This window comes from Staurois parvus, unplaced genomic scaffold (assembly GCF_062004578.1).
Source record: "Staurois parvus isolate SC_StPar_1 unplaced genomic scaffold, SC_StPar_1.0 ptg000101l, whole genome shotgun sequence".
NCBI classification, from domain to species: domain Eukaryota; kingdom Metazoa; phylum Chordata; class Amphibia; order Anura; family Ranidae; genus Staurois; species Staurois parvus.
In genome coordinates this window covers 364295-609021 of record NW_028317897.1, presented here as the reverse complement: position 1 = coordinate 609021, position 244727 = coordinate 364295, and the positions used below count along the sequence as shown (strand labels likewise).

The following is a 244727-nucleotide window of genomic DNA, read 5'->3' as shown; positions in this document are numbered from 1 at the left end:
ACGTCTGGACGCTCCTCGTAGACTGTCTGCTGTGATATCACGGTGAGCGAGGCTCGTCCCTGTTTTCTTGAGGCTGTCATTGCTGGTGTCGGCTAGACACCCTGTTTGTGAGTGCATTTCTGACGTTTTAATAAATCATTTTGGTTTTAAATGTACTGCACCATGATTTCCTTTTTTGATTCCCCAAACATGATCTATGGTATGGAGACGTGATGACTACCTGCTGTTAAAGGCTATTCCATATTGTGCTGACTGGCTGCTTGCAGTATATTGCTCCCAGTTTGGATTACTTCTGCTGATCATCGTTCCCAGAGCAAACGCTATCTTTGCTGACTTATAATCTGGTCAGCATGGAGCTCTGGTGAGTGTACCCATTTCATTCGGTGGTGGATTTTTTTTTTGCACGGTGTTTGATTTATACAAGATTTCAGAACTGTTTAATTACTTTGTTATGGTGGATGGACTTTTATACAAAATTTTTTCTATCATTATTTTAAACTAATAATTTTTTTATTTACTTATATTTAGCGCACTCTTTGATTTATTTTCATTTTCCATGAATATCACGCCTGTGTCTATTACAGCTGGATTAATATACAAATGCAGCCGTCATATCCAAAGACTGGTAAGCTGCAATGTATTACACTTTGGTTTTTCAGTTTAGATACACTTTAATGCAACATGTGTCAATGCACATATAGGTGTGACTTGGCCCCTTAGAGAGAAAGGTATATTGACCCCACCCACAAGAACAGTATGGCCGTTAATTTGAAAAGAAAAAACTTTCCAGAGACTAGTAATTTCTGACTTTTAATTTTTCCAGTTGTCTGGCTGTAATTGCTGACCCTCTTGCTTCAGTATTTCGAGTGACACTAACCTATACAGATTAGGACTTCTGATTTTACTGATATGCATACATGTTCCCAGTTAGTGACTCAAAGTATTAAAGCCAGAGTAACTAGAATTTTAGAAGTAGGTAAGTAATGGGATCCCCCATATCACCATAGGAAAGGTTTACATGAAGAGAAGAAACACATAGTGCATCATGATTCCATCACACAGCACCCGCATTATGTCACTAGCTCAGAGTCTGACACATCACTGGATGTACTCTAGGACTATTATACTATATTCTAAGGAAAGGACAGGTTTGAGAACCAGAACTATATAAAATGAGGTTTTTCTCCACTTCAGTAATGCAGCTCTTTTGCTTTCAGTCGCACACAGTGACAAGACTTCAATATACCCAAGGCATACGTTTATATGATGTACAATCGATGGAATAAGTCCCTGCTGTGCTCTCTTTTCTTCTGTGCTACCGATCTGTATGAGATTCTCATTAAATTAATGAGGATGTACAGCTTCCCAGGAAGAAATCAATTTGTTGGAAGCATACAGTAGCTGGCGTGACTGTAATATCTGGGAACACAATCACATGGACTTTTTGTATTGTGTCTATTTTGTGTCACTTTTTGTTTTGAGAGAGTCTGTGTTGAGCATGGAGGTTTAATCCAAATCCAAGGCGATTAATGAAAGCAATATAACAAGGAGCTCCAGCTGACATACAAAGATCATTGTACAGTCAATCACTTGTCTCCTGCTTTTATCATCTAATGCTTTTATAAACAGACTAAACTAATAAATACCATTTGATTGTAATGTAAAACTTTTGTTGGAGTCAGACACACTGCATATCAATGAAATAGTAACCTGAAGGGATGAGAAATTATTCTTAATTCCAGTGGCACAGGCAACAATAAAAACCTAACAGGGGTTCTAATTTCTTACCACTATATCCAGAAGTAAGAAAAAGAATTTACCTTCAATTATACTTTATTTGTACAGTACGCAACACAGGAAAATTATTCATAGACCCTGGGACATCCCAAGAAATGAAACAGAAGAGTGGGCAATATTCAGGCAAATGTCTTTGTTTAGCATGAGGAACTGCTCCTTACAGGAGAGAGCCACCAACTCAGACACGTCTGACAGACGTGATAGTAACCACAAAGGCTTCTTTGCAGGAGTGGTCATCTAAGAACATATCCCTGACGGTAGAAAGGATGGTTTCTGCAGGGCAGAGAGAACCAAGTTGAGATTGCAAGGAAGTACAGAAGAAAAGCTTTTCCAAGAGAGCATGAAGCCATAGGTATTTGGAAGTAAATGAACAAAGCAGAGATCTGTCCTTTCAGTGTACTTAAGGCCAAGTTCTGATCAAGACCTGATTGTAGGAAGGCCAGAATGTGAGGCACAGAGTAATCCCTGAGATTGAAGTTCCTGTGGTCAAACCAGGCAAAGGATTTCCAGGTACGATAGTAGATCTTCCTAGAAGTGGCTTTTCTTGCTTTTATCAAGACAGGAATAACAGACTCAGAGAGCCCTCTATCTTTTAAGACCTGGGCTGCAACAACCATGCTGTTAGAGCCAGAGACTGAAAAGCAGGATGGAATAGAAGTCCCAAAAATAGCAGATCTGGCCTGTTGGGAAGTGGCCTGGAGACATCTGCTAGATGTCTGAGTATATATGTGTACCGGGATCTTCTGGGCCAGTTTGGTGCAATGAGAATCACTGGGAATATCTTGCTCTAACTTTTTCAAGCAGAATTTGTGCTGGACAGAAAGCACACTACATTGAGACCAGGAAATTATTAAGGCATTTGAGGCTAACACTAGAGATTCCTTGGCCATCGCTACAAACAGAGATGGTTTGCTGTTAAATCTAGAGGCTAAGATATCTACTACTGGAGTACCCAGTTTCTGACATATCAGATTGAAGATGTCTAAATGAAGGGCTCATTCCTCTTGATCCAAGAGATGGTGGATGAGGTAATCGACTTCCCAGTTTTCCACTCCTGGGATGTGAACCACAGAGATCACTAGACAATGAGTTTCCTTCCTTGAAATTATCTGGTTTACTTCATTCAAGACTGCATGACTCTTGGTGCCCCCTTGGAGCAAAGTATATGTAGGCGAAAGGGAAATACAACAAACTAAGTGATTGTCTGCCACTGCGAATTGCAGAAAGTGCTGATGAAGTGGATAAATTGGAAAATTCAGATAGGTATCTTGGATGTCATCAGATGCTTATTATCAGATGCCATGTATTCCCCTTGTCTCAGAGAGGCAATTACCAACCTTGCAGATTCCATGTGAAATTTTGGAATTTGAAGGTATTTGTTGAGGGAATTTAAGTCCAGAATAGGATGAATACCCCCCATTTGAATAAAATCTTTTGTATTCGTCTGTTTGGGATACTGGCACAACTACTTCTTGGAACAAGGGATAATGGAAAATAGATATCCTCCCACTCTTAGAAGTGTGAGGTCACCCCTTCAATGGCCAGAGGTCTTTAAGAAAGACTTGCTGGGCTTTGTGGCCAAAGTGTTGCGCCAAATGAGAGGGCTGAGTGTAGGTTTGAACATTGAAGCCAGGGTAGAGAGATTAGGTGCCCTGTGCTTTGCAGAAGTAAAGGTTCCTGGAGGGGGGGGGATTGGGATCTTCCGCTGTGGAAATAAAACTGTCCCTCCTGTGACATATTTTGGTAATTGGTCAAGTGCCTGTCTAAACAGATGTCTTCCTTAAAAAGGCATATGTGTAAGCCACTTTTTACAGGCAGCTTCAGCTGTCCAGGCTTTTAGCCAAAATATTCTGTGCATATGATGGAGATAAGGGCCATTCTAGAAATTAGTATCATGACATGTTCTAGGGCATCCACAAAAAAAGCAGAGCAGAAGGTAATTGCTGTAATTACCAAGTTAAAGCACAATCATGAAAAATAGGCTCATGCTGTTTGTTCATTGCCCTAGTCCAGTTAGCTGCAGTTTGACATACTGAAATTGCAGTGAGAGCTGGTTGCAGGGCTAGGTCTGCAGGAATAAAGAGAGTCTTTAACATGGGCATAGCAGGGATCACAATGGTGACCCCACCCATACTCCAGGGGGCCAGTGCAACCTCCTTGTCACTTGGGTTTCCATCTACTCAGCAGGTGTCACTAACAGGAGTGTCCCACTTACCTCCATTACCGCCCACCTCATTCGGCAAGTGGTATTGTGGACAGCTGGATCTAGGGGGTGGTGTTCTTTCCCCCCTATGGATGCTGTGCCTAGGTTGGTAAGGTTCACCCCTCATCAATGGACTGCACTTACACAGGACATACAGCAGAGCTGCTCCTACACACAACGTGCACTCAACTCAGACTGGATACTTGTATAGACAATCTGCAGTGCTTAGCTGGCTGTTGCAGTTCTGACCTATGAAAACTTCAGACCAGAAAGGCAGCAAAGCTGCAACAGCCAGCCATATACTGTGCATTGAGGCTGAGTTTGTAAAAGAATCCAACCTCAGTTGTGTGCAGTAATAGCACTGCTGAGAGCCCTGCCAGCAGTGACCCCATCCTATACCCTGCCGACCCCATCCTCTGCCTTGCTGATCCCATCCTATACACTGCTGACCCCATCTTCTGTCCTGTTGATCCCATTCTCTGCCCTACTGACCCCATCCTCAGCTCCGCTGACCCCTGTCCTATGCCCTGCTGACCCCTGTCCTATGCCCTGCTGACCCCATCCTATGCCCCATTGACTCCTGTATTATGCCCTGCTGATGCCAACCTATGCCCTGCTGACCCCTGTCCTCGTCCCTGCTGACGCCATCCTATGTCCTGCTGACCCCTGCCCTCTTCCCTGCTGACCTCATCCTATGCCCTGCTGACCCATCTTCTTCCCTACTGACCCCATCCCATGCCCCATTGACTCCATTATATGCCCTGCTGACCCTGTCCTTGTCCTATGCCCCACTGACCCCATCCTATGCCCTCTGATCCATATCCTATGCCATGCCGATGCAGTCCTATGCCCTGCTGACCCTTGTACACTGCCCTGCTGACCCCATGCTCTGCACTGCTAACGCCTATACACTGCCCTTCTGACCCTTGTACACTGCCCTGCTGACCTCTGTCCTCTTCAATGCTTGCCCCTGTTGACCACTCTGCTGAATCCTGTTCTCCACCTTATTGACCCCTGTCCTCTACTTTGCTGACCCCTGTACACTCCCATGCTAACCTCCCATTCTCTACCCTGCTTGCTTCTGTACACTACCCTGAAAACTGCCGACCCTACCCTAGGAGCAGAGAAGCAGAAAGGTATTGAATAAAGACTGTATTTTCTTCAGACATATATTGATGAGAGCTCTACTTTATATTCTAGCTTGTATCAGTGCAGTGCCTCAGTATGAAAGCCTTCTCATACCTACAACACACCTGGCACACCTTCTTTAATCTGGAAGGAGCATGTCTTTATTTAATATGGAAAAATACATTTTAGGTTTCTAAGACATTTTTTGAGTGTCCCAAAACTAGTAACTTGATACCATGTTCTCAAAAATTAACTCTGATATGTTTAATAGGCAGTTGATCCAAGAAATCAGAGTGGATGAATCATTGTATGTGACATGGCAGCAACAATGTTCAGGTGAGGAGTTCTAACCCTCACCCAAGTGTCTTTGCTATGATTGCCTCCATGCACAGTATGAATGTACTGTATGTAAATACTCCTTCATATGTCTATGTGTCTGTCCCAGAAGCCAAATGCTGCCTCTACCATGTGATGTACTATATCCATAACTGCATTTCTCTGGTTCTCTCCAATGTTAAAGAACAGTATAGAGCCCACATCACATTTCACCTCACTCCCTATCTACCTGGAAGATGCAGAGTGGGCTAAGGAGATTTACCCCTGCCATCCTCCTATTACTGTCTGTCTGCACAGCACATTCAGTGGATGGCAGTGATGAACATTCTGCGCAGGAAACAGGATGATTCCCACCAAGATGTTTCCATTGAGCATATGCCAGGCAGGTTCAGGTGACCTGACCCATATGTTATAGGAAAATGTGATCACCCATACAGACCCCTCAACCCTCATCGAGCAGCTCATTCCACTTCCCTCCTGAACAACAGCAGAGCCCTCAAACTTGCCTCTGAATGACAGTCCCCCTTCCCACTACTCCTTCCGACTAACAGCAGAGTAGTTTGTGTCCGGGTTTCAGGCAGATTGAAAACTGGACACGTTTTAGATCCCCTTACAGGTGGCAACCCTAGCCTGCCCTCACCTTGTGTGCATGTGCAGTTGGCAGCAATTTGGAAGATCTTGGCACGTGGTGGAAGCAGCAAGTGGCATTGGGAGGGCCCCAGGTCAAGTTTTGCAATTGGGCCCCCAAGCTTAAAGTTTCATCCCTGGTCTTTAAGAGTATCTAAACCTTCTATCTTCTGAATCTTTGAAAGAAGGAACATCTTCAATAGGTACAGATGTTTGTTTAAGACTGAGATGGCAGCATCAACCACAGAAATAGATCACTTTTGGAACACATTAAAATCCTTTCTGAAGTGAACCAATCGTCATAGATTGCACATATTATCTGTTCATAAACAGGTAATGTCTTTAAGGATTTTGCAGGTTTCTTTGTACCCAAAGGGGCTCGGTGAGATGGAAGAGAATTAAACTGCTCAACACCAAGGTTTCTGTGTACAAGTATGTTCCATGAAGCTCCCTTTCCAATAAAACAACAATGAGGGGGAAGAACAATCTTTTGCAGCTTTCTCCAGTACTGCCTTAATGTCCTCTTCATTCCCTTTTGTGTCAGCCTCATCTTGGGCAGGCATTTCGGGATTCAACTCAGGTAGTAAGGAGTAGAGGCATGGTATTTTGAGTATATGGTATTTGAGCCCTGGACAAAGATGCCTGTATTAGTGGTGTTAAACCCAACAGCAATCCAAATTAGACACTTTCTCTGCTCCAAAGCCCACTACAACAAATGGACTCAGCCTCTCACCCCCTTCGAATCCCTTTGCTTCAAAAAGGAACCCCAACGACACCTGATTTCCACCACGTATCTTCTCCTTTTGGAGACCAAACCCCTCTCACACTCCCGGCTTGCAGGGCTTGGATGAGAGACTTGGGGATAGATCTGTCTTCCTCGGATTGGAACCAAACCTTCACTTACACACATAAAGGTTCGTTGAATGTTTCAACCCAAGAAAATGGATATAAATTGGCCTACCATTGGTATAGGACCCCCTCTAGGCTCCATCGCTTTAATCCTACCATACCCAAATCTTGTTGGAGATGTGATTCAGAGGATGGCTCACTTTTTCATATTTGGTGGTCCTGCCCTGTCATTCAACCTTTCTGGAAGGAGGTCCACTGCATAACCTCATCGGTCTCTTCACTGCCTCTAGAATTTTTCCCAGCCAAATGTCTCCACCATACCTCCATCCCCAAGCGCCTCTATTTCAAATCGTTAGCTATGCACAAGCTAAATGCTGCCAAATTGAGCTTGCCAGCACTATGGAGATCTTCCCGACCCCGTCAATCCGAGATATGCTGACACAAGTCATCACGCAACAACCCAACTAAATTTTCTCACACTTGGACCTGCTGGCTCCACTTCCAATCAACCTCCGAATACCGCTCAATTATGGGCTCTCCCCCTTGACAGCTCTCGACCTTGAAACTCCTATCCACTTTGACTTGCCTACTTTACTTTCCCCCTTGGTACTGAGTGCCCTTCCCTTTATTATTGGATAAAGGAAATGTTACTTGACCACTTACCTGGCTCCTGTTGACCTGATTACAGCCTCAATCCCTTTGAATTATCCCTACGCCCTGCCCCCCCCTTTTTTTCCTCTCCCTCCTTACCCCTTCTTTCTGCCCCTATCCCCCTCTTAGTCACCTCTTGCCTACGACTATTCCCACCTCTCCCTCTTTCTGCTATCTTCCTATTTCTCTTCCTTCCCCATTAACTCACACTATCATCTGCACTTTTTCACTCACGCTCTCTTGACCATTTTTTTTTCCCGGATGATCCTGACAGACACACATATCATTATGGTAAACAAGACACATACTCCTTGACTTATTATAAGGCCATTATAGATCCTGATCCGCAGTCCCCTCCTACGTAGATTTATCTGGTTCTGGGTCACGCTCCATCTCTCACTGACCTTTTACCGACTCCAGGATATATTGCTTCTAGATCAGTTAGAGATCCTTGCCTTCTCGAGTGCCCCTCACCCAAAACCGCAACTGGTAATAGCCTTTCATTTATGATATCCTGGAGGTAATCCCCTGCAGCCCCCATTCACCTGTGATGGATTTGGTAAAATGCCTATTCTGTTTTCTGTTTAAAATATACATTTTATACATATTTACTTTTATACTTTTTTATATTTCTAAATATATGTGTTGTATATATATATATATATTTTGTCTGCTGGGCTTTGCAGTCCTCCTTAACTTGTTTTGCTCAGAGCGATGCTCTCAACCCCTCCCTTCGCAGAGGACTTCACTTAGACTTTGGGAATGTGAAGGGGAGTGAAAAGATAACGGGATGAGAAGCAAGCATCAAGTTTCTACATTTCTCCTATATTTCAACCAAGCAAAATGTGCCTTTGAGAATGTGACTGTATATACGTAATAGTGACGTGTACTCTATTGTTTTCTATGTATAAAAGGTTAAGCACCGCCCTGCAATAAACAGAGATGAGATGATGTAAAAGTGGTTGTACTGGACAGTTGTCCATGTAATTATTTTCCGGCGTGCACGCAATCCATATCTCAAAATTAGGAACAGCAGCAGAAATCCTACCCTGAGCCCGATTGTGGTTCTCCCAACCTTTTTACACCCATCTTGTTATTCATTTTTGTGAATTTTGGACAAATTGTATCATCTAAAACATGATGTCTTTCTATCTAACTTGGTCATTGCAATTCTATTGCTATCTCCTTCATGTTGTATTTTTGATTTGTTTTGTCTTTTTGATTATTTTTGGTCAAAAGGTGAATGTATCCTTTAAGACCCTGCCTTGCAATACTGGGTTTCTTTCTTGGTTTTCTTCTCAACCACTTTCCTGCCTTTCTATAGCAGAAGTACTGCTACAGGACGGCAGGGCTGTGCAAAATCACGTCTATACCCCCCTAGTAAAACACAGCACACAGTAAAACACACACAGCACAGTTAACCCTTTGATCTCCCCAGATGTTAACCCCTTCCTGCCCAGTGTCAGTTCTTTTTATTAGCACTGATCACTGTATTAGTATCACTGAGGATGTCAGTGGCAGTTACACACTGGTCACATTGGGTGCGACTTGGCATGTGATTTAAATGCAATGCAACTTGCAAATCGTATGCCAAGTCACATCCTATTGTCCGCAATTACAGCAGTCAAATCGGTGCGGTTCCGACTTGGTCAGAGCCGCACCGATTTCTAAAGTAGTACATGTACTACGTTTGGTGTGATTTGCATAGACATCTGTGTCAGATATCTTACAAATCGCACCTGAAATCAGCATGTCCCCCGACTTTGAAAAAGTGCGACTTAACTGTAAGTCGTACGATTTCAAAGTCGGGCTTGATGTGACAGTGTCCCAGTGTCAGAATGCCAGCAGCAGTCCCAATATAGGTCGCTGGTCACCGCCATTACTAGTATTAAAAAAAAGTAAATTCTAGTATATATACCTCCATTTGTAGACACTATAACGTTCACGTAAACCAATTAATTTACACATATTGGGATTTTATTTAGCAAATACATGTAGCAGAATACATTTTGGCCTAAAGTTATGAAGAAATTAGATTTTTAAAAAATTTTTTACTAGATGTTTTATAGCAAAAGTAAAAAAAAAAAATATATATATATATATATATATATATATATATATATATACACACATTTTCTTTTTTTAAAATTGTCGGTCTTTTTTTGTTTATAGCGCAAAAAATAAAAAAGCACGGGTGATCAAATACCACCAAAAGAAAGCTCTATTTAAGAAAAAAATTAATTTATGTATAGCGTTGCATGACCACGCAATTGTCAGTTAAAGTAACGCAGCACTGTATTGCAGAAAATGGCCTGGTCAGGAAGGGGGTAAATCCTCTGGAGGATATGGTTAATCTTGGTCAGAATGCTTTCTGCATGGAGTTTGCATGTTCATTAGACATTAGATGGCAAGCTGAATGTATAGTATGTAATTATTGACTGTAAGGTAATAAAAATAGGGAGATCTGCAAAAAGCTGTTCAACCCCCACTTATTTTACATTGCTCACTGTTTTGTAATTAACCTAGTTAGAAAATGCAGTAAAACTGGTTGAGTGATGCTTGTGCTGACACCTGAAAGTGATTTTTAAAGACATTTGGCAGGTGGGCAGATGAGTCCTATTACAAAAGGCTAAACCTGCCACACACAAAATTAAAAGTGAATTTGCAACAATGATTTACTTTCTTGGCAATAGAATCATATTTGCTAATGTTGGCTGTGCTGTTCCAGAGATTCGGGGTCCATGTGATTATTCCAAGTAACTTTAAAAAATATAAAGGATACAAGTAACTGAAAATGAATGGTCAATGAAATTTCCCTACATCCTGAAGAATCTCTCCAACCAATTGTATCACAAGAAAAAAAGACAATTCCTCTATTGTCAAAGGTGCATAGAGACATGATTGCTCCCTGACTGAGGCTGTTTAAGGTCGGATTAAAGGCTAAATCCACCTTTGGAACATGTAATATATTCCAGCTCTTGCATCCTCTCCTTTCAGTCCTCCCTCCCTGTGACAGTGGGAAGATCTCCCCACACTCATTGTCACAATATAAAAACAGCGGTGCAGTGCAGTGCTCCGTCCACACAGCCACATCATTCATTTAGTGTTCTGTGAATGAATGAACTACAAGTACTGTCGGCCACCAGCTTATGGTTCTCAATTAGAAAACAGGTGGCGCACACACCTAGTGCATTATCCAAGGTTTATTGTAGGAGTGAAAGAATAATAAAAACATACTCACAGATGAAGCATGTATCTAAAAAGCATAGAAAAATGACAATGGCCACAACGGCAGGCAAGGAGTTCTCACTGTCAGTGCGGTCAAAAGACTGACGCATTTCGGGGACGAATCCCTTTCCTCAGAGCTGATGACCAACCTCTGATGCTGATGTATGATGAATGGAAAGTAAGAGCCTTGCTGTTGATGCCTGAGTAGGATGGTGTGGGAGTGTGCTTTATGCCTGTGGGGAAATGGCTGCTGGAATGCAAACCATGAGACAGGACAACGAGTAAACAGGAGTTTACTTCCTGTCTCGTGGTTTACATTCCAGCACCATTACATTTGGTTGTCGCTGTCCTGATACCCTTGGCTTCCCTTTTGGCTGTGCATATCCTGAGGCGCTGGAGAGTACATACGATATGGTTCTCAATTAACCACTTTTCAGCTTTCAGTGCTGTCTCACTTTGAATGACAATTGCGCAGTCATGCAACACTGTACCCATATTAATTTTTTTTCACACAAATAGAACTTTTGGTGGTATTTAATCACCACTGGGTGTTTTATTTTTTGAGCTATAAACAAAAAAATAGCAAAAAAAAAATAGCAAAAAATTTGAAGAAAAAAATGTTTTCTTTGTTTCTATTATAAAATTTTGCAAACAGGTAATTTTTCTCCTTCGCTGATGTGTGTTGATGAGGCTGCACTTATGAGGTGGCACAGATAAGCAGCACTGATGGGCGCGGCACTGCTGGGAACTGATCATCAGTACCCCGATGATCATTGCCGATCACTTCTCTAACAATTGCCGGTTATTGGCAGTACTTTCCTCACGCTGCGACTGTATTTACCCAGTGATCTGCTGTGTCATTGGACACAGCTGATCACTGGTAAAAGGCTGCTGTGATTGGCCGTTTACCATATCATGTGATCATCTGTGTCTGTAGGACACAGCGATCACCGGTGGCGTTGGGGGCATGTTCTGGAATGACGTCCATGGACGTCATCCCCGAACTAGACAAACGTGCTGCAGCATTCTTTTGGCTATAGTATGGTAGGGAAGAGGTTAACTGCAGGGGAGCTGGTGAGCGCTCTTGTAGTTCATTGATTCTTCCTGCAATTCAGTAACTGCCAGTGTACCAAGAGTCTGCAGGATCTTGGCATTGCCCCTGTGATCTGCTGATAACAGGAGCAATACTTTACAAGCTCCAGTATAAAAAAAATAATAAATGCACATTTTTTTTACCTGCAAAAAGATGCAATTATTATTTTTTTTTTCATAAAAAATGAACTTATCCTTTAAAGAATGTTCTGATATAATTAGAATTGCTACTATGCCTCCCGCCTGAGCCGGGTAAGTGAAGCAACAAGTGACTAGGCTGGATTTTGGTTTTCCTTGTCATAACTCACACCCTCTACGTAGGCATAAACATGTCAGTATACCCAATGGAAACTTGTTTGACTACCAAATCATCCGAGCATGGCCATTTCCTCACTGAAAAATTTCATATAGTGTAGCTCACCAGTCTTTAGATATGGTGACTACATTAGTTTTCTTTTTTCAGGTTTGCAACTACAGAACAAATCCAGTTGATCTTCCATAAATCGTGTTCTTGTAGCTTCCTGTGCACTGAACCAATATCTCAAACAATCTTCTATAAATTTCAAAATAGCTCCCCCACTATAAAATGGAGTTTATAGTCCAAATCAGTAGAGAAGCCTTTGCTCCTCCACAGGTGGAGTGCAGGGAGTAAGCAGTGTCACACTTTGTGTGCATCCAGCTGTGATCACTGCAAGTAATTGCTGGCTGTGTGGACAGCCACGAATATCTGCAGCTTCTGGCAATCTTTGGGCTTATCCTTTATCCCTTTTGCTGCCAGAGCTGTTTTGCGTTTTTGCACACATTTAAAAAAAATCATTCTAGACCTGAAGATTAGACAAAACCCCCAACCATTATATATTTTCTGAAATCAGAGACCCTAGAGAATAAAATAGCAATAGTACCAATATTTTTATGTCATACGATATTACCACAAAAAGCAATACATTATCCAATTTTTTGGTAAAATATAAAAGATGAGGTTGCATGGAGTAAATAGATATCCAACATGTCAAACCTTAAATTTGTGTGCGCTCATGAAATTGCAACAAGCTTTAGTACTGTATATTTCTATAGGCGACGCTTTTAGAGCCCCTTATCAGTTTAGCATTTCAGATGAGGTCTGGAGCTAGAATTACTACTCTCCTTCTGGTGTGCGTGGCGATATGTAACGTGTATTGCAACTGTCATTTTCATGGGTAGGCGCCCCAGCGTGTAAAATTACATTTGTACGTGCGTACATATGTGGGGGCCCTCGAAACTTTTTTATGGGGGGGTTATATGCTTGCGTGTAACAATAAGAAAAAAAAATACTTTTTTGTTTTCATCACATAGGGGACAAAGTCAGGACAAGAAGGGAAGGGGAGCGGATGTGTCCTATACCTGCCGGCACCCACTGAACTGGTCCCGGGCCCGCAGATGGGCAAGCAGAGCCCGTAAGACAGTGGGTGGAGGCTGGCACCATTGTGGGCTGTGTGGAAGCAATCGGGCAGCAGCGCAGTTGCCCAAATGCTTTCACCTAACAGGCGAGCCCTGCTGCTTGCCCACAGCAGGGCTAAAGGTTAAAAAAAAAACTACCTGCCCAGTGCCTGGAACTACATGTCCCGGGCGTCGGGCGATATGAATTGAACATCCCTGTTGAGTTATTTTCTGAGAGGGATATATACCATTTGCTGTTTATGTGTACCCTTCTATGTGTTATTTGGATGACAGTATAGCCTATACTGCTAGATTCACAGTTGTGTGTTTAGCAATGCATGGTAATGTGCAGGTTTATGTTCATTATGGTATGTTGTCATTCATTCAGAATGGCAATCCAGTGCATTTATAAAGAAAAAACATAATCCTGTGTTAGAACGTATCATAGCACACTCTCTGTGTTGTGATGCACTGGGCTGTCAATCATTGTGCAGACGTGTTGAAAGCACATGCAAAGTAAATGAGCTGCCTTACTACAGTTCCCTACAAAATTTGTAGTTCTGTGAATTCAGTTCTGATATTTACACAGCAAAGCGCAGTCTACCAAGGCAGGAGACCTGCAGGTAATTAACAGTCTTGTCCTTCCCCTAGGCTGTGACTGGACACTGAAAGGAGAAGCAGCATCTCTCTGTCACTCTGCTCTCCCCTTCTATCAGAGGGTTTGTTAGCATTGGATTGGCTATTGCATTCTTTATGAATGTGTTCACGTTTGCTTTATAAATAAAATTATTCTTACCAATGGTTGTGCATTTTGATAAATTGATCCTGTGTTCCTGGCATCTTCTGTACAAGTATTTGAATTAGGGGGTTGGTTTCAGGCAGGAGAAATTTTAATCATGATGTAGTATAGATATTTTGGTAGAGATTTTGTATATAAAAGTAAGGTGACACATGTAAATAGCGAGCTTTACATACACTGTCATCAAATACATAAGAATCGATAATTCTATCCTTCTTGATCTGTGGGCTTATAAGGCTCCATGCACACTGGGCATTTTAATAACGCTGCTAACATTAGCTGTGTAAAGTCACGTTAAAAATGTGAGTTTTTCAGTGTTTTATTTTTAGTTTTTTGGCATTAGCGTTTAGCTGCATTTTTTCACATTTCCGTTTTTTAGTGGTCTTGGTTTTTTTTTTTGCTAAAAAAAAACAGCCAAAACCACCGGTTTGCCGCGATTTACTGCGGTTTTCAGAGTCAGTCCTCATGCACACTGGACGTTTTTACAGCGGCTGTTTTTGGCTTTTGACATTTTTTTCTACAGCCAGTAAACTCCCCAGCATGTTATCCTATGTGTCCATGTACACATAGGCTGTAATCAACATTTTTTGGCAGGGGCATCTTTTGGCTAGAAAAACTAGTGGGTTTCTAGAGGAGTTTTTTTAGCTGCAAAAAGGCTCTAATGCTGAAAAATGCGGCAAAACGCAGTAGACCAGCATTTTTGGACCTCTTTTATGAAAAAAAAAAATGCTAAACACCACTGAAAAACTCAAGTTTTTAACGTGACTATACACAGCTAACATTAACAGCGTTATTAAAACGTCCCGTGTGCATAGAGCCTTAGAGCATTTTTACAGCTAGAAACTCCTCTAGGCTGGCCATAGACGGGTCGTTTATCAGCCAAATTTTTGGCCGATAAACGAAAAATCGGTCGTTGCTGCCACCAATGTCCACGAAGAAAGGCCGTTTTTCATGGATTTTCCAGCATGACCAATAAAAGTAAACGAGAAGATCCACGAAAAACGGCCAATGGGCTGGCCCCACTAACGGCGTGAATATTGGCCGATTTTTCATGCAGACGAAAATTCAGCTGATAAACGACCCGTCTATGGCCTGCACTAGAAACCCACTAGTTCTGGGGTTATTTCCAGCCATAAAACATTGATTAAAATCTATGTGTGCATGGACACATAGGATAACATGCTGGGGAGTTTACTGGCTGTAGAAAAATATGTCAAAAGCCAAAAACAGCTGCTGTAAAAATGTCCAGTGTGCATGAGGACTAACTGATAACTTTTTCTAGGTTGGCAATGTTCAATGTATTCATAAGATAACCCAGTAAACAACCAGTGATAACCTTATCCCAGGTTTTGATCACAGCTTTTAGCTAGATAGCATTGTGGTTAAAACTACAAAGCACATACAATGCAGTCAGAAAGTATTCAGACCCCCTTTATTTCAATTCTATTATATTGGAGCCTGATACCAGTTGTTTAAATTTATTTTTTTTCTCCTTAATCTACACTCAGTACTCCATAATGATAAAGTGAAAATAGAATTTTAGAAATGTTTGCAAATGTATAAAATGGAAAAACTGAAATATCAAACAAGTATTCAGACCCTTTGCAACAACACTTGAAATTTCTCTTGATCAATGCTGAGAAGTTTCTACACCTTGATTGGAGTCCACCTGTGGTAAATTAGACTGATTGGACATAACTTGAAAACGCACATACCGCTCTATAAAAGGTCTCACAGCTGACAATGCATACTGTATCAGAGCAAAAGCCATGAGGTCAAAGGAACTGCCTGTAGATCTCAAAGACAGGATTATTGCAAGGCACAGATCTGGGATACAAAAAATTCTTCTGCACTGGTTTCCAAGGTTACAGTGGCCTCCACAATTCTCAAATGGAAGATGATTAGCACAACCAGGACTATTCCAAGAGCTGGTCGCCTGACCAAACTGAATAGTCAGGGAAATAGGGCTTTAGTATAGAGAAGTGACCAAGAACCCAATTGACAGATCTCCAGAGATCCTGTGTTGAGATGCGCCAAAGTTCCAGAAGGACAACCATCACGGCAGCACTCCACCAATCTAGGCTTTATGACAGAGTGGCTAGATGGAAACCTCTCCTCAATGCAAAACACATTAAAGTCTGTGCCTTTGCAATAATCCTGTCTCTGAGATCAGCAATACAGTTCCTTTGACCGCATTGCTTTTGTTCTGCTACAGTATGCATTGTCAGATGTGAAGTCTTTTATGACCAGTTCACAACCAGTGGTTGTCAATGTCATAGTTCACATCAGTGCTTGCAGTTCCAGTGTGTTCCGGTTTCAGAGCAAAAAAAAAAAAAAAAAAGTAGGACAGGCTGCATTTGCTCTTGCACAGATCTGTACTGGAATGCAGTAAAAATCACCAAAAAACACACTGGAACGCACACGTCCATATTTAAATTAAAGAAAAAGAGATGGAAAAAAATGAAACGAAATGCATCAAAAACTCACCAGAATGCGCCAAAAACATGGATGAAAAAACACATCCGGAACACATCTGGACTGGGTTTCTATGGTGTGAAACGTCCCTTAGAAAGGTGTGTGCCTTTCCAAATCATCTCCAATCAATATAATTTACCACAGGTGGATGCCATTCAAGGTATAGAAACATCTCAGTGATGATCAAGAGAAATGGGAGGCACCTGAGCTAAATATGATGAAAAGGGTCTGAATACTTATGCCAATGTGATATTTCAGTTTTTCCATTTTCATATATTTGCAAACATTTCTAAAAATCTGTTCTTACTTTGTCATTATGGGGTACCGAGTGTGGATTAATAAGGAAAAAAATATTTTAAAGAACTATAGTATCAGGGTGCAACATAAAATAGGAAATAGTGAATGGGGGTCTGATTATTTTAAGACTGCATATATATGTACAGTAAATATTTTTTGCTTCGGTACTTACAATCCAGCAGTTATTGTGTGGAAATTTTATAAATATTTAATAACTTACCAAAAATTGTTTATGGGCAGTTTTAAAACAGTCATCAATTAAACATTTTAGCACTCCATGAATTCCCAGTAAAATATTTAAAAGAAGGAAATGCAACCCCAATAAAAAAACAATACAGAAAAACATATTTTAATGAGAACAAGTTAAGAACTAGACTTGGAAAATCCTACGTTTTTCTTCTTTACAAAGCAGAAACAGCTATACGTTTTCTTGTATCTGTTCAAATTTTACTTGCAGTTTATCTGTACTTTCTTTAAGGTCTTCTACAGACTCTTTTATAGATTCCAAATCTTTGTCATGGGTTTCTATTTTCACAGAATATGCTATCAAACTATCTACTGCTTCCCTCAACCTCTTCAAGTCAGATTCGAGTTTTGTAATAGAAGTTTTCAAGCCATCCTCATGTAATTGGTCAGATGGTCCAGAATTTCCAAGGTTACTCTTCCACTGCTCATAGTCATACTTTAGATCTTCTATCTGTTGCTTATGACCTTCAAGAGCACTTGTGATCTCCACTTGTAATTTCGGAATATCAGGAGTAGCATTTGGAAGGTCGGCAAAGGCAGATCTCAACTCTTGGACCTGTTGGGACAAAGCTTCTTGAACCCCCTTTAGCGCTGACAAGGTCTCAGTTGCTTCAGGGCTTTCAGGAGTTAAGTGTTTCAAACCAGCAAAAGCTTCTTCAACAGCATTCAACCTCCTGTTGTATTCTTCAAAACTGGTTGCCAAAGATTCCAAAGAAGACTTTTCAGAATTCAAAGCCTCAATTGAACTTTCAAGAGGTGTCAGCCTCAACTCAACACTATCTTTATTAGTTTTGATTTCCTTAAGCAAATCATTGTTTGTAGATACATAATTGTTTTCTATTTCTGTAACAGAAGATGAAAGTTGTTCAAAGTCTTTAAGAACTCTGTCTAGGTTAGCTTTCAGGCTGGACTTTTCTGCGACGATTTCTTCCTTGAGATCCACTACTGTGGCTAAGTGCTTCTCAACATCTGTTTTTAGAAGGTCATGCTGACTTTTGAGCACTGAAATCTCATTGCTATTGGTGGTAACAGTATCAATATTGATGGCATTGCTCATCAGCCAGTCAACTGACTCTTCCTTGGACTTAAATGAAGCTTTTAACTCAGAGAAGAGTTCTTTTAACCTCTTGAGTTCATCAGTGATTGAATTGACATCTCCTAAAGAAGCTATTGTAGCCTTCACATGGTTTATCTCATCCTGGCTTGACTTCTGTACTTCAGTAAGGTCAACTATGTCGTCATTTATTGATTTATTTAATTCTGTGAATTTTTCCTTCATGGTTTTGTCAAAGATGTCCAGATCTCTTGCCCCTTGGTCCTTCACATCTTGAATGACATTTGACAGGTCTTTCTGAAGTTTCTTAAGAATAACACCAACTACATCAAGCTCCTTTTCGCTGTTTTTGATGGAATTATCATGACTCTGTTGCTTTTCCTGGATATCTTTAGAGATAAATTCAACTCTTCCGACTGTTTTTTGAAGTATATCCACCTAAGCAAAACAGAGAACATGAAAAAAGTTACAACCAACAGCCCAAGTTTATATACACTATATTGCCAAAAGTATTGGGACACCCCTCCAAATCATTGGATTCAGGTGTTCCAATCACCTCCATGGCCACAGGTGTACAAAGTCAAGCACCTAGGCATGCAGACTGCTTCTACAAACATTTGTGAAAGAATGGGTCGCTCTCAGGAGCTCAGTAAATTCAAGCGTGGTACCGTGATAAGTTGCCACCTGTGTAATAAGTCCATCCGTGAAATTTCCTTGCTACTAAATATTCCACGGTCAACTGTTAGTGGTATAATAACAAAGTGGAAGCATCTGGGAACAACAGCAGCTCAGCCATGAAGTGGTAAACCACGTAAAATGACAGAGCGGGGTCAGTGCATCCTGAAGCGCACAATGTGCAGATGTCACCAACTGTCTGCAGGGTTAATAGCTAAAGACCTCCAAACTTCAAGTGGCCTTCAGATTAGCACAACAGTGTGTAGAGAGCTTCACGGAATGGGTTTCCATGGCCGAGCAGCTGCATCCAAGCATTATATCACCAAGTGTGATGCAAAGTGCTGGAAGCGAAGGTGTAAAGCATGCCACCACTGGACTCTAGAGCAGTGGAGACGTGTTCTCTGGCGTTACAAATAATGCTTCTTTGTCTGGCAATCTGATGGACGTGTCTGGGTTTGGCAGTTGTCAGGAGAACGGTGCTTGCCTGACTGCATTGTGCCAAGTGTAAAGTTTGGTGGAGGGGGGATTATGGTGTGGGGTTGTTTTTCAGGGGTTGGGCTTGGCCCCTTAGTTCCAGGGAAGGGAACTCTTAAGGAGTTTTAGACAATTTCATGCTCCCAACTTTGAGGGAATAGTTTAGGGATGGCCTTTTCCTGTTCCAATATGACTGCACACCAGTGCACAAAGCAAGGTCCATAAAGAAATGGATGAGTGAGTTTGGGGTTGAGGAACTCCCGCATGGACCGCCAGACTAGAATGACAGATCTGCCGCTCAGCAAGGCAGTCGTCCCGGCAACCGATAACATCACGCATGCGCCTTTGCCGGCTCCCGCTCCCTGCCTGTCCACAAGTGCACACCCCGCCCACTTCAGCAAGAATCTCAGCTGCCTTCAAGGTAGGGCGTGTTCTTTCAGGGGCACTCTGATGGGCACATTTAATGTTAAAGGGTAATACTGATGGGCACATTTAATGTTAAGGGGCACTCTGAAGGGCACAACATAAAATGTGTACATTAGAGTGCCCCTTAATATAAATTTGCCCATCAAAGTGCCCCTTAACATAAAATTTGCCCATCAGCATGCCGCTTATTTTATGTTAAGGGACACATTTTATGTAAGGGGGCACAATGGTGGGCACATTTTATGTTAGGTTGGCGCATACTGTGGAAAGGGGAATTCTGATGGGCACATGATGGAACGGGGTACTTTTGAGTGCACTCTTGACGGGAACACCTGATGTAAGGTGGCACTGTGATGGGGATACCTGATGTAAAGAAGCACTCTGATGGGCACAACTGATGTGATGGGGATACATGATGTAAAGTTGCAGTCTGATGGTGACACGTAATGTAAGGGGGCACCATGATGGGCACACCCTATGTAAGGTGTCACCATAAGGGGAACCTTATATAATGGGGCACTCTAATGAGGACAACTGATGTTAAGGGGGAACACTGATGGGAGACACCAAATGTAATGGGGCCTTCTGATGCATAAAGCTGATGTAAGGGGGTACTCTGATGAGAATGCCTGATGTAAGGGGGCACTCTGATGGGAACACATTAATTAAGGGGGCGCTCTGATGGGGACACTTGATATAGGGGGGTACTCTGACGATGGCAACTTATTTATGGGGAAGTCTGATGGTGGCACCCAATGTAATAAATTACTCTAGAGGGGGAACCTGATGTAAAGAGGAACACTAATGGGGACATTTATTTTTGGACCTCGGCCAGAAGAAGATTTTACGGGAGCCAATGACTGTATGGCTGGGTGGGCAGGAGTGCACCCCCTACCTGGAAAAGCAGCATCACATACATATATATATACACAATTCTGTGCAGCCAGCCCGCACTGTAGCAGTAAAACTACAGTGCCTGGTCAGCAAGTTCTTAAGAACAAATTATACACAAGGCCCATTTTATGAAATCTCAAACAGATTCAATTTTCAATTCAAAACCTACTGTTTGGTAAACAGAGGGGCTTTGTTCTCATCAACATTTCTTCTGACCACATAAAGGATGCAAGAGGCATGTTAACTAGCAGTCAGCTGTGTTTCTAGCAATGTGCTTGAACATCAAAAGCCAGAAACTATTTTTAACCAGTCCCATACCATGTCCACGCATAATTAGTTTTTTGTTGTGTCACTTTGTTACATATTCTGTTCCCTGCAAAATTACACACACACTTCACCACAGCCATTGTTCTAGCTCCACAAAGATGACCTCAGGCAAACAGCTTAAATACACATATGTGAACTAAACTGCCAACAGATTAATAATGTTATCCAGCCACTACACTTTCCATGCTGTAAATACACTGAGGATACATTCCAGGTGCACAAAACAAAAAGGTATGCAAAGTCTGAGGTTTTTATATTCAGAAAGCATGAGCACAAAAGACTGTCCCCTACCAGAAAGGATCCTTGCTCTCTGTTGAAGCAGCAGTCTCTCTGCAGAGACACACCCCTGCCAGAAACCTATAACTGCAATTTGCAAATTTCACATTTGCTGCTGATTGGAAAGCTCTAACTCTGGCTCAGCAGGCATGTGTTAGACCTCTGCAGAGAGACATCTGCTTCCAAACAGTGCGCAGGAATACGTCTCTATAGCACGCTGGCAGAGGACAGACGTTTCTACTTAAATGGTGGGTGTTGGAAACAATCTGTAAGAGTTTGCAGACCATAAAGCGCTGTACACATGAGCCAAATATTGGACAAAATTAGCCGGTGCAGTAGAAACCAGTTGACATTTGGTATGTACAGGTCCTCGGCTGACAGAAGCCAATCTCTTGCCCGGCTTTTGTCAAACAAGCATGTTGGAAAACCAGCAGCCAATCGGCATCCGCTGTGCTCTGGTAGGGGGGCAGTCCCCCTGTCAGAACACAACAGTACAGCGGGGAGATTGCTGTACCAACATTGCATAGTTAGTATAGAGACCTCCTCAGTGTTTTTTTTTTGTTCAGTATGCTGGGTTGAAAGGAAAAAAACAACTTACTGTGAGTGCCAGGCATTTGTTTTCATGTACCAGAATGTTTGATATTTTAACCACTTCCCACCCATAGGATGTACCCATACGTCCTTGGATTTCAGTGGCTATAATGGGACCATGGCTGCAGTCGTGACCATGTGCTGAGCCGTGCTAGGAGAGGTGATCAGGGCAGAGTATAGAGGAGGAAGCTCACCCTGCACATGTGTCTACAGTCTGTGAGCTGGGATCTGTCACTGGTATCTGGATGGCGGATATGGCGGAGACTGGTCTGAAACACTAGTGTGGATGGATCCACATGGTGCTATGAGGTTAAAGTGAAATTTGAGGATACTGGCAGAAAAAAACTCATCCCATCATACAGTCTTCTTGATGATTGTTACTAAGGCAAAAGTTATTTTAAATCTTGGTAAGGGTATTTACTCCTTACTTTAGTAGAAGTGTACTCTGTGGTGTGTGTTTTGAGCACAAAAAGAGTGATTCACTTGCACGGCTTTTCACTACACATTGTGTATTTGCACATGTGTTTGTATATTTTTATGTTTACACTTTTTTCACTTGGGTGAAATATCACTGGGTGATCTTTATGCAATTTCTATTTATTAAGGATAATGCACTATGTGGTTCTTATGTTTTTGTTTTTGAGGTAAATCAAGTTGCTGCAAGAGGCTGAGGATTTGAACCAATTTGTGGACACTTGGATTGATTTATTTATTTATTTTTTAAAGGGATATATGATTTTTGCAAGATTTTTTGATTTATCTTTGGGACTTTATTTTATTCACAGATTAGAGGAAAGGTTTAATCTTATAATTATTTTTATCACTGAGCATATTATTGTTTAAAATATATAATGTTTTGGGATTTTATGTATTTTTCTAGCAATAAAAAAAAAATGCTGATTTCTATATGTAGGAGAGGAACGTCAGAGATTTCAAAGGATGAATCTTTCCAATCATCCTCCACAAGAGGTGTTGCTATGAAATGAGCAAATGCCACTGATGATCCAGATACAGTACTATACAGTGGAATAGACTGCAAAAAGCCCACTTTACTATTGGTACAAACCCAATAATTCCTTATAGGGTACATATCGTGCTTGTTCTGCTGTTAGACCAACGAGTAGACGCTTTAATGCTCTGCAGAATTCTGGCTCTGAACGCTAAGAAAGGATCAGCAGTGACAACGGCAATGACTGCAGAAAAAACAGCATTCCTGCATTGTATTGACAGCTCCAGCACTAAGATTGGACAGCTCATGAATGATGTCACAGGTTCCATTAATCAACGCAACCATAGATTTGAAGTCTGTCTCTGTCTGTATGCTTAATCACTGCAACACCAGGTATTCTGACACTTCTCACATATATGTAAAAATGTAAATTCTACTTCGAACCCCCAAACATTACATATACTGTATAATAAAATGGTGGGTGTTGCAATTTATGTCACATGGTATTTGCTCAGTGATTTTTTTAAACTTATTTTTTGGGGATAAAATACACTTTCATGAGTTTTATTGCACAGAAACCCTATACAATATACAATTTTTGGTAAAATATTAAAGATGATGTTATCCTGAGTAAATAGATACCCAACGAGTCATGCTTTAAAATTGCGTACGCCCATGGAATGGCGTCCAACGACACTACTTAAAAATCTCCATAGGCGATGCTTTTAACTCATTTACAGGTTACCAGTTTAGAGTTACACAGGAGGTCTGGAGCTAAATTATTAAACTCACTCTGGCATTCATGATCATACCTCACATGTGTAGTGCGATCACAGTTTACATATGCATGAGGGACATACGTATATGTTCACATGTGGGGACTGGGGCGATATACATTTTTAAATTATTATTTTAAAACGTTTTTCTACACTGTCCCTTTCATTTTTTTTTATCTTTTTTATTGCTATCAGAAGTGATGAACAACATCCTTGGGGTTGCATGGGCCATGACAGGTCTCTACTCTAAGGCTCCATGTACATGGGATGTTTGGAAAACACTTCTGAACGAACGATGGAAACTGAATGCTGGAAAATGTAGGTTAAAAAAAGTCTGTTTAGCCACGTTTGCATACCACATTTATGTGTGTTTGCATTTAGAAGCGTTTTTTAAAGATAACCTCTGGAGACCTTCCAAAATGCCCAGAATGCACTGAAAAACAGTAAAAATTAACTATTTCAGACATTTTGAGAGAAATAGAGAGAGCAGAAGCAGAGAGAGCAGTATATGTTGAGATTAGCGGGTTTTTTTTTGTGGTGTGTTCCAGCTTATTTCTGTGCAGAAATTATTGCAGCAGTGTAACATATTTTCTTTCATTCGAAATCTCAAAGTATAGTGTACCAGGTCCATTTGAGTACTGGGAAACCACTTTGCATGCATATTTCATGATGAAAAAAGGCTCTGGACAGCATCTGGAATGTAAGAGTTAAAAAAATTTTCCCAAACGCAAATAAACGCGTTTAGCTGCTTTTAAAATGTTAATAAAATCTACTCCTGAACGCATGTTTGGTTCAAAGAAATTCAAGTGCATGTAAACGACATAGTGTACATGGACACATAGGAAAAGATTAGGCAAAGTTCAGGGGCTGTTGAAAAAAATGCAGAAAAGCTCCTAAACATGAGTTTATCAGCTGCAGTGTACATAGAGCCTTAGACCCCAGATCTCTCCTCTGGCCTCCAATGCAGCTGCAGGCACAGATCAGTCTGATCGGATGCTTTCCTGGCTCTTAATGGCAAGATAAACAAAGAACTGAAACTGGAAGCGACAAAATCTTCAGTTCCTCTCTCTGTGTAGAGCAGCCGATAAAGCAATGTTCACAGGGAATCACAGGCTGTACATTTTGATACCAGGATGACACCTGTAGGTGCAGGCATCATCCCGATATAACCACTTCACCTGGGTGGACACTATGGGACTGAAGGGGTTAAATAAATGTATTTTCTAATGCCCATTAGCTCTTTATCATCAGTGGACTTGTCAACATCAGGAAGCTGGCCCCAAGCATAGATATGCAGCTGACATTAGAAGGAGTGCATGTAGACAGGAAGCAGCTGAATAAGGCTGGAGGAGATCAGCAGCACTAAGATGCAAAAAAGGATGAGATAAAAGAAAAAAAAACAAACAGCATTTTGTGAAAATACTTATTATATTTTTTTAAATACATGGGATTGTCTATGATACACAGCACTGTAGTAAATTAAAGTGCCAATAAACAACATCCTTGTTCTCCAATAAAAGTATACACACCCACTACTTAATAATGGCCCTTTAGTCTATTTTTCATGAGATTGTTTCCTACTATGTTTTTCAGCCTCCCAGTAACACTCTCTGTGAGCTCTTGAACCTCTCCTGTTCCCCCCTCACTTCTGTTTGTTTGGAGTGAGCAGTGTGGTCATGTGCACTGTTCTATGCAAATTACAAATCCCATATCCTAGAGTTCCTACTCCAAATGGGAGCAAGCAAGACAGGGTGGCTAAGTTCCTACATACAGTGGGACCATGGGGAACCAAAGAGACCACAGGCTCTGTCACCAACTGCAGGTAAAAACTGTCACAATTTCAGGTAAAGCATGGAAAAAAATCTATTTGTTTAGATGCTTGCCTGGTAGTATTTTTCCTTTCTGTATATTTTCATTTATTTGCAAAGTAAACATTTACATACTGCAGGAAGAGATCATTTCCTAGCACAGACCCCCCCCCCCCACCTTCTTGCATGTAATGGCCTGCTACTGTTCACGGATTGTTTAACTGTTGTCTGTGCTGGCCCAGCTGCTCTGCACCTCCCCTAACCTCCCTAAAAAGCCTTTTATGCAGCTGCTGGGGGAGGAGTGAAGTGAAACACTATAGAGTGTTCCTTAAGTGACAGCTCTGGGTCTGCTGTCTGCACATCCAAGATGGCAGCACCCAGCAGGCTTAGGGCTTCTGGATGTCTACACAAGGGGGGCAGGTCCAGGTAAATAACATGGATAATATACAATCAAGGCTCATATAATCTTCTAGGAAGAATTTTGTTGAAATTAATGAAGTGTACCAAGGCCTCTTTATGCAATGTGAAGGAGACATTTGCAGGATATACAACAGATTTTTTTTCTGTTGCAGATGCATTAAAAATGAATGCATATTTCATTCATTCAATGGATCTGCCTATCCTGTGTAAATGCGCAAAACGGAATATTTTAAAAAAATATATTGAACTGGAGAACATGGATGTGAGGTAGCATGTAGCAGTGACCAAACTTGCATGATCGCACCTAGCTCCATGTGATTTATCAGTACAAGATTCTACTGGTGTAGCAGAGGATAGGAAGAGAAATGGAGTTTAGCTTTGAAGGATAAGTTCACCTTTGAGAACATATTACATGTTCCACCTGTTTTTATGTAGCATGTTCCAGCTCCTGCAGCCTCTCCCTGATTCCCCCCCCCCCCCGTGACAGCAGCCAGGGACCTTCTTACTGCAACCGCTGTCACCAAAGCAACATGGGTCATGGCGGGGCTCCACTCACATGGCCACATCATTCATTCACAGAGTTCTGTGAATGAATGAACTACAAGTACCAACATCCTTTGCAGTTGACGGCTTGCAGTTCTCAATGAACCAGCGCACTCTTGAGCACTCCAGTAGTCCATTGATTCTTTCTGGCAGTGTGTAACTGATTGCCTGTATGAGGTACGGGCAGGAGCCTTGCACTGCACCTGTGATCTGCTGATCACGGATACAATGTTTTACAAAGGGCCAGTTTACTCTCCTTCAGGCTTTAGGGGGGCCGGACTGTGGCCAGTGAGTAGAAAATGGCTCTGCAAAAGTGGGAGTAAACCCTGCCCCATCATTGGTTTTACCAGGAGGAATAGTGCCCCATCATTAGTTTTACCAGGAGGAATAGTGCCCCATCATTGGTTTTACTAGGAGGAATAGCGCCCCAGCGATGGTGTCAGTGGGAGAAATAGTGCCCTAGCGATGGTGTCAGTGGGAAGCATAGTACCTCAGCGATGGTGTCAGTGGGAAGAACAGTACCCCAGTGATGGTGTCAGTGGAAGGAATAGTGCCTCACCATTGGTATCAGTGGGAGGAATAGTACCCCATCATTGGTATCAGTGGGAGGAATAGTGTCCCATCATTGGTATCAGTGGGAGGAATAGTGTCCCATCATTGGTATCAGTGGGAGGAATAGTGCCCCATCACTGGTGTCAGTGGGAGGAATGGGGCCTCATCACTGGTGTCAGTTGGAGGAATAGTGTCCCAAGGGCCGCACAGAGGCAAGCAAAGGGCCACAGTTTGGGGACCACTGCTTTACAGGCTCCTAAAAAAAATTAATAAATGCACTTTTTTTACCTGCAAAAAAATCTGCATTTTTAGAAAGGTGAACATAGCCTTTATTACAGAACTCCACTCAATATGGAGCAGGGCCCTCCTTACCCCCTTGTATTGTTGCTGTGTTGTCTCCTGTTATATTGTAAAGTGCTGAGCAAACTGTTGGCGCTATATAAATCCTGTATAATAATAATAAATAATAACAAAATAAGAAAGAGAAAGTAACAAAAAGTAGCCTTTTCTTCAATATTTAGTCCAGATTTTTTTTCTGCCACTAGATGTCCTGAAATCCAGCACTATGTAGAGCTTATCTCTCTGCTCTCTCCTACCAGCACACTTCTTGAAAACACGTGAACAGATTTGCTCTTTGTGCTGCTTCTTTCTCCCACACTCCAGCCCTGCTGTACAGGCCACTGACAGGTCATCTTCGGGTACCTAGACTGTTTAATGATGCATTAATGGATTACATAGCTGCATTCCTCTGTGTCTTTTATATCTGCCTGGCATTCAGTTATAAACCTCCCAGTAGCAAGAGATTAAAAATTGTCTTTGTAACCATGTAGCTCAGTCCAGGCCCTCCCACCATTTCTATACATCTACATTTCTAGACATCGTTTGTTGTATCTTTTCCCACAAGGAAGCAGACACTTCCCACCCAAACTTCCTGCATGACAGGTTTAAGTAGCAGGGAGTCAACCTATATATGCATAACTGAGTATGTTTGCACATAACCAGCAAGCACTGGCTTCAATGACACTGTGTGGCCTCATTTAAATATATAAGGTACATAAACATTCCCTGCGATCCTGGAGGTGGGTGGAAGTATGTATGTTCCCCTCCCGTAAGTGACACAGACATCTGCTGCACTAATGTCAGCTGCACTCACGGCGGTTCAGCCTTTACATTCATTCCAAGCATTGGTGCATGTACAGAAATACCTTACCCATCCTGCCTTCCACTTAACTTATTTACGTAGGATCCAAAAATACACCTGAAAAAAACGTCTTTGCTAAAAGGTTATGTCAAGCGTTGTCATTGAATAGGACAGAAGCTAGAGGTATAGAAGGGACAACCTGTTGTCTGTATGGGGGGGGGGGGGCAGCAGCAGCATCTTTGGGCAGGAGGAGTAAAAAAAAAAAAAAAAAAAGAACTTGGCATATTTTTCTGGTGCTTATAAGGATACTGATGACCTCTAGTAGGGGTCACTGCGCTCCCCAGGTGAAGCCATATGTGGTCTACATAAACCAGGGGTGGACAAGCGAAGATGGAATTCAAGAGCCAGTCTGTCCAATCCAAGAGCCAGCCTGATTTGTTTTTAATTTTTAGGGGCCAGCTCTATTTACAGAGAAACTTTCAAATGTTATGTGCCAGCTGTCATTTTTAGTGAGCATTGGCTACCTGGCCCCTGGGATTTGCTGAGTCCCAGCAACCAGGGTTTCCTCTTCAAATCCCAACCACGACACTACCTGCCTGGAGTTTGCATGTTCTCCCTGTGCCTGCATGGGTTTCCTCCAGTTAGGCTAGGTTCACATCTGTGCAGGTGGTGCTGCTGCGGGACCCACACAAATACTGGCAGCCGCAACCACCCACACAGAGAAATGGGGGACCCATGGGCAGGTGCCAATAATCACGCACTGCAAATCACAACCGTACTGGGAACCTCAGTTCACCTGCAGGCTGCAATTTCAAAAATAGTGCAGGGACTTCTTTCCTGCATGGCCCAGCCCAAATGAATGGGCTCTGGTGTCCGCGAACATCGCGGCCCATGTGGCCACACAAGTGTGAACCTAGCTGGTAGGTTAATTGGCTCCTGTCTAAATTGGCCCTAGTATGTGTATGTATGAATGTGAGTTAGGGACCTTAGATTGTACACTCCTTGAGGGCAGGGACTGATGTGAATGTACAATATATATGTGATGTGCTGCGTAAATTGGCGGCGCAATATAAGTACCTGTAATCATGGTGGATTTGATTTAAATCAAACTGATTTAAATCACGATTTAAATCACTAGTCAGTAAGGCTTGATTTAAATCCTAGTTTTCTACAGAAAGACTAATTCTTGCTGGTATAACTTTAATATGCAAGTAGATGAAGATTTTTAGAATAACAACTTTTCATATTAGTTTTTTTATCGCCAGTTTAATAGGTTAATCATTCATATTTGGACAACTTTTCTGTTGTACTTAGGAAGGAGAAAAATAATCATTACCTTAATAATAACAATTTAAATAGGTTTATTCAACTGAAACAATAACATTCCAGCATATGGTATTTGCTTAAACATCCATGTTTGGTAACTAATTTGGCTAAACAAAATATATATATTTTAAGAAACTTAGACTGCCAGCCCCTTCCTCCTCACACTTAGTTTCACTTTCTTCTTGTGCAGATCTATTCCACTCCAAACAATCAGAAAAATATTGTTTCTATTCTATTCACTGAACTTCTTGAAACTTAGCACTGAAGGGGTTGATTCTGTATTCATAGGTTTGTAGAAGTTAGGATTAAGGTCTTTTTCTTAACTCTGTTCATGTTATAACATTTTTGCTGTGAAGAAGAGGCATGTGATCTCCGCTGAGTCAAATTCAGTTTTGAGAACTGCAAAAGTAAACCGAGCATCTGTGATAATATCTTGTAGGCAGAGAAACTGCCCAATAATCTTACAAAAACCTCTGGAAGAGCATGACATTGTGAATGGATTCATGGAATTTATTTACCAAAAAAATTAAAGATATACAACCTTATTCTACATAATTAAAAAACTAATCTTTATTTCATGATGGAATATCCTTTGGATGGTAATATATTTTCCTCAAAAATTCGATTTAAATAAAAAAAATCCGATTTAAATAAAAAATTCCAATTTAAATTTAAAAAAATCCGATTTTTTTTATTTTTTTTAAAAAATCATTGATTTTTATCCACCCTGCCTGTAATAATAAATAAATAAGCCATCACGAAGTGTCATGATGCTGCACTTAGGCTGCTTTCAGAATGATGTGGTGCAGTTGGACTGAATGGCGGGAGCAGCGCTGAATGCCTGAGCGTTTGATGCGAGTTAACGCCGCTTTCCCATAGGTCCTGCCGTTTTGGTGCTCTTTCAGAAAGAATAATAGAACTCTATGGGAAGATGCAGCTAACCCACGGGCACACTGCGCTGCTCCCGTGGTCAGAAGGCATTGCATCAGTCTGAAAGCAGCCTTAGCAGTCAGGACCAATGAAACAAGGGTGTGTTATGGATGCTGTGTTGTATAATCAGGTGGATGTGTGTATTCTATAAATGTAAGGGTACATTCACTGTTGTACTGGATGCATGAGAGCAGCCACCCAGCACCCACATCATTTAGTCTTTGGGGAGCCATATTTCTTGGACTGTCAATGTAGGAGTGACCTGTCACCCAGCTAACCAGCACTATATACTGAGATGCTCAGCTCTGTACACCCTTTCAAGTGGGGCGGGGGGGGGGGGGGTCACTTAGCAGGTACTAAACAGATATCTTTTCTACATCCAATCGCCAAGTCAAGGTGAAGCTTGCCACAGGGCACAGGGCACTCCAACTTAAAGCTGAACTTCACTCTCTCAAACATGGACTACTTGTAGTCTTTATGCTGCTAGTATTAGTAAATAGATAGGAAAGTAGATCATATTTACTTGTTTTAAACCTTTTTTTTTTTTAAATTTCTTCAGTTATTTCCTGGCTTCCATACCTAGGCAAATGATGTCATACATACCAGGAGTCATCGGGAGGGGTTTTCTCAGCTAAGCACACCCTCCTGCATGCATGCCTAAGCTAAGGGCAGATGGATTCCAGGAAGTAAATGCAACATGAATCATCTGCCCAAACACAAGATGGCCACTGCCAGAAAAGCTAGGGGGTGTTTTTTCAAAGTCATTTCTCAGCAAAATAAAGTATGGAGACATGGATGGATGGGGGAGCTTGTTTTGACCATTAAAAATGAATTAAATAGTGTTTTTGGTTTATGGTGCTCAGATGCGGTGTAGTTCCACTTTAGGCTGGCCACAGATGAATCGAACCCTGGCTGGTTTAGCAGGGACTGACCAAGATTCGATCCATGTATGGGCAGGCTGGTTATACTGAAATCGGAGTTACACTCACCTGTCAAAAAAATAAAAGTCAGCAGCTACAAAAACTCTAGCTGCTGACTTTTAAAAAAACAGCCACTTACCTGTCCCTCAGTCCTGTGGTGTTTCACCGGCCGTCCTGTATTCCAGGAGGCCGGCATCTTCAGTGTGGGCACCCGACTGTGACAGCTTGCGGCTTCACAGCCGGGTACCCACTGCGCATGCGCGAGTAGCGCTACACTTCATGAATGGTCCTGTAGTCTTCTGGGACCTGTCACGTGTCCCAAAAGACTACAGGGAGGGAGGGAGGACACCTTCCGCTTCCGATCGCCTAGGCCAGGGGTAGGCAACCTGCAGCTCTCTAGCTGTTGTGGAACTACATTTCCCATGAGACATTGCAAAATTGACAGTTACAGCTATGACTTGCAGAGGCATGATGGAACTTGTAGTCCTGCAACAGCTGGAGAGCCGCAGGTTGCCTACCCCTGGCCTAGGAGATCGGACCGGAAGTGGGAGCGGGTACCTGTAAAATGCAGGTACCTGCTCTTTGCCCCCAAAAGGTGCCAATCCTTAATGGGGAATGGGGAAGCAGTGCTTAAAGCGGAACGTCCCCTTTCGGGTGGAGCTCCGCTTGAACTTGATCCATCAATCAACTTCAGTACAACCAGCGTGTCAGACTTTTTGTATGCAATTACTGCCGATGACTATAGAAGCCAGCAGTAATCATTGCGTTCTGTTGGCCGGGAAGGCTCCCCACTGGCACAACACCATATTGCTGCAGGAGGGATTCCCCCATCAAAACTGATTGTCTTTGTCAAGTGATTTTCTTTCCTTCCACCGGTGTTTGTAGGAAAGAAAATCAAATCATTCATGACTTGCCTTAGGTAAAGACAAATAGATCCCTACAGAGTTCTCAATATAAATCATCACTACCATTAGTGTACATGGTCACTGCCAACCAATTCTACTGCCCCCAAGTTCCCCATGTCTGACTTAGTTGCTGTATTTATAAATATGACCAAGAGCAGAAATTTCTGATCAGTACAAGTCATATCTCAGACCATGGTAAGTTCAGTCATGCAATGGACGGACTTCAAGCTGACCACAAATTACAGTCTAACCATTCAATCTCCTTTGTAATTCCTCAAACTATACATAGTATGGATAGGTAGATGTGACTCATCCAGTCAGAGATTGCCTTGTATTCATTAAAGAATACAAGGAGTTTTGTGAATAAGGGCAGTGCCACCAAGTGACCCCCTGTGGTTACTATGCAGAAGAGCAGCCGCTTGGCACTGGACCCAGTAGTACTGTCCAATATTACAGAGATTTCCAGGAGCCCCTTGTTGGGAGTGAACATGTTATATTATATGTCCCATGGAAATATGCAATAAAGGTAATACTTACACTTCAGCTTTAAAGTGACACTAAAGCTTCATTTTGCACAGAGCAACCCCAATCCTCTTCTTTTCGGGTCCCTGCCAGAGCTTCTGGCCCTCCCCCCTAAGCAGAGCCCCCAGGGAACACTGCTTTCCCTAGGGGCACCACTGCTCTATGTGGCCATAAGACACATACAGCCCTGCCCCCCAGGGTTTCTCCTCATTGGCTCACTGGCTGTGATTGATAAGGTCTCAGCCAATGAGGAGGAAGAGTCCCCAGACAGCAGAAGCTGTCAAGAACGTTGCTGGATTGAAGGGGGCTCAGGTAAGAATGGGGGGGAACTGCACACAGAAGGTTTTCGTACCTTCATGCATAGAGTACATGAAGGTAAAAAACCTTGAGCGTTTACAACCACTTTAAGATCGGTGTTGCAGAGAACACACATCGGCCACATACATTTCTGTATGCTGAAGGAATGCTTGTGGTTTTGCACACAGACGTGAAGGGGGACTGATGCACATGTTTTGTACACTGAGGCAGCCCGCTCATTGTGAACAGGATATCAATGGAGTAAAACACTGACCTGTCTGATAAAAACATAAAGCAAGGCACACAGCATCCGGGTACAACAAAGAATGAATTGCACCACAATGCACACATACAGCGTGTTACTACGCAATGGTGAAATGAGCATTACCCAATGCTGGTGAACACAAGCCCCATATTCTCAGGCTCACTCAATACATTGGACCAATGATAATCTACAAAGTGCCATCAGCTAATCAGCAAGTTATTCCTCATCAGTACAAGGGACTGAAGCTGCCGCCCCTATTTGAAATATAGGCGGTCCAGCAAAGATTGGACAAAGGTTAATCAGTGTGTGGCCACCTCTGCTAGACAGACGTCCATCAGAATACGTCCCAGTGGGGGGTGGATTCCTCTAGTCACCTCATTCTGTGGATTCTTGGAGGGACAAAAAAACTAACTGAATGGTCAGCTTGACACTCAGCAGTACAGGAAACTGCCACTGACCTTCAGTCCAATGTACTCACCTACAGTCCAATATACTGCCACTGACCTTCAGTCCAATGTACTCACCTACAGTCCAATATACTGCCACTGACCTTCAGTCCAATGTACTCACCTACAGTCCAATATACTGCCACTGACCTTCAGTCCAATGTACTCACCTACAGTCCAATATACTGCCACTGACCTTCAGTCCAATGTACTCACCTACAGTCCAATATACTGGTACCCGGTACTCCGGCATACTGGCACCCAACACTCCTTCAGTCCAACGTACTCACCTACAGCCCAATATACTGCCACTGACCTTCAGTCCAATGTACTCACCTACAGCCCAATATACTGCCACTGACCTTCAGTCCAATGTACTCACCTACAGCCCAATATACTGTCACTTGGCAATGCAAAACACTGCTCCTTGGTACTCCGGCATACTGGCAATCGGCACTCCAATACACTGTCCTGACCTGCAGCGAGCCCACCCCAGCCCCATAGAGCAGTGAGGTAGGTGCCCTCCCCTCATAGAGCAGTGAGGTAGGTGTTCTCCCCCTCATAGAGCAGTGAGCTAGGTGCCCTCCCCTCATAGAGCAGTGAGCTAGGTGCCCTCCCCTCATAGAGCAGTGAGCTAGGTGCCCTCCCCCTCACAGAGCTGTGAGCTAGGTGCCCTCCCCCTCATAGAGCAGTGAGCTAGGTGCCCTCCCCCTCATAGAGCTGTGAGGTAGGTGTCCTCCCCCTCATAGAGCTGTGAGGTAGGTGTCCTCCCCCTCATAGAGCTGTGAGGTAGTTCTCTTCTTCCTATAGAATAGTGAGGTAGGTGTCCTCCCCCTCATAGAGCAGTGAGCTAGGTGCCCTCCCCTCATAGAGCAGTGAGCTAGGTGCCCTCCCCCTCATAGAGCAGTGAGCTAGGTGCCCTCCCCTCATAGAGCAGTGAGCTAGGTGCCCTCCCCCTCATAGAGCTGTGAGCTAGGTGCCCTCCCCCTCATAGAGCAGTGAGCTAGGTGCCCTCCCCCTCATAGAGCTGTGAGGTAGGTGTCCTCCCCCTCATAGAGCTGTGAGGTAGGTGTCCTCCCCCTCATAGAGCTGTGAGGTAGTTCTCTTCTTCCTATAGAATAGTGAGGTAGGTGTCCTCCCCCTCATAGAGCAGTGAGCTAGGTGCCCTCCCCCTCATAGAGCAGTGAGCTAGGTGCCCTCCCCCTCATAGAGCTGTGAGCTAGGTGCCCTCCCCCTCATAGAGCTGTGAGCTAGGTGCCCTCCCCTCATAGAGCAGTGAGGTAGTTCTCTTCTCCCTATAGAATAGTGAGGTAGGTGCACCCCCCCCTTCCTATAGAGCAGTGAGGTAGGTGTCCTCCCCCTCGTAGAGCAGTGAGGTAGGTGTCCTCCCCTCACAGAGCTGTGAGGTAGGTGTCCTCCCCTCACAGAGCAGTGAGGTAGGTGTCCTCCCCCTCATAGCACTTACCTGCTTGTTGAGGTTGTGGACGGTCTCGGCCAGCTCCCCCTTCTGCTCTGACAGGTGGATGAGTTTAGTATTGATGGTGGAGACCTCGTCCAGCAGGGAGTAGAGCGCCCATCCTATACAGGCGGCCATGGCCAGTAGCAGCCCATAGCGGACAATGGAGAGCAGAGTGTGGAGGAGCCCGGAGCTCCCCGGAGCGGAGCCCGCCTTCCCGGGTTTGGGGTTCTTCTTGGGCACTTGGTCATTGACCACAGCCGGCGGATGGCTGTCCGGAGAATTGGCCTTCCTGTGCCGGGCACCCGTCATGGTGAGCGGAGGGCAGAGCTCTGGGTTCCCCGCCGGGCGAGGAGCCGAGTCCAGAAAGAGTTAGTAAAGTTACGGGGAGTGAAGGAAACGTGTCCTCCCTCCTCCTCCCCCTCCCATCACACCCAGGCCGGCCCCTCTGTACGGGGAGCGGGGGGAGACTGCCACGCACACACTCCCTCCCCGAGCCGTCCTAGGTGTGAGGTGAGGGGGCATCCCCAATCCGACACCACGTCACGGGAACGTGTCCTAGTCTACTACAGTTACTACCGCGACCACTGCTAACACTACTGTCACTATCAGGGGCGGACTGACCATTTGGAAACTCGGGCACTGCCCGAGGGCCCGGGGTCAGTAGGGGGCCCCATGAGATGCCTCTGGTACCTTTTTCATAGGCTTTTTTGAGTTTGGGCAAGGACACAGGGGCCCCATGATCCCTTATTGCCCGGGGGCCCCATGAGTTGTCAGTCCGCCCCTGGTCACTATTACTACCGCGACCACGAACACTGCTACTATCACTACTATTATCACTATCATTATACTACCACTACTATCACTATACTATCCCTACCATTACTACTACTATCCCTACCATTACTACTACTATCACTATACTATCCCTACTATCACCACTACTATCACTATACTATCCCTACTATTACTACTACTATCACTATACTATCCCTACTATCACCACTACTATCACTATACTATCCCTACCATTACTACTACTATCACTATACTATCCCTACTATCACCACTACTATCACTATACTATCCCTACCATTACTACTACTATCACTATACTATCCCTACTATCACCACTACTATCACTATACTATCCCTACCATTACTACTACTATCACTATACTATCCCTACTATCACTACTACTATCACTATACTATCCCTACCATTACTACTACTATCACTATACTATCCCTACTATCACTACTACTATCACTATACTATCCCTACCATTACTACTACTATCACTATACTATCCCTACTATCACTACTACTATCACTATACTATCCCTACCATTACTACTACTATCACTATACTATCCCTACTATCACTACTACTATCACTATACTATCCCTACTATTACTACTACTATCACTATACTATCCCTACTATTACTACTACTATCACTATACTATCCCTACCATTACTACTACTATCACTATACTATCCCTACTATTACTACTACTATCACTATACTATCCCTACTATCACCACTACTATCACTATACTATCCCTACCATTACTACTACTATCACTATACTATCCCTACTATCACTACTACTATCACTATACTATCCCTACCATTACTACTACTATCACTATACTATCCCTACTATCACTACTACTATCACTATACTATCCCTACTATCACTACTACTATCACTATACTATCCCTACTATCACTACTACTATCACTATACTATCCCTACTATCACTACTACTATCACTATACTATCCCTACTATCACTATACTATCCCTACCATTACTACTACTATCACTATACTATCCCTACTATCACTACTACTATCACTATACTATCCCTACTATCACTACTACTATCACTATACTATCCCTACCATTACTACTACTATCACTATACTATCCCTACTATCACTACTACTATCACTATACTATCCCTACCATTACTACTACTATCACTATACTATCCCTACCATTACTACTACTATCACTATACTATCCCTACCATTACTACTACTATCACTATACTATCCCTACTATCACTACTACTATCACTATACTATCCCTACTATCACTACTACTATCACTATACTATCCCTACTATCACTACTACTATCACTATACTATCCCTACCATTACTACTACTATCACTATACTATCCCTACCATTACTACTACTATCACTATACTATCCCTACTATCACTACTACTATCACTATACTATCCCTACTATCACTACTACTATCACTATACTATCCCTACTATCACTACTACTATCACTATACTATCCCTACCATTACTACTACTATCACTATACTATCCCTACTATCACTACTACTATCACTATACTATCACTACTACTATCACTATACTATCCCTACCATTACTACTACTATCACTATACTATCCCTACTATCACTACTACTATCACTATACTATCACTACTACTATCACTATACTATCCCTACTATCACTACTACTATCACTATACTATCCCTACCATTACTACTACTATCACTATACTATCCCTACTATCACTACTACTATCACTATACTATCCCTACCATTACTACTACTATCACTATACTATCCCTACCATTACTACTACTATCACTATACTATCCCTACTATCACTACTACTATCACTATACTATCCCTATTATCACTACTATCATCACTATACTATCCCTACCATTACTACTACTATCACTATACTATCCCTACCATTACTACTACTATCACTATACTATCCCTACTATCACTACTACTATCACTATACTATCCCTACCATTACTACTACTATCACTATACTATCCCTACCATTACTACTACTATCACTATACTATCCCTACTATCACTACTACTATCACTATACTATCCCTACTATCACTACTACTATCACTATACTATCCCTACTATCACTACTACTATCACTCATTATACTACCACTACTATCACTATACTATCACTACCATTACTACTACTATCACTACTAACACTATCATTACTGACATTGTCACTATTACTACTGTGACCATGAACACTATATTATCACTAACATTATCACTACTATTATCACTACCATTACTACTACTAACACTATCACTATACTACCACTACTATCACTACTAACATTATCACTACTGTTACTACCATCACTACTACTACCACTGCTATTACCACTATCACTATACTACTATCATTACAACTACTATCACTCCTACTACCACTATGACGACTGTTACTACCATTACTACTACTACTACCATTACTACTACTATTATCACTATCACTATACTACCACTACTATCACTACTGACATTATCACTACTAATACTATTACTATCACTATACCACTATCACTACTGTTACTACCATCACTACTACTACCACTACTAATAACACTATCACTACTTTTACCACTTTCACTACTGTTATAACTACTACTGCCACTACTATTACTACTATTATTATCACTATTACTACAATCACTATTACTACCATTACTACTATCACTACTATTACTACTATTGTCACTACTATTACTACGATCAATACTGTTACTACCATTGCTACTACCATTGCTGCTACTACTACCACTATCACTACTACTAACACTACTACTTATACTACAATTACTGCTACTACTATTCTCAGGATGGCTCTGCACGGGGCTCCTGCGTGCCTCTACAACTGTGCCACCATAGGACTGACATTACTGTCTGTGGGGCCCCTCACACCTGTGTGTCTTGGGAAAAAGTACAGCAGATAGTTTTTGGCCCTACAGAATTCAATGGGAACCCAAGGCAGTGCATGAAAACAGAGGCCCTTTACTCCCATTGCAGGATTCTTTATTACAGTCTTGCAACGTGATGCTTTCACATGTTCAGCAAGGGAGAATGTTCTGGAGTCTCACAGGACCCCTTGATCAGGCATGTGACCTGATGAAAGGATCCTGCAAGACTCTGAAATGTTACCTTGCTGTAACTATGTGATCGTTCATTAAAACGTTTGGACCCATATAGGTGATCCTCTGTGTGCTGGTGACATTCTCCCTTGCCGATTCTGTGCAGTTCCAGCCGACGGTCGCTGCAGCACCCACTTATACACACAGCCATTTTTAACGTAGGAACGTTTGGATTGTACACTTCCTTTCATATGTTCTTCACTAGGCCCCCTTTCTGTGGTCTTGGGGCCCCCCCTTCCCCCCATGGTGCCAGAACACCAGGGCCCAGTCACAAATGCATCCTTTGTGACCCTGGTAGTTCCTCCACTGGTGGCAGTTTTTTTATTTTTGTTAATTTTATTTTTTTTTAATTTTATTTTATTTTTTTCAGTTTTATTTTTTTTTTTATTATTGTTAATCTTTTAAAGTTTTTTAGGAGCCCTGTTGGGGGGCTTTGGTGAAATATGAAATAAACAGGCCACTGATGTTTCACCTTTCAGACAGAGAAAGGGGATTGAGGACACAGTACTCAATCTCCTCCTCTGCAGCTTCAGCTGCGCTGAATGAATGGAGAAGAATAGCTCTGTACAGTTTCCCATTCATTCACAAAGCATAGTAAACAGTTTACTGTGTTTCATTTATGAATCGGTACAGATCACTAACTTTGTTCATTCAGAAAAGGAAAAGGCCAGTAAATGACATATTTCCCAACCCCTTCCCCGCTATCTATCCTAACACGTTATTACGTTGTTATTACCTGTCCCCTCGGTAATTCAATTGTCACACTTCGTACCTGCAAGAAACGGAAAGAAGTCCCAAGCCTTTTTTTTTTTTTTTTTAAATGTTGAGGCACAATGCATATTTGCAAGAATTATTGGCACCCCCTCGTATTTGCTAAAGAGAAACACATTTCTGTGCTGCTTAGGAAAACATACATTTATGCACACATTCCCAACCCGCACATATGTAAACCAAGCCTTAATATCCACACCCCACACATATGTGTCAGTGGGCTGCAGTGGTTCCTATGCTTTGACCCCTTCCTTTCCTGAATGCACACAATGAGCAATTGATACCGATCATGCACTGTGTCCATTACTCAGTTTATGAATGAACAGGAAGCCTCAGAGCACATCCTATTCATTCACCGTCCAGTGCAGCTGAGGCTGCAGTGAAAGGGACTGATGAATCGATGTCCTCAATCCATTTGTCTGTCTTAAACGTGAGACATCAGGGGTCTGTTTAGATTCCTGGTGGTTCACCATAGCCCCCCCCCCCCCAACAGCATTGTGCAAAAAAAAAAGAATAATTACAAGATTGTGAAAAATAATTTAAAAAAATTGTAAAAAAAAAAAAAAATGAAGGACTCATTCATAACCTCACCCCCTCATTATATGCTGCCCTTTAGAGGCACAACTCAAATTTTCAAAATGCATCTTGCCTGTGTAGACAGAAATCCTTGCACAGTCCCTACTCCCACCATCCTTAACCTCCCTGGCGGTATTCCCGAGTGTAGCTCGGGGTAAAGTTTCAGTACCACAAGCGGTAACCCTGAGCTACACTCGGGCTTTCCATGCGGCACTGCTCCGGGATCAGTTCTTCTCTTACCTTGTCCTGCGCTCCCGCAATGTCCCCCCTGCAGTGTCCCCGGCAATGTCCTCCGACCGATGCCAGCATCTGTCTTCTGGGTTCTGTCCCCTGCGACGTCAGGACGTATGTGGGACGGAACGGCAGGAAATTTGAAAATGCCAAAAAGTGACATTCACTAAATACACTAAAATAACATAGTAAAATATTACTGTATCAAACCATTTCACATACATTTGGTCCCTAGTGCTTTGTCCTGTGTCCTGCCTACATCTTTACTGTTCTTTCTGCCTGGAAACTGAGAAACGTCCATGGTATCCAAAAAGCATCCCTTTTAGGTCAAAAGCAGTTTTAGACCAGCTAGAGAACAGCGATAGTAAATCGGAACCACTTGCAGAATTGAGTGATAATGATTCGTGGGGAAATTCGTCATTCGGCACAGAAATATGGACATAATCAGACCGCTAGGGAGGTTAATACATCAGAAATTACTAACCATCCTCCTTAAATAGGAAAAGGGACCAGTGTTCTGTTCCCAAAAAACAAGAAGAAGATATACTACACTTGATCTCAGCCAAAAGGCCATCAACTTTATGTAATGAGTTTAAGATCCTTGTGCAAGGCTGCAATTATGTAATATTACTTGCAGCGACAATGACTTGATACTATGTATCTTACAGATATTAAGTATCTTACATTATAGGGATCCTGTTGTTCCATCCATGTTTTTGGGTGGATGCTTGAATACCAAATGAGTCTTTGTTTGGAAGCAAAAGCCTGATTAGTACTCAATAACCATAGAGCCTTTAGAAAGTAGGTGTGTTGCTGTTCTGGCAAACTATGACTAGTTTTATGTAAAAAAAAAAAATAATAATTTCTGGCTAATTACATCCATTTAAAAAAATGTTTTCTTCTCCACCTGTCATGATTATACAGAGCTGAAGTAATTTACCAAATGTTGGAAGATATAACACAATTCTTTATAGCCAGATGCTTGGCTAAGAATGGGGAGTGAGAGAAACACTGGCTGCAGCTGCTTTTACTGCCCTGTGGTGCTGAACTGATTAACAGGTATATCAGCCAGAAGAGGGAGATGAGGGGCAAAAAGAGTTCAATAGACTGAGTCAGGCTGCAATGCACTGTGGGAACTGTAGTCCAAAGGAAAGCGACTCTACTGTAATCTAGAACTTTTGTACTACATTTCCAAGTGGGAGATTGCCAGAAGGAGAGGAAAGAGCTGCATTTTCAAAGGCTGTACAGGACACAGCTTCCTCTTGCTGTGAGGGAGACCGGAGAACACACATCGCTGTCCAATGTGCATCGTCACTGCTGCACAATGGTGGCCTGAGCTGGATCCAGAGTGCTGAGTATAGGTGTGCCAACAACCGGAGTCATCTGAGTGCAGAGAGTGGATTAATTGCTGTGTGTGACCAGATGGTGAGCTGAAATATCATTGGAACCAGTGAGCTGCTGCTGTGGGGATTTACTATCTGCTGCTAGAGAGAGAGACTGAGTCCGTTAGGAACTGACCATACAGCCACTTAGTAGACCTATTGTTGAACCCAGGCTTGACTGGAACTCTTCTCGTGCACTGGGCACAATACTAGCTGGCTGAAGAGTTAGGAGTAAAGACCACCCCTTTACAGCTGCTACACAGAGGCCTTCACCTATTGCTGAGAGGTACCTCTCAGGGGACATTGCGCCAGATCCTAGCCATTCTCCTGGAGTGCACTCCTAGACTAGTTATGGAATTATTATTCACATTGCAGTTAGTGCTGATATGCGCTGTTTATTGCATGAGTTTATTCCAGTCCAGTAGTACAGAACCTTGTCATAGTGATTTACCTGTCTAGTGGACTGTGTCTAAACCTACCTTCTGTGCGTTATTCTATGCTCAAACCACCATTTATTCTAAGCAGTACCAATACTTTGAGTTAATTTACCACTAAACATTCTTGTGACTATTTCCTGGTAGTAATTACAACCAAGTTAAAGGTACAGTCAGTGGCGTCCCGAGGCGGGTGCGGTCCGCACAGGGTGACACCGACTGTACGGGGTGACACCGGACCCGCTCCACAAAAAGGTAAGTTATAAAGCAAGCCAACGATCCCCGCAGGATGGATCCGATCCATCCTGTGGGGATCGTCAGCTTTCTTTACAACTTACCTTTTCTTGGAGCGGGTCCGGTGTCACCCCGTATAGGTTGCATGCCGACGATCCCCGCAGGATGGATCAGATCTGCGGATTGAGCATAATGGATCGGAGTCCGATCCATTACGCTCAATCCGCAGATCCGATGCAATCTGTGGGGATCGTCGGCATGCAACCTATACGGGGTGACACACGGGCGTCACCAAGTGTTACCGCACCGGGTGACACCAACCCTAGGGACATCACTGGGTACAGTGCATATAAAAAGTCTACACACCCCTGTTAAAATGTCAGGTTTTTGTGATGTAAAAAAATGAGACCAAGATCACTTCAGAACTTTTTCCACCTTTAATGTAACCTATAAACTGTACAACTCAGTTGAACAACAAACTGAGATCTTTTACGTGAAGGGAAGTAAAAATATAAAAACTAAAATAATATGGTTGCATAAGTGTGCACACCCTTAAACTAATACTTTGTTGAAGCACCTTTTGATTTTATTACACCATTCAGTCTTTTTGGGTATGAGTTTCTAACATGGCACATCTTGACTTTGCAATATTTGCCCACTCTTCCTTGCAAAAACACTCCAAATCTGTCAGATTGCGAGGGCATCTTCTGTGTACAGCCCTCTTCAGATCACCCCACAGATTTTCAATCAGTTTCAGGTCTGGGCTCTGGCTAGGCTATTGCAAAACTTTAATCTTCGTCTGGTGAAGCCATTCCTTTGTTGATTTGGATGTATGCTTTGGGTCGTCATGCTGAAAGATGAAGTTCCTCTTCATGTTCAGCTTTGTAGCAGAAGCTTGAAGGTTTTGTGCCAATATTGACTGGTATTTGGAACTGTTCATAATTCCCTCTAGCTTGACTAATGCCCCAGTTCCAGCTGAAGAAAAACAGCCCCAATGCATGATGCTGCCACCACCATGCTTCACTGTGGGTATGGTGTTCTTTATGTGATGTGCAGTGTTGTTTTTGCACCAAACATATCTTTTGGAATTATGGCCAAAAAGTTCAACCTTAGTTTCATCTGACCATAACACATTTTCCCACATGCTTTTGGGAGACTTCAGATGTGTTTTTTGCAAAATTTAGCCGAGCTTGGATGTTTTTCTTCATAAGAAAAGGCTTCGGTCTTGCCAGTCTACCCCATAGTTCAGACATATGAAGAATACAGAAGATTGTTGTCACATGTACCACACAGCCAGTACTTGCCAGATATTCCTGCAGCTTCTCTAATGTTGCTGTAAGCCTCTTGGCAGCCTCCCAGACAAGTTTTCTGCTTGTCTTTTCATCAAATTTGGAGGGATGACCAGTTCTTGGTAATGTCACTGTTGCGTCATATTTTCTCCACTTGATGATGACGGTCTTCACTGTGTTCCATGGTATATCTAATGCCTTGGAAACTTTTTTGTACCTTTCTCCTGACTGATACCTTTTACCAATGAGATCCCTCTGATGCTTTGGAAGCTCTGTGCGGACCATGGCTTTTGCTGTAGGATGTGACTAATAAAATGTCAGGAAAGACCTACTAGAACAGCTGAACTTTATTTGGGGTTAATCAGAGGCACTTTAAATGCTGGCAGGTGTGTACTGACTCCTATTTAACATGATTTTGAATGTGCTTGCGTAATTCTGAACACAACTAGCTACATCCCCAGTTATAAGAGGGTGTGCACACTTATGCAACCACATTATTTTGTTTTTTTAGGTTTACTCCCCCCCCCCTCCCCCATAAAAAAAATTCAGTTTGTTTTTCAATTGAGTTGTACAGTTTATAGGTCACATTAAAGGGGGAGAAAGTTCTGAAATTATTTATCTTTGTCTCATTTTTTTACACCACAGAAACCTAACATTTTAACAGGGGTGTGTAGACTTTTTATATCCAATGTAGTTACCATTGTGTTCCTTTTTAATAATTTAGAGTGTGTTTTTTTTTCATTTGTCAAGACAATATAACCAAACAGGTAAAGATGAAAAGGGACTAAGGGCTCGTTCAGATGTGTGGCTATTACTGCTATTTCTCTGAAAAGCAATATGTGGTAGTTTGCTTTTGAGAGGGTGGTTAAAAGATGGTGAGGAGGTGATATGTCATTTTAACCTTAAAGGATAAGTTCACTTTTCATAACATGTTATGTGGTTAACCCATATTCAGGGTGTAACATATAACATGTTATGAATGCACTGGCCCCCGCTCCACTGCTTTGACATCTAGTGGGGGATCTTCTCCCCCCTTGCTACTGTGAAATTTAAAAAAAAAGTGTTCTGTGAATGAGAAACTACAAATCCCTTGTAGTTCTCAATGAACTACCAGGGCCCTGTGGAGCGCCGTGGTAGTTAATTGAATCTTCCTGTCAGTATACCTGTTTGCTCGTACATCCCATACGGCAAGCAGATATACTGGCAGGTCTGCAGGAGATGCAATGCTTTACAGGCTCCTGCAACAAAAAATTAGTAAATGCACATTTTTTTTACCTGCGAAAAAATGTGCACTAATTATTTGTATAAAGGTGAACGTGTCCTTTAAAAATGCTTGCAATGCGTGCGGTTGCAGTGCAGTTGCATAAAGGCCCTATTCACTTGAAGGAGTTGTGTTCGGTGGCAGTACCAGCCGCCAAATGTGACATGCCATTAACTTTCTGCCGTAAAGCAAATCATTGAGGTATGTGTACAACCCTGAGCAGCTGCAAACCCTAGTGTAGGTGGACACTAGGGTTTTGTAGATGAACCCTTAACCTCTTGCTGTCTGCACTATAGCCGAATGCCAGCTACAGCGTGGTGGTCCAGTTCCCCATCGGCGTGCATCCAGTGATCTCTGTGATCACTGTGTCCTACGGACACAGCTGTTCACGTGGTGAGGTATAAGGCCAATCACAACAGCCTTTTACCACGTAATCAGCTGTGTCAATGACACAGCAGATCACAAAGTAAATACAGTTGCTGTCATAGCATGAGGAAAGTACTGCCGATAACCGTCAATTCTTATAGAACAGATCGGCACTGATCATCAGTATCCTGATGATCAGTGCCTAGCCGTGCCACCCATCAGTGCCCCACATCAGTGCCACTCAGTGCTGCCCACCAGTGCTGCTTATCAGTTCCCAATATTGCTGCATATCAGTGAAGCATCATCAGTGCTGCCTATCCGTGCCACCTCATCAGTGCCGCCTATCAGTGCAGCCTCATCAACGCACATTGGTGAAGGAGAAAAATTACCTGTTTGCTAAATTTTATAATAGAAACAAAGAAAAAAAATTTTTCACATTTTTTGCTCTTTTTTTGTTTATAGTGCAAAAAATAAATCACCCAGTGGCAATTAAATACCACCAAAAGAAAGCTCAATTTGTGTGGAAAAAAATTATAAAAATTTCATATGGGTACAGTGTTGCATGACTGCGCAGTTATCATTTAAAGTGCGACAATGCTAAAAGATGAAAATTAGCCTGGCCACGAAGAGGGTAAAAGTGCCTGGTAAGCAAGTGGTTAAAGAATCAAAAAATCAAAAAACCCTCTAAATGAGTCAGTGCATGGCATAGTAAAGCCTTCCTAGAACAAAAGGTAGTCATGTCTCATTTTATCACATATACCAAAAATAAGAAGATTATCCTTCATTTTAGGACAGTGTGTTTGCCATGCAAATCACTCTTTTATGCCCCATCAACCAAATGCATATCCAAAACTGCTGGTGTATAGTGCAAATATAATCTAATATTATAGAGCCATTTATTACAAACTGCATCCTGCTGTGTCGGGCTTGTTGGCCATCATCAGTGCAGTTTATGGAAATCATGGCTTGTATAGAATAGGGGTTTGCGTTGAACCAGACAGTATAACCATGGTGAGAAGGGACTAAAGCAATCAAAAAAGCCCTCCAACTGAACTGATGTACCCTTCTTTGTGCTGGCACATAACGGGAGAGGTCTGCAGACCAGTCAACTGAATCTGTACAAGTAGTAGAGAAAAGTTGGAGGACCTTGAAATTTAGTTTGGATAGGAAATCCCCACCTGCCTTGGGTCAAAGAGTGCTGATAGTTGATGGACCAATGCCCACCCCAGCTGAAATAGGAAAGACCTGGCAATGAGGATCCGTTAGAGTGGACCTAGAATCAGATATATTTTTTCTTATTAAAGTATAACTGTTGGTGGCTCACAGATGTCAAATCACAAATCCTGGTGCTCATGCAAATCTTAGCTATGTTCATGAATGTTGGATTAGTCCCTGTCCCAGCCTCTCATCTAGTGATTTGCCACAAAGCTACAATGTTGCATTTCAGTCACTGGGGAAAAAGAGACTGTGAAAATGTTTCTTCATGCCTGCAGCAGACTGACAGTATCATCTCGGCCCTGGAAAGTCATTTGGCTGGAGCTAAGATTCAGTTCACACTGCCGCGACTTGGGATCCAACTTGTGAGGCCGCAAGTCGCATGATATATGAAATTCCAAGTTTTTCAATGAGAGCTGTCTTAATTGGCACTACTGAAATCACTCCAATTTTAGAAAAGGTTCCTGTACTACTTAAAGGCGACTTCTATCTGACTTGTGCCCATAGATTTTGATGGAAGTTGCCTCCAAGTCGGATCCTCATCTATATTGATGTGATTTAAATCTGACATTACAGGAAGATTACCCAGGCAAAGTCGCATGACATGAAAGTCTTGCATCAAGTCTCATCAAAGTCGTACTCAAGTTGCATCAAGCCGCCAGCAAATCACCAGGAAGTCACCCGGCAAAGTCGAGCCGTAAGTGGCGCAACTTTCAGGTTGCAGTAGTGTGAACTGAGCCCATATGACAGCATTTTAATGGTAAGCAGTAGGGCTTTTTCAAAGTTATACTGCAGCTGTATATTGTAAAATGTCGAGAATTTATTCATGCACAGTTTAAAAGTTACTGAAAGGTCCACTTTAATATCTGTTAGAGAGTCTTCTGCTTTTTCTAGACACACATTAGCTAAACTATTTTTTTCAACAAGTAAATAAATGTAACAATGAAGTCTTCTTCACTCACTAATTAAAGTTTACTTAATATTCAGCATGAACAGAACTGTTGCTGTAACTGCCTATATAGAGCTAGATGGAGTTTGGCTTCTATTTGTTTAGTGTATATAAATCTGCTAGTACAACTAGCACTCCCCTCCCCTCAGATTAACAAAGCTGCTGTCCAAAGGTGTCTGTATTGCTCCTTCATCCAGATACAATACGAGTCTGTTACTGGACAGATTACCAGGTGAAAACAGAGGGGGGGAAAGCCTAGAAAAATGAAGGCATCCAACACATCTAAGGATTAGTAAGCTGCAATATACACTATATTGCCAAAAGTATTGGGACGCCGACCTTTACATGCACATGAATTTTAATGGCATTCCAGTCTTAGTCCGTAGGGTTCAATATTGAGTTGGCCCACCCTTTGCAGCTATAACAGCTTCAACTCTTCTGGGAAGGCTGTCCACAAGGTTTAGGAGTGTGTCTATGGGAATGTTTGACCATTTTCCAGAAGCGCATTTGAGAGGTCAGGCACTGATGTCGGGCGAGAAGGCCTGTCTCGCAGTCTCCGCTTTGTGCACTGGTGTGTAGTCATGTTGGTGGAGGGGAGATTATGGTGTGGGGTTGTTTTTCAGGGGTTTGGCTTGGTTCCTTAGTTCCAGCGAAGGGAACTCTTAAGGTGTCAGCATAGCAAGACATTTTGGACAATTTCATGCTCCCAACTTTGTGGGAACAGTTTGCGGATGGCCCCTTCCTGTTCTAACATATCTTCGCACCAGTGCACAAAGCAAGGTCCATAAAGACATGGATGAGCGAGTTTGGGGTGGAGGAACTTGACTGGCCTGCACAGAGTCCTAACCTCAACCCGATAGAACACCTTTGGGATGAATTAGAGCAGAGACTGCGAGCCAGGCCTTCTTGTCCGACATCAGTGCTGGACCTCACAAATGTGCTTCTGGAAGAATGGTCAACTCAATATTGAACTTTATGGACTAAGACTGGGATGCCATTAAAGTTCATGTAAAGGCGGGCATCCCAATACTTTTGGCAATATAGTGTATATATACTGTATATATATTTGTTTTTTGGGTTTAATACGTTTTTGATGCTAGCCATAGATGTCTCCCCATAAACAATGACTGGAAGGTAGCTGCCCATGGTATATAACTCTGAGACCAACCTCTGCTGTCAAAAAGTTGCATCAGGAACCTCCCCCTCCTCCTTCCTCTTCCATTGTGAAAAGTTCTTTTTTTGCTGAATGGAAGAGAGAATTGTGTGACTCATCAGGCTTTTTCTATGTCTCAGATTGTGGTACAGGCAGTGAAATTAATGAAAAAAAAATTCTCAGCAGAGTAGGGAGGCGAATCCTCTTCAAGAGATTTTTCACAGCCTTTTCACATAAGACGCAAAGCTTCTAATCTCTGCAGCACCAGACATTCAGCAGCAGGAAGAGGACGGGGCATCCCTGCAGTGAAGATTTCTGCAGGGTCTGGCTGACTGAACAACATGAGACATTATTATTATTATACAGGATTTATATAGCGCCAACAGTTTGCTCTGCACTTTACAATATAAAGGAAGACAATACAACAACAATACAGTTCAATACAAGAAGCTTACAATCTAAGAGGGAGGGGCTGGTGGTACAAAAGGTAATAACTGTGGGGGATGGATTGGTAGGAGGAAGAGAAGATTCTGTTATTAGCTGAAGGCGGGATAGGCTTCCCTGGAGTGATAGGTTTTCAGAGATCGCCTAAAAGTGGGCAGAGTAGGTGATAGTTGGATAGATTGGAGTAGAGAGTTCCAGGGGATGGGGGAGTTATAAATGGTTTTATATGTTATTGTTAATGTTTTAAGTTTTATTTGTTGGGCAATGGAAAGCCAGTGGAGGGATTGTCAGAGATTGATGGCAGATATGGAATGGTTAGTAAGGTGGATGAGTCGGGCAGCAGCATTCATGATAGACTGAAGAGGGGATAGCCTGCGATGAGGTAGGCCAATGAGGAGGGAGTTACAATAGTCAAGGCGAGATATAACAAGGGAGTGAATAAGTTGCTTTGTGGTTTCAGAGGTTAAGAACGGACGTATCTTGGAGATGTTGCAGAGGTGAAGTCTACAAGATTTGGACAGCGATTGGATTTGAGGCTAACAGGACAGATGGGAGTCTAGGATTACACCTAGTACCCTGGCATGAGGGAAGGGACTGATGATTGTGTTATTGATCTTGATGGAAAATTCAGGGGAGGGGGCACGGGCTGGAGGGAATAGTATGAGCTCTGTTTTGGAAAGATTGAGTTTGAGGAAGTGGAGTGACATCCATGCCGATATGTCACTTAGTAGGTTAGTAATGTGAGAGGAGACTGAAGGGGTGAGGAGAGGAGTAGAAAGATAGCTTTGTGTGTCATCAGCATAGAGATGGTACTTAAAGCCATGAGAATTTAATGAATGAATGAATTTAAAGCCAAAGGTTTTAATGAACGATCACATAGCTACAGCCTTGCTGTAACTATGTGATCGTTCATTAAAACCTTTGGACCCATATAGGTAATCCTAGGTGTGCTGGTGACATTCTCCCTTGCTGTACACAGATGGTGTACGGATCACCCCAAGAAATTTAATTTCCCATATGATTGACTTACTGATATTGGTGATCCTCGGTGTGCTGGTGACATTCTCCCTTGCTCATTCTGTTTGGTTCCAGCCGACGGTTGCTGCAGCACCCACTTATACACAGCCATTTTTAACGCAGGAACGTGTGCATTTGGATTGTACACTCCCATCCGTGTACAGAACACCTCCAAGTAGGGCTGCAAATTAAAAATGAAAGGTAATTTTTAATAACATTCAATTGCAATATGATTTGTGTCACAATTTCATATGCTATATTATTTTTTTATTTGCTATTTTTTTCCCATGAAAATGGAGTTACCCTTTAACTTCAAAAAACTTATATGAAATTTGGCTGTCAGGTTTAGATCCGTAAGGATGAGCCCTGGGCCATCCGAAAGGATATTTAAGAATCCAAATTTTGCATTTAAAAGTCAGAATTCTATGTTTAAAGTCAGAATTTTGCGTTTAAAAAACAGAATTTTGTGATTCAAAATCAAAAGTTTGACCTTGAATGTTCGAATTCTGCGTCTAAAACTTTCTGAATTCTGACTTTATCTCAGAATTCTGACCTAATTAAAACTCAGAACTCTGTGATTAAAGTTCTTAGATTAAAAGGTCTTAAAATAAAATTCTTAGATCAAAGGTCACAATTCTGAGTTTGAAAGATTGAATTCTAACATTAAATGTCAGGATTTTTACTTTATTATCTCATAATTCTGATTTAATGAAATGTCAGAATTTTGTGATTAGGTCACAATTCTGAGATTTAAATTCTGAAAATAAAAGCCAGAATTCTGTGATTTTAATTTAAAAATCTGAGTTTAAAAGTCAGACTTTTGACATTAATAGTCAGCATTCTGAGTTTCAAAGCTAGAATTTTGAGATTGAAAGGGAGTATACACGCCACACTTACTGTCACAGCAGTTTGCTTCCTTACACGAAGACACCCACAGTGTTATGACAGGACATACAATGGAAACATTTTGTGGTTTATATATTATAAGCTCGAACTGGAATGTTGGTGTTCTGTAAGTGGAACTAAGACACCAGACACGTCTGTTTACATTCCCGAAGTGTCAGAGGTTCATCAAAGCCAGCAGGTGGCAGCAAATGTTTAATGTTTCATGTAGCGGGTTAGTAAATCACAAGTATGAATTATCAGTAGAATGCAGTTACAATTCACGTATTCATGTAAGTTGCCTGAATGCTGACAAGATTTATTTTTTCTTTTTTTTTTTTTTTTTAAACATTTTTTCTTCAGTTTTATGAAGGACAGTTAATACAGGTTCATATCATTTGTTGTTTTAGAGCCGATGCGCACTATAGAAATGCAGTCCAGATGCATTCCGGATGTGTTTCTGCATGCACGTTTTTGGCGCATTCTGGTGCTTTTTGATGCGTTCCAGTAGATTTTTCCCCTCTCCTTTTCTTCAATTTAAATAGGGTCATATGCGGTCCAGTGCAGCATGTTCTACTTTTTTTTCTGCATCTGGAACACACTGGAACTGCAAACACTGATGTGAACTATGACACTGACAACTATATAACCTACTTTCTGTGCATTTTGGATGCAGAAAAAAGCACACTGAAATGCATCTAGTGTGAAATGGCCCTAAATTTGATCTCCAACTACAGTCAAGTTTTACTGCTACTTTGGGCTCTTTCAAAGAGATTTCCCCTCACTTCCCGTCCTGGTGACACTTTTTTTTTTTTTTTACCAGACAGGAAATGAAGGAAAATCAGCAACAAACAACAATAGAAAGCTAATATTTTATAACATTGCCCTACTTAACCTCTTCCATACCGGGCACTTTTACCCCCTTCCTGCCCAGGCCATTTTTCAGGTTTCAGCGCTCTCACACTTTGAATGACAATTGCGCGGTCATACAACATTGTACCCAAACTAAAATTTTATCATTTTCTTCACACAACCAGAGCTTTCTTTTGGTGGTATTTAATCACCGCTGGGGGTTTTATTTTTTGCTAAATTAACAAAAAAAGACTGAAAATTAAAAAAAAACACGTTTTTCTTTGTTTCTGTTATAAAAGTTTGCAAATAAATAATTTTTCTTCATAAATTTAGGCCAAGATGTATTCTGCTACATGTCTTTGGTGAAAATAACCCAAATTAGTATTTTTTAGTTTGTAGGAAAGTTATAGAGTTCACAAATTATGGAATATATCTGAATATTGATCAATCCTGAAGTACTGACAGCCAATCTAATTTCTTGAGGTCCAAGAATGTCAGAACAGTACAGATATCCTCCAAATGACCCCTTTTTGCAAAGTAGACAGTCCGACGTACTTCATAAGAAGCATGACGAGTTTTTTGAAGTTGTATTTTTTTTTGTCATAATTTTTTGGAAAATGAAAAAATGTAAAAAATGATTTTCACTATTTTTTTTTTACATGCTGTCACCAGTACAGTACAGCGTCATCATATAACTGGCATGGCGGTTATCAGGGACACTGATGTTGACAGTATGAAAAAAAAATATGTATAATTTTTTTTATTTCATTATTTTAAATCTTTTATTATTTTTAATTTTTTATTACATTTTTTTTCTTATTTTTAAGATTTTTTTTTCATATTTCACTATGACCAAAGTAGTACAATGTTACCTTAGTAACATTGTACTACTTTGGGGAATTGATCAGTATTTGTTTTTTTTTTTTACACAATTTGCTTATGGCAAAGAATTACTTTGCTATAAGCAAGCATTTACCTGAATGACATTGATTCATTCAGGGTTTTTTTTTTTGCTTAGCTGTGATTTGGCCACGGCTAATCACATGACACAGCTGGGCTGTGATTGGCCCAGCTTGTGCATGTGATCTCTGTGACCATTCACAGCTAGACACACTAGTATACAATGGATGGCATGAATGAAGCCATCCATTGTATACAACTGTCATGTGACCTGATGTGATTGGTCACAGCAGGTCACATGGTACTGGCATCGGGGCCGGTACTCAGATCTGTCATCGGCCATGTCCGAGGTACATGGCCGATGACAGATCGCGCCGCTGCGTGGCTCTGCAGGATCGCAAACTGCGCATGCCCGAAAGGACGTCATATGGCATCCACCCGGAAAGGTGAGGGTTTTTGCCGGCCGGCCTCAGATATGAAATATGAACAAAGCATATCCCTCTATAGTGTGTACTTGTCTCAATTAAGAGTACTAAGTATCATTTCTGCCTGCTGCTTCGTTCCTCTGCTATCAGCATGAATAACTTCTGAAACGTTTTCCTGTCACTAAGAGAAAAAATGTTAATGGGCAGAGAGCTCCAGCACACAGCCTGTGATTGACAGTCTCTACTTTGTTCCTGTGTACTGCGTAAAGGAGGGTGTGCCCCTTCCCTCCAATCAGCTCTCAGAGCTCTCCTCACTGAGCTCTGCAATGTGTAATTTCAGCTCTCTGTCCCCTGTTTTCTGAACTCTTAGACAAGCTTTATAAACTCAGCACTTTCAACAAATGTAGACAAGTAAGGACTGTAGATAAACAGGTACAAGCTATATGGGAGGATTTGTTTCATCTCTGTGTATCACCTGAGGTCAGTCACTTCACTGAGTATATGGAAGGGTTTACAACCACTTTGACCTGAAAGAAGAGTTTTTACCTCTGTCTGTGTTGCTGTTGGAGTGTTTCCCTCACATCCTGTCTGTTAAAACTATTACCAGATCAGGAAGTAAGGGGAAATCTCTCAGAGCCTGGGCTAACAGTAAAAATTTGACAGGGGCTGTGTTTTTACCACCCTCAACTGCCCCCTAAGCTGCAAAGGCAAACATTATCCCTGTCACATTCAGTAGGCATTGTGGCACAGTAGTGCAGGCTTTTCAGGGTTGAAATAGGAGGTGAGGAGGAGATATAGTGCCTCCACACCGCCTGTCAAACACCCTCTGAAAAGCAGTCCACTGCAGATGGGCAAAATATGCGGAAACATAAATATACGTGCACATCTACATGTGAAACAAAAGAGTTGCACATCTGGCACACATAAAAATATAAATTCTCAGGAAAAGTAATCATAGGTGACAACAAGACCTGAGAAAGTTAAAGTGGTTGTAAAGGCCGATGGTTTTATACGCATGAAGATAAAAAAAACATTCTGTGTGCTGCTCCCACCACAGCCCCTCCCAATACTTAACTGAGCCTGATCTTGATCCTGCTCTGTGCATGGGAGCAGCAGCTCTTCCAGGTCTCTCTCTCCTCATTGGCTGAGACACAGCAGTGGGAGGCATTGGTGGGGAGGGGCCAGGAGTGCTGGCAAGGGACCCGAGAAGGGGAGGATCGGGCCTGCTCTGTGCTGAATCATTACACAGAGCAGGTGAGTATGACATGTATGCTATCAGTGGTGTATGAAGGTTTTGTGCTGCCCTAGGCAACACAAAAATTGGCCACCCCGTGGAGAGAGCCTGACACCGACCAACGCCACCCCCCCAACCCTGTGGAGGAAAGAGCCAGAGACATTGACCAACAATACCCCTGCACCACCTGAAAGAGCCCTTCACTACCATTGCCCCCCATACACCACCTCCCCTACCCGGTGAGAGAGAGAAAGACACTCACCTTCACAGCTCCGGACATCCTCGGAAATGAGAGTTGGGCTCTGCATATACCGTCAAGCAGCCCGCAACCTCTCTCAGATCCCATCTGATCCCCATGCCGCTTGTGTCCATTCTTCAGTCTCTTCTTCCAGGAGGCAGTGCTGCCCCCCTGAAAAATCCTGCCTTAGGTAAATGCCTTGTGGTAAATACACTCCTGTATGTTATTGAAAAATCTGAGCATTTATTATCACTTTAATATTTAATGAAGATAAAATAACAGGAGGTGAATAATAGAGAAAAAAAGAAATATGGGTGGTGAAACTGTAGGAAAATTATAGTAAAATCGTTAAACAAGTAAAAACATTTGTGTCAGAGGCTACAAATTTTTTAAATGTGCAGTTGTGCGTTACTTCACTTAATATCCATAGACTTATAACATGAGAACAAATGTACTAATGACCATTGTCTCAAAGGTTTATACCTATATAACACACATAATGCTGATGCTATATTTGACAGGTTTATTTGTAGAGATACAGTATATAAGACTGCCACACTTTTTTTGAAGTTTATGTGCTATATACAGTAGGTATAAGCCTTTGAGTATTATGTAAAGCCACAAGATTTTTGTACTTTTTTGATACTTTTTTTGTACTACTTTATGGTCATTTGTACATTTGTTCTCATTTTATAAGTTTATAGATATCAAGTGAAGGAAAGCACACCTGCACATTTAAATAGGTATTTGCAGAGGGCGCATGCGCGGCCGGCTCTGATGGACGCGGCTTAAGATCCGCTCCATCCACCCGCCAGCTGAAAACCGGCACTCACCGGCCCCGGGGGAAATAAATCACCCCACGTCACTGCCAACACCTGCCCGCACCTCAGCAGCCATGCCCCGCAGGCGCAGAGCCGGGATCACCCCGGGAAACTTACCAAATTCTTCCCTGCTCTGGGAAGCCAAGATGGCGGCCGCAACAGCACAGTGGAGGGAGATGGCAGGCACGAGGAGGAGGACTACAGAGCCCAGCACAGGGACCCGAGGCTCCAGGCATCGCTGTATCCAGGGGACCCTGGTGAGTTATCACCCCCCCTGTCCCCCACTACCAGCAGCCCTGCCAAATCCAGACCTCGTCTGGACCATGACCCGGACCCTCCATACCAAGCCATAACTCTCCTGCCTCCACCCCCTAATGCAGACCTCCCTGACATAGCCGCACTCCCTGCAGCCGATCAACCGCTCACAGAGGTGACGATGAAACACATGCTGACGTCCCTGCGCCAATTCCTGCTAAATGATGTATTCACATCCTTAAACCAAATATCTAATGTGGTACAACACCAAGAACGCAGAATAAACCATATCGAAAACAGCTTGGGTGACATAATAACAACGCACAATGATTTGATTGACGCGCACGCGGATCATGCGTCCGACATCGAACAAATCAACCTAAAACTGGCCGACTTAGAGGACCGCTCGCGACACAATAACATCAAAATTAGAGGGATCCCTGAATCTGTAACGAATGAGAATCTGCTTCCCTACATACAACAATACGTCAAAATACTTCTCCCAGCACTTCCGGACATAGAGCTTGCGATTGACCGGGCCCACCGCTTGCCCAAGCCAACATTTTTGTCAGCTTCAATCCCAAGAGATGTACTAATTAGAGTACACTTTTACCACGTAAAGGAAAAAATTATGACGGCGGTCAGAAACATGCCACCTCTCCCGCCATCACACGCAAATCTCCGCCTTTATGCGGACCTTTCCAAAGCTACGCTCCTCAATAGGAAGAAAATGATTTCCATCACAAAGGCCCTCAGAAATCATGGTATAGCCTACCAATGGGGCTTTCCAACTAAACTAATAGTGCGGCGACAAGGCAGTATATTTACTGTTAAGAACCTGGAAGCAGGCATTGATCTGCTTAAAACCTGGAACATCATCTCTGCAGATACACAAGACACTACTCCTAACTCAGCCCAACATATAGAAGCAACATGAGCGGTTGCATGAAGCATTCCAGGTGCAGACATATGTCCTGCCCCCCTAGGGGCCTATTCTAAATGTCCAAATGTCTGGCGATCGGTCCTTATTTGAAGATGTTTGTTCTACATGTTTTTTGTTGGCATGACCCTCCCCGGGGTCAAAGCCCATCTATACCCCTCAGTTCTAAAGTAGCGAAGTTGGCTAATTGGCCTACCTGCTTTTTCTGCGGGAATATTTTTACTACCCTGTTTGTCTCCACCCCCCTTCTTCTAAGGCACTATCGAATACTCCTTTACTTCTACTCCTGCATTCCTACAGTCCACATGGCACAATAACTCTACAACCTCCATCCGAGCCACACTGGTACCACAAGTACACAACCATTCCCTATTTCTAGGAGATTACCGAGCCTTGTCTCTCTTAAACAGCAACCCGACACTGTACTATCAACGAATATTTCATTACCAATGATTAATATATCATCTCTCAACGTTAGAGGCCTAAACTCCCCATTTAAGAGATCACTACTCTTTAAAGAAACCAGGAAATCCCAAGCCGACATTTTTTTCATACAGGAATCCCATTTTGCCACTGGAAAAGAGCCCAAGCTACACCTCCACCACTTTTCACAAATTTTTATGTCTACCAACCCCAAGAAGAAAAATGGAGTCATCACAGCCATCAGCGATTCTCTCCCTTTCCGCCTCATCTCAAAAATAGCCGATCCACTTGGACTCTTTCACATCCTTATTTGTCAGATCAATGACATAACCCATACATTGGTGAATGTATATGCCCCGAATAACAACCAATTGCAATTTTATCGGAAACTCTACAAGACCATCTCTACCCATAAACAAGGCAGACTTATAATTGGCGGAGACCTCAACGTTATGAGCAACCCACTCTTGGATTCATCATCCAAGAAGAAAACTAATAAATACACCTTTAATCGATTTCTACACGACCATGACCTATATGACATATGGAGATGCCACCATGGCTCCGAGAGAGACTACACTTACTACTGCCCCGCACATCTTTCCTACTCGAGGATAGATATGTTTATTACAGATAAATGGACATTGCAACAAGCGACCTCATCGAACATTGGCACTATATCCTGGTCAGATCACGCACCAATCAGTTTATCCTTAGATGATGATCGACGTTCGGCGCTCCCGCCGATTTGGAGACTCAATTCCTCACTCCTTTCATTCCCGGACAATCAGAAGCATATCTTGGAAGCACATAATTTATTTTTTGCTACTAACACCACACTGGATATCTCAATCACCACACTCTGGCAAACATACAAAGCATACATGAGAGGTATCCTCATACAATTAAATTTGCGTATAAAAAGACAGAGGTCCCAACAAATCGACCAACTCCTAACCTCCATTAACCTAAATGAAGAACTCAACAAAAAAAACCCTAACCCCTCCACTTCCGCGACCCTAAATCAAGAAAGAAATAAGTTACGTACCCTATTACTCCATTCATATGACACCAATCTCTAAAAAACGAAGACCAAATTTTATGCACTAGGTAATAAAGCAAGTTCTCTTCTCGCTAAGATCATTAAACATAAACGACTTAAGACCAAAATATCTATGATACAACACCCAACCACGCGTTCGCCTCTTTCGAACCCGCAAGATATAGCCAATGCTTTTGCAACATATTATCAAAAGCTATATAATATAAAAGATGACCCAAATACAACCCAACCTACGACTCCTACCATTGAAAGCTTCCTGCATAACTCCAAGCTCTCCCACATCTCCCCCTCTCAACTTGAATCTCTATCGGCGCCAATCTCATCAATAGAAATTGAAAAAGTTATCTCTACTCTACCCTTAAATAAATCCCCAGGGAACGATGGATTCGCTAATGAATTCTATAAAACGTTTGCATCCGACCTTAAATCACACTTATCTGCCCTTTATAACCACGCAGCTTCTACCGGTAAATTCCCTTCCGACATGTTGCAGTCGATAATCACTACTATTCCAAAACCGGGTAAAGACCCACAATCTACTCAAAATTAAAGACCAATCTCGTTAATCAATACGGACATAAAAATATACTCCAAAGTGATTGCCCAAAGATTACTCCCTTATCTACCTGCGTTGATACATCCGGATCAAGTGGGTTTCATACATGGTAGACAGGCCCCAGATGCTACTAGGCGAATAATATTTCTTCTGCACCACCTAGAAACTGATAAACGTCCTTCTCTCCTCTTATCATTAGATGCGGAAAAGGCTTTCGACAGAATTCATTGGCAATTCATGGCACTTACACTACAAAAATTTGGCATTACTGGCTGGCTACTATCGGCGATTTTTGCTCTTTACTCTCAACCCTCTGCTAGAGTATTAACTAATGGCACGCTCTCACAACCCTTCTCCATATCAAATGGAACCAGACAAGGGTGCCCCCTATCCCCCTTAATCTTCGCCTTACTAATAGAACCACTAGCGACTAAGCTCAGAAATGACCCAGAGTTCACGGGAGTCAAATATCATAGTACCGAACATAAAATCAGTCTCTTTGCAGACGACATCATACTCATAGTCACAAACCCACATAAATCTCTTAAGACGATACGTGCACATATTAGTGATTACGCAGAGGTTTCGTACTATAAACTTAATGAACCCAAATCATCAATATTAAACCTGTACACACCGCCCATAACCCAGGACTTACTTTCTAAGCAGTTCCCTTTTACCTGGGAAAAACACAGCATCCCATATTTGGGAATTAAACTCACCGCTAATACTAGCCAATTCTACACATCTAATTATAGACCGCTTCTTGAAACTATCCCACAGGATCTCAAAAGCCTTCGTACTGCTACTCTATCGACACTAGGTAGAATAGCAACCCTAAAAATGTGTATACTTCCTAAAATATTATACATTTTTCGAACACTACCTATTCCTGTCCCCTACTCTTTTTTCACCAAACTCCAGGCGATATTAAACAAGTTCTTATGGAATTCAAAAAAATCCAGATGCGCCACAAATCTACTAATACGCCCTACCCTCAGAGGAGGAGCAGGTCTCCCACACATGAAATCCTACTACCAAGCCGTTCTACTAGACCAGCTCTTCTTCTGGTGGCATCCCTCCCCTGAAAAAATATGGTCTACCATGGAAACATCTTTATACCATCCACACGCTTTAACGGACATGATGTTTCTACCTCGCATGGCTCAAAATCGAATACCCCACAAACATCCATGTATCTGCGCCTCCTTAACAGCCTGGTACGACTTTATAGACTATAACAAATCGGGGAACCACAACGTACAAGTTCCTACCCCACTATCATCCCTCCATCACATCATTCCCCACTTAAACCTAATGACATGGACGACCTCTGGCATACTTCATATTCAAGACATATATACCTCAGACACATTAGACTCCTTCTACATCACCCAAAGTAAATTCCACCTCCCTGACACCGAACAATTTACCTACATGCGCATAGTCCCTGCACTCTACAAAACCAAACTTTCACATAACATAGAAATCCCTGCAACGGCTCATCATTTCTTACATAGAACTACCTACCCAAAGAAAGGAATTTCCACATTCTACACTCTTATACTCGAAAAGCAATTTGCAACGTATACGTCTTCCTTGACTAATTGGGAGAAAAATTTGCACCGATCCGTTTCCCCAACTGTGTGGGAAAAAACATTCACTATTACTTACAAGGCCTCAAAATGTTCTTCCCACTGGGAAACATACTTAAAAATCCTACACGAATGGTATATGACTCCTGTTAAGTTATCTGTATTTTATCCACAACACTCGCGAGCTTGCTGGAGACAATGTGGAGAGTCTGGTTCACTCCTCCATATACTTTGGAACTGTAAGTCAATTAAGTCTTACTGGAACAAAGTTTTTCAGATATTATCCTCCATTACAGATACGCTAATTACTCCAAACCCTGCTTTGGCTCTCCTACACATTGGCATAGATAAATTCCCTATAAACTCAAGGACCATCATTCTACATACTTTAGCACCTGCAAAAAACAATATTACCAGATTATGGCTCTCTAACACTACTCCCCCTCTGTCTCGCCTCTTTCAAGACCTTAATCTCCATTGTGAAATGGAAAAAAGAATAGTCTTACACAACTCAGCTTTCCACAAATTTACAGCCCAATGGTCTCGATGGCTGAAACATCCAAACTGTTCCGTAAACTGATTACTAATACGGCCCGTTCAAATTTAAGAATAGAGTATTCCCATGTGCCTTCCCTTCTTGTTTCCTTCCCCTTTCCCAATTTCCATCTCTTCCCTAATTATCATTTTTTATGACCGTGAGAATGGTTCACTGAACATTGAGCATACCTCTCATGTAAACATCTGAAACCTAAATATCCCCGGCCTATTGGTGGGGATCCTTCACACCTGTTTATTCTCTGTATGTATTATAATTACCCAAGTGAATTCTTTATTCTCACATTCAAGATTTACCATGTTTTTCTCTTCTGTATGTCTGAAAATTTTTTCAATAAATAATATTTGAATATAAATAGGTATTTGCTAGTTTGTATTCCAACTTCCGTGTGCTGTTTCCAATTTTGCACTAAGCACAAAATACTTTAATTTTTTACAACTTTTTATTACATTTTCTGAGTGCGACTACTATAAAAAGAAACCTTTTGACTAAAATCCTTTTAGATGTAGTATTTTTTGTGACCATTCAGTGTTCTGTTCTCAATGTCCTACACCCCTCTCTTCTATTTACAGAGATCCCTATATTTGGTGGATAAAATACCCTTTTTTACTTCTCTTCTATTATTTCCTAAATTCAGGTGGCGTCTTATTAGTTTTTCTCACGCTGGTATAGGACCTCACTGAAGTTGTCAAACATCTTCTCAGGTAAAGGTTCTTCATCTTGTTGGGGTTGCTTGCAGGAGGGCTCTTTAGTGCATCTCTGGTGGTCATCTCTTGCCCTAAGATACAGACGTTCTAAATGGCAATATCACCACGGATTAAAAAAAATACCCTCAGACCTATACAATGTACACCATCACATAATATATTTCAATATATTCCCTCATCTTTAAAGGCCTACAGAAACAGTGTCACCCTACACCTAAATGCAACAAACAGCCTGATACCCCAGTTTTGGAAGTCAAAGAATTGTCCTATGATCTAGGACTGGAAGAGAGAAGTACACAGGATAATGGAATCCGAAAGATGGGTCTACACCAGGGGTGTCCAACCTTTTGACTTTCCTGGGCCACATTGGTAGAAGAGGAATTGTCTTGTACCGCACATAAAAAACATTAACAATAAGGCTAGCTGATGAGTAGAAAAAGTTGGGCAGATGATCGGGCTGCTGTTTGTTCAGGCTGTATGTGTACAGTGCAGGGATGGGAGACTGTTTGGAGGAGGGAGGGGGTGTAGCTGAAATCTGGAGGGGCTGGTGCCAGCTAGAGATAGTCCATGCATGTGCCACCAGGGCTATTGCAAACACAGCATCCCTGGTATCCTTCCAGACATGCCTTGGCCACATTTATAACCACAAGTGTACAATTTTGTTTTTTGCGACATACATAACCCTCTTGAGCTGTGGATTGGACACCCCTGGTCTACACAATTAGAGACATCTGTTCTGGCTGGATATGATGTTCCCTTATAATAGAAAAGCCTATGGGAGAGGCCTTGGTTTTCTAATTGCCCTGTTAAAAAGCCCTGCAAACCTGGAGTACAATTTAATGTTAATAGACAGGGATATAACATCACTCCCATGCATGCATGGGAGTGCATTCAGATTCAGCATTGCCAAATGTCTACAGTGAGCTGCGCGTGCGCTGCTCACTGTATAGGGGCGAACAAGTAGATGAGTGATTTTAATGCTGAAGATACAAAGCATGTTTCTTCTACATTAAAAATCCTGCCAGTATGCCCATGTTTTGACCAAAAAATTCAACTTTAAGGCACTGTGCGTTTCTTGGGGCTATTTCAATTAAGCTACAGCCTTTGATGTATTTACTCACTCATTCTATCTACTGTCGATGGCGCTACAATGCATCTGTGTGTACTGCTTGCTCTTTCTCCTCATACTGTGCAATCATCGTGTACAACACTGGAATAATTGACACATTACTTTGTACTGTAAAAGTTTCTTTATTCTGTATGTATAAGGTACAAATATAATAAAAGCAGATTATGCAAAAAAAATGCTTTTTTACTGCTTTGCATCTGAGAGCTGGTGACAAGCCAGTAAAAACAGTTTGGGTATGGGTGGGAGGGAGGTCTGGGAGTAGGCAAGTAGTGGCTTGGGGGTATATTGAGGGTATGAAGGGGAGGGCATCCAGGAGCAATGAAGACAGAAATGTAAAGAATAAGAGAAAAGAGGGTAAGGTGTGAGAGCCCCTGGAGTCACCCAGTAATATGGCTTGGCAATTGGTAGGACTTGAGTAAGATTTCCAGGGTTGCCAAAATTTCAAAAAGCATTTGTGTTTGTCATTTAGCTTAGATGGCAGCTTCTTATTGACCATTGATTCAACCTATGAGCTCAACAAAGCTCAGAGTCAGGGTCCAAATGAACAAACAAAACCAGCGCTCAAATCTTCATGCATACTAAGATAACTGAAACTGTCATTTGTAGAGGATCAGGAAATCTTGATACTGATGAACAAAAGCAAAACAGAGTGCACTCTCTTCGTGCATTAACATAGTAAACCAAGAATTTATTATAAAGCATAAAAATGCATACTCACAAACCAAAGGGGGATAAAAACAGACAAGAAGAGTCCATAATAGCAGTCCAAAGTGACGATAGACCCTTAGTAAGGTAAGCTAATGCGTTTCAGGAAACAAACTCCCTTCAGAGCTCTAAGCTAACGCATTTCAGGAGACAAACTCCCTTCATCAGAGCTCAGATGAAGGGAGTTTGTCTCCCGAAACGTGTTAGCTTACCTTACTAAGGGTCTATCGTCACTTTGGGCTGTTATTATGGACTCTTCTTGTCTGCTTTTATCCCCCTTTGGTTTGTGAGTATGCATTTGTATGCTTTATATGCTTTCTAATAAATTCTTGGTTTACTACATTAATGCACAAAGAGAGTGCACCCTGTTTTGCTTTTGTTCATCAGAGTCAGGGTGTTCCATTTGGTAGCTGTAAAAATCTGAGTGACAAAAACTTTTTTCCATCCAGAAATAGTGCTGGATAGATTTGTTGAGGAGGTTATTTCATTTTCAAGAGGTTGAAGAGAGAATTGAATGATTCTGTAGATAAACAGATCCCCCTTTAGGTGTTGCTTTGAGTGGCAGAAAAGATCAGAAGAGTCCTATGTGGCTTTAACACTGTACCTGAGACTTTGGGAGTGGAGGACTTGTGTCCTGTTGAGGAGATTTAAACACAAAGGAAGTCTCTGAAATCTCTCCCAAAAAATCCTGTTAGACAGTTATCATCAAAATAACTGTTCTGATTGGAAGATTTCAGTTTCTGTTCTGGTAACTGTAGCAATTGTATGTACAGAGATGGACGCGGTTATCCATCTTGCTAAGGATCCTCCATCTTGTATCATTCTCTCTCTCCCTCCAATCTCCCTCCCTCAGGAATGTGGTCTGTATGTATGCTGAGATCACAGGTATCAGGCACAGCGGGATAGCTTCATGGTTATAAACCCCAATTAGCCTGGGCCCAGTATGTCTGTGAGATTCTTGCTTGGAGGTGACCGTAAAGCCATAAACCAGTCCATAACTGGACTTCAAACGCATTCCGAGATAGCCGTAAAACAGACATCACATTTAAAACCCATTTTTCCATATAATTTCATATCTTAAGCTAGGAAATAATTACAATGAAGCAAAGCATATATTCGGATAGCTCAGTTTAATGCGAGTCGCCTGATATCTTACACCCCTAGTTGAAGTCTACAGGAGAGCAGAGAGCCATATAGTTCTAGCTGAAATAGTGAATATGGCCTATTTGATGTCGGGACGTTCAGGATATCATTCTGCATATTAATCTACTAGTGGCTAGGCTGCTACATGTCCCTAGGGAAGGTTATTGACCATGATATAAACTGTGAGGGATTTGGTCATAGCCTGAGTTCCCCCGCCTAAACACCCCTCCCCAAATGAGGCGATTGGTTCTCTGCTGTAAGGAGACACCCTGCTGGGTTCCTAGAAAAAGGCTGTTATGCTTGGAGCAGTAAGATGAAGAATTCTCCCTTTTTAACATCAGGAACCAACTTTGGAAGAAAAGGCACCCTTTTGCTCTGACCCTTGAAGCTGTTATTGCTAATATTGGTGAGTTTCCTCCTTTTCTGTACAAAAAGGCGGTGGTGGCAGTGTGAAGGGTTAATTGCGTAATTAACCTGACCCAGTAACAATCGCTCTCAGGCTGCAGGTACATAGATTGTGGTCCATTACCTGGAAAATCTTTCTGCAGGGTGCAGCTGAGCGTGGTATTGTTACGCAAGTGGCAGCGCGGTTTTAGATTGGCTAGTCATTCAGGCACGAGTTGGTGAGAAGGGCTGGGGTTCTGAGAATTTTTGATTTTCTACTTTAGTCAATGCCATTAGTCACCAGGACAAAAAGAGAAAGAAATATATCCTAAGCAGTGACATAGACAGCAATAAAACCTTTATTGAGATTCTAAAATCTATGGCTGGCATTGTCTCTGTTCACATGCAACCACTAATCCAAGCACGGGATGAGGTTCTAAACAGCTCACCATTCAATCCAAAATTTAAAAATGTTTTGGTTTTAGATACCTTTAACTCTTTCTCTGACAGGTCCGTACGCCATATGGCCTGACAATGAGGGTTTTATACACAATCCAATGGCTGCAGCCAACAGGATTATGTATAAAACTGCCAGGCAGAGTTCTGCCTATCAGGTGGAAGCAATCAGGTGGCTCTGCTGCCACTGATTGCTTCCACAGAAACCGGTTCTGGAGCAGCCTCCCCATGGGCATGCTCCCGCCATGTAACCGGGCTCCCCTTGGCCATCTACGAGCATGGGGAGAGCCATGGAGGGTGTGCTCCCATACCCTTCTTTGTGTGACCTGGAAGGCGACATCCATGACATCACTTCCGGGTCACGGCTGTCACTTTACCAGCCAGGTCCTTTAGACCCTGCATGTCTCAATAAAAAGAGCCTGTCACCAAAAAATCATCACATAGGGGACTTTGTGATTTAAAAAAAAAATGTTATGTAAAAATAATTTTTTTTTGTAAAAAAAATAGTTACCTCTAAGCAGATAACATCCCCCCCCCCCCGAAAAATTTTTTGAGGCCCCCTCATAAACGCACACGTTTACGCGTGAAAACATTGATTGTGAAACATATATTACATATCGCCACGCACGCCAGAGTGAGAGCAATATTTCTAGCACAAGACTTTCTCTGTTACACTAAACTGATGACCTATAGAAGCTTTTGAATTTTCGTCTATAGAAAATATAGGGTACTGAAACTTGTCTCCATTTCATAGGCACACACAAATTTAAGGTTTGTCATGTTGGGTATCTATTTATTCGGCACAACCTCCAACCTCGTCTTATATATTTATATATTTTACCAAAATGTTGGTAATTTATTGCGTTTGTTTGCCCTACAATTGACTTTAATGTGATTTGTACTGAAATTTTGCATTTCATAGACCTTTGAAATAATATCATGTGACATGCTACTGCTGGCCACAACTATTCGCACACAGAGTGTGCAAGGAGGTAGTAGGAAAACTGACCCAAAATAGTTACTTTTTTTTTTCAATTTAGCTGTATATTTCTTGCCATTACAATGACCTACAACCAAAGACAACCCAAAACAAATTCTCCTACTCCTGGCGATTGCAGCAATACCACATATATTTATACTCGTATTAGGGTCAATATACAATGTGCATTTTACATTTTTTTATTTATCCTACTTCAAATTATTCTGACATTGACTCTAACTGACACTGATACATAATAAAATCCTACCTAAAACACACTTACCTTGATCATTGGCCCTGACCACAACCATTGCCACTAACCTTGACCCTAACCCTGACAGTGACCTAGGTGAAACTCTGACCTAGCGACTTTATCTTTATTTTGCTTATTTACTTTTTTTTATGAATCTTCTCCTCTATCAAGGAGAAAAAGATACATTATATATTTTTCTCTATTCAAAGGAGAAAGAGTACAGGGGTAGACTGTACAGTGCCTGATCACTGATAGCCAACCTCAGGCAATCAAAGTGATCATGTGATTGAGAACCAGATCTTCTGGCTCCTTAATGTTAATAATGTTAATGTTAATAAGAGACTTGGAGCTGATGGTGAAAGCTCGTTCACTGTGCTGGGAACACATACTACTAGGACAAACACAGGTATGCACATAAGTGATCCTATGGAAGAAAACCCACTTTACTGAGGCTGCGTATTTGCATATGCTTGACAGGTTTAAAGTCCTGATATTCTTACTCTCCAAGCATAACCCATACACATCCACCACTTAATGACCCTGCAATCTCTTTTTCATTAAACCACTTTCTGCCTTTTTGAAACATCATCCATGAGTTCCGAGTCTTTCATTTTATTCCTCACTTATGCATAACTCCCAACTGTCCCTGATTTCGAGGGAGTGTCTCTCATTTGGAACAAAGTCCCTATGTCCCTCCTTCCCCATCATTTGTCCCTCATTTTGGTCTGACCTATATTGTTGTACATAAAATGCATAATTTATCTATTAAAAAATGTTTTACAGTGCTAAATCTTTTAATCTAATTTCTACATTGCTGCATTTGTAATTTTAAAAGCCTATAAAAATGAATAGTGGTAAAAAAAAAAGCACTTGTGGGTTTAATCAATCATTTTTTTGTATAATTCTCCTTTAAGGGGGGAGTGGCAGGGGGTGTGTGCTATACCTACATACGTTTGCTAATAGGTGCCCCTCATTCCCATCTTAGAAAGTTGGGAAGTGTGACTTATGTTTGGAAGTGCACATTAGCTGTGGTCATGTGCACTGCTCTCTGCACACTACAAATCCCATAGTCCATGGTCCCTAGTCCATCTCAGGAGCAAGCAAGAAAAGGTGGTTACTTTCCTGCACACAGTGGGACCATGGAGAATTAATGTAGTCACCCCCTAACAGGAAGTCAGTAGCAAAAAAAAAAGGAATTTGGAGATTCGAAGAAGTCTGAAAGCAATAGAAGGTACTTTTTTGATTTACAAATATATCCTTGAGAAATATATATATATATATATATATATAAATAATTTTTTTTTGTAACCAGAGTTTAGTGTCACTATAGTGAATACAGAGGTACATTAACTTGTGTCTTTTCTATCTGCGCTCTTACATTAGCCCTGTGATGCTGTTATTAGAAAGTGTTTAGTTATACCGTGGGACCTTGTGAACAAAATATCTGCCAACATGTGCTGCTCCTGTATAAATGGCCACCATGTTCAATTCACATGTTCAATTCTTAATTGAAACCGTCACTTCTAATTAAAGCAAATGTAAAATTGTGGAATTTCATGAGTCACACCATGTCATTCTCTAATATCATTTTCTGAATATTATTCAACATGAACTGGCCTGTGCATCATTATTAAGTGCTGAGAATGTTGGAAAGTTATTCATAGTACGTCATTGTCTCATTATGCTTCCTAATGTCTCAGCCAACCTACTTTGAGTATCTAGTACTCGTTTATATTAGTGCATGTACCAAGAACTTGTTTAGGGTTCATGCTGACGGTTGTTTTCAATTCCAACGCATGAAGCTGCATTCAAATGGAAAAGTAGCTCTGCACAAGAAAAGGCTGCAGAAAAAAATGATCCTTAATAAATATTATTATTATAATACAGGATTTATGGAGGTGGAGGGCGGTATTTTATGAGTTCAGTTTTGGAAAGACTGAGTTTGGGGAAGTTGGGTGACATCCATACTAATAAATAAGTGATGTGCGAGGAAACTGACGGGGTGAGTAGATGAGTAGAGAGAGAGATTTGGGTGCCATCAGTATAGAAATGGTATTGGAGACTGTCACAAGAAGTCACAAGCAAGTCGCCAAAATAACATAATGACATAATGAATGATTCCAAATCTTCTGAAATAACTTCTGAAAAAACGAATTGATTCAGAACAACAAATATATGAAATGGATTCCAAAAACAAATACTTCTAACATAACAAATATAACTAAATGAATTGATTGACTTAATGAATTAATCCTTAACAAAAAATTATTTTGTTGTGCACATCTCTTGGGGTGACCATAGTAGCTGTAACTGAGGGAACGGGGTCCAGCGGTTAGGTGACATTAAAAAAAATGGCAACCTTTATGGCAAAAGGGTTATAAAAGGGAAGTACTGAATGTGGTGGCAGACATGATATGTTAGTTGGGGGAGATACCTGGACAGTGGATATCTCATCAACAGTTTCTTCAGTCTTATTTTTTGAAATGAGGTCAGATTTGTACAGGATGAAGTCCTGCTGGAATTTAATTTTACACCAAAGTTACTCAAAAATATGGATATGTCTTTGGAGACTTCCGTGTTATCTGTTTGGCAAGGTTGTAACAGTTGGGGCCTTGTTCTGTATATAGTGAGGGAAGCGAGTGTGTCTAGAGGAGGATGGGAGTGAGTTGTTGTAGACACAAGTGACCAGGCTGGGTCATGACAGGGTTGAGATTATGTCATAGAGTTAGTATGTTGAGGATAGAGAAGAGAAAGCTTTGTTTGTTGGTTGGAGAAATAGGCGGTTGAAAGCAAGGACAGAGTGAAGCTAAGGTTGTGATCAGAAAGAGGTAAAGGAGTGTTGGAGTGGTTGCAAGGAGTTCAGAGATGGGAGAATACAAGAGGGTGTTGCAAGAGGAAGTTAGTAGAAGTGTGTGTCCATTGCCTTGTGTCAAAAGAGGAGATTAGGCTGAGGAGTTGAGAGGTAGCTGGCGTGTTGACATTAGAATGGAACTTATCTCTCAAAAGGGAGTTTACTCTCCTTAACCACTTGCCATTCGCCCACAGTACATTTACTGCAAGCGGATGGCACAGGCAGGCTAGATCAAGAACATGTACGTCATGCAGCGTGCTGTTCCCGGGACCGGATTGCGGCTCTTGCTACCCGGCCAGTTTGAGTGGCCCGGTGATCATGTGATCGCTATGCGATCACATGATCACAATGTCAACAAAGCTGTATTGACCATCATTATAACAGCAATCAAACTGTAAGAAAAAAATCCCTGATCGCCCCTCCCCGAGAGTAGTACAGTGCTAATATGGTGACACTGAACTACTCTGATAAAAGTATGTAAAAAAAAAAAGTTTAAAAAATCTTCAAAATAAAGTTGAATAAAAAATTATTTATTTATTTATCTATTGTTATTTATTAGTGTCTCTGATCACTGCCACACCAGTCATATGATGATGCTGTACTGCACTGGTGACAGAATGTGGAAAAAAATCTTTATTTAATTTCTTTATTTTCCATAAAATTTTGACAAAAAATTACAACTTCAAAAAAACTCACCATGCCTCTTACTAAATACCACAGACTGTCTACTTTCCAAAAAGGAGTCATTTGAGGGCATTTGTACTGTCCTGGCATTTTAGGGCCTCATGAAATTAGGATGGATCAATGGTTCTTCAAAAAGTTTCCCTACTTTTTAAAACTTTTTTATACATATAAAAGAGCAGAAACCTTTTGAAGACCCCGCGTATATACCATAGTTTGTAGACGATATAACTTTCACACAAACCAATTAATATACACTTATTGGGATTTTTTTTTTTACCAGAGACATGTAGTAGGATATATTTTGGCCTAAATTTATGAAAAAATTTGATTTGTTAATTTTTTTTTTGATATGTTTTAAAACAGAAAGTAGAAAATATTGGGGGGTTTTCCCCCAAAATTTTCAGTCTTCTTTCATTTATATAATAAAAAAATTAAAAACCCAATGGTGATCAAATACCAAAAGAAAGCTCTATTAGTGTGAAAAACTGCACAACTGCCAGTTAAAGTAGCGCAGTGCTGAAGAGCAAAAAAATGGACTGGTCATGAAGGGGGTTAAACCTGGAGCTTAAGTGATTAAACCCTTACCCCTCCCAATTACTACAATGTTTTTTGTCTTGTGTTTATTTTTTCCTTCAGCTTCACCCCCACCAGCATTCTGGCCTAAGCCAGAAGGACATGGTCCTGTAGCCTCCTGGCATATTCTCGTCATGTCTATCAGGGAGCTGTAAGACCAGGCACACAGAACATCTGAAGGGTACAGGTAATAGTGGAAAAAATATATGTGGGAAGGTAAGTTTTGCTTTACCAGGGATGTTAAAGTTGACAAGATTAATCGTGGGTATTTCAGAGGAAAGAAAGTAGGGTAGTCAGGCAATGAAATCATAAAGGAAGCTTAGCACCAGTCCAGAAGGCCAATAGAGCACACCAATACTCAGAGAAATAGGAGAAAATAGACAAATACTGTACAATGAGCTTCAAAAAAGGGAGAGGGATAAACCATGGTTTTTGGTCATCAACTTGTCATGCACTTCTAGCAAATTACTAATAACAAGTTCAATATTAATTGTGATGTCCTTTGTTAACTGTATCACTTTACACAACTATGTTCACAGTGGACGTTTTTCCTACGTTTGACTTGAATTTTCTCATTCTTTACTTGATTGCCAAATGTTGCTACATCTTGTTACAACCTGTGAACATTTTCTAATAAAAATACATTTAAACACAAAAGAGGAGAGGAACAGTGAGGAAGGTGAGGGAAGAACTTGAAGATGCTTTCTGGGGATAGAAGAATTCCAACTTCACCTCTTTTTCAAGCATTGGGTCTGTGTCGAAAGAAACACCAAACAATGCAAAAAAGGTCAAATGCAGCCTTTGACGTGCCATACCTCTCAATGAAAGTGGGATTTTGCTGATCTGCGCAAATCATGAAAACTACGCCTATCAACATGAACCCAACTGGCTTAGTGGAAAGCTTGTATCCTGTGTCAGTGAATGATCCTAGTCAAGTTTTTATTGCTGTCTGTGTCTTTATTACTTTCCTTTTAATACCGATAACAATTGTCGCCAGGACAGGAAGCAAGTGAATTAGAATTGTCCCCACAACAACAGGTGGTGAGAAATCTTCCATTCGGGACACCTATTTAAGAGACGGCTGTCTGACAGGGGTATTCATTTCTCACTTTGGGAGAGTTCCTTTATCTTCCATATTTTGTGTCTCAGGGTCAGGAAGTGAAGGAAAAATTCCCAAACAGTACACAGACAGCATATAATAGCCCAATGTGGTTTGAACCCTTTTCTACTTTATCTAAAATGAAAATAAAAGTTTTGGCTAAACATACACTCTAAAGTAGAACTTTGCCTATGAAAAAAAATAATTATGAGCAAGCAGCAATGTTTTATATTGCAGAATCAACACTCCGTCTCCTCTGCAGTAAAAGCTTTTTGTCTTTCTGTTTGCAAACATCTTTAGAATGTACACTGAGCTGTGCATGTGCAGCTCAGTGTACACTTTTGGCAAGGCTCAGTGAGTTATGTCATCTTGGGCCCACCAATCAAGAAGGCTAAAGATTGCAACACTGGTGAGTACTGCTGCATTTAGGTCAACTTCTTAATACCAGCTGAGCAATTCGTTTTAGTTTCTTGTACAAAGCCATACTGCTCCTCAGCCTAACATTCTAGCCCTGCCATTGGGAGGCTAAATCATGCAACACGAAAACAAAAATGTAGTCTATTGCAGATTACTAGGCCTTAGATGAGGTGGTTTCACTATGTAGCCCTACCCCCCAAAAAGCCGCTGGAATAAAACTGGTTCTTTTCCAAGATTAGTGCAGAGGCAGCCAGGCACACAGCAGCAGTTTATTCATTCTGGCTCAGTAATCAGTCTAGGGGATGCCTTTTTTTAGGATTGTATATTGCTGAGGAACTTGGATGGGGTGTAGGGTGATAATGGATACTCCAGATTCACTGAATATTTGCAGAAGGAAACTCCACTTTGCTAAGCCCCCCACCCCACCTGAACAGTCTCTATGCAGGAGCAAGAATATATGGCAGAACTGGATCTTTTTTAAAAAACTATCTCATTAAGGACTACCACTGGCTCTTCCACCCAAAGAAAACTGTTCACAGTCACTAGGACCCTGAGCTCAGGTCAGTACTCACAATGTCACAGGTTAACCAGATGCCTCCTTCTATTATCCTTTTTATGTGTTCTTCAGCCACCTACTGGGCACACCTCCCCAGGGATTGGCTGGAGTGCCATAAATATTCATACTGCTTATTTGACTTTCCGGTCCACTTTGATTCTAGATTCCTATAGAATAAAGAGGGAAACAATCAAACATACAGCCTATGAAACACAGCAGTCCAAAGCAATCAACAACTGCTCCTCTAATTAAAGAGTGACCAAAAAGAACTAAACATGTCTAACATCCTAGCAACCTAACTAGGGGGTTGCCGCAATAATTTTTTCAATTTTTTTTTCCTTTTTCCTCCTTTCACCTGGTAATCCTGCCAGTAACACACTTCCTATCCTAAGGAGACAATGCTCACTGACTGTATTATATCTATAGAGAAGCAGCTTGTTACCTTAGGACAGGACTATACAACACATCCCCCTCTCCTTTTCTCCATTACAAATAGTTTTTTTTAATAAACTTTGTATCCATAAATTATTTGTGATTTTAAAATGTTCTGTTTTTGGTAGTTTGGCTCTTTGATGAGTGCTGCCCTTTAAAGTCACACGTCTAAGAGGAAACACTTTTCTTTTCTGATGTAAGGAGGAGGGCTCTGGGAACCCTGATGTAAAGTGGGGGTGACTCTGGGGATCCTGATATAAAGAAGGGGGTGTCATGGATCGCACGATCGCCACCACCAACATGCGACAATCGCATGACCGCGACCAACAATACGTCACGCCCGCGGCGTCAGACCCCAGACCTTCTCACCAAACTCGTGACCGAAGGACCGGCCGATCTAAAACCGCGATGTGACGTGCGTAACAAGGCCACACTCAGCAGCACCCTACACAGCGATTTTCCAGCTAATGGACTACAATCGGTGCCTGCAGTCTGAATGTGCTTGTTACTGGGTCGGGTTAATTACGTAACTAAACCTTTTACACTGCCACCACCTACTTTTGTACAGAGAAAAAGGAAACTCTCTTTATCCAATATACACTGTAATGGTTGAAAAGTCGCCTGTCCAATACGGTCACTGCAGGCCGATTGGGCAGAGGATTAAACAAACACAGTAGCGTCTCTTCAAAAGGCAGGAATTCGTAAATTGCAATTAAGCGCTTTAGAAACAGTTTAACACTTTCAGAAAGAAAGATTTATTACTAAAAGAGTCAACCAGGTGCAATAAAATATTTACAAAGAAAATGTAACTAAGATTTATATTTATATATAAAAAAAACAGCACAGCACAGAGATAACAGGGAGAAGTTAAAAGGTTAAGTTACTTGCCATGTTCAGCCTTAAGGTAAGCAGATCCAAGTTACAAAGCGAAAAGGGTCTTTGATCTCCACCTGTTACGATGCTAAATGATGTTAAATCTCTTTAGCTTAACTCAGGCCTACAGTCTGTGTTTTTTAAAGTCCCCCAACAAGGGGGGTGGCTCTGAGTAACTGGCCAATACCCTGTTTAGGGAGGGATGTCGGGCAGACTCTGAATTAAAACCAACAGCTTCATAATCCATGATATGAACCATAGGTGACAACTGGATTTTTTAAAAATGTTATCCGCTTTGTGCTTCTGGGGAATGCCTTGAACTCTTGAGAAGGCCCTGTTATCTTTTCCCGAGGTACGAAGTTACACAGGTTTTGGGACAGAGAGTCTGCCTGTCTCTATGGGGGGACTTTGTAGTTCTGGGCCCCCTGCTGTTCCAGCTTGCCAGCAACTTTTAACACTTACACATCTGTCCCTGTGCCTCTCAGGAAGGGAGGGGGTAGGGGATGAAGGATTGAGGGAGAAATGTATGCTCTTATCAAATTGGATGTGCCTTGACAAAATGGTTGCACTGCGTCCATATCTGAGCGCAAGATTGCTACAGGGGGTTCTGTGGACCCTGATGTAAAGGGGGTGTCTCTGGGGAGCCTGATGTAAAGAAAGGGGCTCCGGGGACCCTTATATAAAGAGGGGGGCACTGGGGGCCCTGATGTAAAGTGGGGGGTGACTCCGGGGAGCCTGATGAAAAGAAAGAGTCTCTGGGGACCATAATATAAGGAGGGGGCTCTGGGGACCCTGATGTAAAGTGGGGGGTGACTCTGGGGAGCCTTATGTAAATAAAGGGGCTCTGGGGCTCCTAATATAAGGAGGGGGGCTCTGGGGATCCTGATGTAAAGTGAAGGTGACTCTGGGGACCCTGGTGTAAGGAGGGGAAGCTCTGGGGGCCCTGATGTAAGGGGTTGGCTCTGGGGACCCTGACTAAGAGGATGACTCTGAGAACTCTGATTTAACCACTTCAACACTGGGCACTTTTATCCCTTCCTGCCCTGAACAATTTTCAGCTTTCAGTGCTCTCACACTTTGAATGACAATTACTCAGTCATGTTACCCTGTACCTCAACAAAACTTTTACAATTTTTTTCACAGAGATAGAGCTTTATTTTGGTGGTAGTTAATCACCACTGGGTTTTTTAATTTTTTTTTGAAATAATTAATAATTAATAATTTTTGCAAATAAGTAAATGTTCTTCATAAATTTAGGCCAAAATGTTTACTGCTACATTTCTTGGGTAAAAATTACCCAAATCAGGGTATATTATTTAGTCTGTGTGAAAGTTATAGAGCCTACAAGCTATGGTACCAATCATTGAAAATTGATCACAATTGATGTACTGGCATGGTCAGTCAAGGCAGCAGGCAAATGATCAGCACAGATTTTAGAAACTGAAATTAATATTTTAGTGACGCGTGATCATGTTGGAAGCAGTCTCCGATACATAGGCCTGGTTGGGAGGGACATTGTGGACAATGAACACTGGTGTCTTTCCTAACTCCTCTTCTGCTGCATACCCAACATTTTTTTGGGCGTCTTCTTCCTGATTCTGTGGATGGAATGTTTTCTGGAAAATGTTGCTTGTGAAGTCTGCTCACACAATCAGAGCGAATGTTTTCTTGGGGGATCCTTGCTGGCAGATCAGGGCAGTGATAATTTCTTCTATATATTTGAGGAAGGTGGTGGGTCTTTCTGTTGACTTTTGATAGATGACAAACACATTGTAAATGGCCAAATGGAAAAAATAAATTGCAACTTTTTTATACCAGAAGAGGGACTGTCTTGGTGACAAATAGGGCTGTAGCATCTGGTCATTTAAATCCACCCCCCTCCCTCCATGAGCCGATTATAATCGTGGATACATTTAGGTTTTTGGATGGGACTGTGTCTTCCATGAATTTCCACCGAGGTGTCATTGTGAAAAGTGGACAGGACGTAAACATCTCTCTTATCCCTCCACTTCATGGCCAACACTTCATTTTTTCTCAGACTTGCAGATTCCCTCCTTTGTATCCTTGTGGTTACTAAACGTTGTGGGAAGCCCTTTCTATTTTTTCGGGTTGTGCCACAGGCTAAGGTTGTCTCACAGTACAGATGCTGGAAAAGGGGCACACTGGTATAATAGTTATCAAGGTAGGTATGATAAACTTTTTGGAACAGTGGGAATGCCAGGTCGCAGACAATTTTGCCACTTGTGCCGATGCAGGTTGGGCACTCAGAGGGCTGGAGCTGGGAGTCTTCGCCTTCGTACATGCGGAAGGCATGCACATATTCTGTAGATCTTTTGCTGAGCTTGTTCAGCTTCAATCCATATCTGGCCCTTTTACTGGGAATGTATTGCTTGAATCCCAGCCAGCCAGTGAAGTGGACAAGGGATACATCCACACAAATTTGTTGCTCACGGACATAAAGTCCAGCAAATCTCTAAGCAAAAGAATTTATTAGGGGGCGGATTTTGTAGAGCTTGTCATAGTTGGGATGATCCCGGGGAGGGCACTGTGAGTTGTCATTGAAATGCAAGAATCGCATGATCAGATCATAGCGTGACCGGGACCTTACAGCAGAATAGATGGGCATATGATGGATGGGTTTGGTGGACCAGTAGGCATGCAATTCGGTTTTTTTTGTAAGCCCCATGTTAAACGTAAGACCCAAAAACAATTTTAACTTTTTCACTGTGAGACGTCTCCATATAAAAGGACGGCATAGGATGTACTGGGATTGTTATCAATATACTGCTGAGCAAAAAGGTCTGGTCCACAATGTATTGCAGTAAATCGGCAGGGAAAAACAAATAAAAAAAATCAATTTGAGAAACTTTTTCAGTATTGGTCTGCACACCTGGCTGTGCAGTGAAAGGGGGAATTGAAGCTGATCCTGAGCTGAAAGGCAGCCATAAAGGCTTTGCCAGGGCATCAGGAAGATATGTTTGGGCCCTAATTCTTGGGGTCTGGTGGGATGCTCCAGTGCTGGTACTGGGCCTTATATCCTGGGGTCGCCATTGGTGTCTGCTGATTGACCATTGAGATGTATGGAGCTGCTCGCTGTTGCCTGCTCTTCAGAGTGCCGTATCCTTTTAGGAGGGACTGCTTCCTCCTCCAGTTCGGTCACTGACCCACTACTTTCTACTGGCTCATATTCCGAATCGGAATTGGATGGTGAGAGCTCCCCGCTGCTGAGGATTTTGAGCACCTCCTCACTAGTAAAATATTTTTTGGACATTGCGGCTCTGGTGATTGTGGTGCACTGATGGTTGTGGTGACAGGTACACCGATGGGCTGCAATGATGAATGCACTGACAGGTACACTGATGGATACACTGATGGGCTGCACTGACAGGTACACTGACAAGTATAGTAATGGGCTGCACTGACAGATCCACTGATGGGCTGTGCACTGTTGGGCTGCACTGACAGATTCACTTTTGGAGATGCACTGATAAATTCACTGATGGCGGCACTGACAGATCCACTGATGGGCTGTGTACTGATGGGCTGCACTGACAGATCCACTGATGGCGGTACTGACAGATCCACTGATGGCGGCACTGACAGATCCACTGATGGGTCCACTAATGGCTGCACTGACAGATCCACTGATGGGCTGATCTGAGAGATCCACTAACAGATCCACTGATGGGCTGATCTGATATATCCACTGGTGGCACTGACAGGGACTCTTTTTTATTAGGGGCAGTGTGGGGCACAATAGAGAAAGGGTTTGAAAAACTCACTGTTCCTAGTTCTCCTCCTCACACAAGATCAGTGTGAGGAGGTGAAGATAACAACAGTGAGTGACCGCTGTGTGTTTATATTTATGATTGGCTGTGACAGGTCACAGCAGATGACGTGGTAAAAAAGCCAATTTCATTGGCTATTTACCTTCAGCAGGGAAGCGGTGTGTCCGAGGGACACAGCCTGAGAGCAACGGCCACGCAGCGCAGCCTGGGGGCGGGCATACACGGCACGATGCACAGGACGTTATATGACTTCCAGTTACAGGGAGAAGAGGACCCAGCCGTCAATCTGTTATAGTGGGAACATGCTAAGGTAAGGGGAACTCTGATGGGGATTCATTATGTAAGAAGAGAATCTGATGTGAACAGGTGGGCTCGTCCTGGCTGCTGCAATCTATATGCTGTTTTTTATGTTACCTATCTTGGCCCCTGCACTCTATACATTATGTTGTACGTTGCATAGTCCTGACCAAAGTATTCATTTTCTCAACAGTTGCTGATTTAAATAAAGATCTCTAAAGTAGGCTCGCACAGACAAAGTGATCCCTTTCTGTGTGTAGAAAAGCACTTCTAATGGAAATGTTTAATTCTTTTAAAAAATGATCCTCGTTCTGAGGTATATGTGTATCCCTGAGATTGTCACTTGTGACAAATTAAGTAGGAGCATTTTGTGGGTTCAAGGTCTGTGGTATATGTGTGCAAAGTATACAGTGACTAGGCACAGGTTCTATTTAATGGTCCCTGTGACGGGCGTGGCTTCAGACCCCAGTCCTTCTCACCAACTTGTGACCGAAGCACTAGCCAATCTAAAACCGCACTGCCACTTGCGTAACAATGCCACTCTCAGCTGCACCCTGCACAAAGATTTTCCAGCTCACTGGAACCCAATCTAGGTGCCAACAGCCTGAGAGCGATTGTTACTGGGTCAGGTTAATTACATAATTAACCCTTCACACTGCCACCACCACCTTTTTACAGAGAAGGAGGAAACTCACAAATCTTAGCAGTAACACTATGATGTTTGAATAATCGTCTATATACACACTGTCACTGCACGCAGATGTATCCAGAGGTTTTAAAACACACAGTAGCACTCTTCAGAGACAGTGATTCTTAGTTTGCATTAAAGAGCTCTATAAACCATTCAACACGTTTCAGAAATTTCCTCATTTGGGGAGGGGGGGGGGGGTTAGGCGGAGATCCAGGCTGTGACCCAAATCCCTCCCAAGTTTATACCATGATCAATAACCTTCCATAGGTGCATGCAGCAGCCTAGCCACTGGCAGGTTAATATGTAGAATGATATTCTGAATGTCCAGACACCAAATATGACATATCCGGCTGTGACGGATAACAAGATATCGCTTTCTACTCTCTGGTAGACGTTATCTAGGGGTGTAAGGTATCAGGTGACTCACATAAAACTGACCTATCTGAATATATGCTTTGTTTTATTGTACCTTGTTCCTGCCGGGATTTATGAAATTGTATGAAAAAGTGGTTTCAAGTGGGGTGTATCTTTTACTGCCACTCTGGAATGCTTTCAAGTCCAGTGACTGACGGATTTATAGCTTCACAACCAGGCCAAGGCAAGGGTCTGACAGACATCATGGAACCAGCTAATTGGGTTTACAACCATGAAGCGCATCCAGCTGTGCCCGATGTCCTTGTGACCCCAGCATACACACACATCACATGCCATTCAAAAAAAAGGGAGGGGGAAGACTGATTTGGTGTGAGAACGACATTTACAGACTATGATCCAAATTATGGTTGTCATTGTCCATATCTGTACGCACAATTATCACAGTTCCCCTTTAAGCCCCTCCCACCAGTAGGCTAAATCTGTCCTCTGCCTCACTTACTACTGACCCCTGAACTCTGTATCCTTTAAGGCTAGGTTCACATATGTGCGGGTGGTGCCGCTGCAGATCCGCACAAAACTCCGTGCAGCCGCACCACCCGCACAGAAGAATACGGACCCGTGGGTGGGTGCCTTTAATTCTAATGGCTCGCCACCCACACTGGAAATTGAAACCATACTGGGAACCGAGGTTCCCGTGCAGGCTGCGTTTTCAGAAGAAGTGCAGGGACTTCTTCCCTGCGTGTCCCAGGGCGCAGGAGTCCATTCAAATTAATGGGCTCTCGTGTTCGCGCAAAACGCGGACCACAGGAACGCACACATGTGAACCAGGGCTTAAGCCACAGTCAATATTGAGGGTAATGAGAACCACACCCAAACTTTGCCACAGCAAAGACTTATGAATTTGTACACAGGCCCACTGTGTGAAAACAACTCCATAGCCAACCTTACTGAGCAGGTGCAAGAGGCGCCACCTTTTGTCACTCTTACAGTTTGAGATCTGACCCCCCCCAGGAAATAAATTATCTACCCCAGGAAATAAATGATCTACAACCCTGTCAGTACTGATGGAATAAAGGAATGTAAAACAACATTTATAGGTTCAATCATCGTGTTTTGTCCATCTTTTTTTTTACATTTTTACAAATTTGAAGTTATTTTTTGTCTCAGCTTGATATGTTCATCTGCCTGTATTTATCTAGAATGTGAAAAAAGGATACAGTTAGGGGAAAGGATACATAGAAAAATAAGTCTTTGTGTCAGCTAGTATCCTCTTCAGTACTTCCAGGCCTCTCTTGCAACTTCTGTCCTACTTTGCAGATTCTTGGCTATAGCTCCCAATGGAACAACTAAAAACAAATCTGTGCCATCTGCTACCAGCTATGCCAATTGTCCCGAATCTGTCACAGGAAATGGCCTTGATTTAAACTTGGCTGCTTTGGATCTCTTCTTTGTCATGTAGCCTGACTGCCGTTCATATTCTATGGATATGAGTTTCATTTAAAGCTGACGGTCATTAGCACTTCTGTATTGTAGCGCTGATGCCCTTGGTTCTCTCCTTGCTTGTGCGGGGGGTTTCCTCCTAGTACTCCAGTTTCCTCCTATACTGCAAGACATGCTGGAAGTGTAAGTGGCTCCTATCTAAATTAGCCCTAGTATGTTCGTGTGTGTATGTATGTGAGATAGGGATCACTGATTGAAGGCTACTTGAGGGCAGGGACTGTGAATATATAATGTGTAAAATGTTGTATAAATTGCATTAAGGTAAAAAAACCTTTTGTGTGCAGCAGCCCCCCTAATTCTTACGGGATCCCCCTCTTGATCCATCAATCTCCACGAGAGCCTCATCTCCCCGGGGACTCTCACTCCTGATTACCTGAGGCAGCCATTGGCTCCCACTGCTGTCAATCACAGCCAGTGAGCCAGTTAGGAGAGGCAAGGGGTGGATCCAAGCAGTGGCTCTGTGTGTGAATGTACACGCAGAGCCGTGGCTTGGGAGCACACCTGCTTGGGTGCTCCCAGAGCAAGCTGCTTGCTGCAAGAAGAGGAGGATTGGGGCTGCTCTGTACAAAACCATTACACAGAGCAGGTAAGTATTACATGTTTGTTATTTAAAAAACAAGCAAACAAGACTTTAATATCGCTTTAATTAAAGTGATATTGCTCGGGGGTACTCCGCAGGAAGGAGGAGCAAGGAATGCCAGCGGGGGACCCAAGAAGAGGAGGATCGGGGCTGCTTTGTGCAAAACCATTACACAGAGCAGGTAAGTATTACATGTTTGTTATAAAAAAAAAACAAAAAAAATTAAAAAAAAACAAGACTTTAATATCACTTTAATTAAATAAATACAAGAGGCATGTGTATTTGTACTTGAACATTGGTTTGCTTTGTGTATTTCTTCCAGATCTGTCCAGCATTAAAGTTTGCCTCTGTGATCTCTCTCCTTGTGTAGGGTGACTGGTCTTGTATCCGCCAATTCTGCAGGCAGCCTGTAGTGGCTGGGCCTACTGGATCCCTCCCACAGCTCTGCACTCACGTTGTCACTGCTTTTATATAGTAATATATGGTTAAATATCTGTGTTCCAAAGTTTTTTGCACACAAAGTGGATTTATACCTTCTGTTGCTATTGAGGGCATTATCCAAAACAAGTCGTGGGGATTTACCCTTACTTCAAGACCATCACTGTGTGGTAGGCTAGTTCTGGCCAGTTGCATGTTGGGGCATGTTGTCCACTCAGTGAACCTGCCCCGCACGCTACCAGTAAACAAGGTTTCATGCCCATGAGTCTGCAGAAGCACATGCATAGCAGTAATGTGACTGCCAGCTGCAATCCTCAAATGCAGAGTGTTGCAGAATGGAAGGGAGCTCTTAAGGTTCCTCCTTGACTTTGGATGTCTCCAATTGCAAGAACTGCTTTTCTACTTTCATCTTTTTTACCTTTCTGTGAGAAATACAGACTTTATGGGCTTTTTCCTATTACATTTGCAACAAGTCCAATTTTTATCAGCCAGGCCAGTAAAATACTGGCAAGGTAGCAGCCCTACCCATGACACAAAGCCAAGGTGAAGCCTAGGAGGACGTCCCCTCATTCAGTGCTAGGCTAGGCATATGAAATCTTATTTGCCATTTTTGCCAACACGATGCATAAAGCCATGACTAGAAATCACAGAGACCCAAGGCATTTTTCCAAAGCCATCGAACAACACCCTAATTACCAAAGTCATGTGGCCCTAAGATACAGTAAATACTATTTTCTACCATAATAAATATTTTTTTTAATGTCACCTTACACTGGTGACCAGTAGAAAAATTTACTTTTGCTTGATGGCCAATGAATAGAAAAATTTCCACTTACAACAACTTAAAAATGCATCAGGGGAATTTTTTTCCCACTGACCACCAACATAAATGGGCATTTCTTCTCCCTCTGTCCAGCATCATAAAGGGGCATTCTCTCTCCTCTGACCACCAACATAAAGGGACATCGGGGATGTCTGCACAGTGGCAGTTGAAATATACATGGTCAAAGAATGTTTCTGCAGTTCTGCAGTAGAACAGTTGACTCTGCCCATCTACATCCCCTCTGCACCTTTTCTCTCTCACCCAACTTGCGCCCTTTTCCATATCTCTGTAACATCCCCCCGTCCTTTTATCTTTATGTTCGCACCTCCAATCTAGACCCCTCTCTACGTATCTGCACCTCCTCTGCGCCTTTTCTACCTCACTCAACCTGTGTGCCTCTCCATATCTCTGCAATATCCCCCCAGAACCTTTGTATATGTCCACATCCCCTTTCTAGATTCCTCTCCAGCTATTTACGCCTTCTCTCTTCTGGTATCTGCTGTTTGAAAACAACATACAAGCCCATACTCATACAAAGGCAAGTCCACACTCATACAAAGGATAGGTGCCCAGAAAAAGAGGCCTAACACCTCAACTGATAACCTCAACTGATCATAATTGAAGTATTTATAAAGGCTGAAGGTTTTTTCCTTAAAGAATTCTCCACATTAAGCGGAGTTCCACCCTGTTTTTGAACTTCGGCCCCCAGTGTTGCTGATCACAATTTAATTAATGTTTGGAATTTTTTTTCAAAGCAAATTACCTGTGGGCTAAATTATTATTATACAGGATTTATATAGTGCCAATAGTTTGCTCAGCACTTTACAATATAAATATAGATTTCCACTTTCATTGTACCTCGCTGTGGCAAGGTCTGTCATATTTTGCCACCCATTGGCTCCTGGGATATAAGTTTAATCAATCCCAGGAGTCAATAGGCACATTGATTGATACGTTGCCATAACAACGGGCTGCTAACTTCCTCAGACTCCGCTATTGCTATGGCAACCTGATATACAACAAGTGTGCCACTCTTTGTACACACTGTGCAAGCGTGAGATCGAGAGGTGCATGCTGGGTCGCTAGCAGCACCTTATCCTGGGCACCTTATGCCCACAATGAAGATAGGAGCTTACATGTCACAGAGGCTACAGTGAGTAAATTGAATGACTAAATAACAAAAAAGATTACATATAAAGCATAAGCCAGATTGCAATAGATAAGCTGTGACTATCATGGGGGAGCAAAAACCGCAGAAGTGAGCGCTATAATTGGAGCAGCTGGGACACCAAAAAGGTACCAAACAACCTCCCAAGATCAAAATACAAAATAAAGGTGCAGCGCTAAATATGAATATCGTCTTGAAATAAAGATAACCAGCAATATGAATCATGTGATGAATATCATATGAATAAACCAGCAATATGAATCGTAAATAATCCGAAGTGAAAAAAGTGCTGAATAAAAGTGACCAACATCATAATAAAATGGCAGCAAGTGACATATCATACAATGAAGTGAAATTAGTGCATAAGGTGCCAAAAGTCCATATTCATATTTAGCGCTGCACCTTTATTTTGTATTATTGGGGAGTTTTCCAGAAAAGGGTTAAGCTTTAAGGTAAAAAACCTTCTATTGTCAGCTCCCCCAGCTCCCCCTCCCCAGATACCTACCTGACCCTGATCTCGATCCAGCACTGGCCCAAAACCAACACTCTCCCTCCCCACTGGACTCAGTGAAAGCAGCAGGAGCCAGTGGCTCTTCCTGCTGTCAATCAAATCCAGTGATGAGGGGGTGGGGCCAGGCTTCACTGAGTTAATGGACACACACACAGCATGGCTTGTGATCAAGCCTGTATGTGTGCCACCCTAGGAAAAGCCCTCCTAGGGTGGCACACAGAGAAGAGGAGTTGCCTAGAGCACTGGTGGGGGACCGCAGAAGTGGAGGATCAGGGTTGCTCTGAGCAAAGCAGGTTAAGTATATGTTATTTTGAAAAAAATTACCTTTAAGTTCACTTTAATAAATATAAACAAATTAATCCAATAATCCATAGGTCTCATTCACACTTTTCCATGTATGTTGATGAGTTGCATTCATTAGACTCCCAATTCACTTTGAACAGGCAGTGAATGAGCCTCAATACAGAAAAAAACATACCTGCACTAATTGTGGCAATGCAGCAGACAACAATGTACAGAACATTAAATGTTGTATGCATGAAAAATGTTCTGCTAACATTTACATGTGTACGCTATTAGAATACAAGAGCTGTCTGTGACCTAGCAACAAAGGACACTAGATAGCAATAGCTGCCTGATTCCTAGCAAGCAATCGGCTGCATTGACCCTGTACGCTTGTGTAGCACCCCTCTAGTTAGCTAGGGGGAGCTAGATAGTTTTTTTAGAAGCTGAATAGCAGCCTGGGATGAATCAGCCTGGGCATGAGTCAGCCAGGTCACCTTTGGATCAGAGTTGAGGGCTCTGCAGATCAGTTTCCTGATACCTCCCCCTGCTCAAAAGACTTGAGAGGTTTTTAGAAGGCAGTGGGTGGGGGTGAGGAGGGGCTGATCTGCACACTTAAGGGACTCTGGCCAATCCCCTAGCAGGAGGCTTGGCATGAAGCCTCTTGCTCAAGGATTCCCTCAGTACAGCTGGATGAGTTGAGGATTCATCTGGAGCCTGGGGTGGTACACCAGGAGAGGCTGGAGAGTTCTCCAAGAAGAGATCTGCTGTATAAAGGCTTAGTTGCTAAGGAGTTGTCCTCAGTTACAGTTTTCTGGGGCATCCCATACACCCCTCAACCCTATCCAAGTTCAAAACCCCTAATAAAATCACAAAAAGCAAGCTCAAGGACTGCTTTCTGCCTGGCTGTGCAGGACTATAGGGGCCCTAAAACTCAGCGACTCCTAAGGGGGTAGTGCTACACTTGTATGCATATAACTGTGACACATGCATACAGTGCTTGGACAACTTTACATGCTGGATCATGCTGCCAACACGATCCTGGGTTTTGTTTGTTGTAAAACTCAGTAAGCCCATGTGCATGAGCCCTCATTCGGACTTCCCCTTATCTATTATCACAGGCACAGCTCTCCCCTTGCAGCATGAAAGACTGTGCTGGAAATGTGACTGTGACAGCTGGCTGATAGACAACTAATAGGACACACCTGAGTTGTCGGGACACTCCCAGGAGAGACAGTGCCACTCTCACTAGCAGTAGCTGGCTGACACAAGTAATGAGAAGTGTGATGGTCTTCCCAGGCAGGAAACAGGAGTGGGAACTGAGATTGGTGGCAGAAAATGCCAGGAAGAGTCAGATTGAGACTTTGGGGGCCTGGGGAACTTCAGTTTCAGTGGGCACCTTATACACAGGAATTATAAGAATTCAATAATCAGAATACACAGCAAATCAACAAATTTACAGATTAACCAGTTTCCGACCGGCCCATGCAGATATACTGCGGGACGGCGGCTCTTCTGCACATGATCATGTAGTTGTACATGATCTGGCATTTCTGGATACAGCACAAACTGATCAGTGGGTCCCGGACAATGATTTATGGCTAGGAAACACCGATTGGTGAGTGAATGACAGAAGACAGCCCTGTGTTGGTAAACAACACAGGGCTCTCTAGAGACAGCTGTGATGTGCCATCTTTTTTCTCCCTGCAAAGCAGAGAGTAGAAACAGTACACATAGTAAACATTGTTAGGCACACAGTTAACCCTTTTATTGTCCCTAAATGTTAATCCCTTCCCATCCAGTGTCATTAGTACAGTGACAGTGTATATTATTAGCACTGATCACTGTATTAGTGTCATTGATGATGTTTGTGTCAGTTACTCAGTTCACGCAAAGTGTCAGTTAGTGTCAGATTGCCCACCACACTATCACAGTCCCACTATAAGTCGCTGATCACCCCCTTCACTAGTATAAAAAATAAATAAATAAAAATTCCAGTATATACAGTCTCCCATTGTAGCTGGCTGACAAAAGTAGTGAGGAATGTGACGGTTTCGCCAGGCAAGGAAGAGGAGATTTAGACCTTAGGGCCTGGGGAACTTCAGGTTCCGCAAATCAACAAATTTACATATTACCAGTTGACCGGTCCATGCAGATACAGCGGATAAAATACGAATTGAATACATCATCATTTTTCTCAGTAAATATATTTTTAAAGGTACTATTGACATGAAATTTCCACCACATGTCTGTCACAAACCATGCAATCCATACATACAAAGAAACCAAAACAAGTTCAGTAATTAAGTTGTGTGTCAGAATGGAATGACGCAGGGAAAAAAAATTAAACATATGCAGAAAGGGAGGTGCAAAAAGGAATTGAAAGCCAAGACACCAGCTGAAATCTATCAGTAATTAGAAAGCAATCCTTCTCCTTGTCAGTGCAAATTAATATCAGCTGGTTCAGTCTCAACTGATGACCTATAAAAAGGTGTCTCATTACCAAGGTGTAAACATCTCATGATGGGTAAAAGCAAAGAGCTCTCAAGACCTTTGCAACCTTATTGTTGAAAAACATGAAAAACATACTGGTGGCTTCTGTTACAGAAGGATTTCTAAACTTTTGTATGTTCCAGTGAGCACTGTTGGGGCCATATTCCAGAAGTGGAAAGAACATAATTTCACCATAAACTGGCCACAACCAGGTGCTCCTCACAAGATTTCTGACAGGAACAGGGACATTGCTTAGTAAAAACAGCACACAGTACACACAGTAAACATTGTTAGGGACACAGTTAGCCCTTTGATTGCCCCTAAATGTTAACCGCTTCCCAGCCAGCATCATTAGTACAGTGACAGTGTATATTATTAGCACTGATAACTGTATTAGTGTCACTGGTGATATCAGTATCAGTTAGTCAGTTCCCACAAAGTGTCAATTGGTGTCAGATTGCCCACAGCACTATCACAGTCCCACTATAAGTCACTGATCACCGCCATTACTAATAAAAATTCCAGTATATAACCCATTGTTTTTAGACATTATAACTTTCACGCAAACCAATTAATATACACTTACTGGGATTTATTTTACCAAATACTTGTAGCTAAATACACTTTGGCCTAAATTTCTGAAATAATTTGATTTTCTTTAAAGTTTTATTGGATACATTTTAAAAAAAGAAAGTACAAAATATTGTTTTTTTCTTTTCAAAATGTTTTTTTCATTTATTTAATAAAAATAATGAAAAACCCAGATCAAATACCACCAAAAGAAAGCTATATTCATGTGAAAAATTGGGTACAGAGTTGCATGACTGCTCCAGTTAAAGTAGCGCAGTGCCAAATAGCAAGAAATGGCCTGGGGGTAAAATCTTCCACAGCTTTAAGCAGAGTTCTACCCAAAAGGGGAAGTTCCGCTTTAAAGATTGGTCCCCCACTCCCCATTAATGATCGGCAGTTTTGGAGAGTGGGGGGGGAACGGGCACCCGAATTTGACAGGTACCCGCTCCCACTTCCGCTGCGATCGCCTAGGCGATCAGAAACGGAAGTTGTCCTCCTACCCTCCCTCCCCGAAGTCTTGTGGGACACGTGACAGATCCCAGAAGATGACGGGGCCATTCAGGAAGTGCAGAGCTACTCGTGTATGCGCAGTGGGCACCCGGCTGTGAAGCCGCAAGCTGTCACACTGCCCACACTGAAGAAGCCGACACCTGGAATATAGGACTGCCGGTGAAACAGGCTGCGGCGGGGGCAATGCGGGACCAAGGGACAGGTAAGTGGCTGGTTTTTAAAAGTCAGCAGCTACAGTTTTGGTAGCTGCTGACTTTTATTTTTTTACAGAGTGAGTGGAATGCTTTAAGTGGTTAAAGACTGTTTATTGCATGTCATTATAACTGAAAAGTTATACATATATGGAAAAAGAGTTATATAGTTGATGTCAATACATGTATCTATATAAATGCATGCCAGTAAATTCCAAGTAGATTTTAGATAAGACAAATTACAAAGATCATGACTACACCAAGCAGAAGGAGGGCAGAAGAAGCACATGCTTTCAGGTGCATTGCTGATATGTGAAGGGGAAGGGGGGAGCTCTGGCCACTTCTCTTGCTCCTTGCTGATACTAGTGACTGCAGCATCACTGTTATGTCTAGTACACAGAACGAGAAGATCGGATAATCTGCTTGTCAGTATACAGCATTCAAGAGCCGTTCACGACAGTTCATACAAAATTATCCGAAGAATCATTTTCTCATATAACAGAACAAACAATTTTCATTCAGTCAGTACAGTATTTGTCTGTAAAAATTGGAGTGACCAAGTCTGCGCATCATCGGAAACAACCTACAATATGGAAATTGTCTGCAGAGAGGCAACACCTACATGACCTCACTTCCGATTACACGCTGTTACATTGCTGCGCAGACAGGAAGTTGTACTGGATCGTAGGAGAATTTTCGTACGTGTAAGAGCACTCTTGTATTTGATATGAGAATAACATGAAAAAAAAAGCGAACAATCAGTGGTCTGATTTTCCTCATCAAGCAGTGGCCTCGATAGCTTCTGGAAAAAATATTCTGTTCCCTCCAATAGTAGCCTACTGTGGCTGAGAACACACTGATAAAGCCTTTTCATGTGGACGCTCTGACTGGGGCAGCCTGCCCATTTTTCAGGCAGACCTGATCAGAACCTCTATTCTCTTCTATGGAGCGGTGGGTGTAGATGGACATGTGTCTGTTTACACCTGCCGACATCCAATCTCAAAAAGAGACGGATGAAGATCCATTCCTCTTCTATCCATCAGATGGAAATGGACAGGCGGTACGTTTCCATCCGACCGCCCATAGAGGACAGGGGGATGTGTCTGCTCTGCATCAGCGGAGCGGGCACGGACCTGTCATTCCACTTGCTCAGCCGGGACCAGTGGTGAGATCCCATGCTGGGCAAGCAGATCCGCTGATGGGTCCGCCCCGTGTGAAAGGGGCCTTAGGCCTTAGATGTTTTTTTCCTCCCCTGGACACCTTTGCTCCTGGCAGTGAAAAATCAGTTTAAAAAATGTGGCTAAAGCCGTGTTTTGTACATGTGTTTAGGTGAGTCAAGCGTTTGCGCATTCATTCATTCCACTGGGCCAATATAAATTTATTCTGGCCACTGGAATGCATGAACACTCAAGCGCTAGTGTTTAGGTGTGTTTAGATGCATTTACATGTGCTTATATACATTTTGGCACATTCAGCATTTTTTTCTGCCCAAAAACTCATCTTTTAACAAGAAGGTGGTTCTTTTTTTTCATCCCCTAAAACAGTGGTCTCCAAACTGTGGCCTGTGGGCCAAATGTGGCCTTTTGCTTGCCTTTATCTGGCCCTTGAAGTACTGTTGCTCTCTCATGGATATGAGGCACTATTTCTCCCTCTAACAACAATTATGGGGCACAACTCTTCCACTGACAACAATGATGGAGCCTTATTCCTACCACTGACACCAGCGATGGGGCATAATTCATCCCACTGATTTAAAATAAAAGTGTGCGCACACACACATGCTCTCAGGTTGAACTGGATGGACTGGTGTCTTTTTTCAACCTTACCAACTTTATGGTAAATAAACAATGAAGCACTATTCCTCCCACTGACACCAATGCTGGGGCATTATTCCTCCCACTGACACCAATGCTGGGGCATTATTCCTCCCACTGACACCAATGCTGGGGTATTATTCCTCCCACTGACAACAATGATGTGGCACTATACCTCCCACTGACACCAATGCTGGGGCATTATTCTTCCCACTCTCAACAAAGCTGGGGCACTATTCCTCCCACTGACACAAATGAGAGTGCACTATTCCTCCCACTGACACCAATGATAGGGACACTATTCCTCCCTATGACAATAATGATGGGGCACTATTCCTCCCTCTGACACCAATGATGGGGCACTATTCCTCTCACTGACACCAATGCTGGGGCACTATTCCTTCTACTGACACAAATGATAGGGACACTATTCCTCCCTCTGACACCAATGATGGGGCACTATTCCTCCCACTGACACCAATGATGGGGCACTATTCCTTCTACTGACACCAATGATAGGGACACTGTTCCTCCCTCTGACACCAATGATGGTGCACAATTCCTCCCACTGACACCAATGATGGGGCACTATTCTTCCTTCTACTGACCATAGGCCCTATATAATTGTTTTAATCCTACTGACCACCATGCCTGAGACATTGTCTACTTCCACTGATGTCAGGGCGTTTTCCTCTCCTGCTAGTAATAGTCCGGCCCTCCTAAAGTCTGAAGAACAGTAAACTGGCCATTTGTTTAGAAAGTTTGGAGACCCCTGCTCTAAAAGCTCCTCTTCTAATACACCTGTAAATGCCTATGTGTGCATGGACACAGAAGTGCATTTACAGGCTCAAAAAAAAGTCAAACACCTGGAAAAGTGGCATTTTTTACATCCTGTGTGCAGGACTTTTTTTCAACGGTAACGCAGGTGAACGCAGTTCCGGCACCACCAGCACAGAATGCATGTAATGGCAAGGGGTTCTGGGGTTTGCTGGAGGTTCTATTTATGCTGGCTGCTGGGGAATCTATTGTCACTGGTAGAAATCTATTTTTGCATTGGGATCTATTGTTGCTGGGAGGGTCTTCTGTTGCTAGGGGGTCAGTTGTTGCTGGGAGGGATCTCCTGTTGGGGGAGGAGTCTATCGTTGCTGGCTGCTGGACGGCTTATTGATGCTTTCTGCTGAGAGATCCTTTGTTGCTGCTGAGAGTCTATGGTTGCTAGGGTGAGTCTATTGTTGCTGGGGTGATATTTTGTTGTGGGGGGGTCCATTGTTGCTGGGGTCTGTTGTTGTGTGAGGGATCTATTGTTGCTGGCTGCAGGGGATCTGCTGTATTTTACTGTTTTTCTTGTTATCATGAAAACATTACATACAAATTACTTAGCACCACAAAATGATACTTGATTCTGTATACTCTAAAAGGGGCTGTACTGGGAGGTGGGTAGGGGTGGAAGTAAGGGACAGTGCTTGGAGGTGGGTAGGGGGCAGAGACAAGGGGTGACAAAAGGTGGGGGTTCTGCCGCTGTTCTCTGAGAAAAAAAGCCCTGCCCGTGTGCATGAGGCCTGAAGGCGGCCATAGATTTCCGATTTTCTTGCCGAATTATCGGGTGATAAAAAAATCGGGTGATATTCGTACCGTTAGTGAGGAAAAATGGTGGCCGTTTTTCTTTATTTTAAGAGATCGTCCAAGCTGGAAAATCCTGGGACGATTTGTTAGATTGGCTGATTTTCGCTGTAATTTATGGTCAAATCGGCCATTCTTCTGGCCGATTAGACAATAGATTAACTATGAAGAAAAATAAGAAACAGAAGAAATAGATTTTGCAGGAGAACAAGAAATAGAATATCAAGAAGAAGAATAGAAGAAAAGAGGAGAAGATTAAATAGATTTTGCAGAAGAAGACAGAGAAGAAGAAGAGAAACAACATTGTATCTATTTGTATGCATTTCGGATACAGATGTTTCTATTCAAGTACAAATAGATACAATGTTGTTTCTCTTCTTCTTCCGCATAATCTATTTCTTCTGTCAAATATAATAGCGGGTCTCTATGCAGGGACACCGCTATTATATTAATTGACGACCGTAGATGGGACCAAAACCCGCCAAATTTTTTTTTAATTAGTGGCAATGTCGGCCGTCTGAACGACTGATTTACGACTTAAAAAAAAAGCTGATTTTCCCCACGTCTATGGCCTACTTGAGTCTCACTTGACTTCTGTGGGCAGTACTGCCTGATGAAAGCGACAAGGGGAGATCATTTTTGATTCGCTGTGGTGCAGAGAATTGCAGCCATGTATGTGTTATATCTCTGTATGGCTGCCTTTGCAGCTTTGTGGCGATTGGGGGGGGGGCACATTAGGGGTCAGTAAAAAACAAGGAGTTGCAACCGCTCTGGGCTGTACAAGTCCCATTCAAGTGAATGGGTCTGTGCCACAAGCGGCATAGTGGGATGACATTTTCAGAGTTAAAACAGGCGATGTGGAGGCAACATATCGCCTTTTTCACTGTATGCCACATGATAGCCACATGTCTAAACAAGCAGTTTGCCATCTCTGGGCACTGGGTTACCTTCTCCCAGCACTAAACTCTGAACCTGTCAGCGCAAAGATTTACGTTTATCTACACTAAGTACAGGACATTTTTTCAGTTTACAGCTAAATGCTTCAGAATATAAAGACTGTAGGGAATATTCACCACCCGACAGTGCGGGCTAGATCTATCTCTACACGAATCAGTGACAGTCTCACATGTGTGAAAATGCTTGACACAACATCACTATGAGGTCATACATGCATGCACACACAGTCGTAGGCTACCTTCCTTAACCTCTTGGCGCCCGCTCCTGGCCCTTTAAGGGTTTCAGAAGTAGGGAGGCGGGGCAGGGTTTAAGGGTCATGTGACTGCCATGATTTGCTGTCACGGTGATCACATGATCAGGAAAGGTCCCAGTTGAAAGAGAAGATTGGGACCTTTCCGTGAGTACCAAACGTGTGCTGGGAGCGTGCAGGGTGTGCGTTCTCAGTACATATGTTTTTCTTAATTGCATGCAAATGTGTGGGCACTCGGCATCAAGGCCCAGATGCCAGGAGGCCGCACATTTGCGTGCAGCCGGCGCCAAGAGGTTAAGGGCTAAGGCACCCTGATGATCAGTGCCCAGCAGTGCCACCCACCAGTGCCACCCATCTGTGCCCAGCAGTGCCACCAGTCAGTGCCATCAGTAAGTGCCACCCATCAGTGCCACCTATCAGTGCCTATCATTGTTGCATATCAGTGCCGCCTATCAGTGCCCATCGGTGCCAGCTCATTAGTGCTGCCTATCAGTACCACCTCATCAGTGCTGCCTATCAGTGCCCAACAGTGCCAGCTCATCAGTGCCACCTATCAGTACCACCTCATCAGTGCCACCTATCAGTGCCCATCAGTGCTGCCTATCAGTGCCCGTCAGTGCTGCCTCATCAATGCACATCAATGAAAGAGAAAAATTGCCTGTTTGCAAAATTTTATAATAGAAACAAAGAAAAACATTTTTTTTCCAAATTTTTTTTTTTTGTATAGTGCAAAAAATAAATACCATACATACCATCAAGAGAAATCTCTATTTGTGTGAAAAAAATGATAAAAATTTCATATGGGTGAAATATTGCATGACCGCGCAATTGTCATTCAAAGTGCTACAGCGCTGAAAATTGGCATGGGCAGGAAGGGGGTTTAAGTGCCTGGTAGGCAAGTGGTTAAGGACTGTTTACTGACTTTGGATGAAAGTGAGGAAAATGCATGTTGCCTGGCTGTGCAGAGCTTAGGGGGACCCAAAAACTCAGTGACCTTCGAGAGGGTAGTGCTACAGAGAGAAGCAGTATATAATCAGTTGTGCAGCTAAAATGAAACATGCAAGATACACTTTAATTTAAAGTGATATTAAAGGTTTTTTTTTATTTTAAATAACAAACATGTCATATTTGCTTGCTTCCCGCACTCCTCAGGGACATGTCGCGTGGAAGAGAACTTCCGCCTAAGCAATTGAAATCATTTTTTAAATTAACAAATATTACTTAAATAAATCTTTATTAAGGGCACTTATACCCCCTTCCTGCCCAGGCCAATTTCCAGCTTTCAGCGCTGTCAAATTTTCAATGACAATTGCGCGGTCATGCAACACTGTACCCATATGAAATTTTTATCATTTTTTTGTGACAGATAGAGATTTATTTTGGTGGTATTTAATCACCTCTGGGATTTTTATTTTTTCTTAAACAAACCAAAAACCACTGAAAATTTTGAAAAAAAACGTTTTTTCTTAGTTTTTGTTATAAAATTTTGTAAATAAGTGATTTTTCTCCACTGATGTGCGCTAATGAGGCTGCAGTGATGGGCACTGATAGGCTGTACTGATGGACACTGATAGGTGGCACTGATGGGCACTGATGAGGAGGCACTGATAGGTGGCACTGATGGGCATTGACAGGCATCACTGATGGGCACTGAAAGGCAGCACTGATACATGGCACTGATAGGCAGCACTGACTGGCACTGATAGGCGGCACTGATATATGGCATTGATAGGTGGCACTGACTGGCACTGATAGGTGGCACTGACTGACACTGTTAGATGGCACTGACTGGCACTGTTAGGCGACACTGTTAGACACTGTTAGGCAGCACTGACAGACACTGATAGGCGGCACTGACAGACACTGATAGGCGGCACAGATAGGCGGCACTGACTGGCACTGATAGGCGGCACTGACAGACACTGATAAGCGGCACTGACAGACACTGATAGGCGGTACTGATGCGCACTGATAGGCGGCACTGACTGGCACTGATAGGTGGCACTGATTGCCAGCACTGATAGGTGGCACTGATTGGCAATGATAGGTGGCACTGACTGGCACTGATGGGTGACACTGAAAGGCAGCTCAGATGGGCACTGATATGTGGCATTGATGTGCACTGGTAGGCACTGATATGTCGCATTGATGTGGCACTGATGTGCACTGGCACGAGGCACTGATGGACACTGACAGGTGGCACTGCTGGGGCTACACTGATCATCAGGGCACACTGATCATCAGTGCCCTGATGATCAGTGTACATATCCACTCTGCGGAAAGCTGATTACCGGCTCTCCTCTCCTCTCTCTGATAACCGGCATTTCACTGTTTACATGTGATCAGCTGTGGACACAGCTGATCACATGACCGAGCCGACATCTTCAGCTCTTTCCCTGATTGGTGATCTGAGGGACACAGCGCATCGCTGATCGCCGTGCGCTCCCTGAGCCGCGCATGCGTGCTGAGAATGGGAGGACATCATATGACGTCCTCCCAGGACGAGAGAACCACCTTGCAGGTGGGAGGTGGTTAAATAGAAATTGTATGGAAAAAAAAGCGTTATGCCAACATGAGCCACACTAAGTGTAGGTTCACACCTAAGCGGTTTCCGTTGCAGTTTGCAGAAACGCACTACAGTACATTTAACATGATTTCCTATGGGACACATACACATCTCCACGTTTTCACCCAATGCTTTTTTTGGAAAGGGTGAGCCCCGGGTTCATGCAGATGTGGTGTGGTAAATCATATGTGATTCAGACAGGAACCACACCTCATTCCTGTGCAAATCACATGCGATTTCTGTGAAGTGCAATTTATTTGAGCCATACATTTTGTATGGCTCTAATCGAACCGCATCTGCACAAAAAAAGTACAGGACCCTTTTTTTGTCCACACTAGAATAGGATCACATGGCTATTCACACCCATGCGATCCAATTCTGCACATCACACTGCGTTTTGCAAACTGATTTTGGGTGTCATTAACTTAAAATACACATGAGCAGTGGTTTGTATGAACGGGGTGCGATTATGATGCTGTTTGGAAATCAGCGCAAATTCTGGGTGTGAACCAGGGCTCAGGGATTGTTTTAAATGCAAAACATTGCATTTTTGGTTCTATAGACTTCAATGGAGACGCTGCAGAAAAGTATGTAGTGCGTTTTTGATGCGTTTTGCATTTGAGCCTGGGTTCATATTGATGTGGTGCAGTACATCGCATGTGATTTGCACATGAACCGCACTGCATTCCTGTGCAAATCACATGTGATTTGTGTGCGGTGCAATTTGAGCCATACATTTTGTATGTCTCTAATCGCACCGCATCAGCACCACAAAGGTGCAGGACCCTTTTTTTTGTCCACACTAGAATAGAATTGCATGGCTATTCACACCCATGCGATCCAATTCTGCACATCACACTGGGTTTTGCAAACTGATTTTGGGGTGTCATTAACTTAAAATACACACCAGCAGTGGTTCGTATGAACGGGGTGCGATTATGATGCTGTTTGGAAATCGCACAGAAATCAGCGCAAATTCCGGGTGTGAACCAGAGCTCAGGGACTTTTTTAAATGCAAAACATTGCGTTTTTGGTTCTATAGACTTCAATGGAGACGCTGTAGAAAAGTATGTAGTGCGTTTTTGATGTGTTTTGCGTTTGAGCCTGGGTTCACATTGATGCGGTGCAGTACATCGCATGTGATTTGCACATAAACCGCACCGCATTCCTGTGCAAATCACGTGATTTCTGTGCGGTGCAATTTGAGCCATACATTTTGGAAAGCAACAAGTTGCGTTTTTGGTTCTATAGAAACGCTGCAAAAAAGCATGTATTGCGTTTTTTATGCGTTTTGTATTTTAAATCTGCCTAGCAACAAGAAAAATAAAAAATGAAAATAAAATGCAAAACGCAACAAAAACGCAACACAATACATTTGTATGGCTCAAATTGCACTGCATCTGGACCACAAAGGTGCAGGACCCTTTTTTGTCCACACTAGAATAGTATTGCATGAGTAGTCAGACCCATGCGATCCGATTCTGCACATCACACCAGGTTTTGCAAACTGATTTTGGGGTGTTCCTATCTTAAAATACACACCCATAGTGGTTCGTATGAACGGGGTGCAAATATAATGTGGTGTAGAAATCGCACAGACACTAGTGCGAATTCCGCACCGCATCAGTGTGAACCCAGGCTTAATCTGCCCAGCAACAAGTTGGGAAGAAAAAAACAACAAAGCAAAACGCATCAGAATACAGCAAAAACGCATGTGCAAAAACACAAAACGCACCACAAAAAGCACTGCAGAAACGGATTCAACGCAAACTACATAGATATGAACCTAGCCTAGGAATACATGCACAGCATTTTCCATATATTCCAATGGCCCTAGTTCACACCAGTGCAGTCAGTTCCAGTCACTTTCTGGTGTAGAAAAAAAAGTAGAATATGCTGCATTTTTTCTGCACAGAGCCATACTAGAACATAGCAAACTGCATCAAAACTGCAGCGGAACTGCGTGTGGTGTGAACTGCAAGCAAAAATGTATGGAGTGCATTTTAGTGGTGTGAACTGGCCCTAAGGTTCACACCTATGCAGGTTACCTCTGAGCTGTTTCTGCATTGTGTTTTGTGTCGCGTTTTTGATGTGTTTTGCATTTTATTTTCATTTTTTATTTTTCTTGTTGCTTGGCAGATTTAAAATATAAAACGCATCAAAAACGCAATACATGCTTTATTGCAGCGATTCCATTGACATCTATAGAGCCAAAAACGCAACTTGTTGTTTTCCAAAAAAAAACGCACTGGGTGAAAATGCACAGGTGTGACCATGTCCTGTAGAAAATCATATTAAATGGACTGTACTTCGTTTCTGCAAAATGCTGCAGAAAACGCTTAGGTGTGAACCTAGGGTAAGGGCTACTTCATACTAGCTGGAGTTCAGTGCACTTTTTTTCTGCATTAAAAATACATGCACAGCATTTTCCATGTATTCCAATGGCCCTAGTTCACACCAGTGCAGTCAGTTCTAGTCACTTTCCGGTGCAAAAAAAAGTAGAATTTTTTCTGCACAGAACCATACTGGAACATAACAAACTGCATCAAAACTTCAGCAGAACTGCGTGTGGTGTGAACTGTAAGCCAAAACATATCCGAAGTGCGTTTTTGTAGTGTGAAATGGCCCTAAAGGGAATAAAGTTATTATTATTTCAGGTACTTATATAGCACCATCAATTTACACAGCACTTTACATATATATTGTACATTCACATCAGTCCCTAACCCTCAAGGGGCGTACAATCTAAGGTCTGTAACTTACATCCATACATACACATACTAGGGACAATTTAGACAGGAGCCAATTATCCTACCAGCATGTCTTTGGAGTGTGGAAGGAAACCGGAGTACCCGGAGGAAACCCACATAGGCACAGGGAGAACATGCAAACACCAGACAGGTGATGCCGTGGTTGGGATTTGAACCAACACCTCTAGTACTGCCAGGCAGAAGTGCTAAGAAAAGTTGTGAAGTTTTGAGTAATGCGACACTTGCATATCCAGCAGTTCATATATGTCAAAAGAATTTGTATGATTTCTATTTTATAGTTTTTTTCCTTTTTTTTAGTATGTATTCATTTTTTATAAACAATGTTTCAGTGTACATGTATATATGTAAGCAATAGAAGGAAGAGTCAGGGGCTGTGGCAGGGAGTGGGAGGTTGTTCTGTGCAGAGTCCCCCCCTCCCCAGCAGCAGCTCAGGCTATGAAAGGGTTACTATCCTCCCCCTGCCATTGTGCAGCCTCTCTCCTCCACCCTCCCTCCTTCCCTCCATGAGTCACTGTGCACCTCCTCCTGCTGCCTGTCTCTAGGTGATGGTGCAGCTAAGATGGACGCTGTGTGATGGTGTGTGCCGCCTCTTCCCCCTGGACACTGTGTCTCTGAGCCCCCCTTCCCGGAGCCTGTCCCCTCTGTGTGACTATGGAGGGACAGGCAGAGCCCTGTGTCTAGATGAGGACCCCCCTTAGGACTCTCCTCCTCCTCCGCTGCTGATCCTGCCCTCTCCCCCCTGCACCATGGCTGGACTTATCAAGAAGCAAATCCTGAAACATCTCTCCAGGTCTGTTTTCTATCATTGTCATCTTTCCCGTCCTTCTCCTGGCTAGCGGGAATGCTGTAGAAACCCCTAGCAACCAATCAGTGGTCGCCCTAGTGTGCGCTCACATGAGGTCACATCTGGTTGGTTGCTGGGGGTGACCGCACTTTGAAACATGGCCGGTAGAAAGGACTGATTATTAATCCTTTATAGGGGAGACATAAAGAGAGTCCGATGAGTCCTAGGAGGTGTGGGAGGGTGATGCCAGGAGTGCCAAAGACGGGGGGGGGGGGGGTGCAGGTGGATGCGAAAGGGGTTAAAGGGAATGGACGGTTTAATTGCGGGAAAAGTATGAAAATGTGTTTTGCTCAGCTGCACCTTGAAGTGGGAGGGTGACGTGACAACAGGAAATCAGAATGGGCTTCGTAAACATGATGTCACGCTGTGGGATTGAGGGTCCAAGGGTGACATCTGTGCCTGGCGGTGTCTGGCGGGCTGAAGGTCTCCTGTCACCTTGTTATCGCACGCCTACGCCACAGGAATCCTGATCAATTATTTCCTTCCTCACCCTTTTTCGTGTTTTTTTTTTTTTGGAGGAATTTACTACAGCCAGGCATACTAGAAGAAGAAGAGGTGGAGAGAGATGACAGCCATCCACACATTAACCCCTCTGTAACCATCTTCGCAGACAGGGCCAGATCTAGACCTGGGGGCCCCGGGGCACTTCACGTTTGTTGCACCCCCCCAATACACAGGAATTAAAATACGCAGCAAATTAAAGTCCTTACGACTAGACCTGCCTCTACATGAAATGTCCTCCGTAGTTGACTTTTCTCTCAAACTAACAAATCGATAACTATAGAATTGGTTCACTCTCAATTTCAGAAATGCGCAACAAAACGTCGCCATGAGGTCACATGCACGCAATCAAAGGCTGCCTTCCTTGGGAGATTAAATGCTTGAAGTATGCTTTGATTGGGTTGCCAAAAATTTGTTTAAAACTTAAAAAAATATACCAGGGGAGAGGCTTTCACAGATGATGGCAGACAAAATATTAATTCCCAAGATACATTTTAATAAGAGAAACTAATGTTTTAATTAGTTTTGTATACAGGGTGAGGGGGGGTTGATAGCCCCTTTTGGCCTTTTATAAGTTCGGTACTAGCCATAGAAGGTGTGTCCCAGCCCACCAGCACGGGCTAAGCAGTTGATGAGTTGACTTTGTCAGCGGCCAGCTTGCTCTGGTGCCAATGGCCCCATCCCAGGGATGGCATCACCCAGTACACAGATTGGGCTGTAGCTCACTGTCTAGGAATCTGAACTTTTTCGAGATCATCAGTTCGGCCCTGTAATGATCATAATGTTCTGGATGTTTTCAGACTCTCCGGTACGGGTCAGGTTTCCTGGGCTTGGCTGTGTTTTCATGTCTGCCAGATCTGTTTAAAAAACATGATGTCATTGAAGAGCGCTGTCTGGTCTCTTGCTAACATGAATGTGCAAAGGTTTTGTTTTGCTTTTTTGTTCCAGGGTGGTGTTGATGTTAGACTATTGAAATGTGATCTAAATTATGGAGGGGAAAGCATGATCTCAGGTATTCTTTGGCTGAAATAGGAATAGTAACGCTGGCTCACCTTCCTGCCCAAATACCATTGCTGTGATACTCCTTTCATTGCATCACTCTTGGGGCACAGCTCATGTCTCTGTTTTGCTTTTCTGCCAGGGCTCTGTGTGTTCCCCTTTTGGCAGTCCTGGATGTTCTCTGTGCCCTCCTTGTCAGTCCTGGATGTTCTTTGTGCCCCTCTTTTGTCAGTCCTGGATGGTCTATGTTGCCCCCTATTTGGCCACACTGGATGGCCTGTGTTTTCCCCTTTTGGCCACCCTGGGTGGTCTGTGTGCCCCCATTTTTGGCCGCCCCGGCTGGTCTGTGTGCCCCCCTTTTGGTCGCCCCGGCTGGTCTGTGTGCCCCCCTTTTGGCCACCCTGGCTGGTCTGTGTGCCCCTCTTTTTGGCCACCCTGGGTGGTCTATGTGCCCCCATTCTGGTGGTCCTAGAGGGTGAAGTTTTTGTGCCATACTTGTGGCTGCATGCTATCCTCCAGGTAGCTCTGGGGTCTGTGCCACCTTTCTTGGAGCCCCAAGTTTTTTTGTATGCCTCTGGCAGCCATTGGGGTCTGTGTGGTACCACTCTGGCATCCCTAAAATGTCCTTGTGCAACCCAACTGGCACACTGCCTGAGTCTATGTGATATCCTCATGAAACTCCCCTGGAGCCTGTGTGCTGCCATCCTGGCACCCATCCCAGAGCCTTTGTGGTATCGTCCTGGCACCCTGAGGTGCTTTTGTGGTATTTTTAAAGCACCTCCAGGGGCTTTTGTGCTGCCCTATGTGTCCCCTCTCTGTGTGCTTCCAGTTTGGCCCCCGAGGAGTCTTTGTGCCATCAGTAAAGCTCCCTCCAAGGTCTGTAGGCCACCTGCCTGTCAGGGGGAAAACAAGAATGATTTGCTAGAAGAATTAGTTGCATCTAACAAGCTGTCCCTCGAGAAGACTTCTCCAGGGAGTGTCCGCTAAGGTTGTGGAGCAGCTTATAAACATTACTAATTCTGATCCTAACAGCCGGTTGGGCTGAGGGTTCTCTGTAGGTACCTTTTCTCTGATAACATTGTAGAGGATCCCCCCTAATAGGGATAATTCCCTCTACAATGTATAGTGCTCTGTTTTGGCTTACAGTCTCCGTTAGTAATACAGCTAATACTTTATTCTCGCAGTAATAATACATCTCTTCTTGTAATAATTCCTAATTATGGATTTGTGTCTCCTTATGAAAATCGTCTTTTACAGTTGTCAGTGAAGAACTTTAATAAAGGAGCTCTCCGCTCGCCTTTTTGTTATAGCTGTCTACACAGCCTGTGCCTGGTCGATAATTGCTAGAATCCATCAGAATATCAAAATGATTGCTTTATACCAGAATGGGATCTATATGTGTATGGGCAGCATTTTACAGCAATGACAATTTTGTATGTTATCGTGGGAGCAGATCTTTTTTCTGGTTCAGCGCCGCTGAGTATGAATGACTAAAGAGGATTGACATTTCAAATTGCTGTGCACACGCCTGGCAGTTAAAGGTATAAATAGACTATAAAATCTGTTTCATAGAGAGGGTTGTGGTATTTCTAATGACATGATGAAGTTAAGTTTGTATAAACTAGTGGTGTGCGGTGATCTTATTTGAAAACAATTGGTAGGCCTTCAAGTGTCTCCCTACCTGAAAGTGCCGGATGCGACTATTGTGTGGTGTCTGCAGGTAGGTTTGGTATTTCCGAGTCATGTTTATAGATTGCAGTGAATCACTTCCTAGGATACCACAAGCATGAATAATTAAGTGTCCATGAATTATACAGAGATTACTCTAGATTTTCCTTCTTTTTTTTTTTTTCCTTCGGAAAACCTTTTTGCTGTACTTCGTGCCTCCACTTCTGAAGACCAAGGAGTTCCTGTGTGAGCCAACTAGGGTTGCATCGATACCGGTATCAGTGTTGATACTGAGCGTTTGCACACGTACTCGTGCAAATGCACTGACACCAATGCGATGCGGTCCCGTATAAAATGAAACTCAAATCACAACGAACCTGCAGGGAAACCGCATGTAATTTGGACAGGAATTGTACCGCGTTCCTGTTCAAATCACATGCGATCCTTTGCAGTGTGATTTGAGTACATTCATTTTGTATGGGCACAAATCGTACTGCAAAGGTATTGGTACTCGGTATCAGCAGTTAGTTGAGTACAAGTACTGGTACTCTTATTTGCTGATTTAAAAAAAAAAAAACGGTTTTGATGCAGCTCCTAGTATGTACTTCACATCTGGAAGTACAGGGTATCCAGACAGCTCAGAAGCAACAGTAGTTGGGATCTACTATGTATTAAGGGAACATACTATATGGTGCCTACTATGCAGTATTTGTGCGTCCTTTTTTATTGTGTGGAACTCCTGTATTCCTGCCATTTTTATTTTCCAGAGAGGTCATGCATTCCCTGCTGCTGTTCAATCCCCACTAACCATATAGAAAGGTACATACAGTAGCCATGACTTAAAGCCCAAGTCTGGGAAACATTACAATTATCCCTTGCAAGGAATAACTAATTGGTTGCCTGCTTTTTTACTTGCTTAGTAGTCATAAGCGATATACATCCACTCTGTGCACCAAATGCTTTTGCATGCCCAGTTATTACCGTATTTTTCGTTCCATAAGACGCACCTGACCATAAGACGCACCTAGGTTTTAGAGGAGGAAAACAAGAAAAAAAATATTTTGAACCAAGACTACAGACCTATGTCTGTACAGGGGATGACGGGAGACTGCCCACGCGGTACAGGGGATGACGGGAAACTGCCCACGCGGTACAGGGGATGACGGGAGACTGTCCACGCGGTACAGGGGATGAACAGAGTCCTTTCAGCAATGCACAGATGTACAGCTCAGGGTTTGGTATAACAGTCCACAGGCAGTCTATGGGGGGGAAGGACATACCTGGCGAGCAGTGCTCAGCATCCTCTACTACAGCAGCTCCCTCACGAGCATACAAGCTGCATGGAGCGGGGTCAGTGGAGCTTCCGGGCCTGGTGCCGCCCCCTCCCTGCTGGCTGGCCTGGTATTCTAACGCGGAGGTGGCGGCGACTTGGGGGTAGGCCTGACCAATATTCGCTCAGACATTTCCCCCCGTGTTTTGGGGGGAAAAAAGTGCATCTTATGGAGTGAAAAATATGGTACTTTGTAAAGGAAGCAGTGACATCTTCACCAGGCTGTATATAGCTTCTACAGAGAGCAGAGCTGTGGGAGAGACTCAGCAGCTCCACCCAGTACAGGCCGCCTGCATAATACTACAGGAGGGGGTGGAGACAAGACCAGTCACCCTGCACAAGGAGAGAGAGCGGCAGTAGCTGGTCTTTATTACCGGAAGCTCCTGCCCAGAGGCAGAGTTTCCTCTGGATTACTGCACAGATGTGGAGAAATAGCCAAAACATGCATGACTCTTTTTTTTTTTTTTTTTGACAATATTTTCTTTTGCTGGAGTTCAGCTTAAGTCCTCATGCACACTGGATGTTTTTACAGCTGCTGTTTTGGCTTTTGATGTTTTTTTTTTTTTCTACAGCTAGTAAACCCCCCAGCATATTATCCATGTGTCCATGTGCTGTAATCAACGTTTTGTGGCAGGGACGTTTTTTGGCTGGAAAAAAAAGCCAGGACTAGTGGGTTTCTAGAGGAGGTTTTTAGCTGTAAAAATGCTCGAACACTGTAAAACACCGCAAACCAGAGTTTTTGGACATTTTTTGAGCAAAACCCCCCCCCCCCCTTTTTTTTTTTTTTTTTTCTTGGTGACAAAAACGTGGCTGAACGCTAATGCAAAAACACAAAAAAAAGCTTGGGTGAGCAGCCATGGTGTAGAACCACTGTTGGTAAGGCTGAGTTTACATGGGCTCAGATACAGAAGTGCATTTAGCACCTGCATGACTTTGGAAGCCTGCTGGCTTTTCTTTTTGTCCTTGTGCTGGGGGAGGAGGCTGAAGAAGCAGTAAAAGTTAATGGCCCCGCAGTGTATGGCATACATTTAAAGTTGCAGGCATTGTTCGGTGATTGAAACCTAGTTTGACTAATTGAAAGCAGCTATAAAAGTATTGTGAGAAGATAGTGTTGTTGTGGGTTTTTTCTTTTTTTATTGTCGACATTAGCCCTGGTTTGTAGTGACCTTATTGTGTTAAAGTGCATGTCTGGGCAAAATAAGTAGGTTTTGGCCATACATACAAGTTTCCCCATATTTTATCCTTTTTCAAAAAGCTACTAAAACATCTGCTAGAAAACCAGTGTGACATTAATTTCCTTTTTGAGATGACGGCAGAGTGCCTTAAAGTAGGATTCTGGGTTCTTACTAGGTATGCCTCAAAACACTCCCTCCCACCTCCTAACACCTATACTAACTGACCTGTGCAAAAAAAAAATATGGTTACATGATCTCCCCTGTGTCAGCCTTGTCATAGCCTGAGTTCACACAAGAGTGGTGTGGGGAAACCTCCCTGCACTGATCCTATGCTGTCACAGAAGGAAAAAAACATGTCACAGGTCTGGGGATTTGAAATTCATGCAGCTTTCTCTCCTCTCCTTTCATGGATGACAGTATGGGCTAGACGGCTTTTGATTGGTCAGCACTGTCACGGTGCTGACCATTCAGAAGCTGTCTAGCCTGTACTGTCATCCCTGCAAGGAGAGGGGAGAAAGCCGCTTCACAGGTCTAGGGATTTGAAATCATCTCCTTGCAGGGATGACAGTACAGGCTAGATGGCTTCTGATTGGTCAACACCATCATAATACTGAACAATCAAAAGCTGTCTAGCCTGTACTGTCATCCTTGCATGGAGAGGAGAGAAAGCCACATGGATTTAAAATCCCCAGACCTGTGAAGTGACTTTTCCTTCTGTGACCGCATGGGATCGGTGCAGGGAGGTTTCCAGCACTGCTATGACAAGCCTGGGTTCACACAGGAGCAGTGGGGAAACCGCATGCGATTTGGACAGAAATCGCATTCCTGTTCACATACCATGCTATTCTTTGTAGTGCAATTTGCATATATTTTGTATGGACGCAAATCGCACCGCAAAGTATCGGTTTCGGGTATTGGGAGCATGTTCATGAGTATGAATACTCATGAAAATATACTATATTGATACCGGTATCTGTGCGTCTCTTAACTAAAATAAATACAAGCTGATCATTGTATGCACCTCATCAGTGTTAAATGGTTTCTCTCCTACTTCTACATCTGCAGGACAGTTTGTTGTGCTGAAAAACAGAGTTACTGGCTGGATCACCAGGTGAAAATGAAAGAGACTAAAAAAGAAACTTAATGCAACCAACACATCTAAGAATTGACAAGCTGCAATGTAAAAAATATTTGCTTTTGGGCTGGGCATACACACATAGCCTGCGGGCTGAATAAAAACAATCTGAAGGCTAGGTTTACATCTATGCAGATTGCAGCTGACACATTCTCCAGGTGCATTTTGCGGGTTGTTTTCCACACCCATTTTTGATGTGTTCTTTGTGCATTTTTTAATACATTTTGTGCTTTGTATGACTTTACCTGGTAGTCAAGGAGTGGGCGGCCGCCAGCATCCTTAACAACCAGGAAACAACATGGTCTTTAACTGACAGTTGAATATAAACCCACAAACGGTTCAACTGTAGGTATAGGATTATAATTTTTTTTTTTATCTTTTAATGGTTGAACTGGATGGTCTTTTGTCTTTTTTCAGCCAGACTAACTATGCAACTATGTATTTCCGGCAATAAAAAATATAAACTAATCGGAGGAAAAACAGCGTGAGCTTCGGGTCTGGTATGGACTTTGGGGGGGCACTCAGTGTGTTTTTTTTTTTTTTTTTTTTTTTTTTTTTTTTTTTTATAAATGTAATTCTTTTTATTTGGGTGTAGGGTCCCCCAAAAATCCATACCTGCCTGCTCCTTAACAACCGGCTTAAAGTCACACACAACACAAAACAACACGCAACATGCATCAAAAACGCAATTCTTGCATTATTGGTGCAGTTCCATTTACGTCTGTTACAAGCAATCTGCTGTGGGGAAAAAAGTCCCTGACCCATTCAAAAATCTGCAGCGGCTCAAAACACTCGTGAACTTTAGTGCGTTTCTGCAAACTGGAAAACGCACTGAAATTCTAGTGCAACAGACTTCCCTATCAATGCTAATCAACACAAAGGGGTTTATTTTCCAAAACTGGAGAGTTCAAAATCTGGTGCAGCTTTGCATAGAAACCAATCAGCTTCCAGGTTTTATTGCCAAAGCTTAACTGAACAAGCTGAAGTTAGCAGCTGATTGGTTACTGTGCACAACTGCACTAGATTTTGCACTCTCCAGTTTTAGTAAATCTCCCCCTGTATTATGACAGCTGCAGCCAATGGCTGTCAGAACACCTGATTGGTTGCAGCCATTGCTTGGCTGAAAAAGTTCTGCCTGGGTCCTTCAATATTTCAATTGAAAGTTGCTGGGCAGGAGGTGGCTGATAGAATCACCCATGTAGCTGAATTCATATTGTGTGTACACTGCTTTGGTTGCATTGAAATACCAACTAGTGTGATCAGCCCTGTCTGCTGGACTACAGTTCTCTGCATATCCCCCACCCCCTTTTTCCACTTCACATCCATCCAATAATGTGTATCTTAACCCAGAATTAAAAATCTAGCATATTTTGGTTTACCAGACCTTGTTGTTGCCTGCATTAGTTTTCTATTTCTTTTTATCATTTTTTTTTCCCTATTTCTTTTTTCTTTTTTTTTTCACACACGTATGTCAGTAACACATTTTCTGTTGTAGGGTGACAACACTCTTTTACTGTACAATATCTATGAAGGGGCAGCATTATCACCCCTAGACTGCTCTTCTAATTTGGGCAACAAACACCTCCCCCTCTCCTTAACTCTGTTACATAGGGAGGGGATATCCTATAGTTCATAGAAGATAGCTGGGAAAGCGATTGACATTGTTTGTTCAGTGCACGGGAAGAATGCTGTATTTCTGGCAGGATTAATGGGTATTTTTTTCAATACTTGCAGAAATGTACTTGGCCTGAAAAATAATGTAGCAACCTTAGCCCTGGTTAACACTGATGCGGTGTGGAATTTGCAGCATTTTCTGTGTGAATTCCGCACTGCATTAGAATCACACCCCATTTATGTGAACCGCTGCGGGTGTGTATGTGAACAACACCTCGAAAGCGGTCCGCAAAATGCGGTGCGATGTGCAGAACTGGATCTCATAGGTGTGAATACCCATACGATCCAATTCTAGTGCGGACCAAAAAAAGGGCCCTGTACCTTTTTGGTGCGGTGCAATTAGAGCCATACAAAATGTATGGTTCCAATCGCAACACACACAAATCGCATGTAATTTGCACAGGAATGCGGTGCGGTTCCTGTGCGAATCGCATGCGATATACCACATCGCATATATGTGAACTCAACCTGAAAGCGATTCTAAAGATTACTTTTTTTGGGGGGGACAACGAACATGTCTATACTTACCCACTGAGTGCAATGGTTTTGCACAGAGCAGCCTGGATCCTCCTCTTCTCGGGTCCCTCGCAGGCTCTCCTGGCCCCTCCCTCCCTCCTGCCGGGTGTCCCTGCAGCAAGCAGCTTGCTATGGGGTCTAGTTCATCATGGACATTAAATTAGAACAAAGAGCAAACGTGAAACGGCAAATCCTGCCACAGAGACGTTTGACAAGATTTGTCAAGTTTACAGCGATGCTGCAATGAGTTGTTCAAGGTTCAAGAGTGGAAGAACATCACTGAAAGACAATGAGAGATCAGGAAGACCTGATCGCTCAACCCCTGAAAATATGCTCTTCCCGAAGATGAAGATCCAGCTCAAAGGGCTGCAGTTTCGACAACATTGCGGAGATCCAGCAATGTGCCCAGTTTCACGCACAATTTATTTTATTTATTTCAGGTACTTATATAGCGCGGTCAATTTAGACAGTGCTTTACATATATATTGTACATTCACATCAGTCCCTAACCCTCAAGGGGTGTACAATCTAAGGTCCCTAATTCACATTCATATACAAGGATTTAGACAGGATCCAAGTTACCTAACAGCATATCTTTGGAGTGTGAGAGGAAACCGGCGTACCCAGAGGAAACTCACGCAGGCACAGGGAGAACATACAAACTCCAGGCAGGTGGTGCCGTGGTTGAGATTCGAACCAACGGCCCTATACTGCCAGATGGAAGTGCTAACCATTTAGCCACTGTGCTGCCCCTAATTTCATGCTCTTTGCTCTGGCTTGCTGTCCATCATTAAATGGCATATACATGGTAATGCACGTAGTCAGAATGGCACCAGTTGCACAGGACCCAACGTAATCAGGACAATTTCTTTAGGCACACTGACTAATGAAGGTCAGTGCTCCCTGTGGCTGTGCGTGCAGCCTTGTGCTGCCATCTGTTGGTGTGTTACAAGACTAGTCTCAAAACTTTTTGATATAACTTCGTATAATATGGTTTTGGTAAATCTAAAGGCCAGTTGTATAATGTATGGCCAGCCTTAGTCTGGCTTATGACAGTACATGCTGATCTTTAACCACTTGCCCTCCAGAGGATTTACCCCGGTATCTGACCAGGCCACTTTTTGTGATACGGCGCTGCATTACTTTAATTGACACTTGTGCGATCATGCAATGCTGCACCCAAATGAATTTTATGTCCTTTTTTTCCCACAAATAGAGCTTTCTTTCAGTGGTATTTGATCGCCTCTGCATTTTTATTTTTTGCGATATAAACAAAAGAAGACTGACAATTTTGAAAAAACAAAACTATATTTTTTACTTTTTTATATAAAACATATCCAGAAAAAAAATTTAAAAAAATCAAATTGGTGTACGTGAAAGTTATAGCGTCTACAAATGGCGGTGTATATATAATGGAATTTTTTTTTTTTTTAATACTAGTAATGGCGGCGATCAGCGCCTTATAGCAGGACTATAGCGAGCAATCTGATACTGGGTGGGGAACTGACTAACTGCCACTGACATCTCCAATGACACTAATACAGTGCTCAGTGCTAATAAAAAGCACTGACACTGTACTAATGACACTGGGCAGGAAGGGGTTAACATCTGGGGCAATCAAAGGGTTAACTGTGTGTGTGTTACTGTGTAGCATAGCAGAGCAAGTCAAAGCAGTGTGCTGGATCTGACAGGGAAGAGATCTGTATTGTTCACATACAGACCTCTCCCCCGTCAGTGGCCCATCGGCGATTGCCGGGTGCCACTGGGGAATCTCCACCTGGGACCCGGTGAACGACAGCTGAGGCCGCTAATGGACACGCGCGCCCTAACCAGTAATGCAAAATCACGTGTGTGTGTGTGTGTATATGTATATATGTATGTGTGTGTGTGTGTGTGTGTGTGTGTGTGTGTGTGTGTGTGTGTGTATATATATATATATATATATATATATATATATATATATGTGATTTTGCGCAGTCATCCCGCCCTGTAGCAGTACTTCTGCTATAGGGTGGTCGGGAAGCGGTTAACAGATTTCAGCATAGATATTGAAAGCCAACTCTAAACATTAGAAGAATGTTTTGATAAAATCAAGGCTTGGCCGACTTGCTGACTGGCCTTATTCTGTCTGCTCCATTCAGTGACACCGATTGTGTGTCTGTAGAATAAGGGACACATGAAGGCCGAGTGTTTGGTACATCATCGCTACAAAGTAACCTTTTCTTGTGTTCCTTGTAACACTTTTCAGGAACGCCCCAGTGCACCTACAGCAAGCTCAACTCTTTGTGCACCAACAAATGATTCTCATCTCTGCTTTCATGTAATGAAATGCAAGCCTGACACCCTCAGTCACTGCTTCCACAAGGCCCTTTTACCTTTTTATCTCAGATATATATGATATTTTCAGAACAATTGGATGTACACGTTTAGGTTCAGGTTAAAGGATAAGCAGAGTTTTTTTTGTTTTTTTTCATCGATTTTGCATTTTGATGTTTGCTTTTTTTTAAGCTTTTGCCCAATTTGGGCAAACACGGGTTCACAATAATAACCTATCTTGCAAGCAGTAAATATTTATCTTCAGGATAGACACATACAGGCCTAAAAGAAGGAAATACCTGGTACTTCTGGGTATGGGGAGCATGTGACTTCCTTTCTTTTCACTTGATAGCACTGTGGTATATGGCTAGCCACTGGAGCATTGGCCTTGTCACATGGGGCAGGGAGATCAGCTCTGTGTCAGCTCCAAGTCTCTGGGCTGATTCACACCTATGCGTTTTTGAGTGCGTTTTCAAATTTACAGAAACGCAATACAGTCCATTTAACTTGGTTTCCTATGGGTCACGTTTACATATGTGCATTTTCAGCCAGTGTGTTTTTTTAAAAGGGGCAGGTACTTTCTTCCCACAGCAAGTTGCATTTTTGGTTCCATAGATTTCAATGGAAATGCATCAAAAATGCAGTGCATGCATTTTTCCTGGTTTTTCCCACAAAACAGATACCTCCCAAAAATTAATAACATAAAAAGCATTAAAAATGCATGCAAAAATTACCAGGAAAATTCATCAACTGCAATCTGCATATGTGTGAACAGACCTACAGCAGCTGAATGGAGTAGTGGAGAAGCAAAGGTGAGCATGAGCAGTTGATGGGACTTGACCTGCATGGGGAAAGCACGTGATCTATGCCAGCCTTTTTCAACCAGGATGTCTTGGCAAAATGTCTAAAAATTGCCCAAAACTTGTATACAAGCCAGCGGGTTGAAAAAGCTTGCCTTTTAGTACAAAGCCACAGGTTTTCATTGTGCACCATTACGACCTTCTAGCCGCCAGCGTCCTGACAACCAATGACATCTTCAGTTGATAAGGAGGATATTGGTTGCCTGCACAGCATCCATGTTTGACCCTCCTCTGCCCCTCTACATCAGTGCTGGGGTCACATTAGCTGAATAATGGATACAAACTGAGGGAGAGGAGAAACATTGGAGTACTAGTGTGCAAAAGTGTATTTGCTTTGGAAGAATAAATCATCTCTAACATTGGGTGTCCTATGTGTATGGATGTTGCTGTGTTATATAAAACTATTAGAATTGTTTTTTACATTTTAGAATGGGGTACCTCAAGAATGTCCATAATTTTAGAGGGTGCCTTGCCTAAAGAAAAAAAAAAGCTTGAGAAACACTGATCTATGAACAAAAAAATTTTTTTTTTGTAAGACTTTTATATTTTTGCAGATTTGCTTTTCTGTGTTCTTGTTGTAGAGGTCTGTACATCAACCACTAGAAAGAGTTTGTAGTTTTTAATGTCTATTCTTTTCCCTTTCCTTTTTTTTTTCCCCTTTCCTTTTTTTTTCCCCTTTCCTTTTTTTCCCTCTTTCCTTTTTTTTTCCCCCTTTCCTGCAGTTGCTAGATAAAGCTGTAAATTAAGCATGCTTTCAGAAATAGAAGTGTTTGTTTTCTTTTTGTCCAGCACTGTGTCTGGCTGCAGGTCTTCCCTCCTTTCTCCCTGCTCTTGTAGGCTGCACTGATAGCAGCAGAAGTCATTTGCTCCTGCTGCTGTCCATCAAATCCTGAGCGGAGGGACCAGGGGCGTGGCCAAGCTGTGCTGTGTGTATCTATGGTGGCACACAGCCTGGCTTGGGAGAATGCAAACACATGTGCCCCCAATAGCAAGCATCTTGCTATGAGGGCACACGCAAAAAGAACTGAGCGTTTCAGTGGGGACCCCAGGAGAGGAGGAATAGGGCCACTGTTTTTTTTTTCTTAAAATAAAAGTGTAGTTAAATTTAACAAAGGTTTACAATAACCTTAAATTTTCTCATCAATGTGGGGGAAAACAAACTTCAATTCCAGTCCAGTAAGCATTAGAAAATCAAAATTTTAAATTTTCAAACCAAATTCTGGTGATTGACCAGCTTAAAGTTCTTCTTTAAATGTGGGAAGTCTTTGGAAGATCTGGTGGAATCCTGTAGTATCAGGCTGCTGTGTATGAGACCACGTCCCTTAGAACTGACAGTACTTTGTGTCATTGAAAAGGTGAGGTGTAAAGCAAAAACCAGGCAATGGAAGAATGATGTGTGTTCACCGGCTGCTCTTGTAAATCAGGGTATTGCGTTGGTTAGTTGAACTTTGGAATTATGTGAGATTTACAGCCTGGTGTGTGCTTTCATCTGATCTTTTAACCTTTTTATAAATAAAACCACCACACAGCCTGATTAACTGACCCCACGTGTGCTTCAGTTTATATAATGTGTTTGACATTCCTGCTTGCATCAAGATGGGGATTTCTGTACCTGTTTTGCAGAGGAATTAAAAGCTGAAAGGGGAAGGGATTATTTGAGAGAGCAGCTCAAAGTAAAATTTACACATGGCTGGAATTGATACTACAGTATATACAATATGACAGAACAGTAGTGAAAACATATCCTTTCAAAGCCTTGACCTTAAAGTGCATTTCTGCTTTTGAAGTCAAATTGAGATAACACCTACTTTTATATTGAAGTATTTTTCATAGCTTTAACTTAAAAAAACAAAAAACCCCAAATAATTAAAAATTGCAGCTTACCATTTTAAATGTCCTTTAGTGGTAACTCCAGCACTGAAGAATTCTGCTTGGTCCTCTTTGTTTGAGGAGGCTGGGGAGCTGCGTTTGACCTAATTAACCCTGTCTGTGCTGGCAGATCTCATGATCAGTTGTAAAATAGATCTGCAAACTGTTTGTCCTAAATGTAAAAGCTGGGCTTGTGCTGTATGTCAGTGAGGGGAGACTGTCCTTACCCTTTCTATTGGGACAGACTGACTCTCACTTTGTTCAGTCATGCTTGCAGTCTGCCATGACACCATCTTGGGCTACTTTGTACACTGAAGCTCCCTTGGGCGCTAGGCTCTCCTGGCCGCTGAAAAACACTAAACGTGGCAAAAATGCAAGTAAACACGGTACCGTGTTTAGCCACATTTAGTGCTTGGGCATTTACTCATTTCATTGGCCAGAGTACTTGCCATTGAAATGAATAAACACCCTAGCGGTAAATATGCCTAGCACTAAGGTGCATTTACATGCGTTTTTTGCCACATTTTCCATTTTTTTTTTTTGTCAAACGCTCTTTTCTTGAACACGATTCGCCTGCATTCAGGGGATGGATGTTTAGCTGCCCCTAAATGCTGCTGCTGCTAAACTCTGAGAAAAGCCTGTGTGTGCATGGACACATAAGCTTTTACTGAGTTGAGTATAGGGGCTTTGGCAAAAAAAATGCCAAAAGCTCCTAAACTCACGTTTTGGAGCAGCAGTGTACATGAGGCCTAAAAGGTAAGAAATATACTTTTTTGCATTTTCTATGTATGCTGTGTGAATGGGAACACATACCAGAAATATAGTTGGGTGTGCTCAAAATCCGCAAAAGTGGAAAGACACTTTAAGGCTCCATGCACGCTGGGGTTGAGAAAACTCTGATATAGAGCAGATTTTTATATAGTTTGGATGAGTTTAGCATTTTTCTGCCAGAAAGCTCCAATCAAAAACTCAAACAAGGTTTTCTTTTTTTTTTCCTGCCTCTAAACGTTGAGCTTTAACTATACCTCTGATGGTCCTAATGTGCATGGACACATAGGATAACATTGAGCTGCTTCTACAGGCAAAACACAAAACTCCTGCAGAAGCAGCAAATTATTATTATTATTTTTTTTTATTAGCCAGTGTGCATAGAGCCTAAGTTTGCTGAAGCACTGTTTATTGTAAACAATTCATCTTTTTTTCTGAGAGGATACTTTTTTCATCCTTTTTTCCATTTCAGTGCTCCTGATCCTTTCCAGCCTATTTCAGCTGCTCCCTGTCTTAGGCTAGGTTCATATATGTGCGGGTGGAGCCGCTGCGGATCTGTTCAGCCACACCACCCGCACAGAAGAATGGGGATCCGCGGGTGGGTGCCATTAATTCTAATGGCATGTCGCCCGCACTGGAAATCGCAACCGTACTGGGAACCGAGGAACGGGCTGCGGTTTCAGAAGAAGTGCAGGGACTTCTTCCCTACGTGTCCCCGGGCACAGGAGTCCATTCAAATGAATGGGCTCTCGTGCCTGCGCAAAATGCGGACCGCAGGAACGCAGATATGTGAGCCAGGGGTAATACACTCAGCTCAAAATCAACTGGTCATTGTTGGTCTGGACTGGTTTCCTGGTCTAGGATACATTTTCATACAAAACAGGGTACAGCAGGCACATATCAGGAATATAAAATGTTGGGTTTACATATTCTTTAAGACTTCACTACTGCCCCTCTGATTTGGTGCGATTATGTAGTGCAACTTGGTTGCGGTTTTGATGCATTCTTGATATCCATTTTTTCGTAGAGGAAGGAGACTGAATGGTGGCAGTTAAAGAACCTTAGCAACCTGCAAAAATACAACAAAAATGCATGTACATGTGTTTTTGGTGCATGGGAAACCTATGTGACAGGGTGACAACACAGGAGCACAGTAAGAGACAGGGACAGAGCATTGTCTCTTTTCAGGAAGTTTCAATCTATGAATGGAAAAAAAAAAAAAAGTACCGACATAATTATGGGAAGTCAGAGTGAGACAGATCGTCTTGTTGCTCCTTACAGTCTATCCTGGACCTGTAAATCTTTCGGCAGAATCAGAGCTATGGCTAAAGAAGCTGTGGGCCATCCCTGAAGCCAGATTCTTTTCTTGTGTTTTTCTGCTCTCAAGAATGCAGTCAGTAACCAGTTTACAGCTGTAAAGTAGGTTTAGCTTTCAAAGCAGAGGAAATAAAAATCACTGTAGTATAAAAAACGTATCGGTAAATAAATTATTTTGTGGAGTGATTGTCACAAAAATGGTTTCTGAGATCTGGCTCCATGGTAATTTTTTTTTTTCTTTTCAATTTTATATTTATGGATATCAATGAGGTTGCATACATAGCAAAGCAGTTCATAATACCAGATACACAGAATACATTCTACATTGACATCTGGCATGCATAACTCATGATATCACTTCATGAAGGTGTATTGTTAGCTATGGAACTCTGGTATGTAGATACATCTCCTATTTTGCCTGTATCTGGTTTATGATTTATTTATTTTATTAATTACAGGTACTTATATAGCGCCGACAATTTAATGCAGCTCTTTACATATATATTGTACATGCACATCAATCCCTAACCCTCAAGGACCTTGCAATCTAAGGTCCCTAACTCACATTCATGCATACACATACTAAGGCCAATTTAGACAGGATTCAATCAATCTACCAGCATGTCTTTGGAGTGTGGGACAAAACCAGAGTACCCGGAGGAAACCCATGCAGGCACAGGGAGAACATGCAAACTCCAGACAGGTGGTGCCGTGGTTGGGATTCGAACCAACAACTATAGTATTGCCAGGCGGAAGTGTTAACCATTTAGGGTTTGAGATCAGAAAGGAATTAGTTTTTTCACAATGACCAGTTGATTAAAATTTTCTGTTAAATTAGGAACAAATAAAACTAATAACCAAGGGAAAGAACAAGAGAAAATAAACATAGGAATTAAAACAAGGGGTTACCATTCCCTATAATATAGGCAAATGCTGCAGGAGAAGGGTAGGGGGTAAGACTCTAACACATTGGACTGAGGGAGGAGAAAGTTCATCTGAAATGGGGTTTCCTTTTGAGGTATGAGTGACAATATTACAGGAATAACTTTACATTAAAGCACAGCTTCAGGCAAAAGAATGAAAAAAAAATTCTCATGCAGTGGGACTGTGCCCACACTACACGGGTCAACTGCTCATTTTGTCTAGGGGTCAGGAGAAGGCTTCTACTCACCCGATCCTTTGCTCCACCAGAAAACGGCGCTCCCTTACGGTCCAGCGGTGGACTGCTCCTGGTTTATTGAGCCTGCTCTGGGCTTAATGATGTCAGCAAATGTCCACTGCGCAAGACCTCTAGACCATGGGGGAAGCAGGAGCTGCAGGGATTTGTCTTGTGCTGGGAGGATCACCTCGACCAAAAACAAACAGTTGACCTGTGCAGTGCGGGCACAGCCCCACTGCATATGAAAACTGTTTTTTTTTTTTTTGGCCTTTAAAAGTAAGGGTTTTTTAAAGTTAGGATTGAGCTGGTAAAGGGAGTCACTGAAGAGTCCAAGGGGGAGCTTGAAATGTAAAGGAAAGGAGTCTATAAGAGTAAAACATTCCCCCCCACCCCTCACTCCACTCCAGCCGTCAAACGTTTGCTTTCTTCAGAGTACATGAATATTTCACAGTGTTGCCTTGTTTTGTGAAAGACCTCTTGGGTGAATGAGTCAAGTCTTCCATTCACCTAATCTCATCTATTCTGCTAAGCCACCTCTGAATATATGATTTACACTCTTCCCTCCAGTAGGCCAGGATACGGGCTTTGGCAGAATTGAGGAGCTGTCTTAAGGTCACATTCTGGTACATTTTTTTTGTAGTCATGGTGTTATGATGGAGGAAGAAAGTAGAGTCCATAGGAATGTAAAATTATCTGAATTGTTGGGAGATCCTTACATTTTCCCAAAAGTCAGAGAGTTTGGGGCAGTCCCAGAATACATGTAGTAAGGATCCACGGTCATTTTTCCATCCATCTTCAGCAATGATCTAGAAGGAAATGTGTCACCTTATGGTTCTGAGATGGCGTTCCATACCACCATGCAATGATTTAGTTATTACATTCTTGGATCCTGACACAGATTAACAATTCTATGGTACGGAGGCATATTTTCTGATACCGTTTAACTGCAATGTTTAATTTGTGCTCTTAGGTCGTAATGATAGATGGACATTGATCAGAGTTCATTGTGGTGTTTGAAGAGGTGAATGATTGACAGACCGTAAATGTCTAAGCAGACGTTTGCCTGATCACAAAGTTGGCTCTATGGTAGTTTTACATTTTTGACAAATTCGATATGACTTTGTTGGGCAGTGAAATTATTTTGTTACTAGTTGCTTGATTTCTGGCAGGAGGCAAAAGGCAAAAAATTGTCACGTTTTATAGGGAACATCTAGAAATTTTAATTGTGCCTAATTAGTACTCTAAAAGATCTATCTTTTGTTTTGAATAACTCCTGAAACATAGAAGTGCACTTCTCAATATGTGGATGTGCCAAGGCACACCTATGTCTACAGCCTCATAGCTGTATATCTAGAATGTGAGATCTAAGGCACTGCTGCTTCTGACTGCTAGTCTTGGATGTTTGTGTATGTTCCTATGTTATTGCCTATTGTTCTCTTTGCGGGAGGCTTTGAATTGAGGAAGCAAAACCCTGCCTCTACCAAGATGGCTACCTCCACACAGAGACACAGTGCAGAGCAAGGCATGTTAACTCAACAATGGGATAAAGATCAGCTGCTGAGAAATCTCAGGCAATACTTGTGACAAGTCCATTGCTGTCAACCTGCCTTGTTTTGGACACTGCTTTCAGAATTCAGTTGTTCTTTAAGCCCCGGTTCACATATATGTGGCCTTGCGGGCTGCATTTTACATGGGCACGAGAGCCTATTCATTTGAATGGACTCACGTGCCATGCAGAGAAGAAGTCCCGGCACTTCTTCCGAAAACGCAGCCCCTATGGGAACCTCGGTTCCCACTACGGTTGCGTTTTCCAGTGCAGGCGGCGTGCTATTAGAACTAATGGCACCTGCCCAAGGGTCCGCATTCCTCTGTGCGGGTGGTGTGGCTGCATGGATTTTCGTGCAGATCCGCAGCGGCACCACCCACACAGATGTGAACCTAGCCTAAAGGTCAACTTCTGGATAAAAAAGTGCCCGGCTGTTAGCTACACACCTTTTTACTTTTTATTGAGCCCTTGTACTTCTTTTTTAAAAATACAGCAAAGTTTTCCAGCTTGTCCATTGGACAGAAGTCAATCTAACGATAGAATTCTGCCAAACAGGGGACAGCCACACTTGGATCAAAATTCGACCAGGCCCTGCTGAGCTGGCATGCATTTTGATCCTTCTATGGCCAGCTATAGGAAGACGTGGCTAGATGATGCTGGGTGTCATCCAGCCAGGAAGTGTCGCAGCATCTGGGCAATTACAGAAAAGGTGCTATAAAGAAGGAAGGTGGTGAGTAGGGAAAAAAACTCAGTGAACTGTTACTAGAATCACTAATGGATTGTAAAAGGTGATAAACCGTGAAGCTGGAGATGGGATTAGATTTCTTAACCTTTGCCTCTGTTCACACCCTAGTCAATGCTTCGGGCACAGTGACACACATATAGAGCTTATAGAGCATAGGGCAAGAGCTTATGAACACAGGAGAGCAACCAGGATTATATACAAGAAAACCCTCACTTTAGCACTTGCTGACCAACACTGCACTGTGGGAATCGAAGTGAATGGTCCAGACAGCTCTCTTGACTATTTGTGTGCTCAAGAATACCATTTTTTTATTGTTCCTCCCTTTACGCCCAGGAACTTCACCGTTAGCACCCAAAATGCACAAATGTACTTTACTGTTTGTGTGTGCTCTCCTTCAGTTAAGTGGGAAAATGAAGAAATTCGCTATTGAATGGTGATATGCAAAGTAAAAGGAGAAGTGGGCAGCACAGTGGCTAAATGGTTAGCACTTCCGCCTGGCAGTACTAGGGTTGTTGGTTCGAATCCCAACCACGGTGCAACCTGCCTGGAGTTTGCATGTTCTCCCTGTGCCTGCGTGGGTTTCCTTTGGTTACTCTGGCTTCCTTCCAAACTACAAAGACAATTTGATCCTGTCTAAATTGGCCCTAGTATGTGTATGTATGAATATAAGTTAGAAGCCTTAGATTGTACGCCTCTTGAGGGTTAGGGACTGATATAAATGTACAATATATATGTAAAGTGCTGCGTCAATTGACGACGCTATATAAGTACCTATAATTAATAAATTAGTGCAGGACTGTAAAAAAACAAAACATATATATATATATATATATATATATATATATATATATGTGTATATATATATATATATATACCTACCTGATGCAGCATCAGTCCAATGCTACAGCTGTCCCCAACCACCTCCTAAGCCTGAGAACTGAGCAATCACATGACCAACGAGCGCCCAATTCTCAGGTCTGTTCTGAGAACAGAGCAGTGTCGATCAGTCACCGAGTCTCTGCTCTGCCCCACCAGCGTTCATTGGAGACTGGGAAGGTGAGGGGGTGGAGTGGATAGCTCAGGCTCTCAGTGGGCCACTAAGAGGCTGAGCCAGCTGCTGGTCAGGAATCTGGGTGGATCCTGACATTGTCTGAGACTGGACCGGGTCTGTGACACTGGGTGGCAGCGGACTTTACCCCGCTGTCCGCTGATTCTGGATCACAGGAGTTTAGAAATATGTGCACTCTTGTGATGCACGTGAGAAGTATGGCCAAACAAATTGTGGCCATATTTCCCTTTTAACATTTTACGAACTGCAAAATCAAAAATATCATACTTGATGCTGTCTGTCAGGGCCATCATCCCTGCAGATTTTGTATTCTGTGTTCCTCCATCAAATATATTTTATTACCCTTTGATTTTATTAACTGTTTTATATAAAAGTGTGCAAACTTTTTGAAGACCCCTCATAGTTTTAGACTTTAAAGCAGAACTGAACTTCCCTTATGCTCACTTCTACTTCAGTGAGGCGACGTCTGCGAGCCCCTTGCTGGGGCTGTCATCTTCTTCATGGATTCTTCCTTCTTGATTGGTTGGCGTGGGATGACATAACTCCATGTATACACAACTCCGCGAGCAATGTAAAGAACATTACAAGAAGGAGGGTAAAAAGCATTTACTGCAGAACACGGGTATTAGAAGGATGAGAGTGCCACAAAGCTTAAGTCCAGTAAGAATTTTATTTCACGATACAAAATAAAAAAGCCAACTAATTTAAGTGGCTCAAACAGAAGAAACATAATAACATAACATAAAATGAGCTAAATTATACATGAGGTGATTGTAGCCATATTAGTGTACTTGCAACAAAAACAACTAAGTATTGTCCATGAACCTTTTTTTTTTTTTAATTTGCACTAACATCCAAATTTTCAGGACAAACATTTAGGTTGCACCCCCTACTTCAAGGTCCAATTAGGGCCAGTTCGTACTACTTACTGATTAGTACTGCTTGGACCTTACTGATTTGTAGAACTTGTCCTGAAAATGTGGATGTTTGTGCAAAAAAAAAAGTATAAACATTGATCTATGCTTTTTATAACAAGGATGTGCATTCTAAAAAAAAAAAAAAAAAAATAATATATATATATACACACACACACACTAAAAAAAAGAAAAAAAAAAGACTTTACATAGATTAAACAACAGAAATGGCAGAAAAATGGCAATCAAATGAGCATAACAAAAAAAAAAATATTATATATATATATATATATATATATATATATATATTCATATACAGTATTATATAAAAATAATGTAATTCAATAAAATGCATGTAGTAAAACTATATGAAACCATTCAAATCAATAATACTAGCACCGCTTTTAAAATTTATTATACAGGATTTATATAGCGCCAACAGTTTGCGCAGCACTTTACAAAATGAAGGTAGACATTACAGTTACAATACAATTTGGTACAAGAGGAATCAGAGGGCCTTGCTCGTTAGAGCTTACAATCCTAGGAGATCGGTAATGGCTACAGTATTTTACTCTATGAAATATTATAAACTAATAATAAAATGATGTTAAATCAATATTAATATTACCCGCAGGACCATATGTGCTACTAACTACTAAGGTCACAGGTAGGAACATCTTTACTGATTCAAGATATAACTTAAAACTAAACCTACAATTTCTGGAACACTGTGGTGATGGCAGAATGGAACACCTCTGCCCATGCGCAGGAGTCATGTCATTCCACATTGGCCAATCAAGGAGCTGAAAACCCAACACCGGGAAGAAGTCCAGGGATTGACGGTAAGGGATCTAATGCTCACTTTGCTGGAAGTATCTGTGGACTTAAGTTCCATCTAGTCCAGCAATGGGCAAACTACGGCCCGCGGAGCTAGGCTCCTCTCACAGTCCGCCCTGAAGACCGGTGTAGTATGAAAATCTGTCTCCTATGAGGATCTGTCCCCCTCGATGTATCTGCGCATGTGCCGGAGATCGCCGATCGGCTGCTAATGCCTGAAACTGGCACATACGCAGATACGTCGAGTGGGACAGATCCTCATAGGAGACAGATTTTCATGCTACACCGGAACCGCGCGGGAACACGGCGAGAGGAATGTGCGGAGCAAAGGTAAGTGAATTGACACAGGGGGGACTTGGGGACTTAATATGGGGGATGAATTACTATAGGGGGGATGAATTACTATGGGGGATGAATTACTATGGGGGATGAATTACTATAAGGGGGATGAATTACTATGGGGGATGAATTACTATGGGGAATGAATTACTATGGGGGATGAATTACTATATGGGGGATGAATTACTATATGGGGGATGAATTACTATAGGGGGGATGAATTACTATAGGGGGGATGAATTACTATATGGGGGATGAATTACTATATGGGGGATGAATTACTATAGGGGGGATGAATTACTATAGGGGGGATGAATTACTATAGGGGGGATGAATTACTATAGGGGGGATGAATTACTATAGGGGGGATGAACTACTATATGGGGGATGAATTACTATATGGGGGATGAATTACTATATGGGGGATGAATTACTATGCTTACTATGGGGGAATATTACTATACTTACTATGGATGACACATACACATCATTCATCTGCTCTTGGTCCGGCCCCCGGGTCCAATATATGAACCCATTGCGGCCCTCAAGTCAAAAAGTTTGCCCACCCCTGATCTAGTCCATACATTAGAGATCAATGTCACACCTACAGCAGCAAAAATGGCATGTCATTGCAACATGATGGGTAAACTATAAGGCACTCCGTACCTTTTATAAAGGACAACAGTTGTGAAAAAAATGGGTCTAATCTAAATGAAAAAGGAGCGGCTGCAGGGAAGAAGGAGCGCTAACCATGGCTGGGCCATTGGAGCCTATGGGTAATGTCAAAGCTCCCGGAATTCCCAGCCATTGTCAAGTGTTCCCTGACAAAGGGGAGCTGGAGCTGCAGGATCACATGATCGCACCATACTTAAAATGGTAGGCATGCAGATTTTTTTTTGACAGGTTAAGCAGGATAGGTAGAAAAAGAGGGGGAAAAGGAACTTTTTTTAAGAATAGTTAACATTCGGCTTGAATTCCACTTTAATCACTGCAGGGGAGTCCCAAATAACAGTGAAACTTGACAGGGGTTATAACCCTTTCTGACTCTATGCAAAACCAAGAGAAAACATTTTGTGTGGAGGCACACTTTAACCGCTTCCCAACCGCCCTATAGCACAAATACTGCTATAGAGCGGCATGGATGAGCAAAATCACGTGTCTATATACATGATTTTGCATTTCTGGGTAGGGGGCGCGCACGCGTGCCATACCAGTGCTGCCATTTGCGGCCTCAGCTGTCAATCACTGGGTCCCGGTCAGTGATTACTCGCTGCCGCCCGGTGATTGCCTAACATCTCCGATGGGGAGGAAAACTGTAAACAAAACAGTTCTCCTTCCTGTCAGCTCATGCACACCAAGTCAGTTCCCCCAGTGTCAGAATGCCTGCTGCAGTCCCGCTATAAGTCGCTGATCGCCGCCATTACTAGTAAAAATAGAAAAAAAAAATCCCAGTGTACTGTATATATACCTCCATTTTTAAACACTATAACTTTCATGTAAACCAATTAATTTACATGTATTGGGATTTTTTTAGCAAAGACGTAGCAGGAAGTGTTATTCACACGAAACGCGTTAGGGAGGTGCCCCTGACCTGTGTACTTATACTACAAGGATACCCTGACTGACACCTGGTGGCCAGATCTTATCCTGGATGTAAGTTTTATCTGTTATCTGTACATGCTGAATTTTTACCTATTAAAGAAATACTACACTATTAGAAGCTTCTCTGGGTCTCATCCATCTGCATGGGAGCCTGCTTTTGAAGGTTCCTGCTGGTTTGGAGTGATATGTGATTCCCCCCTCCCCCGCTGATGATTCTCCTGGTGGATGACTTACCTGGATTGATGACATCTTGTGGCTAAACCTGCAGATGACATCTTCCGGATATCACAAGTCCAGAGTACTAACCGGATAGTAGCGCTATCTGGTTAGTGCATTATTTGTACGCTCACAAGAACACAAGAGTCACGAATATTTCTGACCATGTTTTGCTTGGACAATTGCACCTTACCACTTTATCTCACCATTTAATATGGACTGAGTTTTTGTCGCTTCTACCATTGTGCAACTTATGTATTTGATTTTATTAATTCTATTAGCGCTGCATACTCTTGTTTACATGTTTTCACTGGGTCCCAAAGGTTACCTCTTATGCTAGCTGCTTTACATCTATGTTCCCAGCGCTCGATTTCCATTTTATATACACGTAGCAGAATATATTTGGCCTAAATTTATGACGAAATTTGATTTTTTTTTTTTTTTTGCTGGACATGTTTAATAGCAAAAAGTCAAAAATATTTTTTTTTCTCAATTGTTAGTCTTTTTTTTATAGCTCAAAAAGTAAATAACGCACAGGCGATCAAGTACAACTGAAAGCTCAATTTGTGGGGGAAAAAAAGGACATACATTTCATTTGGGTGCAGCGTTGCATGACCGTGCAATTGTCAGTTAAAATAATGCAGCGCCTTAACGCAAAAAATGGCCTGGTCAGGAAATCCTCAGGAGGGCAAGTGGTTAATGTCATACATACAGTTCTCAGACTACAAAACTTTTTCTATAGTCATCCTTTAACTACCTTTTGGTGGATTCTGTCATCATATAGTTCTCTAGTAGTGTGTTGGGGTTATCTCTGCTTCTGAAGAGGTTAATTTCTTCTTTTCAGTTCTTGACATCTCAGCACTCCTAAAGCCAGGCAGGCACAAAGTTTTTATGTTTCCCAGTTGGACATCGACAGCCTATCGAGATCTTGCAGAGGAACTGTTTTTATTTATCTCTGTCAATTGCCATTGACACAGCACCACGAGTGTGTTGACAAAGCGAAGTCTGGAAAAAAAATAAACCGCTGACTGGTTTCTGCGTCTGGATAGCCACTGTGTGCATTTAAATATTATACTTGCTAGGAATATTATTTCATTTGGTTTGGCTTTTATTGAATTACGTTTTGCTTGGCTCATTTTCACTCGCATTGTTTGTAAATAGACATGATGTGACTGGCCTGTGTTCTGTGAAAGCTGTTGGTGTTATATCCGTTAGTAAATAGTTATTGTATCATTTTAAAGAAAAATGGCTAAAGTGTATCTCTAGCTAGTGTTGTGTTTTTTTTGTTTTTTGTTTTTTTTTTTATCACTCCAGCTTTCATATTTATATACCCCTTATGCAGGGGCGTATTTACCACAAGGCAAACAAGGTATTTGTCTAGGGCAGCATTTTTCAGGGGGGCAGCGCTGCCCACCCGAAAGAAGGGATGGAAGAAGGGACACGCAGCATGGGGACCAGGTGGGATCTGAGAGAGGCTGCCAGCTGCTTGATAGTGTATGGAGAGCCTGACTCTTGTTCCCGGGGATGTCTGGAGCTGTGAAGGTGAGTGTCGTTTCTCTCGCAAGGGTGGGGGGGTTGTCAGTGTATGGGGGGAGATGGTAGTGGGAGGCTTTCTTGGGTGTGGGCTGGGGTGTTGTTGGTCAATGTCAGGCTCTCTTCATAGAGAGAGGGGTGTTCGTCTGTGTCAGGGTCTCTCCGTGGGGGGGAGGGGGAGATGATTTTGCCTAGGGCAGCACGAAACCTAAATACACCACTGTCCTTAGGGACCAGAACACTTTTGACATTTCCATTATGGGCCTGTTTATTTGGCAAAAACTTTGTCATTTTGCAATTTTTTTCTTTTTTATTATAAGGAATCTATGTAAAAAAGTGTTTTTGTTTTTAACCAAGATTATTTTAAAGTAAATTTTACAATAAATAAAACATTTTATTCTTTATTCCGAACAAAATGACCCTAAAATGATGTTCATGGTGCAGAGCATATGGGGAAAAAAGATGTTTTTTTTCAGTGTTGTGCATTGTCTTGGTATGTGACACTGACAGAAAGTAACAGTACAAATAACAAAAAAAAAAAAAAAAAAAAAATAGTTGAAAAAAAATCAGCAGAAAAATAAAGCTAATGGGGGAAGAGGAAGAAAGAGGTAATTAGGACTGATTAGGGTAAATAAGGGGTTAAAAGATTTCACCTTTGACCTGCATATAAATGAAATGGTAAATATAATAAAGAATATATTGATTGTCCAGCAACACTTGCAAACTATCTGCAAGTGTCATTTTACACAGGAACTACTGCATTTTAACAGCCGGTGTAGTATAAAGCAAATATTAGCTGTCATTTTGACAGTTTACTATTGCTAGCAGCTTGTCATTGCTCCTAGATTTTAAGCTCCAAGGAGCAGGGCCCTCGAACCCCTTGTGTATTGTATTGTCTCATGTACTGTCTCCCAAACTAATGTACAGCGCTGAGCAAACTTTTTGGCGCTATATAAATACTGAATAATAATAATTGCTGTGTCCTGAAAACTTTATTGAAGTGTTTTAGGACATATCTCTAAAGTTCTAACTCCCAAAGTGGTTAAAGCATAAGTGCCCTTTAGAGAGATTGTGGTGTGGTGATGGAGCAAGACCCAAAAACATGAGATCACAAAGGTGCTGGCTAGCGATCTCAAGTGTAGCTCAGGGTGGCCACTGGAAAAAGAAAGGGGAAGGAGACGGAAGGGAGCTTATAGTCTAGTAAATGGCTCTGCATAGGTAAAGCACAGGTTCAGTTTATGTCTTATAAAAATTTTGTTTAAAACTTTCAACCCTCCATCACATCCCTGTGCCTTTCCTATCATTAGAGGAATGTACATTAGATATTGGGGGGTAGCATTTGGCACCATACATGCATACGCATCACCTGAGTTCAGGGGACTTGATAAAATGATGAACAGATACTACTAGAGTTGGCTCTGAGGAAGAGGCAAGTCCTCAAAACGTGTCAGCCTGTTGGAGGTCCAGACTTCCCATTACGGACAGACACGTAGTGCGGATTGGACAAAGCGGTTGTTTCACGATGTACCCTTGACTGTATTGACATTTTGTGAGTACTATACTTACTTTTATCATTATTAAAAACATTTTTTAAAGTTAATGCAGTAGGCCAGTGCGCCCTCTGTTTGTTTTTATCTCTACTCTGTATATGTGGACTTCCCCGGTCTTTTAAGGGCAGCAAGGCGTGCATATCCCAAGAAACTCGTGATGTGGTCCTTCCCTAAGCGCAGGAGTATCTGGGTTTGCCATTTTCTTCACTATTAGATGCTCTACCTGTGCTTTAAAGCAGAGGTCAGCAGTCACATACCTCCTGCTTCTTCAACCCAGTGATCAGTCCTTGACTTACCTTTTCTAAACTTTGTCTTCAATCTGATTGGTTGCTTGTAGAGCCCAGTCTGATTTTCTTTCTACTGTTCTATGCTTTAAAGTCCTGTTTCAGTATAATCTGTTTCAACTTCTTGGCACATGCACAGTGACCTGATGACAGGTGGCAGTGACCCAGCACATCACTGATCTGGCTCAAGACTTTGTGCTGGCTTATGTAAAAGGTAGGAGGATATAGGAAGGGACGGTCTTTAGAGCTGGCCATGCACATTATAGTCGTAATCGACAATCTGTGAGTCTCCTTTCAACCATCTACTATGTAGTGTGGGGGGTTGCCTAAACAATCCTAATTATCCCCAATCTTTTCAATCAAGCGTTATTTAACTTGAAGTAAACTTTATTAAATTGAATTATAAGTACAATGTACTGTTTGCAGTGCATCAAAGAGACACTCTTACCTTGCCCATACAGGACAAAGTGACGGGGTTTCCCTTAACTCCCCCTCACCCCCACACACCTCCATACTTATCTTCCCAGCGCTCCCTAGTTCACTTCCACAGCTGCCCAGAACTTTTGACATTTCAAATTAAGAAGGTGCATGTGACCTCCTCTCCCTTGGCAGTGCTCACGTCTAGCAGCCAATGGCTAGATCCAATGGGGCATGACATTGCTGCTTCCCAAATAGTTAACACCAGTCATTTCAGTACCAGGTGTAGAGGATAAAGGTGCATGGAGGGAATGCAGGTAAAATGTATTGGGGGAGTTGGGAGGAGACATTTGCATGGGCAAGGTGACAGGGTCTCTTTAAAACAACCCTGATGTTTGTATTAAACTTATCTAGACAAGGCATAACTGTAAAAGTAAAAAATAAATACTTACCTTGGGTTTGAAAAGGCATTTGTGGCACATGAAGTGGATTTATATCCTTTGTGACTATTGTGAATTTAAAGCTGATCTCCAGCTTTTGCTACACTTCCCATAGTTTGTTTGGGCCAAGCTGGCCTAAATGAACTATGTCCCTCACTAACATGTGAGGTTGCTGAATGTGCTGTATAAACTGTATGTAGTTGAGGTTATATACAGTATACAGCGCTGTGTTCCGGGTGTGAGCCAAGACCTTCCTGCCTCTTATCCGGAACACAATAGCATCTGTCTGAGCAGCACTCAGCCATTCATAGAAAGCAATGTATTCTATAAACAAATACAAAGCTTCCTATGATTGGCCAGTCAGAGAATACAGACTGATGATGTCACAACCTCTGACTCATCCAATCAGAGGAAGGTTTGTATTCATTTTGAGAAGTCATCGCTCGCTGCTCAGACAGATGCTGTTGTGTTCCGGGTATGGGGCAGGAAGGTCTCGGCTTGCACCTGGAACACAGTGCTTGCTAATCTGCTGCCCTGTTCAATGGCAGAGAGCAGTTAAAGGAAGCCCTGTGTAAGCTTGGAGTCACCTCAGCCAGAGCTTGAATAGGACTGAGGTTCCTCTCCTTACCCCCATTGACAGTGTTGGACCAATCTTCACGCACCAGTGCTTTCACATGCTCCACCAGACACAAGGTACTGAGTATTTTACTTATGAATATTTTTTTTTATTACAGGTACCTGTATAGTGCTGTCAATTTACGCAGCGCTTTACACATATATATATTTTGAACATTCACATCAGTCCCTGCCCTCAAGGAGCGTACAATCTAAGGTCCCTAACTCATATTCATACATATACTAGAGACAATTTACACAGGAGCCAATTAACCTATCAGCATGTCTTTTAAAGTGTGGGAGGAAACTGCAGTATCCAGAGGAAACCCACACAGGCACAGGGAGAACATGCAAACTCCAGGCAGGCAGTGCTGTGGTTGGGATTCAAATTGACAACCCTAGTGCTGAGACAGAAGTGCTAACCACTTGGCTTCTGGAGTCTGAATAGAGCAGCGAGAAAGCCAAGAGGAGTAAGTGTTGCTCGGGAGGGGGACCTCTTGCTTTGCCCTGCATGGGTAAAGCACAAGCTTGTTTTCACCTCAGGAAAATATCTCTGACATGGAAATATAAAATTGTTACATAGACAGCAAAACCGCTTTGCATTCTAGTGGGCGTAATAAGCAGTGATGTTTACAAGTGTCAAAGAATATCCAAAAATATCTCACTAACATAATGCTCGGCCTTTGATTAACACAGAAAAATCCATACTCTCTGTATTAAGCCATAACATCCCATTGCTTTTCAACTTCCAGGCATCCCCCATATGCAGGCAGATTAATTTGTCAGTTTCCACTCTGTTGAACAAGGTGGCTATCTGATTTCCAACTCTGTAAGATCTCTTTACAAACTATAAATAGAGCACAAGAAAATGCTAATTGTCTCTCCTCATCTAGAGTTCTATCACTTACATATCCTAATATGCATACCAAGGGGACATGGGGAATATTGGATGGGTTTAACTGATCCAGGACTTCTGAAAACGTGTGCCAATATCTCTGTTGTCTGAAAAAGGCCCAAGCTGGCGTGTAGTAGTGGTCACATTTACACCTTCAGGTGGGTCCAGATAAAATAGTCTGATGCAATTCATCCTCCATGGCTTTGTTCACATATATGCAATTTAGCAAGATGTGTTAAAAAGATGCTTGCTGCATCTTTGTTGCGGTTTCCAGAGAAGCACATTTTCTGGATGATGGTACATGTAAATCCGCTGTGACAGTGCGAGGCCCCGCCATGTTGTGTTTAGGAAACTGATAAAGGAATGACAGGTGATTCGCAATAAAGCAGAGGCAAAGTTTCAAACTATTGTTTCTGTGCAGAGAAGATTGGGGTTTCAGTCTCTGGGGATTTGTAAGCCTGGATCAGGACCTGGAGCTTGAAGCTCCAAAGTGACTTGGGTATGATGGCGCCTTCAATCCTGTGTCTAGTTCTTACTGGAGGCCTACAGCCTGTGTGAGTACAGGGTCATTATAAGAAAAGCCTGAGGTCTCCCATTTGGACACAAATCCCTGTCCGGAGGAGACCTTGTGTGAAGACAAGTGTGTGTGATCCTGTTCAGAAACCTAGGTGCTTTATCCAAGAGACTGCACTTAGGTTAGAGAGGTTCTATGTCCATTAGACAAGAAAGTTGAGGTAGCTACACAAGTCTGGGAGACCAGGAGAGGGTCTGGGAGACTGAGAAGGCTGGGACAACTACGTGAGTCCATGAGACTGAGGGAACCTAACTCTTAAAGGAGAGCAAGAGCCTGGTGTGCACGGAGAAATACTATCCAGAGGCCAGGAATGAGCTCTGTGCAGCAAGGTGCTGCAACTAAAGGCTGAGTGAGCCCAGAGAACCAGGAGAACTGGTGATACAGTCGGAGGGACTGGTAAGAAGGGCATCAGTGCTGCTAAGAGAGCCATGTGGCTCAGTATTTTTAAATTCCTGTTTTGCTTTGTGAAGCTGAAACTCTTGCATGGGCAACTTTGTGTTGGACTTTGCTTTACGTTTCTTTAATAAAAGTGGGCTGATATGTCCCAAAATTCAGTTCGGACTGACATGAGTCACTAACAGCATATCTACCAAATGAGTTTAATAACCCCTTATCACACACCCCTAAAAAGCTTTGCATTGCAATAAAAACACAGGGCTTGCATAGAATGACTTTTGTTGACGTCCACTGAGTTTTGCATTCCCGTATAAATCTATGTAAATGCAAAACCAGCTTTAAACATGTCAGAAGAAAGTCAACTGCAGGTCAAATGCATTTTTTTGAAAAATAAATGTGAACTGCTCTCAGAAGCATCTCGGACCGATGTCAAACTGATGCCATTGACACAATCTTAAAGCCTGTCCACACCAAACAAGTAAATGAAAAGTTAGGTGCATATCTATTGGAAATTAGACTTAATCTCATTTAGCAAAGTCTATACCAGCCTTTCTCAACCAGATTGCCATCTGGGTTTGTCAGGGGTGACGTCAAATGGGCACCATTCGGTGCTAGACACTGAATTAACTGGATGGTGCTACTGCACGCTCACTCTGCAAGGCACTTGCGTGCTGCACCGGAGCCCATCTCTCTACTTATTGATAATGAACAAGCAGAACTCATAGAGCCAAACAGCAAGATTCTTGACTGCCAGATGGTTTGAGCAGAAAGGAAGGAGTGCTAATGGGAATACGGAATGGGGGGGGGGTCATTGTTAATAGGGATAGTGATGGAGGTGATGCCAGGTTACCCAGGGTTCTGTCATTCATTTAGAGTAGCTTCGCTATTGTCTGCATATAGGGAAAATCAGGCCACCATCTTCAGGTTGATAGGTAAAAGTGATAGATCAACGCGTGCTTCAGTCGATATTATCTGGCAGTGTAGGGGAATAACTAGTGTCTAGTGGTTACCCCCCACATTGGTAACATTTTAGTTTTTTACATTTTATCCTGGGGTGTCTCATTTTGCTTACTTTAAAGGGATTCCATGGCTAAAAAGGTCTATACAACAGTTTTTGTGTATTTGTGATGCCTGCAATGCTGGGATGTAAACAAAGAGTTGTTTGAAGGACAGTTCACCATGCTTTACATATAACAACTGACTAAATCACAAAAACACTGAATTTTCATTGGTGTTCAGTAGTAGCAGTAGTAGCAAAAATGTTGTTTCAGCTCTTAGTGCAAACCTATAACTTTACATTGGTGTGTAGAGAAAAATTTTACTTTGCACTGGTGATCAGGACTGCCAAGGGTTTCTAAAAACTACTAATTCTACTTCTGCAAATTTTCATCAGAGCGGTCTGGACTGTTCTAAAGAGATTACCATGCATATCCATGTTTACCATGTGTCCAGATGTGCATCATCATTGCCTATAAGGCTTGTGATCACAGTGCATTTAAACCTGGTGCCTGAGGCTCTGATGCTTAGCTGCAGGCGGAGGGCACAGATGTACCGTCCAGACTCGTTACATACAGTAGGGATCGAAAGTTTGGGCACCCCAGCTAAAAATTTGTATTAATGTGCATAAAGAAGCCAAGGAAAGATGGAAAAATCTCCAAAAGGTATCAAATTACAGATTAGACATTCTTATAATATGTCAACAAAAGTTAGATTTTATTTCCATCATTTACACTTTCAAAATAACAGAAAACAAAAAAATGGCGTCTGCAAAAGTTTGGGCACCCTGCAGAATTTACAGCATGCACTGCCCCCTTTGCAAAGCTGAGACCTGCCAGTGTCATGGATTGTTCTCAATCATCGTCTGGGAAGACCAGGTGATGTCAATCTCAAAGGTTTTAAATGCCCAGACTGATCTGACCTTGCCCCAACAATCAGCACCATGGGTTCTTCTAAGCAGTTGTCTAGAAAACTGAAACTGAAAATAGTTGATGCTCACAAAGCTGGAGAAGGCTATAAGAATTCTATACCCACAGTTGATCTAGAGGAAGGCAAAGAAAACCAGCAAAGCATGATCTAATTTGCTCCTGCAGGGAAACAAATTCCTTCCTGATCCCCCGAGAGGCAATCGGATATTCCCTGGATCAACTTTACCTATAAATGTTAGTATCCAGTTATATTCTAGTATGTGTATTTATGAATGTAAGTTAGGAGCCTTAGATTGTACTCCCCTTCAGGGTTAGGGACTCATGTGAATGTACAATATATATGTGTAAAGCACTGCGTAAATTGACGACGCTATATAAGTATCTGAAATAAATAAAATATTCTGTGTATCTAAGAAAGAATTCAGGCCTTTTTTAAAGCAATCCACTGAGCTGGCCAGAATCAACTCTTGAGGGAATCTATTCCATATTTTCACTGCTCTTACTGTGAAGAAACCTTTCTGTGTTTTGGAGAATAAATTTATTTTCCTCCAGACATAAAGAGTGCCCCCTTGTCCTCTGTGTTGACCTCAGGGTGAATAGCTCTACACCGAGTTCACTATATGAACCACTGATGTATTTATACATGTTGATCATATCCCCCCTTATGTATTATACATGGAGATCATATCCCCCCTTATGTATTATAAATGGTGATCATATCCCCCCTTAATCTCCTCTTCTCAAGAGAGAATAAATTCAGTTCCTCTAATCTTTCCTCATAGCTGAGCTCATCCATGCCTCTTATCAGTTTGGTTGCCCTTCTCTGCACTTTCTCCAGTTCCCCAATGTTCTTTTTGTGAATTGGTGCTTAAAAATTGAACTGCATATTCCAGATGAGGTCTTACTAATGATTTGTTCCGGGGTAATATGATATCTCTCTCTCTCTGGAGTCTATACCTCTTTTAATACAAGAGAGGATTTTGCTCGCTTTAGAAACCGCAGCTTGGCATTGCATGCCATTATTAGGCTTGTGATCTACCAGAACCCCCAGATCCTTCTCCACCATTGATTCCCCCAGTTGTACCCCCCCCCAGTATGTATGATGCATGCATATTCTTAGCCCCCCAAGTGCATAACCTTACATTTATCAACATTAAACCTCATTTGCCACATAGTTGCCCAATTACACAGTGCATTGAGGTCGGCTTGTAAGTTGGAGACATCCTGTAAGGACGTTATTCCACTGCACAGCTTGGTGTCATCTGCAAAGACTGAAATGGGATTTATAATCCCAGACCCTATATCATTTATAAATATATTAAAAAGTAATGGTCGCAACACTGAACCTTGGGGTACACCACTGACACCCCTAGACCATTCAGAGTATGAATCATTAACCACTACTCTCTGAATACGAACTTTTAGCCAGTTTTCTATCCATTTACATACAGATTTTTCCAATCCCGTAGACTTTACCTTACACATTAGCTGTGTGTGGGGAAATGTGTCAAACGCTTTTGCAGAATCCAAGTATACCACGTCCACCGCCACCCCTCTGTCCAAGTATACCACGTCCTCCGCCACCCCTCTGTCCAAGTATACCACGTCCACCGCCACCCCTCTGTCCAAGGTTTTGCTCACCTCCTCATAAAAAGAAATTCGATTTGTTTGACAACTTCTGTCTTTCATGAATCCATGCTGTCTGTTGCTTAAAATATTTTTATGTCCAGCAAGAACTCATTTATGTGGTCTTTTATTAAACTCTCCAGTATCTTCCCAACTATAGAAGTTAAACTAACAGCTCTATAATTACTTAAAGATTTTGACAACTTTTTAAATATTAGCACCACATTGGCCTTATGCCAATCCAGTGGTATTATGCCAGTCGTTAAGAGTCCCTAAAAATTAGAAACAATGGCTTTGAAATGACAGAGCTCAATTCTTTAAGGACCTGTGGGTGTATGCCATCTGGTCCAGGTGCTTTATTCACCTTTATTATATCTAAATATTTTTGGATCATATAATTTGTGAGCCAATGTGGATCATCTGGAGCTGTGTCAATACCATGCCCATTATGGACAAGAGCTCCTACATGCTCCTTTGTGTACACAGAGCTGAATAAGGTATTTAATAAATTTGCCTTCTCTTTGTCCCCAGTCACCCACTCTAGATTATTTTGTAAAGGGCCTACATGCTTGAACCGGACCTTTTTACTATTAATATATATATTTGAAGAATTTTTGGGGTTGGTCCTGCTATCTTTTGCAATCTGTCATTCGTTTGCCGTTGCCGGCAGCCTGTCAAATGCTATGAGACTGACAGCTGCTGTGGCTGGACGGTGCACCTAGTGGTACATAGATTTAGGACAGTATGTGCTCAGGGGCGAATGCTCTGAATGCTTGCATTCCTAATATTTGTTCTTGGGTGCATACTGTTTTAAACTTTAAAATTGTTACTAAACCTACAACAGTAAAATCAGTCTGTATATGCAGTAAAGTATGCTTGTTATACTCACTGTGGAACTGAAGGGGTTAATCTTCCACATTGTGTAAAAAACAGTTTGATCGTGACTTCTCTGATCCTCCCCTTCTACTGTCCCCAAGCCATCTGCTGATAGAACAGAGCCTTGGGGGCAAGCTGCACATGCTCAGTTTGGTATGTATTGCTAGAGAATTTTTTTTCTCTTTGGAGAGTGCATGTGATTAGCACAGGGCCAATCAGCGCTCTCCAGACAGAGGGTCAGGGGTTATGCAGCCTCATAGGACAGTCAGAACAGAATGAAAACTCCTACAAGCTTTAACCAGTGCTTGGCTGGACACTGTTATAAGTTACGAGACTGCTATATACTGCTGATGAGAAAAGGTATTTAGCAGTTTATATTTACTAAAATAATTGTATTTCCATGTAGTTTGTCCTGTGGAAGACCAGATATAGTGAATGCAGAGTCCTGGGTTTAGAAACACTTTAAGTACTGTTAGGTGCACTTCCCAGCCACAGCAGCTGTCTGCCTCTCGTAGAGTTTGATAGGCTGCTGGCAATGGGGCTGGACAGTGCGACTGTGCCCTCCGCCTGCAGCTAAACAGACCCCATGAGGCTGTAACACCTCATAACATTTGAGAAAACAGTATCATATACTTACTTTTCCCTATGTGATCATTTTGAAGGATCTTCTGGATTTTGAAAACTTTGAAGCACTGCTCTGAAAGCCTCTGTTCCGGGAAAGACAAGCCAAACTCGGCCTGTGCTGCTGATTCAGCGTGCTGAAGTCAATACATGGAATGTTAACCACACCATCACGTTGATATCAATTAGCCTGGTGGCACGAGCTGCTGGGGGAAGTTACTGTTGGGCGGACATGGTAGCCTTGTGGAGGAACCCTTGGGGACGTCTCGCAGAACCCCAATTGAGAAACCATGTATTAAATGGTCAGTTGTGCCCAGGGCTTTTTTTTCCTCAGAAAATAGGTGCAGGAACTCCCCCCCCCCCCCCCCCTTCTGAGTCACTTGTCTGCTCCCCCTATCCGCCTCTGAGCGCTGTCCCTTGGTTCCACTCCTACCCACCTTCTAGTACCATGCTTTTTAGTGAATATGGAACCAAGTATCGTTTTGTGGTGCTAAGTAATTTGTATGGTGTTTGTTCATGACAGCAAGAAAAGCAATATAATAGATCCCCTGCAGCCAGCAATAATAGACCCTCCTCCAGCAACAATAGACCCCACCCCAGCAACAATGGACTCCCACAACAACATACCCCCCAGCAACAACAGATTTCCCGGCAGCCAGCATCAACAGACTCTCCAGCAGCTAGAAACAATAGACCCCTCCCTCAACAGTATATCCCTTCCAGTAACAATTGACCCCCTAGCAACAATAGACCTCCCCAGCAACAATATACCACCATGCAACAATAGATCCCCCAGCAGACAGCATTAATATACCCTCCAGCACACCCCATCTCCCCATACTATTACATACATTCAGTGCTGGAGGTGCCGAAACTGCGTTCCCCCACGTTCCTGCTGGGAAAAAAAGCCCTGGTTGTGCCTAAACATCACTGCAGCAACCCCAGCATTTTTACGTTTACATGAGTGAAGGAATAAGTACTGACTGATCAGATACAAAGACTTTCCATCCTCATGGAAATAGTCCTACTGAGACTAAAGTACATTATCTGATTACCAGCAGAGACTCTCAAAATATCACTAGTGAAAATCGCTTGATCCACTGCCAGCTTTAGTGTTCTTCCTTTCATGTACACTCTCACCTCCATCTGTTGCAATGACACTGGAAGGGTCACCAGGCATTTATATTAAGACATTCTATTAGCTGATTGTCTCATAACTGTCCTGTAATTAGGATGATGGACTAGTTTTGTCAGCTAATTTTAGGACAAATCTGGGATTTGCTTCCTCCCTTTTTTAATTTTAATTGCAGACTTGTTTCCTGTTCTGAACGGTGCTAGTCATTCGTGACTCTGATATTACTACTAATAGGACCGTTTCAAGTGGAACTCCAGACAAAACAGTTTATAGTTTTGGATAAAAAAGAAAAGTTTTCTGTCTCTCCAATCTAAGCATTGATAGTGTAATCTCTGTAATTTACAGTTGTGATGAGATAGCGATAACTTCAACCTCAGTTGGATACCACAGTCAGTGACTCAATCGATGACATCTTGTAGACCTTGTGAAGTTTATTCCATAAACTGAGAGAATCTTACAACAATGAACATTCGATAGGTCAAAAGATCATAATGTTTCCTGCTCCATGACATGAGGCTAGAGCTGCAATGCATTTCTGGGAAAGGGGGAGGGCTATCTACAGCATTAACTGAAGCAAAGGAAAGGGAGGGGCAGAGACAAGATATAGAAAACTCTTAAAGGCTGTGTCTCTAGGAGACACAGCCAATGAGGACACAGCCAATGCCAGATCACTACACCGGCCATTGCCAGTGTCATGTGACCACTGTGACCAATCACAGCAGGTCACATGACAATTGTATACAATGGGTGACTTCCTTTGATGCCATCCATTGTATAAAATTGTTAGCTGTGATTGGTCAAAGCAGTCACATGGTACAGACAGAGCCAATCGTAACCCATCTGTTTCATGTGATGAGCTTTGCCCAATCACAGATAATCACAACAAAAGACCGAATTAATCGGTTTCATTCAGTAACAATGGTTGCAAATATCAATGAAATACATTGGTATTAGCAATCATAATGTGTGAAAAGAAAAAAAAAAGAAAATCCTGATCACTTGCCCAGAATAGTTCAATGTTACTATGGTAACATTGTATTGCTCTGGTCACTGTGTGTTAAAAAAAGGAAAATAAATGTAATAAAAAAGAAAAAAATAATATACATCAACAAACGAAAAAATGGACTGCTGTGCCTCCCAATCAAATCGATCAATCCAATATATGACTCTATAGAAATAAAATATATATTGCACAAAGAAGTTTTTTTTTGCACAAAATAACTAACTGATGATAGTATTTATGTATATATTCACCGGTAGCAATAAATGTCCATGCAAAAGCCGTGAGTATCTTCTCTCATTTCCATATAGTATATCACTGTATTCCACCTTTTGTGATACTCCACAACAGCATATGTGGTGATACCTGCCACCAGCTCACCTCCAAGATTGGACCCGTGTAGTTACAGGTCTCAAACGCTTTTCTCCTTGTTTGGGACTTCCAATAACTCTTCTGTTAATGCAGACTCAGATGTTTACTCATAATATGTTCAAAAGCACGATTCATATGTATCCATACGTGGTGGTCTGGCCCTTTAAATCACGACCCCTTCTTCTTCTGTATTATACTCGCATAAAGCAAATAAGGTGTTCCTAGTGTAGTATGTACACATAAAGATATACATTTATTGTTATAATGCACTTACAAGTGAAGTAAAAACACAGGCTCTCATAAAGACAGCGGGGCCGCGGCTCCCATGTCACTTCCGGTTTCAATTCCACTGACTCCTGGCAGCTCCTAGATGCGTATCATCACGTGACTTCTTCAGTATGATGCGGAACTGAACTTTTTCAGTGTGTGTGAGGATACAGAGCCTCCTGATCACCAGCCAGCATCTGTGAAATTCAATAACAGCAGAAACCTGATTAAAATCCACTCCTCTTACAGTATACAGTTAGGTCCATAAATATTGGGACATGGACACAATTCTAACATTTTTGGCTCTATACACCACCACAATGGATTTGAAATGAAGTGAACAAGATGTGCTTTAACTGCAGACTGTCAGCTTTAATATGAGGGTATTTACATCCAAATCAGGTGAACGGTGTAGAAATTACAACAGTTTACATATGTGCCTCCCACTTGTTAAGGGACCAAACGTAATGGGACAGAATAATAATCATAAATCAAACTTTCACTTTTTAATACTTGGTTGCAAATCCTTTGCAGTCAATTACAGCCTGAAGTCTGGAACGCATAGACATCACCAGACGCTGGGTTTCATCCCTGGTGATACTCTGCCAGGCCTCTACTGCAACTGTCTTCAGTTCCTGCTTGTTCTTGGGGCATTTTCCCTTCAGTTTTGTCTTCAGCAAGTGAAATGCATGCTCAATTAGATTCAGGTCAGGTGATTGACTTGGCCATTGCATAACATTCCACTTCTTTCCCTTAAAAAACTCTTTGGTTCCTTTTGCAGTATGCTTTGGGTCATTGCCCATCTGCACTGTGAAGCGGCGTCCAATGAGTTCTGAAGCATTTGGCTGAATATGAGCAGATAATATTCCCAAAACACTTCAGAATTCATCCTGCTGCTTTTGTCAGCAGTCACATCATCCATAAATACAAGAGAACCAGTTCCATTGGCAGCCATACATGCCCACGCCATGACACTACCACCACCATGCTTTACTGATGAGGTGGTATGCTTAGGATCATGAGCAGTTCCTTTTCTTCTCCATACTCTTCTCTTCCCATCACTCTGGTACAAGTTGATCTTGGTCTCATCTGTCCATAGGATGTTGTTCCAGAACTGTGAAGGCTTTTTTAGATGTTGTTTGGCAAACTCTAATCTGGCCTTCCTGTTTTTGAGGCTCGCCAATGGTTTACATCTTGTGGTGAACACTCTGTATTCAGACTGGTGAAGTCTTCTCTTGATTGTTGACTTTGACACACATACACCTACCTCCTGGAGAGTGTTCTTGATCTGGCCAACTGTTGTTATGAAGGGTGTTTTCTTCACCAGGGAAAGAATTCTTCGGTCATCCACCACAGTTGTTTTCCGTGGTCTTCCAGGTCTTTTGGTGTTGCTGCGCTCACCTGTGCGTTCCTTCTTTTTAAGAATGTTCCAAACAGTTGTTTTGGCCACGCCTAATGTTTTTGCTATCTCTCTGATGGGTTTGTTTTGTTTTTTCAGCCTAATGATGGCTTGCTTCACTGATAGTGACAGCTCTTTGGATCTCATCTTGAGAGTTGACAGCAACAGATTCCAAATGCAAATAGCACACTTGAAATGAACTCTGGACCTTTTATCTGCTCATTGTAATTGGGATAATGAGGGAATAACACACACCTGGCCATGGAACAGCTGAGAAGCCAATTGTCCCATTACTTTTGGTCCCTTAACAAGTGGGAGGCACATATGTAAACTGTTGTAATTCCTACACCATTCACCTGATTTGGATGTAAATACCCTCAAATTAAAGTTGACAGTCTGCAGTTAAAGCACATCTTGTTCGTTTCATTTCAAATACATTGTGGTGGTGTATAGAGCCAAAAATGTTAGAATTGTGTCCATGTCCCAATATTTATGGACCTGACTGTATGTCTCCTAGATTGTAAGCTCCAAGGAGCAGGGCCCTCTAATCCCTCTTGTATTGAACTGTATTGTTACTGTATTGTCTCCCTCCATAATGTAAAGCGCTGAGCAAACTGTTGGCGCTATAGAAGTCCTGTATAATAATAATAATAATATGTCAGCACCCTCCTGTCTCTGAATCTGACCTGTATAATAAGGCGGTATTAAACCCAAAACCAAAAATTTAATATATTGCAACTTGGCATTTATTGGATGTGGTGGTTGCATTTGTTTTCTTTTTTAGGCTTTCTTCCCTCTGTTTTCACTTGGTGATTGGGCCAGTAACACACCCCCTGTATTAGAGTGCCCCCACTCTGACTGAGCACAAGGGAAACCTTAGGACAGCAGCATTCTCAGTCCCTGGGGTGGAGAGTGTTAGATGGACTAGCAGATTTAGATACACTAACAAATTCATGCTAAAATGCAGCTCACGCTGCAGTTACAGCAACATTGTTTTAAAGGTTTTACATAAAAGCTGATTATTGTAAGCGCCCCTGTCGGTGTTAAATGGCTCGTCTAAACACTCTAAATGATACATCTGCAGGACAGCTTGTTCTGTTGATATAACATATTTACTGGCAGGATCACCAGGTAAAGAAAATAAAAGAAAGCCTTAAAAAAAACCAAGTAATGCAACCATTACATCTAAGAATTGGTACGCTGCGATATGTTTGCTTTTTGGTTTAAAACTGCTTAATGTCCTATATCACAGTCTTTCTTAACCAGGGTACCCTGAGGTTTCTTCAGGGTTGCCTTTGTAAAATGTATACAAATTGCCCAAAACTTGTATATAAGCCAGCGGGTGGAAGAAGCCTTCCTTTTAGTTACACAAAGCCACAGGTCTTCATTGTGCACCATTACGACCTTCTAGGCGCTGGCATCCTGACAATCAATGAATCATTTAATAAGGAGGATGTCCGCTGCCTGCACAGCATCCTAGTTTGACCCTGCCCCTCTCCATCAGTGCTGGGGTCACATTAGCTCAGTGATGGTGCAAAACTGAGAGAGAAGAGAAACGTTGGGATACTAGTCAGTACCAGTGTGCAAAAGTGTATTTGCTTTGAGAGAAAAAACATCTCTTATGTTGGGTGTCCTGCATGTGTGGATGTAGCTGCATTATATTAAACTATTAGAATAGTTTTTCACATTTTCACATAATTTTAAAGGGTGCCTTGGGACTGTCCATAATTTTAAAGGGTGCCTTGGGACTGTCCATAATTTTAAAGGGTGCCTTAACTGAAAAAAGGTTGAGAAACATTGCTATAGCATACCATTACCTAGCTCCATGTTTTAACCCTCTCAATACCAGCAAGTATCTTTATTCCCAAAAATGCGTGGCAACAAATCAGATCACATTCAGTTGTCTGCTTTCCAAAAAGGTGTAGTTTGGGGAGTATAGGAAATTTCCAGGAAATTTGATATGTGTATAACATACAGTATTGTTTTTTTTAAATGTATTTGGGTACAGTGTTGCACGAGGGAGTAATGGTCAGTCAAAATATCAGTGTATTCCAAACGAGCAGATAAATTCTTTAAATTCGTCCAACATATCCTCCAGGGTATTATATGTGGCATTCGTTCAGACACAATAACAGTGCTTTCCCTTTTTTTAGATTCACAAAGAACCTTTCCCCCGACAAGATCAATCTTAGCACCCTTAAAGGAGAAGGTCAGCTGACCAACCTGGAGCTGGATGAAGATGTGCTGCAGAACATGCTGGACCTCCCCACCTGGCTCTCCATCAACAAAGTGTTCTGCAACAAAGCTGCTATTCGGGTTGGTTCAGCTTAACATTTCTTTCTCCTGTCTGGTCTTAAAACCTTTCTTTTAATGTGTCAAACTGATGATGCCATCAGGACATTGGACAACACCACTGGAAATTGTGCAGCTCCCTAATGCATCTACACTGCATTATGCAGATAATCAGATGAGACTTTCTGCTATGTAAACCAGCAAATAAGATTTACATCACAGATTTATTGTCGAATTCAATTATGTTGAAGTTCCGTTATACAGAATGTAGCTATAAATTAAGTTTAAACTGTAAATCCTAGTATTTCCTTTTTTCACTTCCCTGTAAAGAGCAACAAAACTACCCATTTCATCATTCCTGTAATTCCCCTTTCACATTTTGATAATGATTGTCTGCATTTGAAGTATATCTAAAGCCAAAAATTTTATATATATATATATATATATATATATTTTTTTTTTTTTTTATATATATGCTAAAAGTATATCTCTAAAGCCAACTTTTTTTTATTTTTTTGGACTGATTTTTGGTAGAATACCTGTTGGTTTTTTTATTTTGCTTACACCCTGGCTTTCCTGAAGAGGGACCCCATCCCGGTTGGAAAGAGGAAAAAGACCCGACGGACACAGAACAAGTAACAAAAACAAAGCACTCCAAATCGCATGATGGTACTGCAGTACTGTCTTTATGATCTGTTTTGGGGAGTCACACACCCAGTGCTCTTAGAATGTAGTGCAAGAAACACGCACAGAATGCGGGTTTCTTAAACAGCCTTCTGGTGTGAATAAGCCCTAAAGCCTATCTAAAACTATAAGAGTTTTCTTTTTTAATATAACAGAAAATGGTTTATTCTCCTTTTTTTTTCTTTTTTTTTTTTTCCTCCAATTTTTGTTTCCAAGTTAGGGGAAACTCTCCCTATAGACAGTTATGACCTGAAGAAATACCCCATTTTGACTTCCTGTTTTGGTGTTACCAGGACGAATAGAGAGAGTGAGTCCTCCCATTGCGGACACACTGCAAAATTAAAAAGAAAAAAAAACCTGACAGGTGTCGTTAAACTTCCATACTCTATCCAAAGCTACTACAAAAAAACTTTTTGCCATTACATATACATTAATAGGTCTATTTATAAATCGTTAAATGGACGAATGTCACAAGCATTTGTTCGTGCTACACAAATTTTCCCTGTATTATTTCTATTACTTTGAATTCCTATAATCATCAACTACATATAGTGGCCAAAATATGGCATATCTTTCTGAACCTCCTCATAAATATATGAATGTATAATGTATACTGTCTCTCTTTCAATATATTTTCAATGTTTTTTCCTTTTATACAGCCAGACCTACTAATGCTCATTAATGCTTTGCAGATACCATGGACTAAGCTGAAGACTCACCCAATAAGTCTGGTTAGTTTTGCTCTTCAATATGATGTTACTTTTACTTATGGCGCTTCACATTTCAATCTACTTTTTATTTTTTAATCTATGCAAAAAAAAAAAAATAAGACTTGAGTTATACTGACAGTTTTCCATCACTTTCGGATTTTATTGAAGTTTGAACTGGAAAAAGTCACTGAACATGCTTGAAATTATGAGGGGTTGTAGTGAAAATTGAACAATTAAAATGTGCAGATTTGAAGTGATCTGGAAAAGGAGTTAATCAAAACCTAGGTGCAATAAAGAGGAAAAAAAAAAGCTGTAAATGCCACATCAACAGGAAATCCCATAATCTGAAAAAATCTAAAAACACAATAAAGCAGATCTTTATTTAAATCTTAACATGCAGAATTGCTGTGTGTTTGGTCAGCATTCGTTCAGCATTTGCACTGTGATAGTTTTGTCTTTATACAACCATATTTAGGTGGTTTTATTTATGAATCGGCAGTGCCATAATAGATTCTATGGAGGCAACTAGGTATACAGAACCTCGGGGCCCCCTTTTACAGGTCTGGAGGTTTCTTGTGTACACGCTCTAGTGGGATAACATTGAACTAAGTAGTGTGCTTGTCAGCCTCTAGATGGAGATGACCATCATTACTGTACAGTACACGTACGTAGGTACATAGGTGCACCAAAGGAACTTTTAAGAGACAAACTGTAATATGAACCTGATGTCTAGGGTGTATGTACCTTAAGTTGTTGGTGAGTACATTACAGTACCCAATAACATACCAAACATACAGTACTTTCTCTGTAAAGTTTTAATTTTGATTTGATTCATTTTTTTCTGTCTCTTGTAAACAATTTTGCTGATATTTCTGATTGAAGGAACCAATAAAAATGTTGCTTTCAATAACCAGGTACCCACAACAGCAAAATAAGTCTGTATATGCAGTAAAGCATGCTTGTTATACTCACTGTGGAACCTAAGGGGGTTAAACGTATGTATAAAGGATGTTTGATCCTGTCTTCTCTGATCCTCCCCTTCTACTTTCCGCAAATCATCTCATGATAGAACAGAGCCTTGGGGGCAAGCTGCCCATGCTCAGTTTGGTGTGTATTGCTAGAGAGTTTTTTTTTTTTCTTGGGAGGGTGCATGTGATCAGCACAGGGTCAATCAGCACTGTCTAGACAGAGAGTCAGGGGTCCTGCAAAGTCATTGGACAATCAGGAGTGAAATGAAAACTCCTCCCACAAGATTTACCAGTGCTCTGCTGGACACTGATAGAAGTCACAAGACTTATCTAACTGCTGATGGGAAAAGGTATTTAGCAGTTTATATTTACTAAAATAATTGCATTTCCATGTTGTGTGTACTGTGGAAGACCAGATATAGTGAATGCAGGGTCCTGGGTTTAGTAATACTTTAATGCTTTTTCTGTTCAGTGTGCTGTTAAAATAGAATAACCCTGAATCATCTAAGGGGTTGAATTCAGGGAATCCTGTTCTCCAGGTGACATCTCATATGTGTAGGTATGATAAGGTATCTGCAGAGCAGGAAGTGAGGAAATCAATCCATGTGGTATGGATGATAATTTAAACTTGCCAGAGGTTCTAACCGTTCCCCAGTCTTTCAAAAAGCTATAACAAATAAGGCCCCATTCACACAAGCATACTTGAATGTACAATCGTGCGAACTACCGTGTTAACCCGCAGGGGTGATACATAGATGTTCAGTGCATCCACATACAGACAGTCCCATTCTTGTCTATTGGGACACAGCTGCTGCATGGGCACAGCCACTGCTCCCAATTTGACACCTGTGGACACGAACCCACACACATACAGTATGTCAGATTGGGAGCAGTGTCTGTGCAGCAGCTGTGACCCTATAGACATGAATAGCATTGCCTGCACACAGATGCACAGAACACATGTGCAAATATGTCCCTTTGCACACATGTACTCTTAAAGTGGCTGTAAACCCTTACATATACCCAGTGAGGTGACCGGCATACAGTTATACACAGAGATGAAACAAATCCTCCTACATAGGTTGTACCTGCTTATCTGCAGTAATCTCTTCTCTACATCGGACAAAGTCCAGAATGTATAAAGCTTGTCTGAGGTGTCAGAAAAAAGGGGATAGTGAGCTGAAATTACACACTGCAGAGCTCCGTGAAGAGAGCTCTGAGAGCTGATTGGAGGGAAGGGACACACTCCCTTCACACAGCTCACAGGAACAGAGCAGAGGCTGTAAATCTGCTGGAGGTCCCTCCCCTGCCACTTTTTTTTTTTTTTTTTCTCTTGGTGTCAGGAAATCTTGTCAGAAGAGCCTCATACAGATAGCAGAGGAACAAAGCAGCAGACAGAAATGACACTTAGTGCTCTAGATAGACAATATAAATAGAGACAAATACAAACTATAGAGGGATATGTTTTGTTCATATTTCATGTCTAAGGTTTACAACCACTTTAGGTATGCCTGTGTGAACAAGGCCTAAGCTGTATCTGTATCAAGTTTCAGAATGTTTTGTTGATGTGTTAGGATGCATACGTTGTAATATTTTATGTTTGTTGATATTTAATTATATGTATTTTAGTCTTTGGACAAAGTCATCATGGAAATGAGCACATGTGAGGAGCCACGTGCATGTAATGGACCCTCGCCATTGGTCACTGCTTCAGGGCAAAGGTAAGAGGCACTTGAAGTAGACAAGGCATAGGATTATATGGCCAGCACTCTCAATGTTGGAGTTCACCTCCCATCAGACAGATATATTTGTTGTCGGTATGTTCTCTCCCCACCCCCCTATTGATATGGGCTTCTTCCCACAGTTGGAACACATAATGGTGAAATGTGTCTTTAGCCAAATCAACATTGGGTTTGCTGCTTTTAGGTGTGTCTTAAAGTAGAACTCCAGGCAAACAGTGAACTACATACTGTGTATGGGAGCTGTCTTACCTGCCATAGGATTTGTATCCCTTGAGATTTACACAGCCATGGTACCAAGCACCTCCCTGTCTGGCAGGACAGGATACTTGATTTTCCTGCTACAGTTCATGAACACAAGTCTTCTCCCCACCCCATAGCCTGTGACTGGACAGTGAAAGGAGAATCGGCACACTGATGAGATCTACAGTATGTGTCAGCTTGCTCTCTCCTATCAGCATGCTCTTTGCACTGCAACTGTAACTGATTCACTCCTGCTGCTGCTTTTCACTCCCTGCTTGCATTTAAAAAATGTCTTTAAAAAGCGCCGATCTGCATTAACTTTCTTTTATATTAAATCTTCCTGGAGTACGTTTTATGACTTTGCTATGGATCTTTGATTGTAAGCTTCTTCACTGGCAAGAACATTGTGAATAATCTGTGCACTCTGAAACTCTGTGAAAAGCTTGAATCTATATACAGTATGTTTACAAAGAACACATTGAATATTTCAAGAGGATGTGGTAGAGAACACGATGGATGCATTTTATAAATATTTTCCTGCTTTTTAGGTATATGATATATTGCATATAAATATTTGATACTAACCATTTGCCTCTAGCAAATGTTGCACTGGAGGCAGAGTTTATTTTTTATTTTTTTGCAGTGATTTACTAAGCTGTAAATAGCCTGTTGAAATTTGAACTTCTGTTACACAAGTTTATTTACAACACCTAAACCATTTGAGCTAGGAGGAAGGCAGCCCTCCCTATAATAATTCATAATGACCCATGTAGATTTTTTATTTGGATAGACCGTCTACAAATGACGAGACAGTGCTAGGATTTCAAATTGAAAATCCCTGCATGTTTAACTGTTAAAGCGGAACTATACTCTCCTCCAATCCAGTGAAGCAATATCCACAAGCTTCCTTGATGGCCATCTTTTGCCTGTCTTCCTACCCGGTTCTGTTTTCTGGCCTTTATTAATGTTTGGGCCAAGGCAATGTCACTGCTGCACATTCGTGGGAGTTCATTAATCTCAGCAGATGTCGAAATTGTACATTGAGGTGCGTGTGCATACAGGCAGGTAAGAATAACTTAATGCAGAAGAGACCTAATGTGTCTTCTGTATTGAAAAGCCTGCTGTTCACAAATTTTTGTTTCACGTACAGTAAAGTTTCACTTTAAAGTGTGTTTCCCCAAAAATTAAGATTCAAGATATGTGTTCTCTTTAAATCTAGGCTTTTATGCGCTAGATGCAGGAAATAAAAGGACACTGTAGGAAATGCACAGGGTACCAATATATACTGTGGTCAGTTTTGGGGTCACGCCCTCCATCCAGCCCTGCTGCTGTTGATTGACAGTGGCTCCCAGCTGGAACCTTGCTGTCAAAACCTCAGCCACTTTATGAACACAGTGCAGATGTTGTCATACTTCTCTACTGTGTGATGTAACCTGGCCACCCACTGTGACTGACATAAGCTGCAGTCCCTTGCCAGCACTGTCTGCTTCTTCCTCCTCTAGATGCTTCCTTAACAAGCTGGGTGCTAAGGAGGCGCCAGTGTATGTGTGCTCCTGAGCTGGGCTGTGTGCGTCCATAGATGGTGCTGGAGCAAGACTGTGTTGGAGCGGTGATAGGAGCCAGACGAATGTTTAGGGATGGGGGTGAGTAGGACAGATAGTGGGGTGCTTTTACCTTAAAGTGATTCTAAGGGTTCATTTTTTTTTGGGGGGGGGGGTGGGATAACAAACATGCTACATGTACCTACTGTGTACAGTGGTTTTGCACAGAGCAGCCTGGATCCTCCTCTGCTCAGGTCCCCCGCTGGTGCTCCTGGCCCCTTACTACTGTCAGGTGCCCCCACAGCAAGTAGCTTGCTATGGGGGCACCTGCTTCTCCGTGTGTCTATTCACACACAGAGCCGCATATTGGCCCAGCCCTCTCTATCCTCATTGGCTGACTGGCTGTGATTGACAGTGGCAGAAGCCAATGGCTCCCGCTTGCTGTCGCAGTCAATGAGCAGACCCTGTACAGCCGAGGCTGTCATGCACATCACTGGATCGCGCTGAAGCTCAGGTAAGTATTATGGGAGCTGGGGGGACACTGCTGCACACAGAAGATTTTTTATCTTCATGCATAGAATGCATGATGGTAAAAAAAACCTTCAGCCTTTACAAACCACTTTAATGAAGAGAATGCAAAAAATTTAGACTTTGGAACTACTTTAAGCAACAACCTATATTAATGCTTACAAATGTTTAAAAAGTGTTAAAAAAAAGATCATGTAATGAACTTCTAAATATGACTAGTGATACTAAAGAATCAGGTTTTTTTTTTTTTTATAAAATAACAAACATGGCATACTTACCTGCTCTGTGCAGTAGCTTTGTACACAGCTGCCCCGATCCTCTTCTTTTCAGGTCCCCTCCGGCGCTCCTGGCTCTTCCCCCTCAAGCAGTGCTCCTAGAGAAAGCTGCTTGCCTTGGGGATACCGCTTGCCTTGGGGCCTCACGCCCGAACCGCTGCTCTATGCGTCCCGCCCTCTAGCTCGCTCCTCCTGCTGCTGACTCAGCCAATGAGGAGGAAGAGTCCCCATACAGCTGAGGCTAATGTGAACATCGCTGAATCGGAGGGGGCTGAGGTAAGGATATGGGGGGAGGGAGGTTTTTTACCTTCATGTATAGAAGCCACAAAGGTAAACCTTGAGCCTTTAGAACCACTTTAAAATCATGTTTAAAAAGCAATTATAATGAATTATGGTCAATTTCTAAACCATTTTGCATTCAGCATGGATCGTCATACACAGGAGTACACAGTCTGTAGTTGTTATTTCAGTGCAGAATGTCAGCATACAATTTTGTAAGCCATCTTTCTTTTGCACCTCTTCTCCTTTGGAGCACCACAGAATTTGGACAACGTCCCCCATGTATGCGAAGTCTACAACATTCAGCTTCCATCCAGAGAGTATAATCAAGGTTCCCGCATAAGTATACCAGTCTCTTCCATAGCTCTGCCCAACTGGGCATGCTCCCAGATGGCACACTCACTCCCAGGTGATTTACCACTCACATCAGACGACTCTGGCCTGGTCTAAAAGGCGTTTTACACCCCAATCATGACCCGCAAAAGTTTAAAAAGAGTCAGGGCAACTACAGCTTTCCCTACTGAGTTCTGAACCATCTCGCCTGGAGTTGAAGCCCCATAGAGATCTGTTAGGTCAGTAGCCAATTACATCCTCGTAACTCTGGAGTGTTTGGCTCCCAAGCCCCATCCCACTAGGCCCCTCCTATTCCGATGCTTATATGGGAAGTAAATCCATCCAACACATCACTTTTCTCTAAAAGGGGCCTAACACCCAATTACTGCTTTTCCTTTACTTTATGATATTGGAAACAAAGCTACCTAGTGGCCAGTGAGCGAACTGCAACTGCCAACAAGCTCATGTAGATGTGGTGGTCACATGTCCATAAACTTTTGGCCATATACTGTGAACAGCAGAATTGAAAGTTTGTGAACTCATTAATGCAGGAGCACTCCAGCACTAGGTAATTTAAGGTTTTTAACAATCCTAGTGCAAATATTTGGCAGCATCATGGCATCCACAGTCTAACTGGTGTGTCTGACTTGATAAAACAAACGTGACTATGTATATTTATTTAGAGGAATACGCTTACTTTCACATTCTGTTCATGTCAAGCAAAGAGGAGAGGTTGGTGTGCTCTGTTGCAGAGCATTGTACACGGTGACACACCTGTATGGTTATTCAGCATTCATCTCTTTGCAAACAAAAGGCAGTAGAATTTCACACATATTTTACTGGCATGCTTTACTTTGTCATATGTATGTTCTGAAATGTCAGTGTGGATTTGTCCTTTAAAGCTGAACTTCAGGAAAACCACTAAATACACAGATGAAATGTATTTCTGTCCATCCATCCAGTTCTGAGATTTGCATACCCACCATACTTTTTCTTTTTTTTTTTTTTTCCTGCAATTTTATTGAGTATTTATCCAGTAATTTTAGGATAATGAGGAAGATTTTCTTAAAAGCTCACCCATCCACTGAAAATTGCCTTTCCTGAGTTTCCCTGTTGCTTTGCTTGTCTGACATACTGTGTTACAATGTTTGGATCTGGGTATTGGCTACTCGGACCTGAGCACTGCATCCCGGGCAGAAGGGAGAGGGGTAGGAAACTGGAAATGTGACACATTTTCTCTAAATCAGAATTCATGGTAATTACAGTAGAACTATGGGCAAAACTTTTTTTTTTCAGGAAGGATTGATTTTGTACACACCGTCAAAATTTCATGGAGACCATTAAAAGGATTGTATTGGAAGTACAAAAATCAAATCTTTTTCTTTTCAATCTCTTCTATGCACTAATACAAATAAAAGGTTGTTACAAGCATCACTACACTTCTTTTAGATATTTTTAGTAAAGAGTCCTTTATTCTTTTCTGATGTTAACCGGGAAGGGCAAAATCTTTCTAGTAAAACAGAATTATACATTCCACAGTCTCCATGTAAAAAAATATTACTGTAACAAATGGAGCTTTTGCTGCGGAGGAGAGAATATATTTTCTGAATGAATATAGCTTTGTTCTGATTGATGTCACTGTAGGGCGATTTGTCAGCCTGAAACGCCACACTGCCACCTGGGCTGTTAATCAAGCCTGTAATATCGCTGTGTTTATGCTGCAAATAAGGATGTATGTTTTACGCTGTTAGTTTATCATGAGTTTGGAAATCAAATGTGTTACTAGCCAGTTTTATAGCACTGTGCACTATTAAATGAAAATATTTTATGAGCCAGAATATAGTCCTGAGGTTTTGTTAGCTTTTTTTTGGCTTTGAGCTTGATTAACCACTTGCCCTCCAGAGGATTTACCCCCCTTCCTGACCAGGCCATTTTTTGCTGTTTGGCACTGCGCTATTTCAACTGGTAATTGCGTGGTTGTGCAATGCTGTACCCAAACAACATTTATGTCCTTTTCACACAAATAGAGCTTTCTATTGGTGGTATTTGATCACCTCTGCGGTTTTTAATTTTTGCCCTATAAACAAAAAAAGACTGCAAATTTTGAAAAAAAAACAAAAACATATTTCACTTTTGGTTATAAAAAAAATATCCTATAATCTCAGTTAGTCATAAATTTAGGCTAAAATGTATTCTGCTACATGTATTTGGTAAAAAAAAAAAATCTTAATACAGTATATTAATTGGTTTGTGTGAAAGTTTATAGTGTCTACAAGCTATGGTATATATATTGGAATTTATGTAACAGTTACTTTCTGACTGCCTCACATTTTTTGAGGTGCTAAAATGCCAGGGCAGTACAACCCCCCCCCCCCCCACTGACCCCTTTTTGGAAAGTAGACACCCCAAGGACTTTGCAGAGAGGCATGTTGAGTCCATGGAACATTTTATTTTTTGCCACATTTTTTTGAATGACTATTTTTTACATGGTTGTCACTTTAATGATATATTGCTCATGCATGCCGTGGGTATATGTGGAGTAACACCCCAAAACACATTCTCCTATGTCTTCCAAGTATGGGGATACCACATGTGAGAGACTTTTTGCCAGCCTAGCTACATGCAAGCCCCCAAAATCCAATGATCTCCTCCAGGCTTTCAAAGGGCATATTTTCTCATATCACTTCACCTATCACAGTTTTGGAGGATATGATAGTACAAACACCACTCCCCAAATGACCCCTTTTTGAAAAGTAGACACCCCAAGGAATTTGATAAGAGGCATGGTATTTTACAGATATAATTTTTGTGACAGGGTTTTGAAAAAGGAAAAAAAGAAAAAATACATTTTGTTTTCTTTTTTCGTTTTCCAAAAACGTGGCAACAAATGAGATATGCAAGACACTCACCATGCCTCTTAGCAAATACCTTGGAGTGTGTCTATTTTCCAAAAAGGGTTCATTTGGAGGGGTTGCTTCTATTATCCTGGCATTTCAGGACCAACATTAGAAGCTTATGCCACACATCACCCACTCTTGAAGACCAAGCCTTTTCTGACACTTTTTATTTACATGAAAAAACTTTTTCTTTGCTAGAAAATTACTTTTAACCCTCAAACATTATCTATTTTTTTTAAAGCAGAGGCCCTAGAGAATAAAACAGTGGGTGTTGACATTTTTTACATCACACAGTATTTGCGCAGCAATTTTTCAAACGCAAATCTTTTGGGGAAAAATACACTTTTTAGAATTTTAATGCACAACAGCACAATATATTGCCCAGTTGTTTGATAAAATTGAAAAGATGATGTTCAATAGATACCAAACATGACATGCTTTAAAATTAAAGTACATACATATTATTATCGATAGGTGACACTTTAAAAGCCTACAGGTCACCAATTTTAGGGTAATGTCCCTTCTCTTCCCACTGCTCGTAAAAACAATTCAACAGCTAATTGGCCACTAGGATTATTTTTACATGAAAGCCGACAAACAGCTGAAAAAAACTGTACCAGAATGATGCCTGTAGCAGTGACGTACCAGTACATTGCTGGTCCATGTTTGGTATATATGTAACAGCAGAGAATACGATGAATTGGCTCTGTGGCTCACCATGACCGCAATTCATTCTTTTCTGTAATGCCCATGTTGAGGGTTAGGCCCAAAAGAGTTTTAAATTCAGAAACTGTAATAGGTTTCCATGCAAATTGTCTGGAAAGAGCTGAATTGGGTGGGTGGCCATGTATAGTTGTGCGTATAAATTTCCTTGGCCCACAATCAGTTGGTACAAATCTTCTGTGAAAACCAGCAGAGGGGCTAAACGCTAGTTCTGGCAGCGAACGGGGCCGATCCTGCTAACTCGTTTTTGGGGATACTATACAAAGGAGGCACTAGTATGGTTTTGTTCGGGATCAATATATTGATCCGTACAAACACTATATATATACTATACTAGTAATGGGGGTGATCAGCGACCTATAGTGTGCGGGCAATCTGATGCTAGCTGAGCCTGGCTGGGTGGGGCGCTAACTAACCCTGATGTTATCTGATGTCGCTAGTAGCAGGAATGCAGTGACAAATTCTAGTAGTGCTTTTACTCGGTGCGGTGTTCTCACTTCTCTCCCTGGACTGACGGCTGTGGGGGGCGCAGGTTTGTGCACACCCCAAAATAGGAAGCGACGCAAGATTACATCGCCTGCAAAATGTGGGTAAGCGGTTGGCAAGTAGTTACGTTTTTTGTTTTTTTTTAACATTTTAGCAGAATAGTACAATGTTACCATAGTAACATTGTACTACTGTGGGGGGGGGGGGGTTGATCAGGGATTTTTTTCTTTTTTTTTGTTTTTTATGCTTTGCTTTGCAGGAGAAATAAAGGTCATTTCTCCTGCAATGCAAAGCTTGCTGTCAGAACCAAACTCATTCATGAACTGTCATGAATGAGTTAAGTTTTGACAGCTCAGGATAGTGATCTGTGATTTGCAGGAGCTGGTCACATGGTACAGGGTGCTGTGATTGGCCCCATGTATTATGTGACAGCTGTGGGCTAATCACAGCTCACTAGGAAGAGAAGCAGAGCTGTTATGAATGAGATTGATTCACAACTGTTTTGGTTACATTGTGATCATGTGATGGCATAGCGATCACGTGATCACTGGGTCCCGTTCACCGGGATCTTCAGCACAGCAGTCACTGGGGGGGGGGGGCGCTGCGTGCCCCCGTGTTAGTACAGCCAGAGCGACTTACGGGTACGTTGCTTTGCCTGTAGCTGCCGCTCTGCTGCAGTACATTGCGGGCAGGAAGCAGTTAAAATATCCCATAAAAAGCCAAGAAAAATTGTGATATTACAGGTATTCGATGGTGAGTACATTCATTTTAATTATTTTAATATGTTTTTCCTTTTATTTTCACCTGGTAATATTTGTTTGTAACACTTTTCCTGTCTTATAATGGCAGCTTCTACTCACTGTACTGTATCCATGGAGGAGCAGTGTCACATAGAATAGGCCTATGGATCAACTCCCCAAAGCAAACAGGAAGGGCTGACTAAGTCCATTGGGTTCCACCTAAAAAAAAATCATTTACAGGTGGACTGACTTTTTAGGAAAACATGGGGGTCACAGAAATCTTCCAGGAAGATACAGTTTATGCCATCTTTTTAGCAAAAAGGTTGGGGGACCCATTCCCACATGACAGCACTCGGGTCTAGCGACTGGGTACAGAAACAGCCAGAACTGCATTTTAGATGAGCGAGTCACCATAAGTAAGAAAGCCGCATGCGACCACATACCTGGAAGTACTGACTATTTCACATTGCTGCAGCACGGAACTGAAAAGAAGTTTGGAGCAATGTTATCATGATCCATTTTGAAGAATGCCACAATCATATTGCCATGGTCCATTTTATTTAAAATCAGGATGCTGTAGGCAGCATTAGTCTTGACATGTTGTCACATCCAGTGTTACACCAAATAAAGAGCAACAAAGTAGATGATCTAGTGTTAATTTCTGTTGTCAATTTTCAGACTCCCATTTTATCTTATGAATTTGAATGATTTTTTACTTTTTTTATCTTCCAGTGAATATGGTTTTGCAGAGAAAGTAGTAGAAGGAATCTCCCTGTCTGTCAATTCCATCATCATCCGCATGAAAGCCAAGGCATTCAATGCTTCATTTGAGTTGTCCCAGCTAAGAATATTCAGTGTCAATGCCAACTGGCAACATAGTGATCTGCGCTTCACTCGAATACAAGACCCGCAGCATGGAGAGGTAGGATAAAGCAAAATGTGCTACATTTTTAGATTTTTCACCTTGTTTAGGGAGTACGTTCTTCGCATGACTGTGTAGGACACCTACATGTGTCAAGTCACATGATTATATTTAAGTAAAATTAAAAAAAAAACAAAAAAAAAACTCCTGTTCCTGCAACTAGATATGTTCCAGACTATGCTGCCGGCAGTAAATCCAGTGCACCCCAAGGTGCACTTTCCAGCTTGGATCACCACAACTTGCCAGTGTTGAAACCCGAAGAGACACAACAGATCTGCATGCCATATTATCTGCAATGGAAATGTTTTTTGTTGGGTCTCCCAGTGGCTACCTTCTACGAAGTTGTGAAGGTGTTGCAGGGCAGAGTCATGTCACTCCATAGCTCTGTCATATCCATTCCTACATTTTTCTTGGATTACATAAATAGCCAACGGAGATTGCGATCCACATGGTCTCTGGCCACCTATGGCACTGTGGCCATTGTATGTTTAAATAGAAACTGCAGAGATTCTCCATGAGACGGTCAGAGTTGGGACATGCTGCAAGCGGAGGACAATGATTGTAGACAAGCTGTAAATGTTGTTTGAAAGTGGGCACAGTACTACAGAAGATGGTGAGAGACTGGAAACATGCAATAGGAGATGGTCTGAGATTACATGGTTCATACTCACCAACACTCTATACAGATGCATATTTCATGTGTATTGTGAAGATAAGCTCTCATAATTCAAATGATTACCAACCCTTTGTGGGTTTCCAGGTCACCTTTCAAAGGTGACATGGTGACAACACATTCAGCAAATACACATATATACCCTGGTGTAACCTATAGCAACTGTGCGCCCCTCCATGTGATGTCATGATGTTTAATCCAACCACACACAGTGAGGAGTGCTAATTATTTCATATCTTATCTGGTTCTGGCAAGGTACCATCTGTAGCAATCCCTTCATGCACCCACTGATCATGCAGAAGTTCATGCTCTGTGAAGAGCACAGCTTCTACTTTTGGCTCAGTCAGAGACTACAGACATGCTGCAGGAGATCGACAGGGACTGGAGAGGTGCTACATTAGTCTGCTAGAGAAAGTATACAAATCAGTAATTTTGTCTTCCCTGCAGCCCTCTTAAAAACTACAGTCCAAACATTTGATATTTCCCACAGCAAGATCGAATATAACAGATCAAAGAGAAATAAAAAAAAAACCATATAATGCACAGAAATTACAGAAAATAAGAGCAAAAGAAATAAACCAAACCATTTAACCTGCAGAAGCAGTGCTAGATTATATGAAGCAGATAAAAACGTGTTGCCAAACAATACAAATGAACAATGTCCAACAAATGAGTGGCAGGGACATAAACATTGCACTGTGACATGTCCCAAAAATAGAACTTGACCGGATATTAGTCCCAAACTGTGATGTGATCAAATAAAGAACAAACAATAATAGTGACTTCTATGTTACTCCTCCACCATTATGCACTCACCAGAAGCAAGTAGCAAACCAGCATTGAATGAAATCTGCTTGATTCTTATCTCCAGTCACCGATCCATCCAAGGGTGGGATCCCTCCTAAAGTGAGAGCTCACAGAGTCGGGTGACAGCGCAATATAGTGTAGAATATTTATTTAAAGTAATAGCAACCACGTGGAGCTGAATACAAACTGAGGAATAAAACCGCTCACAAAGATGGACGCCGGACCATCACATGGACTCGGCGGTGCTGACATCACGCTGTGGCGGCCATCTTTGTGAGTGGTTTTATTCCTAAATTTGTATTCAGCTCCACGTGGTTGCTAATATTTTAAATCAATATACTACACTATATTGCACTGTCTCCAGCCTCTGTTTGTGAGCTCTCACTTTAGGAGGGATCCCACCCTTGGATGGATCAGTGACTGGAGATAAGAATCGAGCAGATTTGCTTCAAAGAGTCATTTCATTCAATGCTGGTTTGCTACTTGCTTCTGGTGAGTGCATAATGGTGGAGGAGTAACACGGAAGTCACAGAAGTCACTAATATTGTTTGTTCTTTATTTGATCACATCACAGTTTGGGAGTAATACCCGGTCAAGTTCTATTTTTGGGACATATCACAGTGCAATATTTATGTCCCTGTCACAGTGGGGCAAAAAAGTATTTAGTCAGCCACCAATTGTGCAAGTTCTCCCACTTAAAAAGATGAGAGAGGCAATTGGCATCATAGGTAGACCTCAACTATGAGAGACAAAATGAGAAAAAAAATCCAGACAATCACATTGGCTGATTTGGAAAGAATTTATTTGCAAATTATGGTGGAAAATAAGTATTTGGTCAATATCAAAAGTTCGTCTCAATGCTTTGTTATATATCCTTTGTTGGCAATGACAGAGGTCAAACGTTTCCTGTAAGTCTTCACAAGGTTGGCACACACTGTTGCTGGTATGTTGGCCCATTCCTCCATGCAGATGTTTTGGGGCTGTCGCTGGGCAACACGGACTTTCAACTCCCTCCAAAGGTTTTCTATGGGGTTGAGATCTGGAGACTGGCTAGGCCACTCCAGGACCTTGAAATGCTTCTTACGAAGCCACTCTTTCGTTGCCCAGGTGGTATGTTTGGGATCATTGTCATGTTGGAAGACCCAGCCACGTTTCATCTTCAATGCCCTTGCTGATGGAAGGAGGTTTGCACTCAAAATGTCACGATACATGGCCCCATTCATTCTGTCCTGTACATGGATCAGTTTTCCTGGTCCCTTTGTGGAGAAACAGCCCCAAAGCATGATGTTGCCACCCCCATGCTTCACAGTAGGTATGGTGTTCTTTGGATGCAACTCAGCATTCTCTCTCCTCCAAACACGACGAGTTGTGTTTCTACCATACCGTTCTATTTTTGTTTCATCTGACCATATGACATTCTCCCAATCCTCTTCTAGATCATCCAAATGCTCTCTAGCAAACTTTAGATGGGCCCGGACATGTACTGGCTTAAGCAGGGGTACACGTCTAGCACTGCAGGATCTGAGTCCCTGGCGGCGTAGTGTGTTACTGATGGTAGCCTTTGTTACGTTGATCCCAGAACTCTGCAGGTCATTCACTAGGTCAACCCGTGTGATCCTGGGATTTTTGCTCACCGTTCTTGTGATCATTTTGACCCCACGGGGTGAGATCTTGCGTGGAGCCCCAGATCGAGGGAGATTATCAGTGGTCTTGTATGTCTTCCATTTTCTAATTATTGCTCCCACAGTTGATTTGTTCACACCAAGCTGTTTGCCTATTGCAGATTCAGTCTTCCCAGCCTGGGAAGAGCTGAAGGCCACTATTGAAGCATCCTGGTCTTCCATAACACCTTAGCAGTGCCACAGGCTGATAGCTTCCATGCCACGCCGCATTGAGGCAGTAATTGCTGCAAAAGGGGCCCAAACCAAGTACTGAGTACATATGCATGCTTATACTTTTCAGAGGTCCGATATTGTTCTATGTACAATCCTTGTTTTATTGATTGCATGTAATATTCTAATTTTTTGAGATTGTGGATTTGGGGTTTTCATGAGCTGTAAGCCATATTCATCACAATTATGACAAATCACGGCTTGAACTATCTTGCTTTGCATGTAATGAGTCTATCTCATATATTAGTTTCACCTTTTAAGTTGAATCACTGAAATAAATGAACTTTTGTATGATATTCAAATTTTTTGAGTTTCACCTGTAGTGTGTATTTATTAATCCATAGGACACACAACACCAGGACATGAATACTGGACCTGTTAACGTGTTTCACATGATCTTGTGCTTAATCATTGGCTAAACACAGATAGTGGGGATCACCCCCCCCATTCCCTCCTCACAGAGTTTGACTGACAGCAGCAGGAGCCAATGGCCCCTGATGCCTCAGCAAAACCTGTGAAAGGGGGGAGAGAGGACAGAGCTGCAACAGACACACAGCCCTGGATTAAGTGAGGACTAAGTTAAGTAGAAGGGGGGTGTGAGGGGGCAATACTGCTACTTAAACATTTTTTAACTTAATGCAAGGAATGCATTAAGGTAAAAAATATTTAGGTTTTAGAACCACTTTAAAAGCAAAAGTACCCTATTGTAACTAGTATAATGTGTGTAGGTGAGCCCATACTGTTGCAATTTCAGATTTAAGAAGTGTGAAGTTAGCTGATGAGATCTTTTTTGTCTCCTAAGGTGTTGACATTTAAAGAGATAAACTGGCAGATGATTCGGATAGAAGCAGACGCCATCCAGAGTTCCGATCATGAAATAATGAGCGCCCCTGTCCGTCTTATCACCAACCAGTCCAAAATTAAAGTCACGCTGAAGAGGAGAGTGAGTGCGAATGTTCCTAGTGTTATTGCAACATGCTGAATCTCAGTGTCCCTGCCATCTGTCTCTCTCTGTGAACAGATCTCTGTAAAATGTGTTTTGTGTTGCATTCGTTTTATAAATCATATTCTGTTCATATAGTTGCCATTTTATATAGCAGTTGTGCGTTTTGTTTCTCTTTTAGCATTTATTTGACTGTGGTTGCACTCTGACTCTCAGGATCAGAGTGGGAGGGCCACTATGGTGAGCCCCCCAGTACTTTGAGCAACCCTCTGTTGCATTATGTGATGCTCTTTTCCTGCTTAGACAATAGTTAAGGAGAAAAGCCAAGCGTTCAAGAGAGGGGAGAGAACAGAACTTTGCCCGTGCCTGATGTTGATTTAGAAAATTATTCATGTAGCCAAAAATATTGAGAGAACTGAATAGGCATCTACTGGAGCACCAATTCTTAAAGCTGCATTGTCAACCATCCCTGAAAAAATCTTAATAGATGTTCCCTTCTGTAGAAGAGGTAATATACTCGTCTCTGTGGTGGCCTGTGTCTCCTACTTTCTCCCCAGTCAAGTGCTGCAGCTTACATCAGACTCATAAGACCTTGACATGTCCTGGAGTGTCGGATGCCTTTGTTCTCTGCCTTGTGCTGTGGTACCATTCCCTAAACCCCTGTGTCACTGCTGAGCCCTTGATGAAGTGGCTGTCCAGGGGGGAAAGTAGTTGGTAGAGTCCCTAGAGCTATAATACTTCATTTGCAGCCAACTGTTATAAGTTTTTTTTCTGGGTGACAGTGTCGCTTTGACACCTTGTGAGAAAATTTTATATAAAAAAGGAACGGATAGAACTGCCATATGGTGCTTTTTTTGCTATATGTGTTCTACTTTAACAGAGTTCCTCTCACTTTGTGTACTGGTGACCACATAGGAAGTTAATACGAATGTACCCAACAGAGGTACAAATGACAATTAAACCTGACAGGTTTCAAAGCCTCCGAGCTCTGTTAGAAAGAGTAGTTTTAGTGTCATCTGTCTCTGTTTCTGCCCTGGTTACAAAATTGTAATGAAAATGATCTCATTTTTGCTGACCTGACCTAAAGCAACCCTTGTCTTCCCTAGATGTATGCTAACATTAATTGTGCAATTTCTGCTTGCATGAATGTTCAGCCTTGGGCTTATATTGTCCTTAATTTCTGCTGCACATGGGAATTAGATCCCCCTAGACTTCTACTGGAATGTCTCTCAAGCATCTCCTGTATCTGGGGGTAGTCCTGTAGACCTCTCCAGTAATCTACTGTGCGCCCAGGGTAAACGATCATTTCAGTCCAAGGCACTGAAGATTCCTGCAGGCCACAGCCATCTGATTAAGATCAGTATGCATCTGGAACAGGGTGCCAATTGTAAAAAAATTCTCGAATGACAAAGGCTTTTTTTATTTGACATAGAACCATTATACATGGATTGTATTGTTCTTTATGGTTTTCCGATCATGCGCAATTGTTAGCATCAGATTTCTCTCGTACAAAAACAGGAAGCATTAAATGAAAATCATTAGTACTGTTCAGGTATGAGAAAAATTTTGGACTTTGTTCCTTCGGAAATTTCGTTTGGAAGGTCTGAATCGGCTGTTGAAAGTTGTGTACACACTAAAAGTACACATCAAAAAATCATATGATCATTCCTCACACGGAAACGTTCACCCGATTTTCTTATAGTGTGTATCCTAGGGAAACAAACAACAATATAATCCAGATACATTTCTACATCAAAAAAAAAGCGCCTTTGTTCAGAATTTATGTACAATTAGTACCACCTTCGGGTACGACATGCTGTGAACAATCGAGGAAAACTGGACGATTGCTCATCCGACTTTCCTATAGTGTGTACCTAGTTTTAAGGGAGGTGTCTATAGCTCCAGGATAACTGTGCTTTTGTATGAAGGTAGTGTGCAACAGTAACGAGCAGGAAGGAGAGCCAGCATATAAAGTAAGCAAATACAGTATGGTTGCTCCATTGTTTTCACTTTCAATAGCTTTTATTAGATTTTGATACAGCTAGAGATCGTTATGTATTGCTAACATTTACTGTTAAAATGCAGCAGCCTATTCTATGCAAACCTATTGAGTATACATTTACAAACTGTATACAGAAAAAAGTTGTTAAAATATGAATGTTCATTGATGACAAAATATTTTTTTTTTTTTTTTTTGTATTCCTGGTTACATGTACTTACAGAATATATATATATTTTTAAAAAAGTACAAGTCTATAGATTCCCTTTTAAGGTCCTTTCACACAGGTGTTCCATTTTTTTCATCAGTTCAGTCACGTTTTTTCCAAGAAAAAAACGGATCAGTTCACATCAGTTTTTTCATCCGTTCACACCAGTTCTTCATTAGTTTACATCAGTTTTTCATCCGTTCACATCAGTTTTTCATTGGTTCACATCCATGTTTACATAGTGTGTTTTTTTTTTTTACATCCTTTACCAATGCAAATACAGACCGTATGTCTATTTACATCTGTTTTTAGTCCGTTTACATTTGCTTTTCATTCGTTTCTGTTTATATCAGTTTTTCGCCCGTTTACGTCAGTTTTTCGTCCATTCTGGGGTTTTTTACGGAAGAAAAATAGGTGTTTCTTCTGTTCCAAAAAATGGATGTTAATGGATGCAAACATTAACAGATGTAAAAAGATGATCATCCATTTACATCCACTAGTCCATAGAAATACATGGGTGTCCATTTTACATCCGTAAAGGGACAGATGAAAAACGGATATATGGGACACCAGTGTAAAAGCAGCCTTAAGGTTTTACTTACTGACACCACCATGTGCGCTTATGATATGCCTCATTCTCAACAGCTTAAAGACTGTAATGTGGTGGCCTCGAAGCTGGTGCTGATCCTGGATGACTTATTGTGGGTGCTGACGGACTCGCAGTTGAAGGCAATGGTTCAATATGCTAAATCTCTTAGCGAAGCAATAGAAAAGTCAACAGAGCAAAGGAAAAGCATGGCCAGAACCGCAGAGCCCACACAGGTGAGTTAACCCAGCTACCCTGTCTATCCTAGCCATCAGTGCTGGTGTAAAGTGTCACTTCAGTGATTTTATTGTACTGCAGTGTTTTACAGAGTAACTAGGTTATTACATCAGTTCCTGCTCCCGAATGAGCGGACAGTCTATTAACCCTACCACAGACACACTCACACTCTGAGGCCAAATGCTTGTGAAGTGAAGTTCATACCAACAGGGTAGAAAACATACTTATTCCATGTAGATTGCGTCCTTGGGGGTAATTGACTGTGTGAACACAGTGCTGCAAGCCATCAACCACTTGTTAGTTCACATTTTGATAGTGTTGTCAGTCAGTACAGTCAGCCATACGTGGATTGCAATTCTTCTGGTTCAGCAGGGACCATAAAAATTTCGATCCATGTATGGGCACCCTGCTTGAACTCAATCTACTGCCCGTGTTTTTCTTTTTTTTTTCCTGCTGGTTGAATGGAAAAAAATGATGAATGAATGGACTGTCTCAGTTAATATCCTACCATCTTTGCTGCCAGCAGTGAAACATTGTAGAACTATCACAAAGGAAAAAAGGGGTGGCTACAGTAAGATAATGCAGTCTTTAAACAGAAAGGGGAGTCACTATTATTATTATTATTATTATACAGTATTTATAAAGCGCCAATAGTTCGCTCAGCGCTGTACATTACAAAAGGGAGACAGAACATGTGACAGAACAATACCAATACAATGCAAAACATGAGGGGATCAAGGGCCCTGCTCTTTCGAGCTTACAATCTAGGAGACTAGAAGGTAGTAAGAGTGCAGTAAGATTAGATTATGTAGCGCTACCCTCGTTGAGTACCACTGTGTTATGGGTACCCCTAAGCTTCTTTCTGCACAGCCAGGCAACAGGTATTTCTCACACAGACTTGCATCCAAGAGACAGTAACCAGTCCATGGGCTTAGTTTCATTATATTATTAGGAGAAATCAACTTGGGTAGGGAAATGGGGATTATGGGATGCCCAGTTGGCTTGAATCAATGAAGGTGGGACAACTTCCTTCTTATGTACAAAGACAGATCCTGGACTGTTCTTTTCTTGAGAGACATCAGTCATTGCAGATCAGTAGTACTCACAAACAGCGAATAAAATCAGGCATGTAAGTCCTCAGAGGGACTTCAAAGATAAGAAACCAGCGCGAATCTCATCATGTGGGTAGACATTCAGTACAGCTGACGCATTTCGAAGGACATGCCTTCTTCATCAGAGCTAACTGGACTGAGAGTACTCTCTCCCATTTAAGCCCAAGGACTGAAGTTTGGCCCCCAACCCAGAGGGGAGGGCATCCATTTGCCACCCGCCTGGGTCATAGAGCGCAGGAGAAATCGCATCTGGTCTATAATCGTGGCTAAACGCTAATGCAATAACGCTAAAAAAAGCTGAAAAACTCAATTTTTTTAATGTGACTTTACACCGCTAACGTTACCAGCGTTCTCAGAACATCAAGTTTGCATGAGGACTAAAAATGCTCTAACGCAGGTAAACGCGGTAAAATGCAGCAAACCAGCATTCTTGAGCCAAATTTTAAAAAACACAGAAAAATGCAGCTAAACATGGCAAATATTCTAATGCATAAACACTAAAAACATGGAAAAACTCACGTTTTTAATGCAACTTTATACAGCTAATACTACCAGCGTTTTTTAAAATGCCCAGTGTTCATGAGGCCTAAAAGTGATTTCTGCGTTGTTTTTGCTCCAAAGATCCTCGCCTACAACACTACACTTGATGAAAACATTTTGAGCTTATACAGGTGCAAGTGCTTATTCCTCCCAGAGGTTCCACTTTATATCTTATATACAGATTGAAACAAATCTTCTGGCTTCCTCGGACCAAGGCTGTTTCATGCCAGGGCCTCTGCTGAATGAGTGCTAAACCAGCAGCTTTGTATATGTAATATGTATACTGTACTGTTTATGCAGATATGTGTTTGTGATAGAAAGCAGGACTGTGGGGAGGAATAAGCGTTTGAATGGCTGAGCTTAGGTTCAAAAACCCCTTTTCTGTTGGTTCCACTAGAGGAATGCATTATTTTTTGGGCTGGTGCTCAATTCAAAAATGTTGCCAACTGTCTTTAGAAAGACAATTAGGGCACGTCCACACCATGGTGCAGAGACGTCAGTTTTTCTGCACATGTTCTGCAAGGGCACAACAAAATCAATTCTCTATATGCCCTGTTCACAACACTCACGTGCAGATATTTTTATGTGCAGGAATTTGCAATGTGTATAAAAATCATTGCAGCGTGCATAAAAACTGATGTAAACTGATGTCTCTGCAAAGTGAAATCTGCACATCAGTTTCTCTGTTCTGGTGTGAACAAGCCCTTACACAAGAAAAGCAGAAAACCTGCATTCACACTTGAGCGTTTTATAGCTTGAAGCTCGAAGCTCCAAAAATGCTCAAACTTAAAAAGTCAATTGTTCTCTATGGTGCCTGTTCACATGATCAGGTGTGAACAGGCATCATAGAGAACAATTGATTTTTTTTAGGTTTGAGCTTTTTTAGAGCTTCAAGCTACAAAACGCTCAAGTGTGAATGCAGCCTAACTGAAAGAAAAAGTAATTTTAGAACATAAACGTAAAATGTATATAAACTTAAATACCTATTTTGGCAATATCTGGCATAATTCCTTACTGTATACCAAATCTCCAGGTTTCTTTTTTTTTTTTCTTTTTTTTCACTGCTGTGATCTGACTTCTTGTTAGACAGTGGCTACATTCCCAAGAAGGGACCTCTTGCATTGATAAACTTTCAGGACCTATGAGAAAGCACTGCTAATGTTAGAGCTAACAAACCATCAGGGTAGGGTGATCAGTCAGATGCAGGGGTGGACTGACCATTTGGAAACCCGGGCACTGCCCGAGGGCCCGGGGTCACTAGGGGGCCCCATGAGATGCCCTAGGTACCTTTTTCATAGGCTTTTTTGAGTTTGGGCAAGGACACAGGGGCCCCATGATCCCCTATTGCCCGGGGGCCCCATGAGTTGTCAGTCCGCCCCTGGTCAGATGTTTTAGCCCCTGTGGACATGACTGTTTTCATCCCCTTCTTAAAACCCTATAGAAATAATTGAATCAGAGGGTGGGTATATTTTTTCTCCAGGGTCCCACTGTATGAAGAAACATAGTCACCCTATCTTGCTCACTCCCAAGATGGACTAAGGGCTATGGACCTTGGGATTGGTAGTGTACATAGAGCAGTGTGCATGACCACAACTCGTGTGCACTGCTGCTTCCGTACAAATGGAAGTAAGCTATGCATGAAGGTAAATAAGCCTTCTGCATGCAGCTTCCCCCCCAGCCCCCCCCCCCCTTATTCTTACCTGAGCCTGATCTCAATCCAGCGATGTGCACAAGAGCGAAGGCTCTCTCCTTTCTCTCACTCCTTATAGGCTGAGATGCAGCAGCAGGAGCCATTGGCTCCCACTGCTGTCAATCGCAGCAAGTGAGGAGGCAGTGGGGGTGGAGCCAAGCAGTGTGCTCTGTGTCTTATGGACATACAGGGCCGCCTCGGGAATGAGCATGCACGAGTATCCCCATAGCAAACAGCTTGTTTGTTATTTTAAAGAAAAAATTGAATGTTTAGTATCACTTTAAGCAACTGATTTTTTTGTGAATCTGTTGCAACATTACTTTTATGGAGACTGTTTCTGACTGACAGTGCTAGGAAGCAGCCTTCCAATAAGTGGTGTTGTCTGCCTGCATGAGCACGCTTCTTTAGTTGGCTGTTGGGCTGCTTATCCGGTCAGCGGAAGGTGAACTATCACCTGATAGGCTGCTCAGCAGCCATCTGAATGGAGTGCACATGGCAGGCTGACAACACTGATGCATGGCAGCAGGTTAGTGTGTGATATAGGCAGTCTGCAGAAAATGGTTTGCATAAGAAGCTGTAGAAACAGGGCTGCGGTATCTTTTTTTGCTCCTGGCTGCCAGCAATGTAATAGAAGACAGTCGGACAGTTTTAAAGCAGCCCAATCACATGGTGGGGAATATGTCTTGTATAAGCCTTCCTGAGCGTTCTACAAAGGTGAGCTTTAGAATTAGTTGTGCAGAAGAAAAGGTTTCATACAATGTTCACTTTTTCAGAGCTGGACACCTCCTACAAGCTCCCAACAGGTGAAGACCCAACAGTCCACCACAACCCCTGAGCAGAACCAGGCCATCCTAAAGCTGTTCCGAGACTTCGATGTGAAGGAAACCTCCTATCACCTAATCATCTCCCATCTGGACCTGCACATCTGTGATGACATTCACTCCAAGGAGAAAGGTGAACAGATTTGTGCCTTGTCCTCGGCCTGGAATTTCAGTGGTCCCTGAGCACCGTGGTGTACAAAGCACTTTTAGGGCTAGTTCACACCATAGAAACGCAGTGCATTCCAGAGCATTTTTTCCCCTATTTTTTTTTCTTCACCTAAAAGGCCCATTCACACCTTGTGCAGTTGGATGCATTTTTGATTGCACTTCAACTGCCTAGACAGTCCAAAATCCAGGCTATCCTATGGCATAGTTCACACCATTGCACTGCAGTGCAGTGAAAAACAAAAGTACAGCATGCTGCATTTTTCCGCACAGCAAACATGCAAACGCACTACAATGGATTGAAGTCCACATAGAATCCTAGGAGAAGAAAGAAGTGATGTCACAGGACAAATGCAGATAGAAAAATGTGCTTCAACTGCATGTAAATGCTCATCAATTGCATATAAATGTGCATAAAAACACGTATCAAATGCATGCATATGTGCAAGGAAGAACATGTAATAGATGTGCAGTTCCTAGTGTGAATGCTCCCTAAACAAGGACGTGTATTCTGGTGTGTTTTGGATGCATTTTGTCAGGTTCCAGTACAGTTTAGTGCAAAAACAAAATGCAGCATGTTCTTATTTTTTCTTCTGGACCTGGAACACACTGGAACTGACCGCACTGGTGCAAACTATGTCATTGGAAACTATATAAACTACCATCCATGCATTTTTGATGCAGAAAAAAAAGTGCACGTTGTGTGAACTGGCCCTCAAAGTGGATCTTAATGCAAATAGCTACACTGTTAAAATATACGTATCTTTGGGCAGATAAAGCCATAAACATATATATTTCAAAGGCGTTTTTAACTTATTTGCCTGGCATTTCAGTACAGGATGAAATGAAAAACATGGTGGAATATATTTATTTATACATTTTCACAATTTTGCCCTGGAAAAAAATAAAAATGCAAAATCAATGTATCAAACAGCTGCAGCTCTTCCTGGAAATGGCACTTTTTTGCTAGTTTATTTTGACATCTCGCCTGTCTTGCCATACTATATATCTGGAGCGTGAGAAGGGTTTACAAAAAGCTCATAACTGCTACTGTATTTGTTTTTTTTCTATCAGCTCATGGCTGTAATGTTAAAGTGATTCAGGCGATCACTTTTAAAATTCTGTGATGTAGCCCCTTGCAAAACCAACACCCATCCCTCTCTCTGTGGTTCCTGGGCTCTCCTGCTCTTCTTGGGAGCCTGGGACCACAACAAATGTTCTCAGGATGGTGAGCGGGAAGAGGTTGGAGAACATCTATTCCCCGATCTTCTCTGCTATTTATAAAGATGGAAGCGCTCAGCTCTCACGATCTCATCTTTTATTTTGTACAAAAAAGTTTTGTGTTTGTGTGCAATAACGCTCATTTTAGCATATATCGACAGTTGTGCAAATTTTGAGATACGTAAAAAAATTGCAGCTGCAGTCTTTGTACTACAGGGCCTCTGCGTTCAGAAAATATATAATGGTCTGGGGGTTTTATGTGATTTTTTTTTGCCAAAAAATGCAGATTGTTACATGTGTGCAAAAGATGAAAAAGTTGCGCTAGAGGGGAACTACTTGAGTGCCTGTATAGGCAAACCTTTTTATTTTAGGTGTAGGATCAAATAGTTAAACCAAAATGATAATCTTTCCAAAGTGAGGGGAGTTCCCCTCTTAGTTGTCACCCGAACAGGTGTTCTCATTAGAAGATTTTCCCTCTATTCTTTCAATGACAAATGTAAAATGTTTGGATTTCCCATCACTTCCTGTCTCGGAAACAATGGTTACGAAGACAATAGAGGGTGAGTCTCCCCAGCAGGGGCACAGACAGCAAAGACACCTGAGGTACACTTTTTACTCTATCCAAAATTAGAAAAGCTTTTAACAGCACCCTGCTAGCCCTTCCCAGCTGCCTTGATCTGCCCATATTGCATAGAGAAGCACAAAGTCCCAGTGATAACATCATTGGGTCTAAAATAAGGTATGCAATGAAAGCTAATAAGTTTAATGCAAACATTTAATAAGAATGTTGATAAGCACGGGGGGGCAGGGAAATTTATTATAATTTATAATTATTATTTATATTGAGGTTTAATTCATAAAAGCACAATAATTTGTTTTATAGTATTACTTCCATGAGATGATAAAACCTTTTCTCAGCTTCCTTGTAGTTGTGGAAGTATGGTTATGTGATACATATCATGAACATTGTTTTGTTTTACAGCGTCGGACCGGAGGATCACTGGGGGCGCCATGCAGTTATCCTTTAGTCACCTGACCGTTGACTACTATCCTTATCACAGAGAAGGTATGTCTTTGTGTAGCTTGTGCTAGTCTGTTATGGAGTGATCGCAGATTTAATCTGCATTAATTGTTATATCAGGAATTTCCCAATGCCAAATCATGCATTTCTTTTCTTCTGAATTGATTCCTGCTTTTTCTAGGAATATTCGGTAATATAGATTTAGGCTTTCCCTGAGTGGAGTTTTTTGCCCCCTCAATTTTCTGTACTATCCCATAATTCCATGCAAGGGGTCTTTTAACAGCACATACAATGCGTTCTGAAAAATTAGTCTGGTTAGGCAATTGTAGCATATAAATCCTAGGAGAGAGAACTACATACACAGAATATGCACCCCTCTCTCAGCTAAACCATGGATTTTAGGAGGTTAACAGAGAGGAATTATACAAATAAATACTATTTACTTAATAAAAAGTAAATGTTAAGTAATAATCTTAGAAATATAGCTTTACTAGTGAAGGAAAGCCGAGGGCTGGGCCCACAGATTCAGAGGGTACACGATGCCACACAGACACAGACAGCGGTTCTTTTAAAACAATTACGTTTACTGAACCGTTATAGTGATCATGTAGTTGAGCATACGTAAACAGAATGATAACAGTGCATAACCATACAGTAAGAATAATACTGTCTAACACTAACCCCGTACTTGCGGACTTTCCCCAATGTCCAGAAAGCAGCCTGGCTGCGCCTGAATGTTCCTGAGCAAGATATAACGTTGGGGTGCACCCTAAGTATTGCACAATACTATTTGTAATCCAAAGGAAAGTGGAGTGTGTCTCTTATAACTTTCTGGTATATCCAAAATGTCACTGACCACGTGTGGTGCGATGTGCTGTGGCAAAGCCGCACTTGCAGTTCTCTGGCAGGCTCTTGGTGCTTTTTCCTGATCCACTCTAGAACCGGACCATACAGTCACTTGTTTCCTGGTCTCGTTGTGGTGAATCTTCCCTAGGTGCCGTCGCCAGACTCCACTGTGAGCCGTAAATCCTCTTCCAGGCCCCACACAGATTCTCCAGATGTCCTCAGCATATATCAGCCAGACACAAACTTCCTGTCACTTCCTCTTCTGCACCGGAACTCCTCCCCTTCCCATAGAGTTTGTGATGCAGTAAGTCATTTCTTAATTGCAACCTCAAACCTGCATTTACAGTTCACTATGACCCTTCTGAGGGTCCTAATCGGCCCCTAAATTAGTATTCATTAAACTTTATAGGGTAGATAAGCATTTATCTTGTCTTAGCAAAAGTCACTGCAAAATCGATTCTTGTACTTTGCTGCCATCTACTGACCAAAGAGCATATTGCAGGCATATTACAGTTTAACATTACACATCAGTATTTCATGCCTCCACACCCTTACACTAGTATTATGTTCCTTATATCAGTTGAATGTCATTCGATACATTTATAGCCCTTATACAATCATTTGTACCATCTAGAAGTCCCCTAGAAGCAGTGGTAGAGAAGTGTTTGGGTATGCAGATGGTAAACTCACATAGTAGGTAGCACATGGTACAGGTTTTGCGTAGCAGGTTTGGAGGAAGTGTCGATATGAAACAGACCAACATGTTTCTGGGGAATAGCTCCCCCTTCTTCAGGGCTCTAAAAAACCCAACAGATACATATAATTTCAGTTATGCTCCTTTAGTACTGGGGTACAGGAGGGATATTCTTTAGGACTGTTTGTGATACAGGTTATGAAATGTATAGTCTTTAGGAAGACAAGGTTGTTCTTCATATTCATTTGTATTTCAAAATTCTTCATATTGTAGGTAGAGTTCATTTTGATTACTTTTGGTCCCTTTAACCATAAACTGATGTTATAGGAATATGCAAGCTTATTTAAAGGCACTAACCTATGTTGGCACCTGGGGGGACTCACCATTTGGAAACTCGGGCACTGCCCGAGGGCCTGGGGTCAGTAGGGGGCCCCATAAGATGCCCCTGGTACCTTTTTTCGAGTTTTGGCAAGGACACAGGGGCCCCATGAGTTGTCAGTTTGCCCCTGGTTGGCACGCCAATAAATTGCTGTGAAAACGACACCAACCTTGTACCATACGCATCTTTTGTATTTCTGGTACCTGAACACCAAAGCTCCAATTATTTATATTCCAGGGCAGATGTTTTCACTTCCTCTGCAGGCTGCCTTGTATATCATAAAGACCTTTTTATCCACTGCTTCTAAGGGTCCAACAAATCCAGCTTCCATACCTTTACCTGAAAGCAGCAGTGGCTGGCAGAATAATAGTCAACAGAAGGAAATGCTGTTGGGAGAAAGAGGAAAACACCTGCAATTCCACTGTTGTGTGAGAGTTGGCATTTGCTTGTGAGATAACGGTTCATAGTAGTCTTATACACACACTGTCAGGTTGAACTGGATGGATTGATTTCTTTTTTCAACTTTCCCAACTAAGTAAGGCTACGTTCACACTAGCCTTGTTAGCAAGCGGCAGACAGGCGTTTGAGAAGCGTTTTTACCGTTTCCCAAATGCCTGGGAAAATTCTGCACATTGCAGCACATAGTGCTGTTCAAACTGGAGCGTTAGCGTCACGTCGCGGCAAAACGGACGCCTCTGAGTCAGGAGGAGTTGAAGTCTCCTATTCAAGTCTATGGTGCCGCTCCGCAAACGCACGGCCAGCTGCGACGCAGTTGCGAGGTGTTTGTGAGGCGTTTGCGGAGCGGTAACACCATTCAAACTTCATTATAGGCGTTTGTGGGGTGTTTTTAACGCTTGGCAAACGCCTAGCAGCCGCCGCTAAATTGCGCATGCGGCGTTTGCGGAGCATTCAAACACTCCACAAACGCCGGACCAACGCTTGTCAAACGCTATAGGGGGGTTTGGCAAGAGTTGGAAAAACAGTCAAGTGTGAACGAGCCCTAACTGAGGTGCACTTGGAAGATCTTGGAGAAATGACTTGGTGAAGTTTGGTTGGCCAGCACAGTGAACGTTACAGGAGTTTTTAGGTTGACAAGTATAAATATTAGGAAAATTGTCAGCATTAGTTAGGGGAGGGAGAGTAGCTGAAGGATACATGTGCTAAAGGTGCACTAACCTGTTAAGAATAGTGTGCAGAGCTATGCGAATCATCGTTTCATGCCAGCTGTGCATTTTGCATTCACCTGTTTTTTACCAGCGATTTAACCTGAAATTCTAGAGAGATTTATTCCAACCTGCGTACAGTTGATTGGCAGCTGCGATCATGCATATTTAACAGGCTGTTGGAGAAGCTCTCTTTGTTATAAATATTTACGTGTTTAAAGTCATCTGCAGATAGCTTCTTAGCCCTCAAGCAGGAAATTTGAACCGACAGAATGTTTGAGTATTCTTGTAGAGCTCTCAGGAGGCAATAAGCTATCGGAAATGCTATAGAAAATTTTGGAAGTGCATACATGCAAATTAACTTGATTTTCCTCCTGCTATCTCTTTGCTTTATTTTAGTACACCAGATTTGACAACATAAATCCATGTTTCGGTTCCTTTTGAAGTAAAAATACCGCTTTTGAAGTGATCAAACGATAATCTGATCGTTAGTACACCGCTTTCATCAGAAATTATTTTACATATAGTTAGTCTGGCTGAAAAAGACAAAAGTCCATCAAGTTTCAAAAAAAAAAAAGAAGTTATAATCCTATACCCACAGTTGATCCAGAGGAAGGCACAAAACCCAGCAAAGCATGATCCAATTTGCTGCTGCAGGGGAAACGATTCCTTTGTGATCCCCCGAGAGGCAGGTGGATAGTCCCTGGGTCAACTTTACCTATTTATTTCAGGTACTTATATAGCGCAGTCATTTTACGCAGCGCTTTACACATATATATTGTATAATCACATCAATCCCTGCCCTCAAGGGGTGTACAATCTAAGGTCCCTAACTCACATTCATACATATACATACTAGGACCAATTTAGACTAGCTCCAATTAACCTACCAGCATGTTTTTGGACAGTGGGAGGAAACTGGAGTACCCAGAGGAAACCCACGCAGGCACAGGGAGAACATGCAAACTCCAGGCAGGTGGTGCTGTGGCTGGGATTCGAACCAACAACCTGAGTACTGCCAGGCAAAAGTGCTAACCATTTATCCACTGTGCTGCCCCTAAATGTTAGTAACCAGTTATATTCTGTGTATCCAGGAAAGAATCCAGGCCTTTTTTTAAAGCAATCCACTGAGCTATTTGAAGGGACGAGCAAAGAAATGTTTCTCGTACAATACCAGATTATGTGATTTTCAGTTAATCGGTAAAGTTTTTGCCCGAAAATACAATACAAATACATTACATCACTTCCGAAGTTTGATTCTTTCGTAGAAGAATTTCTGTAGCTTTAGTAACCTCTTCACTTTCATAGACTAGCATGCAAAAAAACGGACGATCACTCGTCCGATATTCTCATCTTGTGTACGGGGATTTAGGATCTATTACTGTGGGGGGGGGGGGGGGTCTTAGGGCCCCTCCCCAGCCAGGCAATTTCCAAAGAACTTTCAAGTTCTTACATATCTACTAATCTCACTAGAAAGTGACAGTTTTCTACCTGAATAGATTACTAATGGTCATGTTTACAAACGTACCTTATATTGCCTTCCTGCTTGATTTGCCTGAATATTGTAAAGGAGCTAAGATGTGTTTAAAAGTATAGTTACATTTTTAAGATGATCCCAGGATAAGTAAATATTATGTAAATACAAGAGGCGTGTGATTGTGTGTGTCTCTCTCAGATCTCTGTAGTAATCCAGTGAAAAGCATTGCCTTGGGGAAGTGTATCCTAAAATAGACTGGTCACTGTTGCTCGCTCTTCTTATACAGCCAGGGTGACTGGTCTGGTATCCGCCCCCTCCTGTTGTTTTTGTAGGCTGCTTGTAGTGGGCAGAGCCTTCTTGGGCCCCTCCCACAACTGCTCTTTGTGCACTACTTTTACAAGATAACTGGGTGTGCAAACGTTTTTGGTGCACAGAAATCATGCATCACAGAGCATCTTTGGGACATCTCTGTTTGTAAGGATTATGAAGACACTTGAGAATCTAGCTAAGTTGGTGCAGAGCTGCACAGGTGTGATCGGCACTTTCAGACAAACTTCAGACGAAACAACTGAGGAAAGGGTTTTGCCTTGAAAGGGACTTCCTGCCTTTTTCTCAGTGTCCAGTCACCTAAGGGCTCGTTCACACTAGGCTGTTTTGCCAACGCTTGCCAAACGCCCCTATAGCGTTTGGCAAGCGTTGGTCCGGCGTTTGCGGGGCGTTATTAACACTCGGCAAACGTTCCGCAAACGCTGCATGCGCGGTTTAGCGGCGGTTGCTAGGCGTTTGCCGAGCGTTAATAACGCCCCACAAACGCCTATAATGCAGTTTGAGTGGTGTTACCGCTCCGCAAACGCCCGGCAACCGCGACGCAACCGCACCGCAAACGCCGGCCGGGCATTTGTGAAGCGGCACCATAGACGAGAATAGGAGGCTTCAAAGCCTCCTGACTCGTCCAGAGGCGTCCGTTTTGCCGCGACGCAACCCGACACAACGCAAACGCTCCCGTTAGAACAGCACCATGTGCTGTAATGTGCAGAATTGGCAGAGGCGTTTGGGAAGCGGTAAAAACGCTTCCCAAACGCCTCTCTGCCGCCTGCACACAACGCTAGTGTGAACGTAGCCTAAGGGTGGCAACATAATTCTGTCTAAAGGAATATGAAGACACTCTGGGGTTGATTTACTAAAGGCAAATAGGCTGTGCAGTTGCACTCTGCAAGAGCAGTTGTTCCAGAGCTTAGAAAATGAGCAGAAGCTCTGCTGACTTCCAACATCCAATCATGTGCAAGCAAAATTTTTTTTTTTTTACATTTTCCTTGCTCTTGATTGGGTATTCTTTGCAAAGTGAAGCATTACCTCGTTTACTAAGCTCTGGAGCAACCTCACTGTGCAAATTGCACAGTCTTTTGCCTTTAGTAAATCAACCCCAAAGTGCAGTTGCTCCAGAGCTTAGTAAACGAGGTAATGCTTCACTTTGCAAAGAATACCCAATCAAGAGCATGGAAAATAAAAAAAAAAACATGTTTGCTTGCACATGATTGGATGTTGGAAGTCAGCAGAGCTTCTGTTCATTTTCTAAGCTCTGGAACAACTGCTCTTGCAGAGTGCAGCTGCACTTTGCAAAGTGCACAGACTATTTGCCTTTAGTAAATCCACCCCTTTGTGTCCCATGATGTACTCCAAGAAAAAGATTTTACAGGTACACCAAAAATTCTGTTATTTCAATGGAAGCTTTGAGAATGTAGTATGGAAATGATTTTTTGAAACTAGAGGTAACGTGGTCAGGTTACGCTTACCAGCCAGTTAGGAACCAGCTCTCATTTTTTATGTACAGGTGAAATAGAAAAGATAGCTATCTGGTTACTGTGGGCCCTTTTTGTTTGTTGTTGTTGCCCATAGCAAGCAGATTTTATGTTTTGTTCCCCCTATGGCTGCACTGATGGTAAATAGGAAAATGTGATTATTTACAGTAGGCAGCATGTTCTTTTGCAGGACAATTACATAAATTCAACTTGACTACACAAGTAGTAACATTCTACCTTACTGTGGCTACCAAAGGCCTGCTTCTAATAGATCTGACATCTAATCTTGTTCCCTCACATTATAACAGAGGACAGCTGCTGCCACTGGATGTACTATGGGGATGCCACAAAAACCAGATGTTCCTGGGCACAGGAGCTTCTTCAAGAATTTAAATGCAATGTGGACATGCTGAAACAAGCAGTGAAAGATCACAGCTCCGGTTCACCTACCAAAACCATGCCCAACGTGTCCCAGCAATATGGAGGTAAGTTATTATTAAATAGAACAGATTATAATAGAATAACATGTACTTTTCCAAATGTGTCACTTTTTTGACCTTTCATTCATCTGACTGTCCTCCATTCATAAATCATTTTTCATTCATAGAAGTTATAGTTCAACTTCTATGAATGGAGGGGGGATGAAAAGGGTGGGCAGAGTTGGGCACACTTGATGATTACCTGTCATAGCTCCCTCAGCTCTATTAACTCCCACCACACTGGAAGATTGCGGTGGCAGGGGTATGGTGGGATTTTAACCATACCAAAAAGCCACAGCACAAGGGACACATCGCACTGATCACACTGATAGTAACATCCCTTGCACTGATTGTTTTTAAATAAACATAAGCTGGCCACACATGGTTCAGCAGTGACTGGCTGAATTTCAATCCATGTATGGGCAGGCTGATTGTACCCAATCGATCCATTGATCGACTTGGGTACAACTAACCTGTCGGATCTTTGATATGCGCTTACTGCCAGCAGCTATAGCCACTAGCCATAACCATTGTATTCTACCAGCTGTGAAGGCTCTCTGTGCCCTCTGTCAGCAGAACACAATAGCCCTTTGGGAAGCATTCCTTCATTAACACTTACTGTGTTCAGGGCTGCTGTTAGAAACCACGGGGCCCCATACAGCCAACCTGACAGCCCCCCCCAAAAAAAAACAGTTTACTATACTTCATTTATGAATGAACCCAGTGAGTGATTGGTACTGATCACTCATTGTGTTCATTCAGGAAAGGAAGGTGCTGGTAAATGTGACATATTTACTGGACCCTTCCCCCACTCTCCATCCTGAAAGTTCCTAATGCGTGCTTGCATCTGCTGGTACGAAGGCGAGGAGGGAAACCCACAGCACTGCGGGGGTGGGGGCACACAGGGTGGCCTGGTAGGAAACAGATGGTGCACAGGTAGGGTGATGGGTGCAGTGGGGGTGGGGGGCAATTACTTGAACCGATCACCTGTGTGACCCTCTATGCAGCAGCTAAAAGCAATCAGGATGGAGGAGAGAGGAAGCCAGCTTTCAGCTACTGTAGAGCGAGCCAAAAACAGGGATCGGTTCCAGTAATTCTCCCCCCGCTGTACCGATCACCCTCCCTACCCACATCATATTCACCCAGCTGCCTGGTCCCTCCTGCTGGCCTGGTCCCATACAGGAGGACTAGTGGTACCACCTTACCCATGGCCCTGACTGTGTTGATAGGCAAATTGTGCAATGTTTCTTTCTTTCCATCTGCGGTGGAAGGAAAGAAAACCAATTCATCTATGGGCTGTTTTTGGCTTTAAATATTGTTCCCCCCCTTCCCACTCTAATATCTAATGATCATTTTTTTCTAAAGTATATGATAAAATGCATTAGTCCTTAATCCAGAGTCATGTGGTCTTTCTCCCCACTGTGTCTGGTTGTGGTGAATGCTGTACTGAAACAGCTCTTCTTGCCAGTCTCCAGTCGGTGTTGTTAGCAGTCCAATATAGCAGAATACTTCATCAAGTTCAGTTATTCTTCGATTATTGGGTGAATGTAATTATCACTTTTATTTGCAGGTTCAGATTCCAGCATTAAGGTCTCTTCACCCACAGCATCTCTGGAGCTGCCTAAATCAAAACTGATGTCCAGTTCCTTTGTGGTTAGGTTGGCTGATTTTAATATTTACCAGGTAAGCTACAAAAGTAATACGCCTGAGTCCAAGGTAAAATTCGAGTCAGACAGTAAAATGCACAGTTGGAATACATTTGTAAGGTGCCAATGCATGGGAATAGCTGCATATAGCTGAATCTGAAAGATCTGGATGTTTGTCGTTAGAGCTGAACTCCCTGACCAAGTGGGAGTAAAACAGAAGCAAGAACAGCCTGAGCGCACACACCAACACATGCATTCATTACATGATTGCACCTTTCATCCCATTCATTTAATATCTGCAGATGGTCTTTTCATCTCATACACAGCAGCAGAGCGTTGTATTCCTTCCATTTATTAAGTAACTGAATAGATTGCAGTGCATCTTTCAAGCCATGCTGTCCTCTTCTTCAGATGCTATTCCCTAAAGCAGAGGCCAACCTGCCTCCAAAGCTTGCATGACAATCTTTTTATTTAGACAATAAATGTTATCATCCTAAACTCAAACTTCTACATCTCATACACAGAACAGATGTAGATAAATTAGGTCCAAAGCAAGGTAAACCTCCAGGAAATAGTACTTTTACAGCAGATATTTTTTTCATTCTATCTTTCCATCTCTCTTTCCTTCTCTGTTTTTCATGCCATTTAACTTTGCTCACTGTCATGCGCTCTGTCCTGCTCTCACACTTTCCCTCTGCTCCTCTTGTGTGCTTTCTCCTTCCTATAGGCTGGCCATAGATGGATTGGAATTCTGCTAGTTCAGCAAGGACTGGCCACTGCTGCTCATCAGAAGTCAGTCTACTGATAAACTTCTGTTGGACAGACCTTGGAAAAAATCTGCTCAATTAGCAGCTCCAGCCAATAACTTCAGTGCTAATCTGTGTATTCTGACAATAGAATACAATAGCGCAGTGGGGAGGATTCTTCATCACACAATCAAGCTGAACAGCTGAGTGAAAGAAACTGAGCCATGTGGAGCCAGCCTTACACTATCCCTCCTTCTCTGATGCGTTTCTGCTTCCCTTGTGTGCTCTCTTCTCCCCTTTGCACTCTCTGCTACCCTAACTTTCTCTCTGCTCCCCTTGTGCTGTCCCTCCTTCCTTTAACCACTTGCCATCCCGCCGCTGTATATAGACGACCGGACGGTGGCAGTCCAGGGGCGGGTTGCTGTTTATAAACAGTGCCCGCCATTTTGGACTGTGCGTGCTCCCTGGGAGCACGCAGCACCGTGATCCGGTGCCACTGTGTCCTCTGGACACAATGGAACACCGATCGTCGTATGGGACCTCTGTGCGAGGTCCCGATCATGTGATCACTGATTGGCCAATCAGTGATTAAATGCAGAGTAGTAAGCAAGATGTCACTTCCTGACATCATTGCTTACTACGTGTGAAATCTGTGAATGATCACAGAGGTCACATGGTACAAGGCTATTCACAACAGACTTGTACCATGTGACAAGCTGTAACCAATCACAGCTCACACAGTATTTCTCAATGCCAGCAAGAATGCACCCAGTGAGAAGGAGAATTGATTGCTTTTACAGCCTTTATGGGTGTAAAAGCAATCCGTATAAAAAAAAATATATATATACATCACCCCCCCCCCCCCCAAGTAGTACAGTGTCATCATGGTGACACTGTACTGCTAGGGTGACAGTATGTGTAAAAAAAAACAGAAAACATAACATAAATAATATAAAAAAAAAAAATGTAAATATTTTTTTTAAAAATTATAATTTTCCTATTTCTTTGTGCTTTCTCTGTTCCCCTTGTGCACTCTCTCTGCTTCCTCCTCCTCTTGTGTGCGCTCTCCTTCTCTTCCCCTCCTGCTTTCTCTCTCTCATTCTCCTCCCCTCCTGCTCTCTCTCTCTTTCTCCAGACCCTGTGTTTTTTCTGCCCTCTCCCCTTTTGAGTGTGCCCTCTCCCCTTTTGAGTGTGCCCTCTCCCCTTTTGAGTGTGCCCTCTCCCCTTTTGAGTGTGCCCTCTCTCCTTTTGAGTGTGCCCTCTCTCCTTTTGAGTGTGCCCTCTCTCCTTTTGAGTGTGCCCTCTCTCCTTTTGAGTGTGCCCTCTCTCCTTTTGAGTGTGCCCTCTCTCCTTTTGAGTGTGCCCTCTCTCCTTTTGAGTGTGCCCTCTTTCCCTCATTACATGTGCTCTCTCTCTCCTCCCTCCCCATGTGATCGCTCTCTCTCCTCCCTCCCCATGTGATCGCTCTCTCTCCTCCCTCCCCATGTGATCGCTCTCTCTCCTCCCTCCCCATGTGATCGCTCTCTCTCCTCCCTCCTCACGTGTGCACTCTCTCCTCCCTCCTCACGTGCGCACTCTCTCCTCCCTCCTCACGTGCGCACTCTCTCCTCCCTCCTCACGTGCGCACTCTCTCCTCCCTCCTCACGTGCGCACTCTCTCCTCCCTCCTCACGTGCGCACTCTCTCCTCCCTCCTCACGTGCTCTCTCCCCCCTCCCTCCTCACGTGCGCTCTCCCCCCTCCCTCCTCACGTGCGCACTCTCTCCTCCCTCCTCACGTGCGCACTCTCTCCTCCCTCCTCACGTGCGCACTCTCTCACTCCCCTCACTTGCGCGCTCTCTCCCCCCTCCCTCCTCACGTGCGCTCTCTCCCCCTCCCTCCTCACGTGCGCTCTCTCCCCCCTCCCTCCTCACGTGCGCTCTCTCCCCCCTCCCTCCTCACGTGCGCTCTTTCTCTCCCCTCCCTCCTCACGTGCGCTCTTTCTCTCCCCTCCCTCCTCACGTGCGCTCTTTCTCTCCCCTCCCTCCTCACGTGTGCTCTTTCTCTCCCCCCTCTCTCCTCGTGCGCTCTCCCCGCTCCCTCCTCGTGCGCGCTCTCCCTCTCTCCTCAATCCTCGTGCGCGCTCTCCCTCTCTCCTCAATCCTCGTGCGCGCTCTCCCTCTCTCCTCAATCCTCGTGCGCGCTCTCCCTCTCTCCTCAATCCTCGTGCACGCTCTCCCTCTCTCCTCAATCCTCGTGCACGCTCTCCCTCTCTCCTCAATCCTCGTGCACGCTCTCCCTCTCTCCTCAATCCTCGTGCACGCTCTCCCTCTCTCCTCAATCCTCGTGCACGCTCTCCCTCTCTCCTCAATCCTCGTGCACGCTCTCCCTCTCTCCTCAATCCTCGTGCACGCTCTCCCTCTCTCCTCAATCCTCGTGCACGCTCTCCCTCTCTCCTCAATCCTCGTGCACGCTCTCCCTCTCTCCTCAATCCTCGTGCACGCTCTCCCTCTCTCCTCAATCCTTCTGCACGCTCTCCCTCTCTCCTCAATCCTCGTGCACGCTCTCCCTCTCTCCTCAATCCTCGTGCACGCTCTCCCTCTCTCCTCAATCCTCGTGCACGCTCTCCCTCTCTCCTCAATCCTCGTGCACGCTCTCCCTCTCTCCTCAATCCTCGTGCACGCTCTCCCTCTCTCCTCAATCCTCGTGCACGCTCTCCCTCTCTCCTCCCCCCTCACGCACGCTTTCTCTCTCCCCCCTCAAGTACGCTCTCTCTCCCCCCTCAAGTACGCTCTCTCTCCCCCCCCCTCGCGTACGCTCTCTCCCCCCCCCCTCGCGTACGCTCTCTCTCCCCCCCTCACGTACGCTCTCTCCCCCCCCCTCGCGTACGCTCTCTCCCCTCCATCCATGAATGCTCCCCCCCGCTTTCTCTCTCCTCCCTTCTCTTGTGCTCTTTCCCCACACCCTGCCCCTTCTCTTTTCCCCCTCCTCCCTCTGTTTTCCCTCCTCGTGTGCTCTCTCCTCTCGCATTCTCTCTCTCCACTCATGATCTCTTCTGCCCCCACGTTCTCTCTCTCTCTCTCCCTCTCCTTCCCCTTCACCCCCCCTCCTCTCTCTCTCCCCTTCCCCTTCCCTCTCCCTCTCCTTCCCCTTCACTCTCTCTCTCTCTCTCTCTCTCCCTCTCCCTCCCTCTCTCTCTCTCTCTCTCTCTCTCCTCTTCCCCTTCATGCTCTCTCTCCTCTTCCCATCCCCTTGCACTCTGTCTGCTTGCCTCATTCTCTGCTAACTTCCCTGTCATCACTCTCTTTTTCCTTAATTCTTGCTCCTTCAGTGTCTCTGTCTCTATTTCTCCTCATCACCTCCTCCATTCATCATCCCTCTCCGTTTCCTCTCATTTACTTTTTCAATATATACTACAGATTTCCTGTAGGGAAGATGTAATACTGTGCAGGCTCAGGCTTCTGTGATGACAATGTAATAAATAATTGTCTTTCAGGTATCCACAGCAGATCAATGTCGGTCGTCCCCTAAAACTATGATTTCCTGCAATAAGAAGAGCTTGTATCTTCCTCAGGAAATGTCTGCGATTCATATTGAATTTACTGAATATTATTTCCCAGATGGAAAGAATTTCCCCAGTAAGGCTTGTTATATATCTTTTTTCCTCCAATATTTTTACTCTGAAAGGCAATTTGTAGATAATGGAGTCACGGATTTATAGTGAAGCTATATGTGTGCTTTTCCTAAACTGTGTGTCTTTTATGTAATCTAGACCTCCTGAAAAATAACATATCTAAACCCTAAAACAGAAGATGAATACATTGCAACTTACTGGCTGTGTTGATTTTCTTTTTTAAACATTTTTTCCTAATTTAACCTGGTGATCCCTCAGTAACTATTGCCTTCTTCAGGATCATCGGTAGATATAGGATTCTCTATATGGAGGTTTTCTAACTATTACTTTATTTTTTTCTATGGGTTGAACTAGATGGACTTGTGTTTTTTCAACCCTAGGATTTTCTGTCTTGGGGTGACACTTTGTTGTATTTATGCAAAAACAGCATTTTCACCCTAGGCTACAAACACCTCCCCCTCTCCCCATTACTTAGGGAGGGGGTGTTCCATAATTTAAAGAAGATCACTTGGAAAGCTGTTAACATTCTTTGAAACTTCAGTCTAGACCACAGGAAGTGACAAGGAAGCTACAGTTTTGACAGGATAAATAGGTATATTTCTGTACTTGGCCTAAAAAACTGCAATATATTACATATATGTTGTTGGGTTTAGATATTTTAATCCTAAAATTAATATAGTTGTAATTACACAAACCTTTCTCAATGAACATCATGGACCATGGTCTATCCCAGGGTTTCTCATCCAGGGTTCCTTGGAACCCTATGGTTCCTCCCAGATGTTGCTAGGGGTTCCTTGAGCAATTGAGCAGTTCTGCCACTTTAAAAGAAAGACAGACAGTACCAGAAGGTTTACTAATATGGTTTCCCACCAGAGTGCTCCTTCCCCTATCTGGCCCAGGGGGTGTAGGTTAACTCACGTGTCCCTCCCCTCTGCTGCTATAGATTGGGTGGCTGCTACCAGGCTTTCTAGCTGGACCACTCCTCCTCTGCTGCTCAGGTGGCCAGTGAAGGTGCAAGCTTTCTTCCTGGCCATCTTCTCTGTAGGTGAGCCCCTCTCCTATCTGGGACCCCTCCCAGGCTCCTGCATTTCAGCCTACTTCAACATCTTTCACCAGAACTCACCTGCTGCTGAGCAGGCTCAGCTACTCTTAAAGTTTGTACTGGCTCCTTGCCAAGCCTCCTGTTGGGGATTGGCCAGAATCCCCTAAGAGTACAAACCAGCCACTACACAGTTCCACCCACTGCATCTAGACCTTGCTCCAAAGTTCTAGAGCAGGGGAAAATTCCAGAGGGGCTGGACTGCAGAGCCTCTCAGCTCTGATCCAAATTTAACCTCCCTCTGACTGTTGCACTTGGGCTGCTGTTCAGCCCTTGTCTAAAAATTGAAGCTAGAGCTCCCCCTAGCTAACTAGGAGGGTGTTTCAGTTATAATGGTTAATAATTGCACACACATTGCAGGTTACAACATAGGGACTTCTCCATTTTCAGTTTTAATGCACTAAAGTTTTTACCAGCACTGTAACCTCATTTAACTTGTGCTTGATAATCTCTATTTTCCATAGTGAATCCAATTTACAGTAACATGCCTCATAGCATAACAGCTGTCAAGTTTCATATTTCAAGCAACAGCTGCTTGTGGTAGAAATTACCTGTATTGTTACTGGTAACTGGTAGTTGAACAGGGGAAATAAGGGGGCAGAAGAATAGGCAGGCACCTTGTTCCATTGTTATGTGACCGAGGACATTTCCAGCATCCCTAAATGCATGCTTGCCACATGATCATCCCAATGGGGACAGCAAGACAAAAGCAAAATATTAAAATTTACATTCGTGAACTTGCTTGCCCTGCCTCGATAAATGTAGGGCACTAAACTCACACTAAAACTGTACCTGTAAAAAAGAGGATGGGCAGCACAGTGGCTAAATGGTTAGCACTTTCTCCTGGCAGTACTAGGGTCGTTGCTTCGAATCCCAACCACGGCACCACCTGCCTGGAGTTTGCATGTTTTCCCTGTGCCTGCGTGGGTTTCCACCCAGTATTCTGGTTTCCTCCCACACTCCAGAGACATGCTGGTAGGTTAATTTGATCCTGTCTAAAATTGGCCCTAGTATGTGTATGTATGAATGTGAGTTAGAGTGTACGCCCCTTGAGGGTTGGAGATTGATGCGAATGTACAATATATATGTAAAGTGCTACGTAAATTGATGGCACTATATACGTAAGTACCTGAAATAAATTAAAATAAAGTACAGGATACTTGCCTCCTAAAAGGCACTTCTACTTCTGAACACAGTTCCACTGAAGAGGAATTGTCGCAAAACACACTTTCGAGTGTGTCAATCTCCTGGTCCCCTACAACGATCAGTATTATCTCCCATCAACCAGTACATCATTATTGTACACTGTAGTGATGTAGGGTCAGTGGTAAGAACCACTGATCATTGCAGGGGACCAAGAGATCGATTCTTCCAGATGTGTTGGTTTCTGCAGGCAAATTTCACTTCAAAGGAGCAGCAGTACAAGTGCTAGAAGAGGTAAATATCCACTATTTTCTTTTTGGGTACATTTTTTGTTGGGTGTTTCAGTTCACTGACAGGGTTGCTTTAAAAATGTCCTATGATAACTGTGTGATTCTTTATCTACAAATTTAGCTAATATACAAGTATATAGTGATCCACAACATATACTGTAGACAGTTTGACTTAACTGTTATAATGAAACCACTTATGATGTTTTTGTTCCTAGTTCCAAATTCCAACCTCTATGTACAACTGAATGCACTGCAATTCACTGTGGATGAAAGGAGTATTCTGTGGCTAAACCAGTTTATTCTAGACTTGAGGCAGAGTGTTGACCAGTTCATGGCTATGTACAAACTCAGTGACAGCTCCAATGATGAGCACATCGACATTCGGGTGGACGGTCTGATGCTGAAGGTAATTCTTAGATCTCAGGTTATTGCAGGGAGAACAAACACTGCTGAATAATTCAGTTTGATATTCCAGGCTGTTCCTTTAATCCATGCATGAATGATATTTACTTACTATGTATATTTTATGAGAGCACAGCATGGCAGCTTATAACGATGTTATAAAATCTATTCTTATTTTGCCAATGTGATTACGGGAAATACAGGGGCATTTTCTATCCACGGGCGCTTTTAGATTGTGTCAAACACAAGAGAATTGAATTGCTTAAAGGAGAACTACAAACTGAGTTGTAAACAAAAAAAAAAGCCGCTTTTCAACATCCGTGTTTTTGTTTTGGATGCGTTGGATCATATTGAAAGCTAGATCACTTTTGGCCTACTGTCATCCCATAAACTTGCTTTCTGTGTATGTCCAGGATCATGCTAGCCACTGCAGACTGTGTGCTATGAGCCAAAAGTAAACTTATCCAGTGACGGAAGCAGTGTATTAGCTGGAAACTAAAGGAGAAAAGCTGTCATTTAAAGAAATACCAGGTTCTTCCAATGATGATCTCCTGAAAGTGCTATTTGCTTGGTTGTCTCTGACTTGTCTTCTTATTCACTGACCCTGAACGAGTATGCATAGTTACATAGTCTGTCTGAAAAAAGACAAAAGTCCATCCAGTTCAACAATTAAGAAAAAAAAAAAGTTATAATCCTACACCCACAGTTGATCCAGAGGAAGGCAAAAAAAAACCCCAGCAAAGCACAATCCAATTTGCTCCTGCAGGGGGAAAAACTCCTTCCTGGTCCCCCGAGAGGCAATTGGATATTCCCTGGATCAACTTCACCTATAAATGTTAGTATCCAGTTATATTCTGTGTATCTAAGAAATAATCCAGGACTTTTTTAAAGCAATCCACTGAGCTGGCCAGAACCAACTCTTGAGGGAGTCTATTCCACATTGTCACAGCTCTCACTGTGAAGAAACCTTTTGGTGTTTGGAGATTAAATTTCTTTTCATCCAGACATAAAGAGTGCCCCCTTGTCCTCTGTGATGACCTCAGGGTGAATAACTCTACCCCAAGTTCACTTTATGAACCACTGATGTATTTATACATGTTGATCATATCCCCCCTTAATCTCCTCTTCTCAAGAAAGAATAAATTCAGTTCCTCTAATCTTTCCTCATAGCTGAGCTCCTCCATGCCTCTTATCAGTTTGGTTGCCCTTCACTGTACTTTCTCCAGTTCCCCAATGTTCTTTTTGTGAATTAGTGCCCAAAACTGAACTGCATATTCCAGATGAGGTCTTACTAATGATTTGTACCGGGGTAAAATGATATCTCTCTCTCTGGAGTCTATACCTCATTTAATACAAGAGAGGCTTTTGCTCGCTTTAGAAACCGCAGCTTGGCATTGCATGCCATTATTAAGCTTGTGATCTATCAGAACTCCCAGATCCTTCTCCACCATTGATTCCCCCAGTTGTACCCCCCTAGTATGTATGATGCATGCATATTCTTAGCCTCCAAGTGCAGAACCTTATATTTATCAACATTAAACCTCATTTGCCACATAGTTGCCCAATTACACAGTGCATTGAGGTCGGCTTGTAAGTTGGAGACATCCTGTAAGGACGTTATTCCACTGCACAGCTTGGTGTCATCTGCAAAGACTAAAATGGGATTTCTAATCTCAGACCCTATATTGTTTATAAATATATTAAAAAGTAAGGGTCCCAACACTGAACCTTGGGGTACACCACTGACAACCCTAGACCATTCAGAGTATGAATCATTAACCACTACTCTGTGAATACCATCTTTTAGCCAGTTTTTCATCCATTTACATATGGATTTTTCCAAGCCCTTACTTTACTTTACCTTACACATTAGCCGTGTGTGGGGAACTGTGTCAAACGCTTTTGCAAAATCCAAGTATACCACGTCCACCCCCACCCCTCTGTCCAAATATACCACGTCCACCGGCTCCTGGTAATTTTATGTGCAGAGACAAGCTCTGCTTAGCAGAGCTTTTCTTTAAAGCTGAACTCCATGCAGATATGAATTTAGCTACAAATGTACTGTATGCAGTTCTGTATTCACTAATACATTCTTAAAGAAGAATTCTAGCCTAAACCTAACCAGTACTAAAAATGTTCCCTCTCCCTCCTAACACCTATGTTTATTAACCTGTGTAAAAAAAGATGTAGCACTTACCCCTGCAGGAGACGCTGGTGATGATGGGTCCTCTGTTCTTCCTTGAATCTTAAAACCGTGCGGTCCTCACTGACACACCTGATTTAGAGGTAGAGGGCCATTTAGGCCTTGCTCACACCATGTGCAGAGACTTCAGTTTTTCTGTATGTGTTCTGCAAGGGCACAAAGAAAACAGTTGTTCTCTATGTGCCCTCTTCACACCACAATATTAGTATCACGTGCGGATTTTTTCTGCGCAGGAATCGGCAACATGACATCAACATTGTTATGTGAGGGCACATAAAGAACCATTGTTTTCTTTGTGCTCTTACAGAGAATATATGTTGCATATTTCTGTGCAGAAAAAAACTGAAGTGACTGCAGTGTTGCAGCATGCATGAAAACTGATGTAAACTTGTCTCTCCAAGTGAAATTTGCGTGGTTTTTCTATTAGATTTTATGCACATATGGTGTGAACGAGGCCTTACACCCTGATAACGTAAGTGTTAATAAGTCACCACATTATGATAATGCGCAGGAATTAATCCACGCACTACCAGATGGTAGGTTAAGTAAATGTATTATGTCAAACCAGGGAAACCGTGGAAGACTTGGCATAAATCAATAGAACGCATTAAGGTTGTAGAACCAAGTAAAGTGGACCTAGGCCTGTATCGGGACAAACTCACTGAACTGTATCAGATCAAGTTTTAACTAAAATAACTAATAATGATTGAGATCAGATACAGTTAATGCAAAGGTAATGTTCTTGAGTGCACTTTAATCTGATACCCCAGATGCACGTATCTGTAAGTGCTCCTATGATTGGCTGCACCCGGTTACCAATGTATATACTGTACTTGCCTATTTTCAGTCTGCTCCGGTCTGGTAATATGTTCTGGCTCCCCTGGGTCAGCCAGCAGCTGCTGCAGGGGAGAGGACAGTGCGCAAACAACATCTGGGACATAGGAACCTATGGATGACATCGCCACTTCTGAAGTTTGCACCCATTGTCGATCGCTCTCTCCTTTACCCTGCAGTTACCTCTGATTGATACATGAGATCACATGACCAGACTGAAGCAGGCTGAAAATAGGTAAGTATATCTTTTTTGCACAGGTTAACCAGGATTGATGTTAGGAGGGGGGAGGGCACATTTTTAACCACTTGACCTACGGAAGGTTTTACCCCCTTCATGACCAGAGCAGTTTTCGCTACTTTAACTGGCAAATGCTCGGTCATGCAATACTGTAGGCAAATGAAGCTTTCTTTGGGCAGTATTTAATTACCACTGTTTTTTTTTATTTCTTTTTATATAAAAGACAAAAAAAAAACAATTTTGAAAAACAATATTTTTTACTTTCTGTTATTGAACCTATCCAATAAAATCAAATTTCTTCATAAATGTATGTCAAAATCTATTCTGCTATGTGTCTGGCAAAAACCAAACTGTTTTTGGGGACACTAGTATAATTCTGATTGTGATCAAAATACTGATCCGTTCAGGCACTATACTAGTAATGCCAATGATCAGCGACTTATTGTGTGACTGCGATAGTGTGGAGGGTAATCTGGCACTGACACTGGCTGAGAGGGGCACTAACTGGTTCCGACGCGATCTGACTTTGCTAGTGACACTAATGCAGTGATCAGTAAATAAATACTGTACACTGTAGTGATACTCTGGTGATAGGGAAATCAAAGGGTTTACAGGAGGGCAATCAAAGGGTTATATGTGCCTAACAAGGTGTATGCAAATGTAAATGTGCTGCGTCTATGCTCCTGTTTTTTTTTTTTCTCCCTGAATGAATAGGGCTCAGGGAGAGAAGAATCGTCCAAAACTTGTATCTGCCTTTGTAAACAAGAGACAGAGCTGTGCTGTGATCGGCTACAGCAAATCAATAGGTTAATGGCCAGAATCATTGACCGGGACCTGCTGACATACTTGTGTTGTAGTCAGTAACAGCACAAGGGGGGTGCACCCTGAACCGTAAGACAGGCCATGAAGTACAGGTCCAGCCTGCCTTTGACATACGTCTGCAGTAACTCTACTTTGGGTGGGCGGCAAGTGGTAAAGACTAGTTAGGTTTATCATGAAATTCTACGTTAAATGTGTTTAACTCTAAAGAGTGGACATATCTGAATTTGGCTTGACAAATAAACAAAACAAAAGTATTAGACACTATAGTGTAAAACAGGAGCAAAAACAGGTGATTCTATTGAAAGATTGACTTATGTCTTTTTTTTTAAATTTATTTACACAGGTTATCTTACCATCACAGAAGAAGGTGGACTGTCACCATGACCAGCCAACTGCTATCAGCATCCAGACTTCTGAAATGATTGCCAGCAACATGAGGCAGTCCCCGAACTGTCGACGGTCAGACCTTGAAGCCATATTCCAGGACTTTAAAGACTACCCTTTCTTCTCCAAATCATTCACCTCCTTCCCTCGCTCAGAGGACGGCTATGACCTCCTGCACCCCATATTTCAGAGGCATGCATTTGAGCAGGACACAAAAATGCATGATGTCTACAAAGGTTTTGTTGCACCAAAGCTGGACACCAATGCGCTGAAAACATCCTCTGCTAAAGACATCTGGGCCATACATTTCACACAATTCTGGGTCGACTATGAAGGGATTAAAAGTGGAAAAGGACGACCTGTAAATTTTGTAGACTCCTTCCCCTTCTCCATCTGGGTTTGCCAGCCCACACGGTTTGCTCAGTCTCAGAAACAGACTGTTTCCAACGGTGATAATTTAGTAAACCTTTCCAAAAGCGAATCAACAGACTTCGCTGGTCGTCTGCAACGTAAAAAACTTTTAAAACAATACTATAGCACAGATGTGGATGGCCGGAGTCTGCCACTGCAGAAGTCCCAGTCCTTAGACAGTAGCTTATCAGTCCCACCACCTGCAGATCCACCCCAAGCAGATATTCAGGTCCTCGCTTATATTCAAAAACATGTGAGTGCTCAAATGAATCACTACCAGTATATTTTCTTATTGCTGCTGCAGGAATCACTAAAGCAGGTCATGGACAATTTGCGGAAAGATGTTGAGGCCGTGACTGGAAAACCGGCTGAGGACACCAAACTGTCCATCGGTCTGCTGCTAAAAAATGCAGAGGTTTCTTTATTATTGCACCCTTTACCAGAGGAAAATCCATCCAACTGCCCTGTCTCCCAAGAAGGGAGCCCTATTGTCGGAAACAAACGGACTTCTCCAGCAGAGAGTACACAAGAAGACAGCATATGTAACTCCACTGTTGACTTAATCATTGATTCTGCCAGTGGTGACTCTGGGGCAATTCTAGAACCTAAAAAGATTGACTTGCCAGATGTTGGCCTATCAAAATCACCCAGCAACGCTGAACCAAGGATGGAAAGTTTGGAAGGATCTGTTGAAGGGTCCTCTTTGAAGGTAGAGGATGGAGTCTTGGGACAGCTGATTAATGTCAATGGTCTTAAAGAAGATGCCCATTTAGATGACGCCCACAATAGCGATGATAACATTTCCTGTTCAGTCAGCCACTTTGAAGAAAACCTTATTAACCTTCAAGCCCCTGATACAGAGCCTGTTTTAGATCCACTTCTCAGTATACAGTTCCCTGAGGCTCAGAAGAAACAAACGGACACAAGGTAATAATTTTATTTTCTTGTTCAATAAACGCTTAACAAACATTATTGTTATCAAGACTATTAAAAGTCCAGTAAACCCAAAATGCAAACTAATAACCACTTTCAGTAAGTTCCTAATAATAACATTCAAAAAAGTGTAGCTGTAGTCAAGCAGGTAAGTACATAATTTAAATGCTCACAGTGGCAATAAAAAGTATGTGAACTCCTTAGCATTAACTAGTTTTCTGCAGGAATTTGCCATAAAATGTGATCTGATCCTCATCTAAGGGAGAATGTCAGCAGCACACCAATATGGGTCCAAAAGTTTTAACAATCAATCTTTGTCATATGCCTGTTGAAGGGGTCCTGTGAGACTCTGAAACATTGCCTTGCTGTAACTATGTGATCGTTTATTAAAACTTTTGGACCCATATTGGTGATCCTCGGTGTGCTGGTGACATTCTCCCTTGCTCATTCTGTTTCGGTTCCAGCCAACGGTTGCTGCAGCACCCACTTATACACACAGCCATTTTTTAATGCAGGAACGTGTGCATTTGGATTGTGCACTTGCATTCTGATACTCATCTAAGTCACAATAGACAAACACAATGTGCTAAAGCTGATAACACACAAACTATTTTAATTTCTCATGTCTTTATTGAACACATCCATTAAACATTCACAGTTCTGTAGGAAAAGGTAAGTGAACCCATTAGTGTTACTAGCTAGTCAAAACCTCCTTTGGCAGCAATGACTTTAACCACTTGCCCTCCTAAAGGTTTTACCTCCCTTAATGACCAGGCCTCTTTTTACTACTCGGCGCTGCACTAATTCAACTGATAATTGCGCGGTCATGCAATGCTGCACCCAAACGAAATTTACGTCCTTTTTTTCACACAAATAGAGCTTTCTTTCGGTGGTATTTATCACCTGTGCGCTTTTTTATTTTTCACACTGTAAACAAAAAAATGACCAAAAATTTTGAAGAAAAACGATATTTTTTTACTTTCAGCTATAAAAAATATATAGTAAACTCAAAGTTGGTTATAAATTTAGGCCAAAATGTATTCTGCTACATGTTTTTGGTAAAAAAAAATCCCAATAAGTGTATATTGATTGCTTTGTGTGAAAGTTATAGCGTCTACAAACTATGGTATAGATACTGCAATTTACGCCTTTTTATTGCTATAAAGCGCTGTGCTAGTTTAACGGACAATTGCGCGGTCATGCAATACGGTACATAAATGAAATTTATGTCCTTTTTTTCACACAAATAGAGCTTTCTTTCGGTGGTATTTGATTGCCTGTGCGGTTTTTTATTTTTTGCGCTATAAAAAAAAAAGGCTGACAATTTTGAGAAAAAAAACTATATTTTGGACTTTTTGCTATAAAACATGTCCAGTAAAAAAAATTTAAAAATCAAATTTCGTCATAAATTTTGGCCAAAATACATTCTGCGACATGTCTTTGCTAAAAAAAAAAAAACCCAATACGTGTAAATTAATTGGTTTATGTGAAAGTTATAGCGTTTACAAATGGCGGGAAAGATACTGGGATTTTTCATTTTTTTTATACTAATAATGGCGGCGATCAGCCACTTATGGCGGCGATCAGCGACTTATGGCAGGACTGCGGCAGACATTCTGACACTTGGGGGGAACTGACTTGGGGTCACTGACATCCCCAGTGACACCAATACAGTGATCAGTGCAAAATAAAAAGACACTGTACTAATGGCCCTGGGGAGGAAGGGGTTAACTTTATTTACTGAAAGGGTTAACTGTGTGAGGGTAGTGCTTTACTAGGGGGCGGGGGTGTGTACTGCACGGGGGACACGCTGATCAGGAGAGAGAAACTCTTCTCTCCGGCTCAGCATGTCAGGAGCTCACAGGGAACTGACAGAAAGCAGAGCTACTGCAGCCCTGCTCTCTGTCAGTGATTGCCGCTAATCGGCGGGACACAGCCGGTAACGAATGGCTGTGACCCGGCGACTGACATCCGTGGGGGCGGTGGCCTCGCGCGTGCCCCCTACCTGTTTTGCAAACACACATTTTAAAATGTGGTTTTGCCCAGCCGTGCCACCCTGCCGCCGTATTTCTACAGTGACTGGGCGGCATGTGGTTAAAGTGGTAGTAAACTGTCATTTATTTTTGCCTACAAGTAAGCTTAAAATAAAGCTTACCTCTAGGTATAATGAATATCTCTTAAACGTGCACCATTTAGGAGAGATTCTAGGGAGCAGCAGTCGGTGACATTACTGGCGTATGCGCTCTGAAGGAACAGCGTATCTGTGCCGTTCCTTCAGAGTTGTGTGCCACAGCTGAGACTCCCGCCTGTGTGCTCCACTGTCTTTGTCTATTGACACAGATAGTTACACTTGGCCTCTCACCCCCTGCTCCCTCATCATAGGATTTGATTTACAGAAGGGGAAGCCAATGGCTCCCACTGCTAATAATTTCCCCAGTGAGGAGGGAGAGAAACGGGAGAGCCACTGCTCTCATGCACATCGCTGGATCAAGATTGGGCTCAGGTAAGTATAAGGTGGGCTGGGGGTTGGGATCCTCTTTAACAGAAGGTTTTTTTTCCTTAATTCATAGGATACATTAAGGTATAAAAAACAAACTGGTTGTAAACCTCAAACGTGAAATATATTTCTATGGTGTTTACTTGCCTTTCTCCAAAGCATGTCAGAAAAGTATAATTTCTCTCTGCTGTCTAGTTCCTCTGCTGTCAGCATAAGTCACTTCTAACATGTTTTCCTGACACCAAGAAGAAATGATGAGAGGGGAGGGACCTCCACCTGATTGACAGCCTCAACTCTTTTCCTGTGTGCTGTGTGAAGGGGAGTGTGCCCCTTTCCTCCAATCGGCTCTCAGAGCTCTTGAACAGTGTGTAACTGCAGCTTCCCACTCCCTGCTTTGTGTGTCTGTGAAAAATCCTTTTCATCTCTGAATTTTAAAAGGGTCTACAGGACAAATGGCTGCAAATAAACAGGTACAACTTATGTAGGAAGATTTCTTTAATCTCTGTGTATCACCTGAGGCCAGTCACTGCCATAGATGGATTGAATCCCATGTTGAAGTCCCTGCTGAATCGGCCGAGATTCGATCCTTCTATGGACAGGTTGGTTGTACTGAAATCAATACATTGATTTGACTTCAGTACAACCAGCCTGTCACTAGCAGTAATCATTGTGTAATCATTGTTCTCTGCTGGCAGAGAAGGCTCCCCGCCGGCACAACACAGTAGCTCAGAGGGAGCCATTCCCCCATCAACATTGACACTGACACTGTTGATGGGGGAATAAAATGATTTTCTTTTCTACTGTATACTCTATGGTCTGCAATAAATGAGGATCAGATCACATTTTATGGCAAATTACTGCAGAAAGTCAGCTAATTCCAAGGGGGTCATACATTTATGGAAAAGAAAAACACTGTAAGCAAAGATTTAAAATCCTTAAATTTTATGCACCTTTACCAGCAATTTTTAGGTTGGTGACAGGGTCTCTTTAATGTAAACCTGTTTGCAGTGCATAAAAGATAAAACACAAGGAAATGCAGAGATGTATTGAATGTGTTTGTTTTATTTTATCAAGACACACTCTTTAAACTAAAGGGAGCCTGTTGCTTTATACTGCATAGGTAAAACACAGGTTGAAATTAAATAAATCTGTGTTTTCACCAGGAAAAGCCACTGTATTAACTATCCAATGTTAGAACACAATAGCACAGTGGGAGAGATTGCTTTACTAACAGGAGGGACAGCCCCCCACCAGAACATTCCAGTCAGCACTCTCAGCCATTGGCTGGGAGTGCTGATCAGGACCCGAATGGCAGACTTTTCCCTTTCGGTTATTCCCCTTCCACAGAAGATGGGTGGATCTGCGATCGTACACACAGGCTGAATGTCGGCTGGTTCCCATTGAACTGGCCGATGCCACCCGACATTCGGCCTGTGTGTACTAGGCTTAACATACTTTCGGGGTGGGAGGGTAAAATCCTTGCTATAAGCAAGCATTTTACTGAATGAAATCGATTCATTCAGTTTGTTTTGTTGTGATTAGCTGTGATTGGCCACAGCTAATCACATGGTACGATGGGCTGTGATTGGCCCTGTCTGTACCATGTAATCACTGTAACTAATCACAGCTAACAACACAGGTGTAGCAATGAATGGCATGATTCAAAGCCATTCATTGTTTGCAATTGCCATGTGATCTGCTGTGATTGGTCACAGAGATCACATGGTACCTGCAGTGAGCAGTGAGCTGGTACATTGATCAGTCATCGGCTGTGTCCAATGGACACAGCCAGTGACAGATCCTGCCCGCTTGGCTTAGCATGAGGCTTTTTCCAGGAGCATGTCATCTGACATCCACCCAGAATGATGAAAGTCCCGCTCAGCAGTCAAAATGCATGAAGGAAATCAAAAAATAAAATTGGCTGGATCAACAGGTGAAAAAAATTGAAACCGCCTCAAAAAGGAAAACCAATGCATCCACCACACCTAAGAATTGGTAAGCTGCTATATATATATATATATATATATATATATATATATATACTGTATATATATTTATTTTTATATTCTTTTGGGGGGGGATTATTCACATTAAAAGTGAATTTATAATCTTATGTTGTCATTGTATACAAGGATACAAGATCCCATCACCTTACTTAGGAGTTATCTGTCTGTTTAAAAAAAAATATGGTTTGACAGGTATTTTTTTTTTTTTTTTTCATTAATTTTTTTTTTTTACTTCTCCTTCCTGTAACCCACTTTTGTTTTTTCTTTTATTATAATTATGCCTTTTCCAAAGTTACTTGTTTTGATTTTTGAAACCTGGTTTCCATGTATTTTTGTTAAGTGGAACCCCTAAGGATCGCTGTCCGTCCAACCTGCCTACCTTCTCTGTTTCTTACAAGAACATGAAGAGAAGCCCGTCCCAGTTCTCCCTGGACAATATCTCCATAGACAGCAACCTGCTGGAAGACCACCTGGTGGAGAGCGATGGGAGTGACCATATGGAGGCGGGTAGGGAAACGTTTTAAATGTCCACACCTAATCATATAGGTTTTATTCCTTTAAGGAAAATCTGTCACTTTTACAGAGTGAAGATTGCCTTATCTTTTTCAGTTGAGTGGGAATTATTGATACTTTTTGTTGCATCACACAAAATGACTACCTCCTTTTGTATTGTGTTGATCTGTAAACATAAAAAAAAAAAAAAACAACCCAGGCCATCCTGCATCCTCTAACTAATTCCTACCCATCCTTGCGCTCTCTGGTCTGCCCCTTTCATTCGTTGTATGTCAGTTTTTCCAATCATGGAGAGCATCACATGTGAGCATTACTTAGGGTGGTTTGCATGCAAATACAGTCTGGCTAGGAATGCCTGCTCCTCCAGACTGGCATTCACACTTGAAGGCATGTTGATATTTATAGAACTGCTTCCAAGATCTAGCCCACTGCTTGCATCTGAGCTGAGGACTCTTGAGAGGCATACTGAGGCAGGATGCTGTGAATTTCCCAGGAAGCTATGTACCCTGCTGGTTCCTCCACCACCACCTTTGATACGTCACCATTGCAAGAGAAGCACAGAGACCCAGCGATGAAATCCCTGGGTCTAAAAAAAAATGGAAAGGTTCTAGTTAAAAATTGAATTGGCGTGTTGATGGAGGGAATTGGGGGGGGGGGGGGGTGGTGGTTAAGCAGGCTAAAGGAGAAGTAGGCCAAAGCTCTCTTGGCCCTACTTCTCCTGTAAGTCACAGGAGTGCACTCCTGTGACTCAGAGTCAGCTGACAGCGGGCTATAGCCGGTCCAGACTCTGAAGGGATCCTGACTGCTCCCTTCACAGCCCGACGCTCCAGTGAGTGCTGTAGAGGCAGAGCATAGAGCAGAGTGATGACCAAAAACCAAGCGATCAGCAGTCTTTGATCACTCAGTTCTGGGTCTTGGAGGTGGCTAGGGACAGATGTACTATCAGATTGATGCTGCACCCACCTAGGTCAGGGGTCTCCAAGCTTTCTAAACAAAGGTCTAATTTACTATCCTTCAGATTTTAGGGGGGCCAGACTGTGGCCCCATCCTTATTGGCAGTGGGAGGAATAGTGCCCCATCCTTGGTGTCACTGGAAGGAATTGTGCCTCATAGGTGTCAGTGGGAGGAATAGTCTCCCATCATTGGTGCCATTAGGTAGAATAGTGCCCCATTGTTGGTGTCAGTGGGAGGAATAGTGCCCCATCATTGGTATCAGTGGGAGGAATAGTGCCCCATCACTGGTGTCATTGGGAGGAATTGTGCCCCATCATTGCTGTCATTGGGAGGAATTTTGCCCCAACATTGGTATCAGTGGGAGGAATAATGCCCCATCTTTGGGGTCATTGGGTGGAATTGTGTCCCATCACTGGTGTCAGTGGGAGGAATTGTGACCCATTGTTGATATCCATGGATGAAATAGAGCCCCAAGGGCCAGATAAAAGCAAGTAAAGGGCCGTATCCCGGGCCGCAGTTTGGAGACCACTGACCTAGGTGAATATGTGGGTTTTTTCAAAACCCGCTCCTCCTTTTAAACTTCAGCTTTAAAGATAAACCAACCTGAAACTGGCCTCCTACTTCTACCTCTTCTGAGACATTCATTTTGAGACAGGCTCCCCACTGGGAGACCACAATAGCTCTGTGGGCGAGATTCCCCTATCGACACTGACTGTGTTGATCGAGGAATCAGGCAATTTTCTTGCTTGCAACCCATGGTTGCAGGCAAGAAAATTGCATAATCTATGGCTTGCCTAAGAGCTGTGGGACAATGAGTTGTGGAGAAGGAAAGGAGCAGAATTGGCAAAGCTAGCACTGGGATGAGGTGAGTAGGGGGAGGCTAACACAAACCAACATGGCATCAAGCTGGTAAGACCAGAGACAGACGCAGCTATAGACGCACTCTGGTTCATTTTACAGCCCAAGCATCACTAAATAACTTTGCATGGACCGTCTGCAGATCCTGAAAACTTAATGCAACACAGTATACTATAAACGTATGGTATTGGTCTTGAATACCAAGGATGCAAGTCGGCAAAAGCAGCCTGCATCCCAACAACCTAGGAGGCTAGGTGGCAGGAGCACAAACATTGCATGCATATAGTGTATGGACAAGATATTTAGGAAGAATTATGCTGCCAGCAAGATCTGAGCCATGTGCATGAGTCCTAACAGTAACTACCTGTGTGTGGGAAGCTGAGCTTGCAGAGTCAAGGCGAAAACTGAAGAAAGAAACAAACTCTACAAGTTCAACCTAGGCTGTGAGGAAAGTCAGTGCTGCGGCGTAAGCTCCTGCAAGCTGTTGCAGTCCATCTAAATGAAAGATAAGCCAACATTCAGAGGACCAAAGAAAAACGTTTCTTCATGAGGTGCAGCTGTGCTGATATTTTTCAGCCAAGGGAGGCCTTAATGATTATGGCCTCCTTTGGCTGAAACACATAGGCTGTGCTGTACCTCATGGAGTTTTTACCCTGTATGGAATAAAGGTTTTTGTACGGTCCTTTTCTGAGCACCGGCTTTTCTCTTGAAATTGCCTCTTTGAATACAGGGTCCCTGTTTCTAAGGCTCGGTTCACACTTGTACGAGTAGAAGACGCTGCGGGACCCACACTTCATCCCTCAGCGGCAACCACCCACACACAAAACGCGGGACTCGTGGGTGGGTCACACATTTAATCCTAACGGCACGCCGCCCACACTGGAAATTGCACCCACACTGGGAGCCGCACTTTTTAAAAAATATATTCTTTAGATTTTTTTTTTTAACATATAAAAAAAGTCATTTTTCCATATATTTTTCCATATATTTGTAAATGCATTCCAAAAATGTAGATAAAGACATACAGTGTATTTGAAATGTATTTTTAAAAATATTATTTATATATTTTCTAATAAAAACACATTTCAACATGCAGTATGTATGTGTATTGAAATTTATTGAATATTGCCAAAATTGTAGCATTTCAAATATATGTCAGTATATTTGGGAAGAATATTTTTAAAGTATATTTCAGATATATTTTTCTTCCATGTGGGTCAGGCAGTGTCTCAACTGGTCCCCATCTTCTGTCATCTGACACGTAGGTCCCTTCTTCTGGGGGGCAGCGCTGCCCCCCCTGAAAAATGCTGGCCAAGGCAAACACCTTATGCCCCTGCACACGAAAGTATGAACCTAGGCTTAGATGGTTCAGACTAGTGATGGTGGCATTGCAATAAGAAAACTACACGTGAGTCCAGGCGACCAGTTGCACAGTGCTTACAGAGCCAGTTCTGGTGACTGGTTGTCTCTACAGGAAATTGTCTGTCACCTCTGTGAAGGCTGAATTCTACAAATATTTAGTGCATACCAAAGAAAGCTGCATAGAAAAACCTGAATAGTGAGAGCTACATTTCAGGAAGTATTTCTGTGACTTGAACTCAGCTTTAAGGTGGAAGGCAAATCAAAACCTAACTAAGCCTAAACCTACTCCCACCCCATTGTGAGCCTATTTTATCTACACTGGAACAGGATGAGACCTATACTTGCCTATTCTGAAGTCGCTTTAGTCTGGTCACATGATATCCCCAATGCTGGCTTTAGTGTAGAGGACAGGCAGTGACAACGGTTGCAGAGCCTGGGTGAGGTCGTCACCCATAGACTTACTATGGGGCAGCTGTTGTTGGCTCTCCCTTCTCTACCCTGGGACCCAACCATGTTACTAAACCGGAGTGACTTCAGAATAAATATCTTTCCTTTTACAGTGTTGATAGAATAGGCTTAGAATGGGGTGTGAGTAGATTTAAGTTAGGTTTTGATTTGCCTTCCACTTTAAGGTACTATCAGAGATGTAGTTTAATAATTGACTGTTGTGTATAAACTATACCTGGCTCTCTCGAACTGGCTGGTCTAGTAGTATGCAATGCGACTCTGCTGATTAGCTAGCTTTGCCCTCTTATGTACGATACACAAATAAAGCCTTGGCTGCCCACTTTTAATAATCAGTATTTTTTATGAGACACCAATGTATTTTTGTAACTGACTTTTCTTTTGAGAATGTTTGTTTTTTGTTTCACTGTGTCAGGACTGGAAGATTTCTCTTCCTTGAACTATCAGTCCACAGTGGACACAGCCAGCGTGGAACTGCGGAATGAAGAGTACTGTGTTTCTTCACCAGACGTTGTCAGTGCTGCTGATGAAAGCACTCATGACTCTAGGCAAGAGCGGGTAGGTGTCCATGGCTTAAGCCTCTTTTCCAGCTGACCCTAGTATCTCTCTTTCAGTGTCCTTTGCAGCATACTGTGCATAATTACGTTTGTACCCGCATAACTGTTGTTGCTTCCCTGCAGATGTCCGTTGTAGTATTTAAAATAAGTGGAGTGAATGGCGGAATTGATATTAAGGGAGAAGATGTCACCATTTGCCTTCAAGTGAATCAAGTGGTTCCAAAACAGCTTGGGAATGTCAGTGTTTGGCAATACCTCAACAACCGGAATATGAGTAAGATAAATTTCCCATAAATATTTATGTAATATCACCAATGATTTTCCAGCTGATGACGATGTTAAAGGGATCCTGTGGCCAGGCTATAGATAGTCAACATTTACATTTTCTTAACCAGCTGCACTTTAAATGAGCTTTAAAATAAGACCTGGCTACATTAAAGTGTAAACCCTAACAATGAACTTCCCTTATTCTCTCACGTTTATTCTGGTAAATATACCATTAGTAGTTTTTATATCTTTTTAAGTGTTGAAAATACCTTTTAATCCCACCACAAAGCCACTGAGCTGTGCTCACTTCCTCTCTCGCACTGTTATCAGATAGCATTATCCCTAGTTTTCTGTCTGGAATACAGAACGCCTCCACATGGTATGCAGAAGAGGAAAGAGGGAGATGTTCTACAGTCCTAAGACCCTTCCTGACTTATTGTGACAATGCTCCTTCCTCATATAGTACAGTGAGTGGGTTTTGTCACCCTAAGACAGGAATTATGGTACTGGCAGGATCACCAGGTGAAAACAAGCCATAACAATCAATGCCATCAACACATCTAAGGACTAGTAAGCCTCAATATACAACATTTTTATTCTTGGATTTGGATTTGCTTTAACCACTTGCTCTCCCTTCCTCACCAGAACATTTTTTGTGATACAGCGCTGCATTACTTTAACTGATAATTACGCGGTCATACACTATACATAAATTTGTGTATTTTTTTCCCACAAATGGAGCTTTCTTTCAGTGGTATTTAATCACTGCGGTTTTTATTTTTTGTGCTACAAACAAAGCCTGACAATTTTGAAAAAAAAAATATTTTTGACTTTTTTTAGTATTTTTTGGTATGAAACATATGTAATAAAAAAAATTGTATTTCTTTATAAATTTAGGCCAAAATGTATTTTGCTACATATCTTTGCTAACAAAAAAACTCCAATAAGTGTATATTAATTAGTTTACATGAAAGTTATAGCATCTACAAATAGTGGTATATATACTGGAAATTTTATTTATTTTATACTAGTTATGGCGGCGATCAGTGACTTTTAGCGGGACTGCGGCAAGCATTCTGATACTGGATGGGAACTGACTAACTTCCACTGACATCTCCAGTGACGCTAATACAGTGGTAATTTCTAATAAAAAGCACTGACACTGTACTAATGACACTGGGCAGGAAGGGGTTAACATCTGGGGTGATCAAAGGGTTAACTGTGTGTTAGGGTGTGATTTTATTGTGTACTGAGTGCCGCTTTACTAAGGAGACCTGAAGCTTTCTGTCTCTCTGCTGTGCAGAAAGGTAGAAAGCAGCACGTCCATGCTGACAGGAGAGAGACCTGTGTTTACACACAGATCTCTCCTCTCAACGTCGCCAACGACCACCGAGTTGCAGCTGGGAATCGCTGGCCGGGACTTGATGATTGACATCCTCAAGAACCAATAGCAGCGCAGGTAGGGCATCTCACGCACCTTCTACCCGGGAGTGCAAAATCACGTATATTTAGATAATTTTGCACAGCGTGGCTTCCCTGTAGCAGTAGATCTGTGGTGGGATAGTCATCAAGCGGTTAAAATGCACTAAAAGGTTCCACTGTGACAATGTAAATAAGTCCCAAATTCAGCTACTATGTGAGGCACAAGCCTCATAAACTAAAAAAAAATCCTTTTCCTTTCCTGACTGAGCTAAATTCACCTTCATTTGTGTCTAATACATTCCCCCTCCCCAAACACTGCAGTTCACAGTGGGAGGGCTTCAGCAACAGAGGCAGTGCTGTCAATCTAGAAAGCAGTGGACAAGACTAGATGTGGTCAGGTGCTGATTGACAACCTACAGATTAGTGAACCAGCAGTGACAGCCATTCCCCCTGCAATATCTTGTAGTGCAGGTGGAGCATCCTAACATGAGTGGCAACTCTTCTCTGAATTCAGGAGCAGTGCAGCATTGTTTACAACCCACCACAGAAAGCTGCAAGAGGTGGGCTTTACTGGCTGGATAAACAGGTATGTTTGGGACTTTGCAGGAGGACTAAGAGAAAACCGTGTAAATGTAATTATAATTGGGTACTGCAGCTATTTTTTTTTTTTTTTTTTTTTTTTTTGGAAGGCCATAGTTTTACTTTAATGGTGTTTATTGTACTATAGTTTTGGTGCTCAAATGGCTTTGGCCACACTGTAAAAAAAACAAACATTTAGACATGCCTCTGTTTTCTGAGTCAGGTTTCTGCTAAATGTTGGAATATTATGGTGGGATTGGTTTCGGTATACCCACAAGAACATATTATTTTGGCTTTGATTGGTTTTCAGTTTGCTTGAGATCAGGGCTTTGGATCTTGAAGTTTCTCCAGAAGTTCTCTTGAAGTCCACTAGATGGCACTCCAGGCTAAGCAATCTTTTAAAAAATGAGAGCACTCCAGATATCCAACCAAATACATATTAAAGCATCATGTACACTGAGCGCTTAGAGATTGCCGCATTTTTGTGCGGGTAGAAGCTACCATCCAGCCCTGCTGCCAGTAGCTGGGATCTCATGCACAGGGGCTAAACAGTGTGTATAAGGAATTAGTGTACATGTATGTGAACTATTCTTCCTGCCAAGCGACATGTATTTGTCCGTCATGCTACAGAATTTCTTGTACAGCAGGGACCTGTAAATGAAAAATGCCTTGTAGACTGAGATTTAGAAAGCTTTGAGTCACCGACTATCTAAAAGGCTGCTATCATTAAACATATTGCATTTTGACAACTGTATGCAAATAATATATATGATAGTATTAAGGATAAGATTAGTTTTCACTTTATATTATTATATCCAGATATAGCGTAAGCTGTCTAGCAAAAGGTGGCAGGTAAAGTGGTTGGGGCAAAGTAGAACATTGCTGAGGGGGGTGACTTTTTATCTTCAATGTTTTTTTTTCTCTTTGTAGCATTTGTTGCAACTGTTCAGGCACCCCTGGTACTGTAAGACTTCATTCAAACCAGAACGTCTTGTAACTTGAAGCTCCAAAACGTTCAACATCCTAAAACCCTTGTATTTCAAAAGTGGCAGTTCGCGTATGAGCATATGACGGTCCAACTGCTACATGAACTGCTTTTGATGCAGATTTAGGTGTTTTTGGTCCAATAGACTTCAATGGGAACGCCTGTAAATACGCAAATTCAACATTCAGTCATATTTAAGATGTTTTAAGCCTCCCTCTAGTGCTTTTAATTTTTTCCTTGGCTAAAACAAAAACACCTGAAGCTTGAAAACATAACATGTAAAAAGATTGTACCCTACCTGGGATTCAAACCCATGACCTTGTGTGTACACAGCTGGCACTTTACCACCTACACCAGCGCCAGAAGTACTAATTATACCATACCTGGGATTCAAACCCACGACTCTATTCCAGAGGTGCTAAAAACAAGTGTTTTGGAAGCATATCTCAATTGTTTTAAATGTGTACCCAACCTGGGATTCAGATCTATGAGTCTACATTTGTACAACTGGGGCTTAATGCTCTGCATCACTTTCAGAGTTGCTAAAAGGAGAGTGAGAGGGGAGCGAAAAGGGAAAGTGATTAGCAACTCTGGAGGTGGTACACGGGGTAAAGCACAAGTTGTACAAATGTAGAGTCATGTCTTTGAATCTCAGGTAGGGTGTTCATGTCAAAGGAAATAATATGCTTGTTTGTGTGTGCCAAAGTGCTCAAATAATGTCTGAAAATCACTATTCTCAGGTGCAAATGCAGCCTTATAGTTCTTATTCCAGATCCTTTCACTCTCGCTTCTACTGGACAGCTTGACATGCATGTAAAAGTGAGGACACTTAAAGTGATATTAAAGTTTATATTTTTTATTAAAATAAAAAATGCTCTATGCAATGATTTTACACAAAATGGTCTCTTTACCTGTTCTTTGGTGGTCCCCTGTGGGTGCTGTCTGCCCAACGCCCTCATAGTCAGCCTTGTACTACAGGGGGCATCCATGCAGGTGTGCCCTTGAGCTGGGCTGTGTGCGTTTATAGAGACACACACAGCATGGCTCAGCCACGCCCCTTACAGGGTTTGATTGACAGCAGCAGGAGCCAATGGCTCGGCTGCTGCCTTTGTGCCCATGAGAAGAGCCAGGCACAGCACTGGATTGAGAGAGGAACAAGGTTTTTTTACCTTAATCCAGGGAATGCATTAAGATAAAAAAAATACCTAGCTTTTTAGAACCACTTTAAAAGTGATCCCCGCAGGGGTGTCAAACTGGCGGCCCTCCAGCTTTTGCAGAACTACAAATGCCTCTGCCTGTGGGAATCAGGCTTGTAACTGTCAGCCTTGCAATTCCTCATGGGACTTGTAGTTCTGCAACAGCTGGAGGGCCGGCAGTTTGACACCCCTGCGGGCCTAGCAGGAACAACATTTACCTCCACACTATCCTGCCCTCCGGTGAGTCAAGCCTCAGCATTCATTTTTTATACTTTGTTCCTATTACAAGAAACAGCTTTTAATAATAGAATAGAATTCCCATCATCCACAGTGTGTGGAAGGACTCTTGGGAGTCAAGTTTGAAGCCCCCATGCAAGACTTATAACCTGTCCCCAATTTGACGAGATATCGCCCATGAAGTCGCTTGTTAATGTCGCCTGTACTGTACACTCTCCATTAATCCTACAGGGAGCTTGTACTTCACTGGAGCATAAAGATGCTAAAAATAAGTGACCTGAAACCACCACAGTTTCCCTTAGTACAAGTTCTTTTTTTCAAACCAAAAGCTCCAGATGTGATCTTGTATTATGGGGGGTGAGATTTAATCTCCCAGCCTGCGCAGTGAGCGGTTTTGGGGTCTAGTAAATCCAGGAGAGAAATCGTACAGTCCTGAGGAATTACAGCTTTGTGAAAACAATTGCCTTATTTTAATCTGTGAAGAAGAAACGGCCTTAGACGCCTATTGTGAGGGATTATAGGAAAAGCATATTTACAGCCATCTGTCGGGACAGGCAGAGAAAGCCGATGGGTTTCACCGTAAGTGACTGGACTTGGTTCATTCTGTAATTCTACAAACACAGCTTTCACATAAAAATACAGAACACAGTATTGTCCGCGCTGCTCATCCCCACCAACCAATCATATTTAGGCTTTCAGTAGTGGTTTGACAAGTGAAAGGTGACTTCTGATTGACTGCTACAAGTTCCTGCACTTTGTTCTTGTTAAATTCCATACTGAATAAAGTATAAAGAATGCCACTGTCTTCCTTCTGGAAATCCCATTTTCTGACTACCATGCTGATATAACAATGTCACTGTTTTTCTAGTAACTGACTGTAGCAAGCATGCAGCAAGTGAAGTCAGAGTAAAGTTAGAACTTCTGATTTGCATGCTTGTGTCCGGACAATGATGCAAAAAGTTGCCATTAGCATGACAGCCAGGGAACTTTTATTTTAAGAGCAAGTGACTTGCCTTTCTGCCACATTTGGTGCTGGCATTTGGTGATTGGCCACTAAGGTATGCAGCTTCCTTCAGGGTGGGAAGATGGTGCCAGGCTTGGTGATTGGCTGCTCATGTACCAAGCTTTTTTGGATATGGGGGAGAGAATGTCAAATCTGGTGATTGGATGCTCAGGTACCAGAAAGAGTACCAGTCCTGGTGTTTGGCTGCTCTGGTTCTCAGCATCGCTGGAGGTGGGGAGAGCATGTCCGAGGATTATTGGCTGCTCAGTTATCAAACTCTTGTGGCAGAGAGAGAGAGAATGCCAGCTATGGTGATTGGCTGCTTAGGTACCAAGCTCTTGTGGTGGGGGGAGTGTGTCAGCCCTGGCGATTGGCTGTTCAGGTACCAAGCTCTTGGAGGCATGGAAGGAGTGCCAGCCCTGATAACTGGCTGCTCAGGTACTGAGCTTTCTTAGGGGTAGGAAGAGAGTGCCAGCCCTGGTGATTGGCCGCTCAGTTACTCTGCTCCCTTGGAGGTGGGGAGAGAGTGCAGGCCCTGGCGATTGGCTGTTCAGGTACCAAGCTTTTGCAGGTGGGGCGAGAGCATGACAGCCAGGTATTTTCAGGAGTGACTCCCCATTCTGCCACATGGCACTTATAGCGCTTGGTGACTGACTACTAAGATATATAAAAAAATCAAGATTTCCACTGAGCCATATCCAGTTATGTTTAAACAGAAAATAATGTGGGAACATCCCCACAACAATTGTTGGACTTTACTGGCACATCATGAGATTGAAATAAAACACATGGAAATTTTTTCTTACAATGTTTCGATAATACATACAGAAAAAAGAATTCATAAAAATAAAATGCCTCATGGTGTCATATACAACAAAATACTTTAAAAACAATACTCCAAAGAGATTAGGACACGTTAGCCTGTGTAATTAATACACCCAACCCAGGTGAAATGCAGTAGATGGGTCCCAATTCATAGGTCAACATGTTTCGCAAAGAGCGTAGATTCTTCAGGACCATAAATTATGGGGTATATTTTTCTAATAGAGAATACAAAACTAATATTAACAGACAATACAAGTAGATAAAGCATGTTAGCACATCATTATACCCGATAGCGGATACACATAGAGTATGCTTACATTGAAAATGGCTTCCTGTGTAACAAGTCTGGGGAGTGAGCACAGGGGCGACCAATCCCCACAAATTGGATGGCCCACGTTGCGGTGAAATACACTTCAAAAGGATCTTTGAAAAATATAAAGACGATAAGGCGAGTATATAAGCATAAACAGGCCCTCAATTTTCAAAGCCGTGTGAAGTGAATACTTACCCAATAGTCTGTAACACTCAGATGTAGCTGTATATTGGTTCAGAATCAATAGGTATTACGGTTCCTCAAACCACATTCAACAAGATAGATATGGGGATAATATAGTGATTCCAAAGCCTAAAATATAGGGATTCCAATATAAAGGATTCCACAGACTAAAAATGAAAATAAATAAAAGGGAATTGGGAGTATTGTTATTAAAGTATTGTTTTTAAAGTATTTTGTTGTTGTATATGAACCAATGAGGTGTTAATTTTTATGCATTCCTTTTCTGTATGTTTTATTGTAATAAACAATTTCTATATATTTTAATTCTGTCTCATGATGTGCCAGTCCAACAATTGTTGTGGAGATGTTTCCCGTATTTTTTCTGTTTTGATTACTAAGGTACTCCGTTCCCTTGGAGGTAGGGAGAGAATGCCAGCCTAGGTAATTGGCTGCTCAGGTACTGAGCTCCCTTGGGGGTGGGATGGGGGTGTTGACTGGTCCTTCAAGTACCATGTTCTTCAAGGAAGGGAGAGAGCGCCAGTCCTGGGGATTGGCTATTCAGGTACCAAGCACTCTTGTGTAAGGGTTTCCTGCATTTGCCCTCCATGTTTGGAGCTCCAGGGGAAGAAAGGAAAAGTATGATTTGGATGGAGCTTATCTCCAGTTAACTTTTAAGTTACTTTTCCCATCTGTTCTTGTTCGGGTAACAATCTAAAATTTTTAATACTCCCTTCAATCCTATAACGGTCACCAGGATACATAGAGGAGGTGAATCTAGATAGCACAGATGGCAGTAAAAACCATACAGTTTCTAGCCTTTTCCTACTCTTTTCAAAACGAAAAAACAAAAAGTTTAGGGTTTAGATATATTTTCAAGGTTGATGAGGCTTAGGTTGCACGTTGACTTCAAGGTTTTGGGTGATACGTGTATAAAACATAATGGAAGTTAGTTGTGCTGACAATTTCATACTCCCACACTAAAAGCGGCCAAGCCAATTTTTAGACGTCTAAAAGTAACTTACTGAATGTGCTGGTCTAATAGAATAGCAGGATATTGTTCTAAAATGAGAAACTGTTAAAATAACTAAATGCAGTCAATTAGCACTTTCCCTGCAGTGGCAGAGCAGCTAATTTTCAACTTGACATGACGTGTTTACGCATACCCCCTACTCTACATTCATGCAGACTGACAGCAGAGCATGGAAAGTGTGCATTGCATCATGGGAAATGGAGATTATTCCTGGTTCTGTTCTAATCTGTTTTCACATGCTAAGAAGAGGAGTGACCACACAGAAGCACAAAATAAAATTAAATTATTAAAACTAGATTATTTCTTAACACAAAAGTGCTAACAACATGTTTACTTAAAGTGACGTTTTTTTTTTGTAAAACATAAAATAACTTATCTGCTTTTTTTTTTTCCCCAAAAAAATTCTGACACTGTATATTCTTTTAAAAGTATCCCTTGGCAGCACCAACACACTCCCTGTTTTATATGGTCCCTGTGCTACTGCGACCAATGGAGTCACCTCTACATGCATGCTCCTGCTCTGTACTACAACAACGCATGCAGCATTCTGAGCACCACACACACAGGCAGCGCAAGAGACACACGCAGTGCAAAAGCCACACCTCTCCTCCTCCACAGCGATGAGTGACCAGTGGTTCTGTGTTCTTCTGCCGCTGCATGTATACGGTGCTCAGATCGCAGCATCTACAGTTGTACAGAGGAGGAGCGCACATGTACAGAATGGGATCTGAAGTAGCATGCACATTTTGGTTTTGTTAGAAGGTTTTCAAAAATCAATTTTCATTTCTGTTTTCTCAATCAGGTTCCGATCAAAAGTCCTCATCGTCTATAGAAGAGAAAGAAATGTCTCCGGAAATCAGCCTGAGACTAGAGACTGGCCCTAGCGCTAAGCGCTATTCTTTATTAGCAGCAGAGAATGGGTTCCTACAGTGCCAAGTGACGGATTTTACCTCCGAGTTCCTCACCTCTACCCTGGCAAATATCCGCCATTTTGTGGAAGACGACTCTGTGGCTGAAGTCATGCCAATGAAGATTAAGGTTCAGAGAGTCCGGCTACATTTACAGGTTAATAGAAAAAAAAAACTAATGCGAAATTCTGGTGTATATTTACTAATGACATACCTGTGTGACACTTACGTAAGAGTAGTTTTTTGGGATTTGCACTGTTATTTTTATTACATTTGTCCTATTTTTTTCTTGAGGGTACTGCAGAAATATAAACTGTCCCTCCTAATGGCTTTTTATGCAATATAGTCCCAGTTACACTAATGCATTAGCGTAAATGTGTGTTGCATGTGTGTGATGCAATGCGGTGCCGTTCATTCTGATGTTTGTCGGCATGGTTCCTTGTGGTGCTGTTTATTCTGAATGGCATCTCAATGCACCTCGCTGACAGACATGCAATGCAGTACATGGCAAGGCATAAACAATATATGTATCTTGTTTGAGGCATTTGGCAGTCTATTCAAATGAATGGGCTGCCGTGGTGCAGTGCACGTGTGAATATGCCCTAAAATTGTCTTTTCACAACCCCACAGAGCTGCTGCTTAAATTAAAGTGATATTAAAGGCAATTTACAACAAAAAACAAAAAAAACAAACATGTTATAGTTACCTGCTCTGTGCAGTGGTTTTGCACAAAGCAGTCTTGATCCTCCTCTTCTCAGTTTCACCTCCAGCGTTATTGGCCCCTCCCTTCTGCCAGGTGCCCCAAAGGAAGCAGCTTGTTGTGGGGGCACCCAAGCAGGCTCACTCCTGAGCCGCTGCTCTGCTTGTAGATTTACACACAGAGCAACGGCTCGACCCTGCCCCTCTCTCTCCTCATTGGCTGTGATTGACAGCAGTGAGAGCCAGTGGCTGCTGCTGCTGTCTCAGCCGATGAAACAGGAGGGTCCCCGGAGAGCAGAGACCCTCATGCACATTGCTGAAGCATAATGGGGTCAGGTACTCCTGAGCCGCTGCTCTGCTTGTAGATTTACACACAGAGCAATGGCTCGACCCTGCCCCTCTCTCTCCTCATTGGCTGTGATTGACAGCAGTGAGAGCCAGTGGCTGCTGCTGCTGTCTCAGCCGATGAAACAGGAGGGTCCCCGGAGAGCAGAGACCCTCATGCACATTGCTGAAGCATAATGGGGTCAGGTAAGTATTAGGTGGGCCTGGGGTGGTCTGTTGCACACAGAAGGTTTTTTATTTACCTTCATGCATAGAATGCATGAAGATAAAAAATTTTCAGTATGTATCTCCCCCCTCACCCCCCCCCCCCATACTTACCCGAGTCCATTGGCTCCTGCTGCTGTCAATCTCAGCCAGTGAGTGTGCGGCAGGACTGAGCCACGCTCTTTGTGTTCCATAGATACACAGTGGTGGCTCGGGAATCGGCTTGCTCTGGGGGCACTCGGCAGCGGGGGGGGGGGGGGGACCCGAGAAGGAGGATTAGGCCTGCTCTGTGCAAAACTACTGCACAGACCAGGTATGTGTGACATGTTTATTATTTTAAATTTAAAAAAATCAAGCCTTTAATACTAATAAAAAACTTCAGCCTTTAGAACCACTTTAATAATGTAGTAATTAGTACGTTAATAAGTGTCTCTGTCTCTATATCTGCCTGGAGTTCAGCTTTAGAGAATTAACCAGACAGAGAGGCTATTGTATTCTTTCAGTCTTTGGCAGACCACCCAGAGGGAGCAGTAAGACACAATCATTTTGCTGCAGTATTAGGAAGGAATAAGAATAGCATGTGACTGCCCTGGAGTGCCATGCCACTTAAATGTAGAATGTTTAAAATGGAGCTTTGCAACCAAAAGTAGGCACATAAACTGATGATTGCACAAAAACAGTATGACCCAAAGTTGGTGAACACCTAACCTTCATACCATTCCCAGGCTGTTGGCATGAATGTGGAGTTGGCCTCCCTTTGTGACTCTGTGGTTTTTGGAGTGTGTCTGTTGAAATATGCACCCATCAGCCAAAGAAACATTTGTGAGGTCAGGCAGAGGACAAGAAGACCTGGCTTTCATCTCAAAAGTGTTAAGTAGGGTTGAGTTAAGTACTCTGCACAAGACACCCAAGGTCCTCCTCACCAAACCCATCAAACCATGTCTTTATGGAGCTGAGTTAGTGTATAGAGGTGCAATCATGTCAGGTGAATTGTTCCACAAGGTTGGAAGGGCACAGTCTATACAAATGCTGTATCATTAACAGTACCCTTGACTGAAAACATCTTAACTCAATATTATATACTCCACATAATTTTGGCTACAGTATATTGCAGGGGGCTCAAACCTTTCTAAACAAAGAGCCAATTTACTGTCCTTTAGGTTTTAGGATGGCTGGACTGTGGCCAGTGGGAGTAGAAAATGCCCTAGCATCAGTAGGAGTGGACAATGTCTCAAGCTTGGTGGTCAGTGAGAGGAAAAAGAATTACATAGCACCTGTGGTCAGTAGAAGAAGAAATAGTGTCCTGTCATTGGTATTAGTGAGAGGCATAGTGTCCTATCATTTGTTTCAGTAGGAGAAATAGTGTCTCATCATTTTATTAGTGAGAAGCATAGTGTCCCATCACTGGTTTCAGTAGGAGGAATAGTGTCCCATCATTGGTATTCGTGAGAGCCATAGTGTTCCATCATTGGTTTCAGTAGAAGGAATAGCGTCCCATTATTGGTATTAGTGAGAGGCATAGTGTCCCATCAATGGTTTCAGTTGGAGAGATAGTGCCCCCATCATTGGTGTTAGTGGGAGGAATAGTGCCCCATTGTTGGTGTTGGGAGTTATAATGCTCCATCATTGGCAAAGTGGAAGGAATAGTGCCCCACTGTAGATATTAGTTGGAGGCATAGTGTCTCTTTTCAGTGGGAGGAATAGTACCCCCAAGGGCCAGATAAAGGCAAGCAAAGGGCCGCAGTTTGGAGACCACCGGTATAGTGTATAACATATTGTACCTCCAAGCCACAGAGTTAAAATTGCAAATTTTGACATTTTGTCAGAGTCTAAGCTAAATCCCCTCCAATCTCTTGGTTAGAGAGTTTCAGAGCAATGTATTGAGGGACTAAGGGGTAGGGTGGCAGAGCTCCAGTCTTAAACCAAGAAGTAGCCATGATAGTGAGCACTTAGTGGCTTTAGAAAGCACTAAGTGGTTTATTTATTAAAACTGGAAAGTGCAAAATCTGGTGCATCTCTGCATGGTAGCCAATCAGCTTCTAACTTCAGCTAGTTCAATTAAGTTTTGACAAAAAGGAAAAAAAAAGGAAGCTGGTTGGCTACCATGTAGAGCTGCACCAGATTTTGCACTCTCCAGCTTTAGTAAATCAACTCTTAAGTGGCTGTGTAGTTTTCTCTTGGCTCCAGAGCTCAGTTTTAATCAATTTCACTACAATTGCGCTTTCATAAGGACTACTGCACACAAGATCCAAGGGGTAGCTATATGTTTCCTGGTGTGCAAAAAGTGTACTGAAATGTTAATTAGAATGCTTATAGGGAAGAATGATATCAAAATGCATCACTCCGCACTGATAATTCTGCTTTCATGAATAGCCACTTCTAGAGGCCAGCAGCCTGGCTTGCAGGGGGGAAGAGTGTTGTTAGTTTTGATGAAGAAGGAGCTAGGCAGGGTGAACAAGTGATATTGCCCTTTAGGGTCCATTCACATCTTTCTGCCAGCTCTCCATGCAACGCAGGTGCACGGGAAAGGTGTGTTGGGGGAAAGAATAGAACAGAACAAATAGCACCATACAGCACCAACAGGCGTAATGCGTGTTACCGCAGTGCTAGTGTAAGTAGGTAACTGTAATCCAGTGAGTGTGTGTTTTTTTAAATTACTAGTAATGTTTATTCATTATTTATACATTACCAGGTGCTTCTTATGTGTATAGGTATTTGGGCTTCTTAAATACATAGGTATACTGTGTTTATGATAAAAACATTCACTTCATTGTTTCTATTGTCTTTTGGGGTTTTTTATTGATTGCATACAAGCCTGAAACTTGTAAGCAGGAAGCAATGAAAAAAAACTGTTAACAGGCAAATGGCTAAATAGAGAATTGATATTCAGTGGGGAAAATAGTTATTTGATCCCCTGTGACACAGCGGATCACCGATCAACGGAAGGAGCCGAAGCTGTCGGCTCTGTCACGTGATCAGCTGTGTCCAATCACAGCTGATCACATGTAAACAGGGAAATGCCAGTTATCGGCATTTCTCTCCTCACGAGCTGTCACGCTGACAGCTCATGAGGAGAGCCGGTAATCAACATTCCTCAGATGGGACATAAATACTGATCATCAGGGCACTGATGATCAGTGTGCCCTGATGATTAGTGTAGTCCCAGCAGTGCCACCTGTCAGTGCCCATCAATGCCACCTGCTAGTGCCCATCAGTGCCACATATCAGTGCCTACCAGTGCACATCAATGCCACATATCAGTGCCCATATGAGCTGCCTTCCAGTGCCGCCTAACAGTGCCAGTCAGTGCCGCCTAACAGTGCCAGTCAGTGCCACCTAACAGTGCCAATCAGTGCCACCTAACAGTGCCAATCAGTGCCTCCTATCAATGCCATATGAGTGCTGCCTTTCAGTGCCCATCAGTGATGCCTGTCAATGCCCATCAGTGCCACCTACTAGTGCCTCCTCATAAGTGCCGATCAGTGCAGCCTATCTGTGCCCATCATCAAATAAAAAACCCAGAGGTGATTAAATACCACCAAAAGAAAGCTCTATCTGTCTCAAAAAATGATAAAAATGTCATATGGGTACAGTGTTGCATGACAACACAATTGTCATTCAAAGTGCGACAGCGTTGAAAGCTGGAAATTGGCCTGGGCAAGAAGGGGGTATAAGTGCCAGGTAGGCAAGTGGTTAAAGTGGAAGTAAACCGCAGCTAAAAAAAAAAATAAAAAATAATAAAAATCCCTGCAAGGTAATGTCACAATGTGCTAGTATGCATCACATACTAGCACATTATGAATGACTTACCGTAAAACGCAGCCCTCCAATGGCACGCTGTCACCGCTGCAGAAGCTTCCATTTTCATCTGGTCTTCCTTCCAGGGTTTGTGAGCTACGGCCTTCTGACTCTGGGAGTCCTGGGCCACGGCTTAGTGCTCTGAAGAAACGGCACAGGTATGCATTGCACCGTCTCTCAAAAAGGATGAGTATCTGCTAAATGGTGCACGTTTAGGAGATATTCATTTTACCTAAGGGTAAGCTTCATTATTAGCTTACCTGTTGGTAAAAGTATAAAAAAAAAAGTTTACTGCCACTTTAACTTTGTGCTCACCCAGTCTGTCCTAACAAAGGGTCAAAGGACTGAGCTTGGGTGGTACATTGTTTGTTAAGGCATTTAACATAACCCATAATTGCACTTTGCGAGTTATTCTGAACAATTTCAAGCTGCATATAGTCTTGTGTATAAATCTGCTCCAAAGAAACTACTAGAGAAGCAAGAAATATATTTTAAATGTATGTTTAGGTATGCTGTGGGAATATGAACACTTTACTAATATAGTGGGGATTTCTCAAATTTGACTGCAAAAGTGGAAATGCGCTTTAAATTATGTAATTGGATTAAATGGTGTTTTCTGATATCTGCCTGGGTTCAGCTTTAAATGAACAGCTAGGTATTTCAAAATGGTAACTAAAAAAATCCTGCAGCTACGACAACACAATAAGCAAGCTTCTTGATATTTCCCTCTCCGGCAAGCTGGGGATATTAGATTAGAAATGATTCACCACAGGCAGAAATCCATTACGGTATATTGGCCAGTACCTGTGAAACCCCCATGGTTTCCTGAATCTCCAGATGCCACATTTACAGGTAATATTTATAGGACAAGCATGAATCACCACCTTTTTAATGGATTATTCTATTACAACGTAATTGTTTTATTGCATCTACCACTGGTGTATACTATGCATTGCTTACCAAGAACTGTCATGACAACATAACGTGAACTAATTTGGTGCCTTTCTTTCATGTTACAGAGAAAATATGGTATTTTGGTTTACATTGGAAAGTTTGCAGAGAAATGTAAAGAAAAAATCTGTGTTAAAGGGAAACCGTAGCCTTTTTAAAGTAGATATAAACTGTACCTGAAGAACTCTTGGTTTGCTAAAGCACTGTATAATGACCATTTTTGTTCTTTAAATTTAGAAAATATTTTTTCATCTTAATTCTCCATTGTTGCATATAAGCACTGCTGAGCTCCTACATCCTTTTTGCAGCCTCTTCCTGTCTAAATGCATCCATCAGTGATGGCTGCACATCATTTATTGGGTCAGATTTTCTGATGGTGACAACAGCCTCCTGTAGCCTCCTTTAGCTGAGTATGTGACAGGCTGGCAACACGGAGAACAGTTTAAAGACATGAGCATAGCGTTGTCACTGTATTACAGAAGGTGCCTGCATGAGGAAATTCATGGCAGAGTCACCAAGTATTATTTTGAAGCCCAAGTGTTTTGCTTGGACAAAAACAAAAAGTAGAGTGGATCACCCAGCAGCTCTTAAATAAAATCTAACCCTGTACTTACATGATCTCCAATGCTGCTGTTCTGGGTTAAATGACACCCAGCATCATTCAATCCTCTTCCTGTGAGCCCAGGGAGCCAAGGCAGGGCAGATATCCAATTAATACCACTTGATCATTTCTGTAAATGGGACAACATGTGTTGCAGTCTGTGCAATTGCCATTGTATTACACTTGAATTCTAAAGCATCTTTTTATCTTTTAGGATGACAGTCCACGGAATAACAACAGTGAGCAACAGCCAGAGCCCTTAATGTTTAATATCGAGAATCTCTTGATAGAGCGATATGATGATGGATCATTTTGTATCAAAGGTAAGCTTCCATTCTTCCCCTTCTGTTTTGGGACAGAATGATGATCAGGGAAGACAGGTAAAGAACTGTGAGAACTGGAGGGACAGAGTAGAGAATAGGGACCAGTGCTAAGAGCTGACCTGAGAACTGAGTGATCTGCAGTCTTTGATCACTCAGTTCTTGGTGTAGAGGCAGCAGAGGACAGATGCAGCATCAGATCAATGCTGCATACACCAAGGTGAGTGTAGAACAGTCCTCCTGGTATGGTCCTGCTGTTAACCCAGGTTCTAATCCCTTTTTAGAGCAAGCAGCCAGGCACAGGGTATTTTCAGCCAGGTGCATTAAATGTCACTAAATCCCCAGACAGTAATCAGGGAAATAGTGTCTTGCTTTTGTTTTGTTTTTTTATTTGTTTTGTGGAACTGGGATAGGGATTAGGAAAAACCTTGGGATGTCCAGAAGTAAACAACTTGGATGAGGACTCTATCTTGAAATGGTTAACTGAAGTAAAGCAGAGTTCTTTGTACAAAAAGTAGCAATGGCTCAGCACAGGGGCCTTCCAATATGAGTGCAGCCCTGGCAGCAGGTCAGGAATAGTCTCTCTAGTAAAAATGGTGTACAGGTAACAGTCTTCTCCTGAGAATTTTCTTAGGGCTAACTGTGATCCAAGCAATCTGAAGGCCTTCTTCCAGCTTCATCTGACACTGGCGCAAGAGTATCCCAGGAAGATCCTCTTTTGATGTTGCCCTGGTGTTCCTGTGACTGGGGGGGGGGGGTGATCCTTCATCTCCTAGGACCTAGGTAAACTAGAATCATTCAGAACTTCTTAAACCTTCTCCTAAGCTTTGGAAGGTTTAACAGCACTTCCGGGCTGGGGCAGTTTCCAGTAGGCCAGTGGTGGGCAACCTTTTTTTTCAACTGAGCCAAATCTCGCCAAAACCATGATTGAAATTTATTTTGAGAGCCACATTTTTAAAAATGAAAATACATCTCCCATATAGTAATTCATCCCCCATATAGTAATTCATCCCCCATAGAGTAATTCATCCCCCATATAGTAATTCATCCCCCATAGTAATTCATCCCCCATATAGCAATTCATCCCCCATAGCAATTCATCCCCCATATAGTAATTCATCCCCCATATTAATTCATCCCCCATAGTAATTCATCCCCCATAGTAATTCATCCCCCATATAGTAATTCATCCCCCATATAGTAATTCATCCCCCATAGTAATTCATCCCCCATAGTAATTCATCCCCCCTATAGTAATTCATCTCCCCTATAGTAATTCATCTCCCATATAGTAATTCGTCCCCCATATAGTAAGTCCCCCCCCATATAGTAAGTCCCCCCCCATATAGTAAGTCCCCCCCCATATAGTAATTCATCCCCCATATAGTAAGTCCCCCCCCATATAGTAAGTCCCCCATATAGTAATTCATCCCCCATATAGTAAGTCCCCCCTGTGTCAATTCACTTACCTTTGCTCCGCGCGTTCCTCTCGCCGTGCTTCCCGCGCCGTTCTGGTCTTCAGGGCGGACTGTGAGAGGAGAGGAGTTCGTCACGCTGCCCCGCCTACATCCTGGCTGCCCCGCCTACATCCTGACAGCTGCAGAGTCCTGACTTTTGGGGCGGCCGCCCGAGAGGAGGGAGGGGAGCGGGCGGCCGTCCGAGAGGAGGGAGGGAGGGGAGGGGAGGTGAGGGGGCGGCCGCCCTGCACACGCCCGTCCGAGAGGAGGGAGGGGAGGGGGCGCCCGGCACACAGAAGAGCCGCATTTAAGCTTGTAAAGAGCCGCATGTGGCTCGCGAGCCGCGGCTTGCCGACCACTGCAGTAGGCAAAGAAACCTTCTACTCTCTGCTCTAGTATATATATTCCTATAATCCTCTCTCTGCTCCCTGCTGATCACTTTCCCAACCAGGGATTTGCTGACGCTGTATACAGCTCAGGTTCTACCTTCTCCGCCCACTATGTTCCAGAGGTTTCTTGAAAGACCAGAGAGACAGGCAAGTCTGCAGCTGCAGAGACAATCCAAAGACTTAGCTGGCCACAGCAGAGCCCAAAATAACTAAATTTGCCTTTTTACTAGCAGTTAACTAGGAGGGTGCTACATGAGTATCAGTGTTTTGTTTTTTTTTTTTTAATCCCACGCTTCTCTTTCACATTTGTATTGCCGATAAAAGAAGCCTCGCAGCAAGAAATTTTAGTTTTCCATTGTACGGAAATGTTTGGAGACATAAAGTATATATAAAAATAAAAGTAATATAAAGTGTTTTAGGTCAGCGGCTCAGATATAGTGAAGCCAAAAGCAACAGCATGGTAGCCAGGTACCTAGTATTTTCAGAATGTATGGCCATCTACAGAAGGCTCCATGCGTCTTTCATGGCAGGTTTCCTTTAGAGAAGAACTAAAGCCACAACAAAACTTGTTTTCTATTTTGGGTAGAGTAATGGAGAGTTATAACCCCTGTAATTTTTTTTTTTTTCAAAATATGTCCCATTGAAGAGATTTTCCTTCACTTCTTGTCCCACAGCCACAACAGGAAGTGAGGGGTATTCCTTCCAAAGAGAGAGTTTTAACCAGAGTCACTAGAATTGGTGTCTGCATTGGAAGACTGCCCCTCTATCCCTGTTCTGGTGACAAATCATACTTTGGGGTTTTCTTTCACTTTCAGTGAGAATCATCCCAAGAACAAATAGAAATGGTGAATCTCCCTAACAGGGACACAGACAGCAATAACTGCTGGACAATTTTAATTCCTCTTCACTTTACCCAAACCTAAAAAAGGTTGTGCCTTTAGTTATACTTAAAGGTACCCACATATGACAGTATACAATTGTTCCTAAAGATTGCCTGTACCCAGAGAAATATTTGGGCTGTCATTACTCACATCTCCTTCTTAAAATGCCTATTAAGACTTTTAAGTAGTTTCTGAGTCAGTGATCTAAAACAAGTATACAGCCAGTGAAGTCAGACCTAATAGTCAACATACTTGTTCCAGATCAGTGACTTTAAATATTGAAACCGATTGATCAGCATGACATCCGAGCAACTGGCATTTTTGGATGAGGTCAGCAATAGCAGCCCTGGCATTTCCCTGTGCACAGGTTTCTTTTAAATGAGGCTCAACAGGGTGTACAGCTTTGAGCAATCAAGGCAATTTATGGGTATGGTTGTTAGTCGCAGATAAAACAGCAGAACAAAATGATCTCTTCTAAGGCCTTATTCACATGGACGCACTACAGTGTACACTTGTGCGTTTGCCGCTTTTGCCAGCACAGAGATCCACCAGTGTTCCATGCATCTCTATGCAGGCAGTCCCTTTAATGTAAGTTGGGACGCAGTAGTTGCTCCCAATTTGACATCTGTGCGGGTGCACAGCCCCAAATCCAGACAGTGTGTGAGTTCAGTGCCGGTTGTCAAATTTTGAGCAGCATCTGTGTCCATGCAGCCACTGCGTCCCAGTTTACATGAATGGGACTGCCTGCACTGGGATGCATGGAACATCACTGTACCCCGTGCAAGCAAATGCGGCCCTCGCATGGTCATACACAATAGTACATCTATTATCCATCGGCTCATCTCCCACAGCTATTACCTTTTGTGTCACTTGACCCTCTCTCTTAGATTGAAAGCTCTAACGAACAGGGCCCTCTGATTCCTCTTGTACCAAATTGTATTGTAACTGCTTCATTTTGTAAAGCGCCGAGCAAACTGTTGGCGCTATATAAATTCTGCATAATAATAATAATGTAAACAAAATATACAAAAATATACAACTGTATTCTTAACACACTTTTATACTTTTTATTGAATTTTATTTTTATTTACTTTTACACTTTTATTACCCCTCGCCTCACCCCTTCAGTCTCCGCCTGAATCACCCGCCTACTGAACGACATATCAGACTGGATGTCACTCCACTTCCTCAAATTAAACCTATCCAAAACCAAGCTCCTAATTTTCCCCCCAGCCCGCGCCCCTCCCCCCATCCTCTCCATCACGACCAACAACGCCACCATCAGTCCCACTCCGCAAGCCAAAGTCCTAGGTGTCACTCTAGACTCAAATCTGTCCTTCCAACCCCATGTCCAATCGCTGGCAAACTCATGCAGGCTCCACCTCCGCAACATCTCCAAAATACTTACGTTCCTAACCCCAGACACTACTAAACAACTCACTCCCTTATTATCTCACGACTCGACTACTGCAACTCCCTCCTCTCCGGCCTACCTCATCAGACTATCCCCGCTTTAGTCTTTCCTGAACTCAGCGCCTAGACTCATCCACCTTACTAACCGCTCCGTATCTGCCACCTCCCTCTGTCATTCCCTCCATTGGCTTCCGATTGCCCAACGCATAAAATTCAAACTACTAACATTGACGTACAAAGCCATTCATAACATTGCCCCAAACTACCTCACTGACCTGATACCCAAATACCACCCAACTTGTACTCTTCGCTCCTCACAAGACCTCTTACTTTCTAGCTCCCTGGTCTCCTCCTCCCACGCCCAACTGCAGGACTTCTCCAAGACTTCCTCCATCTTCTGGAACTCACTACCCCAATCTATCAGACTGTCACCTACCCTCCTCACCTTTAGGCGCACTCTGAAAACCCATCTCTTCAGGGAAGCCTACCCCACCCTCACCTAACGGCTGATCTCCTCCACTCCTCCCACCACTCCATCCCCCACAGCTACTTCCTCCTGTACCACTATCCCCTCCCTCCTAGATTGTAAGCTCGAAAGAGCAGGGCCCTGGAACCCCTTGTGTATTGTTTTGTTACTGTATTGTCTCATGTACTGTCCCCCACTATATTGTACAGCCCTGAGTAAACTTTTTGGCGCTATATAAACACTGTATAATAATAATAATACCCCAAAAAGGATGCTTATATAGCTTTACTTTAATCTGGCAGGTAGATCATTCTTCCTTGTTCTCTTTTCTTATTTTTTTTTTCCTGTTATTCATAGGTAATCCAGATGCAAGCACTAGCTCCACCTCAAATAACAAAGAATTGAACCATATAGGTTCCATAAACTGTGATAATACCAAAAGTATACAGCACAGAAGCAGCGCTACAAAATGCACACAGACACTTTGTGATAACCCTGTACAGACCGAACCACTAGAAAAGAATAAAAGCTACAATCGGAAAGCAAAAGCTGTTGGTACAGAAGAGGTAAGGTGTCCTGCAAGCAGCACTACAAGACAATTTGCTTACAGTGTCCCCTTCAGAGAAAAAAGTTTTCTTCCTGCCTTGCACATTTGCGTTCCTGGTTTCCTGTCGTGGTCTGTGGTTCCTCCTGCCAGCCCCAACATCACTATGAGTATGAGACACAGTAATGATGTAAGGACCAGAGGTTCCAACCACTGAGTGGAACAGTGGTGAGAAATCCGTAACACCTGAATGTTTTGGATTCTGAAGATTCTTCAGGAAGGGAAATATTTGCTGAACAGCCAAGCTTGGTTGAGTGCGGTGTAGGAGGGGTACTAACTGTCTTCTTTGCAGGGGGGACTTTTTTGTAAAATGTCTGTTCTACCCATGGAGTCTTTGCTGTTCAGGTTCTTGACAGGCTCTCATTAGACTAACATTCCTATCCAACCCCACCCATTTTCTTGCCTTCAGTGGGTCTACTTCCTTGCTTGAATTTGTGTCCGTATTGGGGCTTATGCAGATTTAATGGCCTGTTTAATCCTCCAGATGACAGTGTTTGGGCCTGGGATTTGTCTGTTCAGGCCTAAGCATTGAAATCTGGGTGGAAGATGAAGGGGACATATGCTCCCTCATACCCAGAGGTACCAAGTATTTCCAAAGAGAGTAACGTAAGATTAAGTTCTGCGATACAAGTTGGGTCTGGAGAAGCTCTCTGGAAAGAACAGGAGGAAGTTGGTGGGAAAGAGGTGGGGAAGAGCTCTCCTATGGTGGCGTGTCTTCATCTCCCTCACTAGGAGGGTGGATATTGACTGAAGGCAAGTGCTGATCAACATACTGTATGTATCAGCTGCATTCTCTACAATGTAAAAGCCAACAGGGTGAGAGTAAATCCTCTTTTAAATCTGTAGCAGGTGGGAGAGTTTAGGAGTTCAGTGCAAAGCTGGTATTTTTGCTGCAGTTTGGCTCCTCTGTGTGTAATTTTGCATTCCAAAAAATCCACAAATGTTCCATTTTAGTTGCAGTAGACCTTTAAATATTATCCTTACTATATCTTTTTTTAAAGATAAAAATGTAACTGTGCTGAAGCTAGGCAATAAGCTGAGCTAATCTTCTGAGCACTCAGAGATCCTTCAGAAGTTAGATAGGAAATTGTGATTTCACTCAAAAAACTGTTTGCCTAAGCAGCAAACTCTTTGTCCAAAATTAATTATCATAAAAATCACTTATGTCTTTGAAGTGCTCCCGATTAATCAGGCGATCGGATTGAGTCTTAGTTCACCTCTCGTGTCCTAGGGGAGATTGACGCTCTTTGCGGAACGTTCTGGATTAATCAGCAGTTAGCAATGAAATATTTATGTCTCTATGTGCTGCTTGTTAAACTTAGGAACACACTTCAGAAACGTTACCCAGTGAGCAGAAGTATTTATATCGCCAGAGAAGTTTAACTTGTTATATCTTCTTGCATTCAAATGGGATTTCAGATTTGCTTCTAGATTTCCTTTCAAAGTTGAACTCTAGGCAGGTATAAAATACACAAATTACAGATCTGTAATCATGAATACATCAATAATGCAATTTGTTTATGGTGCAAGCAGTGTAGGTACATGAGTTTGGCTTGACCTCTTGCAGTCAGCACTAGAAGCCAATCAGATGTCCTGCATGCAAGTGTGCTGATAAGGAACAGGGTCACCAGAGGGATGACTTAATAAGACTGCTGCTGCTCTTTCACTGTCCAATCAGTAGGCTTGGTGAAGGGAAATGACAACACTGTATTTCTTATAGTGGACCTTTTACCATTAAATTCACTTCCTCCCCACTTCCTTTTATGTGATTGCATATTTAATTTTTTTGCATGCAATATATTATTTTTGCTGCATTTTCTCTGCTTACTCCTTTTTGATTGCTTATGTGACATCCCCTCAGCCGTCAACAGGCTCCTTGGGATATACACATCACATATACCAAAAGGCAATAAGTGCTAAAGTATCCCGTGATTTTGTGTCTGCATACTGTCTTCTGTCTAATGCTGTCTTCTGACTGGCTGTGTAACGGGGCTGCGTACATCTCAGGACTGAATAGACAGCAATGCAGACTGTTTGCCAGGTAACAGGGCCCCCTCATGTTTATTTCATCTGTGTATTTAGATGTGGTGTCGGACATTCCACTTTAAAGTGAAACAACTGATTTGTTTCCTGCCCCCCAAGACAAAGGTTTTCACTTTTTCACACACTGTAGCTCAGAATTCACTCCACTGTGTTTCTAGCATGTTGGGATATAACCAGCGAAAGAAGGGATATCCTTGAGGGTTTAGAAGCAAAAACACTTCAGATATCATGATGCTATTTTACGCACACTAGCAATATGTCATTTTTGCTGGTTAGGAATGACCTGAAAACATGATAATGAGATGTTTTCCAAGGCAGCAAAAAGCAGCCAATCTTTCCGAAAGCAAACAAAATTGGAGCTGTCGAGTGTACTATTCAATCATGTCCTTTGTTTCATTATTCTAGAGAAAGAAGGAATAATTTCTATAGCAAAGTGTTCCAAATATTGCTCTGATTTAATAGACTGGCCTCTTGGTGCCCTTTTTCTTCCGCTTCTTTCCAGGCATAAAATCCTAATTTGTTCCAAAGATAAACTCTCATTGTCAGTTAATGATCAGCTCCATTTCATTGTTATCTTCATGTTTGGAAACTGATTGGCTGGCATCCAGTTGGTGCCTCTGCCTTGCATAAATCCCTCCTCTCGCCCAATCCTGGCAGCTGTTAATAATTTTAAATGTTTCTGTAGCTAAAACTTTTTTCCTGTTAAGTATAACTAAAGGCATTTTTTTTTTGTTTTGCATAGAGTGGTGAAGGGTTAGAACTGCTGTCAGGTTTATATAGCTGTCTGTGTCTCTCTCTTATTGTCTTGACCATCAGTGCCACCAGGAATGAAATTGGGAGGAAATCCAAAAATATGAGTTGTAGATCCAACGCTTAAAAAAAGTTTTGATTACGTTTGCACTATTGCTCTACAGCAAGGGTCTTCAAACTTTCTAAACAAAGGACCAGTTTACTGTCCTTCTGACTTTAGGGGAGCCGCATGGTGGCCATTGAGAGTAGAAATTGTCCTGGCATCAGTAGGAGTAAATGATTCATTTTTGGCATTAACTGGAGGAATAGTTCCCTATTGGTGATGTCAGTGGGAGGAATAGTGCCCCATTGGTGGTGTCAGTGGGAGGAATAGTGCCCCGTTGTTGGATTCAGTGGCAGGAATAGTGCCCTATCGTTGGCGTCCGTTGGAGAAATAGTACCCCATCGTGGGTGTCAGTGGGAGAAATAGTGCCCCATTGTTGAATTCAGTGGAAGAAATAGTACCGCATTGCTGGTGTCAGTGGAAAGAATACTGTCACATCGTTGGTGTCAGTGGAGGAAGGAATAGTGACCCATTGATGGTGCCAGTGGGAGAAATAACGCCCCATCGTTGGAGTCAGTGGAAGGAATAGTGCCCATTGTTGTCAGCGGTAGGAATAGTGTCCTATTGGTGTCAAAAGGAGGAATACTGCTCCATTATTGGTGTCAGTGGGAGGAATAGTGCCCCATCATTGGTGTCAGTGGGAGAAATAGTACTACATCATTGATGTTAATGGGAGAAATGGTGCCCCATTATCGGCGTCAATGAGAAATAGTGCCCTCTTGTTGATATCAGCAACAGGAATTATGCCCCATTGTTGGTGTCAGTGGGAGGAGTAGTATCCCATCATTGGTGTCAGTGGGAGAAATAGAACCACATCATTGGTGATAGTGGGAGAAATAGTGCTCCATTTTTGGCATCAGTGGGAGAGATAGTGCCCTCTTGTTTATATCAGTAACAGAAATTATGCCCCATTGTTGGTGTCAGTGGAAGGAAAAGTGCCCCAAGGGACAGATAAAGGCAAGCAAAGGGCTGCATCCATCCCCCAGGTCGCAGTTTGGAGTCCACTGCTCTACAGTAATGTGCATTCTTCCATAGGTTGACGTGTGTTGCTTTAAGGCAGTTCATTCATTTAAATGGGCTACCTATGGCACCACATTGCACCAAAATCTCTTAAGAGTCCATACTTAGTCTGCGTCAGTCTCCGGGTGTACGATTGCGACACTTATTTTATAGAAATTCGAACCACAGGAAGATAAAAAGTATCCAATGCATTTCAGGGGCCAGAACATCCCCCCCAAACAAAGCTTAATTAAGAAAAACCATAATTGATGTATGTGGGTAAATGTCAAATTGCAATAAGCAAGGGATGAAACTATTGTATTAATTTTGTAACGCAGCACACCACAATGCACAGTGGGGCAATACAGAGCATTGCGGTGCATTTCAGCTTGTCTGTTAGCAAGGTACGTTTTGGGTGCCATTAAGAATGGCCTGTCAGTCATGTGATGGGTTTCCTCTCCCTGCCACAGTGTTCTTTACATCTTTATGCAGAGAACACTTTTTTTAGACATCACAGGCTTAACACCATGCTCTGCATTTTATAAGTAGAATAATTTATAAGTAAAATGCACATACACGGCCATGTCCTGCAGAGAGCAGATACTGCTCTCCATTCTAAAATATCACTGTAAGGGTCTTTGACTCTTCCTTGTGAATTTTATCTGTAGAAACAATGATCACTATTTATGCAGTGTCTTCATAGCAGCAGTGTATTATAAAATGCATATAGTCTAAATCATACTAATTGCCTTCCTCTATTTTTTCTTGCAGCTCCTTGATGAAAATGAATGTCTTAAACAAGAACTGGCCAAAACCAAGATGGCTCTTGCTGAGGCTCACATGGAAAGGGACAGCCTTCTTCATCAAATAAAGAGGTTTACCTTGGACAAGTAGCCTTGTATTTTGTACTGGAATGAAATGAAGAGACTGAATAAGTTAACTGTCAGTTCCAGTAACAGTTAGATGATCTTGGCCAGGAATTGACTGAAACGGAAGTCACCAAGATTCTTTGTACTTGGTTAGTAGAAGGGTAGACGTGATGTTTAAGGCCGTGCAGGGATGTATATTAAAACCTGTGCCCGGAGCAGTTTTTGTGTCCCACAGAAACCAAATATTTAGTAAGCAATCTGGTGTTCACATTGAAGTTCTACTGGGTATGGAAATACGATTGGTTGCTTTGGGTCACAGCAACTTTTTCACATGCACAAGTTTGTAGGAATGTACACTTCATGTTTTATGTAGCCATCTTTATAACAAAATCATGCAGTTCCATTGTCTTAATTGTCAGCCTGAAAACTTCAAAGGGTAACGCCATAAAGACTCACCTCTGAATGGTCCTGGGATCAGTTGGTCTGTTCTTCCATCTCACTCCAGTAGGTGTTACTACTAACCATTGCAGTGAGCTGGAGGTACAGGCCATGGTTGCCGATGGTGCTTTGCAGCTGAGACTTAAGTGAGGAAAAAATGCATGGATGTAACTTTAATTTATACTCTCCTTTACACTACATTACAGGTACAGTCTTGTTGGCGTTCCCCTTTCAAGAGAACTTGTGCTTTGCCCATAGAGAGAGCAAAGTAACAGGTTCACCTAATTACCAATCTCCCAGCTGCACATACATGTCACATAATTTCCTTCACTTACTTGTAGCTCCATTTGGCTATCTAGGACAAAGAGAGAAAGCCCGGTATAAGATCCAGGTCATCAGTTGGAGCTTACAAAGGGCTGAGGGCTCTCACCCAATCCCTACCAGAACTGTAACACAGGTGGAAGGGGGTGTGATTCCCATACTCTCTCTTCCCAGGAAATACTGAGTATTTTTTTTCCTCTCCCAGTTAGACCAGCAGGGAGCAAAGGAAAGGTGAATATGTTTAGCTGGAGAGGGGCAGTTAAGTGCATCTGTTGCGTTGCCCGCAGGGGTTCACTTTAAGCTCTGACTTTCTTTAAAGTATTAAAGTTTGGAAGAAATGTTTTCATTATTTATGGAAGGTGAACATCCGATAATAATAATTCTCTTTAGGCAGATTGGTTTTATTATTGTTTAAGAATTATTTTTAAATTTTTATTTGCACTATCAATAAATAATTCAATGCATTTGCATCTTGTGTTCAGTGTTTTGTTTTTTTCTTGTAGCTCCCATTCTCTGTTGCTGAAAAAGACATTGGTATATGCATCCATTCATTCCTTATTGTTGGTATTAAAGGGAATCAATAGGGACCAAAATATAAGTGCCACCATTGCTAACTTAGCTTTACAGGTACAAACCCTTAGTCACTAACATTATCCATGCTTCTCTATTTAGTTTGTCTCTGACCCTAAACAAGCAAGCATCTATTGAAGTTGGAACTCCATACTTGTTATGGGTCCTTCAGTGGCAGAACATTCCAACATGCCAATTTCCATATTTTTAAACTAGGTAACCGTAATTGGTTCATCTTAAATATTGGTTAATGAAAGACTGTAGTCCAAAAAGATCATCTAAAGGGCGGAAAATCTTCTAACACTTTGCCTTCATTAAGAGCTAACCTCCGCTTAGAGTGCTACTGTGGCCAGGCTATGGAAATTTACCAATTACATCTTCTTAACAAGTAATAAATGAGCTTTAAAAAGAGCCCTCACTGACCTGTGTGTGAGGGAAAGAGACGAGGAAGCCCTGGCAAATGCAGCAATGCCCTATATGGCCGTGCTAATTTTGCACAAAAATGTGCGCACTGGTACACACAGGGCATGATAATTGATGACACTCAGCTGCCTTTATAAGGACTGCAGCTCCTCACAATAATTGCTGGATTATCGTCAGCCTCCTGTTCCCATGTTCCTGTGTGTATCCTGCTGATTATCTGTTATCGACCAGGCTTGACCCTGACCTGCTTTGGCTCTTCTCCTGGCTCTCTACCTTGGCTTGTCCCTCAGATCTGCTCCTGCTTACTCTGATTGAATACCAGTGTATGGCCCTGGCTTGATCCTGACTTTGCTCCTGCCTGATGTTCTGTGTTTGACCCGGGCTCTGGCTTCTGACTTTGCTTCCTGCTTCACCCATTGACCTGGATCCACTAGTCCTCCTGAAGGACCCCCTCCTGTATCTGGTCCACCCATGGGTATCGTCTCATCAGGCATCTTCAAGAATCCATACCATTGGCAACCCGTGCTTCTTTGGGAACTGCACCTTATGTTACCACTTTCAGGAGTGCATTGCACTCAGCCGCAGGGGGGCCCTCGCTTCACCTCAGCCTCCGGTCAGGTATGTGACAGCATAATCCAGCCATAATGTCAGAGGCTGAGAGAGGTGTCTCCCCGATAGGGGCTTTGTGCCAACAGTTTGCCACCTTCACGCAAGCGATCAAGAATTTAGAAAAGGGCTATTTCCAGCTGGAAGGTCGCCTGCAGAATCTTGCTACTCCTTCAGCTCCTGTCGATCAAAGCCCACCCATGGAATCTTCTGCATCTTCAGCTTCAGTTCAAGAACGCCCCGCGGTTGCCCCCACAGTGATATTACCACAGCCAGAGCCAAGAGTACCAGTTTGTGAATGCTTTTCAGGAGATCAACAAAAGTTCAGGGCGTTCAAAAACGCATGTCAGTTATATCTGGCACTCCAACCCAGAACTTTCGCCTTAGAGACTGTGAAGTTGAGGTTCATTATTTCGCTACTTACTGCTGAACCCCACTCCTGGGCACAACACCTCCTGGAACAAAAGAGTCCTAAATTCCGTTGCTACCTACTTTTTGCACCATGTCTCAGCTTTATGATGACCCGCAATGCATGGCTACAGCAGAAACCGCTCTTCACTCCCTCCAACAAGGTCGTCGACCAGTGGAAGATTATGCGGTGGAATTTCGTAAATGGTCAGCAGACACAGGTTGGAATGAGGCCACCCTCAAATACCAGTATTGGCTTGGCCTCTCTGAAGGGCCTAAAGATGAAATGGCCAGAGCCGAGGCTCCTACTACCCTTGAAGGCCTCATCCAGTTGGCCATCCAGCTCAACCGTCGCCTATGGGAACAATGATCAAAAAGATCTAACTCCTACAGACAATCCTGTATGCTACCCAAGGTGCCTTCCTTCCCTGCCCCTCTGCCTGCTGTTCCACCTGCTTCTGACGGTGAAGTTGAACCCATGCAGATTGGCCTAGTTCACTCCTCCTTGTCTCCTGATGAAAGGATATGTCAAAGACAGTCAAACCTGTGCCTCTACTGTGGGGGTTCCAGACACGTCCTACGCAATTTCCCTGTGAGACCTAGTAACTCTGCTCATCCACGTGCTGTCGACTCCCAAATTTCCAGATCAATACCAGCTCACCTTGTTTTACCCATCTTGTTGCAGGTGGCAGGAGGAGAAGTCAAACTCCAAGCAATTGTTACTTCCGAGGCATGCAGTTGTTTCTTGGACATCACCCTAGCAAGGGAGTTGCAGGTCCCACTGAGGAACAAGAAACAAAGACTTGCAGTCCATTTAGCTGATGGGACTATTCCTCTATCAGGACCAGTAACACGGGAAACTATTCCTATATTGACATCCACACTCAGGCCATCAATAATTCCTTTGCTTTGACATCTTATGTTCTCCCATGTTCCCTATCATTCTTGGGATTCCATGGTTTTGGGCCCATAACCCACAAGTGGACTGGCCTATGGAAAACATTTCCTTTTCTTCCAACTACTGCCTACAACATTGCTTCATCCCTGAAATCACTGACTCGTCCAGTTGCCTGACCATTCAAACGGTGCCTGATACCAGTCAGATTGTGCCCCCAATCTAGTACAAATACTTGGATGTGTTTGATAAAAGGCCAACACTTTACCACCTCACCGTCCATATGACTGCCCTATTGAGCTTCTTCCCGGGGCAGAGATTCCCTTAGGATGAATCTTTCCATTATCTGAAATCGAGCTGGAGCATTGATGAAAGTCTTGAAGTGATTCATTCGTCCTTCTTCTCCTGCTGTGGCTGGAATCTTCTTCGTGGAGAAGCATCACTCACTGAGGCCTTTTGTGGACTACTGGGGACTCAAAGTGACTATTAAAAACCATTACCCGCTCCCTCTGGTTTCTGAACTCTTCCAAAGATTCCATGCTGTCTGTATCTTTACAAAGTTGGGTCTTCAAGGCACCTATAATCTAGTCCAAATCCGCAAAGGAGACGAATAGAAAACAGCTTTTCCAACCCGCTTCGGGTATTCAAATACCTGGTTAAGCCCTTTGGGCTATTGCTCCTGCAACCTTTCAACACCTTGTAAATGACATTTTCTGGGAATTCTTGGATCACTTCTTGATAGTCTACCTAGACAATATTCTTATCTTTTCTGCCACCTTGGAGCTCCACCGAGTGCATGTCAAGAAAGTCTTAGCTACCCTGAGACAGTGTGGACTATACGCAAAGGCATAAAAATGTGAATTTGAGAAATTATCAATTCAATTCCTGGTTGTCAGGGAGCGAGGAGCCAGACACACAAGGAGGTGCAATTAAAGGTAGGTTTATTATGCAAAAAACAAGACCGAGTCTATGCAAGTCCAACAGCAACAGCGGATGACTTGGTAGGACAGTAGCCAGGAAGGATGGTCGCCAGAGCCAAGGTCAGAAGCCAGGAAGGATGGTCGCCAGAGCCGGGGTCAGAAGCCAGGAAGGATGGTCGCCAGAGCCGGGGTCAGAAGCCAGGAAGGATGGTCGCCAGAGCCGGGGTCAGAAGCCAGGAAGGAGTCTTGCCAAAGCCCAGTCGGTATCCAGGAGAGCAATGAGAAGCTAAACGGGAGCTTGCTGTTGTGCAACAGACAGGACACGAATGCAATGGACAGCTACAAACAGCAGACTTCTATGTGATAAGCCGCCACCTCCTGGGGGAGGAGCCGCAGAGGCTGAAAGCATAAAGGATCCCACAATGCTTTGCAGACACCTAAGATGGATGCCAGCACATGGAGCAGCACAAGCCCTGAGGAAAGGTAGGACCTTGACACTGGTCCTGATCATTTTCACAGATGGGATTTCTATGGATCTCCAAAAGGTAGCAGCCATCATTAACTGGCCTGCTCCCATCGATAAAAAGGGTATCCAGAGGTTTGTGGGCTTTGCCAATCTTTACAGAAGATTCATTAAGAACTTTTCTACAATCATTGTTCCTATCACCCAATTAATCCATCTGCATACTCGATTCCAGTGGTCTCTGGAAGCTCAAGGGGCTTTTGACAAACTAAAAATGCTACCTCTGCTCCAGTACTACAGCATCCAAATCTGAGCCTTTGTCCTTGAGTTTGATGCCTCTGAAATTGCTACAGGAGCAATCCTTTCACAAAGCCAGGGGCCCAAGGCTCTCCTGCACCCAGTGGCTTTCTTTTCCCAGAAGATGAGTCAACCTGAGAAAAAGTATGATGTGGGGGACCGTGAATTACTGGCCATTAAATCAGCTTTGGAGGAGTGGCGCTACTTATTGGAAGGTGCTGCTCACCCCATCATGATGTTTACTGACCATAAAAACTTGGAGTACCTTAGAACCGCAAAACTGTTTAGACCAAGCCTGATGGACCTTGTTTTTCTTGAGATTTGATTTCCACCTTACATATCGCCCATGAATGGGAAAGCAGATGCCTTGTCCCGCATATTCCCATAAACACCTCAGACAGCTGCTCCCAGTACTATCTTGTCCTCACACAACTTTCTACTGATCCAACCTGATCTAAGGACAGCAATTAAGCAAGCCTCCCTTCCATATGCCAGGTCCGAAAGTTCGTCAATGAGAAAGCATGAGGATTTCTTTTGGCATAGCAAGATTTTCATCCCCCAAGAGGTAAGGCCTCAGATATTTAAAATATGTCATGACCATCTGCTTGCAGGTCATTTGGGGTACGAAAAACAACTGAACTCATTCAGAGATCTTTTTGGTGGCCCAACCTGAGACTGTAAAGACTATGTAAATTCATGTGCAACTTGTCTTCGTTATAAAGGCAGCAACACCAGAGCCTGGGGTTTACGAAGACCCCTACCGATTCCCGAACAATCTTGGAAGATGCTTTCCATGGACTTTACAGTGGACTTACCTCCCTCTGATAGATTCACCACCATCCTGGTGGTAGTAGATAGACTGTCCAAAATGGCCCATTTCCTACCCATAGTAGGCACCCCTTCTGCTGCAGAAACTGCACAAGCATTTATCAAGGAAATAAGACTGCACAGGATACCTAACAATATAGTCTCTGACAGGGGGGTACAATTTATGTCTAAGTTTTGGAGATCTCTGTGTAAAACCTTGAGCATCGAAGTGTGTCTTTCTTCTGTTTATTCTCCACAGATTAGTGGGCAAATGGAAAGAACAAACCAAACTTTGGAGCAATACCTAAGATCCTTCTACCAACCAGTCTCCTTTCTGGGCATATTATGGATTTCACTTTTCCTTTGTTATGGGTGTCATCCAAGAAGCATCATTACCTGCAGTCCAGGATAAGTTGACTTTCATCCAATCTAATTACCAAATACTCTGGAGGACCATGCAAAGGGCTCAGGAGGATTACAAGAGACATTTCGATAAAAGCAGGAGAGGTAACTCTGTGTTGAAGGTGGGAGACAAGGTTTGACTTGCTACAACAATCCTCAAACTTGCCTGCCCTCACGGAAATTAGGTCCCAGGTTCATTGGACCCTTTGAAATTAAGAGAGAAATTAATCCTGTAGCCTTCGAGCTGAATTTACCTGACTCTAAGATTCATCCGGTCTTTCACGTCTCTTTACTTAAACCAGCCGTAGTGAATTCTATTCCTGGAAGAGAATTACCACCGCCACCACCAGTCAAGGTAGGGGAAGTGAGTTTGAGGTTGAAGCCATCTTGGATTGATGGAAAAGGGGGAAACAAGTCCAGTATCTTATTAAATGGAAAGGATATTCACTGGAGGATAGTTCTTGGGAAGCAGCAAGAAATGTGCACGTTCCTAAACTTCTTCAAGAATTTTTTAACAGATTCCCTGAAAAGTGAGCTCGCCTGGGCATCCGGAGACTGCTACTCGGGGGAGAGCACTGTCCAGGAAAGAGACGAGGAAGCCCTGGCAAATGCGCTAATGCCCAATATGGCTGCGCTAATTCACGCAAAAATATGCGCATAGGTGCACGGCATGTAATCGCACATCAATGTGCGCAAAAGCACACCGGTATATGCAGGGCACGATAATTGCTGACATTCAGTGGCCTTTATAAGGACTGCAGCCCCTCATAATAATTGCTGGATTATCATCAGCCTCCTGTTCCCGTGTTCCTGTGTATATTCTGCTGATTATCTGTTACCGACCTGGCTTGACCCTGACCTGCTTTGGCTCCTCTTCTGGCTCTCTACCTTAGCATGTCTCTCGGATCTGCTCCTGCTTAGTCCTGATTGATTACCAGTGTATGACCCCGGCTTGATCCTGACCTTGCTCCTGCCTGATGTTCTGTGTTTGACCCGGGCTCTGGCTTCTGACTTTGCTTCCTGCTTCACCCATCGACCTGGATCCACTAGTCCTCCTGAAGGACCCCCTCCTGTATCTGGTCCACCCACGGTTATCGACTCATCAGGCATCTTCAAGCATCCATACCATTCATCACAGAGTTCAACAGGCAGTACAGGGCTTTGTGGAAAATTAAAACACTGGCCCATATTGCTTAAAGACGACAAAGCATTAGCAAAAATCTTTTCAAAATGGCCAAAATTTGTTTATAGATTCGCTCCCACTTTAAGGAACAGATTGGTACAGAATGTACCTGATTCCCCCCCCCCCCAACAAAAAAAAAATGGTTAAAAAAAAACCATATTTTGAATAGACTACTTGTTAGAACCCGCCAGGTGGTGCCCCTGGCTGCCCACTTGACAGACCTACCCAAAGCGTGGAATCTAAGTCCCGGTCTGTGCTTTCACCAGGGCCCCTGATGGTGGGGATGGACTTGAAACAGACCGGGACCAGGTCACGACCTCCGAGCAGGCCCACCAGTGGCAGGGGCAACCTCCGGGGATGTATTGGTACTGGGAGAGCCAGATGTGAGGAGGACGGCAAGACCTAGCAGGATGGATCACGAGCGGGGGTCCCGTGGGGTAGGCGAGGTACAGAATCGGCAGGCGGAGAGTAGTCAGGTCACACGCAGGGTCAGCAGGATAAGTCAGTCCGTAGAGAGGTCAAAACAAGCCGAGGGTCAGGATGGGAGAAGGCAGAGTAGTCAGGTACAATCCGGGTCAACACAGGAGTAGGCAGCGTAGTCAGGGTCAATCAGGGTCAAAAACACAGGTACAGGACTCAGGAACTCAGATAGACCTTGCGGCGATTACTGACAGTGCAGAGCATCTTTAAATATTGCGCCCTGCACTGTCATTGGCCGCTCGGGACGCGCCCCCGGGCTGTCATTGGCCGCCCGAGGCGCGCCCGCGGGTCCCACTGCGCATGCGCGGCATCCTGTCATCCACGGCTCGCCGGGACCTAGTGCCTGTGTCCCGGCGTGAGCCGTGGCCAGTGCGCATGCGCCGGCCGACAGGACGCCGCGATCCCTGACATTGCCCCCCCCCTATGGGCACCCTCCGGGAGCCCCACTGATCTCTCCACCGCGGGTGGCCACGAAAAAATTCCCGGATGAGTCTGGGGGCGTGAACATCCTGGATGGGCACCCAAGAATTCTCCTCAGGGCCATAACCCTTCCATTTTATCAGGAACTGCGTCTGGCCCCCCCTTTTTCGGCAACTGAGAATAGTTTCTACCTCATATTCCTCCTGGTCACCTATGGCGACTGCCTCAGGAGGTCTGGATTGGCGATCCGGGAAGGAATCTGGTCTGGATGGTTTCAGGAGAGAGACATGGAACACCGGGTGTATTTTGAAAGACTCCGGGAGCTCAAGTTCATAGGCCACTTCATTGATCACCCGTTTAATTGGAAATGGTCCTAGGTACTTCGGTCCTAACTTCCTGGAAGGACACAGCATTTTCAAGTTGGTCGTAGCCAACCAAACCTGATCCCCCGGCTGGAGCAACAGCTCTCCTCTTCTCTTCCTGTCGAACGCCTTTTTACTATCTTCTTGGGCCTTAGTGATGGCCTCCTGAATCGTTTTGTTATTGACAGAAAAGAAATGCAAGACATCTTGAGATGCGGGTACCGGACTTTCGGGCGTTAGGTCGGGGAGAAACGTAGGATGATATCCGAAATTGGTAAAAAACGGTGATTGTCCCGTCGCTGAGTGGCTCGAGTTATTATAGGCGAACTCTGCAGAAGGCAACAGTGTTAGCCAGTCGTCCTGGAGATAGGAGGTGTAGCATCTGAGGTACTGTTCCAATGTTTGATTGGTCCTTTCTGTTTGCCCGTTGGTCTGTGGATGGTAAGCAGATGACAGTGACAGTTTGATTCCTAATGCTTCACATAAGGCTTTCCAGAATCTAGATGTGAACTGGACTCCCCGATCCGATACTATGTCTTCGGGTATCCCATGTAGCCTTACTACTTCCTTGATGAATATCCGTGCAGTCTCCGGTGCCGACGGGGTTCTTTCCAAGGGCACGAAATGAGCCATCTTTGAAAAGCGATCCACGATCACCATTATAGCAGTGTAGCCTTGAGACGGTGGGAGTTCGACCACAAAATCCATGGCAATCATTTGCCAGGCCCGTTTGGGTATCGGCAATGGACGCAACAATCCCCAGGCCTTGCTTCTGGAGGGCTTGTTCCTTTGGCAGGTGGGACAGGTCTGGACGTAGCGCTCGCAGTCTTTGACCATGTTTGGCCACCAGAATGAGCGCCGTAGTAGCTCCAGAGTCTTCGCCACCCCAAAGTGCCCTGCCATTGGATGGTCGTGGCAGTGCCCCAGGACGAAAGTTTGAACTCCTTCTGGCACCACGATCCGATTTTCCTTCCAAAGCAGACCATCGCGGTTCTGGAGAGGCGACCCAGGCGGGACTGGCAGTCCAACGGAAGCGTCAATTAGTCTGGAGCGAAGTTCCGTTTGCAGGACGAGGAAGCTTCCGGATGGCAAAATTGTGTCAGGTAACACTGTATCGTCGGGGTCCTCAAACATGCGGGACAGAGCGTCTGGTTTTGTATTTTTAGACCCAGGTCGGTACGTTATATGAAAGGTAAATCGAGAGAAGAAAAGAGCCCATCTCGCCTGGCGTGGTCTCAGTCGTTTCGCCGTCCTTAAATACTCGAGGTTTTTGTGATCCGTGAATATTAGGATTGGGTGTGTGGCTCCTTCCAGGAGATACCTCCATTCTTCTAGAGCGGACTTGATGGCCAGGAGTTCCCGATCTCCAATATCGTAATTGCGCTCCGCCGGAGTCAACTTCCTGGAGAAAAACGCCACGGGATGCAGTAACTCCTTGGTACCACTCCTTTGGGAAAGAATCGCTCCTACCGCGTTTTCGGAGGCGTCCACTTCCAAAACATATGGAAGAGAAGAATCTGGATGGCAGAGAATGGGAGCAGAAGTAAACAATTTCTTGAGCATGTCGAACGCGGTCTGGGCTTCAGGGGTCCATTTAAAACGAGTCCCTTGTTTAGTCAGTTGCGTGATTGGGGAGACCAGCCCTGAGAAGTTCCTGACAAACTTTCTATAAAAGTTTGCGAATCCAATGAAACGCTGTACCCCCCTCTTATCGGTGGGTGTTGGCCAATCTAAGATCGCCGTGACTTTCTGGGGATCCATCGCGACCCCCGCGGGAGAGAGGACCAGTCCCAAGAACGTTATTTCACACTGTTCAAAACAGCATTTTTCTGCCTTGGCGTAAAGCCCGTGTTGGCGTAAACGTGTTAGGACCCTTGCCACATGCTCCCTATGAGCCTCCAGTGAGGGTGAAAATATCAGGATGTCATCTAGGTAGACAACCACGAAGACATCGAGGAAATCACGAAAGACATCGTTAATAAAGTGTTGGAAGGTGGCCGGTGCGTTACAGAGCCCGAACGGCATCACCAAATATTCGAAATGACCGAATCTCGTACGAAAGGCTGTCTTCCATTCATCCCCCTCCCTGATACGTACAAGGTTATATGCCCCCCGCAAGTCTAATTTAGTAAAAATCGCTGCTGACCCTAACCTCTGGAGGAGCTCAGGGACTAGGGGTAACGGATAGCGATTTTTTACTGTGATTTTATTCAGGTCTCGGTAGTCAATGCAGGGCCGTAACGATTTGTCTTTTTTTTCTACAAAAAACAACCCAGCCCCGGCCGGGGACGTGGACGGGCGAATAAATCCCTTCCGCAGATTGTCATCAATATACTCCCTCAAAACCCCTGATTCTAGTTCCGATAATGGAAAAATGCGACCGAATGAAATCTCAGATCCGGGTAGGAGGTCTATGGGGCAATCGTAGGAACGGTGTGGGGGAAGAATGTCTGCTCCTCGCTTACTGAACACATCTAAGAAATCGTGGTAGGCCGGAGGGATAACCTGAGACAGATCCGTATCACCATCCATGCATAGGAGAAACCGGGGCGGCACGGGCCCTGGGACGTGGCAGTGATCCCGGCAGTATGGTGACCGAAACCGAACCGTTCCCTTCTCCCAATAAACCCGGGGGTTATGGGCCCGCAGCCAAGGAAGCCCCAGAATGATTGGGAAAAGGGGGGATGCGATGGCATCCAGACGGAGGAACTCCTGATGATGGTCAGCCATCGTGGTAAAAATAGGGGGAGTCTCCTGATCCACCACTCCCGACTTTATGCTAGACCCGTCTGCCAGGAAGATGTTAAACCCCCTTTCTTTGGTCTGGAGGGGGATCTTTTGCCGGTGAGCAAAAGTAAGATCAATGAAACAACTACATGCTCCCGAATCAATGATTGCGGTTACCGACAGGGTTCCTCTGGGAAGCTGTAACGACACAGGTATTGCCAGGTAACTAGATAGGTCACCCCTTTCTGTAGGTAAAGGAAAACAGGAAGCGGACTTACTCATTTTTGCAGGACAGGAGAGCATCTGGTGACCAGCTTCCCCACAGTACAGACATAGGTTCTGCGATCGTCTCCTCTGACGTTCCTCGGCCGATAACGTGGAACGGGCCAGTCCCAGTTGCATGGGTTCTGAGGTGTCCCCTGCTTCCGTGCTCCGAGCATGGCTCCCTGGGGTTGGAGCTGCTTCTCTCGGTGGGATCCATGCCACCCTTTGACCCTGGCTACTCCTTTCCAGGCGACGCTCTCTCAGTCTGCGGTCAATTTGGATGGCCAACTCTATCAGTTTCTCAAGAGAGTCCGGTAGTCCTACTCGTGCTAATTCGTCTTTTAGAGACTCAGACAGCCCAATGCGGAACTGGTGACATAATGCCGCATCGTTCCATCTGGTATCTCCCATCCAACGCCTGAAATCAGACGCATACTCTTCGGCCGCCCGGCGGCCTTGCCGCAGAGAGTATAGAGTAGCCTCTGCAGAGGCAGCCCGCTGGGGGTCGTCATATAGGACGGCCATGGCCTGAAAGAACTCAGTCACGGAATCGAGATGGGGGTCACGCTTCTCCATCAGGCGGTGAGCCCAATCCTGGGGCTCATCCTGAAGGAGAGAGATTATAAACCCCACCTTGACGGTCTCGACGGAAAACGTGCGGGGCTGCAGGTCAAAAAATAAAGTGCACGCGTTCCGGAAGGCCCGAAAACGGCTTCGGTCTCCACGGAATCGTTCCGGCAGGGGAACGCGGGGTTCGGGAGCTAGGGGTGCCGCAACTGCTCCGGATGCTGGAGCAGCGGGTGATTCCGCTGTTGCGGAACTTGGAGCAGGGGGAGTCTGGGTGGCAAACGACTCCATGCGGTCCTCAAGCCGGGTGCAGCGGCTGTGAAAATTCTGGAAGGCCTGGGTCAGAGTCGCCAGGTGCTGGCATATATCCTCTAGGGACGCCGGTCCTCTTCCTGGCTCTGTCATGGCCGCAAGGTACTGTTAGAACCCGCCAGGTGGTGCCCCTGGCTGCCCACTTGACAGACCTACCCAAAGCGTGGAGTCTAAGTCCCGGTCTGTGCTTTCACCAGGGCCCCTGATGGTGGGGATGGACTTGAAACAGACCGGGACCAGGTCACGACCTCCGAGCAGGCCCACCAGTGGCAGGGGCAACCTCCGGGGATGTATTGGTACTGGGAGAGCCAGATGTGAGGAGGACGGCAGGACCTAGCAGGATGGATCACGAGCGGGGGTCCCGTGGGGTAGGCGAGGTACAGAATCGGCAGGCGGAGAGTAGTCAGGTCACACGCAGGGTCAGCAGGATAAGTCAGTCCGTAGAGAGGTCAAAACAAGCCGAGGGTCAGGATGGGAGAAGGCAGAGTAGTCAGGTACAATCCGGGTCAACACAGGAGTAGGCAGCGTAGTCAGGGTCAATCAGGGTCAAAAACACAGGTACAGGACTCAGGAACTCAGATAGACCTTGCGGCGATTACTGACAGTGCAGAGCATCTTTAAATATTGCGCCCTGCACTGTCATTGGCCGCTCGGGACGCGCCCCCGGGCTGTCATTGGCCGCCCGAGGCGCGCCCTCGGGTCCCACTGCGCATGCGTGGCATCCTGTCATCCACGGCTCGCCGGGACCTAGTGCCTGTGTCCCGGCGTGAGCCGTGGCCAGTGCGCATGCGCCGGCCGACAGGACGCCGCGATCCCTGACACTACTAAAGTATTAAAAGGTATGAGATTAATTTATAACTTGTGGGAGTACCCATGTAACTGGAGTGCCCATGCAGCCTTCAGTTTGTGGGGAGAACAACACGAAATTTGGGGGTGCGTATAGGGGAATATGTGAACACAATCAAAAAGGGTTTCTGCAAACACAGTATCTATAATTACGCTATAGGTTGTATCACAATAGGGACCCAAGAGTATTATCTTTTTGTTGTATAGATAAAATAGAGCGACATTGGAGGGGCACTGGCATGAGAAAAGTCGTATCAAAAAGCAGACTCATTGGATACACAGATTGAGAACATTAAACCCCAAGGGTCTCATTATAGAAATTGACCTTCTAAGGGTAGATGGATTCTAGGAAGTAAATGATACATGGATAAACTGCCCTTACTCAAGATGGTCATGGCCAGAAATGCTAGGGGGTGTTTTTCAAAGTGATTTCTCAGCAAAATAAAGCATGGAGACCTGGATGGATGGGCGAGTTTGCTTTAAATATTAAAAATAAACTAAATAGCACTTTTGGTTTGTGGTGCTCAGAGTAGTTCTGCTTTAACAAGTTTTTGTGTGGCTGCATACAGTAGTTTGTACTCTAGAGGGCACATGTAGTTTTTCACATAATTTGTATTCACATGTGGGTTTAATTATTCAATCTCATTATGATTTTATTAAGGTTTTGTATAGATCTGTTTTGTATTTGTAGCAAGCAAATAGAAGCAGTATATCTATTGTTTTAGAAGGCACAGTCTGGTTTTAGTACAGGCAGGAAGTCTATTTTGGGGGGGTCACAAGGAGTGATCACTGAAGCACTGATACAGAGTATATCACAAGCAATCTTATTTGCATTTATTTTGGACAAATGGGAAATAGATTGTGTGTGGATTTATGTTGCAAAGACATTTTGTATTTGGGTTTAATAGCACTATCTGTATTTGTATCATTTGTGGGTAGGTACAAGTAGCAGAATTTGGGTGGATAGATATCAAGTAGTTTAGGCTTCTTGTGACAGCAGCTATCCAGATAGTATTTATCAGTTCACATCACATATAAGTTTAATTTATATATCGCAAGTATTTTTAGTATTTTCTTACTTACCTGTTATTACCTATGCTGTCCAGTAGAAAACACCACCACCATAAATGCCAAGAAATACGGGGAAGTGAAGTTGGGCTTTAAAATTCTTGCTGACACTCATGCTGACTTTAACCAATCTAGAAGAAGTCACAACCCCTAATCTAGTGGCAATCTGACCACTATTTTAAGTGGGGCATTCCTCATACTTCCAATGTAGAGGCCATGCTACCCACTGACCCCCAATAAATTGGTTTTAACAAGGGTTCCCTGAGACCTGAATATTTTTTCAGGATTATTCTGGGGCAAAAAGGTTGAGAAAGGGAAGTGATGGGAATGGATACAGTAGCTGGGCCAGCACACATAGCAGACAATCGCAGAAGAAGAGAGGGCTATAACATGTGGAAAGGGGCCGTGTTAGGGAACCTGCTAGTCAAATTATCTAGCAAGTTCAGAGGCACATTACAAGTTAATGACAAATTGTTTATGGAAGGAAAAAGTGCTGCAATAATAATATAAAAAGTATTTGGTTTTTCTGTGATATTACCTTCACTTGTTTATGTTGGTGACAGGGTCTCTTTAATGCATACATCTGTCTTTCTATATCTTACCTTTAGGTGGCACAAGACAATTGTGTTTGCAAAAAGCATAACTGAGGATAACTAACATTTTTACCTCTGGTCAACTTTCTTCTTAAGACATTAATTTCCTGGTTTTCTAAAACGTGTTGTGCGTCAGGTTAGAAATCAAAAAATAATTTTAAAATTTATAAGCACTATTGTGACCGGAGTGATCACTGAGGAATGGAGGGCCTGCAGCAGACATTACTTTCCAGTATATTGTAACAATAGGAATTTAATCAAGCATTCTTGTAATTATTGTTTCTCATTAACGCAGAACCACCGTTTTTAAATAAAAACAACAAACAACAAAAAAAATTGCATTTAACATTAAAATAAACAGCTTCCACTGTAATACACCTAGTCTGTCCAGCACTGTTCTCTGCAAAAAGTTCACCCTCTGCTAGATCTTCCATGCAGTCCACATCCTCTTGTAACAGGATTTAAGTTCCATTTATTGAGTAGTCTCAAATTGGCTTGCTAGGGGGCCCTTCCAGTGCATCACCCTAGCTAAGGAAGGCATATATAATGCTCAAAAAAATTAAAGGAACACTTTAAAAACACATCAGATCTCAATGGGGAAAAAATCTCATGCTGGATATCTATACTGATATGGACTGGATAATGTGTTAGGAACACAAGGATACCCCATCATTTGATGGAAATGAAAATTATCAACCTACAGAGGACTGAATTCAAAGACATCTCAAAAACTACTCAGTAGTTTATATGGCCCCCACATGCTTGTATGCATGTCTGACAACGCCAGGGTATGCTCCTTGGGAGGACTGATGGTGTCCTGGGGTATTTCCTCCCAGATCTGGACCAGGGCATCACTGAGCTCCTGGACAGTCTGAGGTGCAACCTGGGGGCATCGGATGGACCAAAGCATGATATCCCAGAGGTGTTCTATTGAATTTAGGTCAGGCGAGCGTTGGGGTCATTCAATGGTATCAATTCCTTCATTCTCCAGGAACTGCCTTAATACTCTCGCCACATGAGGCCGGGCATTGTGCACCAGGAGGAACCCAGGACCCACTGCACCAGCGTATGTTCGGATAATGGGTCCAAGGATTTCATCTCGATTTAACTAATGGCAGTCATGGTGCCATTGTTTAGCCTGTAGAGGTCTCTGTGTCCGTCCATGGATATGCCTCCCAGGACCATCATTGACCCATCACCAAAACAGTCATGTTACAGGCAGCTTAAAGTTCTCCATGGCTTCTCCAGACTCACATCTGTCACATGTGCTCAGGGTGAACCTGCTCTCATATGTGAAAAGCACAGGGCGCCAGTGGTGGACCTGCCAATTCTGGTGTTCAATGGCAAATGCCAGTTTAGCTCTATGGTGCCGGGCAGTGAGCACAAGGCCCACTAGAGGACATCAGGCCCTCAGGCCACCCTCATGAAGTCTGTTTCTGATTGTTTTGTGAGAGACATTCAAACCAGTAGCCTGTTGGAGGTCATTTTGTAGGGCTCATCCTTTCCTCCTTGCACAATGGAGCAGATACTGGTCCTGCTGATGGGTTAAGGAGCTTCAACGGCCCTTTCCAGCTCTCCTAGAGTAACTGCCTGTCTCCAGGAATCTTCTCCATGCTCTTGAGACTGTGCTGGGAGACGCTGCAAACAATGGTATGTATTGATGTGCCATCCTGGAGGAGTTGGACTGCCTGTGCAACCTCTGTAGGGTCCAGGTATCACCTCATGCTACCAGTAGTGACACTGACCCTAGCCAATTGCAAAACTAGTGAAAAACAGTCAGAAAATATGAGTAGGGAAAAAAAGGTCAGTGACCTCCTCCTGTAAAACCATTCCTGTTTTGGGGGTCATCTCATTATTGCCCATCTAGTGCACCTGTTGTTAATTTCATTAACACCAAAGCAACTGAAACTGATTAACAACCCCCTCTGCTACTTAAATGACCAGATCAATATCTCAGGAGTTTTTAATTGACTTGATGCTATACTCTGATTGAAAAGTGTTCCTTTAATTTTTTTGAGCAGTGTATAACTTTTGGAAACCTTGAGAAGAGTGGGATGTAATTGAGTCCAGAGTTGGTGAAATGAGACTAAGGACCATCGAGGTAAATGAGTTTCACTGACATTGCACTAATTATGTGCAGGCAGAGATCAATTTTGGAACTGTATTCTTGGGTAAACATAAGTCAGAACTCAGAATGCCCAGCTGTGATTGTTTGCTATAACAATTTTGGTTTAAAGCCCGTCTCCACCTTTAGAACATCCCCTTGGCCTCTGTCCCTTTGTAGGGGGGGGGCAACTATGTTAAAAAAAATAAAATAAAGGTATACATATCCTAAGGACCCATATTGTCCTGGGTGCAATAGGACCTTGTGTCAGCACTTTCTAATTGCTTAACAAACATACAACATGGTTTCTTGGTGATGTGGACAATCAGTTGGTATGCTTTATCACATTTTCTGTTGATTTCCCTTGATACAAGCATGTTGGGACAGGGTTTCTGACTTTCTACATAAGTTATGGGTGTAGCACTCCCTTTGGACCCAATCCATTGCCTCTTCGGCCTCCCTTTTCTGGACATACCAAAAACTTTATCAGCACACATTCTCATGGCTACTAGACAGTAGATCCTTTTAAATTGGAGAGAAACTACAGTTTCACCCCAGATGGACTTACCTAATAGTATTATGAAGTTTAGAAGTATGGAAAATTTAACAGCCAGAATTTGGGTCATACTGGATATGTTCCTACAAACATGGGGCAGCACAGTGGCTAAATGGTTAGCACTTTCACCTGGCAGTACTAGGGTTGTTGGTTTGAATCCCAACCACGGCATCATGTGCCTGGAGTTTGCATGTTCTCCCTGTGCCTGCATGGGCTTCCTCTGAGTGTTCTGGTTTCCTCCCACACTCCAAAGGCATGCTGGTAGGTTTGCCCTTCAAGGGGCGTACAATCTAAGGTCCCTAACTTAGTTATGGACCTTAGATTGTACACCCCTTGAGGGTTATGGACTGATGTGAATGTACAATATATATGTAAAGCACTGCATAAATTCACAGTGCTGTATAAGTACCTGAAATAAATAAATATGGGCTCCTTGGACCATTCAGCCTATGGACTTCCTACTCAACTGATGACATGCATAGTTAATTCTGCTCTTGAGTCCCTCCTTTTTTTCCAAATTGTTTCTTTATTTACAAGTTGTTTACCTAGGAAAATGTTCCAAGAACAGTATTTGTGGTAACAGTTATGGGACTATGGAACTTTTATATGCAACTGCCAAGACCCGATGGGCTCTCTTCATAGTTGCTCAACAGGGATCATTACCTCATTACATTTAAATTGGTTTTATGTATCCAACAATGTATCCCTATTGGAATGATATACTGTACTTCTATAAACAGGCTTTTGTTAAAAATGAAAAAGGTAATGAGGACCAGATTGACAGACTGTACCTTTAATCTTCAAAGGCGGCTTTACTATTCATATCCA

At 42.8% G+C, this 244727-nt stretch overlaps 2 protein-coding genes across 2 annotated transcripts; one reads left to right on the top strand and one right to left on the bottom strand.

Moving 5' to 3' along the window:
- Positions 1 to 17231: 17231 nt before the first annotated feature.
- CKAP4 (cytoskeleton associated protein 4) lies at positions 17232 to 35504 on the bottom strand. The gene is made up of 2 exons (XM_089671188.1): positions 35127 to 35504; positions 17232 to 18636 (listed from the first exon to the last, which is right to left on the bottom strand). The coding sequence occupies exons 1-2, from the start codon at positions 35427 to 35429 to the stop codon at positions 17317 to 17319; spliced, it is 1623 nt and encodes a 540-aa protein (XP_089527314.1). The 5' UTR covers positions 35430 to 35504; the 3' UTR covers positions 17232 to 17316.
- A 63626-nt stretch (positions 35505 to 99130) lies between these two features.
- Positions 99131 to 227096, top strand: BLTP3B (bridge-like lipid transfer protein family member 3B). Its single transcript, XM_089671187.1, has 21 exons — positions 99131 to 99407; positions 142095 to 142257; positions 143610 to 143648; positions 146225 to 146316; positions 155112 to 155301; positions 159476 to 159616; positions 162469 to 162645; positions 166762 to 166942; positions 169178 to 169261; positions 175883 to 176059; positions 177624 to 177736; positions 181919 to 182060; positions 184804 to 184994; positions 189431 to 190809; positions 195659 to 195825; positions 199886 to 200028; positions 200151 to 200301; positions 208870 to 209132; positions 215788 to 215896; positions 220857 to 221065; positions 225770 to 227096. The coding sequence occupies exons 1-21, from the start codon at positions 99364 to 99366 to the stop codon at positions 225890 to 225892; spliced, it is 4278 nt and encodes a 1425-aa protein (XP_089527313.1). The 5' UTR covers positions 99131 to 99363; the 3' UTR covers positions 225893 to 227096.
- Positions 227097 to 244727: the final 17631 nt, after the last annotated feature.

Excerpts from the sequence above, each read along its gene's own strand:
- CKAP4 (XM_089671188.1), bottom strand. The coding sequence starts at position 35,429 with ATGACGGGTGCCCGGCACAGGAAGGCCAATTCTCCGGACAGCCATCCG. Across the intron at positions 18,637-35,126 it reads TCCACAACCTCAACAAGCAG|GTGGATATACTTCAAAAAAC; the intron begins GTAAGTGCTATG and ends TGTTTTGCTTAG.
- BLTP3B (XM_089671187.1), top strand. The coding sequence starts at position 99,364 with ATGGCTGGACTTATCAAGAAGCAAATCCTGAAACATCTCTCCAG. Across the intron at positions 176,060-177,623 it reads CGTGTCCCAGCAATATGGAG|GTTCAGATTCCAGCATTAAG; the intron begins GTAAGTTATTAT and ends TTTTATTTGCAG. Across the intron at positions 190,810-195,658 it reads AAGAAACAAACGGACACAAG|TGGAACCCCTAAGGATCGCT; the intron begins GTAATAATTTTA and ends ATTTTTGTTAAG.